The sequence below is a fragment of the Oryx dammah genome, unplaced genomic scaffold (genome assembly GCF_014754425.2).
Source record: "Oryx dammah isolate SB20612 unplaced genomic scaffold, SCBI_Odam_1.1 HiC_scaffold_29, whole genome shotgun sequence".
NCBI classification, from domain to species: domain Eukaryota; kingdom Metazoa; phylum Chordata; class Mammalia; order Artiodactyla; family Bovidae; genus Oryx; species Oryx dammah.
The window spans coordinates 98661222-98949579 of record NW_024070213.1 but is presented as its reverse complement, the minus strand read 5'-3'; the positions used below and the strand labels follow the sequence as shown (position 1 = coordinate 98949579).

The 288358-nt window shown below is 39.2% G+C and overlaps 1 protein-coding gene and 1 non-coding gene across 6 annotated transcripts; both read right to left on the bottom strand.

Moving 5' to 3' along the window:
- Positions 1-152843: 152843 nt before the first annotated feature.
- On the bottom strand, positions 152844-281105 carry KITLG (KIT ligand). 5 transcript variants are annotated; one of them, XM_040234448.1, is made up of 10 exons: positions 280891-281103; positions 240585-240698; positions 224775-224837; positions 206079-206249; positions 201418-201577; positions 200624-200707; positions 192048-192157; positions 191324-191391; positions 190012-190088; positions 152844-153180 (listed from the first exon to the last, which is right to left on the bottom strand). In XM_040234448.1, exons 1-9 carry the CDS (start codon positions 280903-280905, stop codon positions 190049-190051), a joined length of 825 nt encoding a protein of 274 aa, XP_040090382.1. In that variant the 5' UTR covers positions 280906-281103; the 3' UTR covers positions 152844-153180; positions 190012-190048. The 5 variants fall into 5 exon arrangements, with proteins under 5 accessions (XP_040090382.1, XP_040090381.1, XP_040090380.1 ...); XM_040234447.1 differs by lacking the exon at positions 152844-153180 and adding an exon at positions 177128-181473; XM_040234446.1 differs by lacking the exons at positions 152844-153180; positions 190012-190088 and adding an exon at positions 177128-181473 and having other exon boundaries at positions 280891-281105.
- TRNAC-GCA lies at positions 212568-212639 on the bottom strand. Its single transcript has one exon. It is a non-coding gene; the product is annotated as a tRNA-Cys (tRNA).
- Positions 281106-288358: the final 7253 nt, after the last annotated feature.

Genomic DNA, 288358 nt, shown 5'->3' with positions numbered 1-288358 from the left:
ACACTGCAGTAAATGTGCCTGTATGTATATATTTAAGGATTTGTACATATATATCTAAGGACAAATTCATAGAAATACCAGGGCATACATAATTAAAAATTTAATAGGTACTATTGAACGACTCCTGGGGGAAATGTTTATGCCTTTCCGTAGCACTTAATTCCTACAGCTAATTCAGAGTGCAAGCAACTATTAAACAGTAAAATCATAAGAAAATTGATTCAGATAACCTTTACTATCAAGGATAAATTCAACTTTTAATCAAATTAGGTGATCATAAAGTGTTTTAGGGATAAAGAAAGGAAAGACTTTCCTTAGATCTTGTCCTTAATATTCACTTTCCACCAATAGTCAAAAATGTCTTTAAGCAACAGGAAGGCATTGAGAAGTTATTTTTAAGAATAGTATTTATTTATTTATCTTTGGCTGTACTGAATTTTTGTTGCTGCATATGAACTTTCTCTAGCTGTGGTGAGCAGGGGCTAGTTCCTAGTCATGATGTGTGGGCTTCTCATTGCAGTGGCCTCTCATTGCAGAGCATGGGCTCTAGAGTAGTTGAAGCTCACGGGCTTAGTTGCATGTGAAATCTTCCAGGACCAGGTATCAGACCCATCTCCCCTAAATTGGTGGGGGGATTCTTAACCACTGGGCCACTAGAGGGGTCCAAAAAGATATTTTGTAACAGATATTTTTCAGAAAATGACTCAGAAGAAAGTGAATCTAGTGAAAATCCTTGTATCTGCAAGGATCTATATTGTAGGAAAGAAATAAAGACATAGCTAAAGCAAGAGACATACCACTGATGAAGTCAATTCTTATGCCTTAAATTTGGTCACTTAGGTTTAACTTAGAGACATAGAAATAACTGTGATTTGTATATCACTTCTAGTAAAAGGAACTGATGACTCCAGGTGTCTCTGTAACTAATAGGAGAAGTAAGAGTGGATAAGTGTCACCAATCATCCTTGGGAGGGTTGATCTTTAACACCAGAATCACAACTTTATAGCTCTAAGTGATTATGTATTATGACCACATTTTAGATGTCTATTACATAACATGTATTCTCTATATATTTGTATAGTCACGCTATAAATAATAGACCATCAATATATATGAATTTCTCTTTTATTCATCTAAACTTAATTCTGCAATGAGTTAAAATTTTTACTCATCTTTGTTAAGCCTAGAACAAAGATTCTCTTTCAGCTGTTATTCGTGGGAAATAATCAAGTATGAAGATCCAAGAGTTCAGTTCAGTTCATTTCAGTCGCTCAGTTGTGTCTGACTCTCTGCAACCTCATGAATCACAGCACGCCATGCTTCCCTGTCCATCACCAACTCCCGGAGTTCACTCAGACTCACGTCCACTGAGTCCGTGATGCCATCCAGCCATCTCATCCTCTGTCATCCCCTTCTCCTCCTGCCCACAATCCCTCCCAGCATCAGTCTTTTCCAATGAGTCAACTCTTCGCATGAGGCAGCCAAAGTACTGGATTTTCAGCTTTAGCATCATTCCCTCCAAAGAAATCCCAGGGCTGATCTTCAGAATGGACTGGTTGGATCTCTTTGCAGTCCAAGGGACTCTCAAGAGTCTTCTCCAACACTACAGTTCAAAAGCATCAATTCTTTGGTGCTCAGCTTTCTTCACAGTCCAACTCTCACATCCATACATGACCACTGGAGAAACCATAGCCTTGACTAGATGGATCTTTGTTGGCAAAGTAATGTCTCTGCTTTTGAATATGCTATCTAGGTTGGTCATAACTTTCCTTCCAAGGAGTAAGCGTCTTTTAATTCCATGGCTGCAGTCACCATCTGCAGTGATTTTAGAGCGCCCCCCAAAAAGTCTGACACTGTTTCCACTGTTTCTCCATCTATTTCCCATGAAGTGATGGGACCAGATGCCATGATCTTAGTTTTCTGAATGTTGAGCTTTAAGCCAACTTTTTCACTCTCCTCTTTCACTTTCATCAAGAGATTCTTTAGTTCCTCTTCACTTTCTGCCATAAGGGTGGTGTCATCTGCATATCTGAGGTTATTGATATTTCTCCCGGCAATTGACTATTGCCAGTTATTGATGCTTCAGCTTGTGCTTCTTCCAAACCAGCGTTTCTCATGATGTACTCTGCATAGAAGTTAAATTAGCAGGGTGACAATATTCAGCCTTGACATACTCCTTTTCCTATTTGGAACCAGTCTGTTGTTCCATGTCCAGTTCTAACTGTTGCTTCCTGACCTGCATACAGGTTTCTCAAGAGACAGGTCAGGTGGTCTGGTATTCCCTTCTCCTTCAGAATTTTCCACAGTTTATTGTGATCCACACAGTCAAAGGCTTTGGCATAGTTAATAAAGCAGAAATAGATGTTTTTCTGGAACTCTCTTGCTTTTTCCATGATCCAGCACATGTTGGCAATTTGATCTCTGGTTCCTCTGCCTTTGGTAAAACCAGCTGGAACATCTGGAACTTCACAGTTCACGATTGCTAAAGCCTGGCTTCGAGAATTTTGAGCATTACTTTACTAGTGTGTGAGATGAGTGCAATTGTGCGGTAGTTTGAGCATTCTTTGGCATTGCCTTTCTTTGGGATTGGAATGAAAACTGACCTTTTCCAGTCCTGTGGCCACTGCTGAGTTTTCCAAATTTGCTGGCATATTGAGTGCAGCACTTTCACAGCATCATCTTTCAGGATTTGAAATAGTTCAACTGGAATTCCATCACCTCCACTAGCTTTGTTCATAGTGATGCTTTCTAAGGCCCACTTGACTTCACATTCCAGGATGTCTAGCTCTAGGTGAGTGATCACACCATCGTGATTATTTTGGTCATGAAGATCTTATTTGTACAGTTTTTCTGTGTATTCTTGCCACCTCTTCTTAATATCTTCTGCTTCTGTTAGGTCCATACCATTTCTGTCCTTTGTCGAGCCCATCTTTGCATGAAATCTTCCCTTGGTATCTCTAATTTTATTGAAGAGATCTCTAGTCTTTCCCATTCTGTTCTTTTCCTCTATTTCTTTGCATTGATCGCTGAAGAAGGCTTTCTAATCTCTTCTTGCTATTCTTTGGAACTCTGCATTCAGATGCTTATATCTTTCCTTTTGTCCTTTGCTTTTCGCTTCTCTTCTTTTCACAGCTATTTGTAAGGCCTCCCCAGACAGCCATTTTGCTTTTTTGCATTTCTTTTCCATGGGGATGGTCTTGATCCCTGTCTCCTGTACAATGTCACGAACCTTCATCCATAGTTCATCAGGCACTCTATCTATGAGATCTAGTCCCTTAAATCTATTTCTCACTTCCACTGTATAATCATAAGGGATTTGATTTAGGTCATACCTGAGTGGTCTAGCAGTTTTCCCTACTTTCTTCAATTTAAGTCTGAATTTGGCAATAAGGAGTTCATGATCTGAACCACAGTCAGCTCCTGGTCTTGTTTTTGTTGACTATATCGAGCTTCTCCATCTTTGGCTGCAAAGAATATGATCAATCTGATTTTTGTGTTGACCATCTGATGATGTCCATGTGTAGAGTCTTCTCTTGTGTTGTTGGAAGAGGGTGTTTGCTATGACCAGTGTGTTCTCTTGGCAAAACTCTCTTAGGCTTTGCCCTGCTTCATTCTGTACTCCAAGGCCAAATGTGCCTGTTACTCCAGGGGTTTCTTGACTTCCTACTTTTGCATTCCAGTCCCCTATAATGGAAAGGACATCTTTTTTGGGTGTTAGTTCTACAAGGTCTTGTAGGTCTTCATAGAACCGTTCAACTTCAGCTTCTTCAGCGTTACTGGTTGGGGCTTAGACTTGGATTACTGTTATATTGAATGGTTTGCTTTGGAAATGAACAGAGATCATTCTGTCATTTTTGAGATTGCATCCAAGTACTGCATTTCAGACTCTTTTGTTGACCATGATGGCTACTCCATTTCTTCTAAGGGACTCCTGCCCACAGTAGTAGATATAATGGTCATCTGAGTTAAATTCACCCATTCCAGTCCATTTTAGTTCACTGATTCCTAGAATTTTGATGTTCGCTCTTGCCATTTCTTGTTTGACCACTTCCAATTTGCCTTGATTCATGGACCTGACATTCCAGGTTCCTATGCAATATTGCTCTTTACAGCATCAGACCTTGCTTCTATCACCAGTCACATCCACAACTGGGTATTGTTTTTGCTTTGGCTCCATTCCTTCATTCTTTCTGGATTTATTTCTCCACTGACCTCCAGTAGCATATTGGGCATCTACTGACCTGTGGAGTTCCTCTTTCAGTACCCTATCATTTTGCCTTTCATACTGTTCATGGGGTTCTCAAGGCAAGAATACTGAAGTGGTTTGCCATTCCCTTCTCTACTGGATCACATTGTGTCAGACCTCTCCACCATGACCCGCCCATCTTGGGTGGCCCCACAGGGCATGGCTTAGTTTCATTGAGTTAGAGAAGGCTGTGGTCCTAGTGTGATTGGATTGACTAGTTTTCTGTGATTATGGTCTTGCAATTCTCTAAGTGTCAGAATGAAAACTGCTGTTAAGAAACCTGTTTGAGGGACTTCCCTGTCAGTCTAGTGGTTAAGAGTCTGCCGTTTCAATGCATGGGTTACAGGTTTGATTCCTGCTCTGGGAATTCAGATCCCACATGTTGCCTGATCTGGCCAACCACCTCACCACCCCCCACCAAAAAAAAAAAAAAAAACACCAAAAACCCAGAACAAACACAAAACCACCTGTTTTTCTTATAGAACAGTGCCTGAACAAGATGCATATAGGAAGGCTGTCAAGCTACCTGTCTTGTTTTGGCCCTCTCTTCAAATTCACAGTCCTTTGCTTAACTTTAGTTCCTTTCTGAAAGGAACTAAAGAGCCTCTTGATGAAAGTGAAAGAGGAGAGTGAAAAGCTGGCTTAAAACTCAACATTCAGAAAACTAAGATCATGGCATCTGGACCCATCACGTCATGGCAAATAGATGGGGAAACAGTGGAAACAGCCTTTATTTTCTTGGGCTCCAAAATCACTGAAGATGGTGACTGCAGCCATGAAATTAAGACACTTGCTCCTTGGAAGAAAAGGTATGACCAACCTAGACAGCATAATGAAAAATGGAGACATTACTTTGCTGACAAAGGTCCATATAGTCAAAGTTATGGTTTTCCCAGTAGTCATGTAGGGATGTGAGTTGGACCATAAAGAAGGCTGCGTGATGAAGAATTGTTGCTTTTGAACTGTGGTGTTGGAGAAGAATTGTTGCTTTTGAACTGTGGTGTTGGAGAAGACTCTTGAGAGTCTCTTGGACTGCAAGGAGATCAAACCAGTCAATCCTAAAGGAAATCAGTCCTGAATATTCAATGGAAGGACTGAGGCTGAAGCTGAAGCTCCGATACTTCGGCCACCTGATGCAAGGAGCCGACTGATGCTGAGAAAGATTGAGGGCAGGAGGAGAAGGGGATGACAGAGAATGAGATGCTTAGATGCCATCACTGATTGGATGGACATGAGTTTGAGCAATCTCCGGGAGTTGGTGATTGACGGGGAAGCCTGGCGTGCTGCAGTCCATGTGGTGGCAAAGAGTCCGACATGACTGAGTGACTGAACTGAACTGAAGCACATTTCTGCAAAATATACTTGCCTATATATGTGTGTGTATGATATGATGATGGAGGTCTGGGGGAAGTGACGTATGTTCCCTTGTACCAGTCCACTCACTAACCAGGATTTCTGTGCTTTTCCAACCCTGGGCACTTGTGGTGAGCAGACATGACTCTGAGTGAACCAACTGGCTTGTCTTTTGGGCCCCATCCATGTTCTCATGTGGCTCATTTTCAAGCAGAATTCCTGCCATGACTAACCCCTGAGGCTCACTTTATCTGCCCTAAATTCTTTCTATCTGGTCCATAAATATCCTGTATTTGCTTGAGCTTCTTTGGAGGCTTTCTCAGTTACTTCCTCTCCACCATTAGGGCTACAGCTTTAATCCTTGTTTTGCCTCATACATACTGATAGTAATTCCACTCCAGAAAACTTGACCCTACTTCCTTCCCAGAAGGCTTTATGGTCAGCAGAGAACAGTGGAGTAGCATCCTGATGCAAGTTAAAGTTGACTATTTTATGGTTTTGTATAACAAAGGGGTAGGTTCCCTAGCATTTCCAGATGGTAGTGTAGGGACAGTCCCCCAAACCCATTTCTCTCCAAATTCCTTCTATCTAAAAGCTTCCGTTTTCCCCACATTATGGATTCCAGCTGTCAAAACAAAATACTTCCAAAGTGTAGATTGTTATTGCATAATGAGAAAATGATTCAAGTATTTAATTTTCAATTACACTATGATGTATTATGAGTGAGTAGAAAGATTTTCAAAAATATTTCAAATAGCATTTCAAAACTATTTACTTTGCCAAACTTTTTCTTTCATCAAAAGGCAGAATAACAGATATCTGGAAATGTCATCTTTTATGCAAGTCAATGATTGTATCTGGTTAAGAATTTGCCTAAAGACAGTACACAAAATGTGAATGTGAATTGCTTCCATATGCTAAATGTTCATCATGGTGTACTGGAATGGTCTGGGATGAGCTAGTCACACAGAGCTGAACTGGGCTAGATGGCCACTTACAACTTGGAGGATGTTGAATATCTCACTTGACTTCTCTGAGGCTCATTTTGTCTCACCTCTATTACTGATAGTTAGAAGTCCCTTTTTTTCCAAAGGTTTAAATAGGAAAAGGTTCCCCAAGGTATTTAGCATGGTGCTGGTCAGATAGATGTCCAAAATGCATTAGGGTTTTTTTTTTTTTTTTTCAAAAATAAACAACTCTTTATTCAAATGAAAAATTATACAAAATGAATCCTGTCAGATGCCGTCAAACTTCTGCTGTATTTTTCTTCTTTATTATTTCTGCAATTTAACTCTTAGCAGTAACACATAATAAGAATACAAGATTGCCAACAAAGCAACCTGGAAACTTCAATACAAAGTTACAGAAGATGCTTATAAATAAAACAATTGAATAAACACTTAGCAAACCAATAATGGAACCAATTCTAAATATTTTTAATGAAAAACTGTTAATAAATGAAGCAAAAATGTCCCCATCTAAATGTTTCATTCAAATAGCATTTGGCTGGTGGTTCCTAGTGTTTTCTCCCTTACTTCCCACTGAAATATCTATGAAGACAATGGTAGAAAATGTTATAAAAACAACGCTGAACACTCAGGTTCATAGATCACCTAAAATCAGGTTTGAGAACAGTCCTTGTTTAAATATGTGACAGATGATATGACTAGGGGAAAAAAAAACAACTTACATACATTCACTTCACTAGGTCATACAAATTTCACCAGATTTCACCTTATAGAGATGATACTATGCTACTGACCCACTGCAGTTTCAGTGATTGCTTAACATCAGTAGCAAGCAGAATATTAGGTTATTATCCTTCTATCATTCATTTATTGCATTTTGGGACAACTAAAATTGTATTGTTACACTTCATGGAGGTTTTGTATTGAAGTATTATTGTCCAAGAGATAGTTTCCAAAAATAGAACACTAAAGCAAGAGTTGGATACTATCAGAAATTCCTAGAATGAATATGTCCTATGAATTGCAGTAATTTATTTAGCTTGTCATTTAGAATAGAATAGAATTTTTTTTTTTTTTGGTAGGATAAATAGCCACCACAGTGGTACTTAGCCCAAGTAGGCATATCTTTGAAAGAAACTGAGAATTGACTCAGGGGCTGTTTATAGCAACCTTCTCTCCAGGTATCAATTTGAAAGAGAGATTTAACCATTATCCAAGAATGTATGAATTGAACCAAGGACAATCCATACAATTTGTTAACTGAGAAGTATAAAATTTGAAAAGATTTGGCTTAATTCAATCTCTTGCTTCAAAAAGAAGCAAGAGAGGGCAATGTACAAATGCTGCAGAGAAAGGAAAGGAAAGAACAACTAAAGCATAGGAAGGGAAATTTTCTCAACAAAAAACAAAAAACTAAGATATAGTGCATTCTAAGGTTTAGAAAGATGAGTAGACATTCTCAATAAAATGCAAAAAGGGTTGGCCTTTTCATAAGAGAAAAATACGATTGGTTGAAAGGATAATACAAACAGGTAAAAAGGGAGATGACTAAAGATTTCAAGGAAGTAAGAAAAATTAGCATGATTAAAATTTATTGCAGAAGCAAAGAAGCAGAAGTGAAATTGCATAAAATTAAATCAGTGATTTAAAGAAACTTCCAAAACTTTTCCAAAACATAGTGGGAAAGGACAAAAGTAAGAAATTATAATACAGAGGATGAAACATGAACTTAAAAGAATAGAGAATCAATACAATGATAATAGATTTAGCAGAAAAGAAATCTCATCAAGATCAGAATAAGTCATAATGAAAGCTGTAAATAAAAAGCAGTGTGTGTATATACACACACATACATACATACACTGGAGTAATTTTTTATTTATAACTAGAAGGTAAAAGTCCTCTTTCTGTCCAAAATACTGAAAATGAATAAACAAACAACAAAATCTTGATCCCAGCATAGGAATTAAAATTAAGATACGTGCAGATTGCTTATTCAACCCGCAGTACCAGAATAATAAGCAATGTCCAATAATAATTATACTTCCCATTTAATTGAGTGCCTTCTACATGAACACGATTATACATTTTATATTCTTAACTGAAAAAACAGCCCTATGAAATAGGTAATCTCATTTGGAGAAACTGAAATTCAGACAGTTAGTGTAACAAGGGCTTCCCTGGTGGCTCAGAGGTTAAAGCTTCTGCCTCCAATGCGGGAGACCCGGGTTCGATCCCTGGGTTGGGAAGATCCCCTGGAGAAGGAAATGGCAACCCACTCCAGTATTATTGCCTGGAGAATCCCATGGACGGAGGAGCCTGGTAGGTTACAGTCCACGGGGTCGCAAAGAGTTGGACAGGACAGCCAGAAAGTCATCGTAGAATTAAAATCTAACCTATATTTGATTCCAAAGTGTGCTCTTTTTATTTTAGTGTGTGCCTTCTATAATACTTAGGTGGAAATGCCTTTGATCTAAAATTTAGTACTTAGCTAGATTATTTTTAGCAACACAGGCAAAAGAAAGGCATCCTCAGATAAACAAAGATTCAGAAAATATGTCACAGTCTCCAGAAAAAAATATATTGCTACAAGATTAACTCCAGCTATACAAGAGAATAATAACAATTAAAACATAATACAATATTGTAAAGTAATTAACCTTCAATTAAAATAAATTTATATAAAAAATAAAAGTCAAGTTTAATAGAAAGGCACTGAGTCTGAACTTTGGATTCATTTATCAAGTTGCTGGAAATAATTATCATGAATTAAATCAAGGCTATAGTACCAGAGATGAAGAGGAGAAAAGGGAGTGGCAAGAATTAATGATATATTGACTAACCATGTATGGGGAGTAATGACTTAGGAACAGTTTAGGATAACTCCCAGATTTATCATGTTAGTGGCTGGATTGATGTTGGTAATGCCAGAGATACAGGAGGAAGAATATAATTTAATTAGAAGATTATTAGCTTTTAGACACAGGGTTTAAAATGCCTCTGTAATATACTGGTGTGTTATGTGTTATGTCACTTCAGTCGTGTGCAACTCTTTATGACCCCGTGGACCGTAGGGGCTCCTCTGTCCGTGGGGTTCTCTAGGCAAGAAACTGGAGTGGGTGGCTATGCCCTTCTCCAGGAGATCTTCCCAACCCAAGGATCGAACCCACATCTGGTATGTCTCCTGCATTGGCAGACAGATTCTTTACCACAAGCACCACCTGGGAAGGCAATATACTGGTAGGTAGGGAGTTAAACAGGACTAGTACTTATGAGAAAGGTTTTGGGTGGAGGTGTAGACTTGGGAGTAGGTCTTCAGTTCTTGGGAGTGAGTGAAATCATTTTAACCACCTAATAGCATGAAAGAACAAAGGATAGAGCATGGGGAATGTTAGCATGGAGGAACTGAGAAATAGTTATGGGATAATAAAGATTCAGTGAAAGAAAATAGATAGAAAGCAATCATAACAATGCTAAAGACTGCTGAGAGGTAAGATGAAACATAGGAGTCTTTGGCTGAGAATGGAATATTGAGGACTAAAAATTTGTAGGTAGGGTAGTTCCAAATGATGTCTGAAATCCCAGGTCATTTAGTTGTGCTCCTGATGTGAAATACAGATACAAGTCACTAGTTTTGAAGGCAACAAATATGAAAGTACTATCCTGGATGTATTTTCCCTAGAAATGCTGAACATCTAGGATAACTGCAAAGCTGGATTTGAAAGAAAGACACTGAACGATGTGCCTTAAAAATCTCGGTAATTAGGAAAATCTAAGGAGATCCAAATTACTATCACTTTTAGAAGCAGATCATGCCATTGCTGGAAGTAAGAATCTCAGATAAGTATTTAACATGGCTGTGACAAGTTGGAGGTTTCTCTAGAAGTTAGGGAGATTTTATCCCATTGTGGAGTGACAGATGTTGGAGAGAAAGACCAGTTTTTGTTGTTGTTGCTGCTTTTTTGGAAGATTGAGATAGAGAAGTAAGTGGAGAGAAGTATAAACATGAGAATCCTGGAGAGAATAAGTAATCAGAATTGGAATACAGTACTGATACTTCTTCAGTCCTGATATTTCAGAAACAAGTATCATGGGTATAGTTCACAATATGGTTGTGAATTTGCCTTGGTGCCAAGAATTGGATGTGAATCTGTAATGATGCTGCTGTGAACTTTCAGCAGAATTTGCCTCTTTTGTATCGGTTTAGAAAGGTGATTGTCCAGATGGAAACATTGACGGCAAGGGGAATCAGCAACTGTAGAGATAAAGTAGTTTGAAATGTACTCATCCTATAGTTTGGGCTAGATAGTGGATGAAAGGGTCAAGTTATAATTTCCAGAAACAGAATCTAATAAAAGATGCTCAGAAAAGTCCTTGATTTACAAAGTGATGATGCTGGAGGCAGCATTAAAAATATTTGGATTATTAGCTGGGCTTTCATTGTTTGTAACATATTTGTAAGAAAGAGGAATCTATTTAACTTCATGGGAGGGAATCTAAGCTGGCTAGATTAAAAAAAAAAAAAATTGTAATCTCACTATGGCTTTTGTATTTCTAAACCCAGGACTGTTTCTTAGGTACAGAAAGATTCAGTCTTGCCTAGGTTTTGTGATAGACAAGAAATACAGTAAGGCCACATCCTTTATCCCTCTTGCTCATTTCTTCACAAGTCTGTCTGCAGACCCACAGGGGTTCCTCATCCTTTATTGATTCTAAAAAGAAATATGAAATCATGTCATATTTTTCCTTGAATACATACAGCATCATACAAATAAATGCAAGGCACAATTGTTATGTCTTTGTGAACTATATCAATGTCCTCAGGACACCATCCACTCATATTTAGATGACCCACAAAAGAAAGCGTCCAGTGAAAAATCAGTGGAATGTATCATGGGTAAATTTCTCTGATTGAATGCTGCTGCTGCTGCTGCTGCTGCTGCTGCTGCTGCTGCTAAGTCACTTCAGTCCTGTCCGACTCTGTGCGACCCCATAGATGGCAGCCCACCAGGCTCTGCCATCCCTGGGATTCTCCAGGCAAGAACACTGGAGTGGGTTGCCATTTCCTTCTCCAATGCATGAAAGTGAAAAGTGAAAGTGAAGTCACTCAGTCATGTCCAACTCGTGGTGACCTCATGGACTGTAGCCTACCAGGCTCCTCCATCCATGGAATTTTCCAGGCAAGAGTACTGGAGTGGGGTGCCATTGCCTTCTCCAGTAAGCAAGAGAGTGGAGTGAAATAAAGTATCAGGAAAAATACCAACCTAGAATTCTGAACTATGTGAAATTATTCTTCCAAAGTAAATAAGAAATACTTTCTGAGACAAGCAAATATTGAGGGAATTTGTTGTCAAAGATCTATATTGCAAGAAATGTTAAAAGATATTCTTTAGACTGAGGAAAAATGCTCTGGGAAGTAACCTGTATTTCCATGAAGAAGCAAAGGGCATCAGAGAACAAGTGAACAAAAGGTAAAATAAAAAGTTTTGTTTTCATTATCTTCAATTCAGCTAACAGTTTATTGTTCAAAATAATAATAGCAATAATGTATTCAGCATATATGTATAGAGATATATTTACACATATTTGTATATATATATATCAGTTCAGTTCAGTCGCTCAATCTTGCCCTACTCTTTGTGACTCTGTGAATTGCAGCATGCCAGGCCTCCCTTTCCATCACCAACTCCCAGAATTCACTCAGACTCATGTCCATCGAGTTGGTAATGCCATCCAGCCATCTCATCCTCTATCGTCCCCTTCTCCTCCTGCCCCCAAACCCTCCCAGTATCAGAGTCTTTTCCAATGAGTCAACTCTTCACATGAGGTGGCCAAAATATTGGTTTCAGCTTTAGCATCATTCCTTCCAAAAAACACCCAGGACTGATATTTAGAATGGACTGGTTGGATCTCCTTGCAGTCCAAGGGACTCTCAAGAGTCTTCTCTAATACCACAGTTCAAAAGCATCAATTCTTCGGCACTCGGCTTTCTTCACAGTACAACTCTCACATCCATACATGATCACTGGAAAAACCATAGCCTTGACTAGATGGATCTTTGTTGGCAAAGTAATGTCTCTGCTTTTCAATATGCTATCTAGGTTGGTCATAACTTTCCTTCTAAGGAGTAAGCATCTTTTAATGTCATGGCTGTAATCACCATCTGCAGTGATTTTGGAGCCCCCCAAAATAAAGTCTGACACTGTTTCCACTGTTTCCCCATCTATTTCCCATGAAATGATAGGACCAGATGCCATGATCTTAGTTTTCTGAATGTTGAACTTTAAGCCAACTTTTTGACTCTCCTCTTTCACTTTCATCAAGAGGCTTTTTAGTTCCTCTTCACTTTCTACCATAAGGGTGGTGTCATCTGCATATCTGAGGTTATTGATATTTCTCCCAGCAATCTTGATTCCAGCTTGTGCTTCTTCCAGCCCAGCGTTTCTCATGATGTACTCTGCATAGAAGTTAAATAAGTAGGGTGACAATATACAGCCTTGACGGACTCCTTTTCCTAGTTGGAACCAGTCTGTTGTTCCATGTCCAGTTCTAACTGTTGCTTCCTGACCTGCATACAGGTTTCTCAAGTATATATATAATGTATTAGTTCAGTTCAGTTCAGTTGCTCAGTCATGTCCAGCTCTTTGAGACCCCGTGGACTGCAGCACACCAGGCTTCCCTGTCCATCACCAGCTCCTGGAGCCTGCTCAAACTCATGTTCATCGAGTCAGTGACGCCATCCAACTATTTCATCCTCTGTCATCCCCTTTCCTCCTGCCTTCAATCTTTCCTAGCATCAGAGTCTTTTCCAATGAGTTAGTTCTTTGCATCAGGTGGCCAAAGTATAGGAGTATCAGCTTCAGCATCAGTCCTTCCAATGAATATTCAGGACTGATTTCCTTTAGGATTGATTGGTTTAATATCCTTGCAGTACATGAGGCTCTCAAGAGTCTTCTCCAATACCACAGTTCAAAAGCATCAATTCTTCAGCATTCAGCTTTCTTTATTGTCCAACTCTCACATCCATACATGGTTACTGGAAAAACCATGGCTTTGACTAAACAGATCTTTGTTGGCAAAGTAATGTCTTGGCTTTTCAATGTGCTGTCTAGGTTGGTCATAGCTTTTCTTCCAAGGAACAATCGTCTTTTAATATAATGGGTGTAGTCACCAGCTGCAGTGATTTTGGAGCACAAGAAAATAAGGTCTGTCACTTTCCATTGTTTCCCCATCTGTCATAAAATGACGAGACTGGATGCCATGATATACTATATAATTTACATATATTGTATATGCACATATGCCATTTATATATAGATGTACATTATATATATACAGGCCATATATATATGTGTGTGTGTGTGTGTTTGTGTGTGAAATGAATGACAGCAATTATAAAAGAAATAGAAGGAGGAATTAGAATGATCAGATGTGCTCACAGTCTCTGTGAGCATATCAGTTACACTTTAAAAAATTAATTTATTTATTTTAATTGGAGGCTAATTACTTTACAATATTGTGGCAGATTTTGCCGTACAATGACATGAATCAACCATGGGTATAAATGTGTCCCCCATCCTGAACCCCCCTCCCAACTCCCTCCCCATCCATCCCTCTGGGTTGTCCCAGTGCACCAGCTTTGAGTGCCCTGTTTCATGCATAGAACTTGGGCTGGTGATCTATTTCACATATGGTAATATACATGTTTCAATGCTATTCTCTCAAATCATCCCACCCTTGCCTTCTCCCACAGAGTCCAAAAGTCTGTTCTTTACATCTGTGTCTCTTTTGCTGTCTCATGTATAGGGTCATTGTTACTATCTTTCTAAATTCCCTATATATGCATTAATATACTGCATTGGTGCTTTTCTTTCTGACTTACTTCACTCTGTATAATAGGCTCCAGTTTAATCCACCTCATTAGAACTAATTTAAATGTGTTCTTTTTAATAGCTGAGTAATACTCCATTGTGTATATGTACCACAGTTTTCTTATCCATTCATCTGCTGATGGACATCTAGGTTGCTTCCATGTCCTAACTATTGTAAACACTGCTGCAATGAACATTGGGGTACATGTGTCTCTTTCAGTTCTGGTTATACTTTTTAAAAAACTTTTTTAAGTAGTTGTCCTCCAGTTTGCAATATGCATTATAACTAATCCGAATATATTTTCAAATATACAACTTCACAGTGTAACGGACCAGGCAATTACACTCTTCTGTATTTACTCTAAGGACTGAAAATTTAAGTCCATATAAAAACCTGTACATAGATGTAATAGATCAGCTTTGTTCATAACAGCCAAAGCTTGGAAGAAATGAAGATGTCCTTCAGTAGGTAAATAAATAATAAACTGTGGTACAGTGGAATATTATCAGCACTAAATAGAAAAGATTTATCAAGCCAGAAGTAGACATGGAGGAATCTTAAATGTATATTATCAAGTGAAAGAAGCCAATCTGAAAAGGCCACATGCTGTATGATTCCCGATTATATGACATTCTGGAAAACGGAACTATGGAGACAGTAAAAAGATTATGCTTGTCAGGAGTTATGGGAGGAGGAGACATGAAGAGGTGGGGCATAGATTTTTAGAGCAGTGAAAATATGCTCTAAATATACATAAGCTTTTAGAGCAGTATGATGCCATAATGGTGGATACATATCATTATACATTTGGCCAAACCATAAACTGTATATAATATAAATTATGAATTGAGTGATTACAATGGGATTAATGTTTGCAGTTATAAATGTACCACTCTGGTGGAGGATTGTCTGGTGGGAGAAAATGCATGTACTGGGGCAGAAAGTATGTGAGAAATCTCTGTACCTTCTGCTCAATATTGCTGTGAACCTAAAACTTCTGTTTAAAAAAGTCTATTTTTTAAATGAAGGAAAAAATATGAAAGGGAATCTATAGATTAAATATGTAGTTGTTCTTTGTATGGATACTAATTTTTAAAAAACATATATATACACACACACATATAGGAGTGTGTGTGTGTGTGTGTGTGTGTGTGTGTGCAAGGGTGCTAAATTGCTTCAGTTATGTCTGACTCTTTAAAACCCTTTGGAGTGTAGCCAGCCAGGCTAATCTGTCCATGGGATTCTCCAGGCAAGCATACTGGAGTAGGTTGCCCCTCCTCCAGGGGAATCCTCCCAATCCAAGGATCAAACCTGCATCTCTTATGTCTCCTGTAACGGCAAGCAGGCTCTTTACTGATAGTGCTACCTGGCAAACCTATATATATATTTTTTCACACACCCCTTTAAAAATAATGGCATAACAGGGAAATTTGAATTTAAACACTGGCTATTCGATAATTATGAGGAATTAGGTTTAGTTGTGTAAAGTGTGACAATGGAATTGTGAAGTTTTTTTAAATAAACTTTTTTAGACATAAATACCAAAATATTAAATAGAGTAAATCATAAGGTACCTGAGATTGCTTCAAAATTATTAAGGGAAATCCCTGGAGGAGGACATGGCAACCCACTCCAATATTCTTGCCTGGAAAATCCCATGAACAGAGAAGCCTGGTGGGCTACAGTCCATGGGGTTGCAAAGAGTCAGATACAACTGAGCATCAAGGGAATAATGTGAGGGGGCATTGAATTAAATGAAACTGTCCATAAATCAACCTGTACTGATACTGGGTGATAGGAACATGTGGTATGTTGTACTAGTCTCTCTACATTTGAATATGATAGAAATTTTCTTCAGTGAAAGATAAAACAATTCAACAATATCATACATACCTAAAAAGCACATACCATGCTATGAATTATAATAAAAAATTAACACACTTTACCACCAAATTTAAGTCACAATACCAATACTGTTAGCTCTAACTGGTGTCCCTCAGTGATCTCTTCCTCTTTTAGCCATTATCCTGACCCTAAATCTTTCATCACCATTCTCAACCTCATTATTTCGTTGTGTTCAGAAGCATCCCTAAATATTTGGTTGTGCTTATTTCTGAGCTTTTCAGAAATATTGTCATAGTTTAAGTAATCTTCTAAGATTTGCTTTTCACTGAACATAAGTCTAAACTTTGTTCACATAGTTCATTTCACTTAGTTCATAAAATATGCCTTTATGAGAATACTTACTACATAACCATAATTAACAATTTATATATCCACCCCCCCCAAAAAACAAAAAGTGTTAGAGAATAGAGACCATGAGTTTTTATCAGTTTTCTCTTGTTATGCAAAAGACAAACTACATAGTAGGTATTTGCTAAATGCACATTTAATGAATAAGGATGAATGAATAAGTGCATGATCAAAACAGATAACAAGTGTGCTTCAACAGCAACAAAAGAAGTGGAAATAGGTCCTTGTGAGATATATATTATTTCTAAAATTTTAAAGGCAATTTATTAGGATAGCTGTGAAAAAATAGAGATTAGAGACTTTTCTTAGATGAAAATGAGAAATTGAGCAGAGATCCCTCAATCCTTGAATTTGAGACCCTCATTTCTAACTTATAACATATAGCATTAAAATATATACTTGATCAAAGAATAATCTTCTCAATTTTAGGATTCAGTTAAATAAAATAGAAATGCTGATTTTGGTAGTAATGCAAAAAAATCAAAGAAACTGAGTATCAGTCCAACAAATGAATAATAACTAATTAATTGAGAACTAACAGATGGCTGGCACTAAAATTTATTAATGCGTTAACGTCAAAGCTGATGCAGGAAACATTTTTAAAAAAGAATGGGACTACCAAAATCAGACTCAAATTGAAGAAAGTAGGGAAAACCGCTAGACCATTCAGGTATGACCTAAATCAAATCCATTATGATTATACAGTAGAAGTGAAAAATAGATTTAAGGGCCTAGATCTGATAGATAGAGTGCCTGATGAACTATGGACGGAGGTTCATGACATTTTACAGGAGACAGGGATCAAGACCATCCCCATGGAAAAGAAATGCAAAAAGGCAAAATGGCTGTCTGAGGAGGCCTTACAAATAGCTGTGAAAAGAAGAAAAGCGAAAAGCAAAGGAGAAAAGGAAAGACATAAGCATCTGAATGCAGAGTTCCAAAGAATAGCAAGAAGAGATAAAAAGCCTTCCTCAGTGATCAATGCAAAGAAATAGAGGAAAACAACAGAACAGGAAAGACTAGAGATCTCTTTAAAAAAAAAAAAAAAAGAAACACTAAGGGAAGACTTCATGCAAAGATGGGCTCAATAAAGGACAGAAATGGTATGGACCTAATAGAAGCAGAAGGTATTAAGAAGAGATGGTAAGAATACACGGAAGAACTGTACAAAAAAGATCTTCATGACCCAGATAATCACGATGGTGTGATCATTCACCTAGAGCCAGACATCCTGGAATGTGAAGTCAAGTGGGCCTTAGAAAACATCACTACGAATAAAGCTAGTGGAGGTGATGGAATTCCAGTTGAGCTATTTAAAATCCTGAAAGATGTTGTGAAAGTGCTGCACTCAGTATGGCAGCAAATTTGATAAACTCAGCAGTGTCCACAGGACTGGAAAAGGTCAGTTTTCATTCCAATTCCAAAAAAAGGCAATGCCAAAGAATGCTCAAACTACCACACAATCGTACTCTTCTCACACACTATGAAAGTAATGCTCAAAATTCTCAAAGCCAAGCTACAACAATATGTGAATTGTGAACTTCCAGATGTTCAAGCTGGATTTATAAAAGGCAGAGGAACCAGAGATCAAATTGCCAACATCTGTTGGATCATGGAAAAAGCAAGAGAGTTCCAGAAAAACATCTATTTCTGGTTTATTGACTATGCCAAAGCCTTTGACTGTGTGGATCACAATAAACTGTGGAAAATTCTGAAAGAGATGGAAATACCAGACCACGTGACCTGCCTCTTGAGAAATCTGTATGCAGGTCAGGAAACAACAGTTAGAACTGGACATGGAACAACAGACTGGTTCCAAATAGGAAAAGGAGTACATCAAGGCTGTATATTGTCACCCTGCTTATTTAACTTATATGCAGAGTACATCATGAGAAACGCTGGGCTGGGAGAAGCACGAGCTGGAGTCAAGATTGCTGGGAAAAATATCAAGAACCTCAGATATACAGATGACACCACCCTTATGGAAGAAAGTAAAGAAGAACTAAAGAGCCTCTTGATAAAAGTGAAAGAGGAGAGTGAAAAAGTTGACTTAAAGCTCAACATTCAAAAAACTAAGATCATGGCCCCCATTCCCATTACTTCATGGCAAATAGATGGGGAAACAGTGTCAGACTTTATTTTGGGGGGCTCCAAAATCACTTCAGATGGTGATTGCAGCCATGAAATAAAAAGATGCTTACTCCTTGGAAGGAAAGTTATGACCAACCTAGACAACATATTAAAAAGCAGAGACATTACTTTGCCAACAAAGGTCCCCGTCTAGTCAGGCTATGGTTTTTCCAGTAGTCATGTATGGATGTGAGAGTTGGACTGTGAAGAAAGCTGAGCACTGAAGAATTGATGCTTTTGAACTGTGGTGTTGGAGAAGACTCTTGAGAGTCCCTTGGACTACAAGGAGATCCAACCAGTCCATCCTAAAGGAGATCAGTCCTGGGTGTTCACTGGAAGGACTGATGTTGAAGCTGAAACTCCAATACTTAGGCCACCTGATGCGAAGAGCTGACTCATTTGAAAAGACTCTGATGCTGGGGAAGATTGTTGGCAGGAGGAGAAGGGGATGACAGAGGATGGGATGGTTGGATGGCATCACTGAATCAATGGACATGAGTTTAAGTAGACTCCAGGAGTTGTTGATGGACAGGGAGGCCTGGCATGCTGCAGTTTACAGGGTCGCAAAGAGTCAGACATGACTGAGTGACTGAACTGAACTGACTGAAAGGCACTGGTTGTCAGATTGAATTTCAAAAAAGCAAGATCCCTGTTATGAGTTGAATTATGTTACCTGAAAAAAAGTTATGTTGAAGTCCTACTCTCCAGGGCTTCAGAATATGATATTTTTTGAAGAAAGGATGGTTACAGAGGTAATCAAGTTAAAACAAAGTCATTAGGGTGGGCTCTAACCAGATATGATTGGTGTCCTTTAGAAAGGAAATATGGAAAGAAAGGAAAAAACATGCACAGAGAAAAGAAAACTTGAAGATACATGGAAGATTAGAGTGATGTATAATATCTGGAAGCCTAAGCATGTCGGAGGCTACCTGGAGCTAGGACAGAGGCATGCAACAGCTGGTTCCTTCTCTAGCATGATAGGAGGGAACAAGGCCTTGCTTACACCTTGACTTAAAACTTCTGGTCTCCAGACCTGAGATACAATAAATTTGTAATTTCAATACTTCCTTCTTCATAATAGATTAAATGGATGGATTAAATAAAGCAACTTGACCTAATTGACATGTATAGAATGTATGCTTTTGTTTATTACAGCCAATGAAAGTATAATATGTATTCTTTTAAAGTGTAAATGGAAGATGAAGTCTATTCTGAACCACAAAAAGTCTCCATAATTTAAAATGACTCATATCATAAAAGTATGTTCTCTGACCATGATGAGATTAATCTTGACATCAATTACAGAAAGATGAATATGAAAAAATCCCCCAATATTTGTAATCCAAACAACATAATTTTAAATAACTTGTGAGTTACAAAAAGAAATCAAGAATACCAAGAATGAGGGAAATGACCTCACTAGAAATTCCATGATGTAAAAAGGATAATAAAGAAATATTATGAACAAACTTCTTGTCAAGTTTGATTAAGTTAGATAAAGTGGACAGATTCCTTGAAAGACATAAGCTGTCAAGGCTCACTCAAAAAGTGATATTTAATATGAATAACAATATATCTATTAAAAGAACTGAACTTTACCTACTTCCCACATAGAAAACTCTAGGCCCAGATAGTCTGACTCCTGAAATCTATCTGTTATTTAGGAAAAGGTAATTCTGATTCTATATAAAGTGCTCCATAAAAAAAAAATGATATAAAGGAACTTATTTACAAAGCAGAAACTCAAAGACATAAACAAATTTATGGTTACAAAAGGGGAAAGATGGAGGAATAAGTTAGGAATTAACAGATATAAAACAGATAAACAGATAAACAGATAAACAGCAAGGACATAATGTACAGCACAGGGAACTGTATTCAATATTGTATAATAAACTATAATGGAAAAGAATCTGAAAAAGAAAAAATATATGTATATTAAAGTGCATCACTTTGCTGTATACATGAAACATTGTAAATCAACTATAATTCAATTAAAAATTATTTAGAAGAAAACAAGCCACTATCTTCATGTTATTAAAATTTTATCAAATTATAAAATAAATAAGGACAACATACCATGACCAAATGGGGTTAATCTTCTAATGCATTTAGATTAACATTAGAAATTAACCAGCACACTTCACAATATCAACAGAAAATAAAAAATGAAAACCATATCATCATCTCAGTAGATTCAGACAAATCATTTGACGGTATCAGTCGAATTTTTATAAAAGCTGTCAGCAAACTAGAAATATAAAGGAACATTTTCAGCCTGATAAAAGACATTGTACTAATTTTTTGTTGCTACAATAGCAAATGCCACAAACTTAGTGGTTAAAATAACACAATATATTCTGCTTATTTCTGGAGGTGAAGATTAAAATAGTTGGAGGGCTGTTTCTTCTGGAGGCTCCAGGGAAGAATCCATTGTCCCTTCCTTTTCATATTCTAGAGGCACCTTACATTCTTTGAGTTGTGGTGAGTAGATAAATTCATTGTGGTATATCCATGCAATATAATACTAATAATACAATAGTAAAAAAAGAAATAGACTACTGATACACATAAAAGCATGAATGAATCCTAAAATAATTCTGCTGAGTGACAAAAGCCAAACCAAAAAAGACTACAGGCACTATGATTTCATTTGCTAAAAATTCTAGAAATTACCAAATAATTTGTTATGATAGAAACCAAATTAGTGCTTGCCTAAAAATGGTGGGGAGCAAGAGGAGTGGAAAGTGTCTAGAGAGAGATATTACAAAGGGGAATGAGAACACTTAGCTCCGTTGCTCCATGTGTGTGCTCAGTTGTGTCCAGCGTTTTGTGACCCCATGGACTGCAGCCCACCAGGCTCCTCTGCCCACGGGATTTTCCAGGCAAAAATACTGGGAATGGATTGCCATTTCCCTCTCCAGGGGATCTTCCCAACCCAGGTATTGAACCTGTGTTGCCTGTGTCTCCTGTGCTGTAGGGGGATTCTTTGTTTATTTTCTTGATCTCCGTTGTGGTTTAATGGGTGTATATGCATGAGAAAAACCTCAAATTGTACACTTAAATATGAGCAGTTATTTCATCAGTTATATCTCAATAAAAGTTTTAAAACAGATTAACTAAATCTTTTAACAGTTCTTGGCCTTTCATGTTCCAAAATATAAAATACATATTACAATAAACAGTAAGCGTGCTAGCTTATTTTGTATCTGAGAATTTGGATACATATTCAAGATGTTTGACATCAAGGGTCATACTACCAGATGTTAATCATGGATTAGACTCCACAGAATTTATACACGTGTAGGACTTCTGAAGAATGAATCTGAAATGAATCAGAAACAAAGTAAATTTAATGATATTTAAGGAAGAGCTCAGATCTATGTGATTATTTGAGTATTCTTAGACATTAAGATCTTTTAGATGTCTGAACACATTTATTTACTGCTCTAGAATTTATTTAAAAAGTAATGTCTGTTGTTGGGAAGAGGAGGGAAGAGGAGTAAGACTAGGAAGAGAGATTTAATGGTGAAGTTTAGTTTTTTTTTTAATGAGCACAAAAAGGTAATATCCAAGAATCCCTGAGGTCTAGGAATAGGCTCAAAAACATGTGTGAATGTTTCATAGACACGTGTATTTTTCCTGAGGAGAGAGCCCATAGCTATGATTAAACTATTGGGAGGCTTCATAATCTAAAATATTAATGACTACTCAGTGACTTGTATCAAGAAAATATTTATGGCAAAATCTAATGGAAGCAGTCTAATCTGATTATCAGTTCTTTATTAAGATGGTTTTATGATCAACTGGCTGATTTTTATGTGCTTTGTAATATATTGTAACCACATATTGTGTCTGTTAGGTTCTTTTGGTATGGAAAATAGGCCCTCACCACATGTGTTATTCAAGCTTTTTTCCCCATTAAATTCTAGTCTTGCTGAGCAAAAAGAAAACTGAACCAATCAGATATTTCCAACCAGTTCTCTCATCATATATATAGAGTTATAAAATTTAGTAGATACAATCGACAGTTTAAATTATTATGTCAATATTTTTATTGCAAATATCCTGTTAGGATGACATTCAGTAAATTAGTGGGAAGCTGCCCAATTTTATTAAAGGTAGTCAAACAATTTACCCAACTGAACCACCTGCATATGCTTTCTTAAGTCCTTATCACTTTCCAACATCAACTTTACCAAACATTTTAAAATGATGATTGTAAAAGGCAAATGGTATATGCATATACCTTAACAATGAATCCTTAACAATCTTTACCTCTGTTTCAATTGTCCTCTTTTATTTTTTTCTCTCTCAACTCTTATAGTAATTTATAGCTATTATGATCTTATTTATTTCTGACAAAACCTTATTAAGATGTTGGTCAAATTGGTTAAATAATTTATCAGTGAAACAAAATATGTAAAATTAGAGCTATTCTGGAAACTCCACTACCTCTCAATATCACTCCCCTCCAATCAATCAATTATAAATGTCCAGATGCTGAGAACTCATTCCTCTGTGCAGTGTTAGTATCTGTATGTATATTTCCATCAACCTCTTCTATCCCAAGTTGTTCAAAGCAACATCTTAGAAATGAGCTGGAAAACAGATCTGAACTCGGTTGAAGTTATTATGTTTTCAAATATTTATATTCAGTATGCTGCTGCTAAGTCGCTTCAGTCGTGTCCGACTCTGTGCAACCCCATAGATGGCAGCCCACCAGGCTCCTCTGTCCCTGGGATTCTCCAGGCAAGAATACTGGAGTGGGTTGCCATTTCCTTCTCCAATGCATGAAAGGAAAAGTGAAAGTGAAGTCACTCAGTCGTGTCTGACTCTTCGAGACCCCATGGACTGCAGCCCACCAGGCTCCTCCGTCCATGGGATTTTCCAGGCAAGAATACTGGAGTGGGTTGCCATTGCCTTCGGGGGACCCCTTCCAGGGCCCAAAACTGGGCTCTTGTCTAACACTTGGAAATGAATTGTCTGAGGAGACACATCTGCTGACAAAGCAAGAGATTTTACTGGGAAAGGGAACCCGGGTGGAGAGTAGCATGGTAAGAGAACCCAGGAGAACAGCTCTGCCGCGTGGCTCCCAGTCTCCAGTTTTACGGTGATGGGATTAGTTTCCGGGTTGTCTTTGGCCAATCGTTCTAATTCAGAGTCTTTCCTGGTGGTGCACACATCTCTCAGCCAAGATGGATCCTAGTGAGAGGGATTCTGGGAAGTGGACAAACACGCGGTGTCTCTTTTTGACCTTTCCTAAACTCTTCCGGTTGGTGGTGGCTTATTAGTTCCATATTCCTTATCAGGATCTCCTGTCATAAAACAACTCATGCAAATGGTTACTATGGTGCCTGGCCAGGGTGGGCGGTTTCAATCTGTGTGCTTCCCCTAACAGCTCCCCTCTGAGAGACTTCATACTCAAGATACTTCTTGGGAATTGAGGTGGAGGTCTCTTTCTTCTGTAACTTCTTCCTGCTGTGCATGGGCGTAGGCCTGCCTAGCAGAGGAGAAGTCTCTCTCTACCAGATCTAAGTCAAGGTATTTTTTGCCTGAAACCTCCATTCACCCTTGTAATAACAACAATTTAGTTAGAAACTGTTGGCCCTTCTCAAAGATGAAATAGACAGGGGCAAAACAAGAGACCTAACAGGATGGTCGTCTCTGGATATTCAGTATAGTCTTCTCAATATTCTCTTAATTATCCTCACTTTTTAACATCATCTTTCTGCAATTCTTGTTTTTATCCGATTTTAACAGTTTTCTCTTTTTTTTTTTTTATAACAACCAAAGCCCTCTTCCACTCTCTCACTGTAGCTCTTTCTCAGCATGCTTTTATTTACCTTTCTTAAAAAAAAAAAAAAAATCAAGCAGCAAGTTTATCTCCTCTGTTGTGTTCATCTGCCACCGCCTACCCTACCTCTTCTACCCTGACAGCCAAGAAATGAAGTTCTGCTTAACTGTAGTCTCATTGGTATGACATGAACATGTGCTTCTTTTCTTTTTCGTGTCTAATTAAAAGATATATTAACAATAAAGAAATAATTTACCAATTAAATTATCTCAGAGGAGGAAATGTGTGGATTGTAGCAACTGACTTTATTAAAGTAACTCTTCAAAAATATTAGGGCTTCCCAGGTGGTTCAGTGGTAAAGGATCTGCCTACCAATGCAAGAGATGTGGGTTTGATCCCTGGGTTGGGTAGATCCCCTGGAGGAGGAAATGGTAACCCACTCCAGTATTCTTGCCAGGAAAATCCCATGGACAGAGGAGCCTGGTGGGCTACAGTCCATGGGGTTGCAAAGTGTCAGACATGACTGATCACGAACACATGTGAAAATGTTGCTTACTAAAAATCTATATAAAGAAAACTCTAAACCCAAACATCTCTTCAAAGATAATCTTTAAAAATTATTTTTGTTTCATTATTTTTTAACATCAGACTATTATGAATCTTTTGCTCAATGTTACATAATATTCACTTTGTAGCATCTTATTCAATCATAGCAAAGAAGGCAATGGCAACCCACTTTTGCCTGGAAAACCCCATGACGGAGGAGCCTGGTAGGCTGCAGTCTATGGGGTCACCAAGAGTCAGACACACTGAGTGACTTCACTTTCACTTTTCACTTTCACGCATTGGAGAAGGAAATGGCAACCCACTCCAGTGTTCTTGCCTGCAGAATCCCAGGGATAGGAGAGCCTGGCGGGCTGCTGTCTATAGGGCCGCACAGAGTCGGCCACAACTGACCCGACTGAGCAGCAGCAGCAGCTCTTGCTTACATGGTCTCTGAGAAGTTAGATATAATTCTTATTTTTGTTGCTCTTTAGTAAAATTATTTACCTCTGGATTTTTTCAGGATTTTCCTTTATGTTTGGTTTTCCATAGTTGGAAAATGATATGCCTACATTAGGTTTTCTGTTTGTCTATTGTTTTGTTTTGTGGAAATTTTGGGGGAATGTTGGCAGTTAGTCATTTATAGAGTTTGGTGTTTTCTGAGTTTAGTGGACCCAACAATTTGGTATCTGACAATTTAGGGACATTCTCAGGGGGAGGAAAAATGTAGACTATTATATTATTTTTTGCAAATACTTCTTCTGCTCATTTCTCTCATTGTTTCCTTTTGCAATTCCTATTACATGCATGTTACACCTTTTGTAGTTGTCGTGTTGTTGTTTAGTTTCTAAGCCGTGTCTGACTCCTTTTTCTTTTAATTAATTTATTTTTTAATTGAAGGATAATTGCTTTACAGAATTTTGCTGTTTTCTGTCAAATCTCAGCATGAATCAGCCATAGGTATATATATATATCCTCTCCCTTTTGAACTTCCCTCCCATTTCCCTCCCCATCCCACTCCTCTTGGTTGATACGGAGCCCCTGTTTGAGTTTCCTGAGCCATACAGCAAATTCCCATTGGCATTCTATTTTCCACATGGTAATGTATGTTTCCATGTTACTCTCTCCATACATCTCACCCTCTCCTCCCCTTTCCCCATGTCCATAAGCCTGTTCCCTATGTCTGTTTCTTGATTGCTGCCCTGAAAATAAATTCTTTAGTACCATTTCTCTACATTCCATGTATATGCATTAGAATACAATATTTATCTTTCTCTTTCTGACTTGCTTCACTCTGTATAATAGGTTCTAGGTTCATGTGTCTGACTCTTTTGTGACCTCATGGACTGTTGCCCACCAGGCTCCTCTGTCTACGGGACTTCCCGGGCAAGAATACTGGAGTGGGTTGCCATTGCCTTCTCTAGGGGATCTTTCTGGCTCAGGGATTGAAACCGTGTTTCCTACTTGGCAGGCAGACAGACTCTTTTTTTGGAAATCCTGTTCTGTTTATTAATCTTTTATCTCTTTGTTTCAGTTTTGCAGATTTTTATTAAGATATCCTCAAGCAGAGATTCTTTTCTCAGCTGTGTCCAATCTACTAACAAGCCCATCAAAGGCATTTTTTATTTCTGTTAGTGTATTTTATCTTTAGCATTTCTTTCCTAGAACGTCCATCTCTCTGCTTATATATTCTGTTACTGCTGTCTACATTATCCTCAGAGCCTTAGCAGATTTATTGAGATATAGTTAATGTATAACACTGTGTAAGTTTAATGTGTATAATGTGATGATTTGATACATTTACATATTGTGAAATGATTACCATAAGTTAACACATCCATTATCTCAAATAACTACCATTTTTTGGTAGTGGTGGTGAAAACATTTAAGATGTACTCTTTAGCAACTTTAAAAACTACAATACAGTATTGTTAATTATAATCATCAATGCTCAACATTAGATCCTTAGAGGCTATTCATCTTACTAGAAGTCTGTTCTCTTGTTCAATATATTCTCTTTTCTCCCACACACCCAGCCTCTGGCACCTCCAATCTACTGTTTCTGTGAGATTGAGCCCTTAACACTTAAACACAGTTGTTTTAAATTCCAAGTCTATTCATTCCAACATGTCTGCCATATCTGAATCTGGTTTTGATGCTTGCTTTGTTTCTTCAAAAAAATTTTTTTTCCTTTCTGTTTAGTATGTTTTGTAATATTTTTGATGGAAATGATCTACTGGGTAAATACTGTGAGTAGGCCTTCCCAGGGTAATGTGGCGATGAGATGTGGGGGCAGGGGGAGCATTTTATAGCACTTGGAGGTCTCAGTATTTAAGTGAGGCTTCTCATTTTCCAATTCTTTCCCCTTCAATGAGATAGGATGCCTGGAGGCAGCTGGGGTTGCAAATTTCCTCCACCACTCTTCAGGTCAATTAAGCTAAAACCCAGCTATTTAGCTTTCAGTTAAATGGTTTATCCTGTGAACAGACCTTGTTAAGGATTGAATGCTGTAGTAGGCATTTTTCAAAATGGAGTCTTTTCCCTTTCTTCTGCCAGAAGCACAAGGTGATTTTTCTCCTATATTCACTGTGAGAACCTGGTGGAACTCTTGGAGGTAAAATTCACGAAAGTGCGGTGTCCCTCTAGTGACTGGGTCCCTGTCTGGTTTTTATCTCTCAGAGGGGTCCACGCTAAGCCTCCAGCAGTTCATCAGTTACAGTTCTGATTTCCCTGATTCCTGCAGAGGCTTCTGCTCCTGGTGAGCTGTGACTCTCGATATTCCTTTGCTGGCATCTATAATTTTGAGGACAGCAGTTTGCCCTGTGACTGACATTCTATTATGGAGCTAAGAAAAGTTGGTTTTTCAGTTTACTATGCTTTTTACTTTTGGTTAGGAAGGTATGGTGACTTCTGGCTTCTTACAAGTCAGACTGGAAACCAGACTAGAGTTCTCTTTTAGGCTTTGGTAGAGAGTCTTTTCATTATCTATCTGAATTTTGTTGTATTTTGCTGTATCTGTTCTTATAATATCATTCAACTTCTTTCTCTCTACTATGTAAATTGTTAATTGGTGGTAGTGGCTTATCTGATTTCATTGTAAATTTTTGGCAAGATTGCTTAGGGCTGGTATATATACTTAATCAAGGAAGTTTGCAGTATCTGCTGCTGCTGCTAAGTCGCTTCAGTCGTGTCTGACTCTCTGCGACCCCATGAACTGCAACCTACCAGGCTCCTCCATCCATGAGATTTTCCAGGCAAGAGTACTGGAATGGGTTGCCATTGCCTTCTCCGTTCATTATCTGAATAGCTCTCTTTTTGTAATATTAGCAGTTATTGACCTTGCATGGTTTCGCTAATACACATGGGATGATAAAATGATGATATTCTATTGCTTTTTGCATTTGTTATTTGATTAACTTCTCTAAAAAACAACCTACCTTTATCAACTATTTAATTACAACAAGATACACCTGGTACAGGAAAGGCAAAACAAAAGTCTTGTTTCCCTTTACCAGCTTTCAAGAAAGTGGGCTGGTTCTCAAACATTCTGTACTGATGCACAGTTAAGTTTTCTCATCCTTGTAAACTCAAGGACTAAGTGCATCCAGTGTGATTCAGTCTACTTCAGTTATTCTGTGTATGTGTGCTCGGTCACGTCTGACCCCTTGTGACTCTCTGGACTGTAGCCAGGCTGCTCTGTCCATGGAATTTTCCAGGCAAGAATACTGTAGAGGGTTGCCATTTTGTATGCCAGAAGATCTTCCTGACCCAGGGATCAGACATGTATCTTTCATGTACCACATTGGCAGGTAGATTCTTTATCACTGCCACCTGGGAAGCCCAAACTGCAATTGCAATTATTACTTTCATTGAAGTTCGGTTTTACCCACATTTGGCCAGAGGTCGTTTTTTAAAAAATCAAAAACTAGATTTAATAGTCTTTGATGTCTTTGCTATCAGGTACATTAAGTTGTTTCATGTTCATCTTATACATTTCCTGATACAAAACTGGATTGGGAGCCACCTATTTAGTTAAATCTTATTTATTTTCAAAAGATATATATTTTAAGATCTCAGTCAGGATTTTAGGCATATTGATTACAACCAAATAGGTTATTTGGCAATTGTTTCTAGGCCTTTTTAATAGAAAAGCTGGACTATCTGAATATATAAATATTGATAAAGTTACAATTCCCTATATTTTTGGCCCATTCTATTCCCATCACTCTCTACCATAAGTCAACATCTATCCAGAAGTTTATATGCAGTCCATGTTTTAAATTGGGTTTAAATCTTAGCTTTGGCACTTGAGTATGTAGCCTCTCTTTGGGTCAGGTTCATCATTGATATTAAAAAAGGATTATTGTGCTAGTATCAGTTCAGTTCAGTTCATGCACTCAGTCGTGTTCGACTCTTTGCGACCCCATGAACCACAGCATGCCAGGCCTCCCTGTCCATCACCAACTCCCAGAGTTTACTCAAACTCATGTCCATTGAGTCGGTGATCCCATCCAACGATCTCATCCTCTGTTGTCCCCTTCTCCTCCCGCTTTCAATCTTTCCCAGCATCAGGGCCTTTTCAAATGAGTCAGCTCTTCTCATAAGGTGGCCAAAGTATTGGAGTTTCACCTTCAACATCAGTCCTTCCAAAGAACACCCAGGACTGATCTGCTTTAGGATGGACTGGTTGGATTTCCTTGCAGTCCAAGGGACTCTCAAGAGTCTTCTCTAACACCACAGTTCAAAAGCATCAATTCTTTGGCACTCAGCTTTCTTTATAATCCAACTCTCATACATAAGTACTGGAAAAACCATAGCCTTGACTAGACGGACCTTTGTTGGCAAAGTAGTATCTCTCCTTTTTAATATACTGTCTAGGTTGGTCATAATTTATCTTCCAAGGAGTAAGCGTCTTTTAACTTCATGGCTGCAGTCACCATCTGCAGTGATTTTGGAGCCCAGAAAAATAGAGTCAGCCACTGTTTCCCCATCTATTTGCCATGAAGTGATGGGACTAGATGCCATGATCTTAGTTTTCTGAATGTTGAGCTTTAAGCCAACATCTTCACTCTCCTCTTTCACTTTCATCAAGAGGCTTTTTAGTTTTTCTTCCCTTTCTGCCATAAGGGTGGTGTCATCTGCATATCTGAGGTTGATATTTCTCCTAGCAATCTTGATTCCAGCTTGTGCTTCATCCAGCCCAGCATTTCTCTTGATGTACTCTGCATATAAGTTAAATAAGCAGGGTGACATTATACAGCCTTGACGTACTCCTTTACCTATTTGGAACCAGTCTGTTGTTTCATGTCCAGTTCTAACTGCTGTTTCCTGACCTGCATACAGATTTCTCAAGAGGCAGGTCAGGTGGTCTGGTATTCCCATCTCTTTCAGAATTTTCCACATTTTATGGTGATCCACACAGTCAAAGGCTTTGAAATAGTCTATAAAGTAGAAATAGATGTTTTTCTGGAACTCTCTTGCTTTTTCAATGATCCAACAGATGTTGGCGATTTGATCTCTGGTTCCTCTGCCTTTTCTAAATCCAGCTTGAACATCTGGAAGTTCACGGTTCATGTATTTCTAAAGCCTGGCTTGGAGAGTTTTGAGCATTACTTTGCTAGCATGTGAAATGAGTGCAATTGTGCAGTAGTTTGAGCATTCTTTGGCATTGCCTTTCTTTGAGATTAGAATGAAAAGTGACCTTTTCCAGTCCCGTGGCCACTGCTGAGTTTTCCAAATTTGTTGGCATATTGAGTGCAGCACTTTCATAGCATCATGTTTTAGGATTTGAAATATTGCAACTGGAATGCCATCACTTCTACTAACTTTGTAGTGATGCTTCCTAAGGCCTACTTGACTTCACATTCCAGGATGTCTGGCTCTAGAAGAATGATCACACCACCATGATTATCTTGGTCATGAAGATCTTTTTTGTACAGTTTTTCTGTGTATTCTTGCCAACTCTTCTTAATATCTTCTGCTTCTGTTAGGTCCCTACCATTTCTGTCCTTTATTGAGCCCATCTTTGCATAAAATGTTCCCTTGGTATCTCCAATTCTCTTGAAGGGATCTCTAGTCTTTCCCATTCTATTATTTTCCTCTATTTCTTTGCACTGATCACTTAAGACTTTTTTGTCTCCCCTGCTATTCTTTGGAACTCTGAATTCAAATGGGTATATCTCTCCTTTTCTCCTTTGTGTTTCACTTCTCGTCTTTCCACAGCTAATTGTAAAGCCTCCTCAGACAGCCATTTTGCTTTTTGAATTTCTTTTTTTGGGGATGGTCTTGCTCCCTCTCTCCTGTGCAATGTCACTAATCTCCATCCCTAGTTCATCAGGCAGTCTGTCTATTAGATCGAGTCCCTTAAATCTATTTCTCACTTCCACTGTATAGTCATAAGTGATTTAATTTAGGTCATACCTGAATGGTCTAGTGGTTTTCCCTACTTTCTTCAATTTCAGTCTGAATTTGGCAATAAGGAGTTCATGATCTGAGCCACAGTCAGCTCCTGGTCTTGTTTTTGCTGACTGTATAGAGCTTCTCCATCTTTGGCTGCAAAGAATATAATCAGTCTGATTTTGGTGTTGACCATCTGGTGATGTCCATGTGTAGAGTCTTCTCTTGTGTTGTTGGAAGAGGGTGTTTGCTATGACCAGTGCGTTCTCTCGGCAAAACTCTCTTAGGCTTTGCCCTGCTTCATTCTGTACTCCAAGGCCAAATGTGCCTGTTACTCCAGGGGTTTCTTGACTTCCTACTTTTGCATTCCAGTCCCCTATAATGAAAAGGACATCTTTTTTTTGGTATTAGTTCTGTTAAGTTATTTAATTCATTTTTTAATTGAGTTATCTTATTGTTGAACTTCAAAAGTTCTTTGTATATTTTAGGTAATAGTCCTTTATCAAATGTGTCTTTTGGAAATATTTTCTCCCAGTCTGTGATTATACCTTTTCATGATCTTTCTCAGAGCAGTAGTTTTTAATTTTAAGGAAATCCAACTTATCAATTATTCCTCTTATGGATTGTGCCTTTGGTGGTTTATCTAAAATGTCATCACATAGTCCTCTGTTACTGTCTGTGAGCTTGACAATTTTGCATTTTACATTTGGTCTACGATGCATTTTGAGTTACTTTTTGTGAAATGTATAGATCTGTGCCTAGATTTAATTATTTTTGTTTGTGGATGTCCAGTTTTCCCAGCACCATTTCTGAAAGAGACTACTATAATATTATAATATTATAAATCTATTATATTGCCTTTGCTCCTTTGTCAAAGACCAGTTGACTGTACTTACATGGGTGTGTTTATGATTTTTCTATTCCCTTCGCCTATTTGTCTATTTTTTGCCAATACCACACTTTTAAAAAATTATTTTTATTACTGTAACTTCCTGGAATGCAAGTATAATGGATGCTGGAACTTTGACATCTCTCTGGGACTATGAATTAAGTTTTAAGATGCAAGCCATATTGATAGAGCAAAAAGACAGAAGATCTTATGAAAGATGCTTAAATATACATTCTCTCAGTACTTCCTAAACTTCATTCATTGCCTACTAGCAAAATTTTTGCACCAGAACTGGCATGGTGTTATTTTTCTTTTTTAAAAAGCAAATAGAGCAAAACAAATTTCAGCAATGGGTATGGAAATTGAGTATATGAAAATCTTCACTAATGGCACACATCATGTTTATTCTTCACGTCTGAAGTTATTCTAAATGTTTCATTTTTTAAGGTTTGAATTATTCATAGGCATATCCAAATTCTGTGCCTGCAATTTGTGCTATCTAAGCTAGATTCCCATTGGTCCACCCACTTTAGCCCAACTATCATAATAATAACTAGCATGTTTTACATGTAAAATGAGCACTATATATATATATATAATACATAATATATATGTATATAAATACACTATGAATAAAACAGTTGAAAATATTCTCACAAAGTTATCTCAAGTGTACATAAGGTAACTAAAAATTTCAGTCTACCTAGATCTGTGGGATTTCTAGGACATAGAACTTTTGATGCTAAAATTGGAACAGTCTCAGACAAACCAGGATTGTTGGTCACACCACAAGCCTATAATATATTTAGGGAAACATGGCATTATCTCATATAATATTCTTTCAGCTACCCAGTTAGATATAATTATCCCTCTTCTAAAGATGAAAATCCAGGTACAGTGTGTATCTGATAATATGGCCACTATTAAATACTGATATCCGGGTCTGGCTGGCTTTAAAATAGCTGAGAATAAAACAATCCTCACTTAGCACATTATCTTATAGGAAAAGCAATTTTGACAAACAATGTGTGTTATTCAAACTCTAGCAAGAAAATGTGGGGCTCCCTAATCCCACCTTAGATTCCTCTTAAATGGTTTAGAACACCACAGGGAGCCTAGCATGAGTTCAGGGACATAGTCTTCTGGAACACCATAAGGAGGCCACCCTGTCTTCCTCCTCCCCTGTGTTCCATGTCTGTGTTGTCACTGCTGGCCACCTCACTTCGGCTCCTTTCTACTCTAGCCCTGTTCAAGTGGCCCTCTCTCAACTGCTGTGTGTTTTCATCTTGCAGGTATTTTAGTCAGATATGATTTTATTGTAAAAACTTCCCTAGCTGGGTTCTTTGTAGGAAAATTTGGGAAGATCAGGGCTAGATGGTAAAATAAACAGAAATATTCATCTTGCAAAGCAGAGACATTACTTTGCTGACTAAGGTCCATCTAGTCAAGGCTATGGTTTTTCCTGTGGTCATGTATGGATGTGAGAGTTGGACTGTGAAGAAGGCTGAGCGCTGAAGAATTGATGCTTTTGAACTGTGGTATTGGAGAAGACTCTTGAGAGTCCCTTGGACTGCAAGGAGATCCAACCAGTCCATTCTGAAGGAGATCAGCCCTGGGATTTCTTTGGAAGGAATGATGCTAAAGCTGAAACTCCAGTACTTTGTCTACCTCATGCGAAGAGTTGACTCATTGGAAAAGAGTCTGATGCTGGGAGGGATTGTGGGCAGGAGGAGAAGGGGATGACAGAGGATGAGATGGCTAGATGGCATCACTGACTCGATGGACATTGAGTCTGAGTGAACTCCTGGAGTTGGTGATGGACAGGGAGGCCTGGCATGCTGTGATTCATGGGGTCGCAAAGAGTCGGACACGACTGAGTGACTGAACTGAACTGATGGACTAAATATTTGTGTTCCCCCAAATTCATGTGTTGAAATATAAAAGCCAATGTAATGCTTTTAGGAGGTGAGGCCTTAGGGAGGCACTTTAGGTCATGAGGGTGGAGCCTTCACAAATGAGATTAATGCCTTTTTGAAAGAGAACCCCAGAGAAATTCTTGCCCCTTATGCCATGTGAGGTTATAGTGAGAAGGCACCATCTATAAACCAGTAAGTGGGCTCTCACCAGACAATGAATCTGCTTGAGCCTTGTTCTTGAGCTTCCCAACTTCTAGAACTGGGAGAAATTTCTGTTGTTAATAAGCCACCTAGTCTATGGTATTTGTTACAGCAGCCCAAACAGACCAAGACAACTTAAATATTTTCAGAATATTTCTTCCTCTTCTCATTTATCTTGAATGAGTGTCCTTTTAACTTTCTTGCCTAAAATGAAGTCTGTCTTTCCTTCCAAGATCTTTTTTCATATGCACAGACATATGGCAGATCTGTTTCACTGGCTTTCCAGATTTTGCAAGATCATGTGCTTTAGAGAACTTGAAATGCTGCTGGTCCAAATTGAGATGTACTGGAAATATAAAATACACATAGGATTTTTAAGATTTAGTGTGAAAAAAAGTAAGCTAAAATATTTCATATTGATTATGTGATGAAATTATAATCTTTTGTATACTTTAGATTAAATTAAAATATATTGTTTTCACTTGTTTTTATTTTTTAAAAATGTGGCTACAAGAAAGTGTAAAATAAATGCTCACATTTCGGTTGGATAATTAACTCTACAGTATCATGATGGCCTCACATAGCTGGGATTAAAGAATATGTTTATCAGGAGAAGGTGAATTCATTCCTGTTTTTTTTTTTTTTTTTTTTTTTGTCCATTCACTCCTCTCTCCTCTCAACCATCCATATATTCATTCATTTAACAGCTAGATTTTATAGATGTAATCATGGGGAAATAGACTTGGTCATTCTCTTCATGAATCATATGGTTCAGTGAAGGAAAAACTCATTAGTTAACTATTCCATCAGTAAAAGCATAATTAGAACCTGTGTTAGGTTGGAAAGGTGTGGGCTATGAAAGCCATACAGAAAAGAACTAGACTTAGAAGGGGAGTAGGGCATCTCAAAAGCCCTGTACTTTCAAGAGATTGCGCATTTGGCCTCATAGCTAAAGGATGATTTGGAGTGCAGTAGACCAGAGTGTGGTAGGAAGAGAGAGAAGGCCATTTCAAATGATTCTTCCAAATCTTGGAGCAAGAAGACCCATGGCACCAAAAGAGAACAAGAAGCCTTCCTTAGGATGAGACTGGAGACAGAAGTATAGGCCAAATCAACAAATCTTGACGGGCAAGTGGCCAAGAAGCAGAGAACATCAGCAGTGGCTATTACAAACTTGTACTGGCACAGGCTAAGCTAGTGGGCAATTTTTGTTAGGGTCAAAAGCTCAACCTAGATGTGCATCAGCAGATGAATGGATAAGAAAGCTGTGGTACATATACACAATGGAGTATTACTCAGCCATTAAAAAGAATACATTTGAATCAGTTCTAATGAGGTGGAAGAAACTGGAGCCGATTATACAGAGTGAAGTAAGCCAGAAAGATAAACACCAATACAGTATACTAACACATATATATGGAATTTAGAAAGATGGTAATGATAACCCTGTATGCAAGACAGCAAAAGAGACACAGATATAAAGAACAGTCTTTTGGACTCTGTGGGAGAAGGCGAGGGTGGGATGATTTGAGAGAATATTTATATTACCATATGTGAAACAGATCGCCAGTCCAGGTTCGATGCATGAGACAAGGTGCTCGGGGCTGGTGCACTGAGATGACCCAGAAGGATGAGATGGGGAGGGAGGTGGGTGGGGGTTCAGGATGGAGAACACTTGTAAATCCATGGCTGATTCATATCAATGTATGGCAAAAACCACTACAATGTTGTAAAGTAATTAGCCTTCAATTAAATAAATTTTAAAAAAGAGCTCTGTAAAGGTCATTTTGTGTTGTTATATTGTTTGCTTTAGTACTTTTAGCACCAGATATAGATTTGAAAATGGGCTGGGACTGTGGTGGCTTTTATGCCAGATCTGTTTTTTTTTCTTTAAAATTTAATTGCAGAGCTCCTTTAGACAGGATTATTCCAGCTTAGCCATGCCAAAATGAGCAAGGCTGTAAGGATGCAGAGGGAAGATGTTCTCAGGAATTTATGTAATCCCTCCACCTTCTGCCCTAGGAGCCAAATGGAAATCCAACTGAAAAAAAAAAAAAAAAAAGTTCTTCAGGGGAAAGAAGGGACTATTTTTTGGTTATTTCTTCCAATCACAAGATTTCTCTGAATTCTTCTCTGCTGAACTCTTGGTGGATTGGAATTTGTTTTAATAAGACAGATTCTCTTCTTGATCATCACTAAATACTGGCATTGATTCTGAGCATGATTGTGGTAATATATGCAAAAGCATAATTTAGGTTGTAAAGTGCTATATAAAATTTATTTCTATAGTCTTTAATCAGTGAGGGTCACAGCCTCCTGCTCAAAGGTTATCTGCATTATTTTTTTCATAACCCCTTTTTAATCAAATGAATAAGAAAAGGAATTCACGGTGAAGCCATATCCTGTAGTTTTAAAGTTTATCCACTTAAACTACAAATTTTTCTGGGCAAAGGTCTATAAATAACTGTGAAGCTGAGGAATGCATGGGAAATTAAAGTTAATACAGAATGCATTGGGTTTTCTTGGGGGTTTTTAAGTAAACTGCTTTCTGTTTTGTTTGTTGGATAACACATGGTTAACTGGCTTGGGACATTATATAATGTTGGGGAGACTGACCCATTTTTTTGACACACAACTCAAATCATGTTTAAAATATGCTTTATCATATGTAATCTTATGAATTTATAATAAGCAATGTGTATTTTGTCTTCCTTGCATTGGCACAGAGCTCCTAAAACCCTTGGAATTTCTAAAGTGATAAGAGATAAAGTTGTTCTAGGTTAATGATTGACTTTGGGACTGCACCTAAAGATGAGGGCTGGTTGCCAGGAAAACTAACCCTGTAATTAGAGAGTTGGAACTTTTAGACCCACTCCCAGATCCTGAGGAGAATGGAGGGGCTGGAGGTTGAATCAGTTGCCAAGAGAAAATGATTTAATCAATTGTGAACCAGTAATCTACTAAGTAAAATGTTTCTCTGAGCTCTGTAAGCCACTGTAGCAAATTAACTGAATGCAGGAAGGAGATCAGGGCAACCCCTTATTTGTAGCAGCTGATCACAACCTGGACTTAAAACACAAACACCTCAAGTCCAAGGAAACATCATGAAACCTCTAACTTGGCGAGATAGGGTTGTAGTACCATTTTCAGAAATGGAGCAGGTTGGGGAGGAGTGGGTTGGGAGGTAACAAGAGTCAGGAGCTTAGATTTAGAAAGCTTGTTTGAGTTGCCTATCCCGGTGGAGATATCAAGCAGACAGCCGGATACATGAGGGCAGAGCTAAACCTCTGGAAGATACTTTTATCTTTGTTGCTGTTCAGTCGCCCAGTCATGTCTGACTCTTCATGACCCCATGGACTGCAACACATCAGGCCAGGCCTTCCAACCAACCCATTCTATTAAATTTTAATTTACTTTCCACCAACCCACTCTGAGCAGCTAGGGAAAAGATTTCAGTTAGAAAAGAAAAGAAATTATAGAAGCATTCTTAAAATTTCAGTTATGACTCATAACAAAATATTATGTAGCAAATTGTACAAGGATTGTGTTATTACTATAAAACTTATCGATAGGACTTATTTGCTTACATTCTTTTAAGAAAATTTACTGGAGTATAGTTGAGTGAGCATTGTGTTAGTTTCAAGTGCACAGCAAAGTGAATCAGTTATATATATATATCCACTCTTTTTTAGGCTATTTTCTATATAGACTATTAAAAAAGTATTGGATAGAGTTCCCTGTGATATATAGTAGGTTTTTATTATCTATTTTATATATATATTAGTGTGTGTATATAACCAGTTGGTCAGAGTGGCTGAAGACATAGTTGGTGTCTTGTGTGTGGGGGGGGGGGGGGTTGGGGGGGAGTGGGGATGTGGGCACAGTATTGTGGGATTGAGCCCTCAGTCTGTGGAATCTGATACTGTCTCTGGGTAGATAGTGTCAGACTGTGTGCACTGTTAGTCACTCAGTCGTGTCTGACTCTTTGCAACCTCATGAACTGTAGCCCGCCAGGCTTCTGTGTTCATGGAATTCTCCAGGCAAGAATACTGGAGTGGGTTGCCATTCCCTTCTCCAGAGGAACTTCCCAACCCAGGGATTGAACCCTGGTCTCCTGCCTCGCAGGTGGATTCTTTACCGTTTGAGCTACAGGAAGTCTAGATAGTGTCAGAACTGAGTTGAATTCTCAGGCACATTGTTGGTGTAGGAACCCCCACCAGGCACTACTCCTACACACATTGGAATTGGGTCTGGGAACCCACAAGAACATACCTGTAGCAGAAATAAGTACACACAGGAAAGATGTCACTGTGTCTATTACATGTTTGGGAAATATATGTTTTCCCAAACATATATTTACTTATTTATAAGACCTTTTAGAAAAACCTTTCAAAGTAACATTAAAAGGAAACTTGGAGACAAATTAAGATTTTATAAGTATAACAGAATAAAACTTTTTAAAGGCTAGAGTAGAAATAAAACTATATAACCAAGAAACTGCTTATTAGAAAAAATGATGTTGACTTTAGATTTAGAATGAATTTTCCAGTTTGCAGATTCACAAATTTTCATTTCACTTCACCTTTCATCTCTTATTCTCTGATGCTGTCAGTGTTGTTATTTGTTGATAGCTTAGTAAATTTTTGCTTGCATTATTTGACTTTTTTCCAGGAAGAAAAGCAGAGGAATTATAAAAAACAGTGAAAATCTGGACAATTCCGATTTAAAGAAACAAGGACCGATTTAAAGAAACCTTGGCCCTATGACCTCACTATTCTTTTCTCTGTACACAAAATACAAGTTACTGTCTCCAGGAGTCATGAACTAACTATTGTAAATCCTAAACCCTAGTCAGAATCCTTTATTCATACCCATCCAAGCATTTCCATGATTTAGTAAATCCCCAGGCTGTTCTAAGTGAGAAGGTTAACTTGACTGACTAACAAGACAGTCTTCTACTAGGTCATTTTCTATAATCATCTCCTCATTCACAATGAACATTTAAGAACCCAGGTTGTCAAATAATCCAGGAATTCTAAGTCTGAAGTCTTTATAATTCCAGGCTGAGTGGTAGATTTTAAATCACCATAATGAGAATATTAGGAGAGAGAAAGGTTGAGTTTTCTTTCTTAGAGTGTCTCCTTCCTCAGTCAGTTCAATCACTCAGCTGTGTCTGACTCTTTGAGACCCCATGCACTGCAGCACACCAGGCTTCCCTGTCTATCACCAACTCCCAGAACTTGTTCAAAGCAATGTCTATTGAGTTGGTGATGCCATCCAATCATCTCATACTTTGCCGTCCCCTTCTCCTCCTGCCTTGAATCTTCCAGCATCAGGGTCTTTTCCAATAATAAATTCTTAGCAGCAGGTGGCCAAAGTATTGGAGTTTCAGCTTCAGCATCAGTCTTTCCAATGAATATTCAGGACTGATTTCCTTTAGGATTGACTGGTTTGATCTCATTGCAGCCCAAGGGACTCTCAAGAGTCTTCTCCAACACCACAGTCCAAAAGCATCAGTTCTTTGAGGCTCAGTTTTCTTTATAGTCCAACTCTCACACCAATACACGACTACTGGAAAAACCGTAGCTTTGACTAGTCAGACATTTGTTGGCAAAGTAATGTCTCTGCTTTTTTAATGTGCTTTCTAGGTTGGTCATATCTTTTCTTCCAAGGAGCAAGCATTTTTTAATTTCATGATGCAGTCACCATCTGCAGTGATTTTGGAGGCTAAAAAAATAAAATCTCCTCCCTAGTGACTTGAGAAAACTGGGATAATCCCACTGAGATCAGACACCTGTCTTTCTCTGCCAGACAGTATGAATTTTTCATTTAAGACTGTTTGATAATCACTAACATGAATGCTAAAAGTAGGGTGAGTCAGAGTGCCAATTATATGTAGTTCAGTATTTAAAATATTAATGGATGAGGGATTGTGTTATCCTCCATTTCCTCTGCTCTTTGCACTGGATCAGGAAAAAAAGGAACTCTCAGGTTAGCAAAACCAATTGTTGTGTATAGGAGTTTGACCTCTGCAGGTCTGTGACTCTTAGAGAAGTCTGCACATTAACTCCACAGTAGTTTTCTTCCCTGCAAGTCAGATCAATTCAACCTAATCCAATTTTATTTGATCTGGTCTAGATTCCAAGCACTATGCTCAGTGCCTGAGATAAAATGATGATTATATTAGGCAGGGTTCTCCAGAGAGGGAGAGAGGGAGAATTTTAGGAATTGGCTTATGTAATGATGGTGGCTGCCAAGTCCAAAATCAGCAGGATAGGGCTGCAGGCTGTAGACCCATGGAACAAACACAGTTCCAGTACAAAGGCTGTCTACTGGCCAAATTCCCTCTTCCTCCAGAAGGCCAGTGTTTTCTATTAAGGCTTTCAAATGATTAAATGAGGCCCATTCACATTATGGAGGATAATCTATTTTCAGTTCAGTCACTCAGTCATGTCTGACTCTTTGAGACCCTATGGATTGCAGCATGCCAAGGCTTTCCGGTCCATCACCAGAGCTTGCTTAACCTCACGTCCATTGAGTACATCATGTTTCAACCATCTCATCCTCTGTCGTCCCCTTCTCCTGCCTTCAGTCCTTGCCACCATCAGGGTCTTTTCCAATAAGTCAGTTCTTTGCATCAGGCAGCCAAAATTGGACTTTCAGCTTCAGCATTAGTCCTCCTAGTAAATATTCAAGACTGATTTCCTTTAAGATTAACTGGTTGGATCTCTTTGCAGTCCAAAGGACTCTCAAGAGTCTTATCCAACACCACAGTTCAAAAGCATCAGTTCTTCAGTGCTCAGTTTTCTTGATGGTCCAACTCTCACAAAATCAAATGTTAATCTCATCTAAACTATATCTTGATAGAAACATTTACAATAGCATTTAACCAAATATCCAGGCACTGTGACCTAGCTAAATTAGCACATAAATTGACAACCACAGTAACCAATAATGTAGAAGTTAGTCAATGTATTGACAGTCTAGTGGGTAAGGGAGAAATTCAGTGAAAGAACAATACAGTTAATAAGTGTCATGACAAGGAGAAACACAAAGTGTTAGGGGATTTTCAAGGGGCAGAAATACTTCCTGAAGGAGATGACATTTGGACTGATCTGAACTTGCTTACATAGAAACATTCCTGAGATGGGAGATGGTATAGAGAAATGAGAGCTGGGTAGGTTGCTTGATTGGCAGAGAAATGTTCAGTTGCTACGTCTTGTTCAACTCTTTGCAACCCCATGAACTGGAGCATACCAGGCTTCCCTGTCCTCCACTATCTCCTGGAGTTTGCGCAAACTCATGTCCCTTGAGTCAGTGATACTATCTAACCATCTCATCCTCTGCCACCCACTTTCCCTTTTGTCTTCAATATTTCACAGCATCAGGGTCTTTTACAATTGCATGTCCAAACCCCTGAACTGAGAGAGAGCTTGGCTTATTCAGAGGAATGTAAATGCAGTTGTTCATGATGGTTAGAGCTTAGAGTGTAAGGAATGGGCACAGTAGCTAGAGAGATGAACAGGTCCGAACATTAAAGGTCCTGAATGCCAAATTAAGGAATTTAAGGTTATTATTAAGGTTATTATTTGTTGCCTGGTAAAGGCTGTATATTGTCACCTTGCTTATTTAACTTATATGCAGAGTACATCATGAGAAACACTGGACTGGAAGAAACACAAGCTGGAATCAAGATTGCCGGGAGAAATATCAATAACCTCAGATATGCAGATGACACCACCCTTATGGCAGAAAGGGAAGAGGAACTAAAAAGCCTCTTGATGAAAGTGAAAGAGGAGAGTGAAAAAGTTGGCTTAAAGCTCAACATTCAGAAAACGAAGATCATGCTATCTGGTCCCATCACTTCATGGGAAATAGATGGGAAAACAGTAGAAACAGTGTCAGACTTTATTTTTGGGGGCTCCAAAATCACTGCAGTTGGTGACTGCAGCCATGAAATTAAAAGATGCTTACTCCTTGGAAGAAAAGTTATGACCAACCTAGATAGCATATTCAAAAGCAGAGACATTACTTTGCCAACTAAGGTCCGTCTAGTCAAGGCTATGGTTTTTTCCAGTAGTCACGTATGGATGTGAGAGCTGGACTGTGAAGAAGGCTGAGCGCTGAAGAAATGATGCTTTTGAACTGTGGTGTTGGAGAAGACTCTTGAGAGTCCCTTGGACTGTAAGGAGATCCAACCAGTCCATTCTGAAGGAGATCAGCCCTGGGATTTCTTTGGAAAGAATGATGCTAAAGCTGAAACTCCAGTACTTTGACCACCTCATGTGAAGAGTTGACTCATTGGAAAAGACTCTGATGGTGGGAGGGATTGTTGGCAGGAGGAGAAGGGGACGACAGAGGATGAGATGGCTGGATGGCATCACTGACTCGATGGACGTGAGTCTGAGTGAACTCGGGGAGTTGATGATGGACAGGGAGGCCTAGCATGCTGCGATTCATGGGGTCACAAAGAGTCAGACACAACTGAGCAACTGAACTGAACTGAAAGTTCATTGAAACATTTTTTGCCCTATGACTTCTACCATCTGGGAAGACAATGAAGCCTCCTATACCCACTCCAGTGGATGAATTCTGCTCGTTGTCACAATCTCAACTCCAATAAGACCAAAATCCAAACCCAAGTCATTGGCTATACCATTCTTCCTATCAGATAAAGAGACTTACTCAGCTACAAACTAATGAACAGAGCCACTTGTGATTCTTGATAATTATTTATCTCCAAAACTTAGACCTTCAAAGATTTCAAATATCCAGCCATGGAGAAATGAACTGCTTATCAAAATGCTTTTTATCTCTCACTGTATTGTCCATTCTGGATGACTATTTGGTCATTTACCATGTTAATTAGTAGAAAGAGGATGAAAAGAGAGTCCCAGACATTCAACCACTTACCAACATGCTACTCTGTGCAATGCTAGAAGTTATGCCAAATGCTAGAGAACAAAAAGATCAAGTTTAGTTTCTGCCTAGAGAGCTCTTACAGTGACCATCTAGGCTGACTGCAGAGGTAAATGGCTGGGATTTGGAGGAGGCTTCTGTTCTGAATATTTCTCCACTCTTAACTAACCAAGTAACTTTGGGCAGAAAGTTAGTGCTTAATAATCATGACTCATAACCTCATGACTTAGCTTTCTTTTCCTGTGAAATAAGGACTGTAGTAATTTTCCTACAAAGACATTTGTCAATTAGAAAGAGTATTTAACACTCATAGCTAACAGAGTGCCTGGCACACAGGAGGTTTTCAACAAGTGCTATGATGTTATTTCTGAAAGCATTGAAAAAGGGATTGCCACCAGTGAGGGACGTGGGGCATTTATTCTTTGTGCAGAAGGCTGGTAAATTATCAAGGAAAGGTATGGGGAATCATCTTTCTTGGTGGGACCACCTGATTAAATGCAAGAGGACAATCAAAGGATTCAAGACTTTTGACCATGAGCAGATTCTCATGAGAAAATGAAATGCTCCTTTAAGAACCTGGTGCAACAGGCTGAGGGAGCACCAAGGAGGACCTGACCGTGGACTTCGGCACAGGCATCTATTATGCTTAGACTTCTGATAAGCCTTTTGTTGACATCTTGGTATGAAGTCTGAGGTGGTGGTTTTCTAGAACATTCAACAGTCTCTTTGGCATTTAACCGTGTTTTTAAAATCAAAGTGGCATTTGCCACATGAAAGTCTCTCTCATCACAGTGTTACTTTACATAGAGAGCCTAATGGTCTATTAGCTGAGTTATCTTAATTTTGTCTGTAGGTTAAAGCTTTCATTGTCTTAAAAGAAAAAAAAAAACAAGTCAATTGAAGAAATAAGATTCCACTGAAATGATCCACCCACAAATAGTCCTTTAAAAAACGGCTCTTTGTTAACACTCATATATTCTGATATATTGTTTTCCAGAGTGTTGGGCTTTTGCAAAGATATAGCTTAAGACTGTTTACAATGTCTAAATGTTTATCATATCTGTATGGCAGTTTAGGTAGAATATGTATTATATGATTATATAAGATAAGGTCATGTTACGGGAAAATTATCAGTTAAAATGTTGCTGATCTTACACTTCATGAATTAGAATCCATTTTCTAATACTCTACTGCTTTTTTTTTTCTTTTATTGTTTTAACTTTCATTGAATGCTTTTCTTCAGATTTCTGAGAAAAACACTTGGAAGCTGTAACTAGTATGTGATATTTAGACTTATTTGTAATGTATATGTTATGCTAAACATATGTTCCCCAGTTTATTGTGTTTCTTAGTCCTTTCTCTGTGCATAATTGGATTTTAATAGGACACATGTAGTGGGAGGATTTCCACCCTGAGACATTTCCTGGCTCCATTGTTTGAGAGTATCTGAAATTATCTGCCTGATACTTCCTTGAAAATAGATGTACAGCTCTGTTTGGAAGGACCCTTGAGGAACTTGAAAAAGTTTTCATTAACAATAAATACTTGAAGATAGTAATTACCATAATAATATTTATACCCAGCAAAGATACTTTAACTTCCTAAATAAACTCTTTTGGCCTTAGGAAGTCTCTTATAATAATCTGATTTGCTTCTACTCTGAAAATAAAATCTTCCCTTTAGCTTAATAACCTTCCAGAAAAAACATAGCTTCTACTCTTAATATGGGAAGGAAAATTTAATTTAGCCCCTTATTTAATAACTCACAAGAAAGTCATAATTGATTTGAATCAATTGTCATGGTAAGGTTTCATTTACTCCCCAGTGGGAAAGCTAATCAGGTTACTTCTTAAATGCACTGACTCCTAGAAAATCTTTTGGAATTTTGTTAATGATATTGACATCCATGGAAAAAGAACTATTTATCATTTAAATAAACATTTTGGCCAAGCTTAATAGTAGATGATCTCTTCTATTTTATTCTAAATTTTTTGGTTTAATTTATCAGAATTATATAAAAATGAATTATAACAGAACCCCAAATTATATTCTCTTTCCCTGGGAATTCAGATTAAAATAGGTTTGCATGTCATTTGTTGACATTCCAAATATTCTCCTTTTCTCCTCCTCTATACCCTCTTTCTTAGTGATCTTATCAAGACTCATTGCTGTAAATATCACATTTATGTCAAGGCTCTCAGATTTAGGCCTCCAGTAAGAAAACTTGTTTTAAGTTCTCAGCTAGTGTGTCACAATATCACCCTTATAGTTGAACATTTTCTTATAAGGATTTCATACTTAACAACATGTCCTAAACCCAATCCTCTTTTCCCCAGTGTATCTAGCACCAAATAGTATGCCTAATATGTAGTAAGTATGGATGCTTTTGAATGAATGAATATCTAGATAAAAAATCAGCTAAAACTTTCTCCATGAAGTGTATAAGGAATGTCACGTTTCCTTTTTTATTTTTTTAATTTGTATGTTGAAATGTCTAGCTTTACTTATGTTCTTATTAGTCTGGAGGAAGTAATAACATGTAAGACAAATTAATAGATAGAAAGTCTTCATAAGAAATGAAAATCATTCGGGAAAGTATTTAAAGATGTAAGGCTCTAACAGTTCACCTTAGTATTCCAAATCAGGGATGAGCAACTTTGCAGGTAGGATGACAAAACTAGATGGCGGACAGAGACCTCACCTTCCTTGTTTTCTTTTTCTTTCTTCTTCTTCTTTTTTTTTTTTTTTTTTAGAATAATTATGTAGCAGAGGTATTAATTTTGCTACAATGACAATCATATTGCAATATAGAACAAATTATATTATACACCTTAAATTTTTACAATGTTATATGTCAGATATATTTGAAATAAAACAAAAACAAATGACTCCTTTTCAGGCTAAGCAATCACATTTCCTTTTATTAAGTGAAATTTGACACTGGGATCTCAACTCTTGCTGGGAAGTTAGGAAGTTCAAACTCATATATCATTGAAAAGAGGAATCTCCTCTCTCTAAAGACACATGAGGGTCCTTGAGGCTTATGTGGTGCCCATAAAAATAGGAGAAGGACCCTTATCTGCAGCTCTTAATTACAGATCTTTACTGTCATACCTGCACTGCTTCTTAAAGGGAGACTGCTCTCAAGCCAAGATTGAGCAAGCAATCTTTGCTAATACTGTGAGCCTGATATCTAGGGTTCAGCTTTGTCATGGATTCACAGTAATTTCCTTTTGAGAATTCGTCATTTCTTAGGGGCAGGACCTGGGTCTCTTGCTTTATTTTTGTCATCATCTTCTGAGCTTCAGACTTTGACTCATTTTAAATTTGGGTCCAACTGATCCAAAACATAATGTGTAAGAATACATGGATGGATTTGTTAAATTTTGATTTTACAAAGACAACAAATTACTGTAAGTGATGGAATAAACAATATGGAATTGGAATTATTGACATTTTGTGTGTTTGTGTATGCCCAGTTGCTTAGTTGTATCCAACTCTTTGCGACCCCTTTGTGACCCCATGGTCTGTAGCCCACCAAGGTTTCTCTGTCCATGGGATTTTCCAGGCAACACCATTGGAGTGGTTTGCCATTTCCTACTCCAGGGGATCTTCTGACCCAGGAGTTGAACACACATCTCTTGATTCTCCTGTGTTAGCAGGCAGATTCTCTATCATTGCACCTCCTGGGAAGCCCCTATTGACATTTTGCTACAAGGATATGGCAACCCACTCCAGTATTCTTGCCTGGAGAATCCCAAGGGGGTCGCAAGAGTCGGACATAACTTAGCAACTAAACCACCACCACACTGTTAATAGGAACATTATAGCCTACCACAAATAATATATGGTGGAAATCTCATAAAAACTTCTAATCCTAGTCTACTAAGGGACTTTTTGAAACTCTTGTTTGCTTAAAGGAGTTCCTTCTTCCTCTCTTCTTCCCTCTCTCTATCCTGCTCCCTTCTTCCTGCCTTCTCTCTCTCCCAATTCTACAGACCCTCTTCTTCATGCACTAAGCATTCTGTATTTAAATTATTTCCTTATATCAAAATCTTTTTAAATTAAGTGCATTAATTTTTTAAACAAGACACCAATTAATATGATTATTATTATATTATAAACAAAGTTTTGGTTACTCAGTCATGTCCAACTCTGCAATCACATGGACTGTAGCCAGACAGGCTCCTCTGTCCACGAAATTCTCCAGATAAGAATACTGGTGTGAGTTGCCATTTCCTTCTCCAGGGTTAAACAAGAGAATTAACCCTGGAGAATTAACTTTTTTAAGCAAGAGAACAATCGATTATTTCATTTTTATCTATAAAATATATTTCTGTTTCAGAATACTTGAAAAAATACTAGAAGATACAAAGGCAGTTCAGTTTAGTCATTCAGTCGTGTCCAACTCTGTGGCACCACGGACTGCAGCACACCAGGCTTCCCTTTCCATCACCAACTCCATCCAGTCAGTGATGCCATCCAACTCTCTCGTCCTCTGTCATCCCCTTCTCCTCGTGCCTCCAATCTTTCCCAGCATCAGGGTCTTTTCCAGTGAGTCAGTTCTTCACATCAGGTGGCCAAAGTATTGGACTTTTAGCTTCAGCATTAGTCCTTCCAGTAAATATTCAGGACTGATTTCCTTTAGGATGGACTGGTTGGATCTCCTTGTAGTCCAAGGGACTCTCAAGAGCCTTCTCCAACACTGCAGTTCAAAAGCATCGATTCTTCAGTGCTCAGCTTTCTCTATAGTCCAACTCTCACATCCATACTTGACTATTGGAAAAAACATAGCCTTGACTAGATGGATCTTTTTGGCAAAGTAGCATCTCTGCTTTTTAATATACTGTCTAACTTGGTCATAGCTTTTCTTCCAAGGAGCTAGAGTCTTTTAATTTCATGGCTGCAGTTACCATCTGTAGTGATTTGGGAGCCCAAGAAAATAAACACTGTCACTGTTTCAAATCTGTTTGCCATGAAGTGATGGGATCAGATGCCATGATCTCTGTTTTCTGAATGTTGAGTTTTAAGTCAACTTTTTCACTCTCCTCTTTCACTTTCATCAAGAGGCTCTTTAGTTCTTTGCTTTCTGCCATAGGGTGGTGTCATCTGCATATCTGAGGTTATTGATATTTCTCCCAGAAGTCTTGATTCCAGCTTGTGCTTCATCCAGCCTGGCATTTTGCATGGTATACTGTACATAGAAGTTAAATACACAGGGTGACAATATACAGCCTTGACATACTCCTTTTCCTATTTGGAACCAGTCTGTTGTTCCATGTCCAGTTCTAACTGTTGCAGCTTGACCTGCATAAAGATTTCTCAGGAGGCAGGTCAGGTGGTCTGGTATTCCCATCTCTTTAGGCATTTTCCACAGTTTGTTGTGATCCACACAAAGGCTTTGGCATAGTCAATAAAGCAGAAGCAGATGTTTTTCTGGAATGCTCTTGCTTTTTTGATGATCCAACGAATGTTGGAAATATGATCTCTGGTTCCTCTGTCTTTTCTAAATCCAACTTGAACATCTGGAAGTTCATGGTTCACATACTATTGAAGCCTGGCTTGGAGAATTTTGAGCTTTACTTTTCTAGCATTGAGATGAGTGCAATTGTGTGGTAGATTGAACATTCTTTGGGATTGGAATGAAAACTGACCTTTTCCAGTCCTGTGGCCACTGCTGAGTTTTCCAAATCTGCTGGCAAATTGAGTGAAGCACTTTCACAGCATCATCTTTTAGGACTTGAAATAGCTCAACTGGAATTCCATCACCTCCACTGGTTTTGTTCATAGTGATGCCTTCTAAGGCCCACTTGATTTCACATGCCAGGATGTCTGGCTCTAGGTGAGTGATCACATCATCATGGTTATCTGGGTCATGAAGATCTTTTTTGTATAGTTTTGTATATTCTTGCACCTCTTCTTAATATCTTCTGCTTCTATTAGATCCATACCATTTCTGTCCTTTATTGTGCCCATCTTTGCATGAAACATTCCCTTGGTATCTGTAATTTTCTTTAAGAGATCTCTAGTCTTTCCTATTCTATTTTTTCCTCTATTTCTTTGCACTGATCACTGAGGAAGGCTTTCTTATCTCTCCTTGCTTTTTGGAACTCTGCATTCAAATGGGTATATCTTTCCTTTTGTCCTTTGTGTTTAGCCTCTCTTCTTTTCTCAGCTATTTGTAAAGCCTCCTCAGACAACCATTTTGCCTTTTTAGTTTTCTTTTTCTTCAGAATGGTCTTGATCACTGCCTTCTGTACAGTGTCATGAACCTCCATCCATAGTTCATCAGGCACTCTATCAGATCTAAACCCTTGAATCTATTTCTCACTTCCATTGTATAATTTTAAGGGATTTGGTTTAGGTCATTCCTGAGTGGTCTAGTGGTTTTCTATGGTGGTGAGTTCTGACAAAACGTCGTCCACTGGAGAAGGGAATGGCAAACCACTTCAGTATTCTTGCCTTGAAAACTCCATGAACAGAATGAAAAGGCAAAAGGATAGGACACTGAAAGATGAACTCCCCAGGTTGGTAGGTGCCCAGTATGCTATGGGAGATCCATGGAGAAAACAACTCCAGAAAGAATGAAGTGATGGAGCCAAAGCAAAAACTACACCCAGTTGTGGATGTGACTGGTGATGGAAGTCAAGTCCAATGCTGTAAATAGCAATATTGCATAGGAATCTGGAATGTTAGGTCCATGAATCAAGGCAAATTAAATTGGTAAAGAGGAGATGGCAAGAGTGCACACTGACATTTTAGGAATCAGTGAACTAAAATGGATGGGAATGAATGAATTTAACTCAGATGACCATTATATCTACTACCGTGGGCTGGAATCCCTCAGAAGAAATGGAGTAGCCATCATAGTAAACAAAAGAGTCCAAAATACAGTACTTGAATGCAATCTCAGAAATGACAGAATGATCTCTGTTCATTTCTAAGGCAAACTGTTCAATATCACAATAATCCAAGTCTATTCCCTGACCAGTAATGCTGAAGAAGCTGAAGCTGAACAGTTCTATGAAGACCTACAAGACCTTCTAGAACTAGCATCCCCAAAAGATGTCCTTTTCATCATAGGGGGCTGGAATGCAAAAGTAGGAAGTCAAAAGATACCTGTCTGCTAGCTTGCTTCAGTCGTGTCCGACTCTGTGAGACCCCATAGAGCTAGTGGTTGGGTTATATCTCAACTTCTTTTGTAATAAAGTCTAACTTCCAGTTTGATTTTCACGAAATTTATGATTTTCTATTGGAGAACACCAAAAATATCTTTATACTTCATGGTTGATATTATTAAACACTGCCTTTAACAGCTTCATGACTTTTTACCCATTTTATCTCTACTACATGTCGACTTTTAAGTGTAGAATTAATAGTCATACTAAAGTATAAGCTATTCTGCATACCAACATGCATAGTTAGTAGCTAAACATCATGGTCATGTACTCTGAGTGGTTCTCTTATTGCCATTTACTTCTTCCCCCCAATAACCTGGGTGGGGCATGAGTAAGAAACACGTCTTTGTTGTTTAAACCGCAGATATTTGGGGAATTTTTTAATTAGTGCGCTGTAAGTGAAATTATCCTAATGGTTACAACTATCCTGCCAATTGAAGTGCGTGAGTGGAGAGGATATGGGAAGTTCTAGGGAAACAGCTTATCAAAAGTTATCTTTTTATTTACCTCATGAGACCATCTGAAGACTTCATGTCTACACACTGTTGTTTCAGTTGCTAACATTGAACTTGACATGGTGACTGACTATCCACCCCTAGCTCTTTAGATACAGCAAAAAATAAGATGCCCTTAAACCCGATCTGTCACAGTAACACTTTTCTGCCTAAGGGATGATGTGAAGGAACTGGGAGGGAAGGAATAAAACATAATTAACACCCCCCGGCATACCCAAGGCTTATATTCAATCAAAAAAGGAGAGCATATATATTCAATGACACAAAATACAAACCATCAAGGGGTGGAAATGTACTAACACTGTCACATCACAACTCAGTTGCAACCCTTACCTAGAAAAGATTAAATCAAATTATAAATTGGAAGGAAATGATGAGTTTTTAAAAAAAGAATCTTAGGGAAATGAAAGTATATTTCAGATTTTCAAACATTAGGACAGCAGAAACTCTATTATCATGACTTGTAGGAAATTTAGGAGAGCTATCTAGAGCCCAGTGTGGAATTTAAAACTCGATTACACATTTTCCCTAATAGACTATTGGAAAGAAATTATTCATGACTTAGAAATCACTGAAGGCTTTTTTTCCCCTTTAAATATGATTCAGGGAAAAACCTACAAGATGCCCATAATTTTACCTATAATTTTTGAAATAAAACACTCTATGCTGACAAGCTGTATGCTAACAATACATTTAAGGTCACCTGAATGTTTTTGGCAAAATATCACAATATAGTTGCATCTTGGTACATCTACATCAAAGATGTTTTTAACTTTCAAATACTTTAGATCTTAGTTGAAAGTACACATTATGGAAGTATACATTTGAAAGGTACTGTAAAACCGTGCATGTAAAATGAATTTTCAGTCTTATTTAACATTTCATCGTGTGATTTCCATGGCTGTTATTCTAAATATTACTTCAGTCTGAACTTGTTTTTAAAGAAATGTGCAGTGTTTTTAATTTTTCATCAGCCTTGCAGATACAGAAACTGTGACTGTATTCTGTCTGTGTGCTTTTGCTCAGATGTAGAGGCTGTAAAAATACTTTCAAAAATTTATAATCAGTAAATTTTTTTATGAGGTTGCAGTGACAATTGCAAAATTCTTCTTTAATTTCTCAAGGACCTGAAACTATGTCTACATTTTTCTGTCATTTCCTTTCAATTTCCCTGAAAGTCTTAAGTATGCCACTCAGCACGTTCGAAGTTACCCTTCAAAAAATGAAGTTAAAATAACTCTGCTCTAGAGACATGACCCAATCTCTTAGTTCTCTAACTTTAAACTTTTATGTCCTTGTACGCCTTTTATAGCCAAATTTAGTGCACCAGGATTTCTACAACGTCTAGTCTTATTTTGCAGATAGCCATAACGCATGCACAGGTAAGGCATATACATGTTTGAATATCTTCTGGAGGCAGTTTCTCTAAGATATCTTTAAATAATGCCCTGTAGTCTGTCCTAAGTGGACTAAGTGATTAAAATGCAAAAGTCCAGGATGTAACTATTTGTGAGCAAATACATTACACTATTGACATTTTACAATCCAGCATCTTATAACAGATAAACTGTAATAAAACAACTGTGCTTATCCAGCAAAGGATAAGTAACATAACATATATTTAGAAATCTTCAAGAGGCTATAATTGGATGGTACTACCATCCCAATCGAGGTAATTAACTTGAAGTTTTATTATAACTATTTATACACATTACTCTCAACCTGAGACCTTTTAATATGCCATTGTTATGTCACTGTTCTTAGTGAGAAAATTACTCAAAGTATATTTATAGATTTATAAACAACTATTAAAAAACTTATAAATCAATTAGTATAGATTAGGCCTAGGTTGATTTATTTCATCCTAACAACTTGTAAATTATTAGGGATTTATTAAACGTGCTAAAGGAGTAAAGTAGAACTGTTCATTTATTTGGGGGACTGGTTGTTTTGAATTTTACTTTTAATAAAGTAAGCTTAAGGAATAAACTGCCCATCAGGTTCTGTTTCTTTTGCCCTCCTCACATGGAAGTATACGTAAAATACAAAATTGCCTAGCTTCTGTTATGTAGAACTATCATGCATTTTAAATTAAGCTAAAGGCTATTAGATCCTTGATGTGAGCATCTTGCAAAAATAAAAAAAAAAAAGTGATCGATCCCTGATGTGAGCATCTTGTAAAAGTGAAAAAAAAAAAAAGATTCTAGTCTTGATTCTGTCACAGACTGCTGCTGCTGCAAAGTCGCTTCAGTCGTGTCCGACTCTGTGCGACCCCATAGACGGCAGCCCACCAGGCTCCTCTGTCCCTGGGATTCTCCAGGCAAGAACACTGGAGTGGGTTGCCATTTCCTTCTCTGATGCATGCATGCATGCTAAGTTGCTTCAGTTGTGACCAACTCTGTGTGACCCCATGGACGGCAGCCCACCAGGCTCTTCTGTCCCTGGGATTCTCCAGGCAAGAACACTGGAGGGGATTGCCATTTCCTTCTCTGTGTCACAGACTAGTTTTCTGAATTGAAGCATCTGACTCAACCTCTTTGAAGTTCTAACATCTACAAAAGAAAGAGGCTGAACGTGGGTGTGGGGTTGCTCCAGCTCTACATTCTTTGTCCATTGGTCAACTTTCTGGTTTTGATTTGTTCATAGTGTTCTTAACATTCTTGAACATGAAATTTGTTTTATCTAATGAAGAGTTGATTTCTTAAGGAGGGTTATTAGACAATTTTAATCTTAAAGCAGTGCTCCCAAATCTACATAGTAAAACATTATATACTACAACTATTGAATGTAGTTACTCCAATGAATACTTTCTTTGCCCGTGTGCCAGTCAATAGCCCATTTGCCCCTTGATCTGTTCCCCTTTCTCCTCCAGTTCTGCTCTGTTTCAGAGGTTGAACATAGCAGTCTAGATTTCCCAAACTCCCTCGCTGAAGCAGCCTTGGAGGATAATATGTCCTCGACTCCCTTCACGAGAAAACATGCCGTAGGGAGTTTGGGAAGCTGAGTGCGACCAGTGGTGGGGCCTTTAGGATCTGCCTCAGCTTTGGAGCCAAGGCTCCTTGTTCCACAGGCAGCCTGCAGTCAGTGAGTGAGCATGGTCAGGACAGAAGATTCCCCTGTGGAGAATTTACATGATGGAGGTAGGCCGCAGTCCATGAGGTCACTAAGAGTCGGACAAGACTGAGCGACTTCACTTTCACTTTTCACTTTCATGAATTGGAGAAGGAAATGGCAACTCACTCCAGTGTTCTTGCCTGGAGAATCCCAGGGACGGAGGAGCCTGGTGGGCTGCCATCTATGGGGTTGCACAGAGTCAGACACGACTGAAGCTACTTAGCAGCAGCAGCAAATTGTTAGACTGGTCGAGTCTTTCTCAAGACTCTCTGACAGTCTGAGACCCTTAGTACCCAGTGCTTTGATCTGCCTCCTCTCTTTTCACAGGTCCCATTTCACCTCTGAGTCTACAGGCTTTCTCTACTGTTCCTTCCCTTTATCTTTCATCGGTGTTCAGTCAAATCAATTGAACTTGTAAATCCATCTTGACATCTCCTTTCCAGAGGACATGAATTTATGCATTTGTTAATTACTTCTGACTCTATGCAGCCAATGGGATACACTGAAGGGAGGCTGGAGGGGAGAAGCAAGAGAGACCCTTGTACGTCTCTCCTGCTCTCTCCAGTAAAGGAGGCATCCCAGTGTGGCCGCATCTCCTCCTTCATGACGCTAGCCCCTGCCACATGGCTACTTTTTCTGTGAGTCTCGGTTCCTGTCTAATTAAGTGGTTTCTAGGCTCCAGGAGCATTACCTTCTCCCAGGTGCTTTAAGGACACTGGTAGCTTCCTGTTATCATTAACATTCTGGTTACTTCATTATTCTTTATCCCAAGGATTGCCATCTGGTAAAAGGCAGTTACCAAGCACTATCTTTTGGTACCTTGGTGTCTTCCTATTGTCTGCCTGGGCTCCGAGTCACTTGGGGACTGCAAGTGTCCTCTTAGTTTCCTTTCAAACTGCCTCCTATACTTCGCTTTTTTGGAGCATTGTACCACTGCTCTTCTGGTAAAAGACTACTTCGCTTTTTTCTTTCAGATAGAGTTCCTTCTCTCCCTTGTGGTGCCCCTCATTGAGGCAAGCCCCACCTCCCTCCCTGGCCTTGGGTTTCAGGCCGTGAATCCAGTCTCAGCCAATCAGAATCATTTTCCAGGAATTGTTAAAGATGCTGGAGAGCAAGGATCCTCCTTTTGAGCTTGTAGCTATCGAGGGCTATGCAACCCATACCTGCTTGGGGCCATGTTGTGGAAAGAGCTGATCTGAAGATGGGGCTAACATCAAAGGACAGAGACCTAAGAACACTTTTTAAGTTCCTAGGTAAATATGGGAAGAATGCATTATTAACTGCAAAGTACAAATCAACCCCCAAAACTCTCCAATCATAAAAGTCTTTCTCTTCCAGCTTGCCAAAAGGGAAACTTAAGTAGAGTGGTGTGGTGGTAGGAGAGGAGGTCATGGGAGATAAAGTTAATTTGGGGTCACAGGCACAGAAAAGGAAGCTAAATATGGGTGTCTGGATGGTTGCTGAAGAGTGAAACAACTTAAGAAACACAGCACCCAGCAGACATTGACTTATCTCCATGGTGTTCATTTCTGTGTTTCTGGCCCTGTCGGCCACTTATGATGTCTGTACATTTGTTCTTTTTATTACATTGTGACAAATCCCCCCTAACTCTTTGAAGTCAGAGCCCTTTAGTTTTACCACCGCTAGGTGCTGACATCTGTGACCAAGCTCCCTAGTTGCTTTGGAATCTTTTTTGAATCAGTTGCCATAAATTAGAGAAAAGGAGCTTGTCTAAAATTAAACTGTTTAGTCAAAAAACAGTAACATTTTTGTGGCAAGAAATAAAACAGATTTCAAATGCCTATGAGTGAATTATTGAAAATTACATGTAAACAATCATCTATATTTTCCTTAATTTTGAATGAACTGTTTTAGCATATGTTTTGTTTAATGCTGTAGATATATGGGCTATCATCACTGAATAACTAACTTACTCCATGCTGTGAATGGATAGGTTTCTGTTCAGCTGGGATTTAAGAACAGTCTTTTTTTCCCACTAAGTTATATAAACTTAGGCTAGAAAATTTTTCTTTCAGCTGTTCTGAACTTCTAGCACTAAACTGGCCACTTACCTGGACCTGCTTTGATTTTCTGCGTGAATCCCTTGTGAATTATCATGTTTGTCTTAATCTTCGTAAGAACACTTAACATTTGTACCACCAAATAAAGTTTTGTTTCAATCAGTTAGAACTTAAACAAAAAGTTATTGACATGCTTTGGTTACTCATAATCATACTGTTTGTGATTAAATGGAATACGTTAAATATATTACTTATACCCAGTTATAAGCAGTTATTCATACTTGTGAGGAACATGACTCTATAAATGATTATTTCAGAATTTCAGCTGACTTTGATTTCTTTGACACATCAGCAGTGAGCAGATTGAATCTTGAAGGGTATTTCTTGACTAGAGTGGTGAGTGTATGGTTGTTCAATCTAGTGTTCTTTATCTACCTGTACATTTATGTTTTTATATGTATATTTTGTAATAATATTTGATAATAAAATTATACATATATATGTTTTAGTATAGGCTGATCTTCCTCTTTCTCAAGGTTCTCTTTCTTTTATTTAGAGCAGGGTGAGCACAGAAAGGGAAAATGAGCTCTTTTTTCCCATTAGACTATTTGAGGGAGGGGAATCTGTGAACATTTGCAGATGGAATATCTTTGTCTTATTAACTGCAGTTTTTAAGCGTCTGTCTCCTTGGTTGATTGGAAACTCCATGAGTACAAAGACTGTCTCTGGCCTCTTCTGGTGTAGTCCCAGTGCTGGCACAATGCTTTGTTCAGTGTAGATGCCTACACTTCTCTGGTGAAGTACAGAATTCATGAAATTATCATTGAATAAATGCATCCTTCAAATATTTTTATTCAGAGAGGATTTAATACCTAGAATTACTTTTGGCTTTCTTTATGATTTTAAGTAAGTTACATCTCTCAGACTCATTTTTCTCATCATAATATCATCTTTAATAAGGTTGTCCTGAGGATCAAACATAATTGGGTAAAGTATCAAGCACAGTATTGCCATATCCTCAGTCCTCCGTGGTTACCATATTGGGGATCTTTGGCAGCACTCCATAAATATCAGAAAATGTGTCTTAAAAAGCTAAAGTGTCCATACTGAATTTTTTTCTATTAAATTAGATCTTTAGGCACTCTCCTATGGTTGTAATTCCATTATAGAATTCAGCTGTATGAGAAGGACTGACAGAGAAATAGTTTATAAGCCCACTATTACCACTTAAAATGGTAACATAATTTAGCAGCACACAAAAGGGTAGTAAGAGTTAATTTAGGTATCAGATATTGTGTTCAATCCACAGAAAGTGTGATTTGTTGTGCCAGTGTATGAACACATCCAGATCACATCTTTTCCCACGTCTCACATTAGGCCACAGCAGACTTTCCACATCCATGAGGTATTAAAACAACATGTCAAGGCCGTTTTAGATTTAACAGAAGAATGCTTCTTCCCCTGCAAGGGAGATGAACTTTGAGCTGGGCAGAAATGACTATCCTATCCAGTTGAAAAGAAACAGGAGGCACCAAAGCTTCAACTGTCATTCAGAACAAAGTAAAACAGTACCTGGATGTTTGGGGATTCCTTTGGCACTGTTCTGTAATGAGGTGGAGGAAACTAATGCCAGATGCATACTATAATTTTGCCAGCCAGAGGAAAAAAAATCAGCATCATTTTAAGGGTGTGCATTTCTAAAGTTAGCCCAACCCTCGCTGGTTTGCTACTTGCAACTTCAAGATTAACTGGCAGCTTCTAGATATGCTTCTTAACAGAAAAAATATATATGTATATACATTGAAAAAAAGAAAGGAAAATAATGTAAAAAGAAGGTAAATAAGTTTGTCCAGCAAACTTCACAGTTGAGTTATGTAACTTTTATGAGGCTATGAAATATTTAGATAGCCTGTTTTTTGCAAAAGTCATCTTGTGTTTGGCTATTGCTTCTTCATGTTCCACCCCATGCAAACAATCCTTTCTTCAACCTCAGTTCTCTCTGGTTATGCTGAAATTTAGAATCAGATTTCCTTTCCCTTCTTCCCTCTTCTCTAGCTTCTTCCTTTCCATTCTTTCAACAGTCTTATTGAGCACTTACAGATGTGTAGGTATTTCACTAAAACCTTTGATAAATTATTTCATATTCTTCATGATAACCTTGGGAGGTAAATAATATTATTTTTCCCCATTAAACAAGAATAAGCTACTAGAAATTAAGACTTAGGAAAGGAAGAGGTTTTTTCAGGGGTTCAAAGCCAGACAGGTATAAGGTGGTAGAGCTGAGCTTCATCTACATTGCCTTCTGATTCTGTGCTCTTTAATACCAAGTAAGCAATGCTATCTTACTTATGTGCAAAAAGCATCCAAATAGTGAGATAAATGTCTTTTCATATATGCAAAAACATCTATTTCTGGTTTATTGACTATGCCAAAGTCTTTGACTGTGTGGATCACAATAAACTGTGGAAAATTCTGAAAGAGATAGGAATACCAGACCACCTGACCTGCCTCTTGAGAAATCTGTATGCAGGTCAGGAAAATCAGTTAGAACTGGACATGAACAACAGACTGGTTCCAAATAGTCAAGGCTGTATATTGTCACCATGTTTATTTAACTTCTATGCAGAGTACATCATGAGAAACGCTGGGTTGGAAGAAGCATAAGATGGAATCAAGATGGCCGGGAGAAATATCAATAACCTCAGATATGCAGATGACACCACCCTTATGGCAGAAAGTGAAGAGGAACAAAAGAGCCTCTTGATGAAAGTGAAAGAGGAGAGTGAAAAAGTTGGCTTAAAGCTCAACATTCAGAAAACTAAGATCATGGCATCTGGTCCCATCACTTCATGGGAAATAGATGGGGAAACAGTGGAAACAGTATCAGACTTTATTTTTTGGGCTACAAAATCACTGCAGATAGTGACTGCAGCCATGAAATTAAAAGACACTTACTCCTTGGAAGGAAAGTTATGACCAACCTAGATAGCAGATTGAAAAGCAGAAACATTACTTTGCCAACAAAGGTCCATCTAGTCAAGGCTGTAGTTTTTCCAGTGATCATTTATGGATGTGAGAGTTGGACTATAAAGAAATCTGAGCACCAAAGAATTGATGCTTTTGAACTGTGGTGTTGGAGAAGACTCTTGAGAGTCCCTTGAACTGCAAGGAGATCCATCCAGTCCATTCTAAAGGAGATCAGCCCTGGGTGTTCTTTGGAAGGACTGATGCTAAAGCTGAAACTCCAGTACTTTGGCCACCTCATGCAAAGAGTTGACTCATTGGAAAAGACCCTGATGCTGGGAGAGATTGGGGGCAGGAGGAGAAGGAGATGACAGAGGATGAGATGGCTGGATGGCCATCTTATCCAACTCAATGGACATGAGTTTGAGTGAACTCCAGGAGTTGGTGATGGACAGGGAGGCCTGGTGTACTGCAGTTCATGGGGTCGCAAAGAGTTGGACACGACTGAGCAACTGAACTGACTGAACTGAAATCTCCTATATCTCAGAAGTCTACATTATACATTTTTCCAAACTTGCATTTTGACAGCAGTTCAGAGAATGGTGAAGCATTTTACTATAGAAGGTTGGCAGTACATGAAGTGATGCTGAACATCACAAGTCATTCCATCTGTCCTAAGTCACTTCAGTTGTATCTGACTCTTTGTGACCCTTTGCACTGTAGCCTGCCAGTCTTCTCTGTCCATAGGATTCTCCAGGCAAGGATACTGGAGTGGGTTGCCATTTCCTCCTCCATGGGATCTTTCTGACCCAAGGATTGAACCTGTGTCTCCTGCATTTGCAGGTGGGTTCTTTATCACTAGCTCCATCTGAGGGAAATGCAAAATAAAACCACAATGAAATATTGCCTCACATCTGTTAGAATGGCCATCATCAAAAAGTCTACAAACAATAAATGCTGGAAAGGGTGTGGAGAAAAGGGAACACTCTTGCACTGTTGGTGGGAATGTAAATTGATACAGTCACTATGGAAGACAGTATGGAGCTTCTTTCAAAAACTAGGAATAAAACCACCATATGACCCAGCAATCCCACTCATAGGTGTATACCCTGAGGAAACCAAAATTGAAAGAGACACATGTATCCCATTGGTCATTGCAGCACTATTTACAGTAGCTAGAACATGGAAGCAACCTAGATGTCCATCGACAGATGAATGGATAAAGAAGTTGTGGTACATATACACAATGGAATATTACTCAGCCATAAAAAGGAATGCATTTGAGTCAGTTCTAATGAGGTGGATGAACCTAGAACCTAATATACAGAGTGAAGTGAATCAGAAAGAGAAAGATAAAATAGCATATTCTAATACATATACATGGAATCTAGAAAAATGGTACTGAAGAATTTACTTACAGGGCAGCAGTGGAGAAAGAGACATAGAGAATAGACCTATGGACATAGGAAGAGGGGAGGAGAGGGTGAGATGCATGGAAAGAGTAACATGGAAACTTACATTACCATATGTAAAATAGATAGCCAACGGGAGTTTGCAGTATGGCTCAGGAAACTCAAACAGGGGCTCTGCATCAACCTAGAGGGGTGGGATGGGGAGGAAGATGGGAGGGAGGGTCAAACAGGAGGGGATATATGTATACCTGTGGCTGATTCATGTTGAGGTTTGACAGAAAATGGCAAAATTCTGTAGAGCAGTTATCCTTCAATAAAAAATAAATTAATTAAAAAAGAAAGACCAGAAGTAACATGCTGGCATGGATGTGGAGAAAAGGGAACCCCTGTGCACTGTTGTTGGGATGGTCAATTGGAACAGCCACTATGTAAAACAGTATAAAAGATCTTCAAATTAAAAATAGAACTACCCTATGATTCAGCAATTCTACTTCTGGGAATATATCCAAAGGAAATGAAGACCTTGACTCCAAAAGACACCTGCATCCCCACATTCATAGCAGTATTATTTATAATAGCCAGGAGACAGAAACAACCTAAGCATACACTGATGGCTGAATGGGTAACGGTGTTGTCATATATATATACAACAAAATATTACTCATCCATAAAAACCAAGCAAATCCTACCCTTTCTACAAAATGGAGTGAACTTGAAGACCTTATGCTAAGTGAAATAAGTTGGACCGAGAAAGCCAGATACTACATGATCTCACTTATATGTGGAATCTAAAGAAAACAAAAAAGCAGGGTCATAGGAAGAGATCGGATGTGGTTACCGGAGACGGAGGATGAGGACGAGAAATTGAAGGGAGGTGGTCAAAGTTACAGATTTCCAGATATGATTAATAAGTACTAAGAATATAATGTGTAACATGATAACTGTAATTAACACTGCTGTGTAATACATAGGAAAGTTAAGAGAGTAAGTCCTAAGAATTCTCATAACAAGGAGAAAATTTTTTAATTTTCTATATCTATATAAGATGAAGGATGTTAGCTGAACCTGTAGTAATAATCATTTCATAATATATGTAAAGCAAGTCATCGTAATGTATGTCTTAAACATATACAGTGGTATATGTCAACTATTTCTCCTAAGACTGGGAGAAAAAGCCAATAAAAATCTGGAGCTTTATGATAGCTCAGACAGTAAGCATCTGCCTGCAATGTGGGAGACCCAGGTTCGATCCCTGGGTCAGGAAGATCCCCTGGAGAAGGAAATGGCAACCCATTCCAGTACTCTTGCCTGGAAAATTCCATGGATGGAGGAGCCTGGTAGGCTACAGTCCATGGGGTCACAAAGAATCAGACACAACTGAGCAACTTCACTTTCACGTTCCACCTTTCCAAAACAACTTGTTTGCAGGACAGACTTTGATTTGATGTAACATGTCTTGGGTTTCTACATTTGATTTGCAAAATATGTTACTCCAATAGATTTATCGGTCTCTAGGCAAGTACTGAAGTGATGAAGTATGCAGAGAACTTTAACATATAATTAAGAATACCTTCAGGAAGACTGAAAGATACTCTTCCTTCCTGTGTGTTTACCAGTTGCATTGCAAGAGTAGAACTGGCATGGCTTAACAAAAAAGACTCTTTCTGTTTTGTCTATTTATGCCTGTGTTCTAGGTATTGTTTGAAAGAGTCTGCTTTAGCACAGAAAAAAAAATCCACTAAAGTTTTTATTAAACCGACGAAATAAAGTACCAGTGGAACTCACACATTTAAACAGACTGCCTAGACCTGAAATAAACATAAGTAATCTTTTATTTCTTATTCACTACCATTCCAGGTTGTACAAGGTGAATGTATATGTGAAAACACATATATTAGCTTGGAAAAATTTAACTGCTTTTGAATTGTTAACAACAAAGCTAGGCATGCAGTAACATGCAGTTCCAATTTTAAGTGGCATTAAATCCTGCCTTGTAGATCTTAATCTGTATAGCTTGGGAGAAGTGTAATCATCCTGATTCTTCCCTGGCAGGAAGGTACTGTAGGCACAGCTTTTTTTCTCTATTGATAACTCTGCCTGCTGTACATTTTTAGATGCTTTCTTGAGTCTTTGCCCTGTGGTAGTAGCAAGCTCCAGCAACTCTGGTTACATAAATGATGCCTCAATTATATAATGCTCTTTTATTTTTCAACAAAGCAGAACATCCTTGGACTACAGATGACTTCTCTAGGGAAATTTAAGATTGCACAGATTAGAAACTGTTAAAAACTAGAACCTCAAAAAAAAAAAAAAAGATTGTAGAAAAGTAAAGGATTCTAAGTAATAAGTCTTTCCCTCTACATTTATAATTTTATGTGATAATTTTGTTGTTGAGTAAATTGTACTTTATCTCTAAGAGATATACTGTAATATGGACTTGATGATGTGGGTTTGTATATGTAATCATATGAGTGTATCAGTAGCTTCCTTCTTACTGAGGTACTGGTACATATGTGTGTGTGTGCACAGTCGTGTCTGATTCTGTGTGACCCCATGGACTGCAGCCTGTCAAGCTCTTCTGTCCATGGGATTTTCCAGGCAGGAAAACTGGAGTGGGTTGCCCTTCCCTGCTCCAGGAGATCTTCCAGCCCAGGGATTGAACCCATGTCTCTTGCATTGGCAGGCAGATTCTTTTACCACTGAGCAACCTGGGAAGCCACACTGGTACATATATCTCTCTGGCCCCAATTCTTTATTTCATTGGCACAGAAAATTCTTGTTTTGTCCAAATGTGTCAGTAGATCAGGAAATTGGTATGAGCAAAGATATGTGCAAATTGGTTTGGAGAAGAGAAGTCAATTCTCTAAATCAGGACAAGTTATCCTGTATATGCACAGTGCTATGGGAGAGAGCAGGGGCTCTGTAGTTAGACACACATGGATTCAACTCCGCCTGTGTCCAACTATTGGCTGGATTACCTTGAGCCTCAGTTTCCTCAAGGACAGTGGGAATGAAAATCTAGTACAGAGGAGTGGTATGAAGATACATATGAAATAAAATGAAGACTGAAGCACATCCAGGGCTAATATCAGCTGCTTCTGCCTTTGAAGAGGATACTAAAGCCTGTTGTTATGGACTATGTGCCAGGTACTTTATCAAGGGCTTTGCATACATCTTAAATCTCTCAACAGCCTCATTTATATAATTTAGCCTCATTGTTGTTGATGTTGTTGTTCAGTCTCTAAGTCATGTCTCTTTGCGAACCCAGAGACTGTAGCCCACCAGGCTCCTCTGTCCTCTACTATCTCCCAGAGTTTGCTCAAATTGATGTCCATTGAGTCGGTGACGCTATCAAGCCATTTCATCCTCTGCCACCCCCTTCTCCTTTGACCCTCAATCTTTCTGAGCATCCTGATCGTGTCCAATGAGTCTGCTCTTCACATCAGGTGGCCAAACTACTGGGGCTTCAGCATCAGTCCTTCTAATGAATACTCAGGATTGATTTTCTTTAGGATTGACTGGTTTGAACTTCTTGCAGTCCAAGAGACTCTCAAGAGTCTTTTCCACAACCACAGTTCAAAAGCATCCATTCTTCAGTGCTCAGCCTTCCTTATGGTCCAACTCTCACATCCGTACATGACTATTGGAAAAGTCATAGCTTTGGCTATACAGACCTTTGCTGGCAAAGTGATGTCTCCGCTTTTTAATATGCTCTCTAGGTTTGTCATAGCTTTCCTTCCAAGGAGCAAGAATTGTTTAATTTCATGGCTACAGTCACTGTCCACACTGATTTTGGAACCCAAGAAAATAAAATCTGTTCTTCTTTTATAGAAAGCAAATGATCCTTGGGGAAATCAAAAAGATAGGTGTCCAAAGTATTCCTATTAAGAAGTAATAACAGGGGATTTTAAACTCAGATCTTTGCAACATCAAAACTTGGTTAGTTTATTACCAACTTATATTAACATAAAACCTCTGCTATAGTGCCTGGGGAAGAGTATGCTTCAATAAGAGTAGATACTTTTATGTCTGTACATATGTATATATTTTCCTGTAAGTAAAGATTTTTCTCTGTTGGTTATCTCATGGGAACTAAATTTTAAGATTCAAGTGTCTCCACATTGCTATGTGACCTATATCAGAGTCATTGCTTCTGACTTCTATTATTCTAAATTTTCTTCAAATATTTAAGTAATTTTTGATGTGAAGAAATTGACAGAGTAATCAGTAATTCAACTTTCCTTTTAATAAGGACCACAGAGAAGCAATGAGTCAGGCCTCAATGCCATTGAGAATCTTGGTATTTCTGAACTTTCCAAGATGAAAAGTTACTAAATCTCTTTAAATTTTTATTGCTTCTAATAAAGATGTTTGAAATGCTACAAGAGGGGGAAAAAAAAACACCAATGGTGGGAGAGTTATCATTATTTGTTTTCAAATACTCTAGATAAAATGATTTAGTAGGTAAATGCTTCTACATAATTTTTTAGTAACAGTTCTTCCTCTCATGAGCAAGATAATAAACAAATATTTAAAGAACACTAAAAGAAATGCCCAAACTATTTGCCTGTCTAGAGTATCCTCATGTCTCAGTATACATGTGAAACTTCCCACTGAAACTGTCAACTAATTTTCTGTGCCTGTGATCCCCAGAGAAGTATAGTCTGGATATGTAACTTTAAATGCCATTGATGTAGAGATGCAAGCCATGGGAACTGACGGAGTTACATAATCAGAATATACATTAGGAAAGGACTGGTGCTTAAAGCAGCTTTGTGGGACTCTATTATCTGATATTCAACTCAATAAGAATGAATGGGGAGAGAGTAAGGAGGGATTTATTGGAAGACAAGGGAGTGGCCGTGGAATGCTGCTGAGAAATAGGATGAGGACAAAATGTTACTAGTTGTAGTAACAGGTAGATCGTTGGATAAGGAGACCACTGCTCCAGTTTTTCCAGGACTGTCTCCATGGAGCCTGCTTTTCCAGTGAAAGTGCCTCGGATATGGCAATCCTTGTCCTTGGGAAGTTTAGCAACAGTCATTTCAACACAGTGATAGGAACAGAAGTCAAACTTGAATGGGTTAAGGAATGCATAGGAGGTAAGGAAATGGAGACATTAAGGGCAGAAAATTTCTTGAAGTGTGATTATGAAAGGAATGGGTGAGTTTGACCATGGATGGAATGAAATGTGAGGTCAAGGGATTTTTCAGGTGGAAGAAGGACCTGCATATTTCTCATGGGAGTATATTGCAGGGCAAGAGAGGTTTGAAGAAAAGGCATACATACACACAAGAAGGGGTATTTAAAGGGGCAAGCTTTCTGAAAAGAGGGCAGAGCGTAGGATCCAGAATAAGGAAGGTGGTTGGGCCCTAAAAGGAAGGAAGTGCACCTTAACAAGTACAAAAGGAGGGTTTAGGGCTGCAATTGCTAGTAGATATGGATGTCTGCCCATGGAAAGTTAAGGGACTTGCACTCCATTGATGTTTTTTCTCTGAAGTAGGAGGTGAGAATATTTGCTTAGACTGAGGGGGTGAGGTGGAGGTGTTAAGGGCTAAGGAGAAAAGAAAGTGTGAAAAGCTAATGTGTATGTGGCAGGGGAGTGCACTGAATAAAATCCTGCAATAAAACTGCTTGACAGTATTCGAGGCACATGACCGTTGATCTGTAAAGATACAAAAGATATCTTTTGTGGGACCTGCTCCAGCAGAACCCAGTGGCCTGCCTTCAAGTACAGATAAGGTGGATGTATCATTTCATATAGAAATAAAGTGTTGCCAATAGATGTAATTACAAAGACAGAGGAACAAAGAAAATGTGAGAATTGGGAATACAATAATTGTCATAATAAACCATGAAATCTAAACTTGATGAGGGTCCAGCAATTAAAGAGAGGGAGTAAATACAGAAGACAAATTGCTTTCTACCACTGAGCTCATGGAGGAGAGAGTTGGGCTAGCAAACCCGATTTTGGGGGGCTCCAAAATCACTGCAGATGGTGACTGCAGCCACGAAATTAAAAGATGCTTGCTCCTTGGAAGAAAAGCTATGACCAAGCTAGACTGCATATTAAAAAGCAGAGACATTACTTTGCCAACGAAGATCTGTCTAGTCAAAGCTATGGTTTTTCCAGTAGTCATGTATGGATGTGAGCATTGGACCATAAAGAAGGCTGAATGCCAAAGAATTGATGCTTTTGAACTGTGGTGTTGGAGAAGACTCTTGAACATCTCTTGGACTGCAAGGAGATCCAACCAGTTCACCCTGAAGAAATCAGTCCTGAATATTCACTGGAAGAACTGATGCTGAAGCTGAAACTCCAGTACTTTTGCCCTCCTGGTGAGAAAAAGTGACTAATGAAAAGACCCTGATGGTGGGAAAGATTGAAGGCAGAAGGAGAAGGGGATGACAGAGGATGAGACGGTTGGATGGCATCACCGACTGGATGGACATGAGTTTGAACAGGCTCTGGGAGTTGGTGATGGACAAGAAAGCCTGGTGTGCTGCAGTCCATGGGGTCTCAAAGAGTCTGACATGACTAAGTGACTGAACTGACCTGAGCAAACCCAAAAGATTGGCATTTGTGGTCAGAAATGGAGATGTTTGAATTAGTGATTTTGCAAGTAGAAGTGGAAAGGTTATCATCAATAATACATCTCTACCTACTCTCTTGGGATAAATGTAAGTAGGCTCCTTACTTTCTAATCTCTGTAAAAAAAAAAAAAGAAAAGAAAAGTTTGCCTCAAACATTTATATATGATTCAAGAACTTTAAGATATTAGATTTTCTCTAAAAATATGTCTTTTTTTCCCCAGCAACTTTATTGAAGTATATTTGACACATAGGGCTTCCCTTGTGGTTCAGCTGGTAAAGAATCCGCCTGAAATGCGGGAGACCTGGGTTCAATCCCTGAGCTGGGAAGATCCCCTGGAGAAGGGAAAGGCTACCCACTCAAGTATTCTGGCTTGGAGAATTCCATGGACTCTATAGTCCATGGGGTCGCAAAGAGTCAGACACGACTGAGCGACTTTCACTTTCACTGATGTATAGCTTTGTATACATTTATACTGTACAACTTGATTTGATTTATAGTTGCACATTTGATTTATGTTGTATATTTATAGTGTATAACATGATTTAATACACACATATATTGTGAAATGATTACCAAATGGGAAGGTGAACACATCTGTCACCTCACATAACTACCTTCTTGTGTGTGTGTGGTGAGAATTTTTAAGATCTACTCTATAGCAACATTCAAATGTGCAGTACAGTAGTGTTCATTATAATCACCATGCTATACATTAGATCCCCAGAATGTACTCATAACTGGAAGATTGTACCCTTTGAACAGCATCTCCTTTCCCCTCCTCTGATGCACCTGGCAGACACCAACCCACTCTCTGTTTCTAAGTCTGACTTCCTTAGATTTCATGCATAAGTGAAACCATGCAGTGTTTGTCTTTCTTTAGACAATGATTGTCTGAATTATTTCACTTAACATAATGTCCTCAAGATTCATCCATATTGTCACAAAGGTCAGTATTTCCTTCTTTCTCATGACTGAATTCTATTCCATTATAAGTATATGCCACGTATTCTTTATCCATTCATCTGCCAGCAGATACTTAGGTTGTTTCTGTGTCTTGGCTATTGTGAAAAATGCTGAAATAACCACGGCAGTGTAGAAATCCCCTAGAGAGAGGGACTTCATTTCCTTTGGGTATGTACTCAGAAATAAGACTGCTGGATCATATGGTAGTTCTATATTTTAAATATTCTGAGAAACCTCCACACTGTTTTGCATAGTGATTGAGCCAATTTACAGTCCAAGAGTGCACGAGTTCCCTTTCTCCACATCCTTGCCAGCTCTTGTCATCTCTTGTGTTTTTGATAATAGCCACTCAAACATGTGTGAGGGGATATGTCACTGAAGTTCTGACATGAATTTCCCTGATGCCTAGTGATGTTAGGCTCCTTTTTATGTATCTGTTATCTGTATGTCTTCCTTGGGAAAATGTCTATTGGAATCCTTTCCCATTTTTTAAGTGGATTATTAGATTTTTTTTATTTTTTTGGCTATTGAGTTCTATGAGTTTCTTATACTTTGAATATTAACCATTTATTGGTTGATGGTTTACAAATATTTTCTCCCATTCCATAGATTGCCTTTTTATTTTTTAATGGTTTCTTTTACTGTCCAGAAATTTTCTAGTTTGATGTGGTCAAACTTGTGGATTTTCGCTTTTACTGCCTGTGCTTTCAGTATCAAAAAGAAAAAATAATGGTTGAGACCAATGCCAAGGAACTTTCTCCTAGTTTTTCTTCCAGAGATTTTATGGTTTCAGGCCTCACATTTAAATCAAAATCCATTCTGAGTTCATTTTTTGTGAGTGGTGTAAGAGAGAGCTCCAATTTCTTTCTTTTTTTTCTTTTCTTTTCTTTTTTTTGGTATGTTACTGTTCAATTTTGCCAACACCACTTATTGAAGAGACTGTTGTTCCTCATTGAATATTCTTGGTTCCCCTGTCAAATATTCAGTTCAGTTCAGTTCAGTTGCTCAGTCGCGTCCGACTCTTTGTGACCCCATGAATCGCAGCACACCAGGCCTCCCTGTCCATCACCATCTCCCGGAGTTCACTCAGACTCGAGTTCATCGAGTCAGTGATGCCTCCAACCATCTCATCCTCGGTTGTCCCTTTCTTCTCCTGCCCCCAATCCCTCCCAGCATCAGAGTCTTTTCCAATGAGTCAGCTCTTCGCATGAAGTGGTCAAAGTACTGGAGTTTCAGCTTTAGCATCATTCCTTCCAAAGAAATCCCAGGGCTGATCTCCTTCAGAATGGACTGGTTGGATCTCCTTGCAGTCCAAGGGACTCTCAAGAGTCTTCTCCAACACCACAGTTCAAAAGCATCAATTCTTCGGTGCTCAGCCTTCTTCACAGTCCAACTCTCACATCCATACATGACCACAGGAAAAACCATAGCCTTGACTAGATGGACTTTAGTCGGCAAAGTAATGTCTCTGCTTTTGAATATGCTATCTAGGTTGGTCATAACTTTTCTTCCAAGGAGTAAGCATCTTTTAATTTCATGGCTGCAATCATCATCTGCAGTGATTTTGGAGCCCCCCAAAATAAAGTCTGACACTGTTTCCACTGTTTCCCCATCTATTTCCCATGAAGTGATGGGACCAGATGCCATGATCTTCGTTTTCTGAATGTTGAGCTTTAAGCCAACTTTTTCACTCTCCTCTTTCACTTTCATCAAGAGGCTTTTTAGTTCCTCTTCACTTTCTGCCATAAGGGTGGTGTCATCTGCATACCTGAGGTTATTGATATTTCTCCCAGCAATCTTGATTCCAGCTTGTGTTTCTTCCAGCCCAGCATTTCTCATGATGTACTCTGCATAGAAGTTAAATAAGCAGGGTGACAATAGACAGCCTTGACATACTTCTTTTCCTATTTGGAACCAGTCTGTTGCTCCATGTCCAGTTCTAACTGTTGCTTCCTGACCTGCATACAGATTTCTCAAGAGGCAGGTTAGGTGGTCTGGTATTCCCATCTCTTTCAGAATTTTCCACAGTTTATTGTGATCCACACAGTCAAAGATTTGGCAGTCAATAAAGCAGATATAGATGTTTTTCTGGAACTCTCTTGCTTTTTCCATGATCCAGCAGATGTTGGCAATTTGATCTCTGGTTCCTCTGCCTTTTCTGAAACCAGCTTGAACATCTGGAAGTTCACGGTTCACGTATCGCTGAAGCCTGGCTTGGAGAATTCTGAGCATTACTTTACTAGCATGTGAGATGAGTGCAATTGTGCAGTAGTTTGAGCATTCTTTTACATTGCCTTTCTTTGGGATTGGAATGAAAACTGACTTTTTCCAGTCCTGTGGCCACTGCTGAGTTTTCCAAATTTGCTGGCATATTGAGTGGAGCACTTTCACAGCATCATCTTTCAGGATTTGAAACAGCTCAACTGGAATTCCATCACCTCCACTAGCTTTGTTTGTAGTGATGCTTTCTAAGGCCCACTTGACTTCACATTCCAGGATGTCTGGCTCTAGATGAGTGATCACACCATCGTGATTATCCAGGTCGTGAATATTAGTTGACTTGATATGTATAGACTTATTTCTGGAATCTTGATTCTGTTCAACTAGTCTATGTGTCTGTTTTTATCCCAGTACAAGATAGTTTTGGTCACTATAAGTTTTCAATTCAGTTTGAGGTCAGAAAACATGATGATGCCGCCAGGATTTCTTTAACTATTTGAGGTTTTTTGTGGTTCTTTAAGCATTTTAGGATTTTTTTTCTTTTTTTTTTTTGTGAAAATGCCATTGGAATTTTGATAAAGTGCCTCCCTTTTATATCCTAGGGAAATTCCCAGAAGTATTCAAGGTTATACATCTTTTCCTTATCCTGCAGAGTTAAGTTGGCCATCAGATCTGCTCCTGATAGTGAGATCTCCGTGCTGTTCTCCTGGGGTGACAGAGCCACCTGCGGGCACACGATGGGCAATGTCTTGAGTTTTGTAGGGCGCCAGCCATAGAGTGGCACATTGCGTTCTTGGGGTATGCAGCTGGGCTTGGTAGAAGTTCTGTAAGGTGGCAGGTCATCCTGTGGAGTTCATGGGTGAGCCTCCTGGTGGATGCCCTGAGCAGGTTCGCAGAATCCATACCCAGCTGTTGAGATCACATCGGTTGCCGTGAGCCTCCATGGCTTCTTGCTGCTCTGAGCTGTTCCGAGATGATCTGGCCAAGCCCAACTCCTCAGCGTTCGACATGGAATGAGACAGAAGTGAGCCTTCTGGGCAGCATTGCACAGGGCTGGTGAGGCCTGGTACTCACTTTGCTCTCACTTCCCCTCATGAAGGAAATTGCGGACAAAGGAGAGCTGTCCCCCTCAGTTGGACTCTGGGGCTCCCACAAAGACATTCTCTGCTGTATTCAGTTCACTTCAGTCACTTAGTCGTGTCCAACTCTTTGCGACTCCATGAACCGCAGCACGCCAGGCCTCCCTGTCCATCACCAACTCCCGGAGTTTAGCCAAACCCATGTCCATTGAGTCGGTGATGCCATCCAACCATCTCATCCTCCGTTGTTGCCTTCTCCTCCCACCCTCAATCCCTCCCAGCATCAGGGTCTTTTCCAATGAGTCATCTCTGCACATCAGGTGGCCAAAGTATTGGAGTTTCAGCTTCAGCATCAGTCCTTCCAATGAACACCCAGGACTGATCTCCTTTAGGATGGACAGGTTGGATCTCCTTGCAGTCCAAGGGACTCCCAAGAGTCTTCTCCAACACCACAGTTCAAAAGCATTAATTCTTTGGCATTCAGCTTTCTTTATAGTCCAATTCTCACATCCATACATGACCACTGGGAAAACCATAGCCTTGACTAGACGGACCTTTGTTGGCAAAGTAATGTCCCTGCTTTTCAATATGCTATCTAGGTTGGTCATAACTTTCCTTCCAAGGAGTAAGCGTCTTTTAATTTCATGGCTGCAGTCACCATCTGCAGTGATTTTAGAGCCCTAAAAAATAAAATCAGCCACTGTTTCCATTGTTTCCCCATCTATTTGCCATGAAGTGATGGGACTAGATGCCATGGTCTTAGTTTTTTGAATGTTGAGCTTTAAACCAACTTTCCCACTCTCCTCTTTCACTTTCATTAAGAGGCTCCTTAGTTCTTCTTCACTTTTTGCCATAAGGGTGGTGTCATCTGCCTATCTGAGGTTATTGATATGTCTGCTGTGACTGGTTGCCAGATCAGTGTTTCTGTGGGGAGACGTCCATTTTGAGATGAGGGCTGGAACCTCCTATTGTGCCGTCTTGCCAATGAGTTTCTTGTTAAAATCCTATTTAAAAGTCTTATTGAATTGTTAAAATAATAACAACAGTCAACACTTGACAGCTAACAAAGGGGTTTTCATGGACCAAGACAGCTCTCTGACACAGAACCACAATTCCTGCTTTACAGATTATTTAACTGAGGTCAGAGAACTGAAGTTAAGATTAATAAATAGCTCACATAGTTAAACAGGTAACCCAAATCTAAGTCTTGGTCCTTTGTTGTTTAAAACAATGTCCTTTGGTTTTTACTATTCTTTTCTAGTAAATAACATATACTTTGGTTATTTAAAATTTAAAAATTGAGAAAATATTTTGTTTAGTTATTTTGTAGTAACATTAAAATCTCTTAAAATATTTTAGTATTTATTTTGGTGATCTAAGAAAAGCCATTAGTACCTACAGACACTTTAATACTTATTAATATAAGCTTATGTTTGTGGCAAAAGTATTTTCATTTATTTTTTAAAGTATTCTGGTATTTCCAAAATTAGCTTTCATGTTAGATTACTTTTTGTCTCAATTAAACAAACACAACTATTACATTAGTCCTTCAAATCACATGATTTTTAAAACCTGAGCTGCATAAAAATAAAATAGAGAGGTTATTAATAAAATGCACCTTCCAGATCATCTCCCAGAAAAATTATTATTAGTGGGTCTGGAGTAGGAAATAGAAATCAGTTTCTTTAAGAAACACCCCTGTTGATTTGATGCAGGTGATTTTTGGATCACACTTTAAGAAACAATTCTCTTGAATTTTATTTTCCAGTTTGTATTAATATCTAATTTTTGACAATTGCAGATAGGAAGTAATCTTTAACTAAATATATATCTGAGATTCCAGATACTGTGCTATCTCATATATATAAATATAGCTACATAGCACATGTGGATAATTTAACACCTATACTTTATTTTTAAATTCTAAAAGCACTAGTTCTATAGCAAACTGTAATCTTAGTGACAGAACTGTCTATATAACTAAATTTGGATCTCAACTTTCCATATTTAAAGGTGGTTCTTTGAGTGTTAAAAAATTATTTGATACTATTAATTAAGGATCTCTACTTTCTACTTTTAATCAGAAGATGATAACTTTGAATTGAGAGATTTTCAGCATATTTTAAATAACTGATAAATATAAAATAATTCATTCTTATTAGTGGCCAGGAAAATGCAAATTAAAGCTATAATAATATGCAGTTTCCCACAGTAAACTGCATGGATACACATTAAACTCATGGAATTGGAACTGGAGATGAGAAGGGTAGAAGACTTAGTATTTCGTTGCACATTTCATATGGTCAATGTGTTTTAAAAATATGCATTATTACTGACACTGTTTTAAAACCTATTAAGTGAAAGTAAAATATTTTGTTTGCATCTTTCATTTGGGATGTGTTTATTTTAAAGCTTCTGCAGTACACATGAAAACAATTTCTCCTATTCTTTGTAAGGAAATACTTGGCGATACATTCAGTGTCTGCGGTTGAATTTCCAAACTTTTTGAAGTGATAGGACATGCATATGATATAACATGATGCGTGAAACACTTGGAGAACAAGAAAACATATATTTAAATTCTAGCCTTTTCCTTTCCTCTTTACCTGCATCTCATATAGCCAAGGATGTGATTTTGCAAATTACAAGCACTCAATATTTTTTTTCTAAGTTTTAGTATTATTACCATTTAGTTGGTAAAGGACAATTTGGCTCATATGTCTTTTTTTTCTTTCAGAAAAATATTAACTGAAAGGGTGAGTTGAGGGCATTTATCTTTACCATTCTGCTCTTACTCTTTTTCAAAAAATAATATTTATTTATTTGGTGTACTGGGTCTTAGTTATGGCACATAGGATCTTTGTTGTGTCATGCGAGATCTCTCCTTGTGGATCTCTAGTTGTGGAGCGGGCTCAGTAGTTGCAGAACATGCAGTTAGATGCTCTGTGACACGTGGGATTTCAGCTCCTTGGTCAGGGACTGAACCTGCGTCCCCTGCATCGCAAGGTAGATTCTTAATCACTCAACCACCAGGGAAGTCCCCTGCTCTTACTGTTACTCTCATTGTCTTCCTATCCAAACATTTCAGTAATATTTGTGAACAAGTGCTTTTTGTGAGCGCAGGTGAATGAAAGAAAATGAGGACATGATGCGTTCAGAAAATGGCCCCACTGTCACTGCTCTGCTGCTGCCTCTCGACCAGAAGATCACCAGCAAGAGACTCCAATGCACTGACGTCGCCTTCGTGGGGCTTCTCTCAGTGCTTCTTGTCTGTGAAACTTTTACCCCCACCAAAGCACTGTGTGGGAAATATGGGAATGGGATGTCAGGTGTGACGCTGAATTTTAATCGCCTCCTTATTCAGTCTCTTCAGGAAAAATGGGACATGTGCTTTGCCGTGGAGGAAAGGCCATGTGTTGTTGAGGTAAGGACACACGATGTGGTATAACACACAACGCCTGTGCAAGAAGAGGCTTCTTTTGAGGAGCAGATAAAATCCCAAGGACAATAATTCTGTCAGATTCGGCTGAGAAACAGCCAACTTACTGTCAGCTGGTATCCATCTAGATACAAGAAGATAACAAACTTCATTTCACTGTGCAATCCACATAAAGGGTTTTTAATGGAAAAACAAACTAAGGACACTTATAGTGCCCTATTTTCTACACTTTGCTGCTTTACTTACTGTAAACACTGGCGAACTTAGAGGCAGTTATTTCGGGTTAGCTTGTCTAAATATTGAGCTAGTAGGCATTTGTTGATCATTGGTCCGTTTAAAGTCAACTGAACAGAGCGAGAGTAAGGCGTGAAGATTGATAGGCTGGGATCTGTGAATCAGCTGTGGTGTGGGCCAGGAAGAGCTGCTGGTGGTTTTGTTTTGCACACTGATTCAGAGCAGGCTAAAATTGAGGGTATTTTCTAAATAAAAGCTATAATTAAAAACCTGTGCATCCTTTTCCAATCTTCTCTTAATTTAACTCATTAGTGATTTTTCAGGCTCACGAAAAGTGAATTTTCTATAATGAAATAAGCATGCTAGAACAAGTTATTGAAATGATCTCTCTGATTAATAACCCAAATCTCGTTCAGTTCCTGTATCAAGGGCTGTTTGTCTCATATCTGAAGGCTCACTTTTATCCTGAAATCTAGACCCAGTGCTTACTCTTAGCCAGAGAAATTTCCCTATTTCTCTAGCATTTGTGGTCTTCTTGTGATGCTACCTCAGCCCTTTCTTTTTGAGTGGTACACTACTTTGTACCGCAGTCTATTCAGTAGCAGTGTGATGCCTAGTTCCGTGTTTTTCCTAAACTCCTATGATAATATTCTGTTTCCAACTTCCTTCTATAATAGCGTTTTAACTAAGACTATGCATCAGAATGAATTGTGACGTTTTCCTGAAACAGGTTTTTAAGCCATACTTCAGTCAGATTTGTATGCAGAAGGTCAGAACTGGAATTAAGATTTCCAAAACTTTAAAAAAATGTTCACAGACCGTCTCCTATTGCCATGACTTTGCCTAAGAATTTATTTCATCTCACCTCTAGCTTCCATTCCACCTTTGTCTGATCGATTTACAAGCCAACTGCTCTTATGATACAGAAATCAAGATCGCACAGTTACAGCCTGGCAGAAACATTAAAAAAAACAGTATACTTATTTGCAATGTATGCTTATATATGTTTATACAGTTACTATTATGAAAAATAAATGTGTAGGTTTTGATCTTCTGTTTTTGTTATTATTCAAAACTAAATAGGAGAAAGAATATTTCAGGGAAAAAAATTTAAAATAGCATATGAAACTTATTGAAATACTTAAATTAGGAGTTCACAGAATTGTGTGCATAAAAATTACTTGGAGATATATAAAATATATAATACACACATATTATAAAATACACATACATGTGCGCACGCACACACACATATTCTTTGTCTCCCAAAGCTGACCTGAAGTGAGGCCCAGGAATCTTCATGTTGAATAACTCCAAAGAATACATTTCAGGGAAAAAAATTTTAAATAGCATATGAAACTTATTGAAATACTTAAATTAGGAGTTCACAAAATTGTGTGCATAAAAATTACTTGGAGATATATAAAATATATATATATAATACACACATATTATAAAATACACACACCCACGCACACACACATATTCTTTGTCTCCCAAAGCTGACCTGAAGTGAGGCCCAGGAATCTGCATGTTGAATAACACCAAAGCATACAGATGTCTTCAAACCACATCTTGAGAAATAGTGTCTTAAACCAACTAACACTGTGTGTCTTGGCTTTCATCAGGATTAAAAAAAAAAAACAAGACTATTCTTGTTTTTAAACTTTCTGCCTGAAAACAATGTACATTTTTGGCCCTATGGGAGAGATATATGACCATTGAAAACCACAAGTAGTTGACATCTTTCAGCAAGTTTTGCTCTAAATACAATATAATTACTTTATTTTTATATTACATCTTACCAAGAAGCTATCTCTCTTGATTTTCTTTAAAAAAGGAATAGCGTGTTTATTCTTTTTCAATTATGCCTGATACTTGTGTCTGAAGTGAATCCATTAGCGGTGATTAAGGTACTTACTGGGCTTCTCTCATGGCTCAGACGGTACAGAATCCATCTGCAACGTGGGACACCTGGGTTCAATCCCTGGGTGGGGAAGGTCCCCTGGAGAAGGGCATGGCAACCCACTCCAGTGTGCTTGCCTAGAGAATCCCCGTGGACAGAGGAGCCTGGCGGGCCACAGTCCATGGCGTCCCAGAGTCAGACGCTGAGCGATTAAGCACAACACACTACAGGGCGCCACTACCACCTGGTGGCAACGGGTAAAAATTGCAGGTTTAGTTTCTGACCACTAAATTCACATTCATGTTGTGAAGTGCCATCTCGGGCAGTCCTGCTGCAAGCAATTTTGTCAACATAAATGGTATTTGGAGGAAGTCTATAAATAATAGTGTCTTTTCTATACAGTGTTCCAATCTCATCTCAACCATATTTATAAGACTGATATTTCACCAGGCTTCCCTGATGGCTCAGCTGGTAAAGAATCTGCTTGCAGTGCAGGAGACCTGGGTTCAATTCCTGGGTGGGGAAGATCCCCCGGAGAAGGGAAAGGCTACCCACTCCAGTATTCTGGCCTGGAGAATCCCATGGACTGTTTACTACTTGTCCAGAATATTAAACACGTAGTTTACAAGTTTTTACAGAATAACAAAAAAATCAAGGTTAGAAAATGAAGCAAGTAATGTTGACAAATTTCTCTTCTTTTTCTAGTGGAGACATTATTATTTTTTTTATATTGGGGAATTCTTGTACCTCCTTAGACTTTGATATCATCAATAAGACCCTTATTCTGTCTTTTCTAAATTAGCTAAACGGAAGTTATATTCCGGAGAGAATAATATATATTAGGTCTTCAGAATTTGGCAGCATGTACTGTGGAATGTAGTTTCATGGCCAGTGGACTGATGGATATTTTCTAAATTTTTCTATCTATACTATTACTCTTATCATTTTGTATTTATGTTCACAACCAGTGGAAGAAGATAATCTTAACTTTAGAGTACCCTGTGAAAGTCCTTCCTGCCAAGATAATGATTACTCTTGTTTTGCATTTTTGTTTAAATGTGAATGTTTATATATATTTTGTTGAAAGGCACTTTAGTAATTATCAGGAAAGCAACAGGACAAAAAAAAAAAAAAACCTTACAGTATATAAATGCAGCATGGATGGAAAGGTATCATTTATGCAAAAGCTTACTTTATATTTTGTGGAATTCATGGAAATAATTTGTGATTTTGAGAGTAACTGAGACCAAAATTTCGCATTGCCTCATGCTTATAATCTCATTAACATGTAACAACTTTCTTTGTTTATTTATGGGAAAAGTTTAAGATTAGAATTGTCCCTGAGACAAAAAACATATTAACTTAAAGCTGACCTTCAGAGAGGAATTATAATGAGTAGGACAAGTGCAACACTGAAATAAGGGGTTACCTGGAGAAGTAAAATACCATAAAATAGCAAGGACAGGAGAACTAAACAAAAATTTTGATAATTCTTTATTTTTGTTAGAAGCTAGCTTCTGATTTGGGCTTCTGAGCATAACCTTGATAAAAGACAGTGCTTCTCACCCTCTCTTATCCATGCTACATGCTGCTTTCTAGAAGTCATATTTAGGAACATCTGTTCTTGTAATTAATCCTCCATCCCTGTGTATAAGAATATGTATAAAGTGCTCAGCTCACATTTGTTCTCTGTAGAAAAGGACAGAGTGCTTTCTAATGCCTGCCTAAATTACCTGACACGAATATTAGAATGACAGGAGAATTTTTAAGTCCTTTACTTCTTTGAAATAAAATATTTTCATCTATTAATAAAAATAGAGGTCTACCTAGAGATGTGTGGGTAAAATTTTCAACTTTTGTTAGAGATAAATTAATCATTCCCATTTGTCAAAGAGAAAGCCATGTGAAACAAGATTACATTATACACCACCTTTAGAGTACAGGAAACAAGTAACAAAAGAGTGTTCCCACCTAATCACATTTAAGCTAAAATAATACGACAGATTCTATTTCCATTGAGTTGTAAAAAGACTATTTTGTTCTGTGCAAAGGTATTCCCTAAGGAGTATCTATGGGAAAAATTGGACCTAACCTTCTCCCACCATTGTATTTTGAAAGTACACGGCAAAAGAGTAAACAAACAAGGATCTTCCTCTCTTTCTATACTCTTTTTAGTTGTTGACTCTGAACTCTGTGGTTGCTGAGTTGATGGACATGTTTATAAAGGTTTTAACAGGGATACTCCTAGTTTTAAAATAGGAGTGATCAAGCCTTTAAATCAATGTCTCTTATCACTCAGTTGTGGTACAATATAGTACCCAGGCCTCAGCTGTCCTGAATGATGAGAAAGGACAGCTCCCAGCAGGTCATATCCTCCACATATCGGTGGGCAGGCGACACCAGCATTCCCAGGCTGCAGTCTAATACTAAACTGATCTGCGCATGTCCAGCTCAATGTATACATCCTCTGCAGGCAAAACTTAGGTTTCCTGTGGGGGAATAAAAATCTGGACACACAGACACACACACATGTGGGCATACACACATACATACACACTGTTTTAAAGTGATAGAGAAAGACATGCAAGAATCCTGGAGGGTTTATTTTTTGTGTAGGTTTAGACACAGTATTTAATATACCAAGAAGGACAGTTGTTGATATTTTTCCTAAAGGGACACTGCAGGCGCAAAGTTGCTCACTGTGGGTTTCAGGCCTTGTGGTTGATGGACAAGTTAATTAGTACATTTTTACTGGCTTGAACATTCATAGGACATGGAACATCCATAGTAGCAATGAACTAATGTTGTGATGTCAAAATTAACATAATAAATTAAAGTGAAAATTGCTCAGTCATGTCTGACTCTTTGCAACCCCATAGACTGCATAGTCCATGGAATTCTCCAGGCCAGAATACTGGAGTGGGTAGCTTTTCCCTTCTCCAGGGGATCTTCCCGACCCAGGAATTGAACCGGGGTCTCCTGCATTGCAAGCAGATTCTTTACCAAGCTATCAAGCTGATCTAAATATACACAGTTATTTCTTATTCTTGAATGCACTGAAGAGTACAAAAGAACTAAAAACTGTCCCAGAGCAATAATGAGCAGCCCCAACATGTATTAATCAGATCTTGTGTGCAACCTATTATGAGATGTACTATATAGAATTAAAATAACAAATGAGAAGCAGCTTCTAAACCAAGGTGTTTGTAATATATTTATATTGGGAGAAACCAACCAAATAAGCAGAAATGCTTTGAAAATAATCATTGGATAATATGGAATTTTTCCTTCATACCAATAAATACAATCCTAAAAATCAAAACTGTATCTTCTCTTGACATTATAAACACCCTCAGTTATTATGATAAAAAACATACCAAAACAGAACTTAGGCTGGTTTAAAAAAGTGATTTAGAAACTTCCCTGATAGTCCAGTGGCCAAGATTCCACACTTCTAGTGCTGGGGGCCCAGGTTCAATCCCTGGTCAGGGAACTAGAGCTCACATTCTGTAACTGAACGATCCTGCATGAACTGAGACCTGGTGCTGTCAAATAAATGAAATAAGTAAAAATAAATTAAAAAGATGAGCTCAGACACTCTTGTTCTTCCCATCTTGGTCTTCAGACACTTGACTGTTATAGTCGAGCGATGTTGATCTGATGTACGTTTGAACAGTGGCTGAAGGATTCATTTTAATTAAGTTTAAGGTATATACAGACACATACCCATACATATGTATACACACATACCCTAATACACAAACATGGCTATATTACACATTTACCCATGCTGTCTGTGCTGGGGTGTCCACATTTTATTTTTTGATGTTACTTCTAAGAGTATCTCTGCAATTTTTCTGTATACAGCTTCTAAGTCCTGCATCCTCATCCATTAATTTTAATGAGAGCTTTGCTTCTCTTCTATGCCCTTTTCAAATATTGACTGCTTTGTTATCTTAACACAGTCACTAACTCTTGCCTCCTTCAGAGCTCTTCCCCGAGCATAACTGGTCCATCTCTCTCTTCTCTCAGTTAGCTCTGTTTTTTCTCCCAGATCACTGTTCTCCATTGTCCTTCCTGACCACTGGGGCAATTGTAAAAAGGTTTCAAATAAAACATTTAATATCATTTTTTTCCATTAATTTTACATTTGGGTTTTTCCATGGTGGGCTTACCAGCTTATAAGTGCAGAGTTTTGATTACATCATCATCTAGATAGTTTGTCATTTACAATCCAAATACACTCATACACACACATGCACATTGTATTTGATCATTGTGATGGTTTGGCATAATTGGCCGTAGAAAAGAAGAAAGAGAGGATTTTGAAGGAATATCCTTTTATACCAAAAATATCCCTCCCATGTGGAATCCGTTCAGTTCAGTTCAGTCGCTCATTCATGACTGACTCTTTGTGACCCCATGGACTGCAGCACCCCAGGCCTCCCTGTCCATTACCAACTCCCAGAGTTTACTTAAACTCATGTCCATAGAGTCGGTGATGCCATCCAACCATCTTATCCTCTGTCATCCCCTTCTCCTCCCATCTTCAATCTTTCCCAGCATCAGGGTCTTTTCAAATGAGTCACTTCTTTGCATCAGGTGGCCAAAATATTGGAGTTGCAGCTTCAGCATCAGTCCTTCCAATGAATATTCAGGACTGACTTCCTTTAGGATGGACTGGTTGGCTCTCTTTGCAGTCCAAGGGACTCTCAAGAGTCTTCTCCAACACCACAGTTCAAAAGCATCAATTCTTCGGTGCTCAGCTTTCTTGATAGTCCAACTCTCACATCCATACTAGACTGCAGGAAAAACCATAGCTTTGACTATATGGACCTTTGTGGCAAAGTAATGTCTCTGCTTTCTAATATGCAGTGTAGCTTGGTCATAACTTTTCTTCCAAGGAGCAAGTGCCTTTTAATTTCATGGCACCAGTCACCATCTGCAGTGTTTTGGAGGCCGCCCTAAAAAAAGTCTGTCACTGTTTCCTCTGTTTCTCCATCTATTTGCCATGAAGTGATGGGACCGGATGCCATGATCTTAGTTTTCTGAATGTTGAGCTTTAAGCCAACTTTTTCACTCTCCTCTTTCACTTTCACCAAGAGACTCTCTAGTTCTTCTTCACTTTCTGCCATAAGGGTGGTGTCATCTGCATATCTGAGGTTATTGATATTTCTCCCGGCAATCTTGATTCCAGCTTGTGTTTCTTCCAGTCCGGCGTTTCTCATGATGTACTCTGCATAGAAGTTAAATAAGCAGGGTGACAATATACAGCCTTGACCTACTCCTTTTCCTATTTGGAAGCAGTCTGTTGTTCCATGTCCAGTTCTAACTGTTGCTTCCTGACCTGTATACAGATTTCACAGGAGGCAGGTCAGGTGGTCTGGTATTCCCATCTCTTTAGGCATTTTCCACAGTTTGTTGTGATCCACACAGTCAAAGGCTTTGGCATAGTCAATAAAGCAGAAATAGATGTTTTTCTGGAACTCTCTTGCTTTTTCGATGATCCAGCGGATGTTGGATACAATTTGATCTCTGGTTCTTCTGCCTTTTCTAAATCCATTTTGAACATCTGGAAGTTAATGGTTCATGTATGGTTGAAGCCTGGCTTGGAGAATTTTGAGCTTTACTTTGCTAGCATGTGAGATGAGCACAGTTGTGTTGTAGTTTGAACATTCTTTGGGGCTGGAATGAAAACTGACCTTTTCCAATCATGTGGCCACTACTGAGTTTTCCAAATTTGCTGGCATATTGAATGCAACACTTTCACAGCTTCATCTTTTAGGATTTGAAATAGCTCATCTGGAATTCCATCACCTCCAGTAGCTTTGTTCATAGTGATGCTTCCTAAAGCCCACTTGACTTCACATTCCAGGATGTCTGGCTCCAGCTGAGTGATCATACCATTGTGAATATCTGGGTCATGAAGATCTTTTTTCTATAGTTCTGTGTATTCTTGCCACCTCTTCTTACTATCTTCTGCTTCTGTGAGGTCCATACTATTTCTGTCCTTTATTGAGCCCATCTTTGCATAAAATGTTCCCTTGGTATCTCTAATTTTCTTGAGGAGATCTCTAGTCTTTCCCATTCTATTTCTTTGCAGTGATTACTTAGGAAGGCTTTCTTATCTCTCCTTGCTATTCTTTGAACTCTGCATTCAAATGGGTATATCTCTCCTTTTCTCCTTTGCTTTTAGCTTTGCTTCTTTTCACAGCTATTTGTAAGGCCATCTCAGACAGCCATTTTGCTTTTTTGCATTTCTTTTTCTTGGGGATGTTCTTGATCCCTCTCTCCTGTATAAACCTCCGGCCTTAATTCATCAGGCACTGTTTCTATCAGATCTAATCCCTTGAATCTATTTCTCACTTCCACTCTATAATTGTAAGGGATTTGATTTAGGTCATACCTGAATGGTCTAGTGGTTTTCCTTACATTCTTCAATTTGAGTCTGAATTTGGCAATAAGGAGTTCATGATCTGAGCCACAGTCAACTCCCAGTCTTGTTTTTGCTGACTGTATAGAGCTTCTCCATCTTTGGCTGCAGAGAATATAATCAGTTTGATTTCGGTGTTGACCATCTGGTGATGTCCATGTGTAGAGTCCTCTCTTGTGTTGTTGGAAGAGGGTGTTTGCTATGACCAGTGCATTCTCTTGGCATAACTCTATTAGCTTTTGCCCTGTTTCATTCTGTACTCCAAGGCCAAATTTGCCTGTTACTCCAGGTGTTTCTTGACTTTCTACTTTTGCATACCAGTACCCTACAATGAAAAGGACATTTTTTTTTTTTTTTTGGTGTTAGTTCCAGAAGGTCTTGTATGTCTTCATAGGACTGTTCAGCTTCAGCTTCTTCAGCGTTACTGGTCAGGTCATAGTCTTGGATTACTGTTACATTGAATGGTTTGCCTTGGTAACAAACAGAGATCATTCTGTCGTTTTTGAGATTGCATCCAAGTACTGCATTTCAGACTCTTTTGTTGACTATGATGGCTACTCCATTTTTTCTAATGGATTCTTGCCCACAGTAGTAGATATAATGGTCATCTTAGTTAAATTCACCCATTCCAGTCCATTTAAGTGCGCTGATTCCTAAAATGTCAACATTCACTCTTGCCATCTCCTGTTTGACCACTTTCAACTTGCCTTGATTCATGGACCTAGCATCCCTAGTTCCTATGCATTATTGTTCTCTACAGCATTGGACTTTGCTTTCATCACCAATCACGTCTACAGCTGGTTGTTGTTTTTGCTTTTGCTCGGTCTCTTCATTCTTTCTGGAGTTATTTCTCCCATGTGGAGTAGATTGACCAAAACGATATGGCCAGCACCAGCAGGAAGCTACACATCACATATCAAAGGTAACTCCATCTGGGAAAATCATTGAGACACTATGTACTTTTGTTAGAATTTCAAGATAAGAAATAGTGTGGAACCCTGGCTCTTCTTTCTTTTCTGTGCCTTTGTCTAACCACAGGATGGGCAGAATGTATGCCTGGCATTAAGAGGAAGTTTTCTTTGTTGTTTTTGTTGCTGTTGTGGTTTTTGTAATGGGCGGGTTATATTTCAGAAACATAGCTCTAGGTGGTGAGTCAGGAGGAAAGTTCTGTGTGGGAGAGTGAGCTTAACTAGAATGTTGTGAGCAAGCGCACTGCAACGTTCACAGCAGTAGAGTGGTCCGGACGTGTCTGCCAGCAGCTGCTGTATTGTGTTTCAAACTGAAGTGATGAGGAAACTGACACTGATAAGTGATTACAAAACCAAGCACCAGTGATGGACATCATTTCCCTTCTACCCAACTACCCTGTTGCTCCCAGTTTTTCTCTTGCTGAAGAGTCCTCCTCACACAGGGAAGGCAAGCACTAAGTGCTTACTTTTCAGGCTTTGCTTGCAGCCCAGACATAGGCATGTTGTAATCCAGTGCAGGTGAAGGGCTGTTACTGGACCTTCTGGGAGAAATTTTTCCCTGATGAAGGAGATGCAAAAATAAATGTCCCCAAATAAATGCCTTTCTGTGTTGGGCATTGCCATATAAGGGCATGCTACTGTAGCCAAGAGAATCACAGAGAACTTGCCTGAATCTTTGATGCCAGTGAGCATGTGTGTCAACCCAGGGGGATCCCTACCCTAGATCTCTCTGTGTGTATTGAAAAATAAACCACTTGCATTGAAATCACTTTTCTGACAGTCATATACATCCTAACTGAACAACACTCTGCTGGACAATTGTAATATGATCTCTTCTGATGTTTATAATCATCCTACCAGATAAGCTTTTATTTTGGGGGAGCTCCAAACTCACTGCAGATGGTGACTGCAGCCATGAATTAAAAGACTCTTGATCCTTGGAAGAAAAGTTATGATCAACCTAGACTGCATATTAAAAAGCAGAGACATGATTTTGCCAACAAAGATCCGTCTTGTCAAAGCTATGGCTTTTCTGGTAGTTATGTATGGATGTGAGAGTTGGACTATCAAGAAAGCTGAGCACTGAAGAATTGATGCTTTTGAACTGTGGTATTGGAGAAGACTCTTGAGAGTCCCTTGGACTGCAAAGAGAGCCAACCAGTCCATCCTAAAGGAAGTCAGTCCTGAATATTCATTGGAAGGACTGATGCTGAAGCTGCAACTCCAATACTTTGGCCACCTGATGCAAAGAAGTGACTCATTTGAAAAGACCCTGATGCTGGGAAAGATTGAAGGTGGGAGGAGAAGGGGATGACAGAGGATAAGATGGTTGGGTGGCATCACTGACTCAATGGACATGAGTTTAAATAAACTCTGGGAGTTGGTAATGGACAGGGAGGCCTGGGGTGCTGCAGTCCATGGGGTTGCAAAGAGTCGGACACGACTGAGCAACTGAACTAAACCAGGTAAGCATTATCTCCCCATTTGAGAGATAAGAAAACTGAAGCTTAGAATGATGCAAAGCCTTGTCCAGTGCCCCATGAACACAGAAGCCAGGGTTTGAATACATATGCCCATGACTGGAGTACCAGCGCATCGCTAATTCTCACTTGATTTCTGCCATTCTGGCCCATCTCACTGCCTCTGTGTAACTGCAAATATTTACCGACGGAGTCAGTGTTTGAACCTGGCAGGGAGGGTGTAGGCAGGTGCGTCTTTGTTCTGCGATCACAGCAGGCACTATTATATAAGAATTAAGATGAGCACAAAAGCCAATTTTATTTGTTGCATGATATTTTAAAACAGAATAATTTCAGATGTTTCTTTTTCATATAAAAGAGCTGGAGCATACATATACTCAGTTATAATTAGATATTGAGTCAGAAATAGAAACTTAGCTTTGCAGATATTTTTGGAAGCTGCATGACTTTTCGACTTTCTATTTCTCGTCTTCCCCAAAGCACTCTTCCCTGCTCTTCAAGCCTCTAGTTTCTCACAAGTCCCGTGACTTAACTAGAAGGATTTGGAAATCAGCCTCTAGCAAATAAATATTTTCCAGTCCTCCCATATGCTGTTGCTGCTGCTGCTAAGTCGCTTCAGTCGTGTCCGACCCTGTGCGACCCCATAGACGGCAGCCCACCAGGCTCTCCCGTCCCTGGGATTCTCCAGGCAAGAACACTGGAGTGGGTTGCCATTTCCTTCTCCAAAGCATGAAAGTGAAAAGGGAAAGTGAAGTTGCTCTGTCGTCTCCGACTCTTCACGACCCCGTGGACTGCAGCCTACCAGGCTCCTCCGTCCATAGGATTTTCCAGGCAAGAGTACTGGAGTGGGTTCCTCCCATATGAAAACCCACAAAATCCCTATAAAATGGAAGAGGCAGGGATTAAGAACACAAGTCAGAGCATATTCTATTTTTTTTCCTTAACTACTGCTTGACTTTTTTAAATATAAATTTATTTATTTTAATTGGAGGTTAATTACTTTACAATACTGTATTGGTTTTGCCATACATCAACATGAATCCACCACAGGTATATATGTGTTCCCCATCCTGAACCCCTTCCCTCCTCCCTCCCCATCCCATCTGTCTGGTTCATCCCAGTGCACCAGCCCCAAGCATCCTATATCCTGCATCGAACCTGGACTGGTGATTCGTTTCATATATGAAACATACATGTTTCAATGCCATTCTCCCAAATCATCCCACCCTCTCCTTCTCCCACAGAGTCCAAAAGACTGTTCTATACATCTGTGTCTCTTTTGCTGTCTCGCGTACAGGATTATCATTACCATCTTTCTAAATTCCAAATATATGCGTTAGTATACTGTATTGGTGTTTTTCTTTCTGGCTTACTTCACTCTGTATAATAGGCTCCAGTTTCATCCACCTCATTAGAACTGATTCAAATGTATTCTTTTTAATGGCTGAGTAATACTCCATTGTGTATATGTACCATGGCTTTCTTATCCATTCATCTGCTGATGGACATCTAGGTTGCTTCCATGTCCTGGCTGTTATAAACAGTGCTGCAATGAACATTGGGGTACACGTGTCTCTTTCAATTCTGGTTTCCTTGGTGTGTATGCCCAGTAGTGGAATTGCTGGGTCATAAGGCAGTTCTATTTCCAGTTTTTTAAGGAATTGCCACACTGTTCTCCATAGTGGCTGTACTAGTTTGCATTCCCACCAACAGTGTAAGAGAGTTCCCTTTTCTCTGCACCCTTTTCAGCATTTATTGCTTGTAGACTTTTGGATTGCAGCCATTCTGACTGGCATGAAATGGTACCTCATTGTGGTTTTGATTTGCATTTCTCTGATGAGTGATGTTGAGCATCTTTTCATGTGTTTGTTAGCCATCCGTATGTCTTCTTTGGAGAAATGTCTATTTAGTTCTTTGGCCCATTTTTTGATTGGGTCGTTTATGTTTCTGGAATTGAGCTGCAGGAGTTGCTTATTTATTTTTGAGATTAGTTGTTTGTCAGTTGCTTCATTTGCTATTATTTTCTCCCATTCTGAAGGCTGTCTTTTCACCTTGCTTATAGTTTCCTTTGTTGTGCAGAAGCTTTTAAATTTAATTAGGTCCCATTTGTTTATTTTTGCTTTTATTTCCAGTATTCTGGGAGGTGGGTCATAGAGGATCCTGCTGTGATTTATGTCAGAGAGTGTTTTGCCTATGTTCTCCTCTAGGAGTTTTATAGTTTCTGGTCTTACGTTTAGATCTTTAACCCATTTTGAGTTTATTTTTGTGTATGGTGTTATAAAGTGTTGACTTTTAGAAGGTGTTTAGTTTGACAATTTCTGTGGATTTGAGCAGGTGAAACCTGATTACTTGTGTGTTTATTGGTGGACCCTTTTCCAGATATAATTTTGATAGATGCAACATATTCTTGCTGGTTTCACCTTCTCTTTGCTCTCGCAGTTGAGAGAGCATGGTCTCTATTAGCCTGAATCCTTGGCCTCTCTTTCTTGCTCCAGCCTATCTTTACTGCAGAGGATTCTTCCTCTGACAGTTTTTGTTCCTAAACTTTATCTCTAATGCTTCCTTGGTAAATGATACCAAACTAATATATGACTGGCATTTCAAAGTTAAATTTTTATATCACACACAGTGGGAAGTACTACATTTGCAAAGCCTTAACCCAGAAGAGTAGCTTCCTTTTATGGGAGACTTCAGCCAGACTCAGAAGATTCCTCTAAAGGAGGCAGAATAATGCCATGTTGGCAGATGCCTCTTGCACCAACCAGCCGTGGAGGATGGCAGGTAACCTGGGAGCCTTAAAAATGAAACTAGAAGGCAAAAAGGAAAATTTATTGCAGTAGTGTATTCAATTGGAAATGGAGCCTTTGGAAAACAGCCTTTATAATAATGTGAGAAAGGCTGGGCAAGCTACTGTTACTTTTCTGAATTTATATTAACACTAAAAGCAATGAGGGTAGAAAAAATAAACTCTTCTCTTTTTCTGACCCAAGCCATCATCATCCGTTAACTGAAATTACTGAGATAACTAGTGAGTCTCTGGCTTCTACTCTCACCAGTACACATCTCCCCTTCTCAGTGGAGTCTCAAATAGCAGCCTGAGTTATCCCTTTCTAAAGTCAAGTAAATCAGGATGTACCTCTAATCCAATACCTTTCCTGCTCACTCATGATAAAAGCCAACATTCTGACAGTGGCTTCGCAGCCCTCCTTTGCTTTCACCAGATTCCTGTTTTGCCCTCAGTGAATGGTCTCACATGCCATCCCAGCCATACTGACTTCCTTTTGTGTGCAGCAAAGCACCAGACAGACTCCATTCCTCAGGCCCTGAGTTACTGCCTTCACTCAAAAGCTGTCTTCTCATAAAATCTTCTCATAATCACTGTTTAGAATTTCAAACTCTCCATTGGCTGGACCCTCTTCCCCAGCAGTCTGTGCCCTTCCCTGCTTCATTTCTCCCCTAATACTGCATAATGAATATAACATACATCTTACTTATCTGCTTGGATGTTGTGTTTGTTATTTGCTGACTTCCTGTTGTATTGCCCACCCCTTGGCTAGACTGGAAGCTCTGTGGGGATAAGAACATTTATCCTTGTTTCTTTGTTTTCTAATGCTCTGTCTACAGGGTGTCATATACTATTAGACATTCAGTAAGTATAAAATAATCTTCCACCTCCTCCTCAGTCAGGGCTTGCAGTTGCAAAAGTGCAATATTACCTGGTCCTAATAATTTAAGAAATAATTACCGAATAATTACTGAAATGAGATTGGAATATTAAAATACCAGACTCAGTTGCTGATTAGAAATCCAAGAAGACTCGGCAGCAGAGCACCCAGTCGGGAAACTAGACAGAACTGGCCCTATGGTGTCTTTACTCCGCCCCCACCCTCATGAGTGACCTCTGCCCCATATCTTTGTATATTTCCTCTCTTTTGGGGTGCCAATCAGCAGCTGGAGCCCCCTACATCCTGTGCCAATAATCTAGTTGTCACAGGCTGGGGAGGTATTAATTAACCCCTATTAGCTGCCATGTTAGAAGCCTGGGTTCTGCCTCTCACCAAAATTTATACAATAAGGGATTCCCTGGGATAAAAAAACAGATCCAGATCATAGGCAGCCAACTAAGAAAACCCACTGAAAAGCCCAATTCCAACCCACAAATGCTAATGGAAGTTGAGTTTCACTTGATGAATTTTATTTTTCTCTATTATTTTCTAAATTTTCCCAATGATATGAATTGGCATGTTCATTTATTTAATAACATTAGTTAGAAAAATGAACATTAAGCTATATTAAGGTAATAAAAATGTCAACCAGATCTCAAGTTTTCTCTTGAGGCCATCTGTAATTTGTGGCCTATCAGTACTTGTATTATGGAATGAGAAACAAGTGAATAGAGAGGTCTTCAGTGACCTCTGATTTCTTCAGAGTAAACTTCATCCGGAGCCTAACAGAGCATCTTTTGTGTTCCAGTAAATTTACATAATAAACTTCGATTGAGAACAGCCTCAATGGAAAGCAGATGCTCCTCTGACTGAATCATTAATCATTCTATTCTCCATAGGAGAACAGTCACGAATTGCATTGATCTAGAGTCCAAATGTACTACGCAAGTATTTTGTTTGGTGTGGGCTTGTTCTAAAGTCGGATGCAACAATCTCTCCTATCCTGCACAGTTCAGTTCAGTCATTCAGTTGTGTCCAATTCTTTGTGACCCCATGGACTGCAGCACACCAGGCTTCCCTGTCCATCAACAACTCCTGGAACTTGCTCAAACTCATGTCCATCTAGTCAGTGATGCCATCCAACAATGTCATCCTCTGTCATCCCCTTCTCCTCCTGCCTTCAATCTTCCCCAGAATCAGGGTCTTTTCCAATGAGCAATTCTTTGCATCAGGTGGCCAAAGTATTGGAGCTTCAGCTTCAGCATCAGTCTTTCCAATGAATATTCAGGACTGAATTCCTTTAGGATTGACTGCTTTGATATCCTTGCTGTCGGATCGAACTCTCAAGAGTCTTCTCCAACACCACAGTTCAAAAGCATCAATTCTTCAGCATTCAGCTTTCTTTATGGTCCAACTCTCACATCCATACATGAATACTGGAAAAAACCATAGCTTTGACTATATGGATCTTTGTTGGCAAAGTAATGTCTCTGCTTTTTAATATGCTGGCTAGGTTGTTCATAACTTTCTTCTAAGGAGCAAGTATCTTTTAATTTCGTGGCTACAGTCACCATCTGCCATGATTTTGGAGCCCAAGAAAATAAAGTCTGTCACTGTTTCCATTGTTTCCCCATCTATTTGACATGAAGTGATGGGACGAGATGCCATGATCTTAGTTTTCTGAATGTAGAGTTTTAAGCCAACTCTTTCATTCTCCTTTTTCACTTTCCTCAAGAGGCTCTTTGATTTCTCTTTACTTTCTGCCATAAGGATGGTGTCATCTGCATTTCTGAGGTAATTGATATTTCTCCCAGCAATCTTGATTCCAGCTTGTGATTCATCCAGCCCAGCTTTTCTCAGGATGTACTCTGCACATAGGTTAGATAAGTAGGGTGACAATATACAGCCTTGACATATTCCTTTCCCAATTTAGAACCAGACTGTTGTTCCATGTACAGTTCTAATTTTTGCTTCTTGACTTGCATACAGATTTCTCAGGAGGCAGATAGGTGGTCTGGTTTTCCCATCTCTTTAGGCATTTTCCACAGTTTGCTGTGATCCACACAGTCAAAGGCATAGTCAATGAAGCAGAGGTAAATTTTTTTCTGGAACTCTCTTGCTTTTTCAATAATCCAACGGATGCTGGCAATTTGATCTCTGGCCCCTCTGCCTTTTTGAAATCCAGCTTGAACATCTGGAAGTTCTCAGTTCATATACTGTTGAAGCCTCACTTGGAGAATTTTGAGCATTACTTTGCTGGCGTGTGAGATGAGTGCCATTTGAACATTCTTTGGCATTGCCTTTCTTTGGGATTAGAATGAAAACTGACCTTTTCCAATCATGTGGCCACTGCTGAGTTTTCCAAATTTGCTGACATACTGAGTGCAGCACTTTCACAGCATCATCTTTTAGGGTTTTAAATAGCTCAACTGAAATTCCATCACCTCCACTAGCTTTGTTTGTAGTGATGATTCCTAAGGCCACCTGACTTTGCATTCTAGAATGTCTGGCTCTAGGTGAGTGATGGGTCATTAAGATCTTTTTTGTACAGTTCTTCTGTGTATTCTTGCCACCTCTTCTTAATATCTTCTGCCTCTGTTAGTCCATACTGTTTCTGTCCTTTATTGCACCTGTCTTTGCATGAAAAGTTCTTTTGGACTGTTTAATTTTCTTGATGAGATCTCTAGTCTTTCCCATTCTATTATTTTCCTATATTTCTTTGCATTGATCACTGAGTAAGGCTTTCCTCTCTCTCCTTTCTATTCTTTGGAACTCTGCATTCAGATGGGTATATCCTTCCTTTTCTCCTTTGCCTTTCCCTTCCCTTCTCTTCTCAGTTATTTGTAAGGCTTCCTCAGACAACAATTTTGCCTTTTTGCATTTCTTTTTCTGGGGATGGTTTTGATAATAGCCTCCTGTACAGTGTTGTAAATCTCCATCTATAGTTTTTCAGGCACTCTGTCTATCAGATCTAATCCTTGAATCTATTTATCACTTCTATTGCGATAAATGGGTTTGATTTAGGTCATACCTGAGTGGTCTAGTGGTTTCCCTACTTTCTTCAATTTAAGCCTGAATTTGGCAATAAGGAGTTCATGATCTGAGCCACAGTCAGCTCCAGGTCTTGTTTTTGCTGAGCTTCTCCATATTTGGCTACAAAGAATATAATTAATCTGATTTTAGTATTGACCTTCCTCTGATTTCCATTTATAGAGTCATCTCTTGTGTTGTTGGAAGAGGAAGTTTGCTACCACTGGTGCATTCTCTTGTCAAAAGTCTGTTAGCCTTTGCCCTGCTTCATTTTTTACTCCAAGGCTAAATTTGCCTATTAGTCTAGGTTATCTCTTGACTTCCTCCTTTTGCATTCCAGTCACGTATGATGAAAAAGACTTTTTTTTTTTTGCTGTTAGTTCTAGAAGGTCTTGTAATTCTTCATAGAGCCATTCAACTTCAGCTTCTTTGGCATCAGTGATGAGGGTATAGACTTGGATAACTGTGATATTTGAATGGTTTGCCTTGTAAATGAACAGAGATCATTCTGTCATTTTTGAGATTGCATCCAAGTACTGCATTTCACACTCTTTTGTTGACTGTGAAGGCTACTTCACTTCTTCTAAGGGATTCTTGCCCACAGTAATAGATGTAATGGTCATCTGAATTAAATTCTCCCATTCTGGTCCATTTAGTTCATCCTGCACACACCTTTGCAAGTGACTCTTCTCCCGTTCTCCTCCTACTTGCTTTGAAACTGAGATGGCCCTGTGACTTGCCTTGGCTAATAAAATGTTGTCAAAGGGACATGAGTGACTTCTGAGCCTAGTCCTTACTATACAGTGCAGCTCTTGAGTTTGACATCTTGCAAGCCAGCTACCACATAAAGATGTCTGAGTTATCTTGTGGAGGAAGCAACATGGAGAAAAATGTCCTACAGAATGACAGGCCAATGGAAAAAGTGCAAGGCTCTCCAGAAAACAGCCCGCATTCACGGCTACACATTGTGACGGAGGCCATCTTGGATGTTTTCACCTTGGCTGACCTGCCAGGGAAATTCAGTCATATGAGTGACTCGTCTAATATGATGAAGAGCAGGGTAATCACCCAGCTGTGCTCAGCCAACATGGACAAGCGAGAAAGATAACTCATGTTGTTGTTTTAACCATTAAATTTTGGGGTGGTTTTTTATATAGCAATAGATTGCTAAAATACTTAGGGTATAAAGTTTCTCAAAAGTATTTTAAAAACTTGATTAGGTGGGGGGGCACTGTTACAATTTTCTTGTTTTTTCAGATTTTATTTTATTATTATTATTATTTTTAACTTTACAATATTGTATTGGTTTTGCCATACGTCAACATGAATCTGCCACGGGTGTACATGAGTTCCCAATCCTGAACCCCCCTCCCACCTCCCTCCCCATACCATCTCTCTGGGTCATCCCAGTGCACCAGCCCCAAGCATCCTATATCCTGCACTGAACCTAGACTGGCGATTCGTTTCATATATGATATTATACATGTTTCAATGCCATTCTCCCAAATCATCTGACAATTTAAAAATGTCCCCCCAACCCCTTTGAATTTAATGAGAAATGCTGAAGATCATTCTTTGCTGGGCCACACTGTCTAGGGAAAATCCAAAAAGAGTGGAAAACAGTTGAATTTTTAAAAAACTGACCAAATCTTATGTGTGCATGAAGTGTATAGAACCCATGTCTACTCACCTCTCACAGTCCTGTCTACCTCTGGTTTGTCCTACTACTGATTATATGAACTTGAAACGTCACTCAACAGTCAATCTCTAACTTTCTGGGCATCTTCCAAATAAACTAGGAGTTGAACTACCCAGCTATGTATTTGTGCTCACAAATACTATTCTCCATATGCTTTTTTCCTCCTCTTGTGCTATTGTTTCCTGTAGCAGTGTCTGTTGCTAAGGCAGCCTTCTCCCCACTGAAAATGCTTCAAAGCTGCTAAGAACTCTAAACACTTCTGTGAAGCTGTTTGTTCCTCTGCTGAAGTCACCAACATCATCTGGATTTGATGACCATACAATATAATAGATTATTTTCTGGCCCATCCTGCTGCTTTAGCCAGTGTCCTTCCCAAACTCTTATCATTCCTTGACTGAGAATATATATTCTTCCTACATTTCCTCGAAAAGATAGATAGGCTACAAATCAGTGCTGCCTTGATTTCCATTGTCCTGCAAAGGTTTTAGTGAAATTTTACATGTGTTCTTTCTCTTCATGTGGCATGGGACATCAATCAGTTAATGATCTGAACAAAGGATACTGAGCTGATCATCTTTCCCTTCTGAGACAGACTTTGAGGCTGTTTGTCTTGACTCTGTCTTCCTTATAGATGATTTATTTCCCTAGAGACTTTCTGGATCCACATGTCCTCCAGAGATGCCAGCTGTTTATAAGTTGAAAGCTCAAAACCAATCAGATTCACATTGTAAATATATTGAAAGACCAACATTACCTACATTTCCAACAGTTATTAACAGTTACTCATATTAAAATGGTAGAGAAGGGACTTCCTTGGTGGTCTATTGGTTAAGACTCCACACTTTCACTGCAGGGAGAGTGAATTTGATCTAAGATCCCACATGCCACATAATGTGGCCAAAAAAGAGAAAAAGTGGTAGAGAATGTCAGAAACCTCTTGGACGCTATTACTTGATTTTCTAAAGCAATATTAGACTTTGTGTTAGTGTGTTTTCCAATTGTGTGTTGCAATCGTTGCTATTGATAGAGGTTCCTGGCAACAGTTTTTGGCAGCTGGTTTGATTATAGTGATTCCAAATATTTGTTTGTATGGTTACTTCTTAACAACGGATACCAATGACAGTGGGGATTATGGAAAGCAGCACATCCTCACCACTTCTTTGACATAAGGGTAGAATTGTGTAGAAGCTGCTTATAGAGGAAGTTGCTAAGAGATGCCCACGTGTCTGCAGGGCTTGGGTATGTATATCTCTCCTCCCTGTTGTCTACTTGTAGGTCCTTCAGCATCTGGACAGAAGTTTAGAACAATTTCTCTCACCTGGAAAGATAGTTTAGAGCTGGGGCCTCTGGCTTCTATTGGAAACTACACTGCCTTACATTTTCTTCAATGAATTTATAAAAGTTCTCTCCAGTGTAGTAGAAAGATAAATCTAAGTATGAGCCTACATGATGTTAGTACACAAATGAGACTTAATTTTTGTTAGGAACTGTCAGTCCTAGAGCACAGATGCAACAGTGATATAGGAGCAAACATCTTTGAAATGAATTTTTGCTCATGTGCCTTAATGATCTTGATATCAACCACCAAACAAATTGGATTCACATCTACTATGTACCAGTTCTGGGACAGGCAATTTGTAAAACAGAAATATGGTGTATGGGTTCCTACCCTAAAATCACTAACAATTTATTGGAAGGAAAAAGGCCAAGATATTATGATGGCTAATAATAAGAAAGTAATTATTTCCACTTTCTTAAGTACTTCTCAGTACCTCAGTTTCCTCATCTGTAAAATGGAATAATGATAGTACCTATGTTATAGCTAGTACTATGTTATAGGGCTTTCCTGGTGGCTCAGATGGTAAAGAATCTGCCTGCAGTACAGGAGACCTGGGTTGGGAAGATCCCCTAGAGAAGGGAAAGGCAACCCATTCCAGTATTCTCACCTGGAGAATTCCATGGACAGATGAGCCATGGGCTACACTTCATGGAGTTGCAAAGAGTCGGACACAGCTGAGTGACTCACTTTTCACTTTTATTCATGTTATAATCTACATAAAGCGCTTAAGGTTATGCCAGACATAAACATTCGTACATGTAAACTCTTATTACTGTTAGATACTTGTATGCCACTGAGGCAGGTGTCAGCTTGGCTGTGTCATTTTGACTCAGTGTCTACATCTATTAAAAAGCATATATTTAATGTACACCCGTGGTGGATTTATGTCAATGTATGCCAAAAACAATACAGTATTGTAAAGTAAAATAAAGTAAAAATAAAAATTAAAAAAAGCATATTTTTAATGATCACCTGAGTCTCTATTAAAGTTAAAAAAAGAAACAATATGCTAAAATAGTATTATTTATAATCTTTATTATATTAATATTTTGAAAGTTGAAGTTGTAAAATAATATAAGTATTGAGATAACTTATTTTCAAAAATATTTTCTAGCTGTATTTTTTTATTGAGGTATAATTGACGTGTAATATTATATTTGCTTCAGTTGTACAACATAGTGACTTAATATTTGTATATATTGCTAAATGATCACAATAAGTCTCAGTTCAGTTCAGTTCAGTTGCTCAGTCATGTCTGACTCTTTGCGACCCCATATACAATAAGTCTAATTAATATCCATCACTATACATAATTATAAGATTTTTTTTCCCTTGTGTTGAGAACTTTTAAGATCTACTCTCTTAGCAACTTTCAAATATACAATAAATAATTATTAACTATAGTTACCATTCTGTACATTATATATTCAAGACTAATTTATTTTATAACTGGAAGTTTGTACTTTTTGATCCCTTTCATCCTTTTCACCTATTTCCCCACTTCTAGCAACCACAGATCTTGGGTTTGTTGCTTTTGTTTTCATTTACATATAAGTGAGTTCATACAGTATTTATCTTTCTATGTCTGACTTATTTCGGTTAGCATAATGCCCTCAAGCTCTGTGTCTGTTGTTATAAATGGCAGGAATTCTTTGGATTTTTTATAGTTGAATAATATTCCATTGTGTGTGTGGGGGTGGGGTGGGTGGGTGTATGTATGTATATATACACGTTATAACTGCCATTATGTGTGTGTATGTGCATATATGTTCTAACCATCATTGTGTGTGTGTGTGTGTGTGTATATACACACACACGTTATAACCTCTGTTGTGTATGTGTGTGTATATGTTCTAACCAATATTGTGTGTGGGGGTGTGTGTGTATATATATATATATACACACACACGTTGTTGTATGTGTCTACACACACCTTAACTTCTTCATTCATTCATCGATGGACACTGAGGTTGTTTCCATATCTTGCTAATGTAAATAATGGTGCAATGACTCTGAGGATATGTCTATTTTTTTAAGTTAGTGATTTTATTTTCATATAAATGCCCATAAGTATTGCTGGACTGTATAGTGCTTCTATTTTTAATTTTTGAGGAGACTTCATATTATTTTCCATAGTGTCTTTGCCAATTTTCATTTATACCAGCAGTGCATAAGTTTCCTTCTCTCCACATTCTCATCAACACTATCTTGTCTTTTTAGTAATAGCCATTCTGCCGAGTCTGAGGTGGTAGCTCACTGCTGTTCTAACTTGTATGTCCCTGACACTCACTGATAACGGGCATCTTTCCGTGTTCCTGTTGGCCAGCTTTATGTCCTTGGAAAAATGCAGATCTTCTGCCCATTTTATAATCAGATTTTTTTTTCTATTGAGTTGTATGAGTTCTTTTTATATTCTAGGACATTAACCACTTATCAGAGATATGATTTGCAAATATTTTCTCCCATTTGGTAGCTTGCCTTTCCATTTCATTTATGGTTTACTTTGCTGTTCAGAAGTTTTTTAGTTTGATGTAGTCCCACTTGTTTACTTTCTTTTCTGTTGCCATTGTAAGAAAATCATTTTTAAAACTTGAAAACTGAAGGATATGGAACTTTTTTACATTTTAATTTCTTATGTTATCTCTGAATTTGAATGTTAGAAATTAAGCTCTAACTTTATCAAGGTCACTGATTGCACTAAAGTTCTATTTGCAAAGTAGTGATTAGTTCCACTAGTTATTTTCTTTTCTTTTTGGTCCTTCATTAAGGCATATATCACCTTTAAACTATTTTGAAGGAACATAAAAAGATCAATTGTGCATTCTGTTCTTAGTTCTCCAAAATGATAGTTTTGGTTTGTTTTATATTTGTGTAGTAAAAGAACATGATGAAGCTATTGGTTTTCAGTTAAATAAACATCTTAAAATCTGACTTATCAGAACAGTTATCTTTACCTACTTGCTTATTGGTGGAGGTTGATCAGGAACAAGTTTATCTTCAAGGAAGAGCTGTAAGCTGCACAGTTTGTTAACTATACACCCTTGAGAATTTTTCAATCCTTGGCGATACTTTTTGTTGATGTTAATCCTGGTTCTGTAAAAAGAATAAGAATTTCCTTCCAATGCCTGTTTTATTATAAATGTGTTGTGCTGAACAAAAGGTCATTGTTAATAACTGTTTGATAAAAGAGTTTTCATTAATTTTTTTCCCTTGGCATTATTTGCTGTTAGAAGATGAATTATCCACACTCCCAGATAACTGAGAACTATGGAGGAATGGGGAGGGAAGGGTGGGTAATATTTATTTAATCCTGTGTTTCAAATATAACAAAAATATGCCTCCATTGTAATGGATCACGGAAGTTTTCAGAAAACAATATGACCAAATCACAGGTTGAATAAACAATACATGCTTGTGAGAACACAGCCACAGGGGATTAGTCAGGCATTCTAAGTTAAATTAAAAAAAAAAAAAAAAAGATAATCTTCAAAGAATTTTTGTACTGGTAAGTTACTGAATCATATTTAATCACATGATTTATATTTTTTCATGTAATTTATAAGTTTTTTCAATATGTTTTAAAAGAAATATCAAGTTATATGTATAAGTAAAATGCTTGAAACTAGATGAACAAATTAAAAACTTTATATACTGTAAAATAACTGCAGATTTTACATAAAGCTCAAAATAATTATTTTTATAAGAAACATCAAGTAAATGCAAATTTTGGCAAAAACAGTGAAAAAGAAAACTTTGTTTCTTAAATTGGAAAACATTCTTTGTCAAAGGAGCCCTAGGATTGAAGCAGTATGTTATTGTTAGTTGCTAAGTCATGTCTGACTCTTTGCGACCCTATGAACCTCAGCATGCCTGCCTTCCCTGTCCTTCACTATCTCCTGGAGTTGCTCAAACTCCTGTCCATCGAGTCAGTAATGCCATCCAACCATCTCATTGTCTGTTGCCCCCTTCTCCTCCTGCCCTCAACCTTTCCCAGCATCAGGGTTTTTCCCAATGAGTCAACCATTTGCATCAGGTGGCCAAAGTATTGGAACTTCAGCTTCAGCATCAATCCTTCCAATGAATATTCAGGTTGACTTCCCTTAGGATTGGACTGGTTGGATCTCCTTGCTATCCAAGGGACTCTCGAGTCTTCTCCAACACCACAGTTCAAAAGCATCAGTTCTTCAGCACTCAGCCTTCTTTATGGCCCAACTCTCACATCCATACTAGACTGCAGGAAAAACCATAGCTTTGACTATATGGACCTTTGTGGCAAAGTAATGTCTCTGCTTTTTAATATGCTGTCTAGTTGGTCATAGCTTTTCTTTCAAGGAGCAAGTATCTTTTAATTTTGTGGCTGCAGTCACCATCTGCAGTGATTTTGGAGCCCAAGAAAATAAAGTCTCTCACTGTTTCCACATTTTCCCCCATCTATTTGCCATGAAGTGATGGGACCAGATGGCATGATCTTAGTTTTTTGAATTTTGAGTTTTAAGCCAGCTTTTTCACTGTCCTCTTTCACCCTCATCAAGAGGCTCTTTAGTTCCTTGTCACTTTCTGCCATTAGAGTAGTATCATCTGCATGTCTGAAGTTGTTGATATTTCTCCCAGCAATTTTGATCCCACCTTGTGATTCAGCCAGACTGTCATTTCATATGATGTACTCTGCATAGAAGTTAAATGCACAGGGTGACAATATACAGCCTTAATGTACTCCTTTCTCAATTTATACTCTCAGATTTTAAACTTTTGGCTATATAAACAAATGCTTTAAATGGAGTGGGATTCTAATACATTTCTGGTTAAATTCACCCAAAAATATCTACAATCACTAAAATCTAGATGCATGTTTTAAGTGTTGAAACAGGAGCCTTAAATATTCATCTGAAATTTATTATCAGGATGAACTATATTTCATAAAGGCATGATGGACTATAAAAAGACAGGAGAGCTTAAGGTATTTGAATTTCTAAGCCTCTACTCTCTAATTTTAATTTTTAAAAATTATCTAACACCTTTTTCTTCATCAGTGCTGTGGTCTGCAAACAAAAATAAATCAATGAAACCACATTATATCTATTTAAGTTTGTATATGAATACACCTGTTTTAGAATAGAGTTCATTAGATAAATATGAAAAAATGCATTGAATAAAATAGGGGGAAAGTAATCTAATGATAATAATTTTAAAAACCTTTCTGAAGTACCTGAGATTTAACAGGAACAAATGTAATCCCATTTCAAATTCCATCAGAAGCAAAAAATAAAAAATAACATTCAGATAAATACATGCTAATCCATGAGAAAATTATGATGATGATTCTTGTTGGTGAATGAAATTTTCCTATCAGATTCTTTAAGGTTGTTTCAAATTGCTGGTTTGTTTCATGACTTTTCTTGCTCAACACACCTGAAATACTTCTACTAGAGTAAAGTTCAGTCCATGTCTGTCTTGAGTATACAGCAATACCCTTTACTTTGTCAAAAAATCAATAGATTCTAATTTGTCAAACCTGAGAGAAGCTATTCTGAAAAAGAACCTCTCTGCTATCGTGGAGGTTTCAGCCTATAATACAAAAAATAAAACACCTCCAGGCTAACTCAATGGAAAATTGTGAGACCATCAGCACAGCAGTAGGCAATATGACTCTAGTAGTTAACGCTTCTAGGAAGACCAGTACTTAATGCACAGAGCCAGTCAAGTGGAGATGATCTACATTTCTAACCATGGTGCTTTGCACTAATGTAATCTCAAGGAAGAGTTTGACTTCCATTCAATTCCACAAATATTTGTTGAGCAAGAGCATTCAATATTTGTTATACAAGAGACCTCAGCACTCTGCCAAATGCCCTGTTTGGGCAAAAATTGGAAATTTGTATTTAACCTTGGACAAAATTTTTAACCAAACTGGGCCTCATTTTCTCCACCTGTAAAATGAAGAGATTGAACTAAATATCTAAGTTTTTATAATTCTAATTTTATGGGATTTGTTTGGACATAGTGATGACAAATGAACCTTTGCCTTTAACCCATGCCTTTACCTGAAAGGGCAGAAATAGAAAAGCGACAGATTCCCTTTGGTGGAAAGTACATCCACCATTAGAAGGAGGGGTGTGCTCAGGGAGTCTTGAGGGGGCAGTCCTGGAGAACGTGGGCTCAGGAGTGAGACTGTCTTGGTTGGGGCTCTGCCACTAACCAATCATATGTCTTTGGACAGTTCCTTTGCCTCTTGGGGCTTCAATTTCATCCTCTGTAAAATGGAAATAATAAGTGTATTTTACCTTCAAGTGTTGTTGTGAAGATTACATGAGTTGATGTAAAACACCTAGAACTGTGGGAAACACAGATAGGATTGCCTGCTACTCTTCTGGTTAAAGATTCAGGGACAAATGTTAGTAGCCTAGGTTCAGACTCAAGCCTTCACATGTGCCAGGACATGACTTAGGTATTTTAATTAGCAGTAGCCACCTCACAGCTTTACTCATGAATTTATATGTTTTAAAATAAATATATCTCTATATATCCATATCTATATGTCACAACAGTGTCAGTATCCAACACATAGTAACACTAGGAACTCAAATATTGAGAAGTGGAGAAAAATTTATGCCTGTACTGGTGTCTTCAGGTATTAGGCTGCATATATAACAGGTTTATGAATTTAAATTACTGTGAGTTTTTGCAAAATAAATATTTAGAACAAGAGCTTACAAACTTGTAACTGGATGCCTAGCGTATAGAAAATTTTCAGTAAGTCTTGGTGTTTATTGCTATTTGCATTAGGTGTATCACATTCTCTTCTACAAGATTCTATTTCTTGGCTCTTATTAAAATGTAATAAAACTATTTCAATAATGGAATACACTTTTAAACGATAAAGTTATAGAAAAATTGTCTTTTAATAATACAGTTAAAATATGTTACAAAAATGGCACAGTAGCTTAAAGGGTTAAAGGAAAAGTAATAATTATAGCTAAATAAAATAAATTAATGGGAATGAAAAGCCATTATGTTTCAATTAAGTCTATTTAATTAGTTATTTTGAAAGCTCAGCAGTGGCCACAGAACTGGAAAAGGTCAGTTTTCATTCCAATCCCAAAGAAAGGCAATGCCAAAGAATGCTCAAACTACCACACTCAAACTACAATTGCACTCATCTCACATGCTAGCAGAGTAATGCTCAAAATTCTCCAAGCCAGGCTTCAATAGTATGTGAACCATAAACTTCTAGATGTTCAAGCTGGATTTAGAAAAGGTAGAGGAACTAGAGATCAAACTGCCAACATCCGTTGGATCATCAAAAAAGCAAGAGAATACCAGAAAAATATCTACTTCTGTTTTATTGACTATGCCAAAGCCTTTGACTGTGTGGATCACAACAAACTGTGAAAAATTCTTCAAGAGATGGGAATACCAGACCACCTGACCTGCATCCTGAGAAATCTGTATGCAGGTGAAGAAGTAAAAGTTAGAACTGTACATGGAACAATAGTCTGGTTCCAAATCAAGAAAGGCGTACACCAAGGCTGTATATTATCATCGTGCTTATTTAACTTATATGCAGGATACATCATGAAAAATGCTGGGCTGGCTGAAGCACAAGCTGGAATCAAGATTGCCTGGAGAAATATCAATAACTTCAGATATGCAGATGACACCACCCTTATGGCAGAAACCGAAGAACTAAAGAGCCTCTTGATGAAAGTGAAAGAGGAAAGTGAAAAAGTTGGTTTAAAACTCAACATTCAGAAAACTAAGATCACAGCAACCAGTCCCATCACTTTATGGCAAATAAATGGGGGAAACAGTGGCTGACTTTATTTTTGGGGACTCCAAAATCACTGCAGATGGTGCCTGCAGCCACAAAAATTAAAAGACACTTGCTCCTTGGAAGAAAAGCTATGACCAGCCTAGACAGCATATTGAAAAGCAGAGACATTACTTTGTCAACAAAGGTCCGTCTAGTCAAGGCTATGGTTTTTCCAGTAGTCATGTATGGATGTGAGAGTTGGAGTATAAAGAAAGCTGAGTGCCAAGGAACTGATACTTTTGAACTGTGGTGTTGGAGAAGACTCTTCAAATTTCCTTGGACTGCAAGGATATCAAAGCAGTCCATCCTAAAGGAAATCAGTCCTGAATATTCATTGGAAGGACTGATGATGAAGCTGCAACTCCAATACTTTGGCCAACTGATATGAAGAACTGACTCATTGGAAAAGATCCTGATGCTGAGAAAGATAGAAGGTGGGAGGAGAAGGGGACAACAGAGGATGAAATGGTTGGATGGCATCACTGACTCTATGGGCATGAGTTTGAGTAAACTCCAGAAGTTGGATAAGGACAGGGAAGCCTGGCATGCTGTGGTTCATGGGGTCACAAAGAGTCAGACATGACTGAGGAACTTAACTGATGCAATTAAATTCCCAGTAGTGTGTAAAAGAATAGTGGGCAAGTGCTTAGCTTGCTAAGATTTTCTGTACTCTCGGCAGAAACCATAATCTTTTTAGAAAAGAAGTTCATTTTCACTTGGCTAAAAATTGAAGTTATAAGTGCATCAAAATCATTGTCAAAAGACACAGTTATTTATGTATTGACACTCAGAGTAATGAAAGGGAAAGTGTGTCAAGCTCCATTTGTAAATCTTCACAGACTCTCTAGGTGATTGAATTAGGTTCATAGTTTATAATTCAGTAATAAAGAACTTCTATAAAACTCTTATAGAAAAATATCATGTGACTTTCATGTGGAAGAATTTATATGACTAAATATGATATGTCAGATCAAGAAACTTAGGATAAATGTTAGAATTTACTGTTGGAGAATGACCTTGATTGTATTAGAATATAAAGTTAGATGCATGACCCTCAGAGAAATAACAAAACAGCTATTGGCCCTAGCAATTTTCCAGTTTTCATCTCTTGCCTCTCCATTTGTGCCATATAAAATTCCTTTGTGCAATATGCAACCACATGCATACCCAAAATTAAAACTATCTTATCTCCTTGCAACTTCCCTTTTCCATGCTAAACATATCAGACTAAAGAGAATTAAAAGTGCCATTATTGAGGAGGATTTTTGCTTTGGGTTAAGAGAACATAGCAGGGATTAGATTTACTCTCCTACTTGAAACTACAAAGCTAAAAATGCTTGACAAAACTCTAAAACAACATAAAACAACCGTTTCAGACATTGGATGCCAGGCAGAGCAGGTGATGTCTGGTAAAAGGGGCAGCAAATCAGGTGAGCCTGAAGACTGTTCCCGTTTACAACCTGGAAGGCATTTCCAGAAGGCAGTGTAGGGAGAGGAAACCCAGGTGGAGCTTGGAGCTCTTCCTAAGTTGAGGTGATAGGGCTGGGAATCTGGGGAAGACAAGTTGGTTAATGTTTTCAGGACAGACTCCCAGAAAGCAGAACATTGCAGAGAGTTAATAGATCTGCAGAGGGTTAATAGATCTGTAGAGGGTCCCTTTCAAGGCTTTAGCTCAGTACTAATCAGCACATGTGAGACGAAAACTACTCAAGCTTACAGATAGCGTTACTATGAAGGAGCATAGATAAGAATTCCTGGAGCTCACATAGAACCAGGAAAACTTTGTATTCCCCCTAGGCAGTGTAAAAAATCTTGTAGTTCTTATGGAAGTGCCTTGGTAACAAAAATCAGCCCTAGAGTAAAGACTGGTCTGAACTTGCCTCAGTCAGTCAGTCAGTCAGTTCAGTCTCTCAGTCGTGTCTGACTCTTTATGACCCCCATGGACTGCAGCACGCCAGGCCTCCCTGTCCATCACCAACTCCCGGAGTTTACTCAAACTCAGTCCATTGAGTCGGTGATGCCATCCAACCATCTCATCCTCTGTCATCCCCTTCTCCTCCCGCCGTCAATCTTTCCCAGCATCAGGGTCTTTTCCAATGAGTCAGTTCTTCACATCAGGTGGCCAAAGTATTGGAGTATCAGCTTCAACATAAATCCTTCCAATGAATATTCAGGACTGATTTCCTTTAGGATGGACTGGTTGGAGCTCCATGCAGTCCAAGGACTGAACCTGCCTAACGAGGCTTAAAAGCAATGCTCATAAGTTTCAACCTGTTTACAAGTAACTCAGTTGCATCCAAGACTAAAGACCAGGAAATGTTAATGGAAATACAAAAATATCTAATACTAGTACTCACCGTGTCTGGAATCCAGTAAAAAAATAACCAGTTACACAGTATGTGAATGTAAAGGAAGACCCCTCCCATTTATCTTCTCTAGTCTCAGTACTTTACTCACAGAATACTTCACTTCTGATACTCTGTCTTCCAAAGGTGTTGAGTTTCCTCTCCCAAGCAAGAAGTTTCCCTTTCCTTAGCTGGGTGTCCTATGAACAACTAAGTTACAACACTGTCTACCTGAAGATAGTGTCAGATCTCACAACTTACAGGCTCAGTTCCACAAGAATGCACCTGCCCAACTTCAGATGTTAATCTCAAGTCCAGGTTGTTATTTGTATTTCTGACCAATTGCTATAATCAGAGGTTCCCAAGACACCTTCTGGGGTCCAGTTAATTTCCTAGAGCAGCTTGCAGAACTCAGGAAAACATTTTACTTACTGGATTACTGGTCTATTATGAAAGTCTATAACTCAGAATTAGCCAGATAGAAGAGATAAAAGGTGAAGAAATGTTTGTAGCTTCTATGCTGTTTCTTGCACATCACTCACCCATCACCTCCATGTTTACCAACCCAGGAACTCTCCAACTCGGTCCTTTCAAATTTTTATGAAGGCTTCATACAGAAGCATTATTGATTAAATCATCAACCATTGGTGACTGAACTCAATCTTCATCCCTTCTCACCTCCTTGGACTCTGGGATATGAAGCTGAAAGTTCTAATCTGTTAATTATAGGGTTGGTTCCCTTTCCCAAGGGCAGGCTTTCCATAATTCACCTTTTTAACATAAATTCAGGTATGGCTGAAAGGAGCTTGTTATAAGTAATAAAAGACACATTTACCTCATTCTTATCACTTAGGAAATCTCAAGGGTTTTAGGAGCCCTATACCAGAACAGGGATAAAGATAGGGATTGCATTGAATCTATAGATTGCTTTGGGTAGTATACTTATTTTCACTATATTGATTCTTCCAATCCATGAACATGGTATATTTCTCCATCTGTTAGTATCCTCTTTGATTTCTTTCACCAGTGTTTTATAGTTTTATATATATAGGTCTTTAGTTTCTTTAGGTAGATATATTCCTAAGTATTTTATTCTTTTCGTTGCAATGGTGAATGGAATTGTTTCCTTAATTTCTCTTTCTATTTTCTCATTATTAGTGTATAGGAATGCAAGCGATTTCTCTGTGTTGATGTTATATCTTACAACTTTACTATATTCATTGATTAGCTCTAGTAATTTTCTGGTGGAGTCTTTAGGGTTTTCTATGTAGAGGATCATGTCATCTGCAAACAGTGAAAGATTTACTTCTTCTTTTCCAATTTGGATTTCTTTTATTTCTTTTTCTGCTCTGATTGCTGTGGCCAAAACTTCCAAAACTATGTTGAATGGTAGTAATGGAGAAATATACCATGTTCATGGATCAGAAGAATCAATATAGTGAAAATGAGTATACTACCCAAAGCAATCTATAGATTCAATGCAATCCCTATCAAGCTACAAACAATATTTTTCACAGAGCTAGAACAAATAATTCCACAATTTGTATGGAAATACAGAAAACCTCGAATAGCCAAAGCAATCTTGAGAAAGAAGAATGGAACTGGAGGAATCAACCTGCCTGACTTCAGGCTCTACTACAAAGCCACAGTCATCAAGACAGTATGGTACTGGCACAAAGACAGAAATATAGATCAATGGAACAAAATAGAAAGCCCAGAGATAAATCCATGCACCTATGGACACCTTATCTTTGACAAAGAAGGCAAGAATATACAATGGATTAAAGACAATCTTTTTAACAAGTGGTGCTGGGAAAACCGGTCAGCCGTTTATAAAAGAATGAAACTAGAACACTTTCTAACACCATACACAAAAATAAACTCAAAATGGATTAAAGATCTAAGCATAAGACCAGAAACTATAAAACTCTTAGAGGAGAACATAGGCAAAATGCTCTCTGACATAAATCACAGCAGGATCCTCTATGACCCACCTCCCAGAATACTGGAAATAAAAGCAAAAATAAACAAATGGGACCTAATTAAATTTAAAAGCTTCTGCACAACAAAGGAAACTATAAGCAAGGTGAAAAGACAGCCTTCAGAATGGGAGAAAATAATAGCAAATGAAGCAACTGACAAACAACTAATCTCAAAAATGTACAAGCAACTCCTGCAGCTCAATTCCAGAAACATAAACGACCCAATCAAAAAATGGGCCAAAGAACTAAATAGACATTTCTCCAAAGAAGACATATGGATGGCTAACAAACACATGAAAAGATGCTCAACATCACTCATTATCAGAGAAATGCACATCAAAACCACAATGAGGTACCATTTCATGCCAGTCAGAATGGCTGCTATCCAAAAGTCTACAAGCAATAAATGCTGGAGAGGGTGTGGAGAAAAGGGAACCTTCTTACACTGTTGATGGGGATGCAAACTAGTACAGCCACTATGGAAAACAGTGTGGAGATTCCTTTAAAAACTATAAATAGAACTGCCTTATGACCCAGCAATCCCACTGCTGGGCATACACACTGAGGAAACCAGAATTGAAAGAGACACGTGTACCCCAATGTTCATTGCAGCACTGTTTATAATAGCCAGGACATGGAAGCAACCTAGATGTCCATCAGCAGATGAATGAATAAGAAGGCTGTGGTACATATACACAATGGAGTATTACTCAGCCACTAAAAAGAATACATTTGAATCAGTTCTAATGAGGTGGATGAAACTGGAGCCTATTATACAGAGTTAGGTAAGCCAGAAAGAAAAACACCAATACAGTATACTAATGCATATATATGTAATTTAGAAAGATGATAACCCTGTATGTGAGACAGCAAAAGAGACACAGATGTATAGAACAATCTTTTGGACTCTGTGGGAGAGAGAGAGGGTGGGATGATTTGGGAGAATGGCATTAAAACATGTATAATATCATATAAGAAACAAATCGCCAGTCCAGGTTTGATGCAGGATACAGGATGCTTGGGGTTGGTGCACTGGGATGACTCAGAGGGATGGTACAGGGAGCGAGGTGGGAGGGGGTTTCAGGATAGGGAACACGTGTACACCGTGGTGAATTCATGTTGATGTATGGCAAAGCCAATACCATATTGTAAAGTAATTAGCCTCCAATTAAAATAAATAAATTTTAATTTTAAAAAAGATCAAATATATATTCCTCACTATAAATCATAACATGTTTGAAATAACTCATAATATGTTTTTAAAAAATCAATAGAAACAGTTCCAGAAACGACAGAGATGCTAGAATTATAGGCAAGGACACTAAAATTGTTGTTATAGAAGAAGGTATATATGTGTATGGAGTTTCCCAGTTGGCTCAGCAGTGAAGAATCTGCCTGCAATGCTGGAGACACAGGAGATTTGGGTTCAATCCTTAGATTGGGAAGATCCCCTGGAGAAAGGCAGGGCAATCTACTATTCTTGCCCAGAGAATCCCATGGGCAGAGGAGCCTGGCAGGTCAATAGGGTTGCAAAGATTTGGACATGACTGAAGTGACTGAGCACACACATGTGTGTGTAACTAAACCACCTTGCTGTATAGCAGAGTTTGGCACAGCATTGTAAATCAACTGTACTTCAATTAAAAAAGAATGTAAAACTGTTGTTATAACTGTTATAACTATAGGTCACATAGTTATAGAATAGTTTATATGATTAAGAAGCTAGAGGAAAGATTGAGCATGTACAGTTAATACCTGGAAGATATTTAAAAAAAAAAAAAAGTCCTGGATTGAAGTTCAAAGATGTCTGAGTCCCCTCTGGTTAAAAATGAATGTTCTTTTAAGCAAAGTCACTCAATCCAAGAGGTTTTTCCCTTCCCTCTTCTCCTCAATGTCTCCCTGGAGGTGATACCTATTCCTGGGGCCATTTTCCTTTCTCTAGTAGAGGGCAGCTCCTGAGCCAGATGTTTGGGTTCAACTTTAACTCTATTACTATTTGCTCTACAACCACAGGCAGATTACTTTCACTTTGTTTGGTTCTCCTCTTTGTTCACCTGTAGAATGGGTATATTAAGAGCACCAACTTTGAGGGATTATTGTGAGGATTCAGTAAGAGAACTTAGGAAAGCACTTAGTACCATACTCTTTACCTACCAAGCCACAAGGATGATACTTTCCCCATCTGTGATGTTCTCTGTTGTGCTGCCTCTGCTGCTGCTGTTGGTTCATTCCTGCCACAGGCATGGTCAGTACGCTGCAGCTGTGGAATTTGCATTCTGTCTTCCTTAATGTCTCCCAGCTCAATCAGCATGTCCACACTTCCCTTGGGGGTTTCAGAAATGCTTTCATTAGTTCTCTGGACTGGAGCGGCCAGCATTTGGTGGTACAGCCCCCTGGTCCAGTCTCCAGGGGATTTCCCTCCACCTCAGCCTCTCTACTGCTTTGTCAGAAACCCCCATTCTCTGGACCACACTTTGGAGCAAGATACAAAGTTTTCCTATGTTTCTCTGTGCCACTAGGATCGGGCTGTCAAGCCTAATCTTTCTGATCAGTTCAGTTCAGTCGCTCAGTCGTGTCCCACTCTTTGCAACCCCATGAATCACAGCACATCAGGCCTCCCTGTCCATCACCAACTCCTGGAGTTCACTCAAACTCATGTCCATCGAGTCGGTGATGCCATCCACCCATCTCATCCTCTGTCGTCCCCTTCTCCTCCTGCCCTCAATCCCTCCCAGCACCAGGGTCTTTTCCGATGAGTCAACTCTTCGCATGAGGTGGCCAAAGTATTGGAGTTTCAGCTTCAGCATCAGTCCCTCTAATGAACACCCAGGACTGATCTCCTTTAGGATGGATTGGTTGGTTCTCCTTGCAGTCCAAGGGACTCCCAAGAGTCTTCTCCAACACCACAGTTGAAAAGCATCAATTTTTTGGCACTCAGCTTTCTTTGCTGTCCAACTCTCACATCCATACATGATCACTGGAAAAACCATAGCCTTGATATGAGCTAAATTTTTTCTATTTGAAAACTCAAAGCTAAGCAGTGACTTCCACATGGCCAAAATGTGGCCAACAGTGTTTGTAGCCAACAAGCTCTCTGACAACAGGATGAGGGTTGGTATCCTGAAGAAAAAACTTAGTAATATTGTCACATAGTATCCACTCTCAGTGGCATCTTTGAATCTGCTGCACGTGGAAAAATACTTATTTAACTTTAGCTGTGGGCTTCCCTAGTAGCTCAGATGGTAAAGAATCTGCCTGAAGTGCATGAAACCTGGGTTTCATGGCCAGGTTGGGAAGATCTCTTGGAGAAGGGAATGGCAATCCACTCCAGTATTCTTGCCTGGAGAATTCCATGGACAGTGGAGCCTGGCAAGTTACAGTCCAAGGGGTCACAGAGTTGGACACGACTGAGGGAATAACACAGTCATTCTCTCAGTATTAGTAACAAATTAGTTCTGAGACACCAGAAAAGGGTTTCCTTCCACCAGTGTGCCACAGTGAAGGACTATCTGAGACACCGGACTGTTGTAACCACACACGGGAAGAGATTTAGATACATTTGGAGGGCTCTGGAAGTGTCTGACTTTAGATATCCTTAGAAGTTGCAGTTGCCTCTTGCCTTGATTTAGAAAAAAACAAAGTCAATGGGCCAGCTCAGTTAAGAACAATTCCATGAGACCATTTCTGACCATTACAGCTGGCAACACCCTCTCTCTGTGTGTTTTTCTCATGATGATTATTGTACATTGACTAGTATAGTCATTCACATACTTTTCTGCTCTCCCTTTGGGGTCTAGAAGCTCCTTGAGGAGTGGCACTTACATTTCTGCATTCTTCACGGAGACTAGCAGGCTTGAAAAAGAAGCTGCTAACACCACCGCCACCACTAAATTCAAGGAGGCCACCCCAGACACTGCCTCAGAGGCTCCACAAACATGATCGCATTTAATCTTCACAAGACATTGTTATTTACTGTTTTCCCATGTTATGGTGAAAATAATTGAGGTTCCAATGAGTTATGAGATTTGTGCAAGGGCATAAAGCATGGGACCACAGTTCTACCCAAGCCTGTGTGATTGCCATGCCTTGTTTCCAATTACTACAATATAGCATCTCCTTCACAGAACACCTCTCAGAGGTGAATGTTTTCTGAGCTTGTCTCCTTTCACTGCATCCAGCCTTAACAAGGATTAGAGATCGGATTGTGGCTCTTGAGATAATAGAGGTAGATAGACAGCATTACTAAATATATGGTCCATTGCTTTAGAGATGCCTATAAGAAATTTATAAAGAACACTCAATAATAGTCTTCTACACATATCTTGAGAACTATGATAAATTGGGCAAAATTTTATAGCTTGGAGACAAAGGAAACCTAAGTACTTTTAATTTTTGCGATCTAACCAAAATTAGAACTGCTAGGCTGCATTCTACTCCAGAGAGTTCTGTGACTTCCGAGCAGAACAACGTGGTGAAGGAGGCACAGTTCATCTTCTGCTCCACTCACATCTGGTTTACGAAGCCCTTTCCCCCTTTCCAGGCTTTTCTCCCTTTCCAGGCTTTTCTCCCTCTCCTCTACTCTAGTTCTCAGTCCTCTGCTCTAATTGTCCAGCAGAAAGTAAATCACTACTGCTTAAAGAAAAATTAGGCTGAGGATTTTAATTAGCTCAAGGGGAGTAACTCAGAGAATAAATCTTTTGTAAAGATGACTAATCGTGATATTTTAACCACTGTCACTTCTGATTAAGGGAATTATTTTGGTGATAATTTATAGCATTTGAGAGACAAATTGCACCATTAAATCTGCCACCTGTCCCCTCCTCTCAGGTGGCCTTAGCATTCCAAAGATGGTAGCAGAACAGTTTTCCAGTAGCCATATGTGAGGAAATACACATTCCTCAGATTTGGTTCTATACTCTTACGGAGGCCAAAGTTCTGCTAATAGCAGAGCAAGTTGAGTGGGAACTTGCGAAGGTGGTTCTTGGTTATGGGTTCGCTGCTGCCAACCACACTGATGCTTTCTCCAAATATGGGGTAGTTGAGTGGACTTTTGGCTGCTGGAAATGAAATCATAAAATCAATAAAGCAATCAATCAACAGATGCATAATTCATAGACGTATAGGACTTCTTCAGTCTGCAAGGCTCAGACCAGGTGAACAAGGGATGCAAAGATGATTTATGAAGCACTGTCTCCGTTTCTGAATCATATATACTAAGTATTGGATGAAGAATATGTATAATACACACTGCAGGAAATCAAAGGAAAAAGCAATCCTTGTAGCTGATGTTTTCCAGAAAGACTTTTTTAAAGTAATATTTGCCATGTTAATATTGTAGGAAAATAATAGAATCCTTGAGTATTTTGTGCACCATGTTAAGCTCTTTCCATGTACTATATATAAAGTATTTAGACAAGTAAGCAGCACATTATAAGTGCTTAATGAGTTATTTATAGTTCTTTTTATTGTCTTACTCTTTCCAAACCCTTTAAGTAGGAATAATTATTTTCCCTTTATTATAGTTAAGACTGGGGCACATCAAATTCATATAACTTGTACAATTTATACATAGTAAATACAAATTTATTGACTCCAGAGTCCATACTCTTAATCACACTCCATATTATCGGGGTGAGAAAAAAAAAATGTTCATTTGGGTTTTTCCATAACATCTTACAGAAAAATGCAAATGAACTTTTTGGCCAACTCAATATATGGACTTAAGATTGGTAAGAAAAGCAGAATTTGGTGTGTGTCGGGGCGGGGAGGGGAGGAAGATGAGTATAGATCCAAGGAATATCAGGGGCAGATGTATAGAAGTGATAAAGTTAAAATTTTGTTCAAGAGGTCAAGAAGTTAACTAGGGTAGAGGACTTGGGTTAAAAATCTGTGGAAAGTGTGATTAGAAAAATATTGTAGAATAAGTAATGAAGGGTTTGGATATTAACTGAGAAGGCATTAAAAGAATTTCAGCTTTAGCCTATATGTACTACAAAGTCAAAGATTTATACACACACACACACTTTTATGAATAAAAAGAAATTGTTGTAAAAGTTAAGCTAGGAATATTCTCAGGGCCAACTTATCCATTAGACTCAGTAAACACAGTGCCTACTCATGTACCCTTCAGTTCAGTTTAGTCGCTCAGTCATGTCCGACTCTTTGCGACCCCATGAATCATGTACCCTTAGGGGCCCACAAAGATGTCATCTTGCCAAGGCCCCCAAAAATCATCCTGCTGCCTCGGATATTATGCTAATCATCTAGAGGTGGGATGACTAAGTAAAACAGGGAAGTACTAAAATCATTATGTGTGACATAGTACAGGCTTTGAGCTTGTGTCCATGTCACTATAAAGAAGACAAAGGCATTTCAAAGAAAATACTCAGAAAGGTTGATAACTGCCTCCGAATATATGAGTGTATGGTGGAGTGTAAGGTTATTAGTTACAAATGAGCATAGAAAATGTAAGTTTCCTGGTTCAAGATAGTGGGCAAATATATACGTTTACTTTCTTTGTGTTCCAACATTTCCTGAAACAAGAGAGGAGATAGATTTTTCAAGATCCACAGTTGTGCTGCAGAAAGTGAGATCTGTGAATCAGCAGACCAGTGGAAGTTTGGAAATCTAGTTAAGAAAGAAGTCAAGACTGAGAAAAACCTGAAGCAAGCACAGGAGAGGGCGGCAGAATTCAGCTATTACAATGGTTAATTTAAAGGATTATGAAACAACCTAATTAGGTTTTACATAAGGTAGCTGGCTGAAGTGTTCGCCTCCAGCATAGAAACCTAAGGATAACAGCTTTCAAAACAAAATGGAGAATCTGTTGACACTAGAGAAGTGGATGAAGGGATAGTAAAAATGCAACATGGACAACAAAATAATGCAGAATCTGGGTGATCTTAAACCTACACAGACATGAGATGAATGAAGGCAGGAAGGAATAATGGCTCAACACAGCAGTGAAATATACTCGAGTGTTCTACCTTTTGTACTGTGGCATTTGGAAGAGGTCCTTGTCTTGCCTGCCTGCTGGAGCATGTCACTCAGCATAATCTTGCCTTTTCCACTTCAGCATCTGATCAGATTTCCCCATCATTTGGGAGGATGGGCTGGTAAGAAATCAGACACACACAACTTTTAAGAAAACTTGTTTTGGCTATGTATGCAAATCAATGCAATCTTTCATTTTCAAATCTGTAAGGAAAAAGAATTTGCATGCATTTAAGAAAAGCCAATATCATAAAAAATCTAACAGAAGAGCTGACCTGTAAGAAATGTAAGCATTTTAATACAACCTCAGAAAAATTAAAGAGGCTATTAAAGCCATGAATCAACTACAAGCTGCTTGGGGAAAAGGCAGTAAAAAGAAAAGAGTTCTTAGAAAATAAAATTATAATTGTAGAACAAAACAAGCATACCTATACACATGAGTTAAACAGCAAAATGGATAGAAATGAAGGCCAAATTAATGTGAGAAATAAAGAAACTTCCTGGGGCATACAGAAGACAAAACATAAAAAGGAAAAAAAAATTTGAAGATAAATAAGTTAAGAATCATAGAGGAGAATGTTAGAAGATTCAATGACTATCTAAACAATAGAAAGAAAGAGGAAATAATAAAATAGATAGAAATAAGCAGTTAATAGAAAACTTCCCCAAACTGAAGAGAGATCAGAGTGTTCCAAGGGAAATGTCTTTGATGGACTGATCAGGAGTAAGAAAATGTTTGCATAGACACATCTTGATGAAATTTTTGAACTTTAAGTATAACGAGTAAAATTTTAAAGTCACCTCAGGAAAAAAAAAAAAAAGAAAACAAATAACTGAGCCTTGGACTAGTACCAGACTTACCGGCCTTCACAGTGTGATTAGGACTCTAAGGATTTGCCAGGTGGCAGTGGTAAAGAATCTGCCTTCCAAGGCAGGAGACAGGTTTGATCCCTGGGTTGGGCAGATCCCCTGGGGAAGGAAATGGCAACCCATTTCAGTATTCTTGCCTGGGAAAGCCCATGGACAGAGGAGCCTGGAAGACTACAGTCCATGGGGTCACAAAAGAGTCTGACACAATTTAGCAACTAAACAACAAATGGGTAAAATAGATTAAATGGTCCTCACTCTTTCGATGCCTTTAATTTGACTTACAATGCAGACTAAATGGTCCAAAAAGATATTTTGATTATTTGGAGATGCTAAAAATAAATGCCTCCCATAATCATCTTCACATTTCTTTGGCTCTTCTCTAAATCTCTTTAAGATTGTTCATCCTTTGGTTTACAATCCAGGTTTTTCTGTGCCAGGAAAAAAAAAAATCCTTGTATAGATATCTGAAAATATCTTTCAATAGAGGTTTATCTGAGATGTTCTAGATGCTGGGGATACAGCAGGGAACAAACCAAACTCTGAGAACTCATGGTGCATTCTAGAATGCAGAACAGGCTACACAGATAAATATGTAAGTGATATATTTGTTGTCGCTCAGTCGTGATTCTTGGTGACCCATGGACTATAGCCTGCCAGACTTCTCTGACCATGCTTTCCCAGGTAAGAATACTCTATTGGGTAGCCATTCCCTTCTCCAGAGAATGTTTCCAACCCAGGGATCAAACCTTGGTCTCCTGCATTGACAGACAGGCTCTTCACCCAGTCATATATTAGGTAACACAAATGGTATGTTAGGTAATGGCAAGTTTTGTGGGGATGAACAAAGCAGAATAAGGGTGACAAGAGTGCTGCATACACATGGAAACAGTTGTGATATTGCATTCAGGGAAGAAAATAGCTTTTAAGCAGACTTGCAAAATAAAAAAAAATGTGAGTTATGTGGCCCTCTTGGAAAACAGTATTCCAAAAAAGAAAATGGCAAAGCCCTGAGGCGAAAACATGCTTGGAATGCCGATGTGTCTGGAGCAAAATGAATGAGGAGAAGCATCATAGAAGGCAAGGTTGGAGTTGGTGGAAGGCCAGACCCTGTCAGTCCTTGTAAGACACCAGGACATTCAATTTTGTGCTGGATGAAATGGGAAATTATTCGAAGTTTTCACACAGAAGAGTAAAATAATCTATGTTTTAAGAAGATCACTTATTATTGAAGGGCAGGGGGACTAATCAGGAGGTCTCTGTTTTTAAAGAACTTGAAATGATTTGTTTGTGACTTCTAACTAAATTCATGGATGGTATTGTAATTGTTATTTTTTTTAATGTTTTTTAATTGTGGTAAAAGTCATATAAAACATACTGATAGTAGTGTTAGTTACTCAGTCGTGTCTGACTCTGTGACCCTGTGGACTATAGCCCGCCAGGCTCCTCTGTCTATGGAATCCTCCAGGCAAGAATACTGGAGTGGGCTGCCATTCCCTTCTTCAGGAGACCCGGGGATTGAACCCGGGTCTCCTGCATTGCAGGCAGATTCTTTATCACTGCGCCACCTGGCAAGCCCTATAAAACATACTATTTTTTTTTTTAATTTATTTATTTATTTTTAATTTTTACTTTACAATTCTGTATTGGTTTTGGCATAGATTGACATGAATCCACCACAGGTGTACATGCGTTCCCAAACATGAACCCCCCTCCCACCCCCCTCCCCACAACATCTCTCTGGGTCATCCCCGCGCGTCAGCCCCAAGCGTGTCATATCCTGCATCAGACATAGACTGGTATTTCGATTCTTACATGTTATTATACATGTTTCAATGCCATTCTCCCAAATCATCACACCCTCTCCCTCTCCCTCTGAGTCCAAAAGTCCGCTATACACATCTGTGTCTCTTTTGCTGTCCTGCATACAGGGTCATCATTGCCATCTTCCTATATTCCATATATATGTGTTAGTATACTGTATTGGTGTTTTTCTTTCTGGCTCACTTCACTCTGTATAATCGGCTCCAGTTTCATTTTAACCATATTTAACTGTATAGTTCAATGGCACTAAGTACATTCACATTGTTGTGCAGTTCTTACCATCATCCATCTCCCAAATTTTTCACCTTTCTAAACTGAGACTCTGTCCTCATTAAACACTAACTTCTCATTCCCAACCACCCCACCCACCCTACCCCCTTGCCTTTGGCATCTACCAGTGTACTTTCTGACTCGATGAATTTGACCATTCTAGCTACCTTGTATAAGTGGAATCAAACAGGATTTATTTGTCTGTATCTCATACATATTGGAATGCATCGTTAAAACTAATATATTTCCTACAAACAGATGGTACCTTTTTATTTTTTCCCTGTACAGTAAAATATGTAGTAATTGTTATGGACTGAATGTTTGTGTTCTGTCAGCCCCAGACTTGTATGCTGAAACCCTAATTCCAGTGTGATGATATTTGGAAGTGAGGCCTTTGGGGAGGTAGTTAGCTCGTGAAGGTGGAGCCCTGGTGAGTGGGATTAGTGCTTTTATAAGAAGCCACTGGCATACCTAGCTCTCTTTCTGCCACATGAGGATCCAAGGGGTAGCCAACTGTCTATAGCCCGGAAGAGAGCTCTCATCAGATCCTGACCATGCTGGTAGCCTCCTCTCCAATTTCTAGCCTCCAGAACCATGAGAAATTACCTAGGCCATGGCAGTTTTGTATATTACAGAAGCCTGAATTAAGATAGTAACCAATTTATAGTTCACATAATGCAAACAGACATTGCTGATCATCCCCCCAAATCTGTCCCTTCTCTTTGGTATGTGACTATACTAAGGCTGCCAAAGTACTTAAAGTGGCTTAAACAACAGAAATCTATTGTCTCTGATTCTGGTGGCAAGAAGTTGGAGACCAAGGTATCAGCTGCGTTGGTTTCTTCTGAGGGCCGTTTCTTTGGGATGGCAGAGAGCTATGGAATCCCTATGTCATCACACCATCTTTCCTCTCTGTGTGTCTGTGTCCTAATTTTCTTATGAGGACATTCGTCATATTGGATTAGAGCCCACCCTGAAGGACTTGTTTTAATTTAATCATCTCTTTAAAGATGTTGTTTCCAAATAAAGTCACATTATGACATTCTAGGGGTTAGGACTTTAATATATGAATTTAAGGGGAATATAATTGAGCCCATAACACTGAGTCATACAGTTGTGGCTAGGGTGTAGCTGCTGAGACATGGCCTACACTTTCCAGCCTCCCTTATAGCTAGGAATGACTATTTGACTAAGATCTTACCAGGAAAATGTGGATAGGAATGGTGAGTTTTACTTCCACACTTCCAGCCAATCTCCTATAAAACTGCAAGCATATTCCTTCCTACCCCTTTCCTCTCCTTATGGCTAACCTGGCAGTAAAGAGAGCAAGCTTGAAAGAAAAAAGTGTTGAAGATGGTGGAGCCTATATCAGCCTAGGTTTCTGATTGGCAGTATAAAGAAACAGAAGTTCCCAAAAGTTAAATGTCTAAGATCTTGTAACTAATAAGTGGAAGAAATTAATTCATTTTGTCTGGCTCCTATACCTACATTCTTTCCATTAATTCTCCTACTTAAGTTTTCTATAACCAGTTGATTGTTGTGGGAACTACCTGAATCCTCACCTGCTCAGTTTAGCTCATGGAGTTACATCATTTTGGCTGAGCATTTGGTCTCTGAGGTCCAGCTTTCTGGTTTGAATCAAAGCTTCTTCCACTTGTAAACCACGTGAATATGAGTAAGTTATTGAAACATTTGTTTTCCTCAGCTTCCTTTAATAGATTTTTTGTTGTTGTTGGCAGGGTGGTATGAGTGTTAAACAAGAGTTAAATAGTATCTGTGGCATACAATACACAAACAACCCTAACACACAGTAGGTATACAATATATATCTATTAGCTGTTAATAGAGAATCCACTTTTTTTTTATTATTAATACCAATACTCAATTTTGCAAGTACTTTCTCAGTATGCAGAGTTAATCTGGACAATAAAAACAAGAGTTGGAACCCATTATGCAAGAAGCTGTAAACATTTTAAAGATTATTTTAGAGTTCATTGACCCCAGATAAAATATTATGGAGCTATAAATCATAGATGTGCTAAGTGAGGATTTTAAACTCTCCAGCTTCTGTCATTTTAATTCTTTGAGTACTCCAGGTCAGTTCAGTTCAGTCGCTCAGTCGTGTCTGACTCTTTGCGACCCCATGAATCACAGCACGCCAGGCCTCCCTGTCCATCACCATCTCCTGGAGTTCACTCAGATTCACTGAGTTGGTGATGCCATCCAGCCACCTCATCCTTTGTCATCCCCTTCTCCTCCTGCCCCTAATCCCTCCCAGCATCAGACTCTTTTCCAATGAGTCAACTCTTTGCACGCAGTGGCCAAAGTACTGGAGTTTCAGCTTTAGCATCATTCCTTCCAAGGAAATCCCAGGGCTGATCTCCTTCAGAATGGACTAGTTGGATCTCCTTGCAGTCCAAGGGACTCTCAAGAGTCTTCTCCAACACCACAGTTCAAAAGCATCAATTCTTCAGTGCTCAGCCTTCTTCACAGTCCAACTCTCACATCCATACATGACCACTGGAAAAACCAGAGCCTTGACTAGACGGACCTTAGCCGGCAAAGTAATGTCTCTGCTTTTGAATATGCTATCGAGGTTGATTATTTCTTCCAAGGAATAAGCGTCTTTTAATTTCATGGCTGCAGTCACCACCTGCAGTGATTTTGGAGCGCAAAAAAATAAAGTCTGACACTGTTTCCACTGTTTCCCCGATCTATTTCCTATGAAGTGATGGGACCAGATGCCATGATCTTAGTTTTCTAAATGTTGAGCTTTAAGCCAACTTTTTCACTCTCCACTTTAATTTTCATCAAGAAGCTTTTTAGTTCCTCTTGCCTTTCTGCCATAAGGTTAGTGTCATCTGCATATCTGAGGTTATTGATATTTCTCCCAGCAAGTTTGGTTCCACCTTGTGCTTTATCCAGCCCAGCGTTTCTCATGATGTACTCTGCATAGAAGTTAAATAAGCAGGGTGACAATATACAGCCTTGACGTACTCCTTTTCCTATTTGGAACCAGTCTGTTGTTCCATGTCCAGTTCTAACTGTTGCTTCCTGACCTGCATACAAATTTCTCAAGAGGCAGGTCAGGTGGTCTGGTATTCCCATCTCTCTCAGAATTTTCCACAGTTTATTGTGATCCACACAGTCAAAGGCTTTGGCATAGTCAATAAAGCAGAAATAGATGTTTTTTCTGGAACTCTCTTGCTTTTTCCATGATCCAGCAGATGTTGGCAATTTGATCTCTGGTTCCTCTGCCTTTTCTAAAACGAGCTTGAACATCAGGAAGTTCACAGTTCACGTATTATTGAAGCCTGGCTTGGAGAATTTTGAGCATTACTTTACTACTGTGTGAGATGAGTGCAATTGTGCAGTAGTTTGAGCATTCTTTGGCATTGCCTTTCTTTGGGATTGGAATGAAAACTAGTTCATTCACAACAAATTCTGTTGTTTACGAATTTTTTTGTTTTTGTTTTTGTTTTCACAGCTTTGCTTCCTGTGTCCTCATGACTTAGTTTTTCCATTACTAATTAATGATTCCAGACTTTATATCTTCTTCTCTTCTTCTTCCTTTTCTGTGTCCCAATGCCCATGTAAATGGTCCACAACTGTTCACCCTATGTCTGGGCACTGCTTTATTGTTCTCTTTCCCTTGTTTATAACTGTGACTCTCAAAGCAGAGAGTGCATACCATTCCTGAGAAGAAGCAGGAGACTAAAGAGATTGCAAAACCTATGGAACAATTACCAGTACAAAGTCCAAGGTGTGTCCTGCTTACCCTCTAAGCCAAGAACTATCTGTCTACCTTTTAGCATTTTAGTGGTAATTTCAGACGCTCAAGTGTTTTTCTTTATCCTAGGTGACCATAGGAGTGCTACAAATAGGTATATCAAGGCACTGGGTATACATGAGATTTGGGGTCACCCTATCTAATCAGTTTCCAGAAAGACTGATTCACCCATGTCGTTTCTTTCTTGCTCCCCGTTTCTCTGGCTGAATGCCCATCTGGAGCATGGATGCTATTCTACGTAAACCAAGTTATTCAGCCTCTTTTTCTCCACTAATTTTCCTACTACACTATCCGTTTCTAATCTCTCTATATATCTGTAATTAAATATGTATTTTTCCAAGGACACTGACTCCGTCCCCACCTTTGAATCACCCTGGATCCACTGGGGCTGGACCCCGGCAAGTGGCGCCCAGAACAGGCTATTCGAAGACAAGAAAAACCTTGACTTCTCAAGCCAAGAGCCCCAGAGGATTTGGATCTAGTAATCTAGCTTGTCCAAGGTAAGGAGCAGCGGCTATGCTTTGCTGGAGCAGCCGTGAAGAGATACCCCACACCCAAGGTAAGAGAAACCCAAGTAAGATGATAGGTGTTGCAAGAGGGCATCAGAGGGCAGACACACTGAAATCATACTCACAGAAAACTAGTCAATCTAATCACACTAGGACCACAGCCTTGTCTAACTCAATGAAACCAAGCCATGCCTGCGAGGCAATCCAAGACAGGCGGGTCATGGTGGAGAGGTCTGACAGAACGTGGTCCACTGGAGAAGGGAATAGCAAGCCACTTCAGTATTCTTGCCTTGAGAACACATGAACAGTATGAAAAGACAAAATGATAGTATACCAAAAGAGGAACTCCCCAGGTATTAGGTGCCCAATATGCTACTGGAGATCAGTGGAGAAGTAACTCCAGAAAGAATGAAGGGATGGAGCCAAAGCAAAAATAATACCCAGTTGTGGATGTCACTGGTGATAGAAGCAAGATCTGATGCTGTAAAAGCAATATTGCATAGGAACCTGGAATGTCAGGTCCATGAATCAAGGCAAATTGGAAGTGGTCAAACAAGTGATGGCAAGGGTGAACGTCGACATTCTAGGAATCAGCGAACTAAAATGGACTGGAATGGGTGAATTTAACTCAGATGACCATTATATCTACTACTGCAGGCAGGAAGCCCTCAGAAGAAATGGAGTAACCATCATGGTCAACAAAAGAGTCCAAAATGCAGTACTTGGATGAAATCTGAAAAACGACAGAATGATCTCTGTTCCTCTCAAAGGCAAACCATTCAATATCACAGTTATCCAAGTCTATGCCCCAACCAGTAACGCTGAAGAAGTTGAAGTTGAACGGTTTTATGAAGACCTACAAGACCTTTTAGAACTAACACCCAAAAAAGATGTCCTTTTCATTATAGGGGACTGGAATGCAAAAGTAGGAAGTCAAGAAACACCTGGAATAACAGGCAAATTTGGCCTTGGAATGCGGAATGAAGCAGGGCAAAGACTAATAGAGTTTTGCCAAGAAAACGCACTGGTCATAGCAAACACCCTCTTCCCACAACACAAGAGAAGGCTCTACACATGGACATCACCAGATGGTCAACACCGAAATCAGATTGATTATATTCTCTGCAGCCAAAGATGGAGAAGCTGTATACAGTCAACAAAAACAAGACCAGGAGCTGACTGTGGCTCAGATCATGAACTCCTTATTACCAAATTCAGACTCAAATTGAAGAAAGTAGGGAAAACCGCTAGACCATTCAGGTATGACCTAAATCAGATTCCTTATGATTATACAGTGGAAGTGACAAATAGATTTAAGGGTCTAGATCTGATAGATAGAGTGCCTGATGAACTATGGAATGAGGTTCGTGACATTGTACAGGAGACAGGGATCAAGACCATCCCCATGGAAAAGAAATGCAAAAAAGCAAAATGGCTGTCTGGGGAGGCCTTACAAATAGCTGTGAAAATAAGAGAGGTGAAAAGCAAAGGAGAAAAGGAAACATATAGTATCTGAATGCAGAGTTCCAAAGAATAGCAAAAAGAGATAAGAAAGCCTTCTTCAGTGATCAATGCAAAGAAATAGAGGAAAAGAACAGAATGGGAAAGACTAGAGATCTCTTCAAGAAAATTAGAGATACCAAGGGAACATTTCATGCAAAGATGGGCTCGATAAAGGACAGAAATGGTATGGACCTAAAAGAAGCAGAAGATATTAAGAAGAGGTGGCAAGAATACACAGAAGACTGTACAAAAAAGATCTTCATGACCCAGATAATCATGATGATGTGATCACTAATCTAGAGCCAGACATCTTGGAATGTGAAGTCAGGTGGGCCTTAGAAAGCATCACTATGAACAAAGATAGTGGAGGTGATGGAATTCCAGTTGAGCTGTTTCAAATCCTGAAAGATGATGCTGTGAAAGTGCTGCACTCAATATGCCAGCAAATTTGGAAAACTCCGCAGTGGCCACAGGACTGGAAAAGGTCAGTTTCATTCCAATGCCAAAGAATGCTCAAACTACCGCACAATTGCACTCATCTCACATGCTAGTAAAGTCATGCTCAAAATTCTCCAAGCCAGACTTCAGCAATACATGAACCGTGAACTTCCAGATGTGCAAGCTGGTTTTAGAAAAGGCAGAAGAACCAGAGATCAAATTGCCAACATCTGCTGGATCATGGAAAAAGCAAGAGAGTTCCAGAAAAACATCTATTTCTGCTTTATTGACTATGCCAAAGCCTTTGACTGTGTGGATCACAAGAAACTGTGGGAAATTCTGAGAGAGATGGGAATACCAGACCACCTAACCTGCCTCTTGAGAAATTTGTATGCAGGTCAGGAAGCAACAGTTAGAACTGGACATGGAACAACAGCCTGGTTCCAAATAGGAAAAGGAGTACGTCAAGGCTGTATATTGTCACCCTGATTATTTAACTTATATGCAGAGTACATCATGAGAAACACTGGACTAGAAGAAACAAAAGCTAGAATCAAGATTGCCAGGAGAAATATCAATAACCTCAGATATGCAGATGACACCACCCTTATGGCAGAAAGGGAAGAGGAACTAAAAAGCCTCTTGACGAAAGTGAAAGAGGAGAGTGAAAAAGTTGGCTTAAAGCTCAACATTCAGAAAATGAAGATCATGGCATCCGGTCCCATCACTTCATGGGAAATAGATGGGGAAACAATGGAAACAGTGTCAGACTTTATTTTTTTGTGCTCCAAAATCACTGCAGATGGTGAGTGCAGCCATGAAATTAAAAGACACTTACTCCTTGGAAGAAAAGTTGTGACCAACCTCGATAGCATATTCAAAACCAGAGATATTACTTTGCCGGCTAAGGTCCGTCTAAAGGCTCTGGTTTTTCCAGTGGTCATGTATGGATGTGAGAGACTGTGAAGAAGGCTGAGTGCTGAAGAATTGATGCTTTTGTACTGTGGTGTTGGAGAAAACTCTTGAGAGTCCCTTGGACTGCAAGGAGATCCAACCAGTCCATTCTGAAGGAGATCAGCCCTGGGATTTCTTTGGAAGGAATGATGCTCAAGCTGAAACTCCAGTACTTTGGCCACCTCATGCGAAGAGCTGACTCATTGGAAAAGACTCTGATGCTGGGAGGGATTGGGGGCAGGAGGAGAAAGGGATGACCGAGGATGAGATGGCTGGATGGCATCACAGACTCGATGGACGTGAGTCTGAGTGAACTCCGGGAGATGGTGATGGACAGGGAGGCCTGGCGTGCTGCAATTCATGGGGTCGCAAAGAGTCGGACACGACTGAGCAACTGAAGTGAACTGAACTGTCTAATCCCCAAGACCCTCTGACCATCAATGAAAGAGAAAATATTCCAGACTCAGAATTATGTGTTCTGTTTCTGCCTTATCTATTCATCTTGGTTATCTATGTCCTTGGGCTTTTAAATTGTTGAATTTAAAACTGAACAGCCAGTTTTTTCACCAGCAAAAGGGATTTATTCAGAAATAGCAGAGAATTGTAATTCAGGGAAAGCATGCTATAAGAAGAAACCAGTCAAGTTCAGAGAAACCAAAGAGAGGAATGCTTTCTTATGGAAAAAATAGGGATGTTGAGAGGGGTTGTTACAAACAAAGAGTCCATTGGAGGGAACTGGGATATCAAAGTTTAGTTGTTTTTCATTGGCTGAGTTGTGACACTCTCTCATTGGCTGGACTATTGCCAGACAAGGAGAAAAATCTTCCTTCTGCTGGAGTAGCAAAGTTACTATCACGCGAGTGTATGCGCCTCGGTTCTTTGTCTTGTCACAACAAAGATTTGGAGTGACGGACGTTAAAGCCCTCAGCGCATCACAGCTCTTGGGTCTTGGACAAACCGTGTTATAGCTCTTATGCAAATCAGTGTTACAGCTCTATTTTATTTAGAAGATAGCAGGAGAATCCATCCTTGAAGCATGAGGGCATGCCAACCCAAAGACTCGAAGGGAAGAGAGTGGAGGAGTGCGTGGGGGAGGGAGAGAGAGAGAGGGAGAGGGAGAGAGAGAGAGCACACTCACACGGGAGAAAAGAGACAGAGAGGGGGCTTTGGCTCCTCCTTTTATATGTTTTTTCCTCCACCTGGGCCTGCCCTATGCAAATTGGGCTTAGCCAGGAGCACTGTTTGTTCTACCTGAAGTCTTCACTCTGGTCCTCGGACCTTCCTTGTTTTTTTTAGCCACCGCCATTTTGGACTCCTTTTCCCTGTTCTACCTACCTAACATTACCAAAGCAGTAACCTTCCTGTTGGCAATGCAAGATAGGGTTCTTCCTGGCTCACATTCACAGATGGCAATGAGTAGTAGGGCCTGAGAACTCCTCCTTTCTGCCTACCCAATTCCAATTTACTTATTTATTCATAATCAAATAAAATATGACATCTTATATCATAATCAAATAAAATATGACACCTTATATCATATTTGAGACAAAGTATCTTCTTATCGTTATTCACTTCAGTTCAGTTGCTCAGTCGTGTTTGACTCTTTGCGACCCCATGAACTGCAGCACGCCAGGCCTCCCTGTCCATCACCAACTCCAGGAGTCTACCCAAACCCATGTCCATTGAGTTGGTGATGCCATCCAACCATGTCATCCTCTGTCATCCCCTTCTCCTCCTGCCTCAATCTTTCCTAGAATAAAGGTTTTTTCAAATGAGTCAGCTCTTCGCATTAGGTGGCCAAAGTATTGGAGTTTCAGCTTCAACATCAGTCCTTCCAATGAACACCCAAGACTTATCTCGTTTAGGATGGACTGGTTGGCTCTCCTTACAGTCCAAGGGACTCTCAAGAGTCTTCTCCAACACCACAGTTCAAAAGCATCAATTCTTCGGCACTCAGTTTCTTCACAGTCCAACTCTCACATCCATACATGACTACTGGAAAAACCATAGCCTTGATTAGACAGACCTTTGTTGACATAGTAATGTCTCTGCTTTTTAATAGGCTGTCAAAGTTGGCCATAACTTTTCTTCCAAGGAGTAAGCATCTTTTAATTTCATGGCTGCAGTCACCATCTGCAGTGATTTTGGAGCCCCCCAAAAGAAAATCAGCCACTGTTTTCCCATCTATTTGCCATAAAGTGATGGGACCAGATACCATGATCTTAGTTTTTCTGAATGTTGAGCTTTAAGCCAACTTTTTCACTCTCCTCTTTTACTTTCATCAAGAGGCTCTTTAGTTCTATAACAAAATTTTAATGCAATAGCAAAATTATAATAGTCAACAATTCATAGAAATTTTAATTTGATTTGATTTAAAGATATAGTAACACAACTAACTCATAGTAAGTAATTTTACTTTTAAAATTTAATGATATTTATAAGCCAATAGTCCGATCCTGCATATATCCTCAACTGAAATGTGTACATGTGTTTACATGCATATTCAAGAGTATCCATAAGAGTATCATCTGTAGTAGCTCAAAACTGGAGACTACTCAAATTCTCATCAATAGTAAGTCACATAAAGGATGATTTATTCACACAGTGGAACACTATACAACCATGAGGATAAATAAATTATAGCTACAAACAGTGACATAAAAAGTCAGACACAAATGAATATATATTGCCTAATTTCTTTTATATAAAGTTTTGGGAAAAACTAGGGAAAACTGATCCACGGCATTAGAAGTCATGAGAGTGGCTATCCCCCCACTTTTTTTTTTTTAAGATTTTTTTTTTTTTTTTGATATGGACCATTTTGAAGGTCCTTATTGAATTTGTTAAATATTGCTTCTGTTGTTTGTGTTCTGGTTTTTTGAATAGGAGGGATGTGAATGTTAGCTCTCCAAACAGAGCTCAAACCTGTAACCCCAGTATTGGAAGGTGAAATCTTACCCACTGGACTACCAGGAAAGTCCTAAAAGTGACTATCCTTTAGAAGGGGAGTGGAGACACTTAAGGAAGTACCAGTGGAGAATCTGAAATTCTATTAATTTTCTTCTTTGGACAGGTTAAATTGTGATGTTTAGTTTGTAAAGCTTGGTAAGTTTATCATGCTATCTTCTTATGATCTTTATACTTTTTAATATATATCTTATCCTTTGATAACATTTCAAAGATATATTGTGATATGGAATATATAATTTTTGTATACATATGAATATTCCTCTTAAGAACACTGGTATAACTTCTTTTATCATAGAGAGGCCAGGCTCTTAATAGAACAATAGCAGGAAAGGAAACTTGAAATGATGGAAAATAGAATAACTTTTGAGGGGAGCCCTCTTTAAATAAAAGACTATACAATTAGCCACAAAATGAATATTTAGAACAAAAATTCAAAGAATAAAGCAAAACAGTTATATTAATTAATTACCTAAGGCACATCTATTAAGATTTATTTTCCTATATATTAAATGGCAGATTCTTTGATTGCTTCTTCATAATGGTATGCCTTATAATATTTTCTACAGAGAGACGGCAAAAACTTCTTTCCTTTAGTACAGTGATCCAATTTTTTTAATTAAAATGTGAGATGTCTTACACAGACATATTTACTGTTTTTTGTATTCCTGTGAGCTTAGGCTTTCCAAACACAGGGATTGTGATAAATCCTACTTATTGTAATATCCATGAAAATGTATGGTGCTTTTATAAGTTTATACCACCCATTAAATAATATTTTCCTAACAGCAGAGAACTTCTACTTGACTAGGGAATTTAAGGAAGTGAATCCTCCTCTTTACGTTTTCCCTAACAACCAGGAAGTGTTTCCCACAGACTAGCCTCTTTCATCTCCACTGCCTACATTATTTCAGGCCCAGAGTACAGGACATGTTTGTGATGCAGACTTCTTTGTGTTGATGCTGGCTGAGTTTTACTGATAAACAGTAGGAGTATTCCTAATTTTCCTTCACCAAGATGACTAGCAAAAATTTAAATAGAAGTGATAAATATATCCCATTAAACCCAAACTAAATGTACATGAATTCAACTTCCCTGTAGTTGGATCTCAAAAACGCCCTTGATGGCTTCAGTACCCTCCACACAAAGGTGAATATGATGGAGACTAAGAGGCGATAGAGACCGTGATCTCAACCAACTGCTATTAATATACTTTTGAAAATTTTGTAAAAATGAATGACCCTATGAACCCAAATGCTAACTCCCTGTCTAATACCGTGGAAAATGCCTTATAGTTTCATTTGCTTCTCTGTAGACCCATCTCTGACTCCTACTTTGCCTCACTGCTTGCATTTTGCTCCTTCTGGAAGAGAGTTCTTCATCTCTAATTACTGTCCAAACACAGCACACACCTACAGTTCCCTCCTTTGTTAGCCATGATGGTCTTTTCACAGTCAACAGCAAATTGTATGGCACTATTTAATTTTCTCTTTTGATTTGCTTTTTAATAGAATTCCATCTGTCTGCCCTTGAGACAGTCCATTTCAGGTAGTGGACAGCAGCTGGGGAGGGATATGGCTTTTGTTGTCAACCATTGTTAGATAACCAGCTGAGCACGGTTGGGAGGCAGCCATTAAACTTTGTTGCAGCAGAACTGGCTGTGCTTCAAGGCCTTAATGGTTTTCTCTTGACATCTGATGTAGAATTGATACCAGTGACTAAGGTGGAGTCTCTGTGGATACACATGCAAGAGCAATATTTTTAGTTTTCATTCTGATTACACAGTTCTTGAGTCAGTTCCTCACTTGCCCAGCCAAAAACTGCTTCTATTTTTTCATGTTGGTTCTAGTTTATACTTGGAAAAAAGTACTCAGAAGTTTTATTTCCTTTCACCACATCATGTAGATTTACTTAACAAGATAATATTAATTTGTGTTTACCATGGATTTTGCAAGCACTTAACAGAAGAATAACAGCAGGAGGAAAATATTTACCTAATAAATTAATTTTTACAGTCTAATGTTATTCTATACTGGGTATCTTCTTTTTCTTTGGCCTAAAGAAGTGTTCATTATTCTAAATTAGTAAAAGAATTTTGCATGCAGCACTGAAATTTATTTAAACTACAAGCATTGGATTAAATATTATGAATTTCTTTAACACTAGTGCTCAGAGAATCCTTAGATTACTGAATATGTTGAAAATGACCATTGAAAGTTCTTTAACTTCTAACTAATTCTTTGTGTTTAGCTGTGCTAAATAAATACTGGTGCTAAATATTTTACATATGTTATTTTCATTTTTTTACTTTCTTTATTACAGTTTTATCTCTGCTTTGTATTTGTCTTTTAACTTTTTACTTTGTATTGGGTATAAGAGATCAAATTGCCAACATCTGCTGGATCATCAAAAAAGCCTGAGAGTTCCAGAAAAAGATCCATTTCTGCTTTATTGACTATGCCAAAGCCTTTGACTGTGTGGATCACAATAAACTGTGGAAAATTCTGAAAGAGATGGGAAATAGGCCTCTGATAAGGCCTATATATGCATATAGGCCTCTTGAGAAACCTATATGCAGGTCAAGAAGCAACAGTTAGAACTGGACATAGAACAACAGACTGGTTCCAAATAGGGAAAAGAGTACGTCAGGGCTGTATATTGTCACCCTGCTTATTTAACTTCTATGCAGAGCACATCATGAGAAATGCTGGACTGGAAGAAACACAAGCTGGAATCAAGATTGCAGGGAGAAATATCAATAACCTCAGATATGCAGATGACACCACCCTTATGGCAGAAAGTGAAGAAGAACTAAAGAGCCTCTTGATGAAAGTGAAAGTGGAGAGTGAAAGAGTTGGCTTAAAGCTCAACATTCAGAAAACAAAGATCATGGCATCTGGTCCCATCACTTCATGGGAAATAGATGGGGAAAAAGTGGAAACAGTGGCTGACTTTATTTTGGGGGACTCCAAAATCACTGCAGACGGTGATTCCTTGGAAGGAAAGTTATGACCAACCTAGATAGCATATTGAAAAGCAGAGACATTACTTTGTCAACAAAGGTCTGTCTAGTCAAGGCTATGGTTTTTCCTGTGGTCATGTATGGATGTGAGAGTTGGACTGTGAAGAAAGCTGAGCACCAAAGAATTGATGCTTTTGAACTGTGGTGTTGGAGAAGACTCTTGAGAGTCCCTTGGACTGCAAGGAGATCCAACCAGTCCATCCTAAAGGAGATAGATCCTGGATGTTCTTTGGAAGGAATGATGCTCAAGCTGAAACTCCAGTACTTTGGCCACCTCATGCGAAGAGTTGACTCATTGGAAAAGACTCTGATGCTGGGAGGTATTGGAGGCAGTAGGAGAAGGGGACAACAAAGGATGAGACGGCTGGATGGCATCACCAACTCGATGGACGTGAGTTTGAGTGAACTCCGGGAGTTGGTGATAGACAGGGAGACCTGGCATGCTGCAATTCATGGGGTTGCAAAGAATTGAACACGACTGAGCAACTGAGCTGAACTGAACTGATAGCTGATGAAGCTTCAGGTGAACCTCTAAGGGACTCAGCTGTAAATATGCATGTATTCATTCTCCCCCAAACTCCCCTCCCATCCAGGCTGCCACATAACGTTGACCAGAGTTTCATGTACTATACAGTAAGTCTTTGTTAGTTATTCAGTTTAAATATAGCACTATGTACTTGTCCCTCCCAAACTCCCTAACTATCCCTTCCCTCCATCCTTCCTAATGTTTATTTATTTTTTTAACAGAACTATGAGGACAGTATTATCCCTATTTTGAGAAAACAACTACAGATGAAGTATAAATTTGCACAAGTTTACATAAGTAACTGGGGGATCTGATATTCACACGTAGTATGAATGGGTCTGCTGACATCAAAGCCAGTGTTTATAAACATTTTTTACCTTTTAGAGTTAGTGATTTGGTAAGCAAAATAAACCAAAATTAAAGGACAATTATTTTTTAAAATCCTCTCAAATCTAGAATGAACCAAGATTATATTCTAGCATTTGGATAGTTGAAAACATTAACCTATCATCTCCCAACCATAAAAGCACTTCCATCTTCCTCATACTAAAAATGCTTTGAATTTTTGATTAGGTTTTATTTTTTGTAAATTTGTTTTAGCCGTTCTGATACCCATTTTATGCAATTTTGCTCAAAGTGTTGTTATGTTCTTAAGAATCTTCTGAGATATTTGTTAAAGAAGAGATCTGGGTCCTATCCAAAACCTACAGAATCAGACGCGCTTGGGCTAGTGTCAAGAAATCTACACTTTTAAATGGTCAATTAGATTGTGATTCTGAAGAGTACTCAAGTTTCCTTTAGAAGAATTCTCCATGCCTTTGGTGTGGTTGATAATTCCTAGGTAGCCATTTAGCTGCTCTTTCAGGTTCTTAGCTTAACTGGTTCTCTGAAGAAGCCCCATCTGCTAGTTTCAGACCTCTTCACAAACACCCCTTGTTCTTCTCCATCAAAGCATATGATGAAATTACATTTCTCTGCCTCCTTGAAATTAGATGTGCCCATGTGATTTCTAGTGGCCAGTGGAAATGAGTGGGAGTGACATGCTATCTTCCTTGGCCCGAGGAACCATCTACATTCCAGGTAGTAGAGATGTTACTAGCCTGTATTATTGCATGAAGATGAGATGGAGTAGAGCCCCAAGCTAATACACAATTGATATGACAAAATTAAAGGCTAGTAAGATGCTAATTATTTTCCAGGACTCTTTCTATACTTAGTTCTTTAGTTATAAGAACACCAATTTTTTGTCAGTCACATTACTTTCCAGCTAAAAGATTAAATTTTAAAATCTACTTTGTGGCTAGACATAGTGATTATATTAAATTTTGGCTATGCAGTACAGTTCAGTCACTCAGTCGTGTCTGACTCTTTGTGACCCCATGAATCGCAGCACGCCAGGCCTCCCTGTCCATCACCATCTCCCGGAGTTCACTCAGACTCACGTCCATCGAGTCCGTGATGCCATCCAGCCATCTCATCCTGGGTCATCCCGTTCTCCTCCTGCCCCCAATCTCTCCCAGCATCAGTGTCTTTTCCAATGAGTCAACTCTTCGCATGAGGTGGCCAAAGTACTGGAGCTTCAGCTTTAGCATCATTCCTTCCAAAGAAATCCCAAGGTTGATCTCCTTCAGAATGGACTGGTTGGATCTCCTTGCAGTCTAAGGGACCCTCGAGAGTCTTCTCCAACACCACAGTTCAAACGCATCAATTCTTCAACGCTCAGTCTTCTTCACAGTCCAACTCTCACATCCATACATGACCACAGGAAAAACCATAGCCTTGACTAGACGGACCTTAGTCGGCAAAGTAATGTCTCTGCTTTTGAATATGCTATCGAGGTTGGTCATAACTTTTCTTCCAAGGAGTAAGCGTCTTTTAATTTCATGGCTGCACTCACCATCTGCAGTGATTTTGGAGCCCCCAAAAATAAAGTCTGACACTGTCTTTACTGTTTCCCCATCTATTTCCCATGAAGTGATGGGACCAGATGCCATGATCTTTGTTTTCTGAATGTTGAGCTTTAAGCCAACTTTTGCACTCTCCTCTTTCACTTTCATCAAGAGGCTTTTTAGTTCCTCTTCCCTTTCTGCCATAAGGGTGGTGTCATCTGCATATCTGAGGTTATTGATATTTCTCCTGGCAAGTTTGATTCCACCTTGTGTTTCTTCCAGTCCAGCGTTTCTCATGATGTACTCTGCATAGAAGTTAAATAAGCAGGGTGACAATAGACGGCCTTGATGTACTCCTTTTCCTATTTGGAACCAGGCTGTTGTTCCATGTCCAGTTCTAACTGTTGCTTCCTGACCTACATACAGATTTCTCAAGAGGCAGGTTAGGTGGTCTGGTATTCCCATCTCTCTCAGAATTTTCCACAGTTTCTTGTGATCCACACAGTCAAAGGCTTTGGCATAGTCAATAAAGCAGAAATAGATGCTTTTCTAGAACTCTCTTGCTTTTTCCATGATCCAGCAGATGTTGGCAATTTGATCTCTGGTTCCTCTGCCTTTTCTAAAACCAGTTTGAACATCAGGGAGTTAACAGTTCACGTATTGCTGAAGCCTGGCTTGGAGAATTTTGAGCATGACTTTACTAGCATGTGAGATGAGTGCAATTGTGCAGTAGTTTGAGCATTCTTTTACATTGCCTTTCTTTGGAATTGGAATGAAAACTGACCTTTTCCAGTCCTGTGGCCACTGCGGAGTTTTCCAAACTAACTGGCATATTGAGTGCAGCACTTTCACAGCATCATCTTTCAGGATTTGAAACAGCTCAACTGGAATTCCATCACCTCCACTAGCTTTGTTCATAGTGATGCTTTCTAAGGCCCACCTGACTTCACATTCCAAGATGTCTGGCTCTAGATTAGTGATCACATCATCATGATTATCTGGGTCGTGAAGATCTTTTTTGTACAGTTCTTCCGTGTATTCTTGCCACCTCTTCTTAATATCTTCTGCTTCTGTTAGGTCCAGGCCATTTCTGTCCTTTATCGAGCCCATCTTTGCATGAAATGTTCCCTTGGTATCTCTAATTTTCTTGAAGAGATCTCTAGTCTTTCCCATTCTGTTCTTTTCCTCTATTTTTTTGCATTGATCACTGAAGAAGGCTTTCTTATCTCTTTTTGCTACTCTTTGGAACTCTGCATTCAGATACTATATGTTTCCTTTTCTCCTTTGCTTTTCACCTCTCTTCTTTTCACAGCTATTTGTAAGGCCTCCCCAGACAGCCATTTTGCTTTTTTGCATTTCTTTTCCATGGGGATGGTCTTGATCCCTGTCTCCTGTACAATGTCACGAACCTCATTCCATAGTTCATCAGGCACTCTATCTATCAGATCTAGACCCTTAAATCTATTTGTCACTTCTACTGTATAATCATAAGGAATCTGATTTAGGTCATACCTTAATGGTCTAGTGGTTTTCCCTACTTTGTTCAATTTAAGTCTGAATTTGGTAATAAGGAGTTCATGATCTGAGCCACAGTCAGCTCCCAGTCTTGTTTTTGTTTACTGTATAGAGCTTCTCCATCTTTGGCTGCAAAGAATATAATCAGTCTGATTTCGGTGTTGACCATCTGGTGATGTCCATGTGTGGCTATGCAATATAGGGAGAAATTATATTTTATTGTCTGCAAGCATTCTTGAAAGACAAGAACACTCTTGCCCTCTTTCTTTCTTCTAGCTTCCTGGAAGGCAAATATAATGGCCGGAGATCCAGTAGTTCTCTTGGGTGATGCAGTGAATTTTGAGATGCAGGCCATATTCAGTAGAGCAAAAAGATTCAAGGTGCCTGGATCTATAACAGTTTAAAGCTTCTGCATTTCCCTGGAAGGCCTATCCCTGAATTTATCTTATATGAACAAGGAATAAGTCACTATATGAATGAGAGCAAAAGTCATCATTTTTTCAGATCTTTATTTCCTACTACAGAATCCTAGTCTCTTTGATATAAAGCATTGTATCTACTTTTAATTACTTATAAGCCAGGATTCTACCACTAACTATATCAATTTGGGCAAAATCATAAATCTGAGTATTTTTCTTCACTTGTAAATAAGGCTATGACTGTGAATATTATGGTTCCAATGTAGTAAGATAATGCATCTACAAGTAGAGTTGATGCCTCATTATAAAATATACTCTACATTCTACCCAAAGCACTGTTCTGAAAACATCTTCTTTACCAGCTTGTATGATAAGTAACTGAAATTTTTATTTAGTCATAATCTTTACAGAAAGTACTTGAAGAACTGAAACACATACACATGTATCATATGGAGTAAATGATGTAAAGCTTTAGCCTACCATTAACATTTTAGCATGAAATAATTTATCAGATAAATATACTTGATCCTTGACAGACCTTTGAGGAAGTAGAATATGAAATAGCAGTTTGAGTTTAAAGATGCTGGAGAGGATAGAGGGTCTTGAAATACTGAGACAGTAGAAATGAAAGACCAAGTAGAATATTACTGGGTAGGATATGTGAAGAAAAGAGGAAAAAGGCAGATGGGGAAATTGGATAAAATAAAAGGTATTTGAATTTGTTACCACCAAAATATTCTATGCTACTTGGCTACTCCCATCTCAACGGATAGTGCCTAATTTCTTTTTTTTTAAGAACAAAGGAATCTCTTTATTCAATGCTTTTAATATGCCTTTCTGGTAGTGCTTAATTTTGAGTGTGTTATTTTATTTTAGGTTCTGTATCTCACTTTGAGTCATATCTCTGGGACTTCAATTTCTTTATCTTTGGGTGAATATATTTAAAAATATTATTTTTAAGTGTTAATTTAGACAAATTTCTCTTACCTGAAAGAATTCTCTTTAATTATATAGTGTAAGTCCAATGGGAAAGCTGAGTCCAATAAATAGAATTTTACTTCAGCAATTTTTTAAAATTAACATCAGAGTCTCTGTTTATAATGAGGAACTTATATGAGGATTGAGATTTTGTTTTAAAATTTAGCCTCTGAGTTAGATATTCCTGGGTGACAGCCAACCTCTAGTCTTATTACATGCCTGATGACCCTGTGCCTTTTAACCTTTTAATAAAGTGTAATTGGTTTAAGAAATATTTTAGTAATCCCTTATGTATAGAATCTCATGTTACATGTTTCATAAAGATATATAGCATCATTTGTTATCAATTTTAATCTAATGAGCCTTTCAGTCAATAAATTCCTTTTGTTTTCTCAATCTGATGAGGTTCCACACCTGTTTTAGACATGAATTACCTGCTTTTGTTATTAGTTCACTGGTTCAATAAATCATGGATCTAGATAAAGAAGTACTGAAGATTTAGGCCTCATTAATCTGGATAATATATATTCTGAAAAAGAAGTCTTAAGTAAACAGTAGCAAATTCCATATATTTGGAAGAGTGACTGATTCAAGTGTTTCTTTAATCCATTAGATTTTAAGACAATGCAAAGGTATATAAGAATTTATGTAGACAGTCGACCACAGGCAGCAGAACTTTATCTGGAAGCTTCCCTCAGGAATTAGTCTTATGTTTCCTGTCCTTCTAATAAAACTAAATGGCCAGATCAGGTGCTGGGTGGATACTTTCTAAATGCGCTCTCTTAGAGTACTAGCAATTACACTGATTTCAGATGAACTTTAACTTTTATTTTACAAGACACTATCTTAGAAGCAGAGCATTTGGAGAAATGTAATAGAATATCAAAATATGGTTCTTTCTATATGGAAATTTAGGTCAAGGCCCCAAAGTTGAAAATCATAAGTATAAAATGCTTCTATGGTTAAATCAAAGTGAACCATTTATAAAGGTAGTGTCCCCTCCCCAAATGTGGTTTTTCTAATTCAGTGGGCAGTAAATGATGGGAGGTTGAGGGTAATTTAAATAGTTATCCTAGCTATCATTAAATTTCAGCTTAAGCAAGTCTTCTCAAGAGAGGCAGACTTAAAGAGAACCCTTAAGACTGCTTAGCTTGTGAGCACTGAAATTCAGGAAAACAAAGATTAGAACCTGACTTATGCCTGGAAACTAAGTGATTGGCAGGTTCTGCCAAAAGCCAAGAGAAGGGAGAGAATTTGATGAACAAAAAGAACAGCTGGGAACATTAAAACAGAAGTATGTTTTTCTCTATGGATCAGAGGAGTCCCATGGAGGTAGTCTGCTGTGAACCCTCTAGATTAGTTTTCCAGTTTTCCCTAAAAAAATTCTGCCTGGAGAGCTAACCTTAGCATAAGAGGATGGATTGCTGGAAGCTAGGGCTTGAGAGCAATCGCATCTGACTGAATAGAGGAAATATCACAAGTGCCGGGGGCAGCAGCTGGACATCCCAGCAAGACAATCGCCAAGGGGCCCACAGAAACATGCCAGGAGAGAAGCAACTGGTCATCTGACACACCCAGAGGGCACCAATACCTAATCACACTCAAACTAGTCTCACCAGTCTGCCTCCTTCCACCTCCCCCTCCGGTTTCAGCTTTAGGAGAAAGGATTGGAAGAGCAAAGCGGGGGACATGATCAACAAGACCGTAGTGTGATGCCCCTTGGTTGAAGTGGACTTGTTACTACAAAAACAATAAGATTATGTTTTCACACCTGGTAGCGTCTTAAAAACTATAGGATCTTCCGGAGATTTTATCCAAGAGGAAGAATGAGCCAAGAGGGTAAATTTAATGGGGAATATTGAGAAACAGTAAAATTGCCTTCCACTTGAATCCTGCTGAATACAACTCAATGAAGTATAGTAAAAATCAAACCGATTTACAGAGAAGGCTGGAAATGCTGTAGTTATAAAAAAAAAAAAAATCAGTCTCCAGAGCACTGCAATAATCCTTATCACAAAAATCGTCGAGATGAAAAAGGTTAAGTTTAAGAAAGGGGGTTTGGGATGGGGAACATGTGTACACCGGTGGCGGATTCATGTTGATGTATGGCAAAACCAATACAATATTATAAAGTAATAGCCTCCAATTAAAATAAATAAATTTAAATTTTTTTTTAAAAAGCCTCTTTGAACATTTCCAGAAGTGCGGACATCACCAATTCCACTCCCCAACCCCCCACCAATTTTAAACTAGTAAACTCTCACTAACCCTTCACTCTAATAAAGGAGGGGAGGAAGGGAGGAAGCAGGAGACTCTGAGCTTTAAATCTCAAACTATTCAACCAGAACCTTAAACCTAAAAAGAGTCATTGGAGAAATAATTTTGTAATGAGTATTAACTGCAAAAATAGTACATATCAAATAATATAATATTTCTCACTTTGGAAGTTTCTGAAAGCAATTAAACATGAAACCAAAAACATAGACAATAGCGTGCATTCACGTTTGTGTTTATGTCCTAATGCTTCCCTAACAAATTTAGCAGCTTAAGCAATAAACATTTATTGTTTCATGGTAGGTCAGATATCTGACAGGCTCAAATGATTCCTCTGCTCCAGTATTACCAGTCTGAAATGAAGGTGTCCTTAGAGCTGTGTTCCCCTAGAGAGGCTTTCGTATTGAAGTCTGTCTCTGTGGTTATGACTGAAGTACTTGCTTTCTTACTGGTTTTGAGCTGGACCCATTGCCAGCTTCTTTTTTTGGCTGACGGCCCTCTTTCTCCATCTTCAAAGTCAGAAATGGCAGGTCAAGCCCCTCTCATGCATCATATCTCTCCAGCGTCTTCTATTGTCACATCTCTTTTGACTGCAGCCAGGAAAGGTTCTCTGCTTTTAAGGACTCAAGCGATTTGACTGGGCCCATCTAGAGTATCCAGGATAACTCTCCATCTCAAGGTCCATACCCTTGATTTCATCTACAGAGACCCTTTTGCTGGGCAAGGTAACAAGCTCACAGGTTGCAGAGAGGAGTTATGGGCATCTTTGGAGAGCCATTGTTCTGCCCTTGTTTCAATGCCTGACAGTCTCTGTTTTCATGGTAAAGCAGGAGATCAGTTCACTAGGTCAGATCGAAATAGACAATGGTGTAACTGAAGCAGTAAGATTCAGAATAGCTGTGGTGAGAGGTGGAACAGAACTACATTTGGAGGGAAGGATAAGAGATTACATAAAGACTAGGCACCATATGGTAGTAGGCCAAATGGTCATGTAATTATCATACTTGCTGATCTGGGAAAGCATCATTAATTGGCAAAACCAAGACAGAATTGTAAAGTAAAATAAAAAAGAAGAAAGAAAGAAATAATAAATAAATAAATAAATAAAATAAAATTATAGGGACTTGCCTGGCAGTCCAGTGATTGAGACTTCACTTTCCAGTGCAGGTGGTGTGGGTTCAAACCCTGACTGGAGAGCTAATATCCCATTTGCATCACAGCCAAAATACCAATACATAAACTAGCCCCCCCCCCCAATGAAACAATCTAGTAACAAAATTCAGTAAAGACTTTAAAAAATGGTCCATATTAAAAAAAAACTTAAAGAATTGCTTAAAAACAGATATAATAAAATTATATATATTTGCTCTTTTTTGGTAATTCACTTGTGTTTGAACAAGTCCCATCATGAATTCCTAACTTTTTTATTAATTTATTTTAATTGGGGGCTAATTACTTTACAATATTGTGGCAGATTTGCCATAAATTGACATGAATCACCCATGGGTGAACATGTGTCCTCCCCCCAATCCCAAACCCCCCTCCCACCTCCCTCCCCATCCCATCCCTCTGGGTTGTCCCAGTGCACCAGCTTTGAGTGCCCTGTTTCATGCATCAAACTTGGACTGGTGATCTGTTTCACATATGGTAATAAACATGTTTCAATGCTATTCTCTCAAATCATGCCACCTTTGCCTTCTCCCACAGAGTCCAAAAGTCTGTTATTTATATCTGTGTCTCTTGCTGTCTTGCATGTATGGTCATTGTTACCATCTTTCTAAATTCCATATATATGCGTTAATATACTATATTGGTGTTTTCCTTTCTGACTTACTTCATCTGTATAATAGGCTCCAGTTTCATCTACCTCATTAGAACTGACTCAAATGCTTTCTTTTTTATAGCTGAGTAATATTCCATTGTGTATATGTACCACAACTTTCTTATCCATTCTTCTGTTGATGGACATCTAGGTTGCTTCCATGTCCTAGTTATTGTAAACAGTGCTGCAATGAACACTGGAGTACATGAGTCTCTTTCAATTGTGGTTTTTCTTGGTGTGTATGCCCAGCAGTGGGATTGCTGGGTTGTATGGCAGTTCTATCTCCAGTTTTTTAAGGAATCTCCATGCTGTTCTCCATAGTGGCTGTACTAGTTTGCATTCCCAGCAACAGTGTAAGAGGCTTTCCTTTTCTCTACACCCTCTCCAACATTTATTGCTTGTAGACTTTTGGATAGCAGCCTTTCTGACTGGTGTGAAATGGTACCTCATTGTAGTTTTGATTTGCATTTCTCTGATAATGAGGGATATTGAGCATTTTTTTCATGTGTTTGTTAGCCATCTATATGTCTTCTTTAAAGAAATGTCTGTTTAGTTCTTTGGCCCATTTTTTGATTAGGTCATTTATTTTTCTGGTATTGAGCTGCTTGTATATTTTGGAGATTAATTCTTTGTCAGTTGTTTTGTTTGCTATTATTTTCTCCCATTCTGAAGGCTGCCTTTTCACCTTGCTTGCAGTTTCCTTCATTGTGCAAAAACTTTTAAGTTTAATTCACTTATGTTTGAACAGTTCCCATCATTCATTCCTAACTTTCTGAAATAATCATACTCATTAACTTTCAATTAATCCTTAGGTATGGCTAATTCTATTTTCCATTTTGTAATTTGAACATTGATTTTCAACAGATAAAGACATAGCACTAGAGACTGAGAGATTGAGGAGATTGTAAAGTGGGGCTAGAAGTCTGAATCTCTGGGAGTATTATGAGATTAGAATAAGATTATGTTCAGTATATAGTTTATGTTTTGGAAAGTAAAATGATTATAGTTTTTGAAATCTAGACTGGAGAGAAATTGAGATCCTTAAATTTATCCAAAAATGAGATTTTTTAAAAGGATTGAAAAACACTGCTTTCGAGAAAACCCTCTAGCTTTCTTTGTTTTATTTTGTTGGGAATATAAAGGCCTCTGTGTTGAGTCTGGATCATCAGCCTAGGTTCACTCTTCCTGTTGAGCTGTGTGTGAGTGTGTATGTGTGTGTGTGTGTATGTATGTTATTATTGCTTTTGGTTTTTACATTTTCTGGAATCATAGTCTCTATTCTGCTACAGATCATAGTTGGACCCAACTTTGTCCACCCCAATAGATGTCCCTAAATTTGAATTGGCATAGTGTACAGTCAATACTGGAAGTTTCTTTGATCTCAGCCTCCCTGAACCAGTGGTTATGGTTTGGGTAACCATGACTAACCATGGAAAAGTCAACTGAAAAGGGCTATAGAGTTCAGCTCAATATGGTATAGCATTGAAAACTGGGCAGGAACCGCAACCATCAGGTCCTTATCAATGGCAATAGAAAAGTGAGATGCTAGAGCTGTCTAAACTAGCAACCCCATGTGGAAGCCAGAAGTAATGTCTTTATAAGAGTTCTCTCTTACTATTCTACATTAAAATAAAATTAAGGGTACTGTAAAAGACAACTCAAAAAATACCTGTCAATTGTGGTAAGGAGGGCAGAGTGTACATTCTCAGATGTTCCCCCAAACTCTGTTCATTTCCCAGATCAGTACTAAAAGAGAAGATTAAAATAATCACTTTGTTAGCGATCTCAGTATATTAGATTTATCTCTGTATTACACAGTGAATTTCTAGTAAGGCTTTTATCTTTAGTGGAGAAATAAACTCCCCTTCCCCTTTGATCTTCTCCTTTGCTTTCCTCCCCTTCCTGAAAAGTTCAGTCCTAGAGCCATTAAGCAGGCTTAATGAAGATAGATATCTGTGCCCGAGAGTGAAGGAAGCTACGATGGTCCAAGTGTCACAGCACACAAGCAGGTGAGGACAGTGTCCCCTGCAGGGACACCAAATACAAGGTACCAGAGCCAAAGTGAGATGAGGAGGGTCTACATAGGAGGGCAGCCCAGAGCAGAAGCAGTTTGAGGGCATGTCCACATTCTGAGCATGAAATGCCAGAGCCTGAATGGAAAAGCCAGACATGATCTAAGTGGTCAGAGGAGGTGGGATGTGGCTGCTGCTGCTGCTGCTAAGTCGTTTCAGTCGTGTCCAACTCTGTGCGACCCCACAGAAGGCAGCCCACCAGGCTCCCCGTCCCTGGGATTCTCCAGGCAAGAACACTGGAGTGGGTTGCCATTTCCTTCCCCAATGCATGAAAGTGAAAAGTGAAAGAGAAGTCACTCAGTCAAGCAGGTGGGATAAGGAAGGGTATTTACAAGGTAGGATAACTCAGTCCAGGTGTGTCAGAGCTTGGGTAGGGTAAAATGGGTATGCACACATGGGGGCAACTTGGCATGGGGTGATGGAGCCAGTCAGGGTATGGAGGTGAAGAGCAGGGTGACTTGGGGTGTCAAGACCTGAGTGGAGTGAGGGAGTTTCTTTTTAGGAGAGTATCCCCAGGACTTCCCTGGTGATCCAGTGGTTAAGACTCCATGCTCCAAATGCAAGGGGCCCAGGTTTGATCCCTGATCAAGGAACTAGATCCCACATGCCACAGCTAAGAGTCTGCACACCGCAACTAAAGATCCCACATGCCGCAATAAATGAAGATCTTGCATGCTGCAACAAAGACCCAATGCAGCCAAATAAGTAAATATATATATATTTATTTATTTATAAAAGGAGAATATCCCAGACTGACAAGAGTGAGGAAACTTCTGTTATAAGGGGTGTCAAAACCAGGCAGGTGAGCAGGATGCGTGTACAGGGAGAGGGTCTGGTACAGTGAAACAGAACCTCAAAAGGGTAGAGAGTATATCTTTGTGTGGAAGAAGGTGGCGGAATAATGAGAGATTTGTTGCTTACCTATGGTTGGGGTAAATTAGTAAAAGCATGAAGATCATGAAAGCCTCATTTTCTCACCTTTGGATAAGGGAATTCCAAGTACAGAAAAGGAAATTAACTAGAAGGAGCTATGTCTTGATTAAAATTGTGAACCTATACTTTTCTATCTATATAGATAGAGAAATCTATAGACATTAATGTAAATATGTATGTGAGTATTGGGAGGATGGGGGGGGGGCAGCTATACTTCCACACACTCAAAGACACCTAGCAGCCAGATCTTGCTTTTTAAATACCATCCTCCAGTATATGTCTTATTTCAAGGCGGGGGAGGGAAAAGAGAAAAATGGTTCTGGGACATCTTTTTGTGCCAGAAAGAAAGTGCCTAAAGAATAATGTGGACACAACAAAGGGAAAGAAAGCCGATTTGAAGAGTTTCACACTGGCCAGAGTGTGGGGGAGGACAATTTAAACATAAAACAATAGTAACATTATGAATGTTGAATAAAATGAAAACCGTGAGTCTGTATTTTGTGATGAGGTTGATAACAGTCTCAAGGTGATTCTCCATAGGATGCTTATTAGTGACAAAGGAAAAATGAATAATTCTACAGTGAAGAATTCTAGCAGCCACCATCTTAACCAGGTCATCAGAGAACTGTGATTAGTAATGGAACAGACTGAACTATGTATCACCTGATGGGCTGTAGTGAAAAGAGCAGAGTATCTCTTCTCCAGTATTACTGCCAAAGACATAGCACCTAAATCTAATCATAAGAAAAAATGGAAAAAGGCAAATTCATTCTACAAAATATTTGTAATCTGTACTGTTTAAAATTGTCAAGGTCAAGAAAGTCAAGGAAAGGCCAAGAAATGGCTCCAGATTTAGGAGTTTAAGGAGACAGGACACAAATGGAAAGTGGACCCTCTGCTTTCAAGTATGTTGTTAGGTCAATTGGTATTACTGAGTGGATTAGAATCCTATGGTGTATCAGTATTAATTCCTTGATTTTAATGACTATATTGTGCCTTTGTGTGTAGGAATTACACGCCATATTAGATTCCAACAGTTGCTGAATTAACTTATCACAAGCTAGGTAGCTTAAAACTACATAAATGTATTCTTTTAGTCTTGGGGGGCCACAAGTCCAAAATCAAGATATCAATAGGGTTGATTCCTTCTGGAGGTTCTGAGAGAGAATCCATTTCATGCCTCTCTTTTTTTCCCCCCTTGGGCCTCTCTGTGTGCCATGCTGGATCTTATTTCCATGACCAGGGATTGAATCCATGCCACCTGTGTTGGGAATGCAGAGTCTTAACGTACTGGACCACCAGGGAAGTCCCTCCATACCTCTTTCTTAGCTTCTGATGGCTCTGGCAATCCTTGGCATTCCTTGGCTCAGAGATGCATCTCTCGATCTATACTTGAATCACCTCCATCTTCACTTGGATTTCCCTTGTGTCTCTCCTTTGTATCTGAATAGCTCAAATCTCCCTCTCCTTTCTCTTATAATGATACTAGTCATTAGACTTAGGTCTTACCCTAAATCCAGAATGATCTTATCTCAATATCCTTTACGTAATTACATATGCAAAGGCCCTATTTCTAAATAGGGCCACATTCACAGGTATCAGCTATTAAGGACTTGGACAAACCTTTTTGTGCATGTCTTGGGAGGAGTAATCACTATTCAAACCACAACACATGTTAGAATATTCAGCGCAATCTTGATGGCAACTTATTCTCAAATGTTTAGGAAAAAAATTTCATTTTTTTTACTTGCATTTTTAAAAATAAATTGAGACTGTCACAACTAGAAAAATTTACAATAAAATAGAGGAATAAGCTCTGTTAAATTTGTTTTGTGGTCAGTAGGACAGACTAGAGTGAAATCATCTGGTTTTGAACTCTGCCACTTAACTCACTGTATGAATTTGGGCAGGTTACTTTAACCCATTTCAATCTCAGTCTCAGTTCCTTTGTCTGCAAAATGGGGATAGTGGTACTAAATAGACCTAGGAGGATTAACTGAGACATTGGTTGTAAAGAAAGAAAAGTGAAAGTCGCTCAGTTGTGTCCAATTCTTTGCAACCCCAGAGACCATAGCGTGCCAGGCTCCTCTGTCCACGGGATTCTCCAGGCAAGAATACTGAAGTGGATTGTCATTCCCTTCTCCAGGGGATCTTTCTTACCTAGGGGTTGAACCCAGGCCTCCTGCTTTGCAGACAAATTCTTGACCATCTGAGCCAACTTAGTAAAAATACTTCAGTTCAGTCGCTCAGTCGTGTCCGACTCTTTGCGACCCCATGAATCGCAGCACGCCAGGCCTCCCTGTCCATCACCAACTCCCGGAGTTCACTCAGACTCACGTCCATCAAGTCGGTGATGCCATCCAACCATCTCATCCTCGGTCGTCCCTTTCTCCTCCTGCCCCCAATCCCTCCCACCATCAGAGTCTTTTCCAATGAGTCAACTCTTTGCATGAGGTGGCCAAAGTACTGGAGTTTCAGCTTTAGCATCATTCCTTCCAAAGAACACCCAGGACTGATCTCCTTCACAATGGACTGGTTGGATCTCCTTGCAGTCCAAGGGACTCTCAAGAGTCTTCTCCAACACCACAGTTCAAAAGCATCAATTCTTCGGTGCTCAGCTTTTTTCACAGTCCAACTCTCACATCCATACATGACCACTGGAAAAACCATAGCCTTGACTAGATGGACCTTTGTTGGCAAAGTAATATCTCTGCTTTTCAATATGCTATCTACTTAGCATTTACTAAACAATTGATAAAAGTTAATATCATTTTCCTTTTAACATCATCAGCATCATTAAAATGATCAACATTTATTTTACCCAACAACTGAGGTCAGAGATATACTTTCAGCCTGATTAAAACCCCCTGAATTTAGTAAGCCAATAAAACTTGTCCTTCCTACAGGAGTTTACCAAAACCACACCTTCTTGCTTGCTTCTTATAGTTACAATGAATTGTGCCATATTTTTAAGCATTGAGTTTGTGAAGATTTGACATTTAAATGTCTTAATCTAACCACACAAAATACAGAGATTCTCAGAAATCAGGCCTTGTCATCATAATTAGGTAAGTATTTCTGTCCATGTTGGTAACTGTATTGTATAGGAATGCATTCAGCTACAAGTAATATAAAGCAAAACTAGAGGGGATAAAGCAGATAGAGATTCATTTGTCTCACATAACAAAAAAAAAAATCAAGAAGTAGACAGCTCAAGGTTGATGAGGCAGTTCACTGATGCCAATAGGGACCATCCTGGGCAGGTTAGCTTCTTTTTTAAATTTTTTATTTACTTTTATTTTTGGCTGTGCTGTGTCTTGTGGATTTTTGTTTCTGCACATGGGCTTTCTCTAGTTGTGGTGAGTGGAAGCTACTCTCTAGTTGCAGTGCAAGGGCTTCACATTGTGGTGGCTACCCTTGCTGCGGAGCACGGGCTCTAGGGAGTGAGGGCTTCAGTAGATGCAGCTTGCAGTCTCTAGAGCACAGGCTCAATAGTTGTGGCGCATGGGCTTAGTTGCTCTGCAGCAGGTGGGATCTTCCTGGATCAGGGATTAAACCCATGTCTCTTGCATTGGCAGGCAGATTCTCTGCCACTGAGCCCCCAGGGAAGCCAGCAGCTTGGCTTCTATTCTTTATTGCCTCATAGTCACAAGATGGTTACAGTATGTTGAGGTTTGATATCTACTCGATAGGCATGAAGGGAGGAACACCCATTGTATCTTTTAATATTTTTTAATTAAAAGAACAAAATTTCCCAGAAGCTTCTATCCATCAGACCTTCCTTACATCACTTTGGTCAGAACTGGGTTACATAATGCCTGAAGATAAATTACTACAAGTCAGAGGAAGAAGGAAAAGGGATGGCATTACTGTAATTAATTCAGACAACTTATGATTCATTGTTCAGAACTGGAACAGGGATCAAAATTCCCAGTAGGACCACCCTTGGCATGGTAGCTGCACATACCAGGATTCCGCTAGCAGTAAAGAAAAGGGGGAATATAAGTGTGTAGGCAATGGATAGTTTCTGTCATAGTTAGCCATGACCCTTGGCCAATCTTCAGAAATGAAATCTCAACCTTAAACAATATAATATACAGGCATGAGTTCAGTTCAGTTGCTCAGTCTTGTCCAACTTTTTGCGACCCCATGGACTGCAGGATGCCAGGCTTCCCTGTCCCTCACCAACTCCCAGACCCTACTGAAACTCATGTCCATTGAGTCGGTAATGCCATCCAACTATCTCATCCTCTGTCATCGCCTTCTCCTCCTGCCTTTAATCTTTCCCAGCATCAGAGTCTTTTCCAATGAGTCAGTTCTTTGCATCAAGTGGCCAAAGTATTGGAGTTTCAGCTTCAGCATCAGTTCTTCCAGTGAACATTCAGGGCTGATTTTCTTTGGAACTGACTGGTTGGATCCCCTTGCAGTACAAGGGCATACCTCATTTTATTGTGTGTTGTTTTATTTATATGCAAGAGCACTTCACAGATATTGTTTATTATTAATTGGAAGTTTATGGCAAGCCTTTGTTGAACAAACCTATCAATGCCATTTTTCCAACAGCATTTTGTACTCTGTTTCTCTGTGTCACATTGTGTGTAATTCTCTAAATATTTCAAGCTTTGATCATTATATCTATGATCAGCAATCTCTGAGGTTACTATTGTAATTGCTTTGGGGCACCCTGAACCATGTTCATATGAGGTTGCAAACTTAACATTGTGGTGTTCTAACTGTTCCACAGAGCACTCATTCCTCCACATCTCTTCCTCTATTTGGACTTCCCTATTCCCTAAGACATAAAAATATTGAACTTAGGCCAGTTAATAACCCTCCAATGACTTCTAAGTGTTCAAAAATGTTAGAGTTACATGTTTCTCACTTTAAATGAGAAGTTAGAGATGATCAAGCTTAGTGATGAAGGCATGTTAGAAGCCAAGATAGGCCAAAAGCTGGGCCTCTTGTGCCAGTTAGCCAAGTTGTGAATATAAAGGAAAAGCTCATGAGGAAGATTCAGAGTTCTATTCCAGTGAACACACAGGTGATAAGAAAGTGAAACAGACTTATTATTATTGATATGGAGAAAATTGTAATGGTTTGGACAGAAGATCAAACCAGCCATAACAGTCCACTAACCAAGGTCTAATCCAGAACAAGACCCTAACTCTCTCCAGTTTTATGAAGGCTGTAAGAGGTGAGGAAGCTGTGGAACAAAAGTTTGAAACTAGCAAAAGTTCAGTTTATAAAATTTAAGGAGAAACATCTCTCCATAACATCAAACTGCAAGATGAAGCAGCAATGCTGAGGCAGAAACTGCACTAACTTATCCAGAAAATCTAGGTAAGATAATTAACGATGATGGCTGCACTAAACAACATATTTACAGTGTAGACAAAATAGCCTTTAATTGGAAGAGCCATCTAGGACTTTTATAGCTACAAAGGGGAAGTTAATGCCTGGCTTCAAAGCTCAAAGGACTGGCTGACTCTCTTGTTAGGAGTAACTGCAGCTGGTGACTGCCATCTGAAAAAAATCAACCTAAGATTCACTAGTAAAATATGGTTCAAATGTGTTTCTTATAAGAAGTTATAAGATATACAGAGAGGTTTTTGGTATCAGTTCAGTTCAGTTGCTCAGTCGTGTCCGACTTTTGTGACCCCATGAATCGCAGCACGCCCGGCCTCCCTGTCCATCACTAACTCCCGGAGTTCACTCAAACTCACGTCCATCGAGTCTGTGATGCCATCTAGCCATCTCATCCTCTGTCGTCTTCTTCTCCTCCTGCCCCCAGTCCCTCCCAGCATCAGAGTCTTTTCCAATGAGTCAACACTTCGCATGAGGTGGCCACAGTACTGGAGTTTCAGCTTTAGCATCATTCCTTCCAAAGAAATCCCAGGGCTGATCTCCTTCAGAATGGACTGGTTGGATCTCCTTGCAATCCAAGGGACTCTCAAGAGTCTTCTCCAACACCACAGTTCAAAAGCATAAATTCTTCAGCATTCAGCTTTCTTTATAGTAAAACTCTCACATCCATACATGACTACTGGAAAAACCATAGCCTGGACTAGATGGACCTTTGTTGACAAAGTATTGTCTCTGCTTTTTAATATGCTATCTAGGTTGGTCATAACTTTCCTTCCAAGGACCAAACGTCTTTTAATTTCATGGTTGCAGTCACCATCTGCAGTGATTGTGGAGTCGGTTCATGGGGTCGCAAAGAGTTGAACATGGCTGAGCAACTAAACTGAACTGAACTGTTTCCCTTATTTCCCCATCTATTTGCCATGAAGTGATGTGACCAGATTCCATGATCTTAGTTTTCTGAATGTTGAGTTTAAGCCAACTTTTTCACTCTCCTCTTTCACTTTCATCAAGAGGTGCTTTAGTTCTTTGCTTTAGTTCTTCTCTTTCTGCCATAAGGGTGGTGTCACCTGCATATCTGAGGTTATTGAGATTTCTCCCAGCAAGCTTGATTTCAGCCTGTGCTTTGTCCAGTCCAGCATTTCTCATGATGTACTCTGCATATAAGTTAAATAAGCAGGGTGACAATATACAGCCTTGATGTACTCTTTTCCTGATTTGGAATCAGTCTGTTGTTCCATGTCCAGTTTTAACTGTTGCTTCTGGGCCTGCATACAGATTTCTCAGGAGACAGGTCAGGTGGCCTGGTATTCTCATCTCTTTAAAAATTTTCCAGTTTGTTGTGATCCATACAGTCAAAGTCTTTGTCATAGTCAATAAAGCAGAAGTAGTAGATGTTTTTCTGGAACTCTCTGGCTTTTTCAATGATCCAGCAGATGTTGGCAATTTGATCTCTGGTTCCTCTGCCTTTTCTAAATCCAGCATGAACATCTGGAAGTTCACATTTCATGTACTGTTGAAGCCTGGCTTGGATAATTTTGAGCATTACTTTGCTAGTGTGTGAGATGAGTGCAATTATGTGATGGGTTGGACACTCTTTGGCATTGCCTTTCTTTGAGATTGGAATGAAAACTGGCCTTTTCCAGTCCTGTGGCCACTGCTGAGTTTTCCAAATTTGCTGGCATATTGAGTGCAGCACTTTCACAGCATCATCTTTCAGGATTTGATATAGCTCAACTGGAATTCCATCACCTCCACTAGCTTTGTTCAAGGGCAAGGAGAAGCCCCAGCAAGATGGTAGGAGAGGTGAAATCACATTTAGAATCAAACCCTATACCCTCCAGAGATGCTCACAGGGCTCAAACATACCTTGTACGCACCTGGACCCAGAGAGCCCACAGAGACTGAGACAGAACTGTGTTTGGGCGTCTCCTGAGGAGGTACGGGTCAGCAGCGGGCTGCTGCAGGGGCAGGAGCTCTGGGTGCAGCAGACTTGGGTATGGCATAAGCCCTCTTGGAGGAGGTCGCCGTTAACCCCACCATAGAGCCGCCAGAACTTACACAGGACTGGGGAAATAGACTCTGGAGGGCACAAACAGAACCTTGTGTGCACCAGGACCCAGGAGAAAGGAGCAGTGACCCCACAAGAGACTGACCCAGCCTTGCCCATGAGTGTCCAGGAATCTCCGGCAGAGGCGTCCTCCGGCAGAGGGTCAGTGGTGGCCTGCTGCAGGGTTGGGGGCAGTGTGTGTAACAGTGTGTGCACAGAACCTTTTCAAGGAGGTCGCCATTATCTTCATTACCTCCACCACGGTTTGGCCTCAGGACAAATACCAGGGAGGGAACACTGCCATGCCCTTCAACAGAAATTGGATTAAAGATTTTTGTATTATACTTGTGCAATTGACTGAATGTTTGGTTCCCCTAAAAATTCATAAGTTGAAATCTAACTCCCAATTTGGTGGAATTAGGAGGTGGTGCTGTGGGGAGGTAATTGGGTCATGAAGGTAGAGCCCTCATGAATGGGATTATTGCACTTGTAAAACAGACTCCAGAGAACTCTTCTGCCCCATTTGAAAATGCAAGAAGATGGCAATATACAAACTGGGATGTGATCCTCACCAAACACTGAATCTGCTGGTGCTTTGATCTTGGACTTCCCCAGCATCCAGAACTGTGAGAAATAAAGTTCCATTGCATATGAACCAGCCAGTTAATGACATTGTGTTATAGCAGCCTTAATGAACTAAGACACTCTACGTCCTGTAACCTTGCTATCAGTAATCACTTACTAGTTCCAGGAAGTTAGTTACTTTGGATATTCATCTGATCTACTTAGGCCAAGGAAAAAGAACTAAACTATAACTAATGTTTACTGAGTGTGCTATGTGCATGGGGTAATATAGGCACTGGGAAATGGCTTATTAAAACTAGACAAATTCTCTACCCTCATGGTGTTCACCTTCTAGTGGAGAAGATAGATAATGTGTAAGTAAACCTGTAATGTCTGGTAGCAATAAGCATCATGAGAAGAAAAAAGCAAGAAAGGGATTGAATGAGGAGGCAGGTGTGCTCCTCTAGACAGATTGATCAGAGGAGGCTTTATGTGAGAATATGACATTTTAAGAGAGTTACAAATGAAGTGAGGGAGCTGGTTATCCAATATCTGGAAAGGAACATTCCAGGAAAAGGGAAGAGCAAGATTGAATAGTAGGAGAGGGGAATGTTTTTGGAATGTTCTAGAGATAGCAAGGGGCTAGAACAGAGTTAGCAAGGGTAGAGTAAGGGGATGGAGTGAACTAGAGGAAAGTTCATTAGTGATAGTCAGGGTCAGATGAAGGGAGTCTTGTAGTACAGAGTGTGTAGGACATGGTAGATACTTCCACTATCATGCTTAGTATGATCGGAAGTCATTGGATGGTTGAAAGTGACTCTATGTTTTCCTTTTTGAATTTCTACTTAATTCATAATACCCATTGAATTTATACTACCAAGGAAAAATCTATGCCTAAAGTATGCTATTTATATTAGGAAATAGGTACTATAGTAAGAAATAAAATGACCAAAAATGTGGTCATAGTTTGACTGAATCAGTTTTTTTTAAAAAAAAGAAAAATGAGAACAAAGTAAATTAGACAACATGTTAAAAAAATAGGTTAAGACAGAAAAAGAAATTGGAAACCCAGAGCTATTTAGATCCATTTGAGCATTTTCTACGTGTTCAATAGTTCACTCATACCCTAGATACATCTAACAAGGGAAAAATTATTGGTCTTATTTTATATAAATAGATTAATTAGCTATTTTGAAGATAATGAAACAGGCTCAGAATGGTAAGGAACTTGACTGAGATTATACAATTATACAATTAAGAGCCAGCATTTTAGTCAAGAGTTGTTTGACTTCAAAGTCCATGCTCTTTGTTACTATGAATCATCTTAAACATTTGTTTTTACAAAGACCCTTCCCCTGTGAAGAATCCGAATTATGTTCTCAAGATGTTATTTATCATTGTCCCAGGCATCAGGTCCAAGGCTACTTTTTTTTTTCTTTTTTAAGACTTTTTGATGTGGGCCATTTTTAAAGCCTTTTCTGAATTTGTTACTATATTGCTTCTGTGTTATGTTTTGCGTTTTTGTCCATGAGCCATGTAGAATTTTAGCTTTCCAATCAGGAATCAAAACTGCACCCCCCCCCCCCGAGTTGAAAGGCAAAGTCCTAAGCCCTGGGCCACCAGGGAAGTCCCCACCCACCTCTTGTGCCCCTCAGGCAGCCTCTGTGCCCAGAACCTCTGCTGCATCCATTACTGGCCCTTTTCCACCTCAATGACCATCTCACAGCCCAGGGAACTCAGAGTCCTCTCCACTGCCTCTTAAGCCTGTAGAGAAAACTTTGATGATGAAATTAAACCTGTAGAAGGAATCTGTCTGTAAAAGGGAGGCCTAGATTTCACAATAATGATTTGGGTCTCATATGAGCAGGGGCATGATTTCATTTCAAGAAAGTTGACCCAAAGTCAAGGAAAGAAAAGCAAAGAAAGTGTGAGAACTGCACATTTACTATTACACATAACAAAGATTCTTCCTAGCACAGTTCTTTCATAGTTGCCTATACTTGCTTCCCTAATGACTTATATGGTAAAGAATCTGCCTGTAATGCTGCAGACCCAGCTTCATTTCTTGGGTTGGGAAGATTCGCCTGGAGAAGGGAATGGCTACTCACTCCAGAATTCTTGCCTGGAGAATCCCATGGACAGAGGATCCTGGCAGGCTACAGTCCACGGGGTTGCAAAGAGTTGGACATGACTGAGTGACTAACACTTTCACTTTTATATTCCAGTTTCAGTCATCTCCCCCTTGACTGTCGTTTCTCAATCTGTCTCTTTATCATTGACTAATCTGTCAGAAGCTGTTTTCACCAAGGATGTTAACACTTTTTCCCCACACTTTCTTCTAATAACTTCCCAACAGCCATGTAATTCCCATGTGTATGACTTATTTAATACTGTAGGTCCATTGCCCTGATCTATTTTACCTTAATAACTTCACCTCTAAGCACTCACATGACTGTCTGCACTTCTAATGTTTTGAACCCTGCGATCTCTCTCTCCAAATAAACCCTCCACCTCTTTTACTGGCTTCCCTGATGGCTCAGAGGTTAAAGCATCTGCCTGAAATGTGGGAGACCCAGGTTCGATCCCTGGGTCGGGAAGATACCCTGGAGAAGGAGATAGCAACCCACTCCAGTATTCTTGCCTGGAGAATCTCATGGACTGAGGAGCCTGATGGGCTACAGTCCACGGGGTCACAAAGAGTCAGACACGACTGAGTGACTTCACTTCACTTCACTTCACTTCACTTCACTTCACTTCACTTCACTTCCTCTTTTACTTCCTCAGGTTTAGTAAGTTTGCCTTTTCCTTTCATCTTTAGCTTCCACTTCCCCAGTTTATTTACTATCATCTTTCTGTTTATTGCGTCTGTCTACAATGCGGGAGACTTGGATTCGATCCTTGGGTTGGGAAGATCCCCTGGAGAAGGAAATGGCAGTCCACTCTAGTACTATTGCCTGGAAAATCCCATGGACAGAGGAGCCTGGTAGGCTACAGTCCATGGGGTCGCAAAGAGTCGGACACGGCTGAGTGACTTCACTTTCACTTTCTGTTTATTAGGGTCTAAGCTTCATTTTCTTCTTATCAGAGCACTGTACACCAGTAGACCCACCTCTGTGCCTTGCTGCTATAAACATTCTTCAGGTTTTTTAGATCACACCATACTGCCCTAGATTTCTGAATCAATCACTAATTTTCACATTATGGCATTTTACTACTCTCTGGGCTTGTAGCATTTAGGATTATCACATTATTTTCTGGAAACTCTTGGATCATAGACTGGGTTTTCCCTTGGTCTGTGCTGCCAGTAGAAATCTGGATAAATATCCTTCCTAAAATTGTTCAATCCTGAATCCTATCCTATCACAGCCTAATAGGTGAAGCTGAAACTGATTTCATCCACTCTCATATTTGTAATGGACTTCCTTAGTGGCTCAGATGATAAATGTCTGCCTGCAAGGCAAGAGACCCAGGTTCAATCCCTGGGTTGGGAAGATCTCCTGGAGATGGAAATAGCAACCTACTCCAGTACTCTTGCCTTGAAAATCCCATGGATGGAGGATCCTGGTAGGCTACAGTCCATAGGGTTGCAAAGAGTTGGACATGACTGAGCGACTCCACACATATATGTGATCTAGAGAGCTTCCTACTCAGGCAGACTGGGTTCATCATGTCAAGTATATATCAACCACTCTTTCTCTAACTCCCTTGACTGTTAAGTGGAGCGTGCTGCTGCTGCTGCTAAGTCACCCCAGTCGTGTCTGACTCTGTGAGACCCCATAGACAGCAGCCCACCAGGCTCCCCCATCCCTGGGATTCTCCAGGCAAGAACACTGGAGTGGGTTGCCATTTCCTTCTCAATGCATGAAAGTGAAAAGTGAAAGGGAAGTCTCTCAGTCGTGTCCGACCCTTAGTGACTCCATGGACTGCAGCCCACCAGGCTCCTCTGTCCATGGGATTTATCCCTCAATCTGCATCACTCTACTGATTTGTATTCTTTCATTCCATTTCAAGATTTCTAAATACTACTAAATTAAATTGCATAATTATGCTGGTTTGGCTCCATTAAAATTTTATATTTCTCAGCCTCACTAAACAGTTCTTATTAATAAGATAAGCAGTTCTGTTCATCACTCTTCATCCCATTGCATATTCCTTTCAGGGGCTGTTAAAAACAAACAAAAAATACCTTTATGGTTCTCAAGCCTCTAATTAATAACAATGATAATCTAGTTTTTATATGACTTAGAATTCGTGTGTCTTATAAGAACATCCTCAGTGTTGCTGTTTACACTTTCTAACTTTACTCTTTCCTCATCTTTCTCTCTTCCTTCTCTACCAGCTAATGTTCTTGGACTAGAGTACTACAAATGAATTCTCTTGAGAAAAATTGAATTTATCAGAAAGATATTGTGAGACCATTATATTAAAAGGAAGCCTGGAGATGTGTATTTGGAAATTTACAGGAACCAAGGAAACCACAGAGGGAATTTTAAAATAGTCTCTTTGACAGCAAAAAGAGCTTGGTGTTCCAGCCTGACCTCTGGGATGAATCCAGCTATTTCTGGTTACTTGTCATTTTGCCCACTACTAAACTTTAAAAAAAGAGCATCCAAGTGACTTAGGCCTGGATTACAGATGTTACTTCTTGGCTCGGTGGAAATGTTGCTTCCATTTGCACTCCATCAGACTATAATCAATGGAAAAGCAAAACTTCCCCCAGAGGAAATTAGGGTGCCATGAACAAGGGAAAATGAGTGTTAGTAAAACAATCAAAACACAATAAAAATCCTCTATACTTCCTGTCTCTTAGAAATAACTGGTTCTACTGTTTCCCAGTTCTTCCACAGTGTTTCTGATTCAATCTTGTGTAGAATTTCTTAATATCTTTCCTCTCCAATACACTCCTTTTTAATCCTGGGTCCTCATTTTTTGTTTTTTTTTTTCCTCTTGAGAGCCATTATACATATCAGTCCTACAAATTCTAGACCTCAGAGTCAGCTCTTTCCTCTTATTTATCTATTGTTGCATTATTTTGTGGAAAATACCTCTCCAAGTAAGTTTCTTTCCCTTTGTCTCACTTCAACCTGTTGTGGACTATTGTAATACAATAGCATCTTAGATGACTTTTTTTTTCTATAAATTTTTCTAATCTACATATTAATATTGCTTGCAGAATTGTTTTTCTAAAGTAGTTAAAACACCAAAGTAATAAAGAATAATCTTGATACTTTTCTTGCTTTAAAAAACTGAAATAACTTTTTAGCAACTCCATTATAAAGTCTAATCTTTTTATCCAGTTTTGCAGGGCCCTAATTCATCTGACCTCTCCTTACCCTTCCTAGAATCAATTCCTTCCATTCTTCTTAAATTCTTTTAAGAACACACAGTATCATCCCAATATCTTATATTTGTACCCAGTATTTATTGTGGATATTATGGTGGTTTTCCCAACAACCCTGTCACCCACTGGATAGTAATCATGAACTTGGAGGGAAAGTGACTCCACCTACATATCCAAGGATGGCCCTGATTAATTTAATCCAAACATGGGAATCCATTTCCACTTGCCATTGTGACTGATTCTTATAAATCCGGTGTAAATCACTTGGTCTATGACATAACCACAGCCAAAGTGACTGATTTAAGAATAGGTTTGGGATATGAGAAAGAAGGGTACCCACTCTTCTGAGAGCTTTCTGCTTTCCTTTGGGTATAGTATTGTGAGGATTTGAATCTTGAGACCATTATAATTACTTTTCTCTGATGAGGGAAGCCACTCCTGAGATGTGGTATCATAGAGAAAGAGAGCCAGAGCCCTTGGATGAAGCCACTCATGACGCTTGCCTGACTTCAGGTCCTCCAGTTACAAGAGTTAATGCATTTTGTCATTGACTTGACCATTCTGAGTCAGGTTTTCTGTTACTAGCTGTTCAGAGCATCCTGATAACACTGTTCTCCGTGATTAGCATGGCCTCCTTTCCCAATTTCTGTAACTGGGAAATATCTGCTCTTTTTTTTTTTTTTTTAAAGCCAAGCTGAATTGTTTCAGTGTCTGTGGAAGGCTTCTTTATCCCATGAACAACAATCATTTAGGCTTCACTCTCTGTCCCATTGCACCTTGTTCTTCAAGTTGACAATCATTTATTTAACATACTTATTTATTGAGTATTTTTTATGTATCAGGTTCTTTTATAGGCACTGAAAACACAGAAATTAGCAAATTGACAAAAATCTCAGCCCTCATAGAGCCTATATTCTCAAGTGCAAAACAGAAGCTAATCGCCAACAAAATGGTAAGATGTGGAGGGATATAAAGTATTATGGAAATAAAAGTATCATGGCACTAAATAAATCTTGGAAAAAGAGACAGTGCTGGGGAGAAACTGCAATAAGGTGGTCAGGGAAGGTCTCACCAAAAAGGGTGGAATTTGAACAAATATTTAAAAGAGGTAAGAGATTAGGTGGATATCTGGGGAAAAAGTGAGACAGAATTGTATGTATTGTGTTCAATGTCAGTGTGCCATTGAAAAGCAAATACACTGATGTACTAGCATAACAGTAACAGAGGTAGAAGAGGGGGTCACATTGAAGATGGAGGCCAGATCATACAGGACCTTGTAAACCATTGTTTCTTAATGTGGAGCCTGGGCCAAGAATGGATAGGATCTGACTTCTCTTTTTAAGGGCTCATTCTGCTTGCTGGATTGAGAATGTACTTTGAGGAATATTCATCACACTACATGATTATTAGCTGTTTATTAATCTCTAGCATCTCTTCTCCCTTTCACTTAAAAAGCTGCAACTTGTTTATCTTAATATCCTTGCAATTTACAAGTGTTTAAGAGACTTAATGGGACATCATATATTTGTTGAATTAGTTTTATTCCCCTTATCAAGCATAAGAAACATGTCTGTACCAAGTGCGACCTGAAAAGATTACATTCAGCTTAATTTCATAGAAGGCAACACTAAACTGATGAAAGGCAGTAGAGTGTAGAAAAAAAAGAAGAAAGTTAAGCTTTCACATAGGTAAATAAGTATAGTGTACACTTGTAAAATAAATAATTTGCCCCTGGATTTTTAAATGAATTAAGACATATAGGAGGACAAAATTCTAGCTTAATTGAGTGTGTCAGTTATACATCTAAAATGTCACCAACTATACAGCAATTTTGTATGCCTCCATTAAGATGAAGGTATTGGTGAAACATTGGAAAGCTATTCATTTCACAAATGGTTGAGTAACAGCAGCATAGACAACTCATCAATGAGATAAGTAACCCATGGTTAAATAAACTTCTCCCCTGAATCTAAATCAAATGATATGTTTGAGGCATATGTGGGACTTCCAGATACAAATGTGCAGTTTCATTGAATTTTCAGGCAATTCATAGGTTTTGCCAAACTTAGTCCTTTGCACCATATCATTTGTCTAGTGTTTGAAAAACTGTATTCACGAGTTCAGCTAGAAAATATTTATAAGCCGTATGGTGCCAGACGTTGGCAAAGGTCCTCCCTGGACATGTGCTGAAGGGAATAAGCCACACAACTGCTTCCCTCCCACATAATCCCTCTGGCTCATTGAAATTGGATGACCTTCCTGGGAACTCTTTACTGTAGCCTCTGTGGGTGCCAAAAGCCCAAGAAAGCTTGCTGGGTTGTTCTCATTCAAATACAGAGCTTGCTGGGTTCTCATTCAGGAAATCTTTAGACACACTTCCTTCTTGCTCAGTGAAACTGCTAATTGGCACAGGAAACATCCCCTCTTTGTCCATTTTCTATAGAAGTTGGGAATGCTTCTACTTGACAGTGCTGGCAGAATTATGTTTTCAGTGGTATGAATGCCCCAGACATTTCAAAGATAACCTTGGGGATAAAATAACACACATAATGCACTGATTAGTCTCATGCCGTGGAATAAATCGTTACAAACAAGAATCTGAAATTGGGGGCTTAAAAAAATGTGTGCTTGGGATAGTTATTTAAAGTTGATAAAAATGGGATATAGGGCCTTTGTGTTCTTATGGTCTTTACCCTAATTGATTCATCTGTGCTACTGTTTGTCACTAGTTTTATAAGTAAGAGGGACTGTTGAGTTGGTTTCCAAAGAATATTTTTCCATCAGTTCCAAAAAGCATGTTATATTGCCAAGAGTAAAAAAATTGTCTCTGTATTTGTCATTGACCAAGAGCCCATGTCTCCCATATATAAGTAGGGAAAAAAAACACTTTTCTAATCTGTGGTTTTAGAACTACAGATTGTCTGCTTCTAATGGGCTTGTGTAACACCACAGGCAAAAAGGAAATGGAATTACTTGTGAGAGCACCTGGGCTGGGTGTTGAAACTATTGAAATCTATTTTAACCAGTCTTAACATTTTGAATGTTTATTTCTGTCAAATTACCAAAACCTACCTTGCTTTTCTGCATATGTGTATGCAAATGTACATATGTATATTTTTTAATTCGAGCAGATGCATAAAGATTTTGTTAAGTCTTTAGAGGGTAATTATGCTTTAGCAGTGATGTTTCTTATCAAGTATATTGATACGAGCAAAGTCTATCCAAAAACAATAAATCATATTCTATTTTGTGTTTCTGATTGCACATTGTAAGGTTTTTCAATACGCACTGAGAGCAAGATAGAATTCATGACTTCACTGTCCTTGTGTTAAAAAAGACGATAACAAGATAACGTGGTGGTTTATTGCGTACAGGAAGATCCAGTCATTCTTTGTCTTTACTGTATATCATGTATAAGAAGATCATTCACACTGCCCCGTTTTCAGTGTTAGAAGGTATTTGATTCATTGAAATTCTATGTGCCCACAATATATCCGGAACTGTGATAAATAGTTGAAGGGACAAAAAAGAAGTCTGCTAGAGAACTTTTGTGTGGGTCCTCTTTGAATCGTGATTTCTAATACTTGTCAAGCCGTTTTCTTGGAATTAACTTTTCAAGGATAGTTTCAAAGGATAATATTCTATGTCTCCCAAATTAAAAATCCATTAGTTTGTAAAACGGAACTAAGAACAGTTTTCAAGATCACAGTAAGTCAGAGAAGTTAGTGCTTGAGAAGGAACAAAATAACAGCTAAAACAGAATTGACAGTTCTAGAAACAGAGCCAAAATACACATGGGGATTTAGTGTGTGGCAAAGCTGTTATTTCAAAGCAGTGGGGAAAAACCAATTATTTAATAGGCAGTGTTGAGACAGCTGGCTAGCCATTTGGATGAAGATCAAGCTGTATCTGTCTTAGAGTCTAATAAATTCTTGGTAAAATAATGATTGAAAATAATAGTAAAATAAACCCTAATAAATTAGAAAAAAAATTGGACACAGTTTTTTTTCTTCACTTAGGATTATGTAATGGGCAAATTCAGTTTAAATTTAAATATCAGCTATAGGTTTTAAAGAGGGGGAAACGGCTAAATTAACTATATAAAAATTTAACGTATCTATGCAGTAGAAAGTATGATTAAAATGTCACAAGCAAAAAGACAAACTAGGAAAAATACTTGCTGAACATATAATCAGAAGGCCAACTTCCTAGATATACAAACAATATTCACAACCCAATAAAAAGATAACACCTGAAAGAATATTTGGCAAAAATATACACAGAGTTCAGAAAGAAACATAAATGATTAATAATTATTTATGCCACAACTGTGTGCTGAAAATTTACATATACCAGGACTATTCATTGTGCTTGAAGTAATATCAGAGAACAAAATAGATACAAATTCTAGTACTTGGGTACATTCGGTCATGAGGATGGAAAAGACAATAAATGTCCTGATGTTCAAGCTGGTTTTAGAAAAGGCAGAGGAACCAGAGATCAAATTGCCAACATCCGCTGGATCATGGAAAAAGCAAGAGAGTTCCAGAAAAACATCTATTTCTGCTTTATTGACTATGCCAAAGCCTTTGACTGTGTGGATCACAATAAACTGTGGAAAATTCTGAAAGAGATGGGAATACCAGACCACCTAACCTGCCTCTTGAGAAATCTGTATGCAGGTCAGGAAGCAACAGTTAGAACTGGACATGGAACAACAGACTGGTTCCAAATAGGAAAAGGAGTATGTCAAGGCTGTATATTGTCACCCTGATTATTTAACTTCTATGCAGAGTACATCATGAGAAACGCTGGACTGGAAGAAGCACAAGCTGGAATCAAGACTGCTGGGAGAAATCTCAATAACCTCAGATATTCAGATGACACTACCCTTATGGCAGAAAGTGAAGAGGAACTAAAAAGATTCTTGATGAAAGTGAAAGTGGAGAATGGAAAAGTTGGCTTAAAACTCAACATTCAGAAAATGAAGATCATGGCATCTGGTCCCATCACTTCATGGGAAATAGATGGGAAAACAGTGGAAACAGTGTCAGAGTTTACTTTGGGGGGCTCCAAAATCACTGCAGATGATGATTTCAGCCATGAAATTAAAAGACACTTACTCCTTGGAAGAAAAGTTATGACCAACCTAGATAGCATATTCAAAAGCAGAGACATTATTTTGCCAACAAAGGTCCGTCTAGTCAAGGCTATGGTTTTTCCTGTGGTCATGTGTGGATGTGAGAGTTGGACTGTGAGGAAGGCTGAGCGTTGAAGAATTGATGCTTTTGAGCTGTGGTGTTGGAGAAGACTCTTGAGAGTCCCTTGGACTGCAAGGAGTTATCCAACCAGTCCATTCTGAAGGAGATCAGCCCTAGGATTTCTTTGGAAGGAATGATGCTAAAGCTGAAACTCCAGTCCTTTGCCCACCTCATACGAAGAGTTGACTCATTGGAAAAGACTCTGATGCTGGGAGGGATTGGGGGCAGGAGGAGAAGGGGACAACCGAGGATGAGATGGCTGGATGGCATCACCGACTCGATGGACGTGCGTTTGAGTGAACTCTGGGAATTGGTGATGAATAGGGAGGCCTGGCGTGCTGTGATTCATGGAGTCGCAAAGAGTCGGACATGACTGAGCAACTGAACTGAACTGAATATACCTAATAAATAACTGCATAATATATCAGTGCCAAGCTTCCCAAACTGTATGCCCAGACGTCTCTGTAATCCAGCAAAATGACAGTGACAGTGCAGATTATTTCAATTTTCAGGGGAAACACAGAAGCTTCTATCAGACGAGATACCATTACTAGCTGAGGTAGCTCAAAATTTCTTGAGATCACACCAAAATTTCTTTTAGTGGCATCACATCTTTTGTACTGACTGTGCCCTGGGCATGGTCTCCCTTCAGGTATCTACTATGGTGGCTTACTCCTTCACATCTTGTAGGCTGTGCTCAGATATCTGCTGCTGCTGCTGCTAAGTTGCTTCAGTCGTGTCCAACTCTGCGTGACCCCATAGACGGCAGCCCACCAGGCTCCGCCATCCCTGGGATTCTCCAGGCAAGAACACTGGAGTGGGCTGCCATTTCCTTCTCCAATGCAGGAAAGTGAAAAGTGAAAGTGAAGTCGCTCAGTTGTGTCTGACTCTTAGCGACCCCATGGACTGCAGCCCACCAGGCTCCTCCGTCCATGGGATTTTCCAGGCAAGAGTACTGGAGTGGGGTGCCATTGCCTTCTCCGCAGATATCTGCAATAACAAGCAAACATTACAAAACCCAAGGTGCATCAGGAAATAAGAGTAGTGTTGTCCATTATTATTATTCCAAGTGTTGACAAGCCATTCAAGGCCTGACAGGTAAACATATCCCATTAGTAGGTAAGAATAATTAATTAAAAATGAACAAATTATTTTCTTTTAACTTATGTCTATGACTTTTTTCAAATGGCTATTAAGTTGTTTGGACCTAACTGTTTAATAAATGACTTCCCAGATGACTCAAGTGCTAAAGAATTAGCCTGTCAATGCAGGAGATGCAGCCAGGGGATGTGAGTTCAATCCCTGGGTCAGGAAGATTCCTTGGAGAAGGGAATGGCTACCCACTCCAGTATTCTTACTTGGGAAATTCCATGGACAGAGGAGCCTGGCGGGCTACAGTCTATGGGGTTGCAAAGAGTCAGACATGACTTTGCAACTAAACATTCACGCACATTTAATAAATGGAATTGTTAAATATTTCTTTTGAGGCACCATGAATTTATGAAAAAAATGCAGAATACAGTAATTAGTCTGAGTACTGGGAGTAAAAAGGAGCAGTTTGCTATTTGAAATAGCCAGGATCATCTGGACTTCGCTGAGACATTTGAGCAAAGCCTAGGAAAGGTGAGGGAGTGAGCCACCAGAATGGATACCTAAGGGAAACTGTTCCCCAGGGCACAGTCAGTGCAAAAAACCCCAAGAGGGGAGTGTGTTTGGAACATGCAAGGAGTTTAGTGTAGCTACGGCAGAGTGAGCCAGAAGCAAAATGGTAGGAGATAAGGTCAAGTAGGCAAGTTATAGGGGCCATCAAAGTACTGTGGTTTTTGCTGTGAGAAAAATACAGAATCAGTTGCATTTTAAAACAAGCTTTTAAATGCACTTGCATTCCCAAAAGAATGAATAGTTTAGAGGAAAAAAGACACACACATCTGACTCTTTTGATATTTCAATAAACCCTACAGCTGTTAGAGTTGAGATATAGAAAGTTTGAATTACTATTATATATATTTCAGTGTTTATTTTTTAAAATTTATAAGTGTATCCACATGTCTTAGAAAACTTAGTTCTCTACCTTTGACATGAATCATTTAAGGACATCATTGTTTAAAATGTAAAATGCCCTTGAGAGTATTAGAGGCTACAAATTCTTCTTTCCCCGCCCCATTTTCTCCTACAAAATAAATCCTTCCAGTAAGTAGTTATGCATAGCAGTGCCCAATTTTCTATGTAAAAATAATTGTGCATGAAGAGTAGACAAAGATAATCTATTTTATAGTAGTTTTAATCATCAAACATCTAAAGAGTTGTAGTATGAGTTAGTTTTAAATTACAGTCTCTAAGGTTACATTATGTTCTGCAAGATTTTAGGGGAGTCTTATTCTGACACATTTAAAAGTATTTTTAATGACAAATACTTTACATTATATGACTAGTATATGAATATATTTAATTGTACACGATTTCCTTTTGCCTAAGATTAAAATCCTAGAGAGACTTTACAACCCAACATAAATACCACACTTGAGTGAGCTCATCTCAGAATGAGAATTATGAGGGTTACTTACAAACAAACAGGTACTAAACACTGTTCATATACAAAAATATACTTCGGGTACATTTAAATTACAGCCAAATTAGTATTAGCATAAAATCAGTGGCTAAGTTTTTAACTATAATAAACAAGACTAGTCACAGAGCAATCGTCAATTAATAGAAGTGTAAACCTAGGGTAAAATTTTAATATTTCGAAGGCTTTATTTGCATAATAGAAACAACTCAATTTAAAAGCATTAAATTGAGGCAGGGGTTTTTGTTTTTTCCTTTGTTTTTGTTTCTGTGGTAAGATCAAAAGTTCCGTTTTGAACATTAACTTTGAGATCACACTCAGATATGCATGAGATGGATCTGGGCTGGATACATTAATTGAGTATATTTGCTATATCTGTGTTTGTTACTTAAAGAAAGTAAATTGAATGGAAATCACCAAGTGAGTATATTCTGAGAAAAGAGGGCCAAAGACTGAGCCACAAGCATTCCAACACAGACTGGACAGGAGGAGGAGGAGGAAGAAGGAGCTGAAGCAAGTAGGAAGGAAGACAAAACTGAGGATGAGTGTCAGAGAGTGCACAGTGAATGAGGATGCTGAACTGACCCAGTGGAATTCATTGAGTAGTGATCTTGATAAGAAGAGTTTCACTGGAGTAAAGGAAATGAAAATCTGATTGGATTAAACAAAGAATGGAGGATTTCCACTTCAGTAATCCTGTAGGTAAATTGGATCAACCCTCCAGATAAGGAAAATAAGCTAGACAAATGGCTAAAAAAAAAAAAAATCTTTTCAAGTGACTGGTGAACTAAAACAGAAAACTCACAGAGAAATGCAAGGCATTCAGGGGTGCTTTTGTCTCAGAACTGTCTGTGAGTAATGGAATTGGTAATGGAATTGCCAGCTAAAGGATTAAGAAGTTTAAGTAGAACTAACAGCAAACTCTTGGGGCTGGTGGACAAACACTGGCATTGGGGTTTGCCAAGGAGTATGAGCCCTGGTTCAAAAAAAAAATCCCCAATATTGAGTTGGGACCCTAATTTTGGAGTGGATAGGAATAAATGGACCCTTCTAGGGATGGAGATTTAGTTTCAGAAGATCGGACTTTCTCGTAGTTGTCATCATGCAGTTGATAAGTCATGTCCGACACTTTGTGACCCCATGGGCTACAGCATGCCAGGTTTCCTGTCCTTGCTATCTCCCGGAGATTGCTCACACACAGGTCCATTGAGTTGGTGGTGCGATCCAACCATCTTATCCTCTGTCACCCCCTTCTCCTCCTGCCCTCAAATTTCCCAGAATCAGGATCTCTTCCAAAGAGTCAGTCCTTCGCATCGGGTGGCCAAAGTATTGGAGCTTTTCCATGAATATTCAGGGTTGATTTCCTTTAGGATTGACTGGTTTGATCTCCTTCCAGTCCAAGGGACTCTCAGAGTCTTCTCCAGCACCGCAATTTGAAAGCATCAATTCTATGGCTCTCAGCCTTCTTTGTGGTCCAGCTCTCACACCCATACATGACTACTGGAAAAACCATAGCTTTGCCTAGAGGGACCTTTGTTGGCAAAGTGATGTTTCTGGTTTTTAACATGCCGTCTAGATTAGTTATAGCTTTTCTTCCAAGGAGCAAATGTCTTAATTTCATGGCTGTAGTCACCATCTGCAGTGATTTTGGAGCCCTAGAAAATAAAACGTGTCACTGTTTCCACTTCTGTTATTGTTCAGTCACTCAGTTGTGTCCAAGTCTTTGAGACTCCATGGACTGCAGCACGCCAAGCTTCCCTATCTTTCACCATCTCCCAGAGCTTGCTAAAACTCATGTCCATTGAGTCAATGATGCCATCCAACCATCTCATCCTCTGTCATCCCTTTCTCCTCCTGCCTTCAATCTTTCCCAGCATCAGGGTCTTTTCCAGTGAATTGGCTCTGCATCAGGTAGCCAAAGTATTGGAGCTTCAGCTTAAGCATCAGTTCTTCCAATCAATATTCAGGATTGATTTCCTTTAGGATTGACTGGTTTGATCTCCTTTCAGGACAAGGGACTCTCAAGAGTCTTCTCCAACACAACAGTTCAAAAGCATCAATTCTTTGGCACCCAGCTTCCTTTATGGTCCGACTCTCACGTCCATACATGACTACTGGAAAAACCATAGCTTTGACTATACAAACCTTTGTTGGCAAAGTGATGTCTGTGTTTTTTAATACACTTTCTAGGTTTGTTATAGTTTTTTTTCCAAGGAGCAAGTATCATTTCATTTCATGGCTGCAGTCACCATCTGCAGTGATTTTGGAGCCCAAGAAAATAAAGTCTGACACTGTTTCTATTGTTTCCCCATCTATTTGAATGAAGTGATGGGACCAGATGGCATGATTTTAGTTTTCTGAACATTGAGCTGTAAGCCAGTTTTTTCACTCTCCTCTTTCATCTTCATCAAGAGTCTCTTTAGTTCTTCTTCACTTTCTGCCATATACATGGTATTATCTGTATATCTGAGGTTATTGATATTTCTCCCGGCAATCTTGATTCCATCTTGTGCTTTATCCAGCCTGGCATTTTGCATGATGTACTCTGCATATAAATTATATGAGCAGGGTGACAATATACAGCCTTGACGTACTCCTTTCCCAATTTGTAACCAGTCCTTTTTTACATGTCCGGTTCTAACTGTTGCTTCTTGACCTGCATACAGGTTTGTAAAGTGGTCTGGTATTCCCATCTCTTGAAGAATTTTCCATACTTTGTTGTGATCCACACAGTCAAAGACTTTAGCACAGTCAAGGAAGTAGAAGTAGATGTTTTTTGGAATTCCCTTCCTTTTTCTGTGATCCAATGGATGTTGGCAATTTGATCTCTGGTTTTCTAAATCTGGCTTACACATCTGGAAGTTCTTGGTTCGTGTACTGTTGAAGCCCAGCTTGAAGGATCTGGAGCATTACCTTGCTAGCATGTGAAATGAATGCAATTGTATGGTAGTATGAACATTTCTTGACGTTGCCTTTCTTTGGAATTGGAATAAAAACTGACATTTTCTAGTTCCATGGTCACTGCTGAGTTTTTCAACTTTGCGGGCAAATTGAGTGCAGCACTTTAGCAGCAGCATCTTTGAGGATTTTAAATAGCACAGCGGTCATTCCTTCACCTCCACTAGCTTTGCTTGTAGTGATGCTTGGTCAGGCCCACTTGACTTCACAGTTGGGATATCTGACTCTAGGTTAGTGATCACACCATTATGGTTATCTGTGTAGTTAAGAAGACCTTCTTATCTCTCCCTGCTATTCTCTGGAACTCTGCATTCAGTTGGGTATATCTTTCCCTTTCTCCCTTGCCTTTCACTTCTCTTCTTTTCTCAGATATTTGCAAGGTCTCCTCAGACAACCACCCTGCCATCATTCATTTTGTTTTCTTTGGGATGGTTTTGGTCACCGCCTCCTGTACAATGTTACAAACCTCTGTCCATAGTTCTTGAGGCAATCTGTCCACCAGATCTAATCCTTTGAATCTATTTGTCACTTCCACTATATAATTGTAAGGAGTTTGACTTAGGTAGTACTTGACTGGTCTGATGGTTTCCCCTATTTTCTTCCATTTAAGCCTGAATTTTGCAATAAGGAGCTCGTGATCAGATCCACAGTCAGCTCCAGGTCTTGTTTTTCTTCAGTGTATAGAACTTTTCCATCAGATTTCCATGTTGATCATCTGGTTAAATTAAAACAGTCAATAGGGAGGCATCTGAATTTGCCCTTCAGAGGATATTTGGATATATCTGAGACATCTAGTATGTAGAGATCAGAGATGCTGCTACCCATCAGCTGTATTACCATTATAACTCCTTAAGGGGGGAAAAAATGTTTTTCATATAATTCATTATCCAGCAAGAAATTTTAATATCCTGAATTGCTTAATAAACCTTTTCTAATTGAATTGTAAGAATTAGGACCCCAAAATTGTTCTCACCATAAATCTACAAGACGAACATTCAAAGAAGCTTAGCTTTTTGCTTTCTCCTTCCATAGGAGACAGTTTTCTTCTTCCCCTATAGTTAGTTATTTAGTTTTTTATTTATCATTCTGTATTATAAATATAAGCAATGATACATACAATTATATTCATAATACCTTCCCATTTCTAAGATAAATAATAGCACATTTACATTTTCTTTTACTACTTTTGATGCGATACTTTTTTTGTTGTTGTTACAGTTGTCTTCTTAACCTCACGAGCATGCATGTTAAGTTGCGTCAGTTGTGTTCAACTCTTTGTGACCCCATGAACTGTGTGGGCTACCAGGCCCCTGTCTTCATAGGATTCTCCCAGGCAAGAATACAGAAGTGGGTGCCATTCTCTTCTCCAGGGGATCTTCCTGACCCAGGGATTGAACCCATGTCTCATGTCTCCTGCATTGGCAGGTGAGTTCTTTACCACTAGTGCCACCTGAGAAGCCCCTCTTAACCTCATAGTAATTTAAATTTACTTCCTCAATCATCTTTGTTGATTTTGTATCACATCTATTTATTTTTTAAGTAGCTTTTCTATTATCAAATAAATAAATAAATACAGAAATGACACAATTTACCCATGTGGCACTAATGGTAAAGAACTTGCTTACCAATGCAGGAGATATGAGACTCTGGTTCGATCCCTGGGCCAGGAAGATCCCTTGAAGGAAGATATGGCAACCCACTCCAGTATCCTTGCCTGGAGAATCCCATGAACATAGGAGCCTGGCGGGCTACTGTCCATAGGGTTGCAAAGAGCTGGACATGACTGAAGTGATGGAGCATGCACACACAGAAGTGACAGAAACGGACCCTTTGTTTTACATGTTTGCATCAGGAGTTTGTAATGTCGTTTTTTTTTTAACTTTACAGTACTGTATTGGTTTTGCCATACATCAACATGAATCCACCACGGGTGTACATGAGTTCCCAATCCTGAACCCCCCTCCCATCTCCCTCCCCATATCATCTCTCTGGGTCATCCCAGTGCACCAGCCCCAAGCACCCTGTATCCTGTATCAAACCTAGACTGGCAATTCGTTTCTTACGTGATAGTATACATGTTTCAATGCCATTCTCCCAAATCATCCCACCCTCTCCTTCTCCCACAGAGTCCAAAAGTCTGTTCTGTACATCTGTGTCTCTTTTGCTGTCTTGCATACAAGGTTATTGTTACCATCTTTCTAAATTCCATATATATGCGTTAATATACTGTATTGGTGTTTTTCTTTCTGGCTTACTTCACTCTGTATAATAGGCTCCAGTCTCATCCACCTCATTAGAACTGATTCAAATGTATTCTTTTTAATGGGTGAGTAATACTCCATTGTGAATATGTACCACAGCTTTCTTATCCACTCGTCTGCTGATGGACATCTAGGTTGCTTCCAGGTCTTGGCTATTATAAACAGTGCTACGATGAACATAAGGGTACACGCGTCTCTTTCAATTCTGGTTTCCTCGGTGTGTATGCCCAGCAGTGGTAATTCTGGGTCATAAGGCAGTTCTATTTCCAGTTTTTTAAGGAATCTCCACACTGTTCTCCATAGTGGCTGTACTAGTTTGCATTCCCACCAACAGTGTAAGAGGGTTCCCTTTTCTCCACACCATCTCCAGCATTTATTGCTTGAAGACTTTTGGATCACAGCCATTCTGGTGTGAAATGGTACCTCATTGTGGTCTTGATTTGCATTTCTCTGATAATGAGTGATGTTGAGCATCTTTTCATGTGTTTGTTAGCCATTTGTATGTCTTCTTTGGAGAAATGTCTATTTAGTTCTTTGGCCCATTTTTTGATAGGGTCGTTTATGTTTCTGGAATTGAGCTGCGTAAGTTGCTTGTATATTTTTGAGATTAGTTGTTTGTCAGTTGCTTCATTTGCTATTATTTTCTCCCATTCTGAAGGCTGTCTTTTCACCTTGCTTATAGTTTCCTTTGTTGTGCAGAAGCTTTTAATTTTAATTAGATCCCATTTGTTTATTTTTGCTTTTATTTCCAGTATTCTGGGAGGTGGATCGTAGAGGATCCTGTTGTGATTAATGTCGGAGAGTGTTGTAATTTCTGAATTGTTTTTATAAGCCATTCCAAAATATCTTTCCAAATTGGAGATAAATGATGTGTCTGAAATTCATCATTTTTTTTTTTCATGTGTTTTGATTTTTTGTTTTGAATCTTTAAAAAGTATATGTTGGAAGTCTTTAAAATGTCATCATGTCCCAACAGCCTGATACTGGGGAGACCATCTTGTTATACAAAAGTGCATTACAAAGCCCAAGTTTGCATGTGTTTAAAATACTCTATTAAGAGGACCCTGAAAAGAAAAATGTAACAGTTAAAATAACCAAAGGGATGAACAATTGTAGATACCGTGTGAACTGCTTTTACTCTGATGAGCTTAAGGGAATGAACTGAACAGGATATATACTCTATGTTCTTACATGTGTTTTTTAAAAGAATCCTTGCAGCTGCTCTGTGAAAGACACTGTTAAGAGAATGATAAGACAAGCCACAGACTAGTAGGAAATATGTGCAAAACACATATTTGACAGAGGTCTTGCATCTAAAATATGCAAAGAACTCTTAAAATTCAACAGTAAGAAAATAACCCAATTTTAATAGACAAAAGATGAGCAGGCATCTGACCAAAGAAGCTGTATAGGTGGCAAATAAGCATATGAAAAGATGCTCATTTATCATCAGGGAACTACAAATTAAAACAATAATAATATACTATTAGCTATGTACTAGGAGAGCTTAAAAAAAAAACTGACAATAACAATCACTGGCAAGGGGGTGAAGCAGCAAGACCTCTGATTCATAGCTCCTGGGAATGTTTAATGGTACAGTCACTTTAGGAGACAGTTTGCATTTTCTTAGGAACCTAAGCAGTCTTACCATATAGCTCGGTAATCATGCTCTAGGGTATTTACCTAACTAATTGGAAAACTTATGTCCACAAAAAAATTGAATGTTTACAGTTGCTTTATTTATAATCACCAAAACCTGGAAGCAACTAAGCTGTCCTTAATAGGTAAATGGATGAACAAACTCTAACATAGTCACACAATGGAATATTCTTCAGTGACAAAAGGAAATGAGCTTAAGCCATGAAAGACATAGATGAATCTCTGATTTGTATTGCTAAATGAAAGAAGCCTGTCTGAAAAGGCTATCTATCTATTATAGGACTTCAATTATATGATGTTCAGGAAAAAGCAAAAACTATAAAGACAAAAATCAGTGGTTTCCAGAGGTACAGGGAAGGGAAGGAATATTGAATATGTAAAGCACAAGGGATATTTTAGACCAATGAAACAATTCTGCCTGATGCTATAATGGGGATATACAGTGCTATGTATATGTCAAGACCAGTACATTGAGAAGCCTAAAACATGTGTCCTTATGTACAGATTCTCTGGTTCCATAAACATGGCAATTTTGTTAAATTCTATTGTGCTTCCTCACTATTAAGAGGGGGAATAAAGTATGATTTGTTTATAAATGTATACTCTGCATGACTGAGTATTTTCTGGCTTAGGAAAGATACTGCTTTTTTTTTTTTTCCCCAGTTGCACTGGGTCTTTATTGCTGTGTGCAGGCCTTTTCTAGCTGTAGCAAGTGGCGCACACTGGATCTTTATTGCTGTGTGCAGAATTTAGTTGCAGCCAGTGGCGCACAGCCTTCTCTTTTCAGTGACTTCTCGTTGCAGAGCGTAGGCTCTTGGTGCTCAGGCTTCACCAGCTGCAGCACACAGGCACAGTAGTCGTGGCCTGAAGGCTCTAGGGGGTAGGGGCTTCAGTAGTTGAGGCTCACCAGTTTAGTTGCTCCAAGGCATGTGGAGTCCTCCTGGACCAGGGATCGAACTTGTGCCCTCTGCATTGGCAGGCAGATTCTTATCCACTGTGCCACCAGGGAAGTCTGAAAGCTACTGTTCTGATGAAGCATTAATGAAACCTGCAGAGTCTTCCATTTACAAGTTACAATCATTTATGATGATTGTGACAGTTTTCCCTAAATTGGCTTTGGTTCCATTCATTTTAAACCTTGTTTCTCCTCCATCACTGACATACTTCTGGGGTCAGTCCACAGGACACGTTCACCAGGGCCTCATAATACAGCCTCTGACCTTTGGGTCATGATGCCCTAGTGCATTGGCACAGTGGTCAGTGGGAGAGTTGCTGGAAGGCACTGCCGCACAGAAAACCTGCTAATAACCTAAAGATAAATGGAAATGATGGCAAATTTTGCAAAACTATTTTTCTGTGGGAATACATTGCTCGTCCCCTTCCTATGTAAGAAAAGGGCCAGACATTTAAGCTTCTTCAGCTTCACAGAAAATCACCCTCCATATGCCCAAGAGTCTTTGGAAGTTCTCTTATTTTCTTCAGCTCTCAAGGTGAAATAGCAATCAGGATGGAAAATTGTGAGTATGAGGAATGAGGTGGGTAGTTTGAGAGCGAAAATAACATATGAAGTATCTATGAGAATGGAAATAGACTAGGGAAATCTAATTGTTGAATGGCATTAGGACCTACTTCATGTTCCTGGGGAGGAGTTTATAGAAAAACCAGTAGGTGTGATGTGTTATTACACTCTGGCCATGTTCAGTCATACCATTATAGACCAAAGAGTGGGTGGAGAACTGGATTTGAGCAGGGGCATCATTGCCAAGCAAATATTGCCAAGTGAGAGGGATCAAGGGGGAAGAAGATGATGCAGAGAGTGATTTTAAAACTGGATTATGAATTTTAACCTGTGTAAGGAGAGGAGAACGGCTATCAAAAGTTGATGGTTAGTGAAAAGTGGTAAAATCAATAGGTTGAGAGGTCTTGTGGATCAAAGGATTGTTAGAATTGAATGCATGCGGGAGTAAACTGGAAAGACAGAGAGTGATGGCAAGAAATGGGATGCATGGAATTGAGATACTGGTGAGTTGCTCTTAATGGCAATAACATAGCCTACAGGGTTACCGTCAGACTGAGTGGGTAGGGTGGTGTTGAGGACTGGCTCAGTAGGAGAGACATTTCAAGGCCCTAAAAGGACAGGATACTGAAAGGATCATTTATATGCGTAGCAAATTCCCAAGAATTAAGACAGGAGTACCAATGAGTTGGGTGACAGTGAACCTTGGTGCTCATACCAACAAGAAATGAAGAAGAACCTGGGGGTTAGTACATGAAAGTAACAGGGAATAGCAGTGGGCATGTAATCTGAGAAAATGAGGTGCAAATAATTGGAGGAAGTAGGGAGAGGCAGCAATGAGGAGCAGATAACCCACTTCCAGACCCAGTTATGGAAGAAATGCAGCCGCCAACTGGAAGGGCTGAAGAGGCAGATATAGCCTCGAAAGAGAGCCTCATTTTAATCTGGAAGAAAAATTTCTACAAGTACACTGGCTTTTGCTAAGTATGGACTGGAATTCCAGAGGGCACATGTTCTATTATCATTTCTATGTCCAGATATAATTTCCAGGCTATGGTAGGGGTAGGCTGATGCACTATATTACACATTCTTCTAATAAATGGAAAGGGTAAGGTTAGAGAATATAGTATTGCATATAAATGTATATACACAGTATTTCTGATGGCTAACAAGAGATAAGTGTTTTCCTCTGGAGGAACTAACTAATGTTGGAGGGAGAATTTTACCTTTATTTTATACTGAAATACTACAATGCATAATAATGTGAGACAATCAAACTATGAATACCTACTGGGCCTTTTCTTAATATTTATTTGGCTGAAGTGGGTCTTAGTTGCGGCACATGGGATTTTCATTGAGCAATGCAGGATCTTTCATTGTGGTGCAGACTCTCTAGTTGTGGCACACAGGCTCAGTAGTTGCAATGTGTGGACTTAGTTACTCCATGTCATGTGGGATCTTAGTTTCCCGAGCTGGGTTTGAACCCACATCCCCCGCCATGTAAAGCAGATTCTTAACCACTGGACCACTAGGGAAGTCCCTTGGGTCTTTGGAATTAAAGAATTATTACTTTCTTTCTCTTAGGTGTGACAAGGGTATTAGGATGATGTTTTAAAAGTCATAATTTAGAGATGCACATATATTTACTGATCAACTATTTGTAGGTATAAGCCTAAAAATAATATGAAAGGGGGAGTGGATAAGAGGAATAAATAGACTTAAATAAAATAAGATCATTCACAAGTTGAGTAAGGTTGAAGCTAGGTTATGTTTACATGGAGTTTCATTACACTGGTCTGTATACTTTTGCATATATTTCAAATTGTCCACAAAAAGTTACAGAAAATAACTTATTGAACATTGCAATAGGTAATATCTATTCAGATAAAATTTTGTTTCAATTCCATACTTTATTATTTGCATTAAATTTGGAGAATGAGTAAAAGTTGCTCAGTTGTGTCCAACTCTTTGCCAGCCCATGGACTATACAGTCCATGGAATTCTCCAGGCCAGACTACTGGAGTGGGTAGCGTTTTCCTTCTCCAGGGATCTTCCCAACCCAGGGATCGAACCCAGGTCTCTGGCATTGCAGGTGGATTCTTTATCAACTGAGCCACAAGGGAAGCGCAAATTTGGAGAAGGCAGTGATATAAATATTCAGTCCTAGTCCTTGTGTTATTTATAACTTAAAGGGGAAAACAAACTATTAGCAAACTTCCCCACCCACCCCCCAGAAAAATTACAAGATGAGTCAAGGAGGGCCTTGAAAACCATGTTGAGTTTGGGTTCTCTCCTAAAAATAATTAGAAGCCATTTCAGTGTTTTAATCAGAGAAAAATATTATCCATTGTCTCCATATTATTCACTCTAACTGAGGAACTGATTGAAAAAGTGCTCAGTAGTTGAGAACTGTGATCAATTTCCAGACTATTATGATCTAGGCTTATATTTATGGAAGTTCATAATATAAAATGTGAGTAGAGAGAAAATCAGCAGAAAAATTGAAAAGAAATGGTGGGTGAGTGTTGTGTTATAAAGCTGGAAGATGGTCTCAAGAGTCCAGTACCAACTAGGGATTAATACACAGGATGATTATTTATTGCCTAAACCATATAAGCAGTGGTGTCTGATCTTGCCATTTTATCCTTCTTCTCAGAAACATGCAATGGCTTAACCTAAGAATAATATAATTTCCTTATTCTGGTATCCAAGGCTCTGTTCTCATCTCACCATATACCTCTTTATGGGTTCCATGCTCAGGACACAACTGATTCGATTTGATGGGACAAGCTGAAACATTTTACAACTACTTGCTTTGGAAAACACTGCACAGGCTGGGCATGATTCTCCTTCATCAAAATCTGTCTTATCCTTGTAAATCTTGGCCCAAATGCCAACTCCCCCATAACCATCCCTGGTCTATCCATTTCTCCTTCCTGCATGCTGTAACCATACTAGCTGGACCTCAGTTTTGCACTTAGGAAATTCCTTCACTGTGGCTTTATGCAGTCAGAAGTGGTTTTCATATCTTCTCAACTTCCCTCATAGCTCAGTCAGTAAAGAATCTGTCTGCAATGCAGGAGACCGGGGTTCTATTCCTGGGTTGGGAAGATCCCGTGGAGAAGGAAATGGCAATTCACTCCAGTATTCTTGCCTGGAGAATCCCATGGACAGAGGAGCCTGGTGGACTACAGTCCATGGGGTTGCAAGAGTCAGACATGACTTAGTGACTAAACCAACTTCAATGAAGTTAGAAACCACTTGCGATCTAACAATGTGTTAATTCAGCTTTACCTTCTTTGATTACCTTACCTATCTTTCTCAGTTACTTAACCAATACATATTTATTGGAATAAAATGAGTTCTTTTTTTTAATCTTTCTTATTGGAATAGAGTTGACTTATAACGCTGTTAGTTTCCACTGTACAGCAAAGTGAATCAGTCTTACATAAACATATATCCACTCTCTTCTCGACTCCATCCCCATATAGGTCACTACAGAGCACTGAATAGAGTTCTCTATGCTAAACAGTATGTTCTTATTAGTTATTTTTAAGCTTTTTTATTTTGTATTGGAGTATAGGCAGTTGATAATGTTGTGATAGTTTCAGCTGCACAGCAGAGCGGCTCAGCCATACCTATACCTGTATCCATTCTTCCCCAAACTGCCCTCCCATCCAGGCTGCCACATAACATTGAGCAGAGTTCCCTGTGCTATACAGTAGATCCTTTTTGGTTATCTATTTTAAACATAGCAGTGTGCACATGTTGCACATGTCCAAACTCCTTAACTATCCCTTCCCCACTGGCAACTCTAAGTTCCTTCTCTAAGTCTGTGAGTCTCTTTCTGTTTTGTAAGTTTGTTTGTATCATTTCTTTTTAGATTCCACATATAAGGGATGTCATATGATATTTCTCTTTCTCTGTCTGACTTCACTCAGTATGACAATCTCTAGATCTACACATGTTGCTGCAAATGGCATTATTTTGTGGAATAAACTGATTTCTTATCTCCTTGTGTGCATATCACAGCAAAATCCAGATTGATGTTTCCATAGAAAAAAGTTGAGATTAGCTTAAATGCTCAATTATCATAATTATCATTATGAACATGTGTGACAACTTTAAGATATCAAATCACAGGATAACTTTGAGTGCATAAAATTCTTTATTTAGAACAATAAAGTATATGTATATATAATGTAATTTCAAATTCAAACCTGTATAAAAAAGGGTCAGGACATATACCTATTTTAAAAAGTACACATACAGTACATACACATACACATCACATTTTACAACTTTTTTTATTTAAACTTCAGTCATAATAAAACTATAGAATAGTGTTGAAAGACATTTACATTACAATATGCAAACTCCAATCTATGACTGAACTATCAATATATCTATACATCCATCTAAATGTCTGAATACTTTAAGTCCATTGATTTAAAAAAAAACAAAACACAGTGGCAAGTGGACACTATAATCACACATTAATCCTTAGAATATAGGAGAATAGGATATTTTGATTGGAAACTTTTACTGAGTCACAACTCAGAAATTAAGTAACTGAAAAAACTATGGTTTTTAGTTTAAACAATGTTATTTAAAAAACAATATAATTAAGATGTAATTGTAGATGGCACTTATAAATAAATTTACAATGCTTAAGAAACATTTTTAGGATCATGAATATCCATTATAATATGGATTATTTCTAAAACAATACCTTGTTAGGAAATGAAAGTACCATTATTTTATCTTCACAAAGGGCATTTCCAGCAACATTATAAACAGCACAAATGAAGTGGCTGGAATTTCAATCTGAATGTTTGTATTTTAATTCCAATTTCAAAATAATACTGTTTCAAAACAAGCTGGCTTTCTTTAAAATTCTTATCCCATTTTCCAATTTTAAAATTTAATTTATGCTTTACCCATCTCCAAATGGATTCTAAAGTATCTTTTGGCACTTAAAAGCTTTATGAGCATTTTACATTTTCTGCCCTTAGCTTTTAAGAAAATGAGAGATTTAAATGCTTAATTTGGTGCACTTCCAAATGCTACACTCATCTTATAGTATCTTTTCCTGGATAAAATATACTCTTGGTTTTCATTCTTCAGAGGTAATCCAAAAATGTTTGTTTAAGCAAAGGAAAAAGCCATCTCTTGTGTAAATGGTTATCCAATTCAACCTACAGTAGACTGAATTTCACTTTAAGAATGGACCATATTTACATTACAAACAAGAACAGCCATAGCTTTTTATGTTCAAATTGCTTATTCACAGAGATCATAGTTGGATATTTTGTATGCAATAGCTTCAGCTCTATTTTATTTATCATCTTTGTCATTCACATATCAGTAGGTTTCTCTCACACCTGTGGTATGACCTGACTTCACCACATAGATAAATAAAAAATTGAGATCCAAAGAAGGGCAGTGATTTATCAATACAGGTTAACAGCAAAGTGGAAGCTCCTGACAGTTTTTCCTAACATCCATCCCACTATGTCAAAATGCCTTTTTGAAAAATATGTTTTTTAGTTAAGTCAGAAAAGGTAGGCAATGGCTAAAAGTCCTATACTGGAGTTACATTTTGAAACCAGAAACTAGCTGCAGAAAAACATGAAGAACTATCTATGAATTCTGAATGGATTTTTCTATTAATTTAAAATTTCATTTGAATTAGAATATCAAAATATGCCACAAAGTTTCACCAAAGTACTTTAATTCTTACTAAAAGCAAATATTTCATTGTGAACATACTTTATCATAAATTGTCATTTTCACATACTTAGTCCTTTTCAAAGAGGGTATTGTTCTATTAAAGTGTTGAAAAAATCAACGTCTCTGACTCATTTAAAAGTGGCAGTGTGGTAAGCACAACAGATTACAATACAAAATCCAGCAACACTTCGATATCACTGGGCAGGCATCATTTATCACAGAGCCAGTTTCTCTATAGATCTGGGTTCTACCAAAGAGGTACAAAGCTTTTAGTATAATTTAGAATCTGAAGACTTCTGAAATTATTTTAAAAGACAATTTTAAAACATTACAAAAGAAGACTTAAGATACATGGCACCAATTTATAGGGTGATTTCACTGTTGAAGATGTCAGTTGTGAGTTTTCCATGATTTATGAAGGCTATTCAGAACACATACTGGATAAAATAAAGCAAAGCTATATATATTCATCTCCAAGCAGATATGACAGTTAATTCCCAAGCAACTACCATCCAAAGTAATGTTCAGCATTTTTCTATTGTTCGTGTGTTTTATTGAATTTTAGTGTTTTAAAAATTGGTATCCATGCAACTGTCAATGAACTAATACATTTAATTAGGCAGAATACATTTCCCCTCACCCTACCATGCCAGATTTCATAACTTGCTGAATTTGTTTATTTAACTCTATTGATTTAGGACCATGTCCTTGAGTGTTAAAAACCCAACTACCAGTTTTGAGAACAAAAATACATTTATTGTACTCTGAAGCTCATTAAGCAGCATTTTCACATACCTATGAAAATCGAAACCATTGCTGAAATAAACTATTAGATTGAGAAGTATCAATCTTCTCAATCTATACGTGACTTACACATACTCATGTTAATCTATGTCTATTCAAAACAGTATCACACACTAAGACAGGTCCTTACAGCCATTAATTTGATCTCTTTTATTATACATATCATAGTTGTATCATGGGATATTTGAGGGCCTAAATAAACTCATGCAGCTTCCTAAAGCACCTGGGTTGTATCTTAGAGAAATGACTAGTATTTGAGGAACCACAGCACTTTAGAGAAGACAAGGGTCATAGAAATCATCTGAGCTCTTTGGTATAAAAAAGAGCAAAGGCCACTTACTGGAGTTGTATTCTAATTAGCATTGAATGTAAGCTAAAATCCAACTCTACTAGAAATTCTTGGACTAGTAAAGTCAAATAAAAGGTAGTAGTTTTTCATGCCTTTCTGTGTCACTATATTGAAGGTCATCTGATGGTGGTAGGATATGGCAACAATCTTATACACAGATGAAGTTAGAAGGCAGGCTTTGGATTTCTTTATGTTCATGACACATTGAAAGAATCTTCATCAAAATAAACCATAAGAAATCATTCTTTGACCTTAGTCACATGTTCCTTTGATATAAAAAAAGAAAATTGGCAAGGGAAATTCACTTAATGTCTTTATAAGTTCTGGTTTAAAAACGCAATGTCCATCTTGGGAATTCCTGCCAAATTCACTCAATATGACAAAAATGCTGTCGCATATTTTAATAGCAAACTGACATGCATAACTACATAAAGCTCTCTTTTTATTTTTAACTCATAAACCTTAATGAATATAGAGTGCCTGATTTTAAATAAATGGATCCTTTAAACAGATAATGGTGATTATAGTATAAATAACTAAAGTTACCTGATTTCCTGCATTCTTGTAAAAGCCAAGTCACCTAATTTTCAACACCCATTATCAGCATGTGAGTGTGGTTTTCTAATCTTAGATACTAAATATCATAACTTATTTTTCCTCTCTCCCACAGCAGAAATTGAAAATGGGGCCTCCATACATTCAGTGATTCCTCCTAAGTCCCTTTACATAACTCTGTAATAGTTTTAGAATATAAACATTTTGACTATATTTTGCAAGCACAATTTATACACTCTAGAGTGGTCAAGGGCAAAGGCCGGCGTCACTAGGGGTGCCAGATGTCCTCCTCGGCAGATGGTGCTGCTGATCAGTGTCCACAGCTGCTTCATGTGATAACTCTCTAGGAGTCTCTTCTCTGCAAAGGCATCATGTTGTCATTCAGTACTGGCTAGCTTGTATGGATAGAGCCAGCCAACTATGTCCATTTGTCTCGTGGGATACATGTGAGCACTTTCTATGTCAGGAAGAGACCCAAGTTCAGACCCACTTCCCTCACTGATCACCAGCTATGAGGCAGACCTGAACCTACTCCCACACTGTGTCCACTGCTTTCTAAATGAACAGTGGATGATGCTATTGAGTTTTTGTTGTTTGAACATTTTCTAGATCCCTTTGATACAAATGATGACCCCCACCCCCCACTATCCAGGCTGAAATCTATTTGCAGACCAAGATAACTATGAACTGCAGGTTGTCACTGTAAAATAAAGCTATGTGGTTTTTCAGCAGTTAGATGCTTCTGGAGGCATGCAAAATTGTATGTGCAATCTGGGACACGTGCTTTCTCTCCCAATATCAGTTTGCAAGTTCTAATTGAGACCACAACTCCCTGTAGGTCCTTAAAATAGAGTCCCGCTCCATACAAGTTCTTCTTTATAGATGATTAATTCAGTGCCAGTTTCACAGTAAAACACTTTGTTCCAATTTCTCAATCATCCATAGAGAGTCATGGGTAGCAAGAACAGATAAAGATGCGGTCTGTCACTCCAGACAGAATAGGAATTTGTTTAAAGCTGCTTCATTTATGAAGCAAACATGAACTGTTACCCGCCTAGAGAAGAAAGGAAAAGAGAGAAATTATATCGCATATCTGCTTTTTGCCTTCTTTTCATTCTCAGTAGCTAAATTCATGTGCCTACAGAATGAGTACTAGATTTACAATGTATGCCTAAAGTAACTTGACAAATATTTTCCTAGCTATTAGCGATCACTCTGTGATCTCTCTAGTAACATTTTACAAAATCTGAAATGATCTTTTTACGTAGTATGTCTTCCCATTAGAATGTAAGCCCTCTGAGGACATGGAGCTTTGTTGATCTTTTTCACTGCTGTATTCCAACAACTACAGTATCTGGTACAAAATCCATACAGTTATCCCCTGCTTTTTCCAAGTTCCCTTTACACTACTTTGCTTTTACAAAAGACCTACATTAGTACCTGTTTTCAACACACGATAGAAATCTCAAGAGGATTTTTGCTTCTATGAAAAAAGGCAAAAAGTGACATAGCATTCAGGGTTTGTTTTGCAATAAGCCTATCAGTAAGTGTGCACCCCCATCAGTAAGAGTGTCACCCCCACCAAGTTCTTTCCCCAGAACTACATTTAGAATCTCAGCAGAAAGCTACTGTATCTTTGAACTGTATCTATAAGCGTCTGTGCTTCCCCTCAATTTATTTTGTGCATCCTGTGAGTAAGATGTGTCCTAAGATGACTGCTTCTTTGCTTTAAGCCATTTTGGTTTAAGAAAGGTTTCACAGGAATGCTCTCCTCTTGGATAGTGCTGGAGTGTTTTGTACGTGCTCAGTCATGCCCGACTCTTGGCGACCCCATGGACTGTATGTAGCTCACCAGGCTCCTCTGTCCATGGAATTTTCCAGGCAAGAATACTGGAGCGGGTTGCCATTTCCTCCTCCAGAGGATCTTCCAGACCCAGGGATTGAACCCATGTCTCCAGCATCTCTTGTATTGGTAGGCAGATTCTTACCACTGAGCCACAAGGGAAGCCCCACTTATATTTGATAAATACATCTTGAATATGGAGTGGATGAATGAATCCCCTGTGCTCTCATATCCCCAGGCACACCACAGATTATCTCTGTTTGTGATGAGAGTTATCAACCTGTGTAGCCGTGAATTTCTCTAACAAGGCTATGAAAAGACTGTAGACAGGCAGTGAGGTGTGAGGGACAGTGGCGGTGTCAGAGTGGAGAAGTGGAGTGGCATGAAATATATCAGGGATCTCACAAATGGCAGCCTCCCAACCACTGAGCAGCAACAGTGTCTTGACTGCATACCCAGGTTCTAGCAATCACGTCAACCAACCAAGGAAAGAACAGCAGCAAGATCTCCACTACTGTGAGCCAAAAAAGAAACAAAGAAATCCTGTCACCACATTCTGACAAAGCCTCTGGGGAAGTTCATTTGGCCTCAGAGCAGCTTATTGTACTTGTTGAATCATGAAAGCCAGACTCTGTTCTAGTTTTTCAGTGCTGGGGTTAAACTGCTGAGCTGTGGACTCAGCTTTCAGATTTTTCAACTTTTTTACTATTATTTTAATTAATTGCTTTATTTTTGGTTGTGCTGGGTCTTCATTGCTTTCTCTGGTTGTGGTGAGTGGGGGCTAGTCTTCATGGCAGGGGGAGGGCTTCTCATTGTGGTGGTTTCTTTTGTTGAGCAGCACAGGCTCTAGGCGCGTGGGCTCAGGAGTTGTGGCACTCGGGCTTAGTTGCTCCACAGCGTATGGAATCTTCCTGGACCAGAGATTGAACCTGCATGGCAGGTGGACTCTTATCTGCTGTGCCACCAGGGAAGTCCCAGAGTTTTTAACTTCCAACTGAAATGTTTGTACTTCCTTATCTTTATTTTTTAATTATAGGCAGCATTTATATTTTATCTTTAGTCACAATGTGTATTTCGCATTTAGCTTCTTCCCTGTGAGAAGTTACAGTGTTAGTCATTCTGTTGTGTCTGACTATGTATGACTCCCATGGAGTGTAGCCCACCAGGCTCCTCTGTTCATGGGATCTTCCAGAACAGAATACTGGAATGGGGTGCCATTCCCTTCTCCAGAGGATCTTTCTGACCCAGGGATGGAACCTGAGTCTCCTGCCTTGTAGGTGGATTATTTATCATCTGAGCCACCAGAGAAGGCCCCTACTCTTTACCTATTTTTGTCATTTATCAATCCAAAGAATCAGAGGTCACAGGTTTTAAAATGTTTGAGATCAATACACAGGCTATATTAAAAACTTTATGAGTGTATGAGTGGTAAGAAGTACACTGTTTTTTCCAGTAATATACTAGATGTATATAATCTCTAAATGTAATATATTTTGTATATTCCCTAAATGTAATTTACTAAAAATATAAATATATAAAATGTAATAATATACTAAAAACTGTATTATATGACAATCTACCAAACTCTGAAAAATAGGAAAATTATATTTAGGAAAGCAGAATTAAATCCTGAAGGAAAAATTAATAGACATTAAGAGAAAATTTCAGAAATACAAATTACCAAGTTTAAAAAATAAAGCTTGGTTAGAAAAGCAGAAGGAACTAACAAAAGGCAAAAAAAATACATTTTTTTTAAAGCTATGAAGAATTTGAAATTCTAAACTTAAGCAGAGAGAAACAAGAGAGAAACAAGTCAGAAAGTCTTCTGACTTTGCCTTTGGATCATTCAGCAAAAAAAAAAAAAAACATTTAAAAGCCAACAGCTGGTTTCCTATAGAACAAAACTACTATTTTAATAATGATACCCTGGATTCTTACAACAACCTCATGAAATAAACAGGGTGAGCATTATTATCCTTTCAGTTATATTTGAAAAACCTGGGGTCATAACCAACTGACTCACCCAGTAACCTACAGCTTGTTAAGGTGCAGCTCAAGGTTTGAACCTAAGGCTAATTCCTTCTAATCCTCCGCATTACAATGTATCAGCAGAGAGCAAGCTCCAAAACCAAACCTTCAAAGCTCTAGAAATTCTTAGGAAATACGTGGTATAGAGACACAGAGCTGGCCCTTTGGTAACCAACCATTCCTGAGTCCTGTACATTAAATGTCTCCACATAACTTGCCCTCATGCCTATTCCAATTCTAGGATCTCCCTTCTTCTGTCTTAGCTCAGATCCACTGGAAACTTCCAAGTTGTGTTTCTTTTATAAATCTCTCTGCCAGCCTAATCATAAATTACTTTCTCCACTTACTATGCTGGGATAAGTCTACAAACACTGCTATCTGAGTGTCTACAGACTTATGATGTTTAACCCCAATCAAACTGGGCTTCTGCCATGATTATGCACTCCTTCCCCTAAGGTCTCAATTAAAATTCTTTGTAGATGACTTCCCAATCCCAAATCTACTATTTCCATCCCTGACTGTTCACTGAAGTTCCAGTGCAACTGGTCACTGGTTACTAATTACTAACATTTCCTCCTCCCATTTTTTTCTAATGGTGCTGACATCCGGTTGGTCTTCTAGGCTCTAAAGCATCAGGAATCCACGTACCAACGCAGGAGATGTGGGTTTGATTGCTGGGTCAGGAAGATCCTCTGAAGAAGGAAATGGCACTCTACTCCAGTATTCTTGCCTGGAAAATTTCATGGGCAGAGGGGCCTGGCAGACTACAGTCCACGGGGCCGCAAAGAATCAGACTCTACTGAGCACGTGCATCCCTGAGTGCTATAATATCAAGCCTTACATCCCATCAGGAACTAGGACTTCATTCTTACACTGCTGTGTCTCCAAAATGGCCTACACTTTCCTATTTCCATGGCTGTGACCCTAGCTCAGGTTGTCATCCTCTCACATCTGTTTTGAAAATGCACTCCTAAGTGGACTTCCTGACTCTAGCTCACCACTCCCATCCATCCGGCCACATCAACATCTGATTACTTTCCTAAACCTCTGCTTTGATTGTGTTACTCACATTTTCTAAACCCTCCAACATCTCCTTATGTGACTCAATAGTGTGTAAGCCCTGTATATTGGAATCCAGACCCTCTTTCCACACTGATGTCCATCCTTTCTTGGCATTTAAACCCTCTATGTGTGATCTCCACCTGTCTAAACTCTTGAACGCAGTCGGTACTTTTGGTCTTCTGATTTAGCTTATGCCATTTGCAGCACCTTCCCTACTGCCAGTAAAATTTTACCAATCATACAAGACCTAGCTCAATACAAATGCCACCTCCATCACCTACACAATGAAGCTTTTCTCCTAGTGCTTTCGCTCCCCTGTTAAATAAGACAATTGTATCAGTTCAGTTCAGTCGCTTAGTCATGTCTGACTCTTTGCAACCTGATGGGCTGCAGCACACCAGGCTTCCCTGTCCAACTCCTGGAGCTTGCTCATGTCCATCGAGGCAGTGATGCCATCCAACCGTCTCATCCTCTGTCGTCCCCTTCTCCTCCTGCCTTCCATCTTTCCCAGCATCAAGGTCTTTTCCAACGAGTCAGTTCTAAGACAACTGTATGTGGGTGGAGCAATTCTAAGGGACGCTGTCCATACCATTCATTACCTATAGTTATGTTGAGGGTACATCCTTGACAACCGTATGCAATGGTTTGGCCTTTGATTCTTTACTGCATTTCTCTGTCAGCTCCTTCTATTGCTTTTTAACCAACACCTCCTTTGGTGCTTTAAAAAACAGATTATTTATACATATGTCTTATTTCCTTTTGTAGGCCATAAGCAATCTGAGGACTGAACTAGGTTATAGTAAGTTTTGCTATACTAGAGCTTGTTGGTATCACATTTGTGGTTAGAATGAAGAGGAATATGTTCTATGATCTACTCTATTTCTCTCTCCTAAACTGTGGTACAGGCAACCTAATAAATGAAAAATTCTGGGATGTCACATACGAATACTTGTCATCAGCTAGTTGACTAAATACATTTTTAACTTTTCAGAGATAATTTCACATTTGATGTCTAATAATCACAGCTTTAGTATATTTTCTCCTAGAGGCAATTTCTTTTTGTTTCTGGTTCATTATCTACTTCCCTTCCCTGTATTTAAAATAGCAAACCTTCCTCTTCATTTTCCAGTTATAGGTTGGAAATCTAACTATTCCATATGTTTTCAATTCTAGCGTTCCAATATTTGTCCTGGTTTAATTTGTTTTAGTTCAGGGAGAAACTTTTGCTACAAACCTAAGTCATTCCTTATATTTTCCCTTCTTTTGTTAACCAAGAAAATGTATATAATACAAATTATATCCAATTTTTAAAATATATAATTACAGCTTCACATTTCATTTCTATTTTGATATTTTTTACTATGATTATTCTTATTTCTTGGAAGACTTCCTCTCCTACCATGCCACAGCCTATTCTCCCTCCACCACATCCCTTTCCCCAAATTATATTCAAATTTCTTTGGCAGGTTTTAACCTCAATTGTTACAGAGAACAAAGCTTTCTCTATGTAATGGGTGCTCAATAAATGGTCACAAATGATACATTCACATTTTGACTTTGGGGTTTGCAAATTCACGATAATGAACTGCTTTTTACTTCCTTTTGTATCTATCTTTCCCTCAACATTTGAATTATTTACTTCTACCTACACACATCTATTTTTACTACATAAAATTTATTCTCACATTATTGCAATTCTTTGATGTAGTCATTCATCTCTTCATTTATTCAACAGATACAGTCATCACTTGCATGTGCAAAGTATAAACTATATAGTTTAGTGGGAGTCCGTCAGAAATTCAGAAATGAGTCCTGTCCTCTCAGAGCTTATGGTTTATAAGAGGACACAAAAAGTGTATGTAAGTAAATGTGATGCCTTCCTAATTTATTAGTATGGTATGAAATGTAATATGCAAGATAATTGTGTGTGCATGCTCAGTCGGGTCCCACTTTTTGCAACCCCAAGGACTGTAGCCTGCCAGGCTTCTTGGTCCATGAGATTTGCCAGGCAAGAATACTGGAGTACGCTGTCATTTCCTCCTCCAGAGGATCTTCATGACCCAGGGATTGAACCTGCAACTCCTGTGTCTACTACACTGGCAGGTGGATTTCTTTACCATTGAGCCACCTGGGAAATCATAGAGATTACTTTCATTTGGAAAGTCAGCTTTTCAGAGGGGATGGTTTCTGACCTGAGCCTTGAGGGAGCTTTGCCAAGATGATGATGAGTGAGGTCATCTGTTTCGCACCAGCTCCTCAATTATTATGTGATGAGTTTATTTCTAAACAATCTGGGGCTTCTTTAACCTGCTTCATTTTCATTCATTTAATTATATGAGTAAGATTTCAGATTCTAAGAAAATAAGTTAGCCGTTTCCTATATGACTGTTTCCTCTTGCTGTATACACTTTGCTGTCCTGACCAAAATCAGCAACTTAAACATACACATATAAGATAAAATAAACCTTACTGCACTTTTTAAAAGATTGCTCATCTTACTTTATTGCAGTAAGAACACAACACAAAATCCACCCTCTGAACACATTTTTAAATACACAATATAGCTTTTTTAAAAACTCTAAACATTATGTTGTACAGCAGATCTCTAAAACATACTTGTCTTGTAAAACAAAAAAACTTTTTAAAAAGGTCATTTCATAAGAACTATATTCCTTACCACTTAGTAAACTTTTCATTTAGGGTTTGTTTACTGCCTCAGTCACTCATTCAATAGACATTGACTGAACATCTGCAATGCTTAGGGAACAAGTGAGGTGCTCGGGAGGAGATACAGCAAGAACCAGACAGCCTTGGTTCCTGTCCTTGTACGTCCCCTGGCTGGTAGACATGTGTTAGTTGCTTAACTACAGCCTTTAAAATGCCATCTTTTTTTTTTTTTCCCTCTTAGGTCAGTTCCCTGGGCTTTTCCATCAAAATCCATTCTCCAAATGTCACAGGACAAGTACCACAGTTAAATACCACATGACCTGCGTGCAAAACAGGACCCCAGTGAGGCCATCCAAAAGCAAACCACAGAGGACAGGCCATCCAAAAGCAAACCACAGAGGACATTACTTGAACCTTGAAGGTTCAGTTAACCACTTAACGTGTGCTTGGAGGATGTCTGGCTTAAGGGAACTGAAACGGCAGATAGGGAAGAAGCAGTAGGTTTGTACTGGGATTCAAGGGCAGAAAAGTTAAGCTTTTAGAAATAACAATGATTTCAGCTTAGGGAATACTGGGCCTGAAAATAAAGAGAGTCAAGTGTTCCTTTACAGTATTTGATAGGAAACATGAGTCTAGAGAGGGCTAGGATGGGAGGAGAAAAAAGAGAGGGTGCTATTCATGCCCCAGACATGGTGATCAAGGGCATGATTCAAGGTAAAAATGAAGTCTGTGTAATAGCAGGGTTAAAGTGTGAGAGGCATATGTGACATAATTACTATTATTATATGAAGTTATTTTGGGTTGCTAAAAAATGGCGTTTTGATAAAAAAGTGAGTTCCTGGAGGAGACAAGAGACTCTGTGACCCAGTTTCCCTGCAGAAGATTCACTGTAGAGAGAATCTCTGAACCTGGGACAGAAGGGAGAGCTGGAAGGACAATGACATGAAAGTAAAGGGCGAAGCGCTCCAGAGACCGGGTCTGCAACAATCTGGGCAAATAAATGAGCCTCCAACCACGAGGGGGTGCAGGGGAAGAAAGGAAGATTTAGAAAAAGGAAAGAACACTCATACCCCACTGGAATACATCGGAGTTCACGGGCAGAACAGAATTAAGAGCCAGTTGGCGGCAGTAAAATGGGAAGCGCGTGCATGATGCAGGGTCAGGTTAGTGCCATTCAGGGTGCTCCCCGCACCACATCTGCAACTTTTTTGGAAGCTAAGACAGGAGAAGGGAGAGGAGAGGTAAAAAACAGCACCCTCTAGTCGTGTTCTCCTGGTCTCCCTTCTCCCCAGGCCTCCACAGACCCACACAACCACCACCCTCAGGTATCTATCCCTGGCTTGTGTTCAGTGTATCTGGGGTTCTGGACTGTGAGGAGGCACACTGAGGACCAGTCATTGACACTCTCCCTCTCCTGGCTATAAGGGATTTTGACCTTTACTCCTTTTCCTTAAAACAGCAGGGAAATGTTTTTGGTTTTCACTTGATTGAGCATTTAACAAATGAGACACTTTTCCTATCATGTTATAGTAATCACACCTAATTGAAATTGGTTTTATTTGTTTTTCTTCTATTTTATTTTAATCCTACTTTGCTCGATCCCTCTTGTTTATTTTCTGGCCTCAAAAATAAGAAGCACTCAGGAATTCCCTGGCAGTCCAGTGGTTAGGACTCTGCACCTTCACTGCTGAGGATGTGGGTTCAATCTCTGGTTAGCGACCTAATATCCCACAAGCCATATGGTGTGGCCAAAAAAAAAAAAGAAAAAGAAAGGAAACACTCAACTGTTAATGTTCTGTATAATTCCTCTACAAGATGAATCCACTAATCTGGAATAACACTGCTTGCCTTTCAAAATTTGAGAATGCACAATTCAATGTAACAGTTTCAGCTGACATACTGATATCAGCTTGATAGAAGACAATAAATTCTGGCACCTAGGATGCTGTGTAGTTCCTGTTATATCTTTTAGCTTGAATTCTGAAAACTTACCAATGTACGAAAGTAACAGTGTTGATAGAAGCCACAGTTACACTTCTTGAAACTCTCTCTCTTTCTCTTGCAACATACTGAAAACCAAGAAACATGCTTATTTGTTTTAAGACAGATTCTGAAGTATACCATGATCTGGGCATTTTAAAGGGCAGTTTTTACTTTTTTATAAATACAGGAGCAAAAAGCTTGCAAAATTGGGTGGGAAGTTTACTTTCGTAATATTACTACAGGGAAGACTTCAACACAGTCTCCTCAAATAGTTAAAAAATTCTCTACGCATATGATACATATACAGAAAATGCTTGTATGTGCTTAATATGTCAATGTGTACACATACAACATGATATAAGAGAAAATAACATGCCATATGGAAAAACCTGAATGTAAAGTCAAAGTATTGGTCCTGAGCAGTATGTGGTAAAATAGTGATCAGAAGTCAACTATCATAAGTGGAGTGAGTGAAGTCGCTCAGTCATGTCCGACTCTTTGTGACCCCATGGACTGTAGCCCACCAGGCTCCTCCATCCATGGGATTTTCTAGGCAAGAGTACTGGAGTGGGTTGCCATTTCCTTCTCCAGGGGATCTTCCCGACCCAGGGATCGAACGTGATTCTCCCACATTGCAGGCAGACACTTTACCATCTGAGCTACCAGGGAATCCCATCATAAGTGGAAGGTATCTAAAATTTTGTATCTGGCTTTAAAAAAATACTGAGTAAGTTGAGATAAGTTAAAGGCTCCAAAAGCCAGAGTGAGGTCTAATAGATGAAGCGTGAAAGAGAAAAGCACTGAAAATATCTTGACTAGGAAGGGATGTCAAGAATGGGGACACAGGTGGAAGTTAGAAGGGCCGAGGAAGGTTCTGTGGCAGCAACTCAGACAAGATGAAAATAATGACTGCCGCTAAAGAAGGAGCTAAGCATGTCTCAGTTACAGTATGTAAAAGAGGAGGGTAAACGTGCCTCCCAAGCTCCATGACCAGGAACATGATGAGCAAGATTCTGCTGCTTATAGAAAAAGAGAGAGCATACCCTAAGAAGGGTCAGGAAGACAATTCTGTGAAGGTATTTCACAGGTAAGTGGAGATGTGGGACTGAAGAGACAATGGGAGATCAGAAATGGAGCTAAAAGTTGGAAGACATTGGTTAGGAGCTGCCATCATGAGGGTGAAACACTTCTTAAAAGATGTTATGAGCACAGGCATGGCATGCAAAGTGGCGAGGTCAACCTTACCGATGAACATATTTAGTCAAATGAAATACCTTATTTCATTACCTTACCGATGAACATATTTAGTCAAATGAAATACCTTATTTCATTATCCTCTTCATTAATCTGTCTGTTTTCAACTGTCCTTGTAAGATTTGGTTGTTTCTTCTGGGAAAAGAACAATGATATGTATTGTAAAATTATCATGTCCTATTTAAGAGGTAAATAGTCTCCACTTTTATGTTTTCATCAGCAGGCAGCCTATGAAAATACTTTTGCAGTAAGACATTATGAAAAATGCATGGTATTATCACTCAAAAGTTTTAGGATGTTGGAGATGAAAGAGTAGTAAAGAAACTGAAAGATTTAAATAGTAATCAAATTAAAAAGACATTTCAAAAAGTTGACTTGCAATCATTTAGCACATTTAAAAATTTCAGACAGGTTTCAATGAGAAGAGAACGTAAGAGTAGAAATCCAAAATAGCATATCATACAAATGGCATTTCTAGCTAATTTTAAGCACATCATATATTTATTCCTTTTTATATTTAGTTCAGACTAATAAACCAGTTTTCATTTTCTTAAGTATGAATTCTCAGTTAGAGGAGTGGTCTTCAAAACTAAGGAGGAATGGGGGAACCTTTCTAAGGTTTATATTCTGTGGAGGCTGTAAGTTAAGACAAATCCTGTCTTATTGTTTTCTTGGTAGGATCCTTTCTTAGAAAAGGGCAGTTTGTTAATCATTTATGTAATGTAGTATGAGCAAATAAACATGTAAAGTTTTTGATTAAGGGGGAAAAAAAAAGGAATAACAGCACTTACCTTCCAGTATAAGGCCCCAAAAGCAAACCCGATCACAAGAGAAAAGAATGCTGGCAATGCTACGGCTGCCCATTGCAGGCTGGAATCTTCAGTGGAATTTGAGGCCTTCCCTGTAATTTAAACAGTACAGTGGTGAACACCACATACCCATACCCATGCCAGAGGTTTTGCTCTTAATGCTGTGGTTGTTCCCAACTGTTTCCGAAATATACTCTGGACCTATCATCTGTTTAAAGTATTTAACATACTGATTTTTCCGCTTTCAATACAAGTTCCCGTCGTTTCTGAAAGATATAAGGTGAAAAAGAAACCCCACAGACAGAAGGCTGTCTGACTTGGTTAATGTGGACCCATATGGAACGCAGATAACATCTACCTGAAAATGATTTCTGTCTAATCAAGCAAATCCATCTTCTATGCCTTTATCCTCTAATACCTTTTCACTTTTTTACACATCACCTCTTGCCAAGAAAGGTTAAAGATGACATTCTGCATCCCGATCAAGGTCTCGATGCATCAAGCTATGTCTGGCCTGCCTCAAATTTTAAGTTAATATCTGCACATTATGCTTCGGGTATTTTCAGGGACCTCAAGCTTAGAATTGTGGTGTCTCTTCATTGCATAGTCAGTTGGCATTTACTGGATACCGAGCAGTGCTTTGCACTGTGCTATGGACTAAAGGTTTCAATTTTTCAGGCTTTCTATGTTAGAAAGCCAGAGATGACTGAACAGGGGAGAATGGCTGGAAACACCAGTGTCTCCCCATATAACTAAGTGAGAGAGAGAGAGCCTGCACAGGAAATCAACTTGGGACACCTCCCTGCATCCTGCTTTGATCTTCCTTGAGAAGCAGAATGATTCAGGAATTAAACAACAAAACTCCTCTAAGGGACTCTTGCTCCCATCACAAAACTTAACATTTTGACAGATTTTTCCTCTCTGTCTCCTTACAAGAAACAACTTCCTTGTTTGAGAACATGGACACGTGTGTGTCAACTCGTAAGAGTTAAACTTTCAGTTCTCTTTGGAAGATGTAATACATTTATAAATTATATACTTTCAGTCATCATATGATCAAAATGTAAGCCAATTCAGTAAAAGTGACTGATTTGGGCTATGATATTTTGCAGTGATACTTGGGTTACTGTGTCAGCCTACAGTCACCTATTTAATATTAACTACCTAAAGTACATGATCTAAAAGAATCAAGCCACTGCATGTATATCAGCATTTAAGAGGGAAAAGTTAACTCACAGATTTAACCTGAGACGCAAGAAACAAATCTTATCTGCTGTAGTGAGAATAGGAATTGCCCATTTCCCTACCATTTGTAAACTTGGAACAGGAAACTCATTAATTCTATGATTCTTAGGTTTCCAAAGAGGAAATAGAAAGTTTGGGTGTGTGTTTGGGCAGCGTAGAGGAAACATAGTGAGGCATGGTACCCCTTATACTGAAAGGAGATTGAGTGAAGAAGTGGACTCTTCCATTCATGTAACTATGAATCACTTCCTAAGACCAGACTGACAGATATTTTAGCCAACCCCATGGGAAATATGTTTTAGGCATCTTAAAGCTCAACATGAATTCTATCACCAAAATAAGCCTGAGTTATAAAATGGGATTTGGCATAACTGAAGTAACACTATTTTTACAATAATACAACCACTTTAAGGGTTATATAAGATTACATGTGCTACTATTTATAAAAGTGATTTCTATGAGGAAATGTGTTTGGAGTTACAGGCAATTCTGACCATTTTAGAAATGTTTGTATCACTATCAGTAAATAATAATTTGGGTATTTGTGTTTGTATTCCAGTGACATGTTCGAATTCCCATTGATGGCCAGCCCACTATGGCCCACACTGTCTATTTTGATTGCTGGCATATGATCATGATTTGGCCAAGTGACACATCCAGATATAGAGAACAAAGGAAGCTATGAATATTTTGTCCCCAGACTCCAGTGGAAAACTAGTGGGGATGGTGCTACGGAGAACTCCGTTACCTATGTTTGAGCAGCCAGATGCCCCAGAGTCAAGGCAGCTAGATATCTGCTCTTCCTGTTCTATCCAAAGGCCAAATCTTGAATTGCTATTACTCAGACCAGAGGAAAGACCACACCCACCAGCAGTAAGCCGAAGGAACTTATTACAGAGTGAGGTGCTCTGGGATTCCCCACTCTAAATCTTTCTCAGCTAGGAGGACAGCCCCCAGGGGAGGTGCTGCAAATAAAGCCAAGCTGGAGGAGAGACTAAAGGAAGTATACCTCTCTCCCAGAACACTGTGACTTGTTAACCAAAGTCCTACCCCTAGGACTCTGGCCTTGAACAAAGTTCTGGAATTAGACTAACACCTAGCACCAGTCCTCCTGTATGAGACAGAAAAGGAGATAGGAGGTGGTCAGATCCACCGGAGCTGACTTCACCTTCTACAGGTGTCCCTTCCTCATTTCTTCTCTTAATGTAAATGGCTTCACAGCTAGGCCTTGAGTTCTCTTCAGTGATCCTGCCATCCCTCTTCCAGGAGAGAACATCTACTTTATTAGAAAAGGCTTTGCTTACACCTCCAAGGCATGATTCCCAATACTTGCTACAGCTGCTATCTATCAGGGGTCGATGAGAACTGAATTATGTGCCTCAAGAGCCAAATGAAGGGTGTGCATATGTGCTAAGTCACTTCAGTGGTGTCTGACCCTTGCCACCCCATGGACTGTAGCCCCCCAGGCTCCTCTGTCCATGGGATTCTCCAGGCAAGAATACTAGAGTGGATTGCCATTTCCTCCTCCAGGGGGACTTTCCCAACCCAGGGATCGAAACTGTCTGTCTCCTGCATTGGGAGGGGCATTATTTTCCACTAGTGCCACCTGGGAAGCATACATGAAGGCTATTGGGTCCAAAGCATTGCTTTTATATAAAAATGCCTCTAAGTTTATGGGGGTGGGGAAGCTCATCTGGACAGGATTTGAGTAATCCTGAATTCCTGAGTTCTTATTAGCTGTTCTCATTATTATGAAAACTGTCCGGTGTTCAAAATTGGTGGGAACTGACTTGTGTGGTTTGACTAATAATGCCAGACATCTGTACAAACACAGACCACAAAAACCTGTGCTTCAGTTCTGCTGAATTTCTTTGTAGAGGGAGTCTCCTTATGGGCACCATGCCCAGGAATATGTCTCTCTTCTCGGTCCTTAGAAAACATGCAACTCAGTACTCCCCCTTGATTCAGAGCTCACCAGAGGCTCACCACTTACTGACCCAGCCTCGCTCCTCTAATTGTTCTAATAATTCTTGATGAACATGTACTATACATCAGGCACGGTGTGAAGTACACGCGTGCTAACTCATTTAAAACTCATAGAAAACTTATGAAGGAAAGATTATCAACCTCCATTTGATTGAGGAGTCCAGAGCGATTAAAACACTTGCCCAAGATCACACAGCTAGCCAAGCAAGGGCTAGAGCTGGGCAGTGGTCTTTCTAGAAGATGTGTAAGGTAAAGTCAAAGTAAGGATCTTCTCTCTATCATTTAAATATACTGTCTGTAAGGATCACAAACTTAAACATTTTTAAAACACACTTTAGGTTGGTACAAAGAATATTACCATTACTTTGAAAACACAACTCCCTTTGGATAACTTTAACACTTTTACCTTATCCCATGACTCTCCCTTATAAGCTACAGAGAGAGGGCACTTACATCTCTGGGCTGCTCCATCATATGCCACGGTCCTCTGACCAGCATGACAACATTTGGGGTCTTATCCCTGAAAACAGCATGGTTTCTTCAAATTTCCCTGACTGTACTCCCCAAAACGCCTTACTTTCCTTATGCTACAACTAAAGTCATTTACATACTTCTGTTAAATACAGTATAAATAACATAAAATATAAATATTTTTATTTGTGTCTGCTTCTCTTATGAGACTGTACACTCCATAATACCTAGTCCTATCCATGGGTATCTATAAGTGCCATTTTCATGAGTGAGAACACCTGGCCAAAAGCTGCTGATCATGCAAGAGCCACTTTTTTTTTTTTTCAAAAAAAGAAGAAAGGGAGCAAAAGGGAAACAAAAAACAAGTCTGGTCATTCATATTGCCATTTAAAAACTACCCAAAGTCTCAAAGGTATAGGACTGAACAGGTGTTTTATATTCAGTTGTCTTGTAAATAGAAAAGATTTTGCATTCAACCCTGATGATAGCAATTTAACCTTCCCAACGTAAATACTTATCATACTAAACAAATTATACTAGGCAACTATTTCAGACCTTGGCCGAAAGGCAATGCGACAGTGTAATCCCTGGGAGAGGGAAAATGCAAGTGATAAGACCCACAACTGTCCTGATTTGCTGGCTGGGTGACACCTTTTGACTTAGTAGTCTCACTGCGATAGGAAATCAGAGAATGAAGCTTAGGGCTGCTGCCTTAGCTGGAGGCAGGGCTGTTTGTGAGGTTTGTAAGGCAGGGTTATTTTGGGGAGAGGAACTGTGTAGAAAAGAAGTGCTATAAGTGTCTGGAGGAGACTCAATCATTGGTTGAATAATAAGCTGTACATGCACAGTGAGAAACTTCACAAAATCTGGCAATAAACAGTGTCCAAGAAGCTATGACTTAAAGACCATAGCAGTCAATTCAGAGACAAAGAAGTTCTGACAAGCAAGAATGGAGAGATTTTCTAGGCATTCAAGAAATAGCTCAGTGACCTCATGCTTTAGAAATAACGCTACTCTCCCTCCACCCTCTAAGAAAGCTTAAAAAAAAAATGCCTAGGAAGGAAGAGAAAGCTGATCTGCTAGGAACTGAACTAACTGCCTATCAGAACAAAACAGTCGCTGAAGGAATGCTACAAAATCCAGATATTCAACAACATAATACCTATAATATCCAGCATATGGTCAAAAATTAGCCATCTAAAGGAAGATGTGACTCACAATCAGGAAGAAAAAAAAAAATCAGTTAATAGAAACCATGCTGGGATGGCCTACATATTGAAATTTGAAAACAAGAACTTTAGAGAAGCTATTGTAACTACATCCAAGAGCCAAAATAGAAATATTATCATAGTGAATATGCAGATGGAAAATCTCAGCAGAAAAATATAAAATATAAAAAGAATCAAATGAAAATTCTAGAACACAAAGTACAAATTTAGAAATGAGAAAAATGCACTGGATTCAAACCCTTAGAATGGATAGCACACGAGTGAGCCCTATGTAAACTGTGGACTTTGGGTGATATGAGGTGTCCATGAAGATTCCTCCACTGTACAAATCCCCACTCTAGTGGGGGATGCTGATAATGAGAGAGGCTATGCATGTGTGGCAGGGAGTATGCAGAAAACCTCTGCCTGTGCCCCTCAATTTTGCTGTAAACCTTAAACTGCTCTAAAAATAAAGTCTTAATAAAAAATACTAATAGAAAAAGGAAAACTTACTGGAAGAAAAAATTTAGCAGACGACAGAAAAGTCAGGGAACTTGAAAATACGTTGAAAATCATTCATCTTGAAGATTAAAGGGAGGTTGGAAAAAAAAATGAACAAAACGTCCATGATCTGTGAGACTGATTTTATCCATAATATATGTGGATTATGTGTGTGATTGTACGTATGTGTGATCCTTAAACTTAACATATCCAAGAAGCTTGACAAACAAGAAAACCACTCCTAAATGCATCTTATGTAAACTCCTAAAACAGAAGTAAATTTTGAAAGGCAGAGGGGGAAAATGACTCAGTACATATAAGGGACAACATCATATAAATGCTGACTGCCTTTTTGTCAGAAACAATAGAAGCAGGAAGACAACGGAGTGACATCTTTAAAGGACTCAAGGGAAAAAATTCTGTTAACCCAGAATTCCGTACCTAGTATAAAGCACCTGGATTACTGAAGACAAAGTCATTTTTCTATTAAAAGAAAAAGAATTTGTTGGCAACAGATCTGCACTACAAGAAACGCTAAAGGAAGCTCTTCAGCCAGAAAGGAATTAACGCTAGACAGAAACTTGGATTTACAAGAGGAAATGAGGAGTAACAAGAAATAATAAATATGTGGGTAAATGTAGAAGAATTTTTTTCCTTCTCTTTAAAAGATGGTTTTAAGCAATAATTTTAAGACTGTATTGTGAGGTTTGTAACCTGCATAAATACATATGTCAACAGCACAAAAGAGGTTATAGGCAAGTGAAACTCTTCTGATGCAAGGTTCTTACACTGTTACTGAAGTGCTACAACATTAAATAGAATGTTACAAGTTAAGATGTATATGGTAATTCCTAAAGCAACCACAAAATGATGTCAAGAGGTGGTGTTGAAGACAACAGAGTAATTAAAATGGAGCACTAAAAGTCAATCAATCAATGAACACAAAAGAGGGCGGGAAAGGAGGAAAGAGGACCAGCAAGCATGTGGCGCCAGTAACGAAATGGTAGACCCACATCTAACCACACCGATAACCGTATTAAATACAAAACGGGTGAAACAGCCTAATTAATGAAAATAAGGGACTAGATAAAATAGCAGGGCCCAACTGCATCCCATCAGAGATATACTTTCAAAACAAAGACAAGAAGAAAAACCATATATATGAAACCAGTAAATATAAGAAAGGCTGGCTCTACCAAGGTCAAACAAAATATGCTTTAAGACAAGAGCTCTAGCAGAGTTAATAAGGAATATTTCAGCAAGAAGTAAAAGTCAATTAGGAAAGGTATAACAATAATAAATATATAAGTACTTAGTTAGAGCTGCTAAGTAGGTGAAGCAGAAACCATACCAAAACAAGAAATAATCAAATCCACAATCAAAAGAAAAGATTTTTAATGCTCCCCTCTCAGTAAACAATTAAAAATTTGACAAAAAATGTAACAAGGACAGAAGATCTGAACTTTATCAACCACTTGTATCAAATTTCAGGATGCTACACCTGAAACTTTAATATTCACAAAATGTCTCAATAAATTTCACAAGACTACACTGTATGTTCTCTGACAATAATGGAGTTAATTTAGAAACCATTAATAAGATATCTAGAAAAATCACATCGTTTTAGACAACAAACCACCCACTTTTATATTCCCATGAACAAAAGAAATCATAAGGAAAATTATTTTTAAAGAAATGATAATAGGAACGCAATATATCAAAATATGTGGAATTCAGCTAAAGCTGCTTATAAGGACATTTATACCTTTAAGTGCTTATTTTAGAAAAGAAGAATGGTTTAGAGTCAATGATCTAATTTTTCTACCTTGAGAACTTAAGAAGTTAGAAAAAGTTGAACAAATTAAACCCAAGGAAGACGTAGGGAAATTATGAAAGGTAAAATTATAAATCAATGAAGTACTAACAGAATTTTAAAAGTCAAAAACTGCTTCTTTGAAAAGATTAATAAAATTCTTAGTAAGAAAGACCTTAACATATATAGTATCTTCAAATTTTTCGAATCCAATGGGTATTCAGAATTTTAGATCTTAGAATATTTCTGTCCTATAAATATTGTATATTATATAATATCCTCAATGAGGTATGAGTAGCACCCTATAGTCAAACACACTAATATTTCTTAGTGAAAGGCATGCCTTAGTGAAAGACATACCCACTTTTAGAGGGTAAAGATTACAAATAGCCTCGTCACAATTCAGGTCAGGTTTTGGTGGCAAACGTCCAAAACAGATTGATTTTAGAGGTTTTCCTTTTAGTTTCTGAATTGAAGCATTGCTATTGTGGATTTGTATTAAATTGTTACTCTTTTTTAAAGGTAGGTCTTTGATGCTCTTGAATATATGAGAGTGTCCCATTACTAACTTTTAAGAGATGATCTTCTCAGCTAAGATCACAGGATGAATGTTTTCCTCCTACAGCATCCATGAGACTAGAGGGTCAGAATATTTAGCAAATCCAATGACCCTTCTAGTGACTTTTGCCTAGGTAGGTAAGTTTAGTCTGTCAGTTGTGTCCGACTCTTGCGACCCCATGGACTGTAGCTCTCCAGGCTCCTCTGTCCATGGGATTACATTTGAAAGAAAAAAGGACATTTGACTTCTAGGAAACTGGATTCTTCTTCTCGAACAAGGATAGAAATTTCAGAGAAAGAAGCATATTGTCCCCCAACATATAATTTTATAGTAAAATAAAAAAAATCAAATTTCTAAACATACAGTAATAAATAGTGTTATATACAACAAAACAGAAGATATCCTTGGAATTTTACACAGCCAGCACCTGTATTTTCCATTTTAAAATTCCATTTTTTGTCAGGCAAATTCCATGCAAAATATATTTCAAGTCAACAATGAAAAAAGCTTAAATCATCTAAAAGTAATTTCATGCCTTATTGAAAACTATCTTAGCAGAAAATTTATTACCCCAATTAAACATTATCTCCAGCTTTAGGGAAATCCAATTGTGCAAACCTAATTATTTAATTCTCAGGAAAATCATAACAGGAAGAATAGTAAGAGAACAGAATTAATAGTAATGACTGTAGAAATTTCCTTTAAAGCTCATGCAATACTCCTAACAGAAGCTAATTGGAGCCATGCATGCATTAAATCAGATATATGTACTTACTATTACTGCTACTGCTGTCATTCCTAAGGGAGCTGGCTGCAACAGGGGGTAACATAAATGGTTTTGTGACACTGACTCTGGAATCTAAATAGAAAGCAATAATGTGTCAGTGTTGCATGGCGATTTACATAAATTAAAGAGTCCTCAAAAGGTGAAGTGCAATATTAGAGTACTTTCCAGGCCTGCTTCCCAAATCTTCATTATTCAGATCCTATTCATTTTATACCGGGGCCTGCTCTTCTTATTAAGAAATTCACCAAAGTCACCTTACAGAACAAAGATTCACTGCCTACACATGCTAATAAATGTAACTAATGCAAATGGTTGGAAATTGGTCACTTTTTCAAAATAAGTAATGAAATTAAAATTTCGTATTACAGGGATGATAGTGGGGAGGAAGTTTCAATACAGGGTAAGTGGTGAAGATGAGAGTTCGTAACTCAGAGTTAGACCCCTAGGGAAAAGATTTGAGAAGGGGACATTAAGAAGACTGAAAGTGAAGAAGAATATAATTGTATATTACTAATAAATATCAGGTGAAAATGAGTGACTATCTCATAGATCATTTACTCATGCGCAATTCTGTACTTTGAAGATGGTTAAGTGTTGTTTGGGCTTGAACACCAACAAGTATATAACTTTTTTTTTTTTTCATGCCACTGATATTTGCTTTTATATTAGACAGACACACACACACATGTCTTTTTCTAGCTACATATATATTTGAGTCTTACCTACATATATGATTCACTCTTGCTTTTTACATTTATATTAGGAATGCTTGTATGTCTTACCTTTTTCAGGACTTGATGTTGAGGAAATCACACATTCACTCATTTTAGAAGCCCCTATCTCCAAGTCCTTGAAGGCATCGATGGATTTATTAAAAATTCCAAAGAATTTCTCAGGAGTAAACTGCCTGGGTTCTGGGCTCTTAGATGATTTTTTTACATTCTAGAAGAAGAAGATTAGGTTTTTCAAATAGTCTGCAGATTTAATTAACGTCAAAATAATAGACCACAAATATGTCCTTGACAGACTCAAGTGAAACGGACACTGTTAGACAACTGTTTTGTTTTTTTTTTTAAGTAACATTGTTAATATTTTAGGAACATATCCATTGAGTTAAATTTGAATTAGATTTTTAAAGTCTTTTTTTGCCACTCCACAGAGCATGCAGAATCTAGTTCCCCAATCAGGGATCAAACCTGTGCCCCCTGCAGTGGAAGCCCAGAGTCTTAACCCACTGGGTCACCAGGGAAGTCTCTAGACAACTGTTTTAAAACTCATAATTCAAAATGGCACTATACGACAAATGATTCCATGCAGTTCAGTCTGGTGCTCAATTCTGGATAAAAGGAAGAGGGTGGTGGTGAGAGTGAGTAAGGTGAAAGCAATGTCAAAACAATGAAATAATCCTAACAAATTATAGACTGTTCTCTTTAAAGATGTTCATTAAAATCATTACTTCTCATTAAAATATATATACACACATGCTCCAAATATGCACTAATTAAGAAGGCTAATGATGATAAATACTGGCAAGGACCTGGAGCAGAGCAGGTCTCTTATATACCAGTGGAATGACATAAATTGGCACTTTGATATTAGTAAGGTTGGACATGCACGCCCATCCTGTGACCCAGAAATTCCACTCCTAGGTAACTACTTTAAGGAAACTCTTGCAAGATGTACCAGGAGGCATATTAAGAAAGTTCTTGCCAGCAGTGTTTATAAATTCTTACACCAATCAACAGGAGAGTGGTTTAATAAACAGTGGCATATTGAATCAATGAACTGTTTATGAACAGTAGAAAAAACAGTCTTTTGGACTCTCTGGGAGAGGGAGAGGGTGGGATGATTTGGGAGAATGGCATTGAAACATGTATAACATAAGAAACGAATCGCCAGTCTAGGTTTGATGCAGGATACAGGATGCTCAGGGCTGGTGCACTGAGATGACCCAGAGTGATGGTAAGGGGAGGGAGGTGGGAAGGGGGGTTCAGGATGGGGAACACGTGTACACCCGTGGTGGATTCATGTTGATGTATGGCAAAACCAATACAATATTGTAAAGTAATTAGCATCCAATTAAAATAAATAAATTTAAATTAAAAAAAAAAGAACAAAGTCAAACTGATTTTCTCACTCCTGGACTTTTTTGTTTTTGTTTTGTTTTTTTTTTTTAAATGTGGACCATTTTTAAAGTTTTTATTGAATTTGTTGCAATATTTTTCCTGTTTTACATTTTTTGACTGAGAGGCATGTGGGATCTCAGCTCCCTAACCAGGGATTGAACTGGCATGCCCTAGATTGGGAGGCGAAATCTTAACCACTGGACCACCAGGGAAGTCCCTATTGGTTTGTTCTGGAAATGTGCATTTTGCTTCTAAGAGCAGAATATAGCCTGAAGATTTCTCAGTATTCTCCACTCTCTGTTTTGTTATTTTGCATAGGTCATCTCTCCCTGGGATACAGTTAAGAAAAATGGATGAGGAAATTCAGATTTAGAGAAGGGGACTGATTTGTTAAAAGCATGTCTTGAGTTAAGAGGCAGATATGGGATTAGAACTCAGGCGTTGCTTCATTCTCCGTTCATGCAATTAAAAAATCATTCTCTGTGACAGAACGCTTCTGTGCCAGGTACCGAGTTATAAACTTGAACAAGTAAGTAATTAGCCTCCAATTAAAATAAATAAATTTATATTAAAAAAAAAAAACCTGAACAAGAGAGAGTCTTTTTCTGTAGAGAGCTCACACTCTTGTTGGGGAGACAATTATAATATGCTGTGAATTTAGAGATATACACAGAATGCTATGTCCTCAGAGAAGGTACATTCTACATCAATGAATTTATTTTTTGTTTTTATTATTTGGCTGCACTGCACAGGAGAAGGCAATGGCACCCCACTCCAGTTCTCTTGTCTGGAAAATCCCATGGACGGAGGAGCCTGGCAGGCTGCAGTCCATGGGGTCGCTAACAGTCGGGCATGACTGAGCAACTTCACTTTCACTTTTCACTTTCATGCACTGGAGAAGGAAACGGCAACCCACTCCAGTGTTCTTGTCTGGAGAATCCCAGGGACGGGGGAGCCTGGTGGGCTGCCGTCTCTGGGGTCGCACAGAGTCGGACACGACTGAAGCGACTTGGCAGCAGCAGCAGGAGCACAGGTTGTGGCATTTTAGTCACCTGACCAGGCATTGAACCTGGGCCCTTGGCAGTGAACGCACAGGATCTTAACCATTAACCCACTGGGGAATTTCCTCAATGAGTTTATTTTAAGCATTTACAGTCTCCCTATATACACATATATAATTTCCCTTCCTGATTTGCCAGTAGGGATTTAAGTCCATGCTAATTGGCCTCTGTGCCCTTGCTCACCTCCTCTACAACCATCTTCCACACTCACTTGGCATCTGAGCATATGGAATCACAAATATCCCCATACGTCCCACCCTTTTCGTTCTCTGCACCTCTGCTCCTGTCTTTGCCTGTGGCTCCTTGCTGCTTCATCTTTCTAGGCAACTTTGATTCTCTCTGTAAACTCAAATGAAGAGTCACCTTTTCTAAGAAGATGTCCCTGATTTTTCATAGCACATTTACTCTCAAAGTGGGGCTTCCCTGGTGGCCCTGATGGGAAAGAATCTGCCTGCAGTGTGGGAGGCCTGAGTTCAATCCCTGGTTTTGGAAGATCCCCTGAAGAAGGGAATGGCTACCCATTCCAGTATTCTGAATCCAGAATTCCATGGTCATAGGAGCCTGGCGGGCTACAGTCCATGGGGTCGCAAAGAGTCAGACATGACTGAGCAACCAGCACTCTCATAGTGTTAAAAAAAAAAAAAATCAACTATAGCTTTAATAATCAATGGGGCTATCTTATAATGTGGAGTGAAAGAAGCAAGTCTCAAAAGCATAAAAAGAGTATGATTTTCTATAAAATCCCCAAACAAGTCAAAGCTATATTTTAGGAATTCATAAATATATGAAAAGTGAAAGTTGCTCAGTCGTGTCTTTGTGACCCCATGGACTATACAGTCCATGGAATTCTCCAGGACAGAATACTGGAGTGGGTAGCCTTTCCCTTCTCAAGGGGATCTTCTCAAACATAGTCATCTATAAATAAAAGCAGGTAATGATAATTAGAGTTAATACCTATGTACCACTTACTATGTACTACTCTAAGTGTTTTATATATGTTAACCTCTGAAACAGAGATACCACCTGGTATGAATCTCTTGGGTTCTAGCCAAAGTGCCATGGTTAGTAAATGTATACTTTTTGGTATCTGGAATGCTCTTCTAGATAAATTGCCATTTATTGACCAATTAATTCATCTTTCAGGCCCTAGGGCATATATTATTTTCTTCATGACACCTTGTCTGGTATACTCTACTTTTTGTGACCTCTCCTTATCATTGCCATTAGTACATCATTCATACTGATATGATAAAAAGGGATGCTAACTCTAAGATGTCATTGATTATAAGATACATTCTGATTGGGAAATTAGAAAATAAAACAGTAGAAATGATGAATTATAGTGATTAGGTGACTGGCATTATGAGAATTTTAAGATTGGAGAGCACATAGAGGTTGGGTCTTAGACAGTGACTGGAATTTGAATGGAGACAGAGTATTTGACTGTTACTATAGAGTATCATGGTTAAAGCCTGAGGTTTGAACTTCAAGAAGGCCTGTAAACCTTGGCTTGTGAACTCTATGCCAAAACATGTGTCCCAAGAGGTCATTTATTATATAGACACAGTGTTATAAAATTTTAAAAAACTGTTAACATTTTACTTTGCCAAATTTGAATGATAAAAATTCCTTCATAATGATGAATAAAAATTCATCATTAATCATGTAATATCGACTCTTCTTTGTCCCCATTTTATGTGTAAAGAAAGTGAGCAAAACTATTACTGAACAAAGCAGGTTTTGACCTCCAGCATCCCATTCTTGATCTCTAGTGGGTACATTGCTTCTTTAATATGCTTTGAACCCAAAGCACTGCCATACCCATACTCTGAAGTGACAACTAATCATCAAATGACCCAAAGACATTAAAATGCACTTCTTTGTTGTGATGTTATTACTATATATAAGAGGTCAAGTGTTCACTATAGGCAATTTTCCATTTAAAGGTAAATGAACATTGGTAACCTCATAGGAAGGCTATGAGAACCTTATCCACGAGATAAAGTCAGGTTTGTTTTCATAAGTGTATTGTGAATACATTTATTTTTATATTAAGTGACAACATTTAATTGTCTTAATATACATTTCAGTTGTGATATAACTACAAACATTTATTTTCTGTGCTCATCTTCAAAAATTTTTTAATTACAAATTTATAAATTAAAAATCTCACAAACACGTCCCCAGCCCTGCCACCACTAATCAGCCGTAGGTTACAGAGATGAGTAATAAAAAGCAGTCCCAATACAAAGTTACCTCAAATGAGTGTTCTTCCATGCACTCCACAAGGTCATCAACTATTTTCACAAGTTTGTCTATGATAGAATAATTACTCAAGCCTTCAGAAATATTTGAAAACTTGTCCAGAAGATCAGTCAAGCTGACTGACAGTTGTTCCACCATCTCGCTTATCCAACAATGACTAGGCTGTAAGAAATTAAAGAAAAGACAAAGCACCTATTTTAAGTACAGTCACTGATTACTGGACAAATGATTTCCTTATGTCAGAACAGGTTCATTCTTAGGTTTTATTTAAGTCATATCTCACAGCTGTTTCAAAATTTCCAAATGCATAAAGATCAGAAGAAATTGTTGATGGTAAAGATTTTGCCCTTCCATGGAGATAAAATTAAGACTGAGCCCTTGACAAGGTTCAGATACTGCAAAATTTAATTCTATGGAAGCACATTTATTTACTTACTGTATTCTGAAAGGAATTTAACCCAGAGAAATTTTTTTAAAAAGTTATAGTGGGAAAGGTTCCTATGTTCTTCAAGCAACTTCCAGTCTTTTGGGGAACTAGAATATGAATCAGAGGATCAATAATAGCTTATTTTTCTTAAGATCTTGATCGATTTCAAAGCTTCTACATAGCTGAGTTTCTGTGGGTGTTAAAAAAAAAAAAAAGCCCTGGCAGAACATGATCTGGGAGAGAAGCACTTTTGCTTTAGTGGCAGGACCAGCTACATAATTTGTGGGGCTAATAGCAAAATGGAAATGTATTTACTGTTCAAAACGTGTTCAAAAAATGATGAAGTGTTTCACGATGGTGACAGCAGAGCATGAAGCTGAGTGTGGAGCCCCACTCATGAAGCCAGCCCCGCCCACTGGTTAGAAGCTCAAGCCTTGGAATCAAGCAAAACTGGGTTCATTTCTGGCTGAGAGAATCCCAACAAGCTACATGAATTCTCTGAACCTCATTTTGCCCCTCTGTAGAAAGGGAATAATGGAAGTAAGGTAGTTTTGAGGCGATGAGGTACATAATTTGAATGTACGTTTCAAGAAGGTAGGATTTTTATAAAATTGTGTTTCCTGTGGTGTTCCTGAGACCTAGAATAGTGTCTGGCATATGGGTGTTGCTCAGAAACTAATTGCTTAACTGATATAGAAGTGAAAAAAAAAAAAAGTGAGAAAAAATACTACATAACAGGGGTCCCAACATTTTCTGGAAAGGGCTAGATGGCAAATATTTTCAAGCTTTGTATGCCAAGAGGCAAAAATCAAGAATATTGTGTAGGTCTAGTTATACAAGAGAAAATGAATTTTTACCCATTCTTATTACCATTTAAAAAGTAATGATATAATTTCTTTTGCATAATTAATAATTTAGCTTCTTTTGTAACACAGGTTTAGCAATAAGAAGAATGGAATTCTTTATTGGGTCAACATTTTTGTTCACTTAGGGTTAAAAGCATTCTCTATTATCAAGTAGACTGTAAATGTTCATCTGTAAAAAGACAAACTCAGCTGGCTGTACATGTAATATCAGCAACATACTGGATCTGGTCTATAGAGTGTAGTTTGCCAACCCCTCTTATACATTTGCAGATAAATAAAGGTTTAGATTATTAGGAAAAACTTCCTAGTATATTAGAACGAATCATAACATTTTTAGAAATTAAATGTGACACCACTTAAAATAATTGGAAATTTACATACTTTGTATATTGTAATATTCTCTTTTCTCTTATAAAGAACTTTGAAGTCTAGGTTCTGATTTATATTTTTAACTGTTAAAATGTTATAATGAAAAAAATAAGAGATATTAGACAAAGGTAAAATGGTCTTGGCTTATTAAGATCTCACATAATTTTAAATTATTTCTATTGTGATAATTATACATTGTCAGAGAGGGTAACCGATGCCATGTAAAATGAATAAAACCCACTATAGTTTATTTTTCTACTTACCAGCAAAATATCTCTGTGGGGGAAGTCATGTAATTCATGTTTTCTAAATTATACAAGAAAGCCATTTTATATTTATTTCATAGAACAATTTTAATTAATATGACCCAGCCAAAGGGAAACTGGTTTCTCTACAGATAGGTACATTGCAATTTCTGGAAGCATTAAATGCCATTCAAAACTTTTAGGGAGTGTTGGCTCCGGCTTCAGATAAGTAGAATAAACAAACTCCTAGTGGGAATTAGTTCAATTGGCCATTTCATTGAACTCACCAACCAAGCTCTCAAAGACTAAGTGTTTCCAAAATATGCTGAGAATGAACTCTTTGTTTTATAAAATCAGTGCTTATCTTAAGCACATGCAAGTTCATATTTGCATCATTAACAAGTCTCTTTACAAGCTGTCAGTCTTTCTTTGGAGGCTGACTGCTCACCCAAGTTTCCCTCCATTTAGACAGCAATAATCCCTTTAGATAGTTATCCCTATCAGCAAGGGGCAGATTTCCTAGGATATGGAAAACAGCACATTCTGTAAATACCACTTTACTAGTATTTATATGGTAGAATAGCCTTCACCAGTTAGTTCGTCCCACTGAAATTGTGCAAATTTTCCCATGGCAAGTACAGCTCATGTACTAATCTTTTCAAACTCTGTCCTTGCTCCACTTTATGAATAAGCTCGCCTGTCCTTCTCTCTGATCCTCTGATGTGTAGGAACCAAAATCAAATTCCCCTATTCTGAATTAACGTACTGTGGTCTTTGCGTTAAATGAACAGGTTGTTTTTTCTTTTGGTTTTTTGTTTGTTTGTTGCTTTTTTGTGGTTAAAGCAGAAAGGAGCTTGTTTATATGTTTCTTAGTTTTAAATGGAGAACTCTGGGGTGCTTACTGTCACTTCTGTTTATCTCTATCTTCAACTGAACTCTATGTTTACATTCCTCATTCAAGTTCTTATTTAGCTATGACTACTCGCCCCATGGCCACCCACCCTTGTTTTCACATACCTCATCAACAGTCCAAGCAATCAACTTTTCCCAGAAACATGTTCAACCCTAAACCTGTAATTTCTTACTGTTAAATCATGGAAATCCCATAATCGAATCCTAGCCCAATACCTGCCCCTTTAAGGTTATGAAAAATTCATTGATATTTGACATAAACATTGAGACTACACTGCTGAAAAATATATTTCTAAACACCTTTAACTGTATTTCATTTATTATACATTCTTGCATAATTTTCTTCGAAAGACTATATGATCAATTCAAAGCTATTTCTTTTCACTAATCTGTTTAAACAGCTATATTTTAGCTTTTAAAGTTTATTGAATTTAGGAAAGATAAAACTGAGGTAAACAATATTAAATATCAGCCAGTTTTAACTTGTCCGCCTACAAGAAAGGAAACCAGCCTTGACTAGAACATCAAGCAGTTTTGCATTTTCTTTTTAATTAAATCTAGTCAATGATTTGTAGACAGCAAAACACAGTGACCTAAATATTTCATTTGTGAGATGATACGAAGTCTGTTTTTCAACTCTTACAAGATTATTATGATTAGGAAATAGATAATTAAGTGTGCAATTCACAAATTTAAGTTTTTCCTTTACCTTAATAAACAGGCATTATTGTCTCTCATCTTTCAGAGACCATTTTAAACAAATAGTTTTATATTGCACAGCTATTAACTCACAATATATATTAGAAGAATGGAAGATATAAATAATGTTCTCTATTTCACTAGAAGAATCTGAAAGATCAGTAAAGTTGATAGAGTCAGACAGGACGTCAAAGAGGTGATGTACAGAGTATGTTTCAAATTCCTAAAGTACATATAATGTAATGTTTTATTCACCCATATACACACAAAAAGAAATATAGTTTTTTGCTTTGAAGGGGAAAACTTGTCTGGATTTTCCTTAACTTCATACTCTTAATTTCTTACCTTCTTTTTGGTAGCCTGTTACATTTCCTGGATCAATTATAACAGCTCTATTTAGGATTATTGGAGCAACATATGCTTTCATTCATGTTTGTATGTGTATATATAAATGATATATAACATGTGTCATTCTAGAATGCTAACTAAATCGATGACATTGAATCAATGTCCTTGACCTGTTCGCATGCCACCACCACAGAAGATCTGGGTAAAAACTATGAACTTCCTAAGGATTTTAAAGTACCATAAGCACCAAATTAATGATAAGATTAAAAACAACAACAACAACAACTATGATTGAAAGCATTCTAAACATAATTAAGAATATGACCATTTCCAAAACCCAACAATGAAAACTCACACATTCACACAAATATAAATTAGATGATACGTGGATGTCACAGGATGTGTGAGATAATATCTCTGCAGACCTAGAACTGGTAAATTTGAGACCATGGCCAAAATAAAAACATCCGAGAGACTTGCTAAATCTGGCCTGCCTTCTTCTCTCCATCCCCTGCTTCGTTTAAGAAACTGTGCTGCTTTATTAGCTGAAAACATTTGACACAGGATTCTGCATCAGTCTTAGATGAAGAGTCTCCAAGAGCAGTCCAGAAGCCTTTTGGAATTAGAATCTGAAAGTGGAAAAAACACACACTAATGTTTCTTCACAGAGGTACTTGGCACTACGTTTCCATTTAGTAACTGTTCTTTGAGAGATATGTGTCTGCTTCGTCAGGAAGCCTCATGAAGGTATGTGCACTGTGAGGAATTCTCCACAAAGGAGCTGGGGTAAAACATCCATTAGAGATTCTGAGGGAGCAAAGCCCTGGCTCATAAACTACGAGGCTTCTGAGGAATATTCACAATGAGTCTTCTACCCCATCTTCTAATCCAACTAATCTAATTACCAGCATTACCGCCCAGTTTGATTGTTTCTGTTTTGCTTTCTTTAATGTGTGTCAACCTTCAATCTTCCCAGAATTAGAAGTATGAATGCCCACAGGCACAAAGCACCCCTTTCTTTCCTCTTGTGCTTCCAGCATTTACCTCCTGGCTGGTCAGTCAAAAAGAATCTAGCACTTTGCCACTAGAATCACAATGGTTTAGATCTGGAAGAAATGCTAAAAGACCATCTGGTCCAGTCCCACCAATTTCATAAATGGGAAAATCAAGGAAGGTCTCGAGCAGTGAAGTGGTTTACCAAGGTTACACAACAAATTTAAAACAAATACTAGAAACCAAGACTCCCAAGCACTTGCCTGTTTTTTTCATCAGTAAATACAGTCAAAACACACGCAGCTGCAGCACTTTCTTCTGCTGGGTTCTCCATGACTCATGTGGTCCCACTTCCGGACAAGACACACTGGTCCTTAAACTCAGTACTTAGGAATTAGAAATGGCTCTGTCTCATTTCAATGAATCCAGAACTATATTATAGGAACCAGATTTCTTCCAGAACTGTTGCAACCAAATAGCAAATGCTAATTGCTATTAGTGGGCTTCCCTGGTGGCTCAGCAGGTAAAGAATCCACCTGCAATGCAGGAGACCAAGGTTGGATCCTTAGATCAGGAAGATCCCCTGGAGAAAGGAATAGCAACCCACTTTAGTATTCTTGCCTGGGAAATCCCATGGGCAAAGGAGCCTGGGTGAGCTACAGACCATGGGCTCACAAGAGTTGGACACAACTTAGTGACTAAACCATCACCACCAATTGACTTTAATGGACTTTCCTTACTCCTTCTGGTTTTTACTCTTAGGACTAGAAAGCAGACACTCCTTGCCAATCTCGAACATTGGCAAGGCAGATTTAAAACATTCCTACAAAAACACTTCGTAAAATATTGTGTGCTCAAGTTACTGCTGTAGAGTCTCCAAATCTTAAGTCCTTTTTTGAGCTGGGTTTTGTCATGATTTATTTTAGTCCTCTCTCTAAACAATTAATTTGGGTCTTCAGTGTTCGCTGCAGACATCTAACTGCATTTTCTTGCTTTAATTAAGGCGAGTAGAAACCTCAATCTGATTAAGATGGTAATCAGTCCAAACACTATAAATACATGTTGTTTCCCCAGGCAGGCCTATAAATGGCCTCTGAGCCAGATACAAAATAGCACCAGGAAGAACATGGGAGATGAGGGCAGCCCTGATGAACTAGGGGCTGAGTCTAGTCCTAACTCTGTTAACACACTTTGTGATTTTAGGCAAGTCACTTAATCTATTCAGAGCATCACTTTCTCTGTCTCTAAAATATCTCTGTCTAATCTGTGTGAGCCAATAGAGAGACCATTAGCCACCTTCAGCTACTCATCACTCAAAATGTGGCCAGTATGACTGAGGAACTAAAATATTAAGTTTGCTTAACTTAACAACATGTGGCTTCTATGCTATTTTTTTCAGGTAGTAATGGTCTAGATGTTCTGAAAGTATCTTAATGTAATCACTTACTTATTAAGATGGGCCCTGTAGTTTGAGTATACAAAGTGAAAGTGAAAGTGAGGTTGCTCAGTCATGTCTGACTCTTTGCGACCCTGTGGACTATAGCCCGCCAGGCTCCTCTGTCCATGGGATTCTCCAGGCAAGAATACTGGAGTGGGTTGCCATTTCCTTCTCCAGGGGATCTTCCCAAGCCAGGGATCGAACCCAGGTCTCCTGCATTGCAGGCAGATGCTTTATCCGCTGAGCCACCAGGGAAAGAGCCACCTAAAAAATAGTATTTAATGTTACATTTTATTCATTTACCTAACATTTTATACTTATTCCTTTGAAAGAAATATTATATAAGAGCTAGAAGTAGACAAGTACAGTGTCTACCTGACTGACATCCATTTCTATAGGAAGCATTTCAGATCACAGGGGTGGGTCCTCGGGATCCACAATTACAAACAAGGGCCTTGCCCAGCAGCCACAGCTGACTGGACAACGTGGCATCCTGAGACAAATGGGTCAATTGGAAAGTCCCTCCCCGCAAAAGGTAGTAGTGATAAGAACTGATAACTAGTCTCTGAGCAGGGTCAAACTGTAATATGTAAGTGTGGGAGCTCTGGGGCAGCTATTACGCCATCAGGTGACTGAAAACACGCAAAAAAATCTGCACCGGTGAAACAGAACGAGGCAGAGATGCAGAGAAGCGGAAAGGAAAACCTGGAGGCTTTCCAGTCCTGGTTCGAGTCCCTTCATGAGGCCTGGCTGCATCCCTCCCCTTGACTTGAAATGCTATTCTTCAGTATCCTTACAGTAATGGGACTTTTTTTTTTTTGGTGAAGCTTGAGTTCATTACTGTTAGTAAGAACCAAAGGAATCTAAACAAATAAGGTAGGCTCCCTCAAGATTTGTAAATCAGACATTTTTTGGCCAGCAGTTAAATGTTTAATGGTAAGTAGCTTTTGAGTTGGAGAAGGGAATGGCACCCCACTCCAGTACTCTTGCCTGGAAAATCCCATGGATGAAGGAGCTTGGTGGGCTGTAGTCCATGGGGTCGCTAAGAGTTGGACACAACTGAGCAACTTCACTTTCACTTTTCACTTTCATGCATTGGTGAAGAAAATGGCAACCCACTCCAGTGTTCTTGCCTGGAGACTCCTAGGGATGGGGGAGCCTGGTGGGCTGCCGTCTCTGGGGTTGCACAGAGTCGGACATGACTGAAGCGACTTAGCAGCAGCAGCAGCTTTTGAGTAGCTACTACCTGCTCAAATGGTAAGGAAATACAACAGGGTAAAAGGGTAGATCCCTAATCTTTAGATAAATACAGTAAAAAGAGAAAATATAACAACAAAATAATTGTGAGGACGTAGAACAATTATTGCATGTACACTATATCTTGGGTTTTTCACATCTTAATCATTTCTCACAACAATACTATGAGAGCTCCGTAACACATACAATTTTAAATAGCTTTGTAAGCAATGTATGATCAACTACCCAAAATGATTAGTTTCGAGACAAATTCTATAGAAATTCAGAGATAATAAAGTAACAGATAAGGTCCACAGAACAGATACCACATCAGTATTGCTCATCACTTTGTCCCACACAAGCACAGATTAGGGGTGCTGTCAGTTTTTACTGGCCAATGATACAGGGAAGAGAGCATGGTCTGGGACAGTAGGAAATGGTCTTATGAGAAATAGGGATCTTAAGCTGACCTTGGAAATGCTGACCTCTAAGATGCATTCAGTCTCAGGATACTGCATAATTCTGTGGATAGAATTTGGATGAGTGGGTGGGAGAGGAAAGAATATTCCTAGCAAAGGGAAGCTGTATCATGCTGTCTTGGAATTGAGAATAGAAGAGAATGGCAACCCACTCCAGTATGCTTACCTGAAGAATTCCATGGACAGAGGAGCCTGGCAGGCTAATAGGGTTACAAACAGTCGGACAAGACTGAGCAACTAACACTTTCACTTCAAGGTGATTCTTGGAGGGTGGGACTCGCCTGACTGGGTGACAAATTTGTGTTGCAAAATAATGGGCATTAAGATGAGGTGGTTGGCGTGGGGCAGGAAGGTTATTATGGAAGCTTATAAACATCAGACTCAGGAATCTGGCTTTCAACCTTCAATCACTGAGAACTATGAGAAAGTTCTTGATTAAGGAAATGACTCAATTTAAAGTAGTAGCATAACAGAAGGCTTATGGAAATCACGATTCCTCAAAATAGCATGATATTACTCTTAGACCTAAACCTTTTTACAAAATGCATACATATCTAAAAGAAGATGGGTAAAACACTAAGGTGCAAATACTGTGTGATAAGCTACAGTCATTCACCGCATTATCATAATCTTACAGATTCTATTCAATTGGTACCTCAGGGAAATTACAAGGGATTACATGTGAGAGAACTTCCCTCCTTCCTTCCATCTTCACTTTCAGCACATAAGCGCCTATCATACACTGAGTCCAAAAGAAGCAGGGCAAATGCTAACAGTTTTGCCAAGAGGATACACTGGTCATAGCAAACACCCGCTTCCAATAATACAAGAGATGACTCTACACGTGGACATCACCAGATGATCGATACTGAAATCAGATGGATTATGTTCTCTGCAGCTGAAGATGGAGAAGCTCTATATAGTCTGCAAAAATAAGGCCTAGAGCTGACTATGGCTCAGATCATGAGCTCCTTATTGTAAAATCCAGACTTAAATTGAAGAAAATAGAGAAAACCACTAGGTCATTCAAGAATGATCTAAATCAAATCCCTTATCATTTACAGAGGAAGTGACAAATAGATTCATGGGATTAGATCTGATAGACAGAGTGCCTGAAGAACTATGGATGGAGGTTCCTAACACTGTACAGGAGATGGTGACCAAAACCATCTCCAAGAAAAAGAAATGCAAAAAGGCAAAATGACTGAGGAAGCCTTACAAATAGCTGACAAAAGAAATGAAAGGCAAAGGAGAAAGGGAAAGACATACCCAACTGAATGCAGAGTTCCAGAGAACAGTGAGGAGATGCAAGAAAGCCTTCTTAAGTTGAACAATGCAAAGAAATAGAGGAAAACAACAGAACAGGGAAAACTAGAAATCTCTTCAAGAAAGTTGGAGATCTCAAGAGAACATTTCATGCAAAAATGGGCAAAATAAAGGACAGAAATGTTAAGGACCTAAAAGAAGCAGAAGAAATTAAGAGGTGGCAAGAATACACAGAAGAATTGTACAAAAAAGATCTTAATGAACCAGATAACTATGATGGTGTGGTCACTCACCTAGAGCCAGACATCCTGGAGTGCAAAGTCAAGTGGGTCTTAGGAAGCATTACTATGAACAAAGCTAGTGGAGGTGATGGAATTCTAGCTGAGCTATTTCAAATCCTAAAAGATGATGCTGCAAATCTGGAACATTCAGCAGTGACCACAGGGCTGGAAAAGGTCAGTTTTCATTCCAATGCCAAAGAATGTTCAAACCATTATACAATTGTGCTCATTTCACATGCTAGCAAGATTATGCTTAAAAGAACTTCCAGGTGTATGAGCTGGATTTAGAAAAGGTAGAGGGGCCAGATAGTAAACTGCCAACATCTACTTGGAACATAGAAAAAGCAAGGGAATTCAAAAAATACATCTGATTCATTGACTGCGCTAAAGCCTTTGACTCTGTGGATCACAAAAAACTGTGGGAAATTCTTCAAGAGATTGGAATACCAGACCACCTTACCTGCCTCCTGAGAATCCTGAATGCAGGTCAAGAAACAACAGTTAGAACCAAACATGGAACAAAGGACTGGTTCAAAATTGGGAAAGAAGTATGTCAACACTGTGTAATGTCACCCTGCTTATTTAAGTTATATGCAGATGTGAAATGCACGGCAGGATGACTCAAAAGTTGGAATCCAGATTGCCAGGAGAAATATCAACGTCAGATACGCAGATGATACCAGTCTAACGGTGGAAAGCTAAGAGGAACTAAAGAGCCTCTGATGAAGGTGAAAGAGGAGAGTGAAAATGATGACTTAAAACTCAACATTCAAAAAACTGAGATCATGGTATCTGGTTCCATCACTTCATGGCAAATAGATGGGGAAATAGTGGAAACAGTAGCAGATTTTGTTTTCTTGGGTGCCGAAATCACTGCAGATGGTGACTGCAGCCACAAAATTAAAAGACCCTTGCTCTTTGGAAGAGAAGTTATGACAAACCTAGACAGCATATGAAAAAGCAGAGATATCACTTTGCAAACAAAGTTCTGTAGAGTCAAAGCTATGGTTTTTCCAGTGGTCATGTAAGGATGTGAGAGTTGAACCATAAACAAGGCTGAAGAAATGATGCTTTCAAACTGTGGTACTGGAGAAGATTCTTAAGAGTCACATGGGTAGCAAGGAGATCAAATCAGTCAACCGTAAAGGAATTCATTGGAAGGATTGATGCTAAAGCTCCAATACTTTGGCCATGTGATGCTAAAAGCCCATTCATTAGAAAAGACCCTGATGCTGGGAAGGATTGAGGACATGAGGAGAAGGGGATAACAGAGGATTAGATGGTTGGATAGCATCACTGACTCAAAGGAAATGAGTCTGAGCAAACTTCAGAAGATAGTGATGGACAGGGAAGCCTGGTGTGCTGAATTTCATGCAGTTGCAGAGTCAGACACCATTGAGCAACTGAACAACAATAGTCATATATTGGACTGTGAGGATGGACAAGCAAAATATACAACTCCTGCCCTCAGGGAGTTTATAGGTAAATAGAAGATTACAACTAAATACTTGCACAAATAAACAAAAGCACTACCATTCTGAGGAGTACTATTAGAAGTTTCTAATATGAGGGTATGGCTTCCTCAAGGAGAGTAAAGGCTTCCTTAAAGAAGTGAAATTGACAATGAATTTGTCAGACAAACAACAAGTGCTAGAGAGGGTGCAGAGTGAAGGAAAGTCTCCTATGCTGTCGGTGGGAATGTAAATTGGTGCAGCCTCTGCAGAAAACAGTATGGCGGTTCCTCAGAAAACTAAAAATCAAGCTACCGTATGATCTTTAGCAATCCTACTCCTGGGCATATACCTGGGCAAAACTACAATTCAAAAAGATACATGCACCCCTATGTTCATAGGAGCACTATTTACAATAGCCAAAACAGGGAAACAACCTAAATCTCCATCAACAGAGGAATGGATAAAGAAGATGTGGTACATAAACACAACGGAATACTACTAAGTCATAAAAAAGAACAAAATAGTGCCGTTTGCAGCTACATGGATGAAACTTCACACCAAGTGAAGTAAGTGAGAAAGAGAAAGGCAAGTATCATGACATCACTTATAAGTGGAATCTAAAATACGGCACAAGTGAACCTGTCTACAAAACAGAAACGGACTCACAGGCATAGTGATCAGACTTGTGGTTGCCAGGAAACGGGGAGGGAATATGGGGTTGGTAGATGCAAACTATTACATGTAGAATGGATAAACAACAAGGTCCTATTGTATAGCACAGAGAACTATATCCAATATTCTCGATTAGCCATAATGGAAAAAAATATTAAAGAATGTGTGTGTATATATATATATATAACTGAGTCATTTTGCTATATAGCAGAGATTGACACAACATTTATAAATCAACTACCGTGGTTCAGTCACTAAGTCATGCTCTACCCTTTGCGACCCATGGACTGCAGCACACCAGGCTTCCCTGTCCTCTATCTCCTGGAAATAATCAACTATACTTCAATCAAAAAAAAATTTTTTTTAAGAAAAATCATAGAAGAAATAAAAAAGAAAATGAGAGAGGAGTTATCTAAAGAAAAGGATTGACCAGCACACTAGGTTCAGAGAAAGACTTGCAGGAAAGGAACAGGGGCAGCAGGGAACATGTGAGGCTGTAGGACTGAAAAAGAATCTGGAAAGGTGCCAGATCACCAGAGTCTTGGAGGCCATGTTTAAGAAGCTTCTTTTCCTAAAAGCAACCATTCAAAGTATATGAAGAGGATGGATAAAATGACCAGGTGTATTTGTTTTGAAGAACCACTGTCTTTTAAAGAAGAGTTGAAATACCAGTCAAGGGATTTATTATCTGATAAGGGAGATGTGAGAAGACCCAGAGGGGGCAGACCAGCAAAAAGGTATGAATAGTTGAGAAAGTGAAATCGTCCAGAAGGGAGGAAGGGTGCCTGCAAAGGGGAGATGGCTGGGATCCATGTTTTTAGAATAACATTATGTATTGCCAATGACTTCTTTGTTTAACCTTGACTTTAAAAAAAATAAAAACTGACATGACAGTAAAGACTGGTTCATGTAAAAGTCAATCTACAAGAGAAACTTTGATGAAGAAATACACATGGTCTTCAAGTATCTTCCCAAAGATTGCTGCTTAGTTGTTAATGAGTAAATACACAGCAATAGTGGGACACCTGAACCAGCAGAGTAAAACAAGCAGCACCATGGGAAGAAGATGGACACGGTGCCTCTGGGAGCGATAACTAGAGGACACATCATTCCTTAATGTAGCATCACACCTTGGGATGCGTATTCTGACAAGACGGTTGGATGGCGTCACTGACTCATGGACATGGATTTGACCAAGCTCCAGGAGATGGTAAAAAACAGGGAGGCCTGGCGTGCTGCAGTCCATGGAGTTGCAAAGAGTCAGACAGGACTGAGTGACCAACAACAACAGGCTGAAATCAAAGTGATCACAGATTACATGGTGTTCTCTCTAGAGGCTCTACAGAAGAATCTCCTTCCCTGTCTTTTCTAGCTTTCGGGGATCGCCCACATTCCCTGGCTTGTGGCCCCTTCATCTTCCAAGCCAGTGGTGTAACACCTTCTCTCTGGTTCCTAAACTCAGTCTCATAAGGATTTATGTTATTAGATTGGGTCCACCTGGATATTCCCAGGATACCCTACCCATCCTCAGATCCTTAATTAAATCTGCAAAGACTTTTTGCCATGAAAGGTAATATAGTCACAGCATGAGACATCTTTGGGGGACCATTATTCTGCCGATCATACATAGTATCAAAATGCAAATCATGATAATAGATTAGATCTTGTACCAGAAGAAAAACGTGCCAGAAAAATTTGGTAACATTGAAATACAGCCAACAGACTGAAGTATTTTAGTTACTGCTAAATTTACTCAAGTGGACAACTGTGGTTATGTAAGAGAAAATACTTAGGAAACACACACTTAAGTATTTAGGGGTAAACAGTCATTTTGTATACAGCTTACTCAAGGGGTTTAGATATGTGCATACAGAAAGCAAGAATTTATAAAGCAAATGAAGCAAAGTGTTAAAAACAAGTGAATCTGTATTAAAAGGTATATGGGTGAATATTCTTATAACCTATAAATTCGAAAGTATTCCAACTAAAAAGTTAGATAAAAAGTGGTAAGTATGTAATTTAACTAAAAGCAGATTAACTTTATTATGCCAATACCACAAGCAACTCATAGTTTGTATCATTTTAGAGAGGTCAGAATGACTGCAGATTCAGCAACTCAATTTCCGTTCTTTCTACGACATGACTAGTAAATGAAAAGGATAAGAAACATTTAGGATTTTTAGGCTAAGAATTTAAAGGAAATCCAAAGTCTGACAATATTATAGTTTCAAAGAGTTTAAACTAAAATTGGTAATTATCGTTAGATTTAAATACCAGTCAGTGGATCATACCCGGCTATTTGTGAGAGACAATCTGCTGGGTAATTTTCTAAAAAGGCACTTCGAAAAGTAATCTCCCCTTTTCAGGAGTATTTAGTTGATTTTTAAAACAAAACAAAACAAAAGTACTCTATGCTAGAGCTTTCTTCTGCCCAGGGCCTCCAGCAGAATTTTATTGGTTTGGCCCCAGAGAATATTTCTGCTACCCATTCTGGCTCCCACTCCACCCTGTATTGTTTAAAGACAAAAGATAAGGCTGCCTGGACTCCGACCACTGACAAATAAGCCTGAGCCTCTCCACTGGGAAACTCCTCTGGTCTTAGAAGAAACTAACATTTTTAAATGAAGGTAAAACAAAGCATACGACCCCCTGTTTCTACCCAAAGGCTATGTTCGGGTTTGTTTTTCTTGCCAACTGTGGTAGCCAAGAACAGAGTTCCTCCAATTGTGCCAGGACGGTGTGCCAAGACCAAATAATAGTGGACTTTTCTCAATTACAGAAACAAGGCGGAAAAAATAGATGGCAATGAATCCATTTTATTTTTATAAGTTTAGCTGTTGTTAGCACCAGCCAATACTGAAATCTATGATTCGGCACAATCTATGATTACACCAGCACAAAAGAATCTATTTTGCTATTGTCAGTTTAACACATTGTTTTTCAAAGAGTTGCATGATTTCTTTAAATGAATTTGGCAGTCCCAGCCTAAGTACTTCTATAGTCAGGAACAGGGTATGTCTTTATTATTTAGATGCTTCACTGAGAACTCTTTGCCTTGCTATTAATAGATTCCCACATGAAGGGTTAAGAGTCAGATGACCTAGGATTTCTTTTTAAGACTATCACTTTCTAATTGTTTAACCTTGGTCAAAATGCTTCTGGTTTATAAAGCTCAGGGTTTCATTTGTATAATAAGAATCACAGTAGTCATCCTGCTTGCCTATTTTTCTAACCATCCAAGGAGATAAAAACGTGAAGTCATTTTTCAAATAGAAAAGCATTATAAAAAGGCCAGCTACACCCAACCTCATAATTACTAGTTTTTGAACGTAAGGTTAATTGATGGATGTTTGTTTGTTTCTTAAAGTGTCTCATAAAGTGCTCGCTCCATCAGTTCAGTTCAGTCGCTCAGTCGTGTCCGACTCTTTGCGAACCCATGAATCGCAGCACACCAGGCCTCCCTGTCCATCACCAACTCCCGGAGTTCACTCAAACTCACGTCCATCGAGTCAGTGATGCCATCCAGCCATCTCATCCTCTGTCACCCTCTTTCTCCTCTTGCCCCCAATCCCTCCCAGCATCAGAGTCTTTTCCAATGAGTCAACTCTTCGCATGAGGTGGCCAAAGTACTGGAGTTTCCGCTTTAGCATCATTCCTTCCAAAGAATACCCAGTACTGATCTCCTTTAGAATGGACTGGTTGGATCTCTTTGCAGTCCAAGGGACTCTCAAGAGTCTTCTCCAACAACACAGTTCAAAAGCATCAGTTCTTCAGCACTCAGCTTTCTTCACAGTCCAACTCTCACATCCATACATGACCACAGGAAAAACCATAGCCTTGACTAGACAGACCTTTGTTGGCAAAATAATGTCTCTGCTTTTGAATATGCTATCTAGGTTGGTCATAACTTTCCTTCCAAGGAGAAAGCGTCTTTTAATTTCATGCCTGCAATCACCATCTGCAGTGATTTTGGAGCCCAAAAAAATAAAGTCTGACACTGTTTCCACTGTTTCCCTATCTATTTTCCATGAAGTGATGGGACCAGACGTCATGATCTTAATTTTCTGAATGTTGCTACTTTTCCCTAAACAAATACTTGCTGAGTGAGCAGATGATTAGATTAATTAAGGTTCAGGCTCCTATAAAATTTACATTACTATTAGGACAGACATTGACCCAGGCTTGCTAGATCAACAAAGAGGTATATGGTTCAACAAGGTACATGTTCTAAGGAGTTCTAAGGAATTTAGTAGATAGTAAAGATTTTAGCAAGGACTAATGAAAAGAAATATGCCTTTCAAGAGAATGCTCTTGAAATGACAACCGTAGAAAGTTTGGAAGACTTTTTAAGCATAAGCACTTAGTGATGTGCTTATTTAACTTATACGCAGGGCACATCATGTGAAATGCCAGTCTGGATGAGTTACAAGCTGGAATCAAGACTGCCAGGAGAAATGTCAACAACCTCAGATATGTGGATGATACCACTCTAATGGCAGAAAGAGAACAGGAACTAAAGAGCCTCTTGACGAGGATGAAAGCAGAGAGTGAAAAAGCTGGCTTAAACCCCCCCCCCCCAAAAAAAAAAAACTAAGATAATGGCATCAGCCCCATCACTTCATGGCAAATAGAAAGGGAAGAGGTGGAAGCAGTGACAGATTTCCTCTTCTTGGGCTCTAAAAGCACTGTGGATGGTGTCTGCAGTCATGAAATTAGAAGACGATTGCTTCTTAGCAGGAAAGCCATGACAAACCTCGACAGAGTGTTAAAAAGCAAAGACATCACTTTGCTGACAAAGGTCCATATAGTGACGTCTAGGGCTTCCCTGGTAGCTCAGCTCGTAAAGAATCCACCTGCAATGCAGGAGACCCTGGTTTGATTCCTGGGTTGAGAAGATCTCCTCGAGAAGGGAACAGCTACCCACTCCAGTATTCTGGCCTGGTAAATTCCATGGACAGAGAAGCCTGGCAGGCTACAGTCCCTGGAGTTGCAAAGAGTCAGACAAACCACGAGATTTTTCACTTTCACATGGTCTTTCCAGTAGTCACATACAGATGTGAGAGCTGGACAATGAAGAAGGAGAAGTGCTGAAGAATTGATGCTTTTGACTGCAGTGCTAAAGAAGACTCTGTAGAGTCCCTTGGACTGCAAGGAGATCAAACCAGTCAATCTTAAAATAAATCAACCCTGAATACTCTTTGGAAGGACTGATGTCGAAGTTCCAATACTTTGGCCACTTGATGGTAGAGCTGACTCATTAGAAAAGACACTGATGCTCGGAAAGATTGAAGGCAGAAGGAGAAGAGGGTGACCAAGGATGAGATGGTTGGATGGCATCACCAATTCAATGGTGAACTTGGGCAAACTCTGGGAGGTGGTGAGGGACAGGAAGCCTGGTGTGCTACAGTCCGTGGGCTTGCAAAGAATTGGACACGATTTGGCAACTGAACAACAACAATTTAGTGACATGCTTATTAACACATTTGAACAGGTAATAATTTTGATGGATGTGTCCACAGAAAAGACTCAAAGTCAACTTGCAAGAGGTCAATGTGTAGTAAGTATTTTGGGTGTTATAGAAAGATGTCAATTTGCAGGGCAGAGAGTAACCCAAGTGGTTTTAAATTAATTCAAAGGAACACAATACAGTAAAGTGAATCAACATGGAACATATTATGTGTCAAAAGCATTTTGCAAAATATCAGCAAGTTGTAAAGTCATATATGCATTATAATGGTATCAACATAAAATATGAAAATATGCAAAACATGGTATCATATATATATGGATGTAGAGTTTGCTATCAAAGTATAAGAAAGAGTAGGGCTACTGTGGGGTTACACTCAACACAACTCCAAGGGGATGGTACCCTCACGTCAAGCCCTGAAAACATGCATTGGAATGAGAAACTCCAGCTCAGAATACTTATTCCTAAGAGATAAGCTCTCCCTAAGAGAAAAAATGGTACTTAGGGGTATAGGAGAGAGGTATATACAGGGCTTCAATTTATCATGATTCACTATGAAAAAGTACATTTGAAACCTATTTCCAGGGCAAGAATAGAGAGGCAGAGGTAGAGATTGGACTTGCAGACATGAAGGGAAAGAGAGGGAGAGGGGAAAGGGTAGGATGAATTGGGAGATTAGGATTGACACATATACACTACCATATGTAAAACAGATAGCTAGCGGGAACCTGCTATTTATATATAAAAGCACAAGAAGCTCAGCTTGGTGCTCTGTGATGACCTAGATGGGTGGGGTGGAGGCAGGTGGGAGAGAAGTCCAAAGAGAGAAGGGATATATGTATACGCATGGCTGATTCACTTCATTGTACAGCAGAAACAACACTGTAAAGCAATTATACTCCAATTAAAAAATACAGTTGAAACAAATATTGCAAAATGGTAACATCTGACGTTATGTGACGGGTCCAGAGTCATTACATTAGTCCCTATATGTGAAATATTTCTTCGTGTCTTAATACTAACACTACGTAATTAGAAAATCAATGAAAATTCTTGGTTACAGTCATAAAAGCGTACCTACAATCATAGCTACATTTTTATTGCAAATTTTGAAGAATCAATCACACTGCAAATAAATTCAGAGATAAAACATTTTGTGTTCTCAAATTAAATAGGAGACTTATATAGGACCTTTTCAGGTATGAAAGTAATTTACATAATTTTACACCTGAGCCTTTGCTTGGAGGAAGGCTGAAAGAAAAAGAGAAGTCAGTGGCTAGCTATAAAGAAGGTGATCTTATGTGCTTTGGGAGTAGAGGGGGGAGACACATGCTGAAATGTTCAAACCAAACCAAAGTTTAGCAGTTGCCTGAGGAAAAAATATAAATATATAAGTCAAATTCCAAAAATACCTTCTTCAAATTCTGACAATTAGCAAACTCTTCAATGGCAGATAGCTTCCTATCTCAATATGAATGACCCCGTTTCTTTTGTCAGCTACCACAGTGAAACCCAGAAATGTACAGTTTACATACCAAAACGTCCATCCCGGGGACATATTTGAGGGTTATCATATAGTCTTTTGGAAGATTTGCCACCTACAGAGACCAAAAGAGAAAAAAAAATCTGTAAGAAAATCCATACACATCAGTTAATCATATTGTTTTTAGTGGTTTAGAGAAAAACACCTGCAAACCTAGTTTGCTTTTAAATTACCACTGATTTTCAACATTTACATACATAGTGATTTTTCATTCTTGATTTCCCTTTGCAATCAAAAGCACTCTCCAGAAATGAAGTAATAATACAAATCTTTTTTCACTCCAAATTCAGTTATGGGTGGCTAACTATAATCTACTGAGTTTGGAAACATGATTTGAATTTCAGCTTCCATCTGTGGTCTTGGAATTTCCCTTCAGGACTATTTTCCTATTTATTCCTCTGAAGGATCGGTAACACAGTGTATTTTTCTCGTAAGTGCTTCTCCAAGTGATGCATCAAGGGCACCAAGGAACCTGTTAAAAATGCAAAGCCTCGGGCCACACCAGACCTACTGCATCTTACTAAACAAGTCCTCCAGGTGATTCTGATGTGTGCTCAAGTTAGAGAACTACTGTTCTATGTTAATCCTAGAAAAAAAAAAGTGTTAAGTTTCAAAAGAACAATGATAACTTATAAGCTGCACTTGCTTTATCAGTTAATTAATTTAGAAAGATTCAGTTTTGTGATATAACGTAACCTACTTGCCTGGGACTGAACGTTTGAGATGCCTCAAATGTTTAACTAGCTTCTCTTAAAAGACTTTCAAAAAATATCTAACCCATTTCCATCAGTCATTGTGGCATAAGTTGAACAAGCACCTGATTTAGAACCAGGGAATTTAGAAAAAATCTAAACTCTACTTTGGTTTCTCTCATCTGTAAAGTGGAGATAAAAGTATCCATGTCCTATATACACTACCATGTATAAAATAGCTAGCTAGTGGGAAACTTCCATATAACAGGGAGCTCAATTTGGTGCTCCGTGATGACCTATCACAGAGTGGGGATGGGGGTGAGACGGGGCAGGGGGAATATAAGCACATATATGGCTGATTCACACTTTTGTAAGGCAGAAACCAGCACAACATTGTAAAGCAGTTGTCCTCCAATTTAAAAAAAAAAGAAAAAGTACCTGTGTCTAAGAGTCAATTTAAGAATTTAGATGAGTGTGCCAAGCATCATAAACAATCCATATTCTTTACTGAGAGCTATACTGGAAACTGACTTCCAAGGCACAAGTTCTAGTAAGTTACAGAGTTTTCGGTTCACTTGTCTCCTTTTCTACATATCACCAGCTCTGACATCTCACACTTCTAGCACAGTTAAAATTTCCTTCTGTAGAATATGGCCCATTTATAGACAATGTAAAAAAGTGGTTTTGCTCTATTATATCTTCAGTGGGTCTACCTGCTCTGGAAGACTCATTTTCCGCTTTACCCTATTTCTAAAATCATCACTATTCTCCATCGTGAGCTAGAACCTGGTACATATTTTCAGACTAGTTCATCTCTGACAAGACTCCCAGAACACAGCCCTTATGTTTCGTCTTGGCTTTGCCAATAGCTTCTAGAATTTGAGAACAATTTGCTGAGAAAAGAATCTAGATAAAGGCATATGCAGTCAGAGAGGAGCCAAGGCAGTAGGTGATCCCATTATGCGTGCTACCATCCAACATCCAATGGAACCACCTCACACTCATCTCAGCCTCCAGCCTAACACTTACCAAATACTTAACCATGTTCTAGCACCGTGTTCATTATGGGCTTACATTGTGTGATTGCATCCAACCCTCAGAATCACTTTCACATAGTATTGCTAAACTGATGAATGAAGAACTTAAGACTCAAAGAGGTCAAATAACTTGACTGAGGTCACATGACTACTACCTGTTAAGTCTGGACTAGAACTCAGGTCTCTGACAGCCAGGCCTCTGTTACCTCTCAGCTCAGCTACACATGGTCACCCATCTACTCTCTGCACACTGTCCTAGATATTTCCCACTTGTGAGGCTCATGAACATCCCTCCTCGTGCCACCCCCAAGAAAACAGTCAAGTCTGCACTGCTTACTGAGAACGTATCTGCGCTGCCACAGGTGGTGGCATTCTTTAAGTTCAGGGTGACTTTTCACATTAACGTTCTTTCTCTTGGTCAAACTTCCCACCATGTTTCCAGGATTTCTTTTGTCTTGTGGATCTTCACCCCCATATTTGAAAAGCAGATGGACCTCATCATTTTATGGAAGCCCTGGTAGAAAGCAGAGCTAACAGCTTCACAGGTATAAAAGCTGGAATCAGAATGAGCAGCACCATTCTGTTTTGTTACGAACCAACCAGGTAAGTGAAAGCCATTCCAGGTGGAGAAGCATGGCACGAAATGGTGGGTGTTCTGAACACAGGTGCTTGACAATCTAGCCCCCTTCCTTAAGCACAGTTAACATTATCGGAAAATAAATATAGAACTGACCAAATTAGTATTCAGAAAACTTATGATCTGAGTATGTATCAAGAGAGCAGAGAAAATGTAAAAGATACATTGGCCAATTCTGTTTTATTAGTAACTGACATGTAAAAATTGCTGCAAAGAAGTCAAAGAAATCTTACCACTTGGTGGGGGTGGGGAGGTGGCAGTATATCATAATAACTTCTGCCTTAAACTGATTTACTGATATTTAGTTTCTAAGGGAGCTGAAAAGGAATACTATTTTTGAAAAATGCTTTAAAATTTTAAAAGGTTTTGGTACACAGTCTCTGCCACAACCAAGATACATATCATTGGGTCTATTTTACCGAACGACACAAGGAGGCTCAGAGGGGTTAACTGGCATCTCGGGGTCACAGACATGAGTACACAGTGAGAGTGAGCACACAAATCCCGGCTCTGGGATTTGTGCTGGTCTCAGCAGTCATCTGTTGATCAGTCTCCACATTATTACTTTCTTGGAATGCACTGGTTCATTTCCAATCACATTTGGAAGAGAAATTAGGAAGTCAAGTTGTATATTTTTTATGGCCACTTCATGAATTATTATTTTACTTTATAAACATTCATAGTATGTTGAATAGCATCCAAAAAGCACAGATAACCTTGTGATAAATTCTGTTTCTCTTATGCATGGTGAGCACTGCAGAAATTTGATAGAGTAGAGGGAGCCTTTGGCCTGGAACTAGGAAGATAAGCTGTTCCTTCAAGGCAGTTACTTTGACGAAGGACTCACAGCACAGGTCCCGGGGACACACTGCTCAGGCTGGATCCAGGTCCTGCCACGTGCTAATTCAGCGATCTTGGGCAAGTTTAGCCTCAATTTCCACATAGGTAAAATGGGAATCACAGAACTGAGCTGGTGGATTATTAAGACTATACAAGGATAATGTAACTTGTTTAAAATACTTATTTAGTGTTGGGTGTGAACGAGTACTTAAAAATTGCAAGGGAGAGGGGCATTCTAAATATAGGAAGGAAGGGACGTCTGCAAAGACAAAGACATTGTAGACCAGGGACAGATCATTCAGGCTCTAGCCGGTAGGAGGTAAGAAATATACCAGGAGACCCACATCAGTGAGGGACCTGAATGTTGGGCCACGGAGGCCAAGTGGAAAGCAGTAAGGTTCAGCGGAACCAGTTCCACCGCTAGAGCCCTACAAGTCACTCTTGTCTTAGGCACATTGCTTCCTTCCTGTGGAACCTCTACCCCTCATCTGTAAGATGAAGAAGCTGAAGGAGAAAATTACTAAGAATTCAGTTGGATTTAACTTCCTCGTGTAAGCAGTGGTGTTACACTGAATGTGTTTAAGCAGGAAGAAAACATGACAGTCAATTTAGGAAGGTTAGTTTGGAAGTACTCTTGCCTGGAGAATCCCAGGGACGGAGGAACCTGGTGGGCTGCCATCTACGGGGTCGCACAGAGTCGGACATGACTGAAGCGACTTAGCAGCAGCAGCAACAGTTTGGAAGTATGCACTGAAGCAAAAAGAGAAGAAAGACTAGGGCAGTTTAGAAGACCAGTGGGAGAGTACTGAACACGCATTAAATATTTCTACAGAGATTAGAAGCTGAAAAACCAGAGACGTGCTTTAGATTCTAAGGAAGCATCCTGCTGGTAAGGTTATATGGATACGTAACCAAGGCTACAGATTTTGAAAACCTAACTGTCCCAGTAAAATAAGTTCAGGCTAAAAATTAAAATGAAATAGAACCTAATTGATGGAAAATTTATCAAAGCTCAAATTATTAGAATGAAAGAAACAGTTTGGAGTGTGAGGATTTAAATACTGTACCAGATTAGAAAATGCACAAAACTTCCAAAACAAGTCATTTTGTGATATGATGGGCTTCCCGGGTGGCTCAGATGGTAAAGAATCTGCCTGGGATATAGGAGATCTGTGTTCAGTCCCTGGGTAGGGAAGATCCCCTAAAGAAGGCAATGGCAACACACTCCACCATTCTGGCTTGCAGACTCCCATGGACAGAGAGCTTGGTGGGCTATAGTCCATGGGGTTGCAAAGGGTCGGACACAACTGAGAAACTAACACTTTCACTCTATTACTAGACAGGCCCACTTGCTATCTTTTCATTTTTTTGGATATCTTAAGGATTGATCATACTCAGTGATACTGGGGGGAAATGCATAAGAGAATCAGTTCAGTTCAGTCGCTCAGTCGTGTCTGACTCTTTGTGACCCGATGAATCGCAGCACGCCAGGCCTCCCTGTCCATCACCAACTCCCAGACTTCACTCAAACTCATGTCCATCGAGTCGGTGATGCCATCCAGCCATCTCATCCTCTGTCATCGCCTTTGCCTCCTGCACCCAACCCTTCCCAGCATCAGTCTTTTCCAGTGAGTCAACTCTTCCCATGAGGTGGCCAAAGTACTGGAGTTTCAGCTTCAACATCAGTCCTTCCAATGAACACACAGGACTGATCTCCTTTAGAATGGACTGGTTGGATCTCCTTGCAGTCCAAGGGACTCTCAAGAGTCTTCTCCAACACCACAGTTCAAAAGCATCAATTCTTTGGTGCTCAGATTTCTTCACAGTCCAACTCTCACATCCATACATGACCACAGGAAAAACCATAGCCTTGACTAGATGGACCTTAGTTGGCAAAGTAATGTCTCTGCTTTTGAATATGCTATCTAGGTTGGTCATAACTTTCCTTCCAAGAAGTAAGTGTCTTTTAATTTCATGGCTGCAGTCACCATCTGTAGTGATTTTGGAGCCCCCCCAAAAATAAAATCTGATACTGTTTCCACTCTTTCCTCATCTGTTTCCCATGAAGTGATGGAACCAGATGCCATGATCTTCGTTTTCTGAATGTTGAGCTTTAAGCCAACTCTTACTCTCCTCTTTTACTTTCATCAAGAGGCTTTTTAGTTCCTCTTCACTTTCTGCCATAAGGGTGGTGTCATCTGCATATCTGAAGTTATTGATATTTCTCCCTGCAATCTTGATTCCAGGTTGTGCTTCCTCCAGCCCAGCCTTTCTCATGCTGCATAGAAGTTAAATAAGCAGGGTGACAATATACAGCCTTGACATACTCCTTTTCCTATTTGGAACCAATCTGTTGTTCCATGTCCAATTCTAACTGTTGCTTCCTGACCTGCATAAAGGTTTCTCAAGAAGCAGGTCAGGTGGTCTGGTATTCTCATCTGTCTCAGAATTTTCCACAGTTGATTGTGATCCACACAGTCAAAGGCTTTGGCATAGTCAATAAACCAGAAATAGATGTTTTTCTGGAACTCTCTTGCTTTTTCCATGATCCAGCAGATGTTGGCAATTTGATCTCTGGTTCGTCTGCCTTTTCTAAAACCAGCTTGAACATCTGGAAGTTCACAGTTCGAGTATTGCTGAAGCCTGGCTTGGAGAATTTTGAGCATTACTTTACTAGCATGCGAGATGAGTGCAATTGTGCAGTAGTTTGAGCATTCTTTGGCATTGCCTTTCTTTGGAATTGGAATGAAGACTGACCTTTTCCAGTCCTGTGGCCACTGCTGAGTTTTCCAAATTTGCTGGCATATTGAGTGCAACACTTTCACAGCATCAACTTTCAGGATTTGAAATAGCTCAACTGGAAGTCCATCACCTTCACTAGCTTTGTTCATAGTGATGCTTTTTAAGGCCCACTTGACTTTATATTCCAGGATGTCTGGCTCTAGGTGAGTGACCACACCATCATGATTATCTTGGTCATGAAGATCTTTTTTGTACAGTTCTTCTGTGTATTCTTGCCACCTCTTCTTAATATCTTCTGCTTCTGTTAGGTCCATACCATTTCTGTCCTTTATCAAGCCCATCTTTGCAAGAAATGTTCCCTTGGTATTTCTAATTTTCTTGAAGAGATCTCTAGTCTTCCCCATTCTGTTGTTTTCCTCTATTTCTTTGCATTGATCACTGAGAAAGGCTTACTTATCTCTTCTTGCTATTCTTTGGAACTCTGCATTCAGATGCTTATATCTTTCCTTTTCTCCTTTGCTTTTCACCTCTCTTCTTTTCACAGCTATTTGTAAGGCCTCCCCAGACAGCCATTTTGCTTTTTTGCATTTCTTTTCCATGGGGATGGTCTTGACTTGTCTCCTGTACAATGTCACAAACCTCAGTCCATAGTTCAAAAGGTACTCTATCAGATATAGTCCCTTAAATCTATTTCTCACTTCCACTGTATAATCATAAGGGATTTGATTTAGGTCATACCTGAATGGTCTAGTGGTTTTCCCTACTTTCTTCAATTTGAGTCTGAATTTGGCAATAAGGAGTTCATGATCTGAGCCACAGTCAGCTCCCAGTCTTGTTTTTGCTGACTGTATACAGCTTCTCCATCTTTGGCTGCAGAGAATATAATCAATCTGATTTCGGTGTTGACCATCTGGTGATGTCCATGTGTAGAGTCTTCTCTTGTGTTGTTGGAAGAGGGTGTTTGCTATGACCAGTGTGTTCTCTTGGCAAAACTCTATTAGCCTTTGCCCTGCTTCATTCTGCATTCCAAGGCCAAATTTGCCTTGTTACTTCAGGTGTTTCTTGACTTCCTACTTTTGCATTCCAGTCCCCTATGATGAAAAGGACATCTTTTTTGGGTGTTAGTTCTACAAGGTCTTATAGGTCTTCATAGAACCGTTCAACTTCAGCTTCTTCAGCATTACTGGTTGGGGCATAGATTTGGATTACTGTGATACTGAATGGTTTGCCTTGGAAACGAACAGAGATCATTCTGTTGTTTTTGAGATTGCATCCAAGTACTGCATTTTGGACTCTTCTGTTGACCATGATGGCTACTTCATTTCTTCTAAGGGATTCCTGCCCGCAGTGTTAGATATAATGGTCATCTGAGTTAAATTCACCCATTCCAGTCCATTTTAGTTCACTGATTCCTAGAATGTCAACTTTCACTCTTGCCATCTCCTGTTTGACCACTTCCAATTTACCTTGATTCATGGACCTAACATTCCAGGTTCCTATGCAATATTGCTCTTTACAGCATCAGACCTTGCTTCTATCACCAGTCACATCCACAGCTGGGTATTGTTTTTGCTGTGTCTGCATCCCTTCATTCTTTCAGAGTTATTTCTCCACTGATCTCCAGTAGCATATTGGGTACTTACTGACCTGGGGAGTTCCTCTTTCAGTATCCTATCATTTAGGCTTTTCATACTGTTCATGGGAATCTCAAGGCAAGAATACTGAAGTGGTTTGCCATTCCCTTCTCCAGTGGACCACATTCTGTCAGACCTGTCCACCATGACCCGCCCGTCTTGTGTGGCCCCACAGGGCATGGCTTAGTTTCACTGAGTTAGACAGGGCTGTGGTCTGTGTGATCAGATTGACTAGTTTTCTGTGGTTATGGTTTCAATGTGTCTGCCCTCTGATGCCCTCTTGCAACACCTACTGTCTTACTTGGGTTTCTCTTACCTTGGATGTGGATAAGTTACCATGGCTATAATAGCATGTGGAAATACTGGAAACTTGGCCAAGAAAGTCTTTGCAAGCCAGTCATTGGCTGCTTACCATGCCCTGTAGGTATTTGGACTTGGGAGAAAAAGAACTCAAAGTCAGAACATTTAACTCCCTCTCTAGATCACTGATCTCAAGATCCAAACATCATTGAGGTCTCTCAGTCTTGTGAAATCAGTGGCTTTCTGGACATCCTCGGTGAGATACTTGTCTCAGTTGTTTCTGTCAAGATCTTGATAAGGATCAAACGCAATGACAGTACACTCATGATTCCCTTGAGCCTACATAAAACAGTGCGCACATAGTTGACCTTTCTGAGCAAAGAGTCCAGTTCTCAAAGTCTCTGTGACACAGAGAAGTTTAAGAATCACTGCTGATTCTTAGAGCAAAAGAAGCCTTCTATGCTTGTACTTAAAATATCCCAGTAATATCCCAGTTTACTCCCATGCCACAGCTTAGTGTAACACTGGTGGTTTATTCTTCAGAAATAACACAGAACAAGGCTTTTTGCCTTTTAATTTCCCCTTATAAGCCATTTCTTGTTAATACTGACTAAAAATCTCACCAGGTCAATTGCTTTTTTGTTTTTTAAATAATAACTCAATCATTGATTTAGAAGAAATTAACATGACAACTCACAAGACTTTCTGGGTCATCTTTTCTCAGTGAAGAATACCTAAATAAGTTTAGATGATCCTTGTCTCCTTCAAATAAAAGAGATTAAAAGCATTTGGTCTCTACCATCTAACACAGGGAACTCTACTAAATGCTCTGTGGTGACCTAAATCTAAAAAAGGAAATCTAAAAAAGAGGGGATATATGTATAACTGATTCACTTTGCTATACAGCAGAAACTAACTCAACATGTACAGCAATGACACTCCAATAAAAATTAATTTAAAAATGTTGGTCTGCTTCATGAACACACCTTATGATGATGACTCCTGTTAAGTAGTACTAATCTATAATTTCCTAATCATAAAATAAGGAGACTTCTACCTAGGAAATACAATTCAAGAGGATAGAATGATTGTTCTTAAACTGCAGTTGATACTGACATGTTAAGACATCATAAATTATGAACTGGGTTCTTATGTTCCAGAGATAAGCAGTTATGGGTTCATACCTCTAGTCATCTCCCAGTTTCCAGGTGAGAATCATCAGGTTACTAACCATCACTAGGCTTCAGCTGCCTAATCAATACACTGGTGCATTAGTCAGGCTTCCCTTTGACCCAGACAGTAAAGAATACACAGGTGGACAAAATCATTACCTCCTAGGGTTGCAATGAATAAAACAGAATCCACAGACAGTGCTTTGCGTGGTGCTTGGATGTTCACACAATAATATCTGCTGTAAAAAAGTCAAGGAGCAAGAGATACTGTACCTAAGTGGTTTATCTTACAAAGAACAACATTTTCTTTATGATAAGATTGACATGCTTGGCAACATAGCTAGTCAGTTTTTACAAATATTATTTCTAATATACTCTGTCCTTTGAATACTGTTTAAGTCCAAAATTTAGCTTTAAATAGAGGGGAAAAAAATCTACTGACTGCAGGAGCAGAAAGTAAAATGCTAAATATTGCAAACTAATGAAAAATCAACTTTAAAAACTATCCAGCTATCAAACCATTGTTCTTCAATTGTCAAACAAAACTATGGGGGGCCTCTGCTTTTAAAGAGAAGATATACTTAGAAATGGGAAGACTCAGAGACTCCAATCCTCCATTTTAATGCAGTGGTAATTCTATCCAAAGAACATTGTATTTGAAGAGAATAAAAATTCAGCACTATTCAAAACTGTCCACTCGAAGTGCGAAATTTGTTATCTAAGAATATTTTTATAATCTCCTATTATGCCAAACTGTAAGAGTCATGTATTCATCTGTTTAAAATAATTGCCTACTGCAAGACCAGGAAAGCCACAAATTTCTGACTTTACCCTACTGATCTATAGACTGACCTTGAAAAGACAGTGATTTCCACTTTTACAAGATGGGGGATAGAACAGAAACCTGCCTTAAACATTTTAAGGAAGACAAATAATTACCCAACAGATAAAGATAAAAATGTTTTCAAAAAGCAGCAAAGTCACATTCAATTAAACGCCCCCAGATGAAGAAAAATTATCAAAAATGAAGGAAACAGTAGAAAGAACAGAAGGAAAAACTAATTTGATCTATATCAGTGTTTGGATTCCTTTCTTATCAACACAGTCACTAAGAGCTGCAGTTGAACCACCCCAAAGATACAAGTTTTTAAAGTTTGATTCACCCCCTTCCCAAATACCCTTTCTTTAGGTAGGTCTGAGTTTGCCATTTAACACAAGTCTTGCAACATTTTTTAGAAACAAAGCAAGATGTTCTGTAAATAGATGAACTATTATGCTGAGCAAACATGCCAGAAGGATTTCAAATGGAAACCATGGGGACTATAGGTGTAGTACAAAACGTCCAAGAAGAAATTAAAAAGAAAATGACAATAAAGTCACAAACCATGCGCTTCTGTGACATGGGAGTCACCCCAAGCAAACAAACTTAAGATTTGTGGGCAGAGTGCAAGTTGCCACCTACAGCAAAGGCAGAACTGGCAGCATTGGCAAAGGAATGATTTTAGTTGAATAAATTACGATGAGCAAAGAGTAAAAAGGTATTCTCAACCCACTTTCTTTTTCTCAGATAAAATGTACAAACGTTATGCCCGAAAAGCAAGTAAATCTAATCTGATATAACCTCCTTTAGTCAAGGCATAACTGGATTTTATTCCAACATGTACAATCTGAAGAAGTAAGACTATGGAATAAGAGAATCTCAGGGCTAAAACGGGCCTCCCTAGTTATCCAATTTGCTAGTTCTTATCTTTTTTGGGGGAGGGTTACCTACTTCTCTGGGAAGCAGATGAAAAGTTGTACATGTTCTTAGAAACACACATAGGGCTTCGCTTATAGCTCAGTTGGTAAAGCATCTGCCTGCAATGCAGGAGTTGGAGAAGGCAATGGCAACCCACTCCAGTGTTCTTGCCTGGAGAATCCCAGGGATGGGGGAGCCTGGTGGGCTGCCGTCTATGGGGTCGCACAGAGTCGGACACGACTGAAGCGACTTAGCAGCAGCAGCCATGCAGGAGACCCGGGTTCAATTCCTGGGCTGGGAAGATCCCCTGGAGAAGGAAATGACAACCCACTCCAGTATTCTTGCCTGGATAATCCCATGGACAGAGGAGCCTGGCGGGCACAGTCCATGGGATGGCAAGAGTTGAACACAACTTAGCGAATAAACCACCACCAGAAACACATAAGGCACACAGCAAGCATAATTTGGAATTTCATTGGAAAGAGTTTGAAGGTTTATGAATTCTAGATTAAGAACTACTGATTACGTCCTAATTCCTCATTTTCAAAACCAAAAGTTGAATCCCAGAAAGGTTCAGAGATTTACTTGTCCAAAGTCACACAGCTGGATAACAGCAGAGCTGATATCAAACACCCCAGTAAGCCTGACCTACTTCAAGATGCTTTTTTGCTCCACTGTTCTCCAGAGAGAGGCTGTGGTTATCTGTAGCCACAAAACTGAAAAGTCACTCATGTCCCTGTTTGAATTAGTGAAATCAATGAGTTTTAGGCTAAGGATGGGAACGCCACTTCTTTTCAAATATGGAAACAGCCCCATATTGTAAGTATAATATTATGACCTCAGCAGTCCTGACCTATGCAAATGACTATCGCCTGGGACGCCAATCCAACACATTAAGTTTCCTACATCTCATCTCCATGAGCTGCAATCCAGTATTTCTGAGGCAGGGCCCTGATGGCTAAACTTTTCATAAGGACCCTCAGAGATTGTAACTGGATGGTTCTCAAGTAATATTCCACGAAACACCGGTTTAGAGACGTGATTTGCAAACATTTTTTTCCAGAAGCTCAATTCTTTGTTCCACCCAAGTCTTATTTAGAAACCCAGAAACACAAATAAAAGCAGAGCTGCTGGGTAGTCTCTTAAGCCAGCCTGAAAACCACTGTCCTAGAAGACAGCACAGGTCTGGGACCAGGAGCTGGACCTCACCACTCATGGATCTCAGTTTTCCTATTTATGAAATTCTGCATTCTCTAAATTCAGCTCTAGTATCCTATGACCCCACAAATATCACAACCATCACACTACCATTCTATCCTCCGTTGCTAAGTGTGTCCAACTCTTTGTGACCCTGGACTGTAGCTCACCAGGCTCCTCCGTCCATAGGATTATCCAGGTGAGAATACTAGAGTGAGTTGCCATTTTCTCCTCCAGGGGATCTTCCCAACCCAGGAATCAAATCCGGGTCTCTTGCGTTGAGAGATTCTTTACCACTGAGCCACCAAGGGGGCCCTATACTACCATTACTAACATAATATTTAGCAAGCACTTGCTATGTTCCTAGCACTGTCCTTTTAATTTATTTAATCTTTAAAATCACTCTGTGAGGTTAAGTACAGTAGATCCTTGAACAACAGCAGATCCTTGAATTTCGTGAATCTACTCATACTCCTATTTTTTTTCAATAGTATTACACTACTACACAATCCACCTTTGTTGAATCCGTGGATGCAAAAACCACAGCTAGGGAGGAACCTTATGTGCAGAGGGCCAACTACAGGCTGTGAGACGATTTTCCACTGCCAGAAGGTTGGCACTGCTAACCCCTGTTGTACTATTAATCTATTATAATGATGAGGAAACTGAGGCACAGAGAGATTATGTGACAATATCTGTGGTTATATATATATATATGTGTGTGTGTGTATATATATATACACACATATATACACACACACACATTCTCTTATTCCATCTACACCACAAAATTGGGAAGAACTGAGCTTTAGAAAGATAGTTTCTTATCTAAGGCCAAAGAGCATGTCTGTCAGATGCTAAAATCCATTCTAACCAAAAAATTAGTATAAGTCGGATCCCATACTTTACCAGAAAATATTTTAAATAGCACCCATTTTCATGTGGTTATTGTGTATTAGTGATCTGCTTTCATATATTCATAGAGATGGCTTAGCCCCAAACTAGATTATAAACACTCTGAGACCAGGGATTATTTTATATCTTTCAATTTCCTACTCTATGAAATACTGGCTGTGCATTAAGTAGGTCTTTATTCAATCAGAAGTGATCTTCTAAATCCTTTTTTGTTATTAACTTGACTTTTCCCCCAATAATCTTGAGTAAACACACTAATTTCATTTAGATCGACTCTTGAAATTAAAAAATTCCCCTCTGAGTCAGTTGCTGGAAGGGAGAAAAAAAGACTTTTTTTCAGCTTAATGGTTTTACATTTGCCCCCTGGGGAAAGGAAATATATTAATATTTTACTGTTAATAAGTATCTCTTTCCAGGCATTTCTTTCTCAAAGTTTCTTGCATTTTTCAACTGATATGTAACAGACTGAAAATAAGCAGATGGTTAAAGACAAGAACAGAAAATCTTGGAAGGTGCTTACAATACCTACTTATGCCACTTGAAAATATCGGTTTGACATTTCACAGGAAGTGGTGCTTATTAAGTAACATTCTTCAAACAGCAAAAAATACTGACTACAAGTAATTTTTCTTAAATGCCATTTTAATTTTGGACATGCTTAGCCTGTGGTCAGATATACCATCACCTTCCATCTGTGATTCCTTGCCCACATATTTGAAATTGGATGCCTAGGACAAATTCTGATCTCTGCTCATTGTAGCTCCATGTTCCACAAATAGCCCCATTAAGAGTCGTTAATTTTCCAGCTGTGACCTACTTTAAGTCTATTTTGGAGACATATTAATCTAACATATATGTAAACCCATACAACATAGAAAAAGCTATGGTTTTTCCAGTAGTCATGTATGTATGTGAGAGTTGGACTATAAAGAAAGCTGAGTGTCAAAGAAAAAGAACTGATGCTTTTGAACTGTGGTGTTGGAGAGGACTCTTGAGAGTCTCTTGGACTGCAAGGCGATCAAACCAGTCCATCCTAAAGAAAATCAGTCCTGAATATTCATTGGAAGGACTGATGGTGAAACTGAAACTCCAACACTTTGGCCACCTGATGCAGAGAACTGACTCCTTAGAAAAGACCCTGATGCTGATAAAGATTGAATGCAGGAGGAGAAGGGAACAAGAGAGGATGAGATATTTGGATGATATCACCAACTATGGACATGAGTTTGAGCAAGCTCCAGGAGTTGGTGACGGACTGGGAGGCCTGGAGTACTGCAGTCCAGGGGATTGCAAAGAGTCAGACATGACTGAGCAACTGAACTGAACTGATACAACGTAGATAAAACTGGCCATAATAAGAAATGAGGTTAAAGTAAGGTCACAATATTTTGGTCTCTAAACTTTGACAGCATAAACCATCTAAAACAATGGTTCTTAAATCTCCTTTACGGAATATCTTCAAAATGTAGATGCCTAGCTCTCAGACCTGTTTAAACAGTGAGGCCCAGACACCTGTGACTTTCATGAACACCACAGATAATTTAGTTGCTGCACAGTGAGGCACATCCGTACTTCATTCATCGAACAAACATTTCATGAGGGTCTTTGACCCATACCAAATTTTGAATATAAATGTTTTCTTCTTAGTATAGTTCCTTGGCTCACAAACTAATGAGCAATTTGAGGAAAAGGATCATGACCTATGTTTTGAAAAAAGTACTTTCCCAGCCCATCCTTAAACCCAGCTGGGCATATAGGAGGCAAATGTTACAGTGCTAGGATCACCATCCCCTCAAATAAAACATGTTGATACGCCTTCAGATACTGCACCAGAGAATATTTTTAAGCCTGGACTTTGTAGGTATCCAAAGAAATCTGCATGGGGTGTGTGTGTGTGTGCATGTATGCGTATATTCTTAATTCTACACTGAGACTAAGCTAAGCAAGACTCAGATCGTAGCATTAAACTTCTGTTTTGAAGCTTGGCTATGAACCCAAAATAACAACATATACACCAGGAAATGCATATCAAAGTAGGAAAGATACATATCTCAACAAATATACTTTCCTTTCTTTTTTACATCCTACAACCCTCACTTCGGTCCTATTCTCACATCACTCTGCTCTTGAAACAATATTCAAATAACTGAGTGCCACTGGGCTCGTTTAAATCAGGAACTTACAACACGGCTTTTCAAAGTGTGTTCATTTCAAAAGCACACAACGTAGCTCCAATGAACACGTACAACGGCTGCTAGATGCTGAGGGTCGGGAGGAATCCATTTCAGAGGCTGTCACGCCCCCTCTCCGCGGTCTGCATCTTGAGAGGAGCTGGCCTGAGGCTGGCCTGGACGAAGGTGCACTAATGAAAAGCGGCTTTTGCTGAGGGGATGGATGTGGGAGATGTGTCTGGTCAACGTTTGGGCAACAAACGACTCCAGCTGTGTTTACTGAGGGGGCAAACACCCACCCGCGTGTAACGGGGTCTTAGAGAGGTTGGAAACCGGAGAATGAGCAGCTCAGACCTCCTTTTGTTAGGCTCCTTAGAGAAGAGCAGGAAGACGTGTGGAGGGAAAATGAAGCTTGCCTACGAGATAATGGAGAGCAAGCTAGTGCTCACACACCAGCAGACAGAGCCTCGCCAGTGTCCTTCACTGCCTGCAAAGGAGAAGAGGAGGCCAGCAAGGAAACAAAGTCCCTCAAGCGAGGCGCGGCGGCCAGCTTGACCAACAAGATGCTCCGTGACCGCAGGTATCTCCTGACCTGCTCTCTACAAACCCTTCAGGATAACTCAGTGACTTCTCTCCTGATCGCTGAAAGACACTAATCTGGGGCAAGAAAAAAAGGAAATCTTTTTCAAAAAGTCCAAGAGTCAGAGCAATTGAAAGCATTCCTTACCAATTTTGTTACGTCTTTCACATCATCAGTCACACGGTTCCGGCAGATCCCTTGAGTGTGGACGAGAGGATTAAATAGGAGCAGTTGAAGATAAATGCAAGTGATAATCCAAGTCTAAATGAAAAGAGAAAAAAATGCTGGTGACCGTCAATAAATATCCATAGTCACTCAAACTATTAACAACTAACATTTTCTGCCTTAATGTGGAAAAAAGAATTGATCTTGTGGGTTTTTTTTTTTTTCTTTTAATACTATTGGCTTAAATACAATTAAATGCCTTACACACAAACTATGCTAACCAAATTTCTTAAAATTCTCAGTTAAAATATGGTTTGGATTTTTCATTTCAATGACAGTATCGTTAACTTTTGTCAAAAGCTTTCTATGGGCAATTCCCCAATGGCAATTAGAAATGAACTTGTAGCAACATGAAAAGAATCTATCACTTAAGCTATTTTCTAAAAACTAGGGAATGCATAAAATTTGTACCTTAAGGCACCAAAAAATTTTTTCTCTACTTTAAATGTAGATTGTATAGCAAGTAACAGCAAAACTCTGAGCATTGCTTTAACCCAATAACCTACTGGAACACCCAGTTAAAGTGAGGGAGAGATATTTAGGAGAGAATTTAATCTAATTTGTGGGATATCAAAAGAATCATTGTTTTCTATCAGCTTTTTAGCGATTTAACAAGGAAAAATATTTTTTTAGTCAATGAGAAGACATTTTTGAATACCAGCATGAAGTAATCACACACACACACACACACACACACACACACACACACGCTACCTCTCTTTCCAAATAACTCTTTCAACCATGTTAAATAGTTACTTTTATGCATGGCTTACTTTTTCTTATCACCCTATGTTTTATATTTCCAAAAATTGGGGCATCTATTTTTTTCCTCCTCAGTATCTTTACAAGACATAACAGCACCTGGAATATAAAAAGCTCTTGCTAAATATTTGCTAGATGAATCAGTGATCAAGGTTAAAAAAGAGTCTAACGCTTCAAATTTGGTACCTATTTATTGAACTTGTACGAGACAGGGACTGAGCCAGCCAGAAAAACAAAGGTGATAAGACTCCTCTGAAATGCAGATTCAGGGAAATAAGTAATATCCACACCCTGTGATAAATGTTTTGGGAACCCAGAGGAGGAAGCAATTAATCAATTAATCTTAAGGGAGAGAACTTGTGGCAGAAAGGCAGTGCCAAGAAAAGCCTCAGAGAAAATGGGACTCCAACTGGATTCTGGTGGACAGAGGAGGAATTTGCAAGAGTTGACAGGGAAGGGATGAGCATTCCAGGAAAAATAAACAACAGGAGCATAGGCGTGGAGATGTGATGATATTTTAAAATGTGAGAATTCTTTTATGAGTTAACATTCATCTACGGAATCTTAAAATTACACAAAGGCCCATCTGCACATGGCTAGAAATCTTTCCTACTTATTATGTAACCAGCCATGTATCAAATGGAACTGGATTATTATTTTCAATTAATATCTGCCCCCTTAATAGGTATTATACTGGGCCAAGTTACAATGACCATTTACTGAAATTTCTAAGACTACAATACTACCTACATAGATAATAATGGAGTGTGAACAAAACTAAAATCCCTTCATTGTTTTACCATTGTAATCTATGAATGTTAAGCAATCCTGCTTAATTTTGTTTAAGGCTACTTGGGCTTGGTGGGATCCTGCTCTTCTCCCTTGGGCCAAAAATAAAGACTAAATTGTGTACATCAGGGGTCCCTAACCTCTGGGATCTAGTGCCTGATGATCTGAAGTGAAGCTGAGTAATAAATAACAGAAATAGCATGCACAATCCATGTAATATGCTTGAATCATCCCCAAACTATCCCCATCTCTACCCTGGCCTGTGGAAAAATTGTCTTCCATGAAACTGGGCCTTGGTGCCCAAAAGGGTGGGAACCGCTGGTGTAAATGATTTGTTTGGGGATTCTGCTTTTTGGACAATCCCAACACATAACATCTCCCCTAAGAGTTTCCCTTCATGTATGTAAATACAATGCTTAAACTCAAAGTGTCTCTCATACTGTCATCGCTAAAATCTAACCCTCCCTTGAAATAGATTTCTCCAACACCCTCTTTCATGATCTGACTTTGGAATCCTCCCTAAGGATCTCTATAAAGGGCCAATCCCTAATAACCTTATTCATATTCTAGGCTGTAAGGAATATAAAGGCACAGGGATGAGGGAGGGGGAATTCAATAAAGGTGATCAAAAGGTACAAACTTTCAGTCGAAAGATAAATAACTACTAGGGATGTAGTGTATAACATGATAAATATAGTTAGCACTGCTCTATGTTATATTTGAAAGTTGTCTGAGAGTAAATCCCAAGAGTTCTTATCACAAGGAAAAAAATCTCTGCTTCTTTACTTTTGTAACTATATGAGATGACAGATGTTCACTAATCTTAATATGGTCATCACTGCATGATGTAAGTCAAATTACTACGCCGTACAACTTATATAGGGTATATGTCAATTATATCTCAGTAAGACTGAATGAAAAAAAAAAAAGAAATATTAGGGCAAAAATTCTATTGATTTCTCTTTACCTTGTCTTATGCCTGACAGTGAAGAAACACTACACAAAGATTTGTTCACTCATTCATTCATTCAGCAAATATTTATTAAGCACCTAGCGCTACTGTGTGCTGGGCACTGTTCTAGATGCTGTGGATACATTAGTTTAAAAAAAAGCAAAAATCCCTGCCCTCAGGAAGCTTAGCTTCTAGTGAGAGAAGGCACAGCATGACCAAGAAAACTGATAAATACCCAGATTATATAGTATGTTAAAAGTGCACCATGAAAAGAGAAAAATTAGATCTCAGTACAGGGACTGGAATTATAAGGCCTACTGTTCTCTACTAGCAGCAGGGTCTTAGGTTCCAGGTGACAGTTACACTCATGAGGCTTTGGAGGCTTCACCCAGCACCAAGTGTACTACTGAGCTTTGAGAAGGGAAACAGGAGCGGTGACAAACAGCACGCACAGCAGGGTAGAACTCATAACTGACTCCTGAACCATCTCTAATGTCCACACATCACTATATCCCTGGAGCATGTGGCAATGATCCACAATGCTGGGTGGGCAGGACCACTTCTCAGGCTTATATCTCGCTAGTTGAGTAGCCCCTTCAGGGACATGCCATGAGCTGCCACTCATTCTCCATTATAGCTACTCCCACCAGTAACAGTCTCAACAATAAAATGCATCCTGGTGATTGCTCTGCTACCTAGTAACTTCAGCAGAATTCTCTTGGGTGAAGTTTAGGTATACTCCTATCAGTTACTTGAGTTCTTGATACAAAAAGGAAGGTAGAGAGGTCAAATCCCCAGGCATCTCTGAATCTAGAGAAAAGGCCACAGTACCAGCTATTAATGCCACCTCTCTTTCCCCAGAGACTGCAATATGAATGACTGCAAAAAGAATGCTATTTTGGTGGGGCCTCATTGCGAAGGCAATGTTTTTCAAAGATTAGATGGCACTAAGGGAATTATCCATGTAGATGTCTGTAGGAGAGTATTATATTCAGAGAAAGAGAAGATACTGCTAAGTCCCTAAGGTCTATTTTGTTGTTTTCAATTGAATCTTTCAAGATATTTTATTATTAAAGTAATATATTATCATTACCAAACACTTGGAGAATAAAGAAAAAACCTACTTGGGATGTCACTCCCCTGACAATGTTTAGAGTGTACCTCCCCCCCCTCCATTATAAAAGAAATGCATCTCATTGATTTAAGGAACCTGCTTTATTTAAGGAAGAGCAAGAAGAAAGCAGGGCTTCTCAGGTGGTGCTAGTGGTCAAGAACCCATCTGCCGACGCAGGAGACAAGAGACTTGGGTTCTATCCCTAAGTTGGGAAGATCCCCTGAAGGAGGGCATGGTAACCCACTTCAGTATTCTTGCCTGGAGAATCCCACGGGTGGGCTACAGTCCATAGGGTTGCAAAGAGTTGGACAGGGCTGAAGCTTAGCACACGTGCATGCATGTGAGATTAAAGCAGGGAGCAATGAAGATGATGATGTCAAAGAGAACAAGTCAGATCATGTAGGGTCTTGTATACTCCTCTGGATTTTTGACTTTTACTGTGAACCAAGAGGGATTCGTTGCAGAATTTTGAGTATAGGAGACAGATGACATAGAATAATAATACTAAAAACCTGGTTATTTCTTACAAAACTGAACATACACTTACCATATGATCGAGCAATCATGCTCCTTGGTCCTGTCCCAAGGAGCTGAAAATATATATCCATACAAAAACCTGCTCACTGATTTTTATAGCAGCTTATTCAAAACTGCCAAAACTTGGAAACAAACAGAATGTCCTTCAGCAGGTGAATAGATGAATAAACTGTGGTATATCTGGGCAATGGACTTTTACTCAGCACTAAAAAGAAATGAGCCATGAAGCCATAAAATGACCTAGAGGAAACAAAGGCACATTACAAAGTGAAGAAGCCAATATGAAAAGGCTCTACACCATTTGATTCCAACTCCTCTGTCATTCCGGAAAGGGCAAAACTGTGCAAACAGTTAAAAGATCAGTGTTGCCAGGGGTTGGAGCGGGAGGCATGCACAGACAGAGCATGCATGCATGTGTGCTCAGCTGTGTTTGACTCTGCGCGACCCTATGGACTGTAGCCCACCAGGCTCCTCTGTCCATGGGATTCTCCAGGCAAAAATACTGCAGTGGGTTGCCATTTTCTTCTCCAGGAGATCTCCCCAACCCAGGGATCGAATTCATGTCTCTTGCATTGCTGCTGCTAAGTCACGTCAGTCACGTCGACTCTGTGCGACCCCATGGACTGCAGCCTACGAGGGTCCTCTGTCCATGGGAGTTTCCAGGCAAGAGTACTGGAGTGGGTCGCCAGTGCCTTCTCTATCTCTTGCGTTAGCAGGCAGATTTTCTTTTTACCACTCAGCCACCTGGGAAGCCCACAGAGCACAGAAGATTTCTAGCACAGTGAAAGTACTCTATATGATACTATAATTGTGAATATATGTAATTATATGTTTGTCTAAACTCACAGAAAATACACCAGCAAGAGTAAACCCTAGCATAGACTATGGGCTCTGGGTGATTAAGGTGTATCAATGGAAGTCCATCAGCTGTAACAGATGTACCAACCACTCTGGTGGGAGATTATTGATAACGAGGGAGGCCCTGCATGTGTCGGGGTAAGGGGCATTGGGGAAACCTCTGTACCTTCCTCTCAATTTTGCTACGAACTGCTCTAAAAATATAAATTCTTTCCCTAAAAAAAAAAACAAAAATTTTAAAAAGATCACTTCTGATTGCTGTGGTAAGAACAGACTCAGGCTTTAACAACAAGTAGAAACAGGAAGACCAATTTGGGGATACTGCTGTAATCCAAGCAAGAAAGGGCTGTCGCCGTGTACTGCTTAGAGATGGTTAGCTCAGAGTCAAGGATGATTCCAAGGATTCTGGTCTGAGCAACTGAATGGACAGTACTGCCATCAAGTTATCAATACGGGAATGACTGAGGGGTAGAGAAGGTTTGGGGGGTCATATCAGGAGTAAAGTTTTGAATGTCCTCAGTCTGAGATGTCTTTAAGATACCCCAGTGATGAAAGTAGGTCAGGATATTCGAATCTGGACTGAGGAGGGTAGTTTGGGCTGGATATATAAATACGACAGCCTTTGATACATAAATGGAATTTTAAGCAAAAGAGTGGATGAGACTATCAAAGGAGTGAATACAAACAGAAAAAAGAACAAATAACTGGGTCCTGTGGTGCTCCAACCTGAAGAGGTCTGGAAAAAGATTTAGAACACACAAAGGAGCCTGAGAGAGAGCCAGGGGAGGAGGAAGAGGAGGAACCCAAGTTAAAAAAAAAAAAAAACCAGAAGTCCCTTAAGGAGGTCAAACTATGAACTACATCAAATACTCATAACAGATCAAGTAAGATGAGGACTGAGAACTGAATTTAGCAGCATAGAAGTCACTGGTGACATTAACAAGAGCATTTTTATTGAAGCAGTTTGGAAAAGGCCAGGGAGCGGCGGATTTGAGAGTGAAGGCTGAGCGATTAGAAACAGTGCAAACAGATAGCTTTTTTTTTTTTAAAGAGGCGTCTTTCAAAGGATAGCAAATAAATAAATAAACAAAGAAATAACAACAAAGTGAGAATGTGGTTGGTGAAGAATTAGGTTGGAATGGGGGGAGACTTATTTGTAAGATGGTAGAAATACCAGGCTGTCTGTATACCTATGGGGACAATCCAGAAGGAGATGCAACTGGCATTGTAGGTCAGAAGAAAGGTACATTAGAGCAATGTTCTTGAGGACAGGAAGGGGTGAGACCCAGGTCTCAAATAGAGGGCCCAGCTTTGAATAGAGTGTATACGGTAGGTCATCAGTACCACCAGGCAGGACGTCTGAATGTGTGCACAAACGCTGCTGCTTTCTGAACAGCAGTGAATACAACTTTCCCTTACTGATATTTACTGGGTACCAAACATTTTGTCCAACTGATCACAAACAAAATTTAAGATCTATCTATCTTAATTTTGAAGATGAAGAAACCAAAATAAAGAGAGATTTGGTGACTTGTACATGGTGAGGGCTAAGCTGGTAAAGAATCTGCCTGCAATGCAGGAGACCCTGGTTCGATTCCTGGGTCGGGAACATCTGCTGCAGAAGGGATAGGCTACCCACTCCAGTATTCTGGCCTGGAGAATCCCATTGGCTGTATAGTCCATAGGGTCACAAAGAGTCGGACACTACTGAGTGACTTTCACTTTCACTCTGTGGTGAGATCAGAATGAAAACTCAAGTGGGTGCAGTTTGAAATCCTGTCCTCTTCACCACTTCATACTATCATAGCACTCCCAGGAAGCTGTTTACATCACTGGTGAGGACTCTGACACCATCTCTCAAAGACTTCAATAATTATTTAAATACCATGCATATGAAGACAAGCTTGTTTCCAAGTCAAAGCTGAATATTTTACATTTTTCAGAACTTTTAATTTTATAATTTTATATGTTTTTGAGAGTTTATTAATTGTAAGTTTTGTAAGACATTCGAAATCTATTAACAATTGCAAAGTAATTTCACCAGGGCTACAATTTCTTTTGGATCAACTATATACAAACATCTGTAAAGATGACTTTGCCCAATTTATTAGGGCCTATTTGGGCAGGACTAAACTTAAATCTGTTAATACACTCAAATATTCCTGAGAGAATGTAAATTGGTGCAGCTACTATGGAAAACAGTATGGAGGTTCTTCAAAAAAAACTAAAGATATATTTTCCATATGATTTTACCATCCCACTCTTGGACATATATCATGAGAAAACTATCATTTGAAAAGATACAGGCACCCCAATGTTCATTGCACCACTATTTACAATAGCCAAGCTATAGAAACAACCTAAATGCCCATCAACAGATGAACAGATAAAGATGTGATACATGTATGGAATGGCACACTAGCCATAAAGTAGACTGCAACAGTGCCATTTACAACCACGTGAGTAGACCTAGAGATTATCACACCAAGTGAAGTCAGTCAGAGGAAGCCAGACACCATATGATATCACTCATATCTGGAATCTAAAACACAACACAAATGGACAATGCCTAAGAAACAGAAACAGACTCACATAGTAGTTGTGGTTGCCAAAGGTGAGGGGAGATGGGGAAGGAATGGACTGGAAGTTTGGGACTAGCAGGTGCAACCTATTTTACATAGGATGGATAAACAAGATCCTACTCTACAGCACAGAGAACTATATTCAATATCCTGGGATAGACTATAATGGAAAAAAAACATGAAAAAGAACACATGAATGTAACTGAATCACTTTGCTGCACACTGGAAATTAACACAACATAGTAAAACAATTATACTTCAATAAAATTAAAAAAAAAACAAGTATCTCTGAGAAACATATTTCATGAAGCTCTATGTTAAAGCTATTACACTGAAACTGTAATTTGATGTTGCATATACAGTTGGCCCTTGAGCAATGCAGCAGTCATCCATGTATAATTTATAGTCAGCCCACCCTATCCCCGGCTCCTCAGCATCCAGGGATTCAACCAATCTGAGACTCTGTAGTACCTCAGTATTTACTATTGAAAAATATCCATATATAAGTGGGACCCATGCAGTTCACACTCATGTTCTTCAAGGGTCATGTACTTTGCTACTGATGAGGATTCATCTTTCATAAAATCCAATCATTCACTCAGGCATAACTAAACATTAGGACGGAGGAGCAGTCAGGGTAGAAACGTATTGAGCATTCTGCACAGCAGTAGTCATAACTCCCTATCAGTATTTCTGGGAGAGGGTTGAAATGAGGAGCTTACTTCTTTAAATGGAAAAGTATTTTTTCCATATTATTCTATGCAGAAACTATTCTAATATATAGTACACACACTTCCCTGATATCCTAAACAGTGACTAGAAATATTAAACTTTGCTTTTCTTTGATGATTCATTCTCATCAAATAAAGGAAAGACTAAATGAAATAAGCCAGACACGGAAATACAAATATCCTATGATCTCCCGTTTGTCAAAAAAAAAGGTGAACTCATAGTAATGAAGAGTAGAACAGAAAGGTGGCTAGGGGGTGGAGGAAAATGAGGAGATATTGATTAAAGGTTACAAACTTTCATTTATAAGTTCTGAAGGCCTAGTGTACAGTACTTTGACTACAGCTAATAATACTGCATTGTTCACTTGAAGTTTCTAAGAGTAGATCTCAAGTGTACTCATCACACACACAGACATACACACACATATACACATGGGTAACTGTAGACAGTCTGACTGTAGTCACCATCTCACAATGTATTCATATATCAAAACATCCCATCATACACCTTAAATATATACAATTTTATTTGTCAGTCATATCTCAATAAATTTTCCACAGTTTGCTGTGATCTACAGTCAAAGGATTTAGTGTAGTCAATGAAGCAGAAGTAGATGTTTTTCTGGAATTCTCTAGCTTTTTCTATGATCCAAAGGATGTTGGCAATTTGATCTCTGGTTCTGTGACTGTGTAGATCTCAACAAACTGTGGAAAATTCCTAAAGAGATGGGAATGCCAGACCATCTTACCTGCCTCCTGAGAAACCTGTATACAGGTCAAGAAGCAACAGTTAGAACCAGACATCCAACAACAGACTGGTTTCAAACTGGGCAAGGAGTACATCAAGGCTGTATATTGTCACCCTGCTCATTTAACTTACATGCAGAGTACATCATGTGAAATGCTCGGCTGGATGAAGCACAAGCTTGAATCAAGACTGCCAGGAGAAATATCAATAATCTCAATATGCAGATGACACCACTCTTATGGGAGAAAGCAAAGAGGAATTAAAGAGCCTCTTGATGAAGGTCAAAGAGAAGAGTGAAAAAACTGGCTTAAAGCTCAACATTCAAAACATGAAGATCATGGCATCTGGTCCCATCACTTCATGGCAAATAGATGGGGAAACAATGGAAACAGTGATAGACTTTATTTTCTTGGGCACCAAAAATCACTGTGGACAGTGACTGAAGCCATGAAATTAAAAGACATTTGCTCCTTGGAAGAAAAGCAATGACAAACCTAGACAGCAATATTAAAAAGCAAAGACATTACTTTGCCCACAAAGGTCTGTATAGTCAAAGCTATGGTTTTCCCAGTAGTTATATATGGATGGATATGACAGCTGGACAATAAAAAAGGTTGTGTGCCAAAGAACTGACGCTTTTGAACTACGGTGTTGGAGAAGACTCTTGAGAGTCCCTTGGACAGGAAGGAGGTCAAACCAGTTCATCCTAAAGGAAATCAACCCTGAATATTCATTGGAAGGACTGACACTGAAGCTCCAATACTCTGGCCACCTGATGCAAAGAGCTGACTCATTGGTAAAGACCCTGATGCTGGAAAAGAATGAAGGCAGGAGGAGAAGGGAATGACAGAAGATGAGATGGTTGGATGGCATCACCAACTCAATGGACATGAATTTGAGCAAACTCTGAGAGATGGAGAGGGACAGGGAAGCCTGGCGTGCTGCAGTCCATGAGATTGCAGAGTCAGACACGACTGGGCGACTGAACAACCTCAATAAAGCTAGGGGGGAAAAGCATTTTGGTTATGTAGTTGTGACTGTCCTTCTCCAAGGAGCTCCAAATTACTGTACTTGTTTGAATGACTGTTTTTCAATTGTATTTTTAGTTTTGTTGGTTTGTGTCTTAATCTACTTTTTCTCCCATATAATCAGGTAATGATTTGCAACATAGTTTTACTGTTAATATGCCCATATCTAGCCTCTTGTAGTCTTCATGGCAAATACAACACACGTCCCATGGGAGGCGGGGCAGTACTTATGGTAGACAGAATAATGGCAAAAAAGATAGCCATGTCCTAATTCCTGAAATTTGTGAATATATTGCCTTATATGGCAAAATGGACTTTGCAGATGTGATTACGCAAAGGACCTTGAGATGGGAGAGATTATCCTTGATTCTCTAAATCCCACCTAACCATACTGGTCTTTACAAACGGAGAACCTTTCTAGCTGGTCAAAGAGATGCAATGATGGAAGAAGGGTCAGCAAGATGTGACAATGATCAGGCTCGCCTGATCTGGCATTGACTTGCCACTGCTGGCATTTAAGATGGAAGTAAGAGACCAGGAGTCAAGAAACGCTGGCGGCTTCTAGAAGCTGGAAAAAGGCAAGGAAAGAGTCTCCCTTACGGAGTTCAAGACAGCACAGGGTCTCACCTTGCTTTTAGCCCAGTAAGTCCCATTTTGGACTTTGGAATCTCCAAACCATAATGTCATAAATCTGTATTGTTTTACGTCACTAAATTTGTGATCATATTTGTTCCAACACCAATAGAAAAATAAATCAAAGCTCAATAAATTTACTTTCTGGATGAATTAAGCAATGAATGGAGCACTATGTAATGTTCAAGTTGTTCCTGGTAAGGAAAATATACTGCCTCACCAGAATTCTGGGCCCCCAAAGCTTGCTTTAAGCAAGCAACTCAGCTTTTTTTTTTTTTTTTCCTGTTCTATTTGTTCATGCTTCCGGGTAAGATTTTGTTTGAACAAAGGTTTCCAAGGACAAGAAAGAAAAAAAAGTTCACGCTTTTGAAAACTTGTAGTGTGATGGCAGGGGACAAAAAGTAGATCCAGAAAAACCTCTGAGCCCCTCACCGTGTGACTTCAAACAAGCCAGTGAATCCTTCTGAGTATCTGTTTATCAGTGTCTACAATGAGAATCATTTTTGCCTCCATGTTCATGGAGTGCTGGTGAGAATCAAATGAAAACTTTCCAAACCACAGGTGCTGTGCAATGATTTGTTGTGTGCCCTGTAGGTTTTGGACTGTCTAGGAAGTCAGGGAAACAACTGCTTCAAAACCATACAGATAAGAGTCCAAGAAAGGACTTTATAGAATCAATCCTGCATGAACAAAGAGCCTGATCTTTAGTGTATAGGTATTCTGACACTAATTTGGGGGTCAGATGGCTTTCTGAATCTATTTCTTAGTTCTCAGCTGTGTTGAGAGTAGCTTGGGTTAACAGATAATTGACTTCCAATGAAGTGAGGTGTTTCAATACATCAACAAAATATTTATCTTTGTTTTCTCTCCCTTCCTCTTTCTCTAACTTCTGGAAACTTCAACAAGGGTATGCGGGTGCCTGAAAGCGTGGGCAGGTACGTACACACACACCCTATGGAGATAGAAAGCTGAAGCAAAATGTCCCTCGTTTGTGACTTCAGCTCTACAATGTGTCTTTTTGGCTTGGGTAATCATCTTGCTGTTTTTTTCCGTAACACTCTGCTTCTGCAGATGACATTTTTCTTTGGCTACTTTGTTTTAGCATTGTACAACTTTTCTCTCTAGGTCACGCTCATTGTATGATAACCCCTCATTTCATGATAACCTTTCACTGCACAGACACATTAAACTAATCTTATTGTCGGCCCTTTCTAGATTTTCTTTTTTTTTAATTTAGAGGCATGCGTCAGAAGTGTCCCCCACGTCCTCCCAACAGCACACAAAATTCCAATAACCCTTTCATAGTTAAAAGAGCCCTCAGATTATTTACATGATGAAAAATGAGAAATCTATAGGCACTATTAGAAGCAAAACAAACAGTAGAAACAGTCCTAATAGAGGGAAGTAACAGGGACTAAAATTCACATTCAAATGTGAATGACAAGATATAGTGGGTCTTTTTCTGGGAGCAGGTTTTAACAGTGGCAGAGAGTACTGAACAGGAACTTGAAAAGAGAAAATTTACAGGAAGATGAGGCTGAAGACCCCTAAAGCAAAGGTGTTATCTAAATCTCGTTTTTGTTGAGAACCAATCTCAAGAGACTCTAGTGGACTATTCACCCATTCATCAATTCTTCCGAAGCAAAACAGCCTTCCTTACAATAAAAAGCCACATGCCAGAAAAAGGAGCTGCAAAGCCCCCTAAAGCAAACGATCTACTTGATCTGAACATGTGTTATTACACAGAAGTCAGGTTGCAGACTCCTTTCCTTTAGTAGAAATTAACATGCATGCAGACCAAGAACATCAGGGCAACATATGCTGTTTGGGAAACCAGAAGATTCTAATTCTCTAAAACTTGGAAAAAAAAACCACAAACTTTTCTATGCATGTGAGAAGTGGTTTTAAAATATGCATTGCCAGGGTCCACATTATAGACTTTTCAAAGTCGAAAAGGTAAGCAGGGTGTCTGTGGAGCCTTTTTCTTTAGGCAGAAAACTACAGACTGGTATTAGGACTGCCCTGAACAAAACAGCAGCTGCTGCCAGAAACAACATTCATCTCCTCTTTAATCTTGCCTGCCAGCTAGCCAAGCAGGCAGTTCCCTTGTAGCCCAAATGTGCTCTGGAAGACAGCCAACTGGCTCAGCCACCCAGAGCCAGGAAAGCAAGTTACCAAGATACAGGTATAGAAATGAGTCCTGAGTTCAGATTTTCTGAGGTCATACAAACCATATCCTCCCAAAATAATCTTTACCTAAAGCAACAGCAGATTGTCAGTCAGTGAATAACCATTTAGTTCTATGTGACTTCTTCCTTCAGATTTTTTATTGTTCAACAAGATTTTACCATCCGACATTATAAAGAAAATACAGAAGCATCCTACACAGATTCGAATTCTTCTCTAGTGATTGTCCAGTAATCTTGAAGGGGCAAAAGAAACAGCAGATTGGTTGTTTTTACCATTATCAGGAAAGGAGATGTTAACAGGCCAGTTAAGTGAAACTCAAACCAGCTTGAAGTCCAAGTTGGTCCAATAAAATCCTATAAAGATATTCACTCTTCTCTCTTTCTCAATGCAGGTCTTTTTGTGAAGTAGAATATTTTGAAATATGGGTAAGTATGCTCTTATAACAAAATCTGAACATTCTGAAGGGAACTGCTTAATAGCAAAAGGCAGGCAATGGCTTTAAAGTAAAAGGAGAATTTAAGGACTTCAAGATAATCTATAGGAAAAAGTGGGGGTGGGAGGAGAAACGCCTTGTGACAGTTCATCCTTACTCTGTATGTAAATATTATTTCAAAAGGGGAAATGACTCACATATATTGACTTCTACGAAGGGCCACACATTGCAATCTGTGATATATCATATGACTTTCTCACCAACCAGGTAGATTATTATTACCCCATTTTGTAGGTGAGTAAAACATGATTTAGTGAGATTGTTTATGGCCATTCTGCTAGTAAACCCCTGAAACCAAGTTTATTCTTTTAATTTAATTTTATTGAAGTATAGTTGATTTACAATGTTTTAGGTAGACAGCAAAGTAATTCAGTTGAACATGTATATTCTTTTCCATTCTTAGTTTATTATGATTAAATATAGCTCCCTAGGCTATACAGTAGGTCGAGTTTACCTATTTTATATATAGTAATGTGCATGTGGAGAAGGCAATGGCACCCCACTCCAGTACTCTTGCCTGGAAAATCCCATGGACGGAGGAACCTGGTGGGCTGCAGTCCATGGGGTTGCACAGAGTCGGACACGACTGAGCGACTTCATTTGCACTTTTCACTTTCATGCATTGGAGAAGGAAATGGCAACCCACTCCAGTGTTTTTGCCTGGGGAATCCCAGGGACAGGGGAGCCTGATGGGCTACCGTCTATGGGGTTGCACAGAGTCAGACACGACTGAAGCGACTTAGCAATGTGCATGAAACCCACTCCAGTATTCTTGTCTGGAGACTCTCATGGACAGAGGAGCCTGGCAGGCTACAGTCCATGGGGTCACAAAGAGTCAGACACGACTGAGCAACAGCAATGTGCATGTATGCATGCTCAACTGTGTCCAACTCTGCATCCCCGTGGACTGTAGCCTGCCAGGGTCTTCTGTTCATGGAATTTTCCAGGCAAGAATACTGGAGCAGGTTGCCATTTCCTTCTATAGCGGATCTTCCTGACCTTGTGTCTCCTGCATTGACGAGCAGATTCTTTACTGCTGAGCCACCAGAAAAGCCCTCACTTACTTCACTTAACTATGATAATCTTTAGGTCTATCCACGTTGCTACAAATGCCATTATTTCATTCTTTTTTCATGGCTGAGTGATATTCCATTGTATACATATATTGCATCTTTATCTATTCATCTGCTGGTGGACATTTAGGTTGCTTCCATGCCTTGGCTCTTATAAATAGTGCTGAAATGAACACTGGGGTGCATGTATCTTTTTGAATTATTGTTTGGATATATGCCCAAGAGTGGGATTGTAGGATCAGATGGCAACTCTGTAGTTTTTTTGAGAACCTCTATACTGTTCTCCATAGTGGATATACCAATTTACATTTCCACCAAGAATGTAGGAGGGCTCCCTTTTCTCCACACCCTCTCCAGCATTTATTATTTGTAGACTTTCTGATGATTGCCATTCTGATAAGTGTGAGGTGATACCTCACTGTAGTTTTTTTACAGTTCCCTAATTAGCGATATGTTGCATCTTTTTATGTGCCTGTAGGCCATCTGTATGCCTGGACCAAGTTTAAACCAAGACCTACTCTACACTGGAAAGGGAAAACATTGGGTCAGTTAGTAAAACTTCTGTTGTTGTTGAGTCACTAAGTCATGTCTGTTTGCAACACCATGGACTGCAGCAGGCTTCCCTGTCATTCACCAGCTCCGGGAGTTTGCTCAAACAACTTACTTGTTATATCTGATGAACAATTAAGTTTTATTTACTATGGCTTCCCTCATAGCTCAGCTGGTAGAGAATCCGCCTGCAATGTGGGAGATCTGGATTCAGTCCCTGGGTTGGGAAGATTCCCTGGAGAAGGGAAAGGCTACTCACTCCAGTATTGTGGCCTGGAGAATTCCATGGACTGTATAGTCCATGGGGTTGCAAAGACATGACTGAGCAAACTTCACTTCACAATGCCTGTACTGTGGACAGCATATAGGTCTCTTTAACTACATCGATTTCTAAGTGAAACAACAATCTCAAATTATGACTAGGCTGGGTAGACAAGTAATGCAGGTAAATCGGGTTATGATTGCCGTACCTTAAAAAATTGCATAGCTAGAGGGAAGGGAGAGCTCAAAGAATGAAGTGATAAGTTGTCCCTTCAGATAAAAACAAAATTGAGTGCTTTCAGACTTCTAAGAAGAGCTACTTATTCATCATCAGATCCATATGGAGTACCTGATAAGTACAGAAGGTAATGATACAGAAGATATGGTCGTGGCCTCCAGGAGCTCAAGCTCTTGTCGAACACAACTAAGTGATAGAGCATCTAAGAGGGGAAGGGCCCAGAGAGACAGCTAAACCTGACCTTGGGATGGGAGAGTAAAGGAGGGGCTCAGTGATAGCTTCCAGGAGGAGACCTCTTTTTCTGAGGTGAGAGGAAGGTAGCCAGGTCAAAGGGAGCTGGGACGAAGACCTGTGGCAGAGAAATTAAAGTAGCAGGTGCCTACAGAAGCGAAGAGGCCTTTTCATAGATCTTCATGTTTATGAGTGAATGAAAAATGAGTCTCAAGGAATACGCAACAATAGGCGAGGGTAGAAAGATAGGCAGAGGCCCTCCCAGCTTTGCTAATTGATTTGAATTTTATTTTAAAGGCAATCGGGGATCTCCTGCTGGATTCTCAGCAAGGAGTATCAGATCTGATTTATATTTGAAAAATTTGTCAGTAATCGGAATAAAGGATAGATGGGGTGGAGGGGGGCACGCAATAAGCCTGGAGCAGGAGGTCAGTTAAAAGGTCAGTGGAGTCATCCAGAGGCCACAGGAGGAGACCCTTAACTCACAAGTGGCAGTGGGAATAGAGAAAGAGACAAGTTCAAGGGCATGTGGAAGTAGACAGAAAGAAAGTGTGGGTGTAAGGGAGGGAGTCGCAAATGACTTCCACGGGGCACTGAGGCAGAAGTGGTGCTAGTCCTGTTGGAAGTGGCAGCTGGGAATTGGAAGTTCTCACCCAAAAACCCTGGAGAATACCATCATATAAGAAGAAAGAATTAGCCACACAGAAGATGAGAGGATGAGAAGTCAAACAGAAATGAGATGCTTATTCATTGCTTTGGGGGTACCCTGGCCAACAGAGGAAAAAAGTACAAAAGGGAAGTGTAATCAATAAAACAAGCACTCAAAGATGTCAACCGGTTGGTTGTGGAAAGAGGACCTAGAGGAGCTGACCTTGATGAGGGCTGTTTCCATGGAGTGAGACCATGGAGGATGGACCACAGGGTCAATGAGAGTGAGGAAATTTCAAGGGCTTACCACAACAGAGAGTGGCTAATGCCTAGAATGGCTAGAAAGTTAACTTTAGTCTTGGTAGATGAGAAAAGGCACCTCTATAAGAAGAGGGTGGGACTTCTCTGCTGGCCCAGTGGTTAAGACTTCACCTTTCACTGCAGGGAGTGCAGGTTGATTCCTGGTCAGGCAGCTAGGATCTCACAAACCTCAAGGCCAAATAGCCAAATTATAAAACCGAAGCAATACTGTAACAAATTCAATAAAAGTTTTTAAACTGGCCCACATCAAGAAAAAAAAAAAATAATAATAATAATGGGTTAAAATGAGTAGCTAAACCTTCTTCCACCTTAAATAGCCTGAGCATAGAGAACTCTCCTGTGGTTAATGAGAACCAAGTTAGCTCAGAGACTTTGCCCCTGTATGAAAATATCTACAAAGGACTTCTATCTCAGGCTAGAATCTAGGGGCTAGGTGTTCAAGTTTTATTGTTATTACTTTTAATAGAAGCACATGTAATAGAATAAGCTTTGTGCAGCAGTGGAGATTTCATTAGAAACAATGGTAATAGATAGGTCATTGCTATTCATAAATATAGATCTTAAGTTACATCAATGCAAAGAGAAAAGATGTATTTTATAGAGATGCTAGCTGGTGACCTAATTCTAATCAATATTAAGAGGAAGAGGATATGTAACAAACCAAACTGGTCTAGAAAACCAGTGGGTGCTAGCTCAATGTTGAACCTAGGTTTACACATCTGTTGCCAATTCTTTTTTGCTATCAGTGTTCTTTTGTTTTTGTTTTTTAATAAGAGCAACAAGCCCTCAACATTGGGAAGTATAGGAATATTGCAAGAAAAAAAAATCGTGACAGTTCTGAAATCCACATACTCAAAAATTCAGCACTTTACGAGCACTGATTCTTTAGGGCTGGCAGGATTCACTATTGTGTTAATTAATTGCTCTTAAAATTGAATCATCATGATATACATTCTGAGGGTTTGTAGCTTTCCAAAAACAGTTACAAAACCTAAATGATAATTTATCTTCTTCCATCTATGTGACTCACTTCTGAAACTGTGATCTCCTGTGAATCAAAAGTTCTGCAAAATCTGTACAATCTTTTGAACTCCAAACAATTCAGGGATGGAAAATAAGCATGGGCTTCAGTTGCTCTGTGACTTCATGCACTGAATTTGGGCCGAACGCCTGAGCCTCTTAGAACTTCTTGTGTTCACCCCCACTCTGGCTGTAATTAAATGTGCTCAGATGTCTTGTCCTATCAGCTATTGGGAGTGTGACAAGCTTGGTCTCATGGGCCCTTTTCATTTTTAAGAAGATTCAATCTGAGGAAGCAGCTCAGGAAATCTCAGACGAAGTTTCTTTTTTCCCCCACCTGTTTTTGGACTACACATAGACTCAATCTTTATACTCTGTTGGGACTCTTGCAAATAGCATCAAAACCAGGAGGTCAAAGGCATGAGCTCAAAGAACACTCACAATCTTGATCATTTTCTCCATCACATCAGATGACAAGCCAGATTTGCAAAGGTCACTGCATGAGCTTCCCTGATTATGCAGTGTGTGCTGGACATGCCAAATGCCTCTGGTTGAACTGAATAAACTGTTGAAATGTTCCCCCCACTTTCATGAAAGGTGCCCCAACTGAAACAAGGAGAATTGCTGTCTTATGTTTAGATCAAAGTATAATCATCTGGGGGTATTTATTCAGAATGCAGGTTCCTAGGCACCATGTAGAATCCAAATTTGTGAGGGTCCATCTCAGAAATGTGTACTTTTAACAAGATTCTTAGGTACTCTCTGAAGTCCAAGACATACTATTTTAGGCTGCACTAGCTCATGGGTGCTATATCATTAGAGAAAATGAAAATGTCTGAAAAGGTATGAGAGGTTGCATTTGGTTCAAGGGTTACACGTTAGATACTCCTGATTTAGAGGAACTTGAAAAAAGAAGAGTTAAATATAGTGAGTGTAGAGGAGACTGTCAATTGACCCTTAATTCCCATTCCCGCCCTCTCTGACCATATTCTTCTGTATTGTAATGGCTGCAAAATTAAAATTTCCATGTCTTGGACTCCTTTGCAGTTAGCGATGGTTGCAGATGTGACTTAGATTTTATCAGTCAGGCACAACTCTGTAAGATTTGATATGGAAAGAAAATCCAGGAGAAGAGAAGCTGGATGGATGCTGGGCACGTATTTTGCTGAGTGGTGGTTGGTGGGGGGGCGGGTGCAGGGAGGGCCTGCCATCAGGAGCAGCCCTGGCTGGACAGCACCGGCTGTATGTAGCTGCTTCACAGGCTGCCTTGGACTTAACTGCGTTCTGGGTGTGGGAGTGTTCTGAAATCTCAACCTGTTCTTCTAGCCCTTCCAGTGGTTTCATAAGCCATCAAATATACTTCAATATATCCCCTAATGTTTAAACTAGCTAGAGTAGATTGTATTGCCTGCAACTAAACCCCAAGCAATGCTAGGAGAGAAACATTTAAGTTACTGAGCATTTATCTCTCACAAAGGTCAGTCTAAATTCTCCTTAGGAATTTTCCATTAATATTTCAAAATTCAAATTGTAAAATAAGAATCATTTAATTTTTTTTCTTTTAAAGGCAGTTTTTGGTTGGCAGTTCATGAGACTGTTAATGTAATCCTACCATCCGAAGCCCAGCAATCGTGTATCTATGGCATGCCTAAAACACGTTCCTCTGGTAATTCTACCACCTGAAGCCCAGCAAAGTATCTACTGTTGACATGCCCAGGACATGTCCCTCTGGTAACAATATATTTCAACTGCAGGTTCACTGCTTATGAAAGAGATGAGATGATGTTTAGAAAAGAAGAAAATCAGCAAAGTAAGATGTAAATTCAAATCCTGATTCTGCCACTTACATGCTGTAAACTTCAACAAATTATGGAAACTCTGAGGTTCCTTTTGGTTTTCTCATGATGATTACATTTCTTTGGATATTTGAAAAGATTAATAAAGAAGACTGTGTTATATAAAGCTGTTATACAAAGGGACTGGCACACAGTAGACCAAGGCAAGACTGTTAAAGCTATGCACGTGTGGTGCATGCCCGGTCACATCCAGCTCTTTGCTACCTCACGGACTGTAGCCCGCCAGGCTCCTCTGCCATGGGATTACCCAGGCAAGAACACTGGGGTGGGTTGCCACTTCCTTCTCCAGGGGATCCTCCCGACCCAGGGATTGGACCCGTATCTCCTGTACTGGTAGGCAAATTCTTTACCAATGCACCACCTGGGAAGCCCGTTAAAGCTACACTGGCATATCTTGGATTGCAGGGTCAGTTCTAGCCCACTGCAATAAAGCAAGCAAGTCACACTAATACGTTGGTTTCCTGTTAAATACCAAAGTTGTATTTACACTATGCCATCACCTATCAAGTGCGCAATAGCCTAACATCTAAAACAATGTATAGAACTTAATTAGAAAACACTTCATTGTTAAAAAATGCCGCCTATCATCTGGGCCTTCAGTAAGTGGCAGAAGTCACATGAAATATCACTGATCTCAGATCACCGTATTATAATAATAACAAAGTTTGAGATATTGCAAAAAGCCGTGACACAGACACACGAAGTGAGCAAGTGCTATTGGAAAAGTGATGCTGAAAGCCATGGTCCAGGCAGGGATGCCATAAGCCTTCAGTTTGTTTAAAAAAAAAAAAAAAAAAAGCAATATCTAGGAAGCACAATAAAGTGAAGCACAATAAAAGAAGGTATGCCTGTAGCTATTTTATCATAACTCCTGGTTTTCTAACTGCTGACTTTTAAACTAAAAACTATAGTAACAGTGGATGTCACAATCCCATTCATTTCCCACCTTCCTCATATATTAAAGATCAGCACAACAAGGTGATTAAAAGAGGTTGTGAAACTGACCTCTGAGCTTAGATCCAGGATCAGCTCTCCCAGCATCGACAGGGTCATCTCTACCTGGAGCAATAGTGAGACGGAACTGTTTGGGCAATAGGTGAATGTTAACCTGAAGAGTAGAGTTTCAAAAGTCAACTTCAGCTTCAGTAATAATCCAAGACGGTTTTAGAAAAGAGAGTGTGTTTACTCAGGCACAGAGAACAGTTACAGAGTGGGGGGCTGAGAAGCAGTGATTCTACAATCAGGCTGCTCTAGATTTAATCTCTACTGTGCCACAGACTTGCCTCATGGCCTTTGGAAAGTTATCTTTCTCTGCTTTAGTTTCCTCACCTATAACATGGACCTAATAATGGGAACTCACTTCACAAGCTTTTTGAGGACTAAAGTCACACGTGCACTTGGTATGGAGTCCCTCACAGCTAGCTCACCCTCCTAAATGTCCACTACTGTGGTTATCAATGCTGTCTTTTCAACCACACCAAGAGCAAGCATCCCCAGTAATGTCATTTCCAGACCTGAAGCCTGGCGGCTCAAGCCACAACCCTGAGCACCAAACTTGATCCTCCCCGTTCCCCTAGTGCCACATTAACTCTGTCAAGTTCCGTTAGTTCCACCAGCCAAATAAGTCTCGAAACACTCACTTCCTTCCATCTCATCTCGGAGCAGTACCAGTTGTGCCCAGCTCCATCACTCCTACCTGGAAGACTCCAAGGACCTTCTAAATAGCCTCCTTTGCTTCCATGCCTGCTACTCATGAGACTGTGGTCTTCAGGCATTGCAAATCACCACCACCTGCTTACAACCTCAGAATGCCTTTCCATTACATTTATGATAAAATGCACATCCCTATCAAGGTCTCCAAGGCCCCATTTAACACAGACTTGTCCTGCTCCATGCTCAGTCTCACCATGCCTCTTCCCTCACCATACTCCAGCTCCACTCGCCTCCTTTCTGGTCCTTAAACACCGGGGATATATTTCTGCCCTAAGCTGTTGTACCACCCTTACAAGCTTTCTCCCTCTTGGGCTGTGAATGAGGCAAATCTTTCTGATCATTCAGAATTCAGTTCAGATATCACCTTCTGGGAAAAACCTTCCCAGGTGACCTGCCTGAAGCAGCTCCAGCACTCTCAGATCACAGTTTTATTTCCACTGAAGCACTTTTCATCAGAAATTTTGAGAAAACTGTCTTGATGGCCCATTTATTCTTATCCCTGTTCCTTCTGACAAGTAGGAAAATGGGGTGAGGATAAGGATACTGCTATTGTTGTTCATCAGTCTTATCTCTAGCTCCTTGAACTCAGAGAGGGCAATGGCACCCTACTCCAGTACTCTTGCCTGGAAAATCCCATGGACAGAGGAGCGTGGTAGGCTGCAATCCATGGGGTCGCTAAGAGTCAAGCACGACTGAGTGACTTCACTTTCACTTTTCACTTTCATGCATTGGAGAAGGAAATGGCAACCCACTCCAGTGTTCTTGCCTGGAGAATCCCAGGGAGGGGGAGCCTGGTGGGCTGCCATCTCTGGGGTCGCACAGAGTCGGACACAACTGAAGCGACTTAGCAGTAGCAGCAGCAGCTCCTTGAACTACTTAAGCACTCCTACCATCTAATTCTCTTTTATATAGTACAGACCTGGTGGGAGCACGCTTTAAATTGTTTGCATAGAGAATAAACTCAGGTATGTGAAATGAGGTACAGGTGAAGCCAGGATAGTGTGTGATTCACTCCTTAGCAGGAGGTGTCCTTATTCACCATGAAACTGACATTACCCACCAGGCAGGCTTGTTACCCCCTGGAGAAGGAAATGGCAACGCACCCCAGTACTCTTGCCTGGGGAATCCCCATGGACAAAGGAGCCTGGCGGGCTACAGTTCATGGGGTGACACAAAGTTGGACACGACTGAAGTGACTTAGCATGCTTGTTACCTGTCTCCTGCTCTTGAGTTTGAGCCCCATAAGGCAGGTACTTTCTCTCGCTGTTTTGTTCAGGGTGAGTAGAGCAGTGCTAAATACAGAGGAGCTTCTCATTAACATGTATACAATAAATCCATAATGAATGAAGGATAAAATGAATCAATGAATGAAGGGTAAATGAAACAGTGTTGCTCATCCATTGGACATAAACCGCTGTCTTCCTTCCGAATCCAGTAACTGCCAAAGACTAATGATGACACATATGAATGTTGCAACATTTTCTTAATTATCCAAAATGCAACATCAGCTAAATGCCTTTCAGTTTGAATTTTAAACCATTTTCTTTGTACCTTTAAATACTTCTCAAGCCCCATGAAAATGGAAAATAAGGATATAAAACCAAGGCTACCCTATAAGCCCCATGAAAAGCAGGAATGATGTGTTTTCTTCACTACTGTAGCTCTAGCCTCTAGCACAGTGCTCTGCTAAATGCTAAATAAACTGTTTTTACTGGCAGATTTGGCCAAAATGTGGTAATAAACCAAAGTACTGACCTGCCTATAAAATCCCAATTCCCTTTCTAAAGGAACTAGATGAGTATCATGTGTAGTAACTTTCTTTTATTGACTCAACAAAGGCATTAAAAAAAAAAAAAAGACCTGGAATGCAGACACTTTCCTATAGTAAGTTCAGTGGAAGTAAGTACAATTATACACTCTTATTTAGAATTCAGTATAAGATGCATCTATAAATTTCTCCCTGTTTCCCCAGGGAGCTGCAATCCATCAAAATTTCTAAAGCAGTCATTCATAAAAAATTATTCATGGTGGCTCTGCACTTGGAAACACATGCAGGGAATATGATTTCACTAGGGAACAGGCACGTTCAGAAGTGATGACATACGTTAAGCTTTTAAATGCTAATCTTATCTTTTCCCAAAGCACTGGTTGACTCTATCTGTCATCCCTACTGAAGCAGCCAAAAAAAAAAGAAACCTCACAGAACTAAATGACTTTTTTTATGTCATCAGACCCATTCCTAGTTTGACTAAAAGTTGCATGCCAGACTACACAGGCGTGGACTCAGATGGCACTGCCCTCACCACCACTCCCCTCCAAAATAGACATTTTCACGCTAATAAGCATGACTACACAGCAAGCTCTTTTACTGCGATTTTTCACCAAGATATCCATAGAGTTGTGCTTAGCATTCTCCATAATATGACTATGTAGGAAGAGACTCCAAAATTACTAGAGAAAGGAAGATGTAAGACAGAAATAAAAAAAGGAAAAGACTTTTTAACAATGTACCAGGGTGTGAGGAGTGGTATCACACACTTTTTATTACTAGCTTTTAAAAGGTTCTTAGTTAACAATCTTCAAAGTAAATGTCAACTATTTTGTGTTCTGAAATTCTTTCTCAGAGATGACCTGAAAGATGATCAATTAAGTTTCCTTGTATAATAAGACAAAAGAAGAACATGGAAAATGTACTTTAAACCCGCAAGCCTTAACTCTAAAAAAAATCCTAGAGGAAAAAAAAAAAAAGAAAGGAATTTCTCCTTGGGTCAGGAAAGAAGATGAGTGAGTATCCATTGCAAGACTGTTCTTTGGGCTTTTTTCAAAGCAGCTGTTTTGCTGAGGAATCAAAAGTGGATGGAGGGATACATATAAACATGTAGAGTGCTTGGAGAGCAAAGAGATTCTCTCACTAGACAGGGAAGAACGGGAATCCAATTCCTCAGGAAATGAAGATCGGGCCGTGTAGCCAACTAAATGAAATTTCAAAGATATGCTTCAGCTGCCGTATGATTCAAGTGCCAAATCTGCATGTCAACTTTATTGTTTAATTTTTGTGTGTCATCTCCCCTTCTCATGTATGGTACTTTTTGGAGCTTTTGTTTGTAAATGGAGACAGGAAGTAGATTTTGCTCCTTATAATGTAGTATAATCCAAAATTTAAAAAGTTTTTACAGGTTTCAGAAATGCTAACTTTTCAGTTCTACACCCCAAACCAAGCAGCTTACCTGATTAGGGAAAAAAAAAAAGTAAAACTAGGGCACGCTATAAGGTTGCATAACTTTAACAACTTCAGAACTTTTGAAAACTTGGCATCAAAATAGTTTTGTCTTTAAGAACTCTGTGTTATAAGTGGTATCATTGCCTTGGGTCACTAAGATGGTGGCTTCTAATCACAGATAAAATTTGAAAATGTCACTTCATCTTAAATCCTTCTCCAACTTTCTTCCTGCACACTTAAATACATCTTTGATCCTGAGTACTGAAACGTCATTTTTGCTAAATTCTTTAACCACATCAATCTTAAATCCATAAATATCACTTAGGTTGAACCATCTAAAGTTCTCATACTGTCTATTGTCTCATATTTCTTTCATCACTTTCTTGATAGAGATTATACACATTAGTGTATAATCCTTTACAATATCCTTCCCTTGTCTGTTGCACTGGCTAACCATTAACCAACACAAACTGTGGAAAGAAAATATGAAAGGAAGCTTCTTGAATGTGGGTAAGCAAGACTCTTGAGAGTCCCTTGGACTGCAAGGAGATCCAACCAGTCCATTCTGAAGGAGATCAGCCCTGGGATTTCTTTGGAGGGAATGATGCTAAAGCTGAAACTCCAGTACTTTGGCCACTTCATGTGAAGAGTTGACTTATTGGAAAAAGACTCTGATGCTGGGAGGGATTGGGGGCAGGAGGAGAAGGGGACGACAGAGGATGAGATGGCTGGATGGCATCACCGACTCGATGGACATGAGTTTGAGTGAACTCCGAGAGTTGGTGATGGACAGGGAGGCCTGGCGTGCTGCGATTCATGGGATCGCAAAGAGTCAGACACGACTGAGTGACTGAACTGAACTGAAGCTGGAAAGAATTTCATTTATTCTATTTACGACAGTCTTATTCATTATCATGTATCAAGAAAAACATCTTACCTAAGCAAAAAGAGAAAATGTCAGCAATACGAACACCAAACAAACCGACTGGTTTTAAGACTAACTAGTTGTAAGATGCTGAGCAACTTATACCCCCTACCTATTCCTATTCTGTAAATGGAAGGAATCACATGACCAGACTCGTAAGTGGAGAAACTAGTGCACATAAAAGTATGTGACACACTTAGGTCAGGACCCGGTACACCAAATGAGAATCAGAATCGGCATTTTCTTCACCCTTATCAGCAGCAGTATCATCTACTAAAATCCTTTCTGGCTCTTGCTGCTACTGCTGCTAAGTCGCTTCAGTCATGCCCGACTCTGTGCGACCCCATAGACGGCAGCCCACTAGGCTCCTCTATCCCTGGAATTCTCCAGGCAAGAGCACTGGAGTGGGTTGCCATTTCCTTCTCTTCTGGCTCTTAGACCCTATAAATCTTGAATTAGCCAGCACCATCTCAACCTGCTATTCAACCTAGTGTGTTATTTCCTTAAAGATGGCCAGTAACTTGACCCACCCAACTCCTTTTTTAATCCACAGTTTCTACCTTCTTCTACAACCCCAAGTGGTCCACTTCTCTCTCCAAACAGAAGTGTGTTTGAACAACATATGTTTGTGCCAAGTGGTACTGCATGCACGGTTATACGCATTTCCTAGGTATGACATCAATGCATGATTGAGGTTCCTCCTACCTTCCAAATTGCCCTCCATGGTACCACCCCATGAGTCAACCGAGGTCAGCAGGCATTAAACTGATAAGCAGTCTGACCCATGCTTAGAATGCTATAGTCAAAGATTCAGTAAAAGAAACAACTGATGTGATTCATTCACTCATAGTTTGGTTCCAAGAACGTTAATAAGATTTTGGTGTTGTACCACTAGCCAAGGATATCAACATGAACCACTTTAGGCAGGTAGACAGGCAAATAAGAAAATTTTGTTATATTGTTTTATATATACATATATATTTAATGCTATAGAAGCATAGGGTAAGATCACTAAATACAGGGGGAGTGGAGGCAGGGAAGAAGGGCAACAGACTTCAGGGAGGGCTTCTAAGAGGAACCATTTCAGGTAGATCAATTGGAGGATAAGGAGGGGCTATTCGGGCTTTCAAGACCAAGTGCAGCGTGGAGTATTTCCCTGTTTCACTGCACGTTGGTTAGGTAACACTGGCACGAAATCTACCACTAAGGGAGCAGTGGAGATAAGCAACAGCCAAATCGCAGAGAATCCTGTACAGTGTGTTGAGGGTTTGGACTTTATCCTGCAGGTAATAGAAAGTCAGAGGAGGATTTTAACCAGGGCAGCCACATGATCAGACTTCTTTAATAATCTGGACTGTGTACATTACAGAGAATCTTTAACATTACAGAATTCACTCTTCATTTTGTTGAGTTACAAAATCGATGCCATCAGAGGGACAAACCCTATATCAACACCATAGAGTTGACTTTAGGACGCAGATTCTCGTGCAGTCAGTCAAGTGCTTGTTTTGACTCGGCTGCATTCCCCTCATGTGCCAGGACACAATTTTCAAGGAAAGATGCAAAAAGCCCCTTTATAATCTAACTCTCCTCTTAACCAACTTATAACACACATATCAATGATTCAGACCCATTCTCCTTTGGGCCTTAAAAGAATGGACATACCTTTTTTTTTTCCCCCCTTTTTCAACATTTAAAAGAGATCTTTTCACTTTTGAGTTTCACTTGAGTTTTGACTCAAGTTGTTATGTTAAAGCCTACTGTGAATTGAGCCCAAAGTTATTTCACGCTTCTTTGGATTGATAACTTAATTGTTGAAGGCATGAGAGTCAAAGATTCAATCAAGAAACCTCTAGAAACAGTCTTCAGATTATGCAATGTCAGGAAACAGGAGCCGTTTTCTGTCTTCCGCAAGTCAGCACTCCATCAAAAGGAACATAACAGTTTAATGTTCTGTCCAAGAAGGGAATGCCTGTTTACCTGAAATAATGGACTGATAAAAGTAACTTGCGTCTGGTCTTGATTGATACAACACTTACTTGAAGATTAACCTTGACAATCAAGCCCTTAAACTCTAAAACACCATCACCCACAAGAAAATAAAACCTGAATTTATAATGCAAATGTCCCCAAACTGTTGATCCTACACCCATGCAAATTCAATGCATGCAGACAAAACCAAAAAAAAAAAAAAAAAGCAACCAACTGAACGCAAAAATGAATTTTGCTTGAAATCTGCTAGCATTTACCTAGGTTTCCTGGTTATCTGGTATGGAACAGTCCTCCTCACGCATTGGCTCCTTTAATCCTCAAAACCATCTGATGAGTTAAACATTACTATAAATGTCATCTTACAAATGAGGAAGTCAGAATGTTAAAAGAATTAAGCGACTCAAAGTCATTCCAATTTGAAGAGATGACTCCATATCTATGCCTCTCCAAAACTATTAATACATACTATATGAAGCAGTGTGAGGCTCATTTTGGGAGACATTAATAAACTCAAAATTTTCATTATTTAGAAAGCTGGACTTACTCATTACTCAGGGCTTAGAATAATAGCATGACTGTAGGCCTCTGAATGAAACAACACAGTGTGAGGAGCACTGGTCTATTAATTATCTCTGTCTCACACAACTGGTGATGCAGTCAAGACAAGCATCAGCATCCTTGGTTTCAAAGCAGGAGGCTGACCCACATCCAGACCCCTACTAGTCTCGGTTCACGGCTACACAAGCCCATTTCCCATAATCTCTCTTTGCTTTTCTGCTTTTCAGTGACAACAGGTTTAAATAATTGTAGCTATTACACGAGTGGAGCAAGAGACAGACGGATCCATACGGATCTGTTGGCTGGAGTCTTCCAGTCCCTAAAGATTAGAGATACCACTCATTGAACATCAGTCTGGGTCAGCCAATTTCCATACATTATCTCATGTAATCTTTGTATTCTTCCAACTATATTTTATTACCCTTACTACCCCATTATACAGATAGGAACACTGAGGCCCAGAGAAAGAAAGTGGGTCTTGGTGAATAACAAGATTAAGGACTTAAGCCTCATTCTAACTCCAAAGTCCATGCTCCTTTGAGTGTCTGAGGAGGCCAATGAATCAAACACTTACATAGTCACAATTTAGTGCTTAATAGTATAGAAGGAAAACATGTGTTCAGTCTGAAACGCACTTTTTTATAATAGTACAATTCTGTGAGTGACAATCACAAAGCAGATATACAACACTATTTTTAGGTTAAAAAGCTGCGAAGTATTATTCCACGTTACAAGAGAGGAAATTCAGTTTAAGAGAAGGCTAAGCCAAGTTAACTAATTTGCCTAAGATCCCTTTGAAAGCTAGAATAAAGAGCTAGAGGTAAAACCTAGGTGCTTTTGACACAAAAGCCACGCTCTTTCCTTTCTCCCTCAACAAGTGGCTATATTTCTGTTGATGCAGAAAATGACTCCTCCTCCCAGAGAGGGAAAGGAGATCACTCACCAATTCAGGGGAAGGACTCACGGTCTGTACCCCCAATTCCAGGTAGAGCACAGGGCTGAGGAATGCAGGCTCTGGTTCCAGACCGCCTGGTTCCTAGGCCAGCTCCGCCACGTATTAGCACTGTGATCTTGGGCACACGACAGAAAGAAGTAACTTTGCTCTAGGTAAACTATCTTGTGATTATAAGTATACACGTTTAGCTCTTTTTCAGTTTTTTGGTTAGAGTAGGGAATGAAAACAATTATTTAGGACTAAAGTGAATTCCAGGCCTGAAGTATTTGGATAAATTGCTTCAACTTTCTCTTTCATTCTGACAATGGAGATTGTGCAGTGAAAGTCACTTTAAAACATAAGGCTTCATTGCTATTGATAAGCTTGGCTGTGGTGGTGGTTTAGTCACTAAGTCATGTCCAGTTCTTTGCTACTCCATGGACTGTAGCCCGCCAGGCTCCTCTGTCAATGAATTCTTCAGGCAAGAATACTGGAGTGGGTTGCCATTCCCTTCTCCAGGGGATCTTCCTGACCCAGGGATCGAACATACACTTCCTGCATTGGCAGGCAGATTCTTCACTGAGCCACCAGGGAAGCCATCTGTTCAGTATAAACGTAAGTTTACCATTTGTTTAATGCTAATGATTACTGTGAATATCTACTTAGGATTCCCTAGGTGCTGACACTGGACTAAGGACTTTTTATGGATTATTTCACATAATTTTCACAACCACCTTTGAGAAATGTCCTGCTCTCCCTTTTGGCAGATGGGGGAACCAAGGCTCAGAGGATCAGCCAACGAAAGCAGGCCATCTAACTGCTGTCTGTTTAGTTCTGTTTAGCTCATCACACCTCTGTTCTGCTGTTTCTTTCACCTATGTTCAAATGATTCCAGGATCTTTTAAAGAACACTTTCATTTCCACTAAACTGGTAAGTTACAAAGTGATGCTGCCACCAAGGATGGTCCAACAGTCATTTGTTGCAAAAAAATCACAACATCAATGCAGAAAATGAATTTTTACTATTCATGCAGTTGGACTGATAGGGAATTACAAAGCAAAGGTCACAACTTTAACAGCTGGTAGCTTTAGCAAAAAGACATTATTCAGTAGTTTTCCAAAAATGATCACAGTCACTGAAAATTGTCTTCAGAAACAGCATGAAAAGACAGTCAGAGCAAATTGATTAAGGTAATCCTTGAAACAGCTTTCTTCTCCAAAGAAGTTATTTTGCAACAATTTTCAAATATTTAACAACCTTCCCCTCTGCCAACAAAAGTACCATTCTCCTTGACAGACACCAAGAACTTGGCAGTGATTCTTAATTCCATAAAATAAAATGGCATTTCTCCAGCTAACAAGGGGCCTCCCTCACAACGGGTCAGCGGAGGCAAGCATCTGATGGCTAGGGAGACTGAGGACCACGCTGGGCTCCCAGACTGTGGGAGTGTTACTGCTCTTCACTGCCATTTACACTCCTGGGTGGTCCTGGGAGCTGAGTCAGAAGCAATGCTTCACTCACCCCAGGAGCTCTGCTTTGCCTGCTCAGCCTTCCCCTTATAAGATTAAAAAACCATCATCTTCACACACACATTTTTTTTTAAGTCTCAAGCCTTACAGATTATATGTATATTTAAACATAGGTGCATTCCATTGACGTGGTTCAGTGGAATCTAGTTTGTAGAATTAAACAGGCTTGGCTTCAAATCCAAACTCTTCTACTTATGTGCATTTTGCCCCACTTATAATCTTGGGCAAGTGTTCTTAATCTCTCTGAACTTTAATTTCCTTATTTGTTGAAAACATGATATCAATAATGATATCTGCTTCATAAGATTTTTTTTTTTTTTGGCTAGAATCAAATGAGAAATTCCTGTGCAGTTTGTGGCCTGGTGCCTCAGGTATGGTGAGTAATCAATGGGTATTAACTTATTAGCTAGTCTTTTTATTTCCTTATTCTTCCTTTTGTTAAGCAGCTTGTCTTTTGGCCCATTTTGTACGCCTGTTACTGTCGTAGCAAAGGGAAAAATGAGGCAGAGGATATAAAATTGGAAGGAAATTCTGTTTAATCTGCTAAGAGTGCTAAAGAAGGTAGATTGTGTATAAAGAAGGCAGTTAAGGTATAAAGCTCTTTTTTTTTTTTTTTTAACTTTTCTGTTGGAGTAATAGTTGATTAACAATGTTGTATTAGTTTCAGGTGTACAAAGTGATTCAGTTATACAAACACGTGTATCTATTCTTTTTCAGTTCTTTTCCCATTTAGGTTGTTACATAATGTTAAGTAAGTAGAGTTCCCTGTGCTACACAGGAGGTCCTTGTTGGTTATCCATTTAAAAACTAACAGTGTGTACATTATCAATCCCAAATTCCCCAACTATCCCAAGCTCTATTATTTTAATTCACTTATTCCTGCAAGCCCTATACCCAAAGTCAGGAAATGGAAATAATGCATGTGGATTTGTGGAAAGGTTCAGTGATTCACTCTTCTTGCTAAGAAGGGACTGGTTATTTACTAGGAGCAAGCCCCTGTGCCCTTACACAGCCTATCTCACTTAATCACAACATCAATACTACCCACAGGTAGTTATTTCTGCACCCATTTTAGAGACTGGGAAAGTAAAGCTCAGAGAGAAAAATACTTACTGAAGAGCACACTGCTAGTAAGTGGCAGGACCACTACTGTGTTTGCTTCAGTCCAGTGTTTTTCGTATTCTCACATGCCTGCCAGTTTTGCTTAGTAAATAGTGCATATTCACTGAAAATTAATGCTGTAAATGGGGACCAAAGTAGCCTTTCCAATCATTAACCAGACATTTCTGTGTATGACATAGCCAGGACAGTAGTTAAAATTTGCCTACTGTTGAAAAAAAAAAAGAAAGAAAAAGGCTTCTAAAACAGGTTATTAGCCCTTAACAACCTGATATCAGGCATTTATTCATTCCACAACATTCAATTTATTCTCACTGAGCCTCTAGTGTGAACCACTCCACGAAATTTTTGTTGCCAAATTCTATTACAGGCAGCTGTTTTTAATATCTGACTGCATTTGTTTTTGACTCAATGTTCTTATGAGCAGAATGTGTATCTTTGAGGTTCTGAATAAGCTGCACTAATGGACTGCGGTACTGCCAACTGAATCTCGGGGTGTAGATCATGACCAGAAAACCCTTTGAGTTAACAAGGAAAAGACTTTATCTTGGTTTCCTCATCTGTGAAATGGGACTTAAGAAGAAAAGGTCTTTGAATTCATTCATCTTGGAACTGTTTTCTACTAAGTGCTATTTTGGCATAATCTTATTATCAGGGTGATCTGATTTTACAAAATAATCATGAAAGCTATTTAAAATGGCTACACATTTAAATGTCAAATGCTTGACACAAACTGTAATAAATATCATTCCTTCAAGCCAAATCATTTATGTGTGACATTTATACAGAAATGCAAACAATAAATGGTCAAATCAACTTGGGGGTTAGAAGTCTATGGAATTGTTTAAGAATATAAAAGATCCGAGTTTCAAATGGGGGACTATTTTTTATAGTTCACTATTTCCTAGTACTGTTCAGACATAGAGTACCATTATGGCTACAGTACATTATAAACACATGTGTCCTAAAGTTTTAAAATACTTTCCTGGGCAGGGGTTAAGAATTAGAAAAAACAATATTGTTACAATTTGTTGCATAACAATGGAAGGATTATATAAATCCTACTTTGTACTTCTATGCTTTTCTACATAGAATTAATTTCATCCAGTATTAAAAACATTATGCTAATAACTTCTTTTGGATTTTTCATGAATGTTTTCTGACTTCTTTACTATTCCAGCATTTTAGCACCCACTTTGGACCATCTGGAGGCAGAAAGCACAGAGCCAGTTCCTGTAGTGTGATAATATATCTAACAAGCAGTAGAATGACCTGAGTTCATTCTCTGCCTAACAGAACACATCAGAGCTCTCTGGGTAGGGCTGGCTGAAGGTAGCAGCTTTCTAAAATTGCCAGAGGTCCAAGCTAAAGCAATCACAGAGGTTTCAGTCAATCATCAAAAATGGAAATCCCTAATGCAATGACTATTTCAGAAGTGTTAAACTGTAGGTTTACACAGAACCGTAAATACTGATGTGCAACTGCTAGGGTTTCTTTTGCAATCCTTGGCTTTTCTGGATCACATTAGAAACCATCTTATATGAAACATCTCTACCCTTCCTCCCTCCTCCCTTCTAAAGTTCTGCAGTGAAGTCAATTTTAACAGCCATCTATAAGTCCCACTCCAATATTCTTGCCTAGAGGATGCCATAGACAGAGGAGAATGGCAAGCAACAGTTCATGGGATCGCAAGAGTTGGACACGACTTAGTGCTATCTTTCTTTTCTTTCTTATAAGGACAACACATTCCAGGAGAGGGGCAAGGCCTTTGTAACACAACCTACTTTCTCTGCTACACTATTCTTGGAAATCAAGAGATGCGTATTTTCATAAGGCATCTAGGAAGGCTTCAGAAAGGGACCCCAAGTAAACAGACGAAAACTCAGCAAAACAGTCTGTGACAATAGATTACTACTATTAAGCTGTAATTTTTAGAGGCAACTTAGTTTACTACCACTCAAACACTGGCATTTAGAAGAAACAGGCCAATTACCAGATGTAATTCAGTCCTGGACTTTTGGTAAAGACACTTAAAAGGAAAGGTCCTTGGCTTCAGAGATTTCATGTCAAGGTGACAAAGAGGCAAAAGTGCTAAGCACCCACAGGGCTTTTACACAAAAGATGAACTTCTGCTCCTGAAAGGGCAACAGAGTATGTGTATGTAAGACAAACAACGGCTCCCTCCAGGTTACGCTCTTTCTTTCCCGGTCTCCAGTGGTGGCATAGTGTACAGTCAGGGTACATTAGACAGCGGGGACACCCTTTCTGCAAAGGTGAAGGAGGCTGGGGCTTGCTTTTGCAAATGAGCAGTGACGGAGCTTTGCTCTTGCTCTCGTCTTGTACGCCCTTTTGCATGGTCACCCTGGAGAGCAAAGGCATTATTTGCAAGGCAACTGTCAGATTTCTGAGCTGCTGTCTATGTGCCAGGAACACAGAAAAGGCACCCTAACTGCCCCCCTTAGAGACTACATTCTAATCAGCTGCACTCCAAGCCCCAAGGCAACAGCTTACACCTGCAAAGTCAAGTGCTGAATTCTTACATCCAGATAACCGAAAGCCACCGCTGCCGTTCAAGTATCTGGATCACTGCCTCAATTTTGAACATGGTTTTAGTAGGAAGCTCGCTAGATTTTGCTGATGATGAGAGCAAATGGTACATTGCTGTCACTGTCACAGCTCTATTTTCTGTAGAATTAGTAGTCTTTTGCCTGGAAGAGGGGGGGTCCAGTTGATCTTTGAATAGTCTCATGTCAGTCATGAGCAAAGTGGCTTCTGGCTGCCAAGGAAATCCAGCTGCTGGCTACCAGGCTAGTCCCAGGTTCCAGTTCTGTCAGTCGGCAAGAGAAGCTAAGGAAAAGTGGTGAGTAAGAGGTGTTCCAGAGTGGTCCTAGACCTGCAAAAACCCAGGACATGGAGAGACTCAGATGGCAATGAGCCATCCTCAGGAACAGTCTCTCCCGGAGGCAGAAGAGCTGCTCCCTCCTTTCTCAGCCTCTGTGTCTCCAGCTGCAGACCCCTCCTCTTCACTCTCTTCTCAGGATTAACTCTAGGGCACGACACGACTAAGACTAAGATTAAGACCAAGACTCAGTGACTTGCCCAAGACTTGTCTGAGACTCGCCCAAGACTACAGAGGCTCAGTGACTGGCCCTGGAGCCTGAGCCAAGTGGAGGACCCACACCTCTGATACCCTCCACGAAAGCTCTTTCTATACATTTCTACTCCAGGCACACAGATATTAGAGATCGCAGGGGCAGAAATGACAAGCTAATATGGGGAGGCAGGCATACATTAGTTATGTAAGAGGACCTCTCTGGCTGTCTGACTTTGCCTTAAGATTCTTCTTCACTTAAGAGAATTTAAAGATTGGAAGAGAGAAAGATCCCCTTTAGTGAGGCATACTGCTAAAATAGGAAGTGTAAACACCATTCTTTATAGAAAAAGTATCAAGTAGTAGCTGAAATGGCTAAAAGTAGAACAGTTTAAAGTGAAATCTCCTTCATTTTGCCCCACTGGATTTATTTTCCATATGTCTAAGTTGTATGGTTATACTCCATAACCACATAATAGACAATGGTTATAATTTCTACTCACACCAAAGCAATGACTACACGAACCTCAGAACCAATGGAAGCTTAAACGCCAACTGGTTCAAATATCTATTTTACTAGAACCTTAGAGAATTTTAAAAGTGTAAGACACTGAGAAATCACCTAGTCCTACTTTTTCATTTTACAGTAGAGGAAACTGAGGTCCAGAGAGATTCAAATACCTTCCCAAAGTCATATAACATAGTATCGGTGCTAAAAAAGAACTCCACCCCCTAATAACCAAGTCAATGCAGCAACCTAGAAAAATAGGAAAATGTAGTCAAAAGACAAAGAGAGTTATATAAAGGACAGTCTTCCTGTCCTTCCTGACACACATTGTGATTTTAGAAAAAGGTCCCTGAGGCCTAATTATAAGAAAATCACCTTTCCCCCATCACCTCCATTTTTCTGGACAGAAGGAAATAGGTAGAGATAGGTAATGACAGTTCTCTCCCACCCCCAGTAAACAGTTTTAGCATGCCCATAATTAAGTGAAAAGGCAAAAGCATCTCACTGTATCTATAAATCAGTAAGGCTACAGTCAATGGTTTCTTTGAGGCAAAGTCCAAACAAAATAATCCTGAAAGCAACATATATTAGAAAAGCATCCTGGTGTTTCTTCAATTTGTTTTCTAAATTGTTCCAACTACACAGGTGACTAACACTGAAAAGACAGTCTTCTGCAGCTGCTCATGATTCATGTACTAGAAAACAAAGACAAAAGATCATTCCTGACAGATTTATATCCAAGTGCCTTACCCTAATTTACAAAAGGGAACGTTAAGGTAATCAAGGAAAAAAAAAAAAAACTCCCAAAATTGCGTAATGGGAAAAAAAAAATGTCACTGCATGTTGCCTGGTAAAGACAATAAAGAACCTTGCAGACGTGAATCCTTGTCCTCACTCAGAAGAGCAAGTTCAAGAACATCAAGGACAAGAAGCTGACCCAGTCCCTTCTAAAAAGAAATAACATAAATCCTCAGATTTCAGATTAGAGGGGCTCAGAAAGCGAGAATGCAGAAATATGAAAGTGAATCAGAGATAGTGATATTTCCTTTTACTATTTTCACTCTCTCATTTTCACTTTTAAAGAAAAAAATTTAAAGAATTTAGCATCTCCCATGCCATGGATAGCCTTTCTTTTCACACATTCTTGATTTGATGAGTACAAACACATATCAGCCTATAAAGTTGAATCCACAGATCCAGATTATGAAAACTTGGTCTCTATGCTTTGATGGTTAAGCATCATTTACCTGCAAAAGCTAGTTTTATCTCTGGCTTTTAAGAGAGCCGAGAGGCAACTTTCTTCTAGGGATAATAAATTTAGGCTGTAACCACAGCAAGCCACTGTGCTGGGATACATAAAATCTCATTTAATCCTTACAAATCTTTATAACTATTTGATAATCATTGTACAGATTACAAAATAGAAATCCCAAGACATTAAACCACGTGCCTAAAGTCATTTTTCTCACCAGTGGTAAGAGAGGAATTAGAATCAGTTCTGAAGAGCTAAAGTTTAAGATCTCTTCAGTATTTTTAGGTGCTCCCTGGACGTGGATGGGGAAGGGCTCATGAAGTGGGGCTTGCCAGACCACGCAAGAACCTCTCATATTCAGACTAGCTACTTGGGGAAGAATTTATTCTTTTTAACATTATTGATGGTGATGGAAAGATTTCAACCACCTATCATTATAGAATAAATGTGACTCACAATTTGCTCTCTCCAAATCAGCAGTTAGATATAAATAAAATTTGGCAATTTTAATTGGTTTGGCTCAGCCCTTCAGATTTCCATATGGTTATTTTCCTTGTTTTATGTTAAACGTAATCGATTTAGCACTTGTGTTTCAAAGTTTTGGCAGAATGTATCAATTAAAAGCTACATAAATTAGGATTGTTCAAAGCACACATTCCAAATGGAGTGATTTCTAAGGACAAGATTAAAAAATGCTCTTTTCATAAATGTTAAATTTTTCTATAAACTTGCATCATCACCCAGAAGACAAACTTCACACAGACAAAAAAAAAAGGAGAGAGGGTTATCTTCTTTGGAAAAACAAAAGCTAATAATCATTCTATTTGCTTCTGAGAACTAATGCGTGCCTAAAGTGGTCTTCTCTACACCATTTGCCAGATGAAATTTTCCTATCTTCATATTTCTAAACCCGACAGCAGTTGTGAAAACTCTCACAAACCATCTCAAAACTAAAATGTAAGTACGACATCAATAAACATGGCATCAGCCCTGTTAAACTAATAGCATTTTTCTAATTGGTCTTGCAAATTAAGATGTCCAATTGTTATTATATGCTGAATATAGATGTTCTAAGCCAGAGACACAATTCTCTTCAGAAACCGTAAAACCACACAATAAGGATAAAATACATTCAGAAATCTGAAAAATGCAAACCACTTTCATTTCTGTAGACATGTGATTAAAACTTAACCGTTCAAATTGCTCCTCACGACTCCTGCCGTGTAATTATTGCCCATCTGCTGGTCCATCAAATGTGCTAAATAAATGAAAGAATCATTTTTTCACACCCCAAGTGGTTGTTGGTGGAATTTCCACATTTATTTAGCTTGACTATAAGGCTAGAATGTGTCTTATAGCCTGGTGTCCCTGTGATTCTTGGAGAGCTGCATAATTCAAGTATATTAATTTCTCATTTTATATCTTGGGTAATGGAAGGGTACACAACTGTATGCTTTATTACAGAACTTGAAATTGATTCCATCTTTATAAATGACTATTTCAACTACTGAATATTAATAGCTATTCCATCCTTTCGAGTATAACATTAGATTCACTGGAACAATTGATCTCATCTCTTAATGCCAGATTACCTTATGCTACTTTCCCTTCATACAGAGTTGCACTAGAAAATTTCTTTGTAACTTTTGGATTAGAAAATCTAACAATATGAATGAGGACCTATGCACCCTCCCCCATTTCCACTGATTACTTCATTGATTTCATGTTATTTCCAGGGTCTCCTTCTTCAGTGGCAAGAATGTGGAATTGCTAGAAGTATCCTTAAAGGAAACCTTGAAGGTCATTAGATCCCAGGCAATGAATGCCTTCATTCACCAAGGGCACTGCCCTCCTTTGCCTCCAGCCCTTCAGCATCAGCAAGTTCCCCCAAAGGACTTGCACTTTTACTCAGCCTGAGCAGGTCACATTTCTAAAATACTTGCCTGTCTCCAACGTCCCTGGTCAGCAGTACTGATTCACTGCCACCAAGGAGTTTCAGGCTAGTTCGACCTCTTTCTAGTTTTCAATGGAATTATTCCATGTAATCCGATTTACACAGCCATTTAATCAAAGTGAGAAAGGAGATTACAGAGCTCACCGTTTGTTTTGCAAAGCAAGCAAGGGTGCAAGGATCATCAATCCTACCGAATCTAAGTTGACTTGATAGTACCGTCCCATACCGCCCCCCACCCCCACCTTTGGATTGTTGGTCATTAACCTGATCTGTCTCCAGAGATCTTGTTTAAATAGGAAGGTTTAGGCTCTTTTCCTGAACCGGAAGGTAGCGGGGTTCTCCACCCAGATCTCACTACTGCCATTCATGTGAGCAGATGCTACTGTAACAAAGAATTGGTTCCCCGCCCATGCTTATTAATTTCACACAGCAGAAAGCATGTATAAGTCAAGCAATTACTTTAAAACTTCTGTTGCCAGTCTTCCATATTTGCATTTCAACAGCCCGCTGCGGTGATCTCAGGTGCTCTGCCTATAAACTAACCTGCTTGCAAGAAAGAAACCTGCGCTGCGCTCCTTTCCTCCTCCTTGGGCAGCTGCCCTAGAGACTACACAAACCTTTCTGCCAGGCCAAGTCCCAGACCCCTGCTCTTTTCCACACAGTGTAATGGGCTCGGGTCTTTCTACTTGCTTCTGAATGCGTTGGTACCCTTCCCAGATCTAGACGTTTATTGAAAATGTGACACTTAGTGTGTCATTAAATAAAGCATTTTCAAGATTCTAAACTAAAGACGTATACAATCTTTTCACCCGCCACTTCCACCCCCTCAACACGTGTCAAGAATTGCAATCTCCAACAGAACCTCTGGGGGGTGAGACGGCAGCCTTACCTAACCCGCAGCAGATAACAGAAAAATTCCTAATGGGAGAAGTAAGAAGAGGTGAGAGCTGGCGAAAAGAACTGTGGATGGGAGTGCCACGCCGGCCCTTTATCAAGGACAAGCCAGAGATATCTGCTGCAAGGAAAGAAAAGGAAAAAAAACAACAACAACTAATTGTACCCCTAGACGGTGCTCTACCCTCTGCGCTTCTTGTGCATAATGCAAATTTTGCAGCACCGGGAATTACCTTCATAACTACCACCAGAGGTGCCCATTAAAACACGCACGCGCGCACACTTATACAACTTTTTGTCTTCTGTAATGGAAGAAAGTGGGTGCAATGTGGAGGTATTACCCTATCTAGAGCTCGCCTAGAGCCGCAAACCTGGCAGACGCCGCGGGAGCCAAGTTTCCCCCGGCTGGTGGGGCAGGTTCTCCGCCCAGCTGAGCGCGGCGAACGAGGACCTCGGGGTTGACTCGGACCAGAGTCCGCACGAGCCCGGCACCCACACCGGAGCCACACAAAAATCTGAGTACGCGAGTGACCGAGCGTGGCGCATGGGGAACTGTTGTGTAATCTTCCCGAAATCCACGGGAAAATGTCTCCCGTGCAAGGACGTGCTTTTCTGGAATAACTTCAACTCTCCGGCCAAAGAACAGATCCTTCTGTCTTACCAGAATTGCGGCTCCCGACTGACAGTTCCCAACTTACGGGCTACGGCTCCAAACTTGACACTCGCTCATCCCTCCCACTCCTCTCCAGGCTCACCCAAGCCGGGCGGCTGGGGCTCGCGCGCCTCTCCTGCCTCCCCCACACCCTCCAGGCTCGTCGGGCATGCACAGCCCCGCACGCCGGGGCAGTTGGGGCCGGGAGGCGCCGGCCTCCGGGCACGGTTTTTCTTGGAGAGCTGGCGAGCTCCCCGGCGCGCCCTACTTACTTGTGTCTTCTTCATAAGGAAAGGCAGCGCTGTGATCCAGCCCAAGCAGCGGTGTGGCAACTCCGTTTAGCTGTTCTGGAGCTCCAGCATACTGCATGGGCAGCGGCTGCGGATAGTCCACGCATTGAGCCCGAGCGCAACGCCCGCTCCACTGCCAGTGCTTGGCGCGGCGATCCCTGTCCCGGCGCGAGGCGGTGAGCGAAGCCCGGGCCGGCGCGCCGCCAGCACTTTTATACGGCTCCCGCCCGCCTACTCCGGACACGCCTCCTTCCCTTCCGGAGCCCCGGGGAAGCAAGCCTGGTCTGCGGCAGGGGGCAGGGGGGCAGGGGGGCAGACCCTGGAGAGCGGCTGGAGCGCTAGAAGTTGGACAGATCAAGCGAAGCGCGTTCCAGCGCTGGGGGGCTGGTGCGCGCAAGGCTGGGAGACCACTGGGGCGCGGGGGCGCCTAGGACGAAGGTGAACACGCTGCAGCCGCCACTCGCGCTGCGCCCCGGGCGCGGAGAGTCTCTGATCTGCCTCTTAGCCGGGCACGGCCGGGGACTCACGAGAAACCTTGAGCTTGGGCGAGGGCTGGTAGTTTCTTCTCTACTGCAGAGGCGGGGCTGGAGGGGTCACTCGGGGCCTAGCACCTCGTCCTGCTTTAGGGAAATATATGTTTAAAGCTTAATTAGGATCTATATAGTTAGGCCATTGTCCCACTCCAATTTTTTTAAACAATTACTTTAGTGAATGGATATTTAAGCATTGAAATGATTGTTGACTCAGAGTTGAATGTTGCTAAGGGAGATGCTGTTTCCAGAGCGACTTACGGCTGCTGCTTTAGAAATTAAGATGGAAAGAGAAGCGGTAGGTAACAGGCAGGCCACAGAACCAGGCACTTTTGAAACCTGTACTTTCTGTTGTTGGAGAAGGTTTTGGAGTCAGATAATGCAACAACAATAATAGCTAAAACCATTGTGCGATGCACTTAATTACATGCCAGGCGCTGTGCCTGTAAAGCGTTAGTACTTTACAGCGATTATCTCACTTAGATCCTCTCCACAAATCTATTATATAGGTCTTGTCATTTTTATTTCCATTTTATAGTTGATGAAACAGTCTTAGGTCAACTTTCCCAAATCACAGATAGTAAATGGCAGAATTTAACTTGAATCCAGAGTCCTGGCTATACAGCTTTTAAAAATATTTAAAACAATTATTGACTCTTTAAAGCCCCATTATATTTGTTCTTATTTCAGACTACTAAAAAGCATTTTACTAATTCTTTGAAGAAAGTATGTACTAGAGATTAATGTCAATAATCTATAAGAAAAATATTATGTAAATTTAGGAATTAGGTAATTTAATGAGTAGGATTCCAAATTAATTCAGTGAGCCTTTTTAAAGAAATGAATATGCCAAACTTATAATCATGAAAAACAAGAAACTAGGTAAAATTTGAAGCTCATAGTATTAGTTTTCCATCACTGCTGTGACAAATAACAAAAACTTATTCACGTTAAACAACACATATTTATTATCTTACAGTGTGGAGGTCAAAAGTCCAAAATGGATCTCCCAGGACTAAATGTTGACAGGGCTATGTTCCTTATAGAAGCTGTAGAGGAGAATTCCTTTTCTTGCTTGTCCAGGGTTCTAGAAGTAATCCAGAATTTTTGGCTCACAATATTTTCCTCTTCAAAATCAGTTACGGTGAGTTGAGTCTTCATATCGCCACTCTGTCCTTCCCTTCTGCCTCCTTCTTCCACTTTGAAGGGCCTTGTGTATATTAGGCTCACCTGAATAATCCAGGGTATGCTCCCTAAGTCATCTGATTAGCATCATTAATTCTGTCTGCAATCTTAATTCCCCTTTGCCATTTAGCATAGCATATTCACAGGTTCCAGAGATTAGAACATTGATATCTTGGTAGGGGTTGAGGGGGCAGCAGGTACAGGCATTATTCTATCTGCCACACTCAAAGGAGCTTCCCTGGTGGCTCATCGGTTAAAAAAAAAAATCTGCCCACAGTGCAGGAGACTCAGGAGACACGGGTTCGATCCCTGGTTTGGGAAGTTCCCTCAGAGGAGGAAATGGCAACCCACTCTTGCCAGGAAAACCTCATTGACAGAGAAACCTGGTGGGCTACAGTCCATGGGGGTCACAAAGAGTCAGATGTAACTCAACACACACCACACTTAATAGCAAACAAGTTCCGGGAGAACAAGGAGTGGAAATGTGGATTTGTTTCACTGTGATCCTTCCTCAGGTGCTTTACTCCCAGCAGCCACAGATCTCTGGCGAGGAGACTGTCTCCTCCATAGTTATGAAAATAAGTGTTTGAAAAAAGACCACAACCAAAGTTCAGAGTTTTAAATAATTACTTACTTTCAGTCAAAACAGTGCTATAAAACCATCTTAAACAGAGTGGAAGTGTGAAAACAGAAACAAATAGGACAGTAGAGGAAAATCATTTAACTAACAACTCCTTCCCGGCAACCCAATCTTAATATAACCAGCCTTTAGGAGTAATTTTGGTCTGCCAGAATCTTCTAAAGAGTTGCATATATGTGATGCACTAAGGAGTTACACTTCTGAAATGTATCATTATGGACCAATGGAAAGGGAAATGAGTTTGAGGAAGGTTGATTCTATTTCAGACTCTATGCAGGCTCTATTATCTTGTCTCCAATCAGGGATTTAACAGCGTGGCATGCATAATTATAAAGGCTCACCAAGTGACTATAGATACCACGTCTTTGTTTATCAAATGAGGATAAGTTGAAATGCATATTTTTAAAATGTTTACTGTATATTTACAGGTATAACATATATAGGGTTTCCCTGGTGGCTCAGATGGTCAAGAATCTGCCTGCAATACAGGAGACCTGGGTTTGACCCCTGTGTCAGGAACATCCCTTGGAGAAAGGAATGGCAACCCACTCCAGTATTCTTGCCTGGAGAATTCCATGGACAGAGGAGTCTAGCAGGCTACTGTCCATGGGGTCAGCAAGAGTCAGACACCTCTGAGCAACTAACACAAACACACACACATAACATATATATCATATTAAACAGATGAGTCCAGGTTGATTGCTTTTTTAGGAAAAAAAAAAAATAAGGGTCAATTTAAAAGAAGTTTAATTTATACCATTAAATAAAACTGGTAGTAAAGGAAGATAGATATTGACAAAAATCATCATGGTAGAATTACTGAAGCTTGGCCAACATCTAACCATACTAATTTTATGAAACCAATAAGAGGAAATGGCCTATAGGTTAGAACAGGTTTAAAGAAGCCAGAGGATTTAGACCTAGCAGAAATTCAGTCCAGTTTCTTTCCAATCAACTGGATAATTCATCTCAGTGCCCACGATGCTCATCTCCTAGAATAACTCACTCTCTTCTCTCCCTTCCTCCCTTCTTCCTTTCTTCTCCCTCTCAGTTCTGTTTTCTTTTTCCACCTCCACAGTCAATGGCTTTTTAGCTTAATAGCATGACTGACTTTCTCATCAATAACTCTGTATCTGTTGTTTCCTTCATACGATGCTACAATTCTAATGGTGACTGCAGCCATGAAATTAGAAGATGATTGCTTCTTGGAAGGAAAGCTATGACATACCTAGACAGTGGTCACGTACAGTTTTGAGGGCTGGACTGTAAAGAAGGCAGAGTGTTGGAGAACTGGAAGGACTGATGCTGAAGCTCCAGTACTTTGATCACTTGATGCGAACAGCTGACTCATTGGAAAAGACCCTGATGCTGGGAAAGATTGAGAGCAGAAGGAAAAGAGGGCATCAGAGGATGAGATGGCCAGATGGCCTCACCAATGCAGTGGATGTGAACTTGGGCAAACTCGAGGAGATAGTGAAAGACAGGCAGGCCTGGCATGCTGCAGTCCATGGCATCCAGAAGAGTCGGGCATGACTGAGTGATTGAACAACAACAACAAGAAAGAAGATATCAAAGCGATTAGAAGAGCCAGCATACAACTCAAAGACTGTGGACAAGCTCATCAGGAGGTCAGAGGTGAGTCAGAAAGACTAAGATCTCTCTTCAGGGTAGGCTATTGAGAGAAGACAAAAGCCAGCATCCAGCCCCTTAGCAGAGAAAACCAGGAGCTACTTAAAAGTGAACAAGAGGTAAGGCTATGCCCTAAATGGATAGGAGGCATCAGGAATTTTTTCTTGCAGAATAGTAGGCTCCTGTTATAGGGTACAGGGAGTTCAACATTTGATACATTGGGAAGAAAGTCTGTCCAGGATTATCTAGTCTTTACTTGCATTCAGTGCTAGTTGGTCCATCATGCTGTTTTTGATTAATTGTTGGAAAGCTTCTTTTTTTTTTTCTTTTGAGCTTTAACATTTGTTGTTGTTGATGTTGTTTAGAGATGCATTTAATTTAGTAAGTAAGTCTGGTAAGTCTTGCCTGCATACGAAACATCTCTTGTTCATTCACCCCTTCTGGTTGCCCTCTGTTAGACGTAACACTTTGATCACATAACCTCCTCTGTTTAAACGTTCTGAGGTCTGGCTCCTCATTGCCTCTCCAAAGTCAATTCGTGCTGTGCTCCTACCCCAGAGGCAAGAGCCATTTGCTATTCCTCAGAATTCTCTCCTATCTCAGAGCCTGTACTTATTCGGTACTCTTCCTTCTGCCGCTGCCTAGACCACTTTGCTCAACTCGCTCCTCTTCGCCTAGTAAATACCTTCTTATTCTTTAGATCTCAACTCAGCATTCCCTAAATTCCCTTCTTCAAGTAGGTCTTCCTCAACCTCTGATCAGCCTCTTTGATCAGCCTGCTCTTATTAGAGGGGCTTCTCAGGTGGCTCAGTGGGCAAAGATCCTGCCTGTGATGCAGGAGACACAGGAGCCTCGGGTTCAATTCCTGCATCAGTAAGATCTCCTAGAAAAGGGCATGGCAACCTACTCCAGTATTCTTGCCTGGAGAATCCCATGGATAGAGGAGTCTGGTGGGCTACAGTCCACAGGATTGCAAAGATCATGCATGACTGAAGCGACTGAGCATGCATGTCTTTTATTAGAAGGGCTTCCCAGGTAGCGCCAGTGGCAAAGAATTCTCCTGCCAGGAGACATAAGAGATGCAGATTCAATCCCTGGGTTGGGAAAATACCGTGGAGGAGGAGAGCGTGGCAACCCACTCCAGTATTCTTGCCTGGAGAATCCCATGGGCAGAGGAGCCTGGTGGGCAATAGTCCATGGGGTCGCAAAAAGCTGGACATGACTGAAGTGACTTAGAACACATGCACGCTCTTACTAGAAACTCAAGTATGAATTCCCTCTTTTATAGCATTTATAAAACAGAGGCAGTTTCCCATTTGTTTGTGTGATGATTAAAGTCACTCTGGCTATCCTCACTCATTATTTTACCTTCAGTGTTTAGTGCAGTGAGCAGAACACAGTGAATCTCTTAAATATTATTCTGATTAGTTTGCTGATGCTAGACAGGAGGCAGTAATTGGACAAGGCCATAGCTTATATGATATCGCCAATTTCTCACAACAGTCATGTAAGGGAGATAACTTTTGTGTTTGATCAATAAGGAAACTGAGGACCAATAAGACTGAGTAATTTATTCAAGTTCCTCAATTGGTAAGTGAAAAAGGCATGATCTAATTCAGGCTATGGACTATGGTTAGGATTTTTTACCTACTCAGCACCTCTCCTATTCTTCTTCCTCTGCTACGAGCAACCCACTTTCTTTTGTAGAAATCACACAAGATGATTCAAAGTCTTTCAGGAGAGATTGTCATTCACAAGCCTTTGTTCCCCAGCTTCCCCCTTCACTAGAGGCCTGGGTTTAGAATTCTGGCCAATCCCCTGATTGGTGAGGTATGGCTATATCACTTGAGATGGGCCAATCAGAATCCACTGAAATATTTTCCTGCTAAAGTTACTTGGAAATGTTACCTTCTTCCTATGAATTTGCCACAAGCTACAAAAATGTGACGCTTCCTTTATCCTATTGATGTCTGGTTTGACCAGCCTTAAAAATGCTGAAAGATAACAGTTCAGAGTATTCTTTGAAAACCCAACAGTTCTTATATTTAGAGAATACTATCAAACTCGTTTGTTTATTTTTTCTTGATTATAGAATACAGATTAGAAAATATTGCCAAGGATAGGAAAAACTTAAATAATTGGTAGTCAGCATTCTTTTCCCTTTACAGGTACCTGAAAATTAATCACAGGTCCAGTTAAAAAAAAAAAAAAACAGTAAATAATTACGTTCCTGAAAAAAAAATTATAGAATTAACTTATTTATTCATTAATGAATTCATTTGAAAAATATTTTTAATGCTTTCAGTAATTATAACATAATTTTTAATTACCTCCAATAATCTACTCTAAAATGTATTATTCATTTCAATCCTCACTACCCCACTTCAGAGCTCACGAATTTCTTTTAAAACTATTTGAACAGATTCACCTAATGTCATCCCGTCTCTGGGTCTTTTCTTCTTCCCATCCACTTCATCATCACTGTCAACATTACATTAGCATCTATAATAATATAGCCACAGTACCTCATAGTCTATAAATGTAGTCTGATTCTCCATAAGTAGAGAATAAAATCTGAAGTTCCCGGCAATTTGGCCACAATACGTGTTTGTAGCTCCCTAGACTCATCAATTGTACTAGCTACTTGCTTCCAACTAGCCATATTGGACTTCTCAACATTTTCTCTTTGACACCTTTGTTCCTGTGCTCACATTGTTCCCTTTGCATGGAGTAGCTTTTTCTCTATTTTCTGCCTGAAATCTCCTTTTCATCATTCAAATCCTGGTTCAAATAACACTTCCTCTTAGAAACAGAGTGGTTGCTCACTCCTTATAACATTCATTAGGCTTACAATTAATGAGAAAGTTATTTGGTAATCCGTGAGCCCTCATTCAGAGAAGGAGAGAAGGATACTCTCAGTATGTGCTGAGCAAAAGAATAAAATGAGCTGTGGGAATTTGACGGGAACACTCAAGCAAGAGGATATACACATGGGGGCTTGATAATAGTTTCATGTGATTTTTTTTTCTTTTTACTAAAAGGTTAGCAAATATGTTTTGACTCAAAGTTTTATTTTTAATAAGTATAATTATTCCCTTCAACTTATATAACTGTTTTTGTGTCTTCCTAATCCTTAAAGATTTCAGAAACAGTTATTTCACTATTTCTAGGTTTTAAAACTAGAAAAGAATTTTGATAAAATGTGGTTTACACAGTTCATCTACAGATGAAGAATGGAGGCCACAGAGAGTCTTATTTGAATGAGGAAGAGAACATTTGGAGAAGGCAATGGCACCCCACTCCAGTACTCTTGCCTGGAAAATCCCATGGGTGGAGGAGCCTGGTGGGCTGCAGTCCATGGGGTCGCTAACAGTCGGACATGACTGAGCGACTTCACTTTCACTTTTCACTTTCATGCATTGGAGAAGGAAATGGCAACCCACTCCAGTGTTCTTGCCTGGAGAAT

Coding starts and splice junctions, on each gene's coding strand:
- KITLG (XM_040234446.1), bottom strand. Junction 206,250..224,774: donor TCCCCGGGATGGACGTTTTG/GTATGTAAACTG, acceptor AATTTCTTACAG/CCTAGTCATTGTTGGATAAG. Junction 192,158..200,623: donor TGACAGCAGTAGCAGTAATA/GTAAGTACATAT, acceptor TTTAAATTACAG/GGAAGGCCTCAAATTCCACT.